This window comes from Emys orbicularis, chromosome 5 (genome assembly GCF_028017835.1).
Source record: "Emys orbicularis isolate rEmyOrb1 chromosome 5, rEmyOrb1.hap1, whole genome shotgun sequence".
Lineage (NCBI taxonomy): Eukaryota > Metazoa > Chordata > Testudines > Emydidae > Emys > Emys orbicularis.
The window spans coordinates 101,572,185-101,793,109 of record NC_088687.1 but is presented as its reverse complement, the minus strand read 5'-3'; the positions used below and the strand labels follow the sequence as shown (position 1 = coordinate 101,793,109).

General features: G+C 42.9%; 2 protein-coding genes across 2 annotated transcripts; one reads left to right on the top strand and one right to left on the bottom strand.

The window, feature by feature from the left end:
- The first annotated feature begins 36,206 nt into the window (after positions 1-36,206).
- WDR19 (WD repeat domain 19) lies at positions 36,207-121,818 on the top strand. The gene is made up of 31 exons (XM_065404994.1): positions 36,207-36,263; positions 44,717-44,797; positions 46,034-46,146; positions 47,072-47,245; positions 54,734-54,804; positions 57,318-57,490; positions 57,581-57,695; positions 58,554-58,660; positions 59,151-59,273; positions 64,046-64,195; positions 64,923-65,070; positions 73,996-74,200; positions 75,001-75,160; positions 80,423-80,533; positions 80,905-81,014; positions 82,784-82,841; positions 83,765-83,905; positions 83,995-84,077; positions 85,641-85,724; positions 98,880-99,026; positions 101,414-101,538; positions 102,910-103,022; positions 104,971-105,039; positions 105,572-105,649; positions 111,700-111,796; positions 113,565-113,689; positions 115,683-115,764; positions 117,420-117,570; positions 119,129-119,252; positions 120,279-120,355; positions 121,704-121,818. Exons 1-31 carry the CDS (start codon positions 36,222-36,224, stop codon positions 121,816-121,818), a joined length of 3,552 nt encoding a protein of 1,183 aa, XP_065261066.1. The 5' UTR covers positions 36,207-36,221.
- Positions 121,819-124,554: 2,736 nt separating this feature from the next.
- On the bottom strand, positions 124,555-208,491 carry RFC1 (replication factor C subunit 1). The gene is made up of 25 exons (XM_065404931.1): positions 208,394-208,491; positions 191,434-191,562; positions 189,272-189,347; positions 186,927-187,046; positions 150,965-151,197; positions 146,976-147,050; positions 144,906-144,983; positions 142,742-142,829; positions 142,347-142,624; positions 140,890-140,997; positions 139,971-140,150; positions 138,116-138,220; positions 136,297-136,693; positions 134,869-134,978; positions 133,199-133,313; positions 132,555-132,643; positions 132,031-132,168; positions 131,454-131,549; positions 131,187-131,285; positions 130,346-130,500; positions 130,059-130,176; positions 127,309-127,454; positions 126,173-126,386; positions 125,542-125,733; positions 124,555-124,638 (listed from the first exon to the last, which is right to left on the bottom strand). Exons 1-25 carry the CDS (start codon positions 208,394-208,396, stop codon positions 124,555-124,557), a joined length of 3,426 nt encoding a protein of 1,141 aa, XP_065261003.1. The 5' UTR covers positions 208,397-208,491.
- Between the last annotated feature and the right edge of the window lie 12,434 nt (positions 208,492-220,925).

Genomic DNA, 220,925 nt, shown 5'->3' with positions numbered 1-220,925 from the left:
ATGTTGCAGGATCAGGCCCTAGATATTTAATTTGCGTATACTGAAGGTGTTTTGCTGCAGCTATGTAGGATATTATTTTTTAGTGCAGAGAGACAAACCAGTGCAAATCAGTTGTAAATGGCAGGCATATTTCTTGCCTTGGAGATGAAGGTATATATTTGGTGACTATATTGCACTTTTTTCACCATAACTGAGGTTTAGCAACCTTTTTATTTAACCAAAGCCTTATATTAAATATTGTCTTTTTATTATGCTAAGAGAAATCTGCTACTTAATACTTTCTGCAGGAGTTATGCAGCATCCAGTATACTCTGGATTTTTAAAGGTTTTATGTAACATGCAGTATATTTCTTTACTTAATTCCATCTCATATTATTTATACTTGATTGTAACTACTCTTTGTGAGTTTTTCCTTTTAAAATAAATTAAGTGAGAGAGAGCTGAAATGTGATTAAAAGTGACCCAGCAGAAGTTAATATGAGTGCTTTGGAAACTCCTAAGCATTCCATTACATGAAGGTTAAAAAAGATCTATGATAATTGTTTTAAATTGCATTTAAATTGGGGATTTGCACTAATTTGAAGAGTACTGTTTTATAAGGTGAAATGAAACACTTGTGCTGTTTTTCCTTTAATGTTACTTCAACAAATAAAGGTTTTGAGCCTACAAGATGCTAACTGCCCTCAGTTGAGGATGTTCAACACCTTGCATAAGAGTAATAGTACCTCACAGGATCAGACCCAGTTAGTTACATTATGTAATATTATAGTGAACTTCCTTTGAGATACTTTATAATTTGCCTTTTTGATTTGATTGTTATAGTTCATTACACAGAATTGTGTGGACATTCCAAATGTTCTCTAAAAGTTTTGAGGGATTTTTTTTTTTTTTTGGCATTTGCTTTTCTGTGCCTTGTTTCTTATGTTTTCAAACAGTGTAATACATGATTGTTTCTTTCTAATGAAAAATTTGAAGATGTGGGTTCATTGAGTGTTTGTGAAAGTAAGTTCAAAGTGTCTGATGCCCAAAATCTTTGTACATTTGTAATGTTTAAATACAAATGTGAATGTTAATGCTCAATTAACTATTTATTGTTTTAAAAGAAATTACTGAGAAGTAAAACTTTGTGATGAAATCTGTAATGTTTGATTCATTAATTTATCTTTCAGTGTACACTGGTGATCATTGTTTAGTATAAATTGAATACTGTTAAAATCTTGTAAAGTACAATTTCCATTTGGTGGTTTAGTGCCTTATTTTTGTGCAATCTGTAATACAGACATTTTATGCTTCGATTAGCACATTTAAAACAGATTTATTTCAGCTGCTTTACATTATTTTTTTAAAACTCATAATGTTGGACTTCTGTTTTTACAAAAACATCTCCTCTATCTCTATCAAATATTTTTAGTTGTTCTTCATTGTAATTTCTCATCACCATAAACAAAACTCTTAGGCATTCCAAGAGGACCATACTCTTCATACCTCCATCTCTTGCACACCACCTTTTTAAATGGGACTATCCTGTTAGCCAAGTGAGTTTGTCTTTCATCAGAGGTGTTGTAGTCCCTAGGTTTGTCATTCCATTCCTCTTTTTCACAATACAGATATAGCATAGACAGCAACCGTGCAAGTATCTTCACTACCTTGTCAATGCCTATGTGCTTAAATTTTTTGTTGGAGGAACCACCTCTAGGGATGACAGGATAGTCCATGTCCATTCAATCTTTGGTGTCTCTGATGAGATAGTAGAGAAAGATGCTAACTACAGCCAGTTGACATTTGTGCGTGCATTAGCCTATATCAATTAACAGACTAAAATTAAATTAAGGAAACCACTAACCACATATACTCTTCCCTTATTCTGTATGGGCAAATTACTCCATAATTGACTGCTCTGAAGTTTCTTGCACCTTTCTCTGAAGCATCGGGTACCAGCTGTCATCAAGGATCAGGGATACTGGGCTGGACAGATCATTAGGTCAGTTCCTATGTTCTTACATAACACTATATCTATGGAACTCGTGAAGTGAGGATAAGGGCCCAGGCATTGGCGTGTGCTTCCTGGAGATGAATGCATGGCTCCACAAATGGTGTTGACAGGAGGGCTTTCGTTTCCTCAACCATAAAATGCTGTTCCAGGAAGGAGGACTGCTGGGAAGAGATGATGTCCACCTAACCAAGAAGGGGAGAGCATCGTTGTGCACCAACTCACCAACCTAGTGAGCAGAGGTTTAAACTAGGTTCAAAGGGATCAGGTGACAAAAAGTCCACAGGTAGGTGTAAAAAAATGACCTTAACTGAAAGCTAAAGGGGGTGGGGGATGGAAAAGTACAACAGGGTCATAGGGGCAAAAGATAAGATAACAATGGAGGAATCTGCTCAACATCTTAGATGTGTATTCACAAATGCAAGGAGTATGGGGAATAAACAGGAAGAACTGGAAGTATTAATCCATAAACTAAATTGTGACTCAGCAGGCATCAAAGAGACTTGGTGGGATAAAACTCATGACTGGAAAATTGGTAGAGGGGTATAGCTTCTTCAGAAAGGACAGGCAGGGGGGAAAGGGAGGAGGTATTGTATTATAAATCAAGAATATATACACTTGGTCTGAAGTCCAAAAGGTGGTGAGAAGCAGACCAGCTGAAAGTCGAGATATGTTGAAAGTTGAAAATAAAAGTGGAAAAAGAAGGGGTCTACTATAGACCACCATATCAGGAAGAAGAGGTGGATAAGATATTTCAAGAACAAATAAATACCCAAAACACAAGACCTGGTAGTCATGGAGGACTTTGTCTGGGTAGTTAATGGATACAATGTCCAATAAGTTCTTGGAATGTATTGGGGGCCACTACTTGTTTCAGAAAGTGGAGGAAGTAACCAGGGGGACAGACATTTTAGACTTGATTCTAATTAACAGGGAGGAATTGGTTGCAAATCTGAAGGTGGAAGGCAATTTGAAAGTGATCATGAAATGATAGACTTCATGATTCTAAGAAAAGGAAGGAGTGAGAAAATCGGAATAAGGTCAGTGGATTTCCAAAAAGCAGGCTTTAACAAACTTGGAACTGATAAGTAAGGTCCTATGGAAAGGAAATCTAAGGGAGAAAGCAGTTCAGTACAGTTTCTCAAGGAGACAATATTGAAGGCCCAACAGCAAACTATCATGATTGTGGAGGATATAGGAAGACTAGTAAGAGGTCAATATGGCTGCATCAGGAGCTCTTTAGGGAAGAAATCCTACAAACAGTGCAAACATGGACAAGTTGCTAAGGATGAGTACAAAATAATAGTACAAACATGGGGACAAAATCAGAAAGCTATAGCACAAAATGAGTTACATCTAGCAAGGGATATTAAAGGCAGTAAGAAGAGGTTCTATAAATACATAAGGAGCAAGAGAAAGACAAAGGAAAACATAGAGGACCTATTTACAGTGATGGAGAGGAAATACTGGATGACATCAAGAAGGCTGAGGTGTTTAATGCCTATTTGGTTTATCTTCACTAAAAAAAATTGAGATCAGACGTGTAACATAATATTAATAACAATGGGGAAGAAACACAAGCCAAAATAGGGAAAGAACATGTTTATTATTTACATAAGTTAGATGTGTTCAAGTTGGCAGGGCCTGATGAAATGCTCCATAGGGTATTTAAGGAAGTAGCTGAAACAATCTCTGAAGTGTTAAGAAGTTTCTTTGATTACTCATGGAGGACAGGTGAGGGGTCAGAGGACTGGAAAAGGGCAAATATAGTATCTATCTTTAAAAAAGAGAAGAGGACCTGAGGAATTATAGATCTGTCAGCCTAACTTTGATATCTGAAAAGTTACTGGAACAAACTGTTAATCAGTTTGTAAGCACCTAGGGGTGTGACGTTGCACTCTATATGATTTTATGAAAGTATGCTGATGAGTGTGAATATAATGTAACTAAAATATGCTTCATGCAAAAGGTCTCTTGTCAGGTATCATTACAAAGCTTATAATCTGAGTGTAGTCATCCTATTTGTATAAATGTATCACTCTTGAATCTGAAACTAGAAATATGAAATATAATTCTGAGGGCATATTGTAATTATGCAAAGTATGGGTCATTAATGGTGGTTTGGAAGCTTGATGGTGCCCATCAACCAGGACAATTGACTGTGGATGGCTCTGTTTGCAGGCAGGCCTGCCTGTGAGTCAGGCTGGGAGGAATGAAGGCTTGGGGTCTTACAGTGACATGTGATCATGTCACCTGAACTGGAATCCATCTTTAACCTGGTGTTTTTCCATTGAGAAGGAGGGGTAGGGAAACCAGAGAGACAAAGGATTCCCACCTTATGCAAAAGATATATAAGTGGATGGAACAGAACAAAGGTGGCAGCCATCATGAGAAATCCCCTAGCTCCCACCTGAGCTGGAACAAGGGCTGTACCAGGGGAAAGAATTATGCCCAGACTAGGAAGGCGTCCAGTCTGTGAAAGAAACTTATTGAAACATCTCTGAGGGTGAGATTTTATCTGTATTCAGTTTTATTACTGTACTAGGCTTAGACTTGCGTGTTCTATTTTATTTTAGTTGGTAATTTACTTTGTTCTGTCTGTATTACTTGGAAGCACTTAAATCCTACTTTCTGTATTTAATAAAATCATTTTTACTTATTAATTAACCCAGAGTATGTATTAATACCTGGGGGGGGCAAACAGCTGTGCATACCTCTCTATCAGTGAGTTTACCCTGTATAAGTTTTATACAGGGTAAAACAGATTTATTTGGGGTTTGGACCCCACTGGGAGTTGGGCATCTGAGTGTTAAAGACAGGAACACTTCTTAAGTTGTTTTCAGTTAAGTCTGCACGTGGTTTGGGACACGTGGTTCAGACCCTGGGTCTGTGTTGGAGCAGACTGGCGTGTCTGACTCAACAATACAGGGTGCTGGAGTCCCAAGCTGGCAGGGAAAGCAGGGGCAGAAGTAGTCTTGGCACATAAGTTGGCAGCCCCAAGGGGGTTTTTGTGATCCAAGCCATCACAGGGAGATAATAGGGTTAAAAGTAATAGCCAACATGGATTTCTTATGAACACATCATGACAAACCATTTCCTTCTTTGACTACTGGCCTAGTGGATGGGGAGAAGCTGTAGACCTGATATATCTTGATTTTAATACAGCTTTTGATACAGTCTCACATCACATTCTCATAATCCAACTAGGGAAATGTGGTCTAATGAAATTACTATAAAATGGGTGCACAACTGGTTGAAAGACCATACTCGGAATAGTTTTCAATGATTTGCTATCAAACTTGGGGCGAGGAGAGAGGGGACGTATCTAGTTGGGGTCCTGTAGGGGCCTGTCTTGTGTCTGGTACTATTCAATATTTTCATTAATGACTTGAATAATGGAGTAGAGAGTATGCTTATAAAACGTGTGGAGGATACCGAGATGGATGTGATTGCAAGCACTTTGGAGGACAGGATTTGAATTCAAAACAAACTTCACAAATTGGAGAATTGGTCTGAAGTCATCAAGATGAAATTCAATAAAGACAAGTATACCACTACAAAATGTGGGATAATTAGCTAGGCAGTTGTACTGCTGGAAAGGATCTGGGGGTTCTAATGGATCACAAACTTAATATGAGCCAACAATGTGATGCAGTTGTTAAAAAGGCTAATATGCTGGGGTATATTAGCAGAAGTATCCTATTTAAGACATGGAGGGTAACTGTCATGCTCTAATCAGCACCGGTGATGCCTCAGCTGGAGTACTAGCTGGATTCTGGGTGCCTCACTCTAAGGAAGATATGGACAAATTAGAGCTAGTCCAGATAAAAGCAACAAAAATGATAAAAGGTTTAGAAAACCTGACCTTTGAGGAAAGGTTAAAAAAAATTGGACATGTTTAGTCTTAAGAAAAGAAGACGGAGGGGGCACCTGAAAAGTGTTCAGATACGTTAAGGGCTGTTACAAAGAGGATGGTGATCAATTGTTCTCCATGTACACTCAGGTTATGTCTACACTATGAGCTAGGGTAGGGGTGGGCAAACTTTTTGGCCTGAGGGCCACATCGGGTTTCAGAAATAGTATGGAGGGCCGGTTAGGGGAGGCTGTGCCTCACCAAACAGGCAGGCATGGCCCAGCCCCCGCCCCCATCCAACCCCCCCCCCTGCTTCTCGCCCCTGACGGCCCCCCAGGACTCCTGCCCCATCCAACCCCCTCTTCCCTGTCCCCTGACCACCCCCGCCGCCCCATCCAACCCCCTTCTCCTTCCTGACTGCCCCCCCCACTCGGGACCCCTGCCCCATCCAACCACCCCTTCTCCCTGACCTGCCCCGGACCCCCTGCCCCTAACTTCCCCCTGCCCCTAACTGCTCCCCACTGCCCCATCCAACACCCCCTCTCCTTCCTGACTGCCCCCCCCCGGGACCCCTGCCCCATCCAACCACCCCTTCTCCCTGTCCCCTGACCGCCCCCGGAACCCCCACCCCTGACTGCCCCCAGCCACCCCATCCAACCCCTCCTCTCATTCCTGATGGCCTCCCCCGGGACCCCTGCCCCATGCACCCCCCCTTCTCCCTGACCGCCCCTGACTGCCTCCCGTCGCCCCATCCAACCCATCCTCTCCCTCCTGACTGCTCACCCTGGGACCACCCCTTCTCCCTGACCGCCCCCGGATCCCCTGCCCCCATTCAACCCCCCTGTTCCCCGCCCTCTGACCTCCCTGCCCCCTGACCACCCTCCGAACTCCCCTGCCCTATATCCAACCCCCCACCCCCGCTCCCTGCCCCCTTACCGCACTGTCTGGAGCACCAGTGGCTGGCGGCGCGGCTGCACTATGACAGGCAGCTGCGCCGCCTGGCTGGAGCCAGCCATGCACCACGCAGCACAGAGCACCGGGTCAGGCTGGGCTCTGCAGCTGCGCTGCCCCAGGAGCTCGCTGCCCCACCAACCAGAGCATTGTGCCAGTGGCGCAGTGAGCTGAGGCTGCGGGGGAGGGGGAACAGTAGTGGAGGGGCCGGGCCAGGAGCTCAGGGGCCGGGGAGAACGGTCCTGCGGGACGCATGTGGCCCGCGGGCCATAGTTTGCCCACCTCTGAGCTAGGATGTGATTCCCAGTTGGTGTACATACACTCCCACTGACTTCAGTAGGGCCAAGATTTCACTCTTAAGGATTGTGTACACAGTGGAGTAATGTGTGCACTATGGCAGTGGTTTTCAAACTTTTTTTCTGGGGACCCAGTTAAAGAAAATTGTTGATGCCCGTGACCTAACAGAGCTGGAGATGAGGGGTTTGGAGTGTGGGAGGGGCTTAGGGCTGGGGCAGAGGGGGTGAGGGCTATGGGGTGAGGCTGGGAATGAGGGGTTCAGGGTGTGGGAAGGGGCTCTGGGCTGGGGCAGGGGGTTGGGGTGCAGGAGGGGGCCAGGGCTCTGGGTGCAGGCTCTGGGGTGAGGTCAGGGATGAGGGCTTTGGGGTGCAGGAGGGGCTCTGGGTTTGGGGGGGATCAGGGCTGGGGCAGGGGATTGGGGCACAGGCTTGGGGGGTGGACTTACCTCTAGCAGCTCCCAGTCAGCAGCGCAGCTGGGGTGCAGAGGCAGGCTTCCCGCCTCTCCTGGCACTGCGGACCGCGCTGCGCCCCGGAAGCGGATAGGAGCAGGTCCGGTTCCTAGGCGGAGGCACGCAAGCAGCTACATGTGGCTCTTGCCCGCAGGCACTCCCCCCCCCCCCCCCCCCAGGTTCCATCGGCTGGGAACCAGCCAATGGGACTGTGGAGCCAGTGCTCGGGGCGGGGACAGCATGCGGAGCCCTGTGCCCCCCCTGCCTAGAAGCTGGCCACTTCTGGGGTGCAGCGCAGTGTCAGAAAAGGTAGGCACTAGTTTGCCTTAGCTGGGCAGCACTGCTGACGGGACTTTTAATGTCCCGGTCAGCGGTGCTGACCAGAGCCCCTAGGGTCCCTGGGTGCTGAGCAAGGCAACCCAGTGCCTTACATGCCGTGATCCAGTACTGGGTCGCGACCCAAACTTTGAAAAACACTGCATTATGGGGTGTGATTTCTAAAGCGCACTATGGAACATTAGGAGTATCCCAGCAGGAACTACATAGTCCAAAAATGCAACACATTGGTGTGCTTTAGAAATCACAACCCCACAGTCCACGTTACCCTGCCGTGTAGATAAGCCTTAGAGTTATATTATTAAACATATCATTTTCAAGCCCCCATAACTGTAAAATAGTGTGCGTGATTGTCTTCAATTTAACAAACAAACAAAAAAATACCCTGAAAGGAATCACAAAAATACTTTGCCTTTTTAAAGAGAGGGAATCTAAGATTTATAAGGGAATCCCTGTCTCTGTAGTCCAGGAAAATTTAGGTTTGGTAACCTGTAGTTCAATATCTGATGTGTAAAATTCTTAAATTAAATGGAGTTCCACAGAAAGTTGAAATGATTCTCCAAGTATTGATAAGGTCTGTTTTCTCCATTAATTGTATCTTACCTTCACTCTAATTACTTTTATTTTTTATTCTTAGAAACACACTCAGAGGCTGGAAAGAATCATTGGTCCACCTAATTTGTCTTCCTTTATGCTTACATATCTTAATTGTCTTTAGCGCCCCTTTATTCATTATAAAAAATATAATGTTGGAACAGTCAATAATTGTTTTGAAGAATTTCCTGATCCTGAAGTTTAGAAGCTTTCAGTGTTAGTGTTCTTTTGAATGAAATTAGCATCCAACAACCAACTTGACTCAGTTCATTCACAAGTAACATTATACCATTCAGATACAAAAAAGGCAGACTTTTAACGCCAATTCTTTCACAGACTATTGTAAGCCTAACTGAAAATTATAACCCTGACATTTGACTGTATATTCCTTTTTATTAAATAAAAAAGTAATATTTACTTGAATGTCTGCTTCAGTGATGGAACAGTAAACTGGCAGGCACCAACAAAAAGATGTCATACAGTTTCATTTGTTTACATTATAAAAAAGCCTAATTCTGTGCACTTTTAAGCAAGCCTACTTTTATCCAATAAGTCCTCCAGCAGAGGGAATTATTCTTCCCTGCTATGTAAGTAAACACTGTTCAGCCCAATATCTTTTGTTGAACTATAGCGTATCTTTTACAGGGCTATCCAATCATGATAATGAATTTAGCACTTCCTTTTGTAAGCTGTTCCATTTATTAAAAATGGAACAGCTTGTATTTTAATTTAAACTTCACACAATTGGGTCTTGTTATACCAGAACTGGGGTCTAATTATTCCAGGGATGGTTTCTCGAGTATCACATATACAAGTAATACCACCTCCTTACTCCTGCTCAGCATTCTCCCATTTATACATCCAAGAATAATAGTTTGTTTTGTCCCAGTATCACAATGGGATGTCATATTCCATTACTTATCTATCCTGGCCCCAAAATCCCTTTTAGAGTTGCTGCGTTTCAGAGTACAGTCCCTGACCTTGGAACTAACCAACTTCTTTGTTCCTAAATGTATGATTGTGGGGATGTAGTTCTGCTTTAACAATACGTAAGGATTGTATGCCTTCAGATGCTGTGATTAACTAAGGCAATGATTTGCCCTCCTGAAAGGTAAAATAGCGGATGTTTTGGAGAGACTATCAAGGCCACTTACAATGGACCAGTAGGGTTGTATTTTTCTTTGTGTATGGGCAATCAATCTCCTCCCATTATACCCCAGTTTCCTTTGGACAAAACCCAGCATGACATTCCTTCAACTGCAAGACAATTACACATCTTTCAGCTTGCACTATTGTGTGAAAGCTATGGTGCACTTATGATGACTAATAATAAAAACCAAAGCCTCTATACCCATCCACTAGTCTAGTGCTAGCATTGTGCACTACCCTCCTGAAAAGTTAGTTTGGAATTAAAGTTTGGCCCTTTATTTACTAAGCATGCTCTGAAGACAGCATGCTCAACATTTCTCTGCCTAATGCAGGTGCAGCATTGAAATGCTCAGAGTGGAATCATGTCCAGTATTTTACAGATAAAAGAATGATTACCAAGGCACAATATCTTGAGGATTAGTGCAACTAATGTGGGTCAACATCAGTGTGAGTTATGAGTGCTCAGAAGAACTCAATCATCTCCAGCTATTGCATTTTTCCATTCTGGCTGCATCCTGGCTTCTTTCCAGAGCTGCTGAAGTGTAGATAGCTTTGGAACAGCAATGATTTCAAACCTGTTAGGACCAGATTCACAAGTGAGATTTAGCCCTTGTGCTGCTCAGGCAATACAAATGGGCTGAATTTTAGCAGCAAGTGGCCCATAGGAAATTCCTTTTGTATACGGGGAAGTACTCACTGCTGTGAAGCTGGAGCTGGGCAGTTGCCTTCCCCATTAATGCTCCAGCACAGATGGATGGAGGGGAGCATTGCCTATCTCTGCTATGTCTATCCTTTATTGATGTAAGCTCTCCATCCAAAAGCGGTCATGTGACCCTCCCCAGCAGTATGTTTCGGGTGCCCAGGGCAGCCAGCAGAGGTGGGGGCAGGATTGGGGAAGACACTGCTGGTGGCTCCTACCCTGTGCTGGGCTCAGCTGCTAGTCCTGGAAGATGGGACTTCCTCTTCCCCTGCACGGCATCCAGGGCTGGGTCAGACCCACCCCCAGATTTCTCCCCTGGCTGTAGGAAGCTCTGCAAACTCCACCCCACCCCCAGCACTTTCTGCACCCATCGCTCCTCAGGGGGAGGGATCACTATACAGGGAGCTGCTCCCTCTTCCGTCCAACTCCCGTGCATCCAGACCCCCTCGTACCCAGACCCGCCTGCCAAGCCTCACCCTCACCCCCCCACACCCAGAACCTCCCTGACACGCCCCACTCCCCCTGCACCTGGACCATCCCGATGAGCCACCTGCACCCAGATCCCTGCTCTTCCGAGCCCCAACCAGCTGCACCTGGATCCCAACCCCACTGAACCCCTCTCCCCCAGCATCTGGACCCCCCCACACCCAGACCCCCATGCTGAGCTCTATCCCCCCCGACACTCCCACCCTGCTGAGCATCAGCCACCAGTGACTCCCCTTGCAGACTCCTATTACTGTTGCACCCAGAACCCCCCAACAAGCCCCTGTGCATCCAGATCCCCCCCACACCCAGATCCCCCGCTGAGTGGCCTGCACCCAGATTGCCCCACCCAGAACCCTCTCAACCCACACCCGGATCCCCCCACACTAAGCCCCTCCACAAACACATCCTGCTGGGCTGAGCCTGCCTGCCCACACCTGGTACAGAGGGGCAGGGCTCTGGGGTGTTTCTGGGGCAGGCATGGTCTTTGTGCTGTGTCAGGGTTGGGTGCAGCCTTACCGCTGAGTCCGTGTCCTGGGTGGGAGGGGGAGCTGGACCGTGATCACCCACCTCTGTGCAGCCAATGGCCTGTGCTTCCCAATGTCATGCTGGACCCTCCGCATTTATTTGACAAATAAAATTTCAGAATTTTAAAATATTATGCACAGAACTTTAAATTTTTTGGAACAGAATGCACTCAGGAGTAAGGAGGGATAAGGAGTCAGGGCTGCACAGAGGTTTTAGGGGGTCTAGGCCAAAATCTGAAACTAAGATGACCCCAACCCTCCTCCCCAACAATTTAACACCAAAGGAAAGCTGGGATAGATGGAGTGAGAATGAGTTTAGACTGCACTCAACCCAAACCACAGGCTTGACTCCTGCCCAGGGCCATACATGTAGTTTGATTTCTATATTTGGGTAGGCAGCTCCACTCAGGCCAATGGGGCTGCACGGGGGGCAAATTCTGCACCTGCCTGATGTTTGCAGTTGGGGGGACACCACCTCCCTCCCCCTCAAACTATGCTCAGGGTGGACCTGGCTCCCCACTTTGGCTGTTGTGACTGGGCAAACAGGAGGGGTGGGTGGATGCAGCACCACTCAGGTTTGTGGGGCCTCTCTTGCGCCCCTAGCCCTGCAGCTGCCAAAGGCGGGTAAGTCACGCTCACCAGGAGCAAAAATGCAGAGCCCTAAAACCAAATAATTTTTTACATTCTCTGTTCCTGCTTCAACCTGAAGAAATTGTACAAGGCTATGTCTACACTAGGGACCTTACAGCAGCACAGCTGTACCCTACACTTGTGCCGCTGTAAGGTCTCCTATGTAGCCACTCTTTGCCTGCAGGAGAGCATGTAGGTTACTTTAACAGGTGGCTGGGCTGCCATGGTCAACACAAAACATGCTTGGCTTTCAAGCAGACATGCCACACCCATGAAAAAATGCAGAAATTAGGCTTGTTTTTGGCTTAATTGGCTTGAGTTGCTTTTTGGCTTGTAGCTTGTTGCTTTTTTTTTTTTTTAATCAGTTCCCGGCAAGGGGGAGCAAGCAGGGGAGAGAGTCAAGGGTGCACAGCAGGCCCACCACAGTCCCAGACTGCATGCCGGGGGATCTAGTCACATAGAGCGCTGGGGTTCTTAGGGATTGGCTTGTTTTGAAATGGGATTAGCTTGATTTTTGGTTTATTGTGAATGTCGGGGTGCTTATTTACCACTGAAAGTTGGCAACTGTGCTTTAAGGCAAGCGCAGTCACCCTCAGGAGACAGTAGACAGCAAGAGCAGCAGCCCTAGATCTTGTACTGCCTGCAACCCTTGTTGCATCTGTAACCGTCTGCCACCCCTGCTGCGATCTGTCTGGTTTATACTGTAAGCGCCTCAGGGCTGTGGTTTGCCAAGGCATTTGTAACGTGACACGCACACCGGGCCTGCAGGAACAAACGCTGGGGGAATGGCGGCGGAGGCCGAGGGCGAGGAGCCAGCGGGGCTGCCGGGGCAGAGCATCCGCCCGACGCGCCTGCCCCTCCTGTCTCACACAGGCTGAGGCCACTGGCTTGCGGGGTAGCCCCGTTACCCCAGAGAAGCGCGGCTGCCCCTGCGGCTCCAGGAACACGTGACTGAGGCGGGGATCAGCTCCCACACCAAGGTCGATTGGTGGGGCCCCGCAAGCCCGGCTCGGCCGCTCCCCCCGACAGCCAGGGAGAAACTCCCGGAAAGCGGCCGCTGACAAGCCAGGCTCCAGCAGCACAGCCCCCGCCGCTGGGCCCGGGCTGCATTCCCCTTGCTAGCGTGACAAGCGCTGGCGTCGGTGCAGGAGGGCACGGCCAGGGGCTCCGACCTGAGTCCTGCCGTTCCCTCGGCTCTCCACCTCCCCCCGCCCCCAGCGGTTTGCTCACTTTGTGGGCGGGGCGGCTCGGAAGCCGCTGGCAGCTGCCGCGCTCAGATCGGATTCGGGCTGAGCCCCGCCTCCTCGCTATGATTGGTCGTGGCGCCAGAGGCTCTTCCCTTGGTCTCCACCCCCCCCCCGATCTCCTGGGTGACAGGGACGCTGTTAGCGGGAGTGGCAGCGCATGCGTACATGAAATATTGACTCGGGAGCCCCGGGCGAAAAGATGAAGGTAAAGTTCAAAAATGCCGTTATTGGGGCGGGGATGGGGCCCCCTCCAGCTGCCTGCGCTTCTCTGGCGTGGGGGCAATAGGCAGTTGTGGAGGCTGAGGGGCCTGGTGATTAGACAGCCCGGCCCGGGGCCTGCAGCGCTTGGACGCCCTACCCTTGCGGGGGCTGCAGCGCGTGGGAGGCAGAGCGGGGTGACCCGGGGCAGACGTGGGAGCGGGGCGGCCTCGTGGACACGCTGATGTGCCCTGCCCTGGAGGGCAGCGGTGACCCGAGGGGCGGGGGCTGGTGTAGAGCAGCGGGGGAGGGAGAGTAGCTGGGCGGGGTGAGCGGCAAAGGGGGCTGATGGAGGCTCGCGCCTCAGGGGGCAGCAGGGAATGGCGGCCCGCTCTGCTGTGTGGGACGTTGGGGAACGGCCTGGGAGCGCAAGAGGGGCGTTTCGGCCCCGGCCCCATGCGTCTCCCCCAGGAAGGGACGCTGCAGAGGAAGCTGCAAGAAACCCTGAAGTGGGCAGCGAGGGAATAACCTGCCCAAAGGCGGGGATCTTCTTCCTGAACCCCAACTGTATAGGTCTAGCCTCTGCCCTGTAGCATGAGAGTATTTATCACTTCCAAACCTGGGGGGAGGGTTTTATGGTTGTCATAGGCGTGCGCAGCACGTTTCAATAGGGTGTGCACCCAGGGAGCCCCGCCCTAGCCCCCATCCACTCCCTCCTACTTCCTGCCCCCCTCAGAACCCTGAACCCCCCTGCTCCTTGTCCCCTGACTGCCCCCTCCTGGGACCCCTGCCCCTAACTGCCCCCCAGGACCCCACCCCCTATCTAAGCCTCCCTGCTCCTTGTCCCCTGGCTGCCCCCCAGGACCCTACCCCCTACCTGTCCCCTGACTGCCCCGACCCTTATCCACACCTCCGCCCCCAGACAGACCCCCGGGACTCCCACGCCTATCCAACCGCTCCCTGCCCCCTGACAGGACCCCCCAGAACTCCTGACTCATCCAACCCCCCCCAGCTCCTTGTCCCCTGACCACCCCCTCCAGAGACCCCCCACCCTAACTGCCCCCCCGAGGACCTTCCTTGCTTCCTGACTGCCCTGACCCCTATCTGCCCCTTGACAGACCCCAGGACTCCCATGCCCCATCCAACCCACCCATCTCCCTGACAGCACCCTCCCCTAACCCCCCCCCGGGATCCCACCCCCTATCCAACCCACCCTGCTCCCTGTCCCCTGACTGCCCCCACCCCTTATCCAACCCCCCCGGTCCCAGACCCCTTACCATGAGGCTCCTAGCAGCATGTTTTGCTCCGCCCAGAGCCAGACACGCTGCCCCGCAGGAGCGGGCAGCCCCGCCCCCCAGAGCGCTGTGCGCGCGGTGGCATGGCTCCAGGGGAGGGGCCAGCGGCTTGCTGTGCTCGGCCAGGCGCTCCGGCCCTGGAGCGCGGACCCTGCGGCTTGCCGCACCAGGAGGGTGGGGCCATTTGCCCACCCCTGCATTAGGGTGTGCGTGGGCACACCCGGCACACCCCGTGCACACACCTATCATGGTTGGTTTTAGTCTTATCCAGTATAACTGGATGCTCTCAGTAGCCAAATAAATGCCCAGTCCTGCTAAGCGCTGGGACCCAGTGACATCCTGTGGCAATGAATTCCACAGACTAATTTGCTGACTCAATTTCAGTGAAGGTTTGCGTGTTGCTGTGTTGAGAAAGGGCAAATAGGGGACGCCAAATCTCCTGAATATATTCTAGATTGTGTATTGGTTGATTTAAAGTTGGCTGCTCGCATGACCGAGGGCTGAAAGATCACGAAGGCCTGGAATTTGCCCACAACCCCACTAATATTTTTCCCTTACTAGTTTTTTAAAATGTGGCTTATTTAATTAACCTTCCATGTCAGTGTTTGTTCTAGCAGCAGAATATACGATATATAAACATCAGCTGTGCTGTAGAGCTTGTTTTTAATTTTTTTAAACTAGAATTCAAATGTAGCATATAGATTGCATAACCTTATTGGTAAGGCTATGTTTTAGTCTCGGGTATTTTTAGTAAAAGTCAAGGACAGATCATGGGCAGTAAATAAAAATTCATGGCCTGTGACCTGTCCATGACTTGTAACCCCTGACTAAATCTTGGGGAGGGGAGTGGCCCGAAGGGGCCGTGAGTGCTCTGGGGGGGGGGAGAAGGGTTGGCAGGGCTGGCAGGCTCCCTATCCGGCTCTGACCGGCATGTCCATGCAGCTCCTAGGGGCAGGGAATGCCACGGGGCTCTGCATGCTGCCCCTGCCACGAGTTCCAACTCCGTAGCTCCCATTGGCTGGGAACCGCAGCCAGTGGGAGCTGCAGGGGCGTCATCTGCGGGCACGGGCAGTGCGTGGAGCCACCTGGTTCCTCCATCTAGGAGCTGCAGGGACATGCCAGCCGCTTCTAGGGAGTGCCCTCTCCCCCCCGAGGTAAGCGCTGCCCCCAGCCCTGAGGCCCCTCCCACACCCAAACTGCCCCAGCAGCGGCTGGTGAAGCTGGCTCCGGGGCTGCCTGATCTGCTCAGGCGGCCCCGGAGCCAGCTGCACCGGCCACTGCAGAAGTCACGGAAAGTCATGGAATCTGTGACTTCCCTGAAACTTCATGAGAGACACGCAACTTTACTTATTGGTTATCTTAAAACAAGTCTGGTCTGTCTTATCTAGATACTTTAGATACTTGGTCTCCATCACTAGAGTTTCTGAGCACCTCACAATCTCTAGTGTATTTATTCTCTCAACAGCCCCGTGAAGTAGGTTATACTGTTATCTTCATTTTACAGATGGAAAATTGAGGCACAGAGAGGCTTAGGGCATGTCTACACTTGGAAAGTTACAGCGCCGGCAGTTACAGTGTCAGTCAGAAGCACAAAAGGAAAACCGGTGTTCACACTGACAGCTGCCTGTGCAAAAGTGTGTTCACACTTGCGGCATTTGCAGCACTATTCAGAGTGGTGCGCTCTGGGCAGCTATCCCACAGAGCACCCCTTTCTCTTTTGTTCCTAAGACTTGTAGGAAGGCGGAGGAGGTCGCGGGGCATCCTGGGTCCAGTCTCAATGCTCCATGATGCATTGCTTCGCATCCTATCAGTCCCTGTGCTTCTGTCCGCATTTGGTGCCATCTTTCAACGGTTTGCGTACTGCGTGCCCTGCCTCTTTCGGGCTGCAGGAATGGATCCCGAACTGCTGACCAGTATGCTGCTCGCTCTGACAACATGTTACGAGTGGCAGTGGAGTTATTCCTTAAACTACAAAGGCAAGAGGAGTGCGACATTGATCTCGCCACGCGTAGTAGCTACGACGAGATTACTTGTGGCAGTCACGGAGGTGCTGATCACAGTGGAACGCCACTTTTGGGCTCGGGAAACAAGCACTGAGTAATGGGATCACATTATGATGCATGTCGGGGATGACAAGCAATGGCTGCAGAACTTTTGCATGAGGAAAGCCACATTCATGGGACTGTGTGATGAGCTCGCCCCAGCCCTGCGACGCAAGGACACGAGAATGAGAGCTGCCCTGTCACTGGAGAAGCGCGTGGCGATTGCACTGTGGAAGCTGGCTACTTCAGACTGCTACCGATCGGTTGCTAACCAGTTCGGAGTGGGAAAGTCGACCGTTGGAGTCATGTTGATGGAAATGTGCAGGGCCATTAATCGCATCCTGCTCCAAAAGACCATGACTCTGGGCAACGTGCGTGACATTGTGGATGGCTTTGCACAAATGGGCTTCCCTAACTGCAGAGGGACGATAGGTGGCACGCACATTCCAATTCTGGCACCCAACCACCTAGCCACAGAGTACATTAATCGGAAGGGGTATTTCTCAATGGTTCTCCAGGCGCTTGTGGATCACTATGGGCATTTCACAGACATTAACGCAGGCTGGTCCGGAAAGTCCATGACACACGCATCTTTTGCAACACTGGCCTGTTCAAGAAGCTGCAAGCAGGGACTTTCTTCACGGACCAGAAGATCGCCGTAGGGGAAGTCGAAATGCCTATTGTGATCCTTGGAGACCCTGCCTACCCCTTAATGCAGTAGCTTATGAAGCCATACATGGGGCAACTTGACAGCAGCAAGGAGTGGTTCAACAACAGGCTGAGCAAGTGCAGAATGACTGATGAGTGTGCATTTGGCCGTTTAAAAGCTCGCTGGCGATGCCTGTATGGGAAGCTGGACATGGCCGATGACAATATTTCTATGCTTATAGCCGTGTGCTGTACGCTCCATAATATTTGTGAAGGGTGAAAGCTTCACCCAGTGCTGGACCACAGAGGCTCAGCGCCTGGAAGTTGAGTTTGAGCGGCCAGAGACCAGGGCTATTAGAGGGCACAGTGCAGGACCATAAGGATCAGGGATGCCTTGAGGCAGCAATTTGAAGTTGAAAGCCACTAATATTTGTTGCTATGCTCGGGATTGCAGTACTTGTAATGCTAGGAGGTGATTGGTGTACATGATGCAAGAAGGGGCCTTAACATAATTGTATGTTGCTTTGCAGTGCTCTTTTTGCTTTCACTTAATACAGGGGTGGCCAACCTGAGCCTGAGAAGGAGCCAGAATTTACCAATGTAGATTGCCAAAGAGCCACAGTAATATGTACTGATTATATACGTATATGTGTGTGTGTGTGATTATACACACACACACACACACACACACATAATCATTATATAAGTTGATCATGTGTGTGTGTGTGTATGTATATATATATATATATATTTATTTATTATAACAATAACAACTTAATCTTTTACTGAGTGAGACTTCAGGCAATCTTTGCTTTCAACAATTCCTTTGAAGTTTGGTTTGTGTTCTGCTGTGCTCACACACAGCAGTTCTCTTAAGTGGCTCTCTGTCAAAATGGATCAGTGCTTGGATTTCACATATTTGAGTGTTGAGAAAACAGACTCCGGCAAACATCGAGATTCATTTTAGGGCTGCACCTCTGATGTTGGGGTATTTATCCTTTGGTACAGATTTCCAGAATGTAAGGGTCCTTTCTGTCTTCTGAACAGATTTCAATCTGTCATCTTCCAAAAGTTCTATTATTTCCATCTGGGATGTTGCTTCGTCAGTAACTAAAGGCAGCTTCAGACAGTCAGCTTCAGCACTAAAAGGATCAATCCGAAATCTGATCCGAGGTCTTTTCTGCTGCAAATCTTGGAATCTTTCCTCAAAACTGTGCTTAAGATCTTTAATCACGCTTGCATACCTAGTTGTGCTCTGTTTTAGGGGTTCTGCTGCATCTTCTTTTGATCTGGCTCAAAGTTGTGACATTGAGGGAAAGTGTGTCAGCTCTCCCTCAAGTATTTATCTGGGAAACAACCGCTGTTTGTTCATGAACACAAATACCCCTTGCACTAGATCAGACAGCAACTGGAATTTTCCTTGTAAGTCCACGTTTAGTTTATCCAAATGCAACAACATGTCTGCAAGAAATGCCAAGTCTAGAACCCATCCAGGATCTTTAAGCTCAGGTGTATTCTGTGCTTCTCCTCCATAAACAATTTTACTGGTTCCAGGAGCTCGAAAAAACGGGAAATAACGTTACTTCTCGAGAGCCATCGAACTGTGCAGTGAAATGGCAAATCAGCAGGGAAGTCGTCTTCATCCAGTTCTTCAATTACATTTTGAAATTGTCTGTGATTGAGTACATTTGAGAGAATGAATTTCACAATGTGCAAGACAGGTTTCATGACGTAATCAAATTTGAGATTTTTAGATACCAGTTGCTCCCGATGAATAGTACAGTGAAATGTCCAAAATTCGGGAAAGCTCTCATCAGATTTACAAAGCCCTGCTAATCCATTCACAGATCCCCACATGCAATGGCAGTGAGCTTCTGTAAAGGGAAGTGGCTTTTCACAACTACCAACATCAACACTTCCTTTAGATCTCGTCCACGCGTTCTGTCCTTTAGTGACATGATATCGAGTTCTTCCCTTACAACTCAGTCATCAGACACAGTGTGGACAAAAATACCGATAATTGAGGATTATCCTGCACAATGCACGACTCGTCCAAAGCGATGCTCAAATACTCACACTGTTGAAGTTGCGAGTACAGTTGCGATTTGATGTCACTGTTCAGGTCGGAGATTCTGCATTCTTTTGTGTGGTATGAAAGCTGCAGGCCAGAAATTTTCTTTTGTGGATTCTCGTTCTCTGGTGATAGGATTGAAATCACATCAGAGAGGCACGTTTTTATAAGCTTCCTTCAGAGTAGGGCTTTTTTGCACGCGCTATGTGCCAGGCCACATAATAGGAGGCTAACGTTACAGTCGGCGATCGGTTGGCAAATCTGGTGGAAAAACTGGGCTTCTACATCTGTTTGTTTTGTCAAAGTTTTCAGTTTTAAAGTGCAGAGGGAGGGGTGAGGCTGTGCACTCTCTCTCCTCCCACCTCCCTTCCCCCCCCGACCCCCCCGAGCCTCCTCAACGCCACAAAACAGCTGATCGCGGCGGGCGGGAGGCACCGGGGAGAGAGGAGGAGGCGCTGATTGGGGGAGCCGCTGGTGGGCGGGAGGCGCTAGGGGAGGGAGGGGAGGGGCTGATAGGGCTGCCGGTGGGTGCTGAGCACCCACCATTTTCCCCCAGAGTCAGCTCCTAGCAGGAGCTGCATATTATCTTCTGAAGAGCCGAATGTGGCTCCGGAGCCACAGTTTGGCCACCCCTGACTTAATAGAATAAAAATTGCTCTCAAACAAACACAATTCTTTTATTAAAAGACAACAACCAGAGGAGAGAGTGAAACGAAAAAATTCATCAGCAGGGAGGGGGATGGGGGAAGAGAAGGTCTCAAGAGGAGGAGGGGTCCCAGGACGGCTACAGCTTTGTGTAAGTAAGGGATCATACCCAGCCTTCTCCTTTGGAGTACAGTGCAGCTGGTGCTGTATTTCAGCAGGGCCAAACTGCAGAGGGATGGGTGTTGAGTGCAGTGGGTAGGGGGAGTCCACAGTGCTGGACTGTGAGGAGGGAGGAGTGGAATGCTGCAGAGCGTGGAGCCAGGAGGTTGATAAGAGTGTGGTGGTGGGGGAGGGGGGAGCATGGGAAAGAGTTTTGCGACAGCGTCTGCAGGGGAGGGCGGGCGCCGAGCTGCTCAGTTTGAGGAGCTAGTATCACCTGGAGCGTGTCCACTTGGCACTCTATAACATTTAAGAGCTACTCCGTGGCTTCTTTCTGGTGTGCCGCATTCTCCTTTTGGTCCCTCTTCTCGGTGTCCCACCACTCCTTCAATTCCTGTTTCTCGGCGGCGGAGTGCATCATAACCTCTTGGAGAAAGTCCTCCTTCAGTTCTTCAGGGCTGCTTTCTAATTCTGTGCAACCTTTCTGCCGCTGATAACAAAGAGGTAGGCTGGGTTCCCAAGATCATCTCTGTGAAGTTTAAATGCAACATTTTACAGAAGCTGTATTGTTTGCAACACAGACAGCACTGATTCCGTGCTTTAAAACACAGCCAGTACTCTCACACCTGTCGCTAACTGGCTGACCCCAGGCAAGCACACATGAACTACAAGATTCCCAAAATGGTGAGTAGCTGCAGGGACAGGGTAAATCACTCTTCCCGGACCCTGCTGTACACTGGGCATGTGGCTCTTGGGTAGAGCCAGCACTGTAGGGGGGGCCTAGTAATCATTCCTGTCCTCACACTTTCCACAGGAAGATATCTTGCTGCTGAGGGTGAGCAGGGAATCAAAAGAGGATCTTCTCCAAGCCTGCGGCTTCTGCCCTGGCCCCTATGCAGCTTGCCTGTGTGCAGCAATGGTCCCTCCCTGCCCCTCTCCCCCCCCCCCCCCGATGGTAAAGTGGCGCGGAAAAGTTACCGTTAATGGGGCAAGAAACAAAGCAACTCTGCCGAGGAACCTGCAAAAGTGGATTGCCCAGTATCTCCACAAGAGTTTCCTGGAGATCTCTGAGGGAGATTCCCATGAAGTGAGGGAGTCTATCAACAGCCTGTTCCGCCACTCAGACTAGGCATGTGATATGGAACAATCCTGCTTTCTCCAACCCTGCATTCTCTCTGCTTCAGCAATTCCCAAAATCAGATCCACTTACCAGGGGCCTCTTCTCCTGTATGCGCTTCACCAAGATCCGACTGCTGTGACTGGCTAGGCTCCTCTGAGGTAGAAAAGAGCTCCTGACTGCATGCATCTCTGGCCTCCAAGTCATCCTCTACCTCTGGGTCCCTATCCTCTTCTTCGTCCAAGTTTTCCTTCTCCTGGCTCAGTCCACTCTTGACTGGCACGCGAGCCAACGAAGTATCCATAGGGGCCTTCGCAGTGGAGGTGGGGTCGCCACTGAGTATCGTGTCCAGCTCTTCGTAGAACCGGCAGCTTGTGGGCGCAGCACTGGAGCGGCAGTTTGCCTCCCGTTCCTTGTTGTAGGCGTTCCGCAGTTCCTTCACTTTTACCCTACACTGGAATGTGTCCCGGTCATGGCCCCTTTCTATCATGCATCGTTAAATCTGTCCGTAGGTATCATAATTCCTACAGCTGGAGCACAGCTGGAACTGCATAGCCTCCTCTCCCCAAATGCTGATGAAGTCCAGCAGCTCAGCATTGCTCCAAGCAGGGGATCGCCTGGTGCGTGGAGCAGGTATGGCCACCTGGAAAGATGCTCTGAGGCCACTGCACGCATCACCGAGCAAACAGGAAGGGGACTTTCAAATTTGCAAAGGAATGTACGGGAGGGGGATGACGGTTGGTCACCTGAGGGCAAGGCAGTAGAGTTCAAACCAGTGACTAGAAAAGGTGAGAACAGGCATTGTAGGACACCTCCCGGAGGCCAATCGCAGCGCTGTAATCGCCACGGTGTCTACACTTGCACTGCAGCACCATAGCCCTGGCGCAGAAAGCTCTACACCTCTTGTTGGGGTGTTTTGTTTTTTTTAGAGCGCTACAACTGCGCAGTTTCTGTGCATTAAGTGGCTTCGCAGTGTGTACACCTCGGGAGTTTCAACGCAGAAAGCTGCTTTACTGCTCAGAAACTTGCCAGTGTAGACAGGGCCTAAGTGACTTGCCCAAGGTCACAAAGGAAGTCAAACCTGTCCATTTTTTTTGAAAGAATGAACTTCAAATGGGAAACTTCCACAGGCCACACATAGTGTTGCCAGCCTCAAGTGTTTAAAACTGAGATCTTCTAAAATGATAAATTTTGGGTTGTTTTCCTTTGCCTTTTGATTTCTAAGCCTGTAGGGTGCACTTGCTTCATAGTTTCAAGTTTCATAGCTTTTTTTTTTTTTTTTTCTCTTCCAAACACGAGGGCTACAAACCAGGGTGGATTTATGTAAATCAAGGTGATTTAAGCGGAAAGCCTCAATTTAAATCATCGATTTTAAATAACTTTTCCATTTGTACTTCAATTATTTTCTAAAGAAAGGTACATTTTCGTTGATTGATATAACCATTAAAACATGTCGATTTACAACTAAATAGAGCCTTTACAGTAAATTTGGTACATCTGTTTGCTACCTGGGAGGGTACACTATAACTATACTATAAATTGTACTTTCAGATTCTTAATTGTACATTTTTTAGTATTTTAGAAAATGATTAAAGATATATTGTTTATTTACTAGATAATTAACTTTTTGCTCATGATTTTTGTCAAGCTGCATTAGGATGGTAACGAACTTAAACATACAAAACAGCGTATAAATTTACTTTCATTAAACAAAACCACATTTAAATTAAATGTTTTGGATACATAAACTTTTCATCAACACATGTTTCATATTTACAAGTGATTTATTAAATAGCGGGATTAACTGTACTCAGTGATTTAAACTGATTGTTTCAGGTCAGCCTGGGAAAATTTTCAAATATGCCTAAGTGAAAGTGACTGGAGTGTATGTTCCTAGTCACCTGTCTCTTGAAAATGAGAGAGTCTCCTGTATTACTTAGGCTGACCTATTGTGCCATATTTATAAAACTTGACATCAAAAGTTAGATGTTTTCCCCAAATTCTGTCTTTATATCAGTGATACTGAGACCTCAGTGATTCAGGAGCCAAATTAGTAATCAACATTACCCAAAAGAGCCACAGTACTGTGAATTCATTCTTTCGTTTAATATATATTATTCTCAAAGCAAAATGATTGACCAAGTATTTTATCAACTTCACTTGGTTACTAACATGGTAAAAACATCCTGATTGTTTAATAACTTAGATTGGTTAATAATTAAATCACACAGTGTTTTAATATCGTGCTGCAAAGAGCTGCAGGAGACACATTAAAAAGCCACTGCTTTTCTATATAAAGAAGCCTTTAACTCAGAGTTTTTCACAACTTCATTGATTCAGTATAGTTATTTTTATTTAAATGTTTTAAGAGATTACAATTATTTTAGCCTTTAATATATTTTTTATTAAATTAAGATTTCATTATAAACAGGTTTTATGTATAAAAAGAAAAACTAATTTTTCTAATTTAAACAAAATTAAAAATCCAGTTTAAATAAAACATCCAATTTAAATAAGAAAAGGCCATTTATTGATTTTTATTTTTTTTTTGAGAAAATCTTAGATTTTTATCCACTGTACTAGAAACGTACTTTTTTTTTAAATGAAAGCTGAGCTTCTTATGCAGTCTTTTAAGTCTAGCAACTATGAATTTAAGAAAATTACCAAATATTGTGAGACTTGTGGTAGAATCACAAGAGTTGGCAACACTATCAATATCGCTAAAGAATAAAGTTGTGTGGGTTTATAAATAATCTTCAGATTTTAACACATGCAAGGTGTGAAAAGAAAAGCTAATTTTATTTTACAGTTCAGTTACTTGGTTTAGTTTTGTACTTTTACTTTTCTTAGGGTACGTCTATACTTACCTCCGGGTTCGGCGGTAAGCAATCGATCTTCTGGGATCGATTTATCGCGTCTTGTCTAGACGCGATAAATCGATCCCGGAAGTGCTCGCCGTCGACGCCGGTACTCCTGCTCCGCGAGAGGAGTACGCAGAGTCGACGGGGAAGCCTGCCTGCCGCGTGTGGACCCGCGGTAAGTACTTTGTAGTTCGAACTAAGGTACTTCGACTTCAGCTACGTTATTCACGTAGCTGAAGTTGCGTATCTTAATTCGAACTGGGGGATTAGTGTGGACCAGCCCTTAGCTAAGTAGCAACAATCAAAAGTGCTATCTTTGCAAAAATCTGAATTCTCTAACTTAAAATTTAAAAAAATTGCTAATACAAATTAAAGTATATTTGTACTATTTTCGTCTTAGGTTTTCAAGGTTGAACTTTTTCAACACCAGATCTGAAGTGTCTGTAATGAAAATTCACTTTCCCATGTATAACAAAAGGCCTGCCACAGAATTCTGTCCCTTTTATACATTGTCTATCCTATAGCCTATCTTTTACTTTATTTGTACTGAATGTTAGTTATATTTACTAATACGTACTAGGCAGGTTTATTATTCTCCAATGCTTACCATTTTTAAGTTAGTAATTCCCCTCTTTCTTCCCTCAGCGAGTATTTACTCTATTAGAAAAGGCTTTGCTTGGTTCCCCTGTGCAGTTCATCTGGCAGAAAACTTTAGGAAACTTCCTTGCTGTGACAGGGTAAGATAAGAATTTAAATATTATTAATATGTATGTAGAGGTAATTGAGTTATTTTCACCATTTTGTTAATGTTGTATATTCACTGTCACAGTATATGTCACAGTTCCTGAGGTAACTTGCATCTCTGACCCCTTTTTGGCCTTCTTGAGGGCACCCCACTTAGGTCTCAGGCTTCTCAGCTGTCACCATAGAGTCCTGCAACTCTCCACCTCTAGACCAGGGAGTTAGGCTGCAATTCTTTCTGTAATTCACTGTGATTACCACAGTAGATCTGACTTCAGTTCAGCACCTATGGCCCTATTCTTTCAAGGGCAATGACACGGTTAATTAGTGACCAACCAGGCAATGATAGGGTTAACCATTGACCAACAGCACTTTTATAGTTTTAATTTCTTTGTTTGTCAAGGTTTTTGAAGTAGGTCAAACTAGTATAAGTAGATTTGGCGGAATTCAATTTTTTTTTGTAATTTAGGCAACTAATATGTATTTTTAGTTTTAAGATTTTTGTTTGATTTTTAACAATTTTAATTTTTACAATCCTTGGAAATTAAGGGGGAGGGTAGGGTTAGCATTAGGGTAGGGTTAGCATTAGGGTAGCACTAATAGTGGGGCTCCAAGGGGTTCCCAGGACTGGCAACATGGCTGCAGGGGCACCCTGCACAGCTGAGGGATCCAAGACACCTATGTAAAAGATGCCAGAGAGGCTGTCATCCTCAGCCGGTGGAGCAAGGACTCCAAGGAGAAGGATGAGCCCCTGGACACAGAGGGAGGCCACCCTGCTGCTGAACAATTCCATCCCAGGGACAGCTCCTATGTTTCAGGTGGGTGGGTGAGTGAGTGCAGCTCCTCTGTCATGGCCCCAGAGGATTCCCTGCAGGGCCTGTGACATTTGATTCCTGCAGGTGCAAGGTGCGGGGAAGGTTGCGGTCCTGGCAGAGCAGAGCAGAGACTCCTCTGCAGAGCTATGAGGAACAGGACAAGCCCCTAGCCTGAGGCCACCCCACTGCCGAATGGCTCCTGCCCAGGGACAGAGCTCCCCCCAGTACATCATCCTTGCAGTACTAGCTCGGGGTCTCTGCTCTGCCCATCCAGGACCGCAGCCTTCTCCACAGCTTGCACCAGCAGGAATCAAGTGTCACAAGCCCTGTGGTAGCATAGTGAGCCTTCTGCCACCACAATGTCATGGCCTCACTCCTATGACAGAAGGGCTGCCTGGGGCTTCCTGTGCTACTGCAGGGCCAGTGACATTGGATCCCTGTAGACACAAGATGTGGGGAAGGCTGCAGTTCTGGCAGGGCATGCAGAGTAGAGACCCTTTGCCTAAAACTGGGAGACAAGCCCCTGGCCACAGGGGAGGCTACCCTGCTGCTGAATGGCTTCTGCCTAGGAATGGCTCCCGCACTCCCAGCTGTTGAGTAAGAAAGCTATGACAGTGGGGTTGCCTGCCCTGCCTGAGGACTGGTGACATGTGATACCTGCAGAGACAAGGTGCACAGGGTGTTTTTTGTTTATTTGTTTGTTTGTTTGTTTGTTTTTGTTTGGGGTTTTTTGGTCAAATTTCAGTGTGTCAGCTGAAATCGATGTTTACTTCATCTATCAAATTCAATCGAATCCTGCCAAGGCTATGTATATGCAGTTTCTGTCAGGGGCGGAGTCTCCTCCAGACTTGCTACCTGCCTAGGAATTTGCATTAATTACCTCCCAGTGATTTAGTTCTTGTAGGAAACCCTGTAACTCCCCCATGGAGCCAGAATACAATCCTTAGCCCATGAACATACATATAAGACTTATAAAGCCGATACAATAACTTTTTATTATTCCATGTGTCCATAATATCTTTTATTGGACTACCTTCTGTTGGTGAGAGAGGCAAGCTGTATATTTCCTAGACCTAAAAAAGAGCTCTGTGTAAGCTTGAAAGCTTGCCTCTCTCACCAGCAGAAGTTGGTCCAATAAAAGACATTACCTCTCCGATCTTGTCTCGCTAATATCTTGGGACCCGCATGGCTACAACAACACTGCATATATCCATATCTGTCACAGTAAGTACCTATCCCCTGGAAATATCAATAGCTAAAACTCATGAGCCACATCAACGTGGCATGAAAGATTAATGGAAAAAGTTTTTATGAAATCTCTAAGGATATTTGCAAGTATACAAAAAGACTGAATTCATCTTCTGTGTTTTTAGAGCTGATCACACTGTAAAAATCTTTGATCGTCATGGTCAGAAGAGAAATGAAATTAACTTACCAAGGTAAGAACTAACAAGGGTTTGGAACATGTTCTTAAACAAAAAAACCACATACTTTTAATGGCACATGCATACATATAAGTAATCTGTGGAAGATGCATAAGTAATCTGAGGCAAAACTGAATTCATAATACAATAGCCATGAAAAATCTGGAAAAAATTATATATATCCTTATACGTAAAACATTCTTTAACCATACTTTTCATCAAAAGAAGGGAAGAGATACTTTTAACCGGAATTTTAGGACCCCACATAAATAGTTCATTGCTTAAATGTATAACAAAAGTGACAGGTTAAAAAGATTTAAAATACCAAAAAACCTTATTTCAAGTCCAAAGTTCATCTCAAAAACTGTATAAAAGTACTTTCTTCACTTCAGTTCTATCTCACACCATCTACTCATGTTATGTCAACAACCCAAAATTGTTATCTTATTTATTTTCTATTCCATTGTAGTCTGGTTCCATTTTAATTAAGGTGGTCTCCTGCCCTCTGTATAGCTTCCTTTTCCTCCAAATGTTCCTGAGTACCTAGGAAACTTTCTCTCTTCTTTGCACCGTCTTTTCCTCCATGCATTGAGACTTTGAAGTTCCCTCTGCCTAGATGGACCTGTGTATGGAACTCAAAGCACTTCAGAAAAAGCTACGACTGATGCCCTGGACCTATGCCTTCTATCTAGTATTCTAAATTTAGCTTCCAGGACCTCTCCCCTACATCTCTCTACATCATTGGTACCAATACATACCACGACCACAGGCACTTCCCCAGTGCTCGCCTGCAGTTTGGTTAGATATCTCATGATGTCTGCCACCTTTACACCTGGTAGTGAAGTCACCAAGCTGTTCTGATGGTCGCCAACTGTCTACATTTCTCATGATCAGTCTTCTGTCACCACAATCAGTCTTTGGGTATGTCTACGCTGCAAAATAACTTCTGCGGCAGCAGTCTGAGCCTGGGTCAGCTGACTCAGATTTGTGCTACAGGGCTAAAAAAATAGCAGTGTATACATTCTCGCTCAGCCTGAAGCCCAGGCTCTGATACCTTCTCCCCCTTCCCAGGTTTCAGAGCCCAGGGTCCAGGCCAAGTGGGAACATCTACACTGCAATTTTTAGCACCATAGTGCAAGCCCAAGTTGACCTGAGCTCTGAGACTTTCTGCTACATTTTTGTTGTTGTTTGGTGTGTGTGTGATTTTTTTTTTTCTGCAGTGTAGAGGTATCTTTTCTCTCCCCACTAATTCAGTCCCCTGGAATGACCTCCTCAGTACATGAGGAGCTGTCAGTCTCTACTATTTCAGTCGGAAGGGGAGTCCCATCTAAGGGGGTATGTTCCTCCATTCCACCTTGGTGCCCCTTCCACCATGAGTCTGGCTTCCTCAATTGGACGATTGTGGAAGTCAGTTCTAAGGTGAGCCTACTCCAGTGTCCCTATATGCAGAGTCTATAAACAATTCCATCTGTCACTGCTCTTCCAGTTCAGCAGCTCTGTGCTCAGGATGCTGTACACGGGCTCTGATAGCCATGAGCTGCTTGTATTGGGTGTGTATGTACACCACTTGGCCACAAAGCAAATAGTCATTCATACATTTTGCACTCTGCAACAAATTGGTTAGTGCCCTCCCTGGCTAGTTTGCTACTGATTTACCTTCATAGCTAGACTGAGTTTTAACTCTGATTAGAAATGAATTTAACTTTGTTGTGGTCTGTTAATTCAAGGAAAAGGTTTTATTATTATTCAGTTTTTAATTCCTCAGTCTGCCAGGTGATAACAGTTCAATTTAGAGCTTTCTTGCCCTCTGTGACTGACTACCACTCAGTCCAAGCTCCCTTGTTCTCAGTCACCCTGAGAGGCCCCAGATGATGTCAACACTGCAAAGAAAAACCTATAGTTGGCCCATGCCAGCTGACTTGGGTTTCTCGGGTTCAAGCTGTAGGACTGTTTCATTGCGGTGTAGACTTCCAGGCTCAGGCTGCAGCCCGAGCTCTGGGACCCTCCCATCTCACAGGGTCCTAGATCCCAGGCACCAGTCTGAGTCCAGACGTCAACACTGCAATTAAACAGCCCCTTAACCCATGCTCCGCGAGCCCGAGTCAGCTGGCCTGGGCCAGCCCCGGGTGTCTAATTGCTGTGTATACATTCATTCATTTCTTAACTCTGTAGATGCATCTACCTTGAACAAAGGTTGAAGGCCTTAGCACCTCCAAAGGCTAAGATTTTTGTCATGGATATTTTTAGTAAAAGTCACGGACAGGTCACAGGCAAAAAAGGAAAAATTCACAGAAACCGTGACCTGTCCATGACTCTTACTAAAAATATCGGGACAAAATGGGGATCTGCGGATTCCCACAGGCATGAAGGGGGGCAGCTGCGCAGGGGCTAGGAGCTGCCTGCAGCAGCTAGGGCCTGAGGGGTACCCCTGCTGCTGCAGCTCTGGAGATCCCCTGCTGCCCGTAGGGGCTGGGAGCTGTGGGGTGCCACAGCTCCCATGTCAGCCCGAGCTCAGGGGTTCCCCTGCCGCTGCCCGGGAGCTTGAGGGTTCCCACAAACTTCCGCGACTTCCGTGACTTCCGTGACTAAATCATGGCCTTATTGATGATTAGCTCAGTCTCCTGAAGTCTGGTTTCAAAGAACCTAGTATTACACCTACCTCAAAGAGCCTAACTCTAGGGTTATGTCTACATTGCACAGCTTACAGCAGCATAGCTGTGCTGCTAAAGCCTTGCCGCTGTAAGGCACACAATGTAGGCGCTCTTTGTTGCCAGGAGAAAGCTCTCCTGCCGACAAAATAAACCCACCCCCAACGAGGGGCAGAAGCTTTATCAGCGAGGAGTGTCTCACGCCGACAAAGCATTGTCCACATGGGCACTTTTCATCGGTAAAACTTTTGTTGGTCAAGGGGGTGGTTTTTTTCACACTTCTGAGCAACAAAAGTTTTACTGATGAAAATGCAGTGTAGACATAGCCTAAATCTGAGTGTCTTTTTAATATTAAACTTGAACTTAATTTACAATCTGATTGATTGTTTGCTGTAGAAGCAGTTAAATAACAGCAGTTTCAACCATGGCAATTAGATGCTGCCCTTAAACTAGACTACATTTTTTTCCGCCAAGAATAACAACCCAAATTGAGTATAGGTGTCACAGTTACAGGACTAGCTATACATTTGTACTCTTTCTGGTCTCTCAGAGTTTCTCCTCTCAGGTTTCAGACCTCCACCTATTCTGGGGTAGAATTCCACAGTTCTCCCACTCTTACACCAGGCCCTGGGCTACAGTACCCTGAGTATCAACTGTGCAAGTCTGACTCTGGTTCTTCTCTTTGGGAGTCTGTGACCAGAATACCTCCTTAAAACAAAAGTATTGTTTTTTTTTGCAGTGGGAGCAACGTATTTAGAGGAAAAAGGATTTTAAAACAACAAATAGTCTAATGCATGTCTGTCCAACCTAAAGGCTTACCATCCTCTGAGGTAGTTTTAGGCAGCCTGACTTTTTTTCAGACACCACAGCAGTTCCTGTGTGCCTGGTTCCCCTGAACAACGCCCCAACAGTTCTCCCCTCACTCTTGAGAATGGTCCTTTTTAAGCTCCATAGTCCTTTTGGTTCCCAGGCCTTGGCTATGTAAGTTGGCTGGAGCCAGGAAGTAGAATCTTCAAAGCTAATAGTTCAGGTATTGTCTCTTAACAACCCATATGTGTTTACTAAAGGGTGTCTTATATTGAGCCATTGTTTCCCTATCAGCTTGTTTTTCCTGACAACTGCCCTATTAAACTAAATCAACATATTAATAAGTAAACATCCTAATAACCAGGTCAATATACAGTATTCAGAAATGATTACAGAGCATCTCCACTTCTGTCACATAGGGTTCAAGCAAAAGCAAGGACACTTACCTGAAAGAACTCCAGCTCAGTCCAAACAGTGCTGTGGTCACTCTGTCTGTTGCCTTCTTACTCTGTCTGGGACCTCTCCTCTCTTGAGAACTGAGTTCAGAATCCCAAGTTTCTTCTGTTTGAATAGAAGATGTCATAAGCGCCATCTCTTCAATTATATTTCTCATTTTCTCTTGTCCGTTTGGCTCTGTTCTTATATACTATTTTTCTTTTTTGCTTTCTTGTTTTTTTTTCTGCACTCTTATCTAATAATAATAATAAAAACTCCCAGCTCTTATTCAGTGCTTTTCATTTGTAGATCTCAAAGGAGGTCAGTGTCATTATCCCCATTTTACAGAGAGAGAAGGTGACTTGTTCCAGGTCTCCCAACAGGCCAATGACAGAGCTGGGAATAGAATCCAGATCTCCTGAGTCCCAGTCAAATGCGGTGTCCCCTAGGTTACACTGCCTCTAGTGGCTTCCCTTCCCATTTATTCCTCCTGCTCACCAGAATGCTGCATGCTGCTGTGGCTGGGGATTGAGACATCCATTGAAGTTTCTTGCGGGAGGCCACATTTACTATCCTGCTAAATTCAGGCAAGTGGGAGAAAAGAAGATAAATACTCTTTTTGCATACCGTACATTTTTTACCAAAGAACAGTGGTTGAGAGATAAGGTCCATGGTAGAAGAGTGTAAAAAAAATTTTCAGACAGTTAAAAACCAAAGATGTTGAAGCATTCATGACAGCAAAAGCTGTGTTCTGCATGTTTTTGCGAAGATTAGACACTGCAGTTTTTACATATTTAATTGACAAATGTCCCTCTGGCAGCCAAACAGTAAATTATTTCCCCATACTAGCAGATGGAGTCTAGAACAAGTAACCAGATACCTGCTATACATTATGAGTTGCTTGCCTTATGATTAGAGATGTGCAAACGGTCAGTATAATACCCAGACTCCATCTAAAATCAGGGTTGGTTCAGGTTCTGTTGTGTTCACACAAATCTACCTTGATGCACATGCCAGGGCTGCTAACATTTATACAAACACCTGTGTGCCAGAATCCATCCTTTTGTTGTCTTCAGGGATGCAGCTGGGCTCCTGGAACTGAGTGGCTCACTCTGCCCTCCCTGGGACTGTAAGGGACACTGAGGGTGTGTCTACATTGCAGTTAGACACTGCAGTTAGGCCTGTGCCAGCTGACGTTGGCTCTCAGGGCTCGGGCTGTGGGGCTGTTTTATTGCAGTGTAGACATTTGGGCTTGGGCTGCAGCCTGAGCTCTGGGACCCTCCCACCTCCCAGGGTCCTACAGCCCAAACTCCAGCCTGAGCACGAATGTCTACACCACAATTAAACAGCCCCTTAGCCTGAGTCAGCTGGCACAGGCCAGCCAAGGGTTTTTAATTGCAGAATTACCCCAAGAGGCCTTTTTCTTCTGCACAGTCTTTGAGGATTTTTTCATTATGATCCATTGTCTCTTCCAGTTCTAATAAGAGCCTTTGGTGCCCAACCCTTCTCTGCACTAGTGCAGCAGGAAAATATACCCAGTGCATAAGCAGAGTTGTTTATAATCCTTAATATATGTCCCTTCCTTAGTCCTATTTCTCCTATGCTAGAGATTGTGGGGTATGTCTGCCCCTGTGCTCATTGTGGGAACAGCAACTAGAGCATTTTCCTGCTTCCATGTGGACTTCTGTCCCAAACTTAATACCCTTCTGAGAACTAGGAGGGAGCTGTCCACATCAGGTGACCTCCAAAAAACTATAAGGTTGGGTGACAGCTTGGAGTCCCTTAAAGATCCAGAGTATGTTGGAAGGGGCCCAGCAAGGGATCAGGGCTTTGGAGCCCCCTTTGGAGGCACAAGTGGTAGGAAGGGGGTCATAGTCTTGGGTGAGATTAGAGCTGGGGTGCAACTTCTATCTGGAGATTCAGGTTTATGTAACATGAATGTCTCATCCTGTCTCAGGTTTGTTAGGAGGGGAGGAGCTGGGTCAGGGGCTTCATTTTGACTGTATAATTTTGTCTGGTTTAGGCCCTCATAAACTTTTAAAATCCCTAGTAAAGTTTATTTTCTTCTTTCTCTTTGTTTCTTAAGCAACTGTGTTGCTATGGACTGGGATAAAGATGGGGACACCTTAGCCATAATTGCTGACAAATCTAGTACCATTTATCTGTGGGATGCCAACACAAACAAAACAAGCCAGGTGGACGGTGGCATGAGGTAAGAAAAACTCTTCTTGTAAAATGTAAAACGCATGTCAAGAATCATACTAGTACAGTATGCCCTTCTTGGTGCTACATCCTAAACCCATTTGGAAGCTGAAACTAATGCAGAATGCAGCAGCCTGCTTCTTGAGTGAGGTATGTTGCCACAAGGACATTACACTGGTGTTTTGTAGTTTTAATTGGCTATCTGCAGGTTTCAAGGTAGAGCATTTCTGTAGGTTTTGGTCTATAATGCCCTAAATGGCCTCAACCAGTCTACTTGAGAGATTATCTCTTTCCCCACGACGTGCTACTGCCAAAATTGGGATCAATAGAAACACTTGATCTGGAATCCATTCAGTTTAAAACAGAGGTTGCTGCTGGGCACTTTCCCTAAGGGTTCCTCAACTTTGGAACTCGTTTCCCACACCCGAGTTCTAAAAAGGATGAATCTCTTGACCTTCAGGTATATTGCAAAGATCTTTCAATACAGCTTTTGTGGGTAAGGTGTTGCTGAAGGGTAATATCTAATCTTGTTGCTGTAAAGATTAGCTGATCATTGTTGATATACCTCTACCCTGATATAACGCGACCCGATATAACATGAATTCGGATATAATGCAGTAAAGCAGCGCTCGGGGGGGGGCTGCGCACTCCAGCGGATCAAAGCAAGTTCGATATAACGCGGTTTCACCTCTAACACAGTAAGATTTTTTTGGCTCCCGAGGACAGTGTTATATCGGGGTAGAGGTGTATATGATGGAGTTTGCAGCTGGATATTTTTTTATGGTATGATTTGTGTTTTTAAAAGAATGTCAACAGTGCCTAAATCCTGAGAGAGTCTCCATCTATTATTAGTTACATAGCAGTAGCACCCACCATGTGCTAGGTACTCTTTGAAGCACATACGATAATAAAGTCCCTGCCCCCAGAGTCTTTCATCAGCAACAGAAAAAATATTTTCCTCTTCACATGACTTATCAGAAACTCGATCCTGATTAACAGTCACAGACTCTGAATGCATCTTATTTTGCTCGCTGTTACTTTACGTCCATCCAGTCTACGTAGCTGGGATATGAGCAGCCCCTGTTACAGAAATATCTATTCCTTTAGTACTTCTGCTTCTATTACCCTTTATTATGCTCTTCATGTTTATTACTTTTTAAACTAATAATAAAACAGACAAAATTTCCTTCAAGGGCATTTACATACATCAATTCTAAAATCCAATTACATGAGGGAGACTGTATCAGTAAGGAAGCCATACCTAATTGCATACAACAATATAAATGCAACAGAAATATCAGGACTCAGGCTTGGCTGACAGGTTAGGCTGCAGGGAGATTGAAATAATATTATCTTTTTACTAAATTCAATTAAAATATTAGCTTTTTGTATTAACTCTTCAAAAATCACACAAAACACAGTCTTCCTCTATCTGAAACTCAAAGCAAAAATAGCTTCTGCTAAGCTTTCTTACTACATTGGATAGTTTGTAAATCAAAAAGAACTATGATCTACCATGTGAATACAGTCATGTGATCAGTCCCAACTACACCGTTAAAATACAAAAAAATTCAGAAAAGCACCATCTTTTTAAACATTTCTTAGAAATTTATTGTCAACTTGATTATGCTTAGAGCTTATGGACAGATGCCCACTTTTAGCATTTGTACACGTCAAAATATTTAAACAAACCAGCTTTCTCCCCCCGCCCCTCTCCTCCAACCCCCCCAGTTCATCGCTATTTAGTGAATGCTTAAGCAAGTCTGAAAGTGGCAAACTCACCCTAAACAAATGAATTAAAAAATTTAGCTCAGGTTTACACAACATTGTGCAAATACAAAACAAATAATTATAGTTAACAATGCGCTTGTTTTTTAAGTTTAAAAGAGAATCTCACTGATATGCCATATAAGATGATTTTATTGTGTTTTTTAATATTTCAGAGACCCAATGTCTTTCTTGCTTTGGTCCAAAGTTGGAGCCTTACTTGCTGTTGGAACAACTAAGGGAAACTTGCTTATTTATAACCGACAGACTTCTCGCAAGATTCCTGTCCTTGGTATGTACTATACTGAATTCAGAGGATTTGTATGTTTCTAACTGAGAGCAAAATTTTACTCATAGTGTCAAGATTCCTTTGTGTTCAGTGTAAAAATATAATAATCTATAACTGTACCTCCAAAATGTACCCTTGTTCAAATGGCTACTTCTGATTTATTATTCTTACTAGAATGGTTTCTTATAGAATACTTTGTAAAACACCTCTGTGATGACCTAGTGGCAAAGTTCTGTGCTGCCATGTGGGAAACGGGTTAAATTGTCTCCCTTGTTCCACAAGCCAGAAAATTGGCTGTGGAATTTTTCATGTTGTTAACTATCTTTCCTATGGTATATTTGAGGAGAAACGTCAATAAACTTCAGAGTTCCATTTGGGCAGGAAAATGGTGGCTGCCATAAATGGCTTGAGAAGTTTGATGCAAATCAAGTGGGAAGATGAGACGTTCCTTAAGGTTCCATAAAGATACAAAGGCTTCCCTCTCGGGGATTTTTTTTTTAACAAGAAACAAACTGATAACAAATATTTTCCACTGGCTATCATGCCTTCTTGAATATTCACCATGTCAGTTTTTTGTTTCACACCCTAATTATTTTCTAAAAATGTACATACTTGAATTACATTAATCTTTCCTTTAATTTTTTAATGTTTTTTAAAATGTGTGTATTGTAGGGCTCAAACCTGCATAGGCTGGGTTATGAATTAGAGGCCACATTTCCATCTCTAATTTTGTATGGTTTTTTATACGTATAAATTAGATATATATCTGTTTTTCAGGTAAACACACCAAGCGGATCACTTGTGGTTGCTGGAGTACTGAAAATCTGCTGGCACTAGGTAGTGAAGACAAAATGATAACTATTAGCAATCAGGAAGGAGATACTATAAGACAGGTAATAATAGCAGCATCTTTATCTAACTGTTATACTTAGTTTATGATCCTGGGGCAAGATTCTGTGCTGATCTCTGAGAGTCACAACACTGGACTCTCAGCCCAGTTGGAGTGGATGCTAAAGTGGCTATAAGTCATCTTTGCACTCTCCCAATCCTGGACTGCTCCCAGGGCTGGAGCATAATGTCAGCATACTTTGGGGCGTGTCTAAGTTATAGCAGCCTCTTTGGGTTGCCCTATTGGCTGCAGACTCTGCAGCACTGCATGTTATGGGCCTGCCCCTGAAATGCTGCTCACCACCTCTGCCCCGGTTTATCCCCTATGCCAGGGCTTGCAAGGGGTCCTTGGAAAGCAGCCTTTCCACAGTGTCTGTACCAGGGGAATTCTTCCATGGCCAGATACAGGGCTTTTAGGGCACCTTTAGGATGCTCCAGCCCTTTTACTCTTTGTAAAGTGACTGGAGTAGGGATGAGGATGTTGCCCCTGAAATGTAAGGTAGACCTTCATTACCCCTTTTGAGATGCCAATTCCCTTCTTCCCTCTGATCAGAGTTCTAAGTGTTTTCTTATGTAAATTAGAATCCTTGTGAGCAAAGGCACTTTCTGGATATGCACAACATTTCTAGAATTCACTTAATTTCAAATAGTAGAAACAGTGGTTCATTGAATACTTTTTTAAGAGCAGACTGAAATCTTATTTCTTCAAATGGTTGCAGACATTCCTCCCAGGTGTGCACACGCCCAGTGTACTGAGTCTGGAGAACTTTGCTTAGCACTCCCTTTTGGGGTGGCACTCGCTTCCTTTGGCCTTTCATAGCCCCTCCCATAGCTATTTAAATGCAGCTCTGCACTGACCTCCCTCAGTTCCTTTTCACTGCCTGCAGCTTGAGTTGGAGAATTCTGTGTGGTATCAAATATCGCTGTCACAGAGCTTTCCTATGATTTTGTGTATGTATTTAGTTATAGTAGTGCCCTTAGGATTTAGTTAATTAGTAGTAGTTAGTTAAGTAGGATTTAGCCTGGTGTGATGCCCTCACCAGGTTTTAAACACCGCCTGACATGTGGGGTGGCTGTCTCTAATAGTGACCCCACACTCCGTGTTTATTGTGCCTGGGGAAGGGCACAATAAAGAAAGTGCTCCATCTGTAAGTTGCTCAAAAAGAGAATGTAGGTGGCTAGACACTTGCACCTGTAACAACACATTATGCCTGCTTCGGTGCTGGGAACCTCTGCAGATTGAATAGAGCTGGGCCATCTACCCACTCACTGGTACTGAATCAAGATCAGTTGGACACCATACCATCGACTCCAGTGCCATCAGTGGGCATCCATTGAGTCTGGTATCAACGACATCGGTGTCGGCACCAACTGTTTCCACCCCACTGATGTGTCAGGTAGTGCTGGACTTTCTATGCTTTTCTAGTTCCTGATTCTCTATTAATACAGGAGCATTCAGCTGCAGTGGCTTCTTCTGTGCCCTTGCAGAATTGTCACCATTATTGGCACTATTTTCCACCATTCCTGAAAGTCTTTGATTCCTCCGGGATTACCATTTGTACAGGGATCCGCACTGGTCCTGCAGTAAGGACAGAGGCTCTTGGTCCAGTTCATACTGGCCACCAATGCTGTATCCTTATCCTGAATGTCCTCCTTGGAATCCTTTGGATGTTCCTCAGTCTGCAAGGTCCTGATCCTTAGCTCAGTCCAGGGCAAGGTCGCCAATCCCCTCAGTAGTGTCCCCTCTTGAGCCACCTACACTGCAGACACAGACCAAGGTTGCTCCCTCTGAGCTGGTTCAGCCTGAACCATTGTTACAGGCACAAGTGTTGCTACAGGAGATCCCCATTGGCTCTGCTCTCTTCCTCTTCCTCCTCACCTGATGACTCCACGGTGCTGGATTTCTCCTCTTTTGTGCCTGAGAATTTTAAATCCTTTGAAGATCTCCTGAGGCAAATGGCTTCAGGCTGAGTTTGCTCAAGTACATCAAATTGGTGGACATTCTCCAGTCCTCAGCTCCAGGAAGGGGAGCTCTCCCAATAAATGAAGCAGTTTTGGAACTCGCAAAGACTTTGTGTCATACCCCAGTTTCCTTACCTTTTGTCAGTATGCTTTGCTGTAGTTGTTATTATGTACCTATGCAGGGTTTTGAGTGCTTCTTTTCACATCCAGCCCCAAACTATTATTGTAATAGTGGCAAATGAGAGACTATCTCAGGGGAGATATAAATCCATGCCTAAAGACTTTGGGCTTGTCTACCCTTGAAATGCTATAGCGGCATGCTGCAGCTGCCCCACTTTAGTGCTTCAGTGTAGACACAATCTACGCCAACGGAAGGGGTTCTCCCATCAACATAGGTTATCCACATCCACTAGAGGCAGTACCTATGTCAACGGAAGAATTCTTCCATTGACTTAGCGCTGTCTACACTGGGGGTTAGGTCGACTTAACCACGTTGCTCAGTGGTATGGATTTTTCAGACCCTTGAGCAATGTAGCTGGGTCGACCTAACTCTTTAGTGTAGACCAGGCCAAAGAGTCTGATTGGTTAAATTTGATGGAAAGAAAAATGTGTTCAACCTCATTGTTACAAATGTGCATTTCGAATCAGCAGGCAGTATTATCTGAATATGACTTCATAAATTGGGAGATGTCAAGGCTGATTTCCCCACTCTGGCAGTTTGAGTGCAGAAGGTGGGGACCTGCAAGAATTAAAAAAATTAATACTGGCCACTACAGTCTGGTATTAAACTCCCAAGGTCACAGCTTCTCTCTGACCTTGGATGGGTCGATGCCACCACCTAAGTGAAAACCCCCACCCCTTTTGAGAACCCAGGAAGAAACACTTGGGAATTCCTTCCTGTGGGATACCCTCAAGCCCTTTCACCCCCCCTTCCGGGGAAGAGCTGAGAAAAAAACAAAGGAAATCAGCTGTTGCCACCAGCTAATTAAACAACATACGTACAAACCTCTTAGGGACACAAAAATCCAATCCTGTTCTTAAAAAAGGTAAAAATTTATTAAAAACAAAAAGAAAGGAAATACATTTGGAACTTAGGCTTAAAAGAAACAATTACAAAAATTAAGCATCAAGATAGCTCTCTTGAGGTTCAGCTTAAAGCAAAACAAAAGCATCTGGGGTTAGCACAGGGGAGTTCACAAGCCAAGAAATAAACCTAATCACGTCTTTCTAAATATTCCTAATTTACTTACACATTTGAGAGTTCCAAATATGCAATTCTAGGTATGATCTGATGATTTTTGATCATACCTGGCTTAAAGCTTCTCAAATCATAACTGCTCCTTGTTCCCCTCTTTCCCATAGAACACCACAGACAGATAAAGGGAAGTTTTTTTCCCATTTTAAAAAGTTTAGCCCTCCCATTGGCTCTTTTGGTCAGGTGCCCACGCCTTTCTTTTTACCGGTGTGCTTGTTAACCCTTTACAAGTAAAGCAAGTAGAGAACAGCTACTAAGAGGAATTTTATAGCTAACTGACTGGCTGGGTGTCCATAAAAGGGAGCTCCCTCCCACCCCCTTCATTTATCACAGGAGGCTATGTCCAGATTTACTGATAAGTTGCCAGAATCCTCCAAGGAAGAGTTCAAGACACGCATTGTGGAAGGCCATCTAGTGGCCAAGATGTCATTGCAGTCATCACTGAACATGGCAGACACTTCTTCCAGGATTATGGCCTCAGTTGTATGTCATGGGGTCTACTCACTGCTGGGGTGCTCCCTTGTGGCTGTATCTGGGGATTAGTTCTGCTCATTCTGACGCCCCTTCCTTTATTTGCTCATGCTGCAGCCCCTCTTGCTCTCTAGGAGTTGGAGTGCTTCCTCTTTTACAGTTTTTCCCTTCTGGGATAACACAGTCTCACAGGACCAGCTGGTCCAGGTTCCCTTCTAGGCAGTCTTACTAAGTAAAACTATGTCACTTTCCCAGTGGCTAGTAGGGGACCCTGGGCCTGCCCACTGGGTTCCAGCCCAGGGACCCTACAATCAGCAGCCAAGAGCTGCACCACCTCAACCCTTACTACCATTTCACTGGGCTTCTTCCTACTCTGCCCTCTGCAGGCTTTCCTTTCTACCTACTAATTTGCTGCTCTTGATCTTCAGGACACTTACTTCCCGGACAAGCCCTTGCGAAAGGTCTCTTTAATGGCGAGATTTGCCCTGCCTAGGTTTTTGGGGGGAGGGATAGCTCAATGGTTTGAGCATTGGCCTGCTAAACCCAGGGTTGTGAGTTCAATCCCTGAGGGGGCCATTTAGGGATCTGGGGCAAAAATCTGTCTGGGGATTGGTCCTGCTTTGAGCAGGGGGTTGGACTAGATGACCTCCTGAGGTTCCTTCCAACCCTGATATTCTATGATCCTATGATCCATATGGCAATTTCCCCAAGCCACAGGAAGTTTCTGAGATTTGTAGCAGCGGGTCAACATTGTCAGTGCTCCCCTTTGGCCTGTCCCTGGCTTCATGCATATTTACCAAATGCATGACTTTAGCAGTAGCATATCTCAGAAAAAGAGGAATTCTTTTCTTTCTTTACCTGAACAATTGGTTAGTGAAGGGCAAGTCTTGAGACCAAGTCCGCTGTTACGTCCAGTTCACTCTGTCTTTTCAGTCATCTGGTCTGATTTTGAACAGTCATGGTTAATACCAATACAAAAAATTAAGTTTGTTGGGGCCCCACTATACTCGGAGGGCGTTTTTTCCTAATGAACAATTCCAACCAATTTGTCTCCTGTGATTTTTTCCCTCCACTCTCACTGTTCAGCTACAATCCATGTATGCTTGAGATTGCTAGGCAATATGGCCACATGCAATTACATGTTGCAGAATGCAAGATTGTACCTTCATCCTCCTCAGGGCTGATTAAAGTGGTATATCTCCTGAATTGTCAGTCATTTGATCAGTCCACTAGACCATCCAATAAATGTTTGCAAAGGTGTTCCCTTTGCCTACCCTCCACCAATCAGAACCATAGTTACCAATTCCTTCACAGGAGGTTGGGGAATTTATCTGGGGTCATTGAAAGTTCAAGGTTTGTGGACAGATCAGGAACGTTCTCTTCATATCAACATCCTGGAGTTTCGAGTCATTTACAGTGCGTACCAGGCCTTTCGGGCACAGATCAAGAGCCCCAGAGTCATAACTAAGCATTTTAGCGCCTCGGGCAAGCAATCATATTTGCATGCCCCCCCAGATTTCTGCCTCCCAATGTGCCCCACAGTTTGAAAACTCACCTCTTTCCAGGAGCCTGCAGATCAGAAGCTGGTGGGAGCCGCCTGGCCTACCCAGGCCCCTGGCTGTCCATGCTGTGGGAGTCACGGTGCTGGTTGGTTACCTGGCAGCCCTCCCTGCCCTGCTCCCCGAGCCAGCCACCTCTGCACAGCTGGGCACTCCCCAGGCAGGGTGGGCAGCACAGCTCCAATCTGCACCTGATATGCCTCTGCAACACCTCCTGGAGCTGGCCCCTGCCCATGGAGCCTGGCTGCCATGTGATGCTCCCTGAGGTGCTCCCTGCAGTACTCATCCCCCTTGGGCATCTGCCTCTCAGCAGCCTGGTAACACCCCGGTCCCCACCTAGAGACCTGCCATTGCTTCCAGGTTACTCTTTTCACACTCCCGGCGTGCAGGGTGGAACCATCCCTTGCTCCCCTTGACTGCCCTGCCCCAGCCCTGTGGCTGCAGGGCTTGTGGTCATGCAACTTGAGCTCTGAGCTTGGTGCCCAGCCCAGGCACTGGGGATAGGCAGCTGTCAGCAGAAGAAACAGCTCCATACCACTCCCTCTGCTCCCCACCCAGACCTCTGTTGGGGGAGGGGTCAATGCCCCCCGGCTCTGCACCCTGGGCGATTGCCCTTCTCGCCCCACCCTAGTTACAGCCCTGAAGAGCCTGCTCCAACCAGCTTTGTCAGGAGGCAATAAAGTTTTGGCAATTTTGCATCAGGGAAAACATCACTCCCACAGCTGCTCACGTTCCGGGTGCTCAGAATCACTTGGCCAATCACCTCAGGAAAAATTTCTCCCAGAATCACAAATCGTCTCTGAAGGGTAGTATGCCAAGATCCATCTTCAGAGAATGGGGCATTCTGACTATTGATTGCTTTGCAACAAAAGACAAGAAGTGCTGTCAATTTTGCTCTCAAGCAGGTCTCAGTCCGGTCTCGTTAACAGACACCTTCTATCTGAATTGGTGATCAGTGTTGAGGTATGTCTCCCACCACAATCCCACTCATTCCACAGGTTGTTCTCAAACTGAAGTTGGATCAAGCCAAATTGATCCTCATTGCACCAGTTTGGCCAAGACAATGTTGGCTCTCTGACCTTCTCAATCTACCTATTTGACCTCCGAGTTCTTTTCTCCTCTATCATGACCTACTGATTCGACACCACAGTCAAATTTGGCATCCGGTGCTGAGCAGTCTGCACCTCATGGTTAGATGAGGAGGAAGGACAGTGTGCGGAAACACTTCAGCAACTTCTGCTTAGTAGTAAAAAAACATCCTCTAGGGCTGCCTATTTGGCCAAGTAGAAACATTTTTTGGTTTGGTCACTAGCCCGGGGAATTCAGCCGAGGCAAGCCTGTATTCAGGACATTTTTGCATTGCCTGTTACATCTTCATTCTCTGGTCTATCTCTCAGCTTGTTGAGGGTCCATTTAGCGGCAATCTTGGTGTTCTATCCTCCGATCCAAGGGAAGTCAATTTTCTCAAACTTCATGGTAGTGGAGGAGATGTCAATTTCTTTTCACCTGTGAAAGAAGAGATTTCTTTGTTGGACCTTAGTATAGTATTTGCTGCCCTCATAGGATCTCCGTTTGAGCCCATAGCAACCTGTTCTCTGTTGCTTCTTTTGCCGCAAGGAGAGTGAGTGAACTGCAGATCTTGATGGCAGAGTCTCCATATATGCAATTTTTCAAAGACAAACTGACTCTGCAGCTGCATCCAAGATTTTTGTCTAAGATGGTTTCCCTGTTTTACCTTCATCAAACAATCTACTTACCTGTATTCTTTCAAGCCGCACTCAAATACAGATGAACAGCACCTTTATACATTGGATGTGAGACGTTACTTGGCATTTTATCTGGAAGGGATTAAAGAATTTTATCACTTCAGCTTTTTGTCTCCTATGGGAATCAGATGAAGGAGGTCAGTTGGTTTCCACATGGATGATTTCCAGATGGATCACTGTCTGCATTACAACAGCATATGGGATAGCTCAAGTGCTCCTGCACAGACACTGGTGACTCATTCAACGAGGGCCCAAGCAGCTTCTGTTGTTCTCAGTAATGTTTCTGTACATTTTCAGTGCTGCTATCTGGTCTTCTGTGCGTACTTTTACAAGACACTATGCTGTTTTGACTGCGTCTCAGTCAGATGCCACTTTGGAAAGGCAGTCATCCAGTCGCTGTTTAACTAGAGCCCATGCCTAAGCCCTACCTCTTCGGTTACTGCTTGTGAGTCACCTGAGTGGAATATACATCTGCAACCGCTCGAAGATGAAAAACAGTTACCTATCTGTACTGTAACTGTTGTGCTTTGAGATGTGAGTGCAGACGTGTATTCCACAACCCACTTTCTGTCCCCTCTGCATTGGAGTCTCAAATCTTGATACTTCGTGTGACGGAACTAAGGAGGGGTCGGGGTGGTGCTGCCCTTAAATAGCTATGGGAGTGGCTAGGAGGGGTCCGATGGGCAGTTCTAAGCAAAGTTCTCCGACTTCAGTGCAATGGGCATGTGTACACCTGAGTGGAATACATGGCTGCACCTGCATCTCAAAGAACAATGGTTACAGTACAGATAAGTACCTGTTTTTTCTTTAGCTGGACCCTAGTCTGGGGAGAGTTCAAATGAATCTATGTTTTGGCTGTATTTTGTATATAGTAAATGGCTTTGGAATTCATATGGAAGCAAAGCTATATAAATACAACATGAATCTCCTTATGGGTGAGTAGACAGGGCTGCTTGTTTCATCTCATCCGCTTTTGTCTTTAAATGTCGGCCCTGTCTTCTTTTCCCACTACATTCTTTTGCTGCATGACCTCAATTGGTCACGCCACTTCAGTTACTACCCTGTCTACAAAACAACATGAAGATCTGCCTGTTCATCTCTATTTAGACTTGCATCTGTAACTGCCTTTTAGACATCTAAACCTGGATGTTCCCTGGCAATTCAAGCTCAACATGATCAAAACTGATCTTTTCCCTTTCCTTTCCTTTCCTTTCCTTTCCTTTCTTTCTTCTGTTATTAATGAAGAAAGGATGTTGGAGTTGTGAATAAAGGGAGAATAGTGGAATTGTTGTAATTTTATTTATTTATTTATTTATTTATTTATATTGCATTAACACCCAAAATATTCTAGATAGGATAAGTGTCCTCTTACCTTATCTGTGCAGTGCTTGGCACACTGTGCTACATAAATAAATAATATCTGAATCTGGACTTCCTTCTCGCAGACTTCAGTGAGATCGGATCCCAGTGATATGCAGTTCTCAGTGATGAAGACTGATGAAAGAATATCAACCAGGGAAAGCACAGTAAGCAGACTGTATGAAACCAATGCACAACACCATTCAGCACATCTCAGATGTTGTTCTGAATGTAAACAGAATGCCCTACCTGTCTCTGCCACATTAGCATACAGTATTACTTAAAAGGTTCAGATGGCGTTATCTGAAAAGGAAGAATTAATTTGATTAAAATAAACAAACTATACTACAAACTAAAGTAAAGTTGCTGTGGTATCTTTAGAAGAAGAGCTTAAAATAATAGTAATTCTTAAACATTTCAGACCTTTAGCTCTTACGATGACTAGTGGTACTCACATTTAAGAACTAAATGCTTTAAGAGGTTATGACTAGAGATGGGCTGAGGCCAAATCTTTGGATTCACACACACTCAGACTTGGGGAAACTCAAATCTCTTGTTATCAGCTATTACCGTTTTTTGGGTTTGCACTGGGGCTTGGTTTTTCCCCCAAATATGTTAAGAAACAGGGTTGGGGGGAGGGGGTTTATTAGTATTTTAATACTCCTAAAATAGGCGTTAGCATGAATAGTGCTTCACTTTTAGACTGAGGGCAAACAGAGAATGATCTAAATTAAGATAGAAAATTAATCTTTTTGTTTAATATTCTTGTCAATCCAAGCAAACACAAAGCATGAGACATAAAACAAGTTCTTCCTTGTTTTCTTGTTATAGTTGTTATAGTAATAAGCCTCTATTTTCTGATGATCTCCCTTCCCTGTGTTACCCTGCATTGAGCTAGCTTCTACTTTGTCTGATAGTAATGCTATTTATTTGGTTGCCAGAGAATGCAAAAAGAGAGCATTGAAAACTGAGACAAAATCCATCATCTCTGTGGATTTCCTCAAATAAGAAGCATTTATCTAGATAGATATTAAATTGTATGTCTTCATAATTTTTAAGGAAATCATTTTAAAATTACTTGAATAGCTTTTAAGGACATTTCATTACATTATTAAATATTTTTTATGTTTAGAAATGTTATCTGTTTAGAAGCTTTGTTTATATCATTGACTAACATTAGCCACCAGAGCTGTGATACTGTTTCCTTGCACTCTATGGATGACAATTCTCTGCATCCCAAAAAACACAATATCCTTTGATTTTAAGTTATAACTTGACCAGTGGAACTAGACCTTGAACTGAATTCTGAAGGATAAAAGCTTTGTCTTTTAGTAAAAACAGTAGTGTTTTTATTTTAAAATGGCGTTCTCACTGGGTGTGTTTTTCACTTTGTCAATTGGCAGGTAAGCGTGGTGGTTGGCAAGAAAACATTGTTTCTTTTTAATCTGAATGATCCTGATAACCCAATTGATCTGGAATTTCAGCAACGCTATGGCAACATTGTAACCTATAGATGGTGAGTAAGCACTAACTTCTTAATATTGCAAGAAAAACCTGAGGTTTTTATCTTTCTAATTTATTTTCATTTCTGGTATTTATCACACTATCACATGAGGATTTTTGGGTTTATACAGTATCTTTTTAATACAATATTCCTTTCAGACTAAAGCAGTGGTCCACAAACTGGGGGGCATGCCCCTCTAGGGGGACATGGAGGAATGTTCAGCGAGTGCATGGTGGGGCCCGGGCCAGTTCCCATAGGGGGTGGGGAGGGAGCACCACCCAGCCCCGCTTCATTCCCAGCCCAGCTCCGGCCCCAGCTGCAGCTCCGCTCCTCCCCAGCTCTGCCCCAATCCCAGTTCCAGCCGCAGGTCTGCTCTGGCCCCAGCCACCGCTCCTCTATGTCCCCTGCTCTGCCCCCAGCCCATTCCTCAGCCCTCATGATTTTGTAAACATACTCTCCACTCCATTATCCAAGTATTAATGAAAATATTGACTAGTACCAGACCCAGCAGGGCTGGCCTTAGGGTTGGGTGGGCTGGGCAACGGCCCAGGGGTGCCGTTCTAAGAGGGTGTCTCCGGAGCAGGGGTGCCCCTCCTCCCCCCTGCTGTGCTGCTCTGTTGCTGTCTGCATCCACTGCTGCTCCTGCCCCACCCCCCTTCCCTGCCTTGGAGCCGCCCCTAGCCAAGCTGCTCCCGGGAGCCTCCTGTCTGCTGTTTTCCTATGGTGAGGACCTCAATGAGGAGAGGAGATCTAGACACCTCTCCCACCAACAAGTATTTTTATATCTGCTGTAGGAAGACTCAATGCATTTCTGTCTTTCTTTCTTCAGCAATCTGACTTTCATCCTGCTCAGGAGTTTTTTCTCATATTGCGTTACTTTCTATGCAGCCAGGCTGCCCAGCCATCTCTCTCTCTTTAAATGTTGGTTTTGCTATAGGTATGGTGATGGCTACATCATGATTGGCTTCTCACGTGGGTGCTTTGTTGTTATTTCTACACACATTCGTGAGATTGGTCAAGAGATTTTTCAAGCTCGCAATCATAAGGATAACCTAACCAGCATTGCAATATCACAATCACTAAACAAAGCTGCATCATGTGGAGACAACTGGTAAGTGATCATATTTGTTTATAAAATGTCTGAAATAGCAAGTGTCTTAAAGCAAACACTATTATTTATTTTCTTCATTGTTCTAACTTTTGATATCTTGTTTATTTTGTATTGGCTAATGTGATACTTGAATACAAAAGTGTTAGTGACATACTTTCATTATTGTGTGCTACAGACTAGACACAGAATGCCTGTTATCAGTAGTAGGAATTGTTCATCTAATCCACTTCATGTGCTATTGAGAAAATTTAACCCATTTATGGGATAATAAGGGTTGATCTGCACACCATTTTTGTAACAGTATAATGGTATATCTGTTTAGAAACAAACATAGTTAAAAGTGTGGATGCAATTAGCCAGTATAAAGGTGTTTATATCAGTATAGCTGAATTTACAGAAATAAGTTATATTGATGTAAGGACTGTTATATCAACTGTATAACTGGGCCCACATGAGGGGGGAGGTTGTACTATTTTAACTGTGTCTATTTTTAAACGAGTATAGTGATACAAATACTGTGTGTAGACAGTCCCTCCGTTTGTTTGATGTCTAAAACTTGACTTCTTTAGAACAAGCTAAAATGCATGCATCCTGCTCTGAAGCTGAACAAACTCTGGCTTGGGCAAACCACTACCTGGAATAGTTTTCAAAGGCTGGGACCCTCCACTGAGAGACCATGCCACCATCCTTGAAGAGTTTTATCTCAGAAATAGACAAGAAGATAATCTCAATTTCTATGATGGGCCTAATGTGAGAGTTGGATTTTCACACTGTGAGCAAACAGACAGATTAATTGTCTGCATGTCTTTTATTATGTATTTGTACAGCACCTAGCACAACGGAGTCCTGATTATAAATATTTATTATTTGTACTACAGTAGCACCTAAAGACCTCTGACCCAGAGTTCAGGGTTGCATTATGTTAGGCATTGGATGGATGGACTCCAAAATGGTGGCCCCTGCCAGCTAGAGTTTATATTCTAATTAAGCTAATCATGGTTGGGGCCTCAGCAATGGCTACTGTAAAGCAAATAATAAAACTAGACCTGCCATCCAGGTGGCACAAGGATATCAGTCTTTGGCAGAGAGCGCTTCCTTGATCAATGTCTTGAAACCAGAGTGGTAATGCATGCCATTCACATTATGCAAGAACTGAAGGGCACAACAGTTGGAATCCAAAGACACAGCACTATAGCATCAACCATCAGAGGGTATAAAGAGCTGAGTACTAAGCTGTTGAGTCTTTCAATTCTAGATCACTAGTTTAAATCCATCCCGCTTTCATATTCAGTTGTTTCCACATGGTGGTTATTCAGTAGCTTAATTAAAATGAGTCCAGTCTCTAGTAGATGAGGGTCTGACTCACCAAAACCACCACCACATTTGTTACTAATTGGAACCCTTACTGGCAATCTCAACAGAAAGGCCAAGGTTTGAATGGATATGGAGACTGAATGTGATCCTCTCATTCTCCTTCGCGTGCCTGTCCATATATATTCCACTGTTGATGCATATACATCCCAGGCACTCAAGATTGGAGTCTTTTGGCCAGCAGTGTCCATTGGGGCTGCACAGGCACGGTGAGTGTCATTCTGCTCACATACCAAAGGCATTACGGGTTTTGCAGGCCCTAGTGCCACTCAGTTCCATCACCATTGCCAATATCTGTGAGATATAGCTCCCTAGTGTCTTGACACAATTTTCATCAACTTTTTGTGGATTGTTGTCTATATTATTGTTAGTTAGGATAGTTTGCCTGTTGGCAAGTTTTGGTAGTTTACGTCCTTGTTTTCTTTTCATTTTCTCTCTTATCAGGAGCTTCTTCCTAATACCAAGGCTTAGGTCTCATCTGAAGTTGCCTGGCTTTATGTATTGCTCCTCTTGTGAGGTGCCATGATCAGTTAATGATGGATATCCCATATGCGTTTTTTGGTTGGGGAAGGTCATATCCCTGATAAATGCAAGTCCTTTTTCTAAAAGGACTTTGAAGGCAAGAGAGGCACACCTTAATCTGTTTTTATTTGACTGCTCTATGCAGCCTGCCTCTGATCCAGGATGGGGAGAACCCCCTCCTTCCCCAGGCAGGTTTGATTTCAGTCTAGCCTATATGAGTTCCAATTACTCTAGTTTGTGGGCCCCATCTTCTAAGACTGTCCCAGCTATGGATGTGAGTAGAACTGAAAAGGTCAGAACCTTGGAGAAAAAGGAGCATCACTCCTTTGGGAAGAGCAGGGGCAGATCCCTGCTGGGAATTCCTAGTAAAAAGAGGTCCAAGTTCCCTCTCCACTCCCAATCTAAAGAGACTCCTTCGTCTGAGTTGAGTACCTCTAGAACTCTGAGGGGGCAAGTTACCAGAACTCTGGCACCATCTCAAGAATCAAAACTAGCTGCCTCTGAGACCAGAGCATCGGGGCTACTTCAAAACCAAGTGCTCCGCCACCAACTCTTGCCTCACCAACCCTTTTTGATACCAGTCTCTTTGGTACTGTTTCCTTCGACACCGAGTACTTTAGCACTGGACATGTCAGCACAATCCACCCTGGTGCTATCCATCCCCACACCGAGGTTAGGCACCATCCTTCTCTATAGTGAAGAAGCATGCTGTATCAAAGGATATTCATGTCCTGATGAGCCAGAATCTTACACAGAGCCAAATTTCCCCACCAGAATGACAATGTCAGTACTGGGTGGTCTGCTCAATGCAGGTTAACGTTGCAACCTAGGACACTAGCTTCAGCAGCCTCCCACTTAGATCTGGAGTGCTCTTGCTTCTCATCAAATTCCCAACACAACAGGGAGGGATCCCCTACATATTCACCAAGGACCCCCTCATTTGATCCTTATGCGTCTGAAAGAGAGTCAAGGGCTTCATTCATGCCTGTATCATATAGGGGGTATGGGAGTAGACATATGCCCTGGTCCCCTTCTCTCTGGTCCCCAGGACCTTTTCCATGTAATGTTCCATTATGGCTCTTTTGAAACACCTGAGGTCTTCATCATATGAGGCACCACACTTCTGCACCACCATCCAGAGTAAAACCTCTTCTCCTGCACCTTCCCAGGGACCTAGGATTTCTCAGCTTGCAGTCCATGATGTTTGTAGGACCTTTTTTTTGGAAAGGTCCAGAACTTTCAGAGTTTCCACAAGATAGCATTTGCTGACAGAATGAAGAGTAAAGTGATACAAGCTCAGAATATCGGTCTGTAATGTATTAGGGCTGTATTAGGGCCTATAATGAGCTAGCTAGTTTATATCCTCCAGCTGAGATTAAGGCTCTTTCTACAGGGCCCAGGCAGCCTCTGCAGCTTCTTTGCAAACTATACCCATTCCAGACATCTGCAGGGCAGCTACTTGGGGTTCAGTTCATACTTATACAGTTCATACGTCCATTACCTTGTGGAAGCATTGAAATCTGATGCTTCTTTTGGCAGAACAGTGCTGCAATCTTTAAGTAGACTCCAAGCACCCACCTCCTTACATTAGGTTCCTGCTTGTGAGTCACCAAGAGTGGAATATATGTAGACAAGCACTCAAAGAAAGAAAAGTTACTTACAGTAAATGGCGTTCTTTGACATATGTTGTCCATATATATTCTACAACCCTCCCTCCTTCCCTGCTACTATGGAATCCTATAACACCTGGAGTCTGTGATGGCAAAGGAACTAAGTGGCAGTTGGGCACACACTGCCCATTGTGCTCTCAGTCCTGGAGCATGTGGACACTTAAGGAACATGTGTGGCCCCAGAACCAGGGCTGGATTACCCAATAGTCAGACTAAGCACGTGCTTAGGGCACCAGCAAAGCAGAGGGCACCAAAAAAAATGAGTTTTTTTTTTTTTTTAAATTTGATATTCGATATTTCAAAAAAAGCATTGAAGTAGTCTTCATGGGAAAAATCAGAACTTTGTTAGACTTCTTTACACTCCACTACACACTCTTCCCCCGTTTTTCTGTTCTCTTTTTATTACTTATCCCCACCTAAACCAGGGGGGCGTCCTACTAACGTAGATCGAAATAATGCAAGGAAATCAGAGACTGTAACTGATCATCCTACTCCTGGTGGTAAAACAGACATTGTTCTAGAAGATGTGGATGTGTCAGAGACTGAACCTGATCATGCTGTAAATAATAGGAGAAAAGATCCTGGTATGTGGGTTGATTTCAGTATCGATGATGTAGCTTACTGGATAGATCGTGGACCAAATGACTGTCAACACCACACTGGGCCATTTGAGAAATCACGTCGGACTTTTACCAATGGCAAACAAACAAGATATTGTCCACAAAAAATATTTTTCGGCATGAAAGCGAATAGAAAGAGAAATACACTCGAGAATGGCTACTATATTCACCATCAACAGGGTCTGTGTACTGTTTTGTTTGCAAACTTTTTGCATATAAACCTTCAACATCCCGGTTTGCTGCAGATGGATTTAGTGACTGGCGGAATACTGTTTTAATTGAACAACATGAAAATAGCACTACTCACAGAGATTCAGTGTTGACATATTTAAATATAAGACAGGGCTTTGGATTGACACAAAAATTGGAAGAATAAATTAAAGGGGAGCATGAATACTGGCAACATGTCTTGCAGCGTGTTATAGCTGTTATTCAAACATTAGCTGAACGTGGTCTGACACATTTGGATCATTGCAGAATGGAAATTTCTTGGGATTGTTGGAGCTTGTGGCTCAGTTTGACCATTTTTAGCAGGCCATATCTCAAAAATGGGAATGCTAGCAAAGGTAACCCATCATACTTATCCAAGACAATATGTGATGAACTCATTGGTCTAATGAGTGACAAAGTTCATTCAGCTATTGTGGATGAAATAAGTACTGCTGGGTACTTCAGTTTATCTGTCGACTCTACACCTGATCTTTCACATATTGATCAATTGAGTATTGTACTAAGATATGTGTCTCCCACAGATGGAAAACCAGTTGAACGATTTATAACATTCCTCAATTTGAAAAGCCACACTGGTGAAGAAATGGCAAATCAAGTACTGCATTATTTGTGCCAAGTTTGCAAAATAGATTTCTCAAAGTGCAGAGGTCAATCTTATGACAACGCTGCCAACATGTCAGGGCGTTATCAAGGAATGCAGAAGTAGCTTTTAGAACAGAACAAATATGCCATATAGAAAGACGGAATACAATGTGTATTTCCAAATGTAGAGATCGCACTACGTATTTTTCTAACATTGATGATTACTAACTGCTCTGCAGAACACTCTTTTTCTCAGCTGAAAAGAATAAAAATCCCTCAGAGAACAACAAGGTGTCAGGACAGACTTGTAAAAAGCAACAGAGGGTCCTGTGGCACCTTTAAGACTAACAGAAGTATTGGGAGCATAAGCTTTCGTGGGTAAGAACCTCACTTCTTCAGATGCAAGTAATGGAAATCTCCAGAGGCAGGTATAAATCAGTGTGGAGATAACGAGGTTAGTTCAATTAGGGAGGGTGAGGTGCTCTGCTAGCAGTAGAGGTGTGAACACCAAGGGAGGAGAAACTGCTTCTGTAGTTGGATAGCCAACTACAGACAGCGCCCACAGACAACCCGCCAACCTTAAGCATATTCTCACCAGCAACCACGCAACCACCTTAAGCAGTCCTCGCCCACAGACAACCCGCCAACCTTAAGCATATTCTCACCAGCAACCACGCACCGCACCATAACAACTCTAACTCAGGAACCAACCCATGCAACAAACCTCGATGCCAACTCTGCCCACATATCTACACCAGCAGCACTATCACAGGATCTAACCAGATCAGCTACAACATCACCGGCTCATTCACCTGCACGTCCACCAATGTTATATATGCCATCATGTGCCAGCAATGCCCCTCTGCTATGTACATTGGCCAAACTGGACAGTCACTACGCAAGAGGATAAATGGACACAAGTCAGATATCAGGAATGGCAATATACAAAAACCTGTAGGAGAACACTTTAACCTCCCTGGCCACACAATAGCAGATGTTAAGGTAGCCATCTTACAGCAAAAAAACTTCAGGACCAGACTCCAAAGAGAAACTGCTGAGCTCCAGTTTATTTGCAAATTTGACACCATCAGATCAGGATTAAACAAAGACTGTGAATGGCTATCCAACTACAGAAGCAGTTTCTCCTCCCTTGGTGTTCACACCTCTATTGCTAGCAGAGCACCTCACCCTCCCTGATTGAACTAACCTCGTTATCTCCACACTGATTTATACCTGCCTCTGGAGATTTCCATTACTTGCATCTGAAGAAGTGAGGTTCTTACCCATGAAAGCTTATGCTCCCAATACTTCTGTTAGTCTTAAAGGTGCCACAGGACCCACTGTTGCTTTTTACAGATTCAGACTAACACGGCTACCCCTCTGATACAGGACAGACTTGATTCACTTTCCCTATTGTGTATGGAAGCAGACATGCTTCATCGAGTCAGCTTCGATCAACTTATCCAGAATTTTGCAATCAGAAAATCTAGAAAGAAGCTATTTTAATTTCAGCATACATGTAAGTTTTATGTCATTTTGAAAATTAAAATTTTATTTTATGATATAGTATTGTTTTTATTTTGAATTACATATGGGGGGGCACCATAATCTTTTCAGTGCTTAGGGCCTCTAAAGGTCTTAATCCGGCCCTGCCCAGAAGATACACCTGGCAAAAAGAGCCAATATCAAGCACATGGGGTACATGCTCACCAAGAGTAGAATATATACGGACAGCACATCTTGAAGGATTCCAGTTATTGTAAGGTAATTTACTTAGGGATAATCCCTCCAGAATAGGGTTAAGCAAGTGGTGCAGCAGGGTAGGAAAGTTCCACAGTGCAGTAGCAACACAAAGACTTCATGCTCCTGCGCTCTGAATTTAGCAACTTTTAACTGATGTTAGTGTTTGTGGCCCAGGAACGAGTTGCTTAGGTCCATGATTCAGTGTTAGCCCATCAGGTGCTTCTATGTGTGCACATGAGTGTATCATGACAGAGCCACATGAGAAAGGGTAGTGTTATTTTCCCATCCTTGAAGTCCTGAACGGAGAAGTCTCTCTTCCACTTCTCAATATTTTTGTCCCATGAGAGGATGGATCAGTCTGTCATTCTCCCAGTGTCCAGGAAGAGCACTCTATGATCATATAAATAATATGACGTCTATGCAACCAGCCTCAGTGTTCAGTGCAAAAACTAAAATGCATACAAGGAGTCAGACACATTTGATTTGGGAAATGATTTCAGTTTAATATTTCTCTAGTGTGTGTATATAGGAAGCCAAGTAAAAATTAATTTAAAGTATATAACATCTAGGTTGACAGTGTCTGTTTTTTCAAAAACTACATATTTGGGGAACCTAAAGCACTTTCCATTCTCCCTTTAATATTTTTTTTCTCCATAATGAGCGTATCTCTCTTCACTAACTACTTTGAGTTCATGATGGTTAGGATGATAGTACTAGTAAAGGTAGTGACTGTTTATATTTTGTTTTAGCATTAAGATTCATGACCTGTCAGAACTGAAAGAAATGTATGCTATAATAAACCTGGATGATGAAAATAAAGGTATGATAAAGTTTCCAAAGCTGTAAAACAGAATTTTGTTTACATTAATATGTTTACAAGAGGGAATGTACAGAGAAGAATATTTATTGAAAAGCTGTCTAAATATAGACTATTGTTAACTCCCTCCTTTTCAATGTGTATGTATTATGAGATGGTCTGTTTGCCAAACTGGGTATTTAACGTAGCTTTTGGGGGTTTTTTTTGTTTTTTGTTTTTTGTTTTTTTTAACAAAACACATAGAGATCCTGTTTTTCAAAACAGTTGATTGTCCAGTATTTTTGAATCCATAGCATGATATATTCAAATTACTAAAATAATAGTGTGTTTATTTTTTCCCGTTTTGCTTTTCTGAGTGGCATGTTCTTGTGCTAAGCGTATGTATATCTCTGGAGCAGGAGTCCCTGCCACTGTTACCTCCTATTTCAATATTGGATTCATTTATTGTGAATTTCGATAAAATTCACTCTGAAATTAAGACCAAATTAGCGGGTTATGGTCTGTGATGATAAACTATTTCTGTTCCATTCTACATAGGTTTTTATACTTAAATACAAAGGGTGTGAAAAAATTAGGGCTGTCAAGCAATTAAAAAAACTAATCATGCAATTAATCACACTGTTAAGCAATAATAGAATACCATTTATTTAAATATTTTTGGATGTTTTCTAAATTTTCAAATATATTGATTTCAATTACAACACAGAATACAAAGTGTACAATGCTCACTTTATATTTATTTTTGATTGCAAATATTTGCACTGTAAAAAACAAAAGAAATAGTATATTTCAATTCACCTAATACAAATACTGTAGTGCAATCTCTTTATCGTGAAAGTTGAACTTACAAATGTAGAATTATGTACAAAAAATAACTGCATTCAAAAACAAAACAATGTAAAACTTTAGAACCTACAAGCCCACTCAGTCCTACTTCAGCCAATCGCTCAGACAAACAAGTTCGGTTACAATTTGCAGGAGATAATGCTGCCCACGTCTTGTTTACAATGTCACCTGAAAGTGAGAACAGGCATTTGCATGGCATTGTAACAGGCGTCACAAGATATTTACATGCCAGATGTGCTAAAGATTCAGCTGTCCCTTCATGTTTCAACTACCATTCTAGAAGACATGTGTCCATGCTGGTGACGAGTTCTGCTCGATAACGATCCAAAGCAGAGCAGACCGACACATGTTCATTTTCATCATCTGAGTCAGATGACACCAGCAGAAGGTTCATTTTCTTTCTTGGTCGTTCGGGTTCTGTAGTTTCCGCATCGGAATGTTGCTCCTTTAAGACATCTGAAAGCATTCTCCACACCTCATCCCTCTTAGATTTTGGAAGGCACTTCAGATTCTTAATCCTTGGGTCAAGTGCTGTATCTATCCTTAGAAATCTCACATTGGTACCTTCTTTGTGTTTTGTCAAATCTGCTGTGAAAGAGTTGTTAAAATGAACATGTGCTGGGTCATCATCCAAGACTGCTACAACATGAAATACGTGGCAGAATGTGGGTAAAACAGAACAGGAGACGTACAATTCTCCCCCAAGGAGTTCAGTCACAAATTTAATTAACACATTATTTTTTTAACGAGCATCATCTGCATGGAAGCGTGTCCTCTGGAATGGTGGCCAAAGCATGAAGGGGCATACGAATGGTTAGCATATCTGGCACATAAATACTTTGCAATGCCGGCTACAAAAGTGCCATACAAATGCCTGCTCTCACTTTCTGGTGACATTGTAAATGAGAAGAAGGAAGCATTATCTCCTATAAATGTAAACTAACTTGTTTGTCTTAGCGATTGGCTGAACAAGAAGTAGGACTGAGTGGACTTGTAGGCTCGGAAGTTTTACATTGTTTTGTGTTTGGGTGCAGTGATGTAACAAAAAAAAAATCTACATTTGTAAATTGCGCTTTCATGACACAGTACTTTGTATGAGGTGAATTGAAAAATACTATTTCTTTTATCAGAGAGGTAGCCGTGTTAGTCTGGATCTATAAAAAGCAACAGAGAGTCCTGTGGCACCTTTAAGATGTCTGACGAAGTGGGTATTCACCCACGAAAGCTTATGCTCCAATATATCTGTTAGTCTTAAAGGTGCCACAGGACTCTCTGTTGCTTTTTACTATTTCTTTTGTTTATCTTTTACAGTGCAAATATTTGTAATCAAGAATAATATACACTTTGATTTCAATTACAAGACAGAATACAATATATATGAAAATGTAGAAAAACATACAAAATATTTAATAAATTTCAATTCATATTCTATTGTTTAATAGTGCAATTAAAACTGTGATTAATCGCGATTAATTTTTTTAATTGCGATTAAATTTTTTGAGTTAATTGCGTGAGTTAACTGCGATTAATTGACAACCCTAGAAAAAATATTCTTAAGTAATGAAACCTTGACATGGTTGCATTTTAAAAACAATAGAATTGTTTGTGGATTTTACTGACAACCAAGTAGCTATTTTTGTTGTTCTTGTAAAAGCTTCTCAATATTTTAGGTCTAGATCACCTGGCTTGGACAGATGATGGGCAGTTGTTGGCAGTGTCTACACAAAGAGGCTCACTCCACGTCTTCTTGACAAAGCTTCCAATCCTTGGAGATGCTTGCGGCACACGGATTGCGTACCTCACTTCTCTTCTTGAAGTTACTGTGGCCAATCATGTTGAAGCAGTATGCTAGCCTATTAATTTTTCACTTAATTTAGATGTAACTTTTAAATAAGTAGTAACAATGAGAAAATTTGGTATGATTTTCTTATAGGAGCTACCAATCACAGTTTCTGTTGAAGTGGAGCCAAACTTTGTTGCTGTAGGTCTTTATCATTTGGCTGTAGGAATGAATAATCGTGCTTGGTTTTATGTACTTGGAGAGAATAGTAAGTATGACTGTAGTTCTCTTATTTTAAAGTATCTTATCATCCATTATCTGCTAAATATATGTCCATTTTATAAAACAGGTGTTTTGTTTAACTCTTCTAATATCCTACTTAGTGCAAGGTGTTGTTATTGTATAATCTCATGGGACACCAAAATTCAGGACTGCACATTGGATTCCCAGAATTTGGATTAGTACAAACAAGACATTATGGAGGCAATTAGAACAAAAATTCAGGATTCCCAGGGTTGGATGAAGCCTTTCATTCTTTGTCATCAGGTCAAACGCAGCTCATGCTGTTGTTGCCTGAAAGTCACTACCAACTGAAGGTTGTTTGGCTTATGTAAAATTAGTAGATGGTCTCAGTCCATATTGGCAGTCCTAGCAGAGAGGCCAAGACTGCATAAACATGGAGACTAAACTATTCTCAAATTCCTATAGGTGTTCCATCCAGAGTTTAGATGGATTGGTGGGGCAGAGTAGAAAAGCTTGTGCTATACCTGTTTTTTTTTTAGGCAGCAGACTTAAGTCTCAGTACTTGTCAATTCAAAATCTTTTATGAATAAAAAGATCACTCTAAAGGGAAAAAAGTCCAGCATTAGTCATAGATGGTCTAACCGTAGGTTAGTGAGGTTTCGTTGGGGAAAGGAGGGTCCCTTTTAACCCTTAGTAACATAAGGATGCAGCTGCTTTCTCATAGTCTCCCATGTTTCTGTCAAGAGTTCCTCCTACTTCTCCATCTTTTACTCTCCTGCCCTCTTAGATTATTATGAATTACTCAGGTAGGTAAGAAGAACAGAAAATGGACCATGCATAATTTATCTTTTTTTCCCCCTCCCTTCCCCTTTAAATTCTGTAGGTGTAAAAAAGCTTAAAGACATGGAGTATCTGGGGACAGTAACCAGTATATATCTTAATTCTGACTATGCTGCTGCACTCTTTGAGGGTAAAGTCCAGTTGCATATGGTAAGTATACAGAAGATTTTGAACTCTGAAAGGCCAGCTGAATTGAGGTGGCAATAGACTGAGGAAGAAATTGAGTCCTAATGGTAGTAAGATTGGTCTGAGTGGAAGTTAGGTGCTGAGTGGGTGAGGAGATGTAACTAACCGAGGTAAGAGTTAAAAACTTTCCAAAAAATTAGTTTAGTAGCAAACATGAGAACAACTGAGTTACAGGTGGCTTGCAGAAGTGTATATTCTGTCTTGAAGTGGCAGTGGATGAGAAGAAAGTGCTAGCTTATGAGGTGTTTAACAAGCTTTCTTTGGAAGTTCTGTATGGGGTCTTAGGGGAGCAGCTAGTGGTTTGTAAGTGGTACATATGAAAGGGCAAATCTGAGCTAGTTATAACAGCTAGGGTAATGCCTTAGTGTCTGCTTCATACAGACAAAATTCATTAATATCTTGCTGCTGGTGGTGGTGGTGGTGGTTTCAGTTTTGCTTATTCCTTATGCTTTAGATAGAAGGTGAAGGTTTGGATGCTCAGGAAGAACGAGAGACTCGACTTTTCCCAGCAGTGGATGATAAATGTCGAATCTTGTGCCATGCTCTTACTGGTGATTTCCTCATCTATGGTACAGATGTAAGTATATTGCTTGTCTCAAATTCTTCTTAGATTCAATAAGTTTCTGTTTTTGATTACTTGGACTATTTCTCTTCATACAATAGGCATAAAGTGTATGGTTCTGATATGCAGTGTACAAAGACTTACTTTGTATGCAAGCTATATTTTAGGGAAACAGAAACAAAATTTCAGCCAGCTTCCTTAATTATTTAGGCCTGCGTGTGATGCAGTTGCACTGGCACATTACAATGGTTCAGTTGGTTTTGGTTGATGCTCAGCTTCGTAACTGAAGGCCAAGTCCTGCTTTTATTGAAGTCATTGGCAAAACTGATATTGAATTTAATATTATTTATTTGTATTACAGTGGTGCCCAGGGGCATCTATCAAGGATTAGGTCCCCATTGTGCTGGGAACCTTACAGACCTGAAGGAAAAAGATAACCTAGATTATGAGGGACTATTATGTGACAACTGCATAGGAGTAGCATCCACCACATGCCATCCCCTTTACAAACATAAAGGCACAGATCCTGCCTCCAACAGCTCACAGTCTAAAAAGACATACAAACTGGAGGGATTAAAGGGTGCCCTCTGGGGCACCTGGGACTGGCCACTGTCAGAAGACAGGATACTGGGCTAGATGGACCTTTGGTCTGACCCAGTAGGGCCGTTCTTATGTTCCCAAAGTAATGATTAGCCACATCCTAACCTATAAAATGGTTTTTAGTTTGTTTGGCTTTGTTTGTAAATTGTCTGTATATCTAGAGTTGCGCCTCAACCTATTAATGAGATAGTTTCTTGTAGACATTGCTTCAGAAGTGTGTCTTCACAAGGTGTTACCCCCAAAAATCAGACTCGGGACTCTCCACAATGGCTTGCCTATATCAGTAAATCAATCATCAATTTGTCTGGTTTTAGTAGTGAAAGGAGGTGACCTGCCCTAGAGGAATTGCCACGGTTTTACCAGAGGTTTTTCCCTCTGAGCTTTGGAAAACTCCCCAGAACAGACTAACTCTGTTGACCTTTGAGAGTACACCGATACAGCCTTCTACTCCAAGGATTGACACTCAGGCAGTAAGCTTTGAAAATGAAAATATTCTTTATTTAATGTATCAATGTTCTCTGATAACAATAAATCTTAAAAGCATATATCAAGAAACAAACACAAATTCTATTAGCAAAAGTATGCACATCAAAGTACCCAATACCGTAGAACACCTCTACCCCGATATAACGCTGTCCTCGGGAGCCAAAAAATCTTACCGCGTTATAGGTGAAACTGCGTTATATCGAACTTGCTTTGATCCGCCGGAGTGCGCAGCCCTGCCCCCCCGGAGCACTGCTTTACTGCGTTATATCCGAATTCGTGTTATATTGGGTTGCGTTATATGGGGGTAGAGGTGTACCATGCAACTAGAAATATATTTAAGTGGTTACATTCTACTTGCAGTGATCAGTCACATGTAGGATGCTGACAGCATGTTCTTACTTAAATATTAAAACTGTATACATAGTAACAAACATATATACACAAACATCCAACTTTAGTATCTCAGGCATACAGACTCATATATCCTATTTTCTCCTTATACCATGGTCGTCATGCTTACTTCTCTGCAGTCTTCTTTCCCTCAGATCTGTCAAATGGTCCTTCTGTTCTGTCACAGCTACTTCTTAGCTGCTGCTGCTGTCATTGGTTCTCTGCTACTGCCTCTGTAACCCACACACCTCCTCGGTGTGGTGTTTTGTCCCATCTAGTGGCACCGAGGCCACTTAGAGAGAGAGAGATAAAATGAGTGTGCTCTACAGCCTTAGCTAGCAGCCAGATGGCTTTTAGCTCATGCAGTAGAGGCTCATGCACTAAGCTCCAGAGATCCCATGTTCAATCCCACCTCCTGATGACCAGGGTCTGTTGACATTACACCTCTGTGTGATTGCTTGGTCTGCCACAACAAACCCCTAGCCCTATTCTTCCCTTCTTTAGTGATTTCTGCTCTCTTCCTGCTTCTTCTGGCTTTTCCTGCTGACAAACTCTCTTCCTTCTGCTCTCGCACTCCAACAGTCTCTGAGAATGACAAACACACACACTCAAGCGTCTCAGTTTCTGCCTTATACACGCTTCTTGGCCTATTCTGATTGGTTACTTCCTCAGTCCTTCTCGTTAGCATACCTTTCCTCCAGTCATCTTTAAGCCTACTCTGATTGGTCCGTTCTTATAAACCAATCACAGCTGCTAAGTTCATCTGTCAGTTAATGCTGGACCTGGTTGAAATCCTGTGCCATGCTCAACTGACCCCTCCCTTCAAGTTTTGGAGTGATCTTTATCTCACCTCAGACTGCCTGTTTGATATAGGCTAAATTACTCCAAGACCACCCTGTTAGTTTCTCTGGCTGTGATTACCTGCGACCACCATCTTGTTATCCCTGGCTGTAACCTCTTAAAACTGTCTTTCTTAGTTATTAAACCCATATAACGATAAACAGTTATACATTTATATGCATCTTAACATTAGGATTCACTGTCAAGACTCCAATTTTTACTAATTTAAATAAGTTTAATTTCGATTCTTCAGCTAGTGATGGCAGGGCAATGTTCTTAATGCCTTATTCCTTACACAGAATAGAGCAGCTGAAAAATCTCTTGTATCAGAGGGATTTGAATGAAGAGAGGGTGGTGGCTTTGAGGATAAGCTCATGAAATACATTTCATATGTTGGGAGTGATGTGAAATGGAGTTCTGAGAAAGTTGTTTGTTAGTGGACATACAGTGTGTCAAGGCTGACATCATTGGTGGAGTGTAAGGAACGGAAGAAGCACCTTGGAAAATGAATGAAGTGGTGATAAACAGCCACACATCATTATCTGGGCTGGCATCAGGTATATGAAAACCAAAGGATGTGTTGGCACAACCCACAACTTCCTCACAATTTTTAATGTAAGTTTTTGAACAGAAGCTAAACTAGAATAACCAAGATGATCAGGCAGAGAGATGAGAGAAATTACAAGCAGTAGAAAGAAAAATTGTCTGGCACTTGTATGAATTGTTTTCTTTAGAAGATCATGCACAGTTGTTAGTACATTTTAAAACTGTCAGAAGAGCTTCTGTTCCTTTATTTTATAGTAGTGATATTATTTCCACTGTAAACCACAAAGTAAAGTAAATAATTTTCTTGTTCATTTTATCAAGGAAAAAGTTTTGAAAATGTACAACCTTTTGGCCAGTTAATGGTTCAGTAGCACATTCTGTTGCCCTGTAAAAGACCTTTGAGTGAGATGTTAGAGCTTCAGTATCCCATGGGCTCAAACCTTTGAAGTGATGATCACTTCCTGTGGGGTTTTGAATCCGTTCCACTGCTACTGATTTCAATGGAAGTTCAGGGCACAAAGTACTTCAAAGGATTGAGCCCTTAATTACTCTACATAAGATGATATGCTGGGTTTCCAAAGGAAAGGTAGTGTTTCAGTCTCCAACACCATCATTGGCTTAGTAACATAGTTAAAAGTTCATTAGTGATTTTTGCAATTAATTATTGGGCTTTTTGGTTATTTCATTTTTTAAAATTATTTTTTTAAGATGTTACTGATTTAATATAAGATACTGAATTCACAGCTGAACAATCGGGTGTGTAAGAGTTTTACAATTGGCTATTTTATATGATTTTAAAAATATCTTCTGTACATATAAGAGGAAAATGAAAAGAATCCCTAAAAGATTTCTCCATATTAAAATATAGCATTAATTAAATAACTAATTAATTCACTTTTTTGTCTAAGGTAGGTGCACAGATTCTAAGAGTGTCACACTTGCTATTTGGAGACAGAGACAAATTTGATAGTTCTGGATACTACATGCTAGGCCCTTTTCTCTAGAGCAGCATTTCTCAAACTGTGGGTCGGGACCCCAGAGTGGGTCGGGACCCCAGAGTGGGTCGGGACCCCGTTTTAAAGGGGTCACGTGGGCTGGTGTTAGACTTGCTGGGGCTGAAGGCAAAATCTGAGCCCCACCCACCAGGGCTGAAGCCCTCAAGCTTTGGCACCCGCCAGGATGGCAGGACTTGGGCTTTGGCCCCCTAGCCTGGGGTGGTGGGGCTCAGGCTTTGATCCCCCTTCTTAGGATTGTGTAATAATTGTTGTTGTCAGAAGGGGGTCACAGTGCAATGAAGTTTGAGAAACCCTGCTCTAGAGAGCCATCGAATTCTCCCTGCTTCCAGAACTGTGTAGAATGTAGCAGACCTTCATCTGCAGACCACAGGCATAGAGAAATCTCTCATTTTTTCGCCAAAACTTTTTCTAAACCCATATTCCACTTCTAGATGGTTTTTAATCAATTCGGCTCAGAATTCTAAATATTTGGGAGGGGGTAAATTTCTTTGAGTTGATTTTGCAGCTTTCCCTTGCTACAGGGCTGCATTGTGTGGGGGGAAATGCTCAGCCACGAGACCAGAGATAGTGTTTTTTCTGCTCTTCTGTTCTACCAGAGTATGTTGAAGAGTACTTTTGCCTCTTTGGCAACCAGGGGAACACATTCACACAAGAATCAAGGTTGCCTCAAAAAAACGCCCTAGATTCTCCTGCCATCTCCCCCAGAGCAGCTGCCAATGGGAAAAGAAGGCCAAAGAGACTGAAAATGCTCTTCCTTAAATACTCCTCACACTTAGCACTCGAACATAGGACAAACCAAAATGGAGTAACATTGGAGTGACTCCATCAAAAAGAATTACCTCAACATCGTTTACATTATAGTTACTTGTGTAGTACCAGTATGCTGATTGTTCTATTATTTATTATTAGACAGGTGTTATTCACTATTTCTACATTGAAGACTGGCAATACGTGAATGAATATCGGCATCCTGTCAGTGTGAGAAAAATCTATCCAGACCCCAATGGAACCAGATTGGTTTTCATTGATGACAAAAGTGATGGCTTTGTGTATTGCCCAGTAAGTCAATTCAGGACATTCATTCCACTTTACTTACAAGCAGAGTTCTCTGTAAGTTATTTCTACTGTATGGTGTGTTTTATGTATGGTGCCAGTTGGACTGATTTGGCACCAAAAAAAAAAGTGAGGTGGCAGAGGGAATAGCCTAGTGATAATATAGGGACATAGAACCGCCACACCAGATCAGACCAAGCTTGCCCGTGGGCAGAATTTCTTCTTAACCTCAGACAGTTGGTTTACGTACTGGTTATATCTGTTTATAATTACTTTATCTTTTCTAATGTTACTGTGTATTTTCTGATTATCCGTATTCATGTCTCATATTTTAAGCCTGTTATGCTCTTGGACTCAACACCTTTAGCAGAGAATTCCACAGGCAAATGTGTGTTGTGATTTAAAAATTTGTATTAGTTATAAATGTATTTCACTGTGTCCCCTAGTTCTTGTATTATAAGAAAGGCAAATAGGAGAACCCAATTTACTTCTTAGTAACCTTCATTATTTTTGTTATTCATCTCCTCTCTAAACTAAATAATTCTACTATTCCCAGTTTCAACACATATGAAAGTCTTTTCATGTCCTCAATAATTTTCATCGCCCATTTCTGGAGCACTTATTCCTTTTACATCTTTTTTTGAGATGGGTGACCAGAACTGATCACACTATTCAATGTGTCTCATTGGCTTTCTGCTTACTAAATAATTTTACATTACTTTTTTTTTTGTAGGTAAATGATGGTGTGCATGAGATCCCAAATTTTCCACCAACCATTAAAGGCATTCTGTGGGAAAATTGGCCAATAGATAAAGGTGTATTTGCTGCTTACGATGATGATAAAGTATATACTTACGTCTTCCATAAGGATACCATACAAGGTACTGTAAATACTTGAGTTAATCTTATTGGCTATCTGACATTTCATGGCAATTAAAGTTAGAACATGTTACACAATAATATTAAATATTGCCTTTTAATTTGTGTATTCATGTGAATTTGCTGCATGTGAATAATAGTACTGCTACTGGCAAGTATTGCCAGACACAGAGCAGGCAGATACTGTGCAAGTTTCTCCACACAGCTCCCACAAGGCATTTCAATCCTAACCTGCAGATTTCCTACTACTCTAGTCCATGGCCTTTAGCCTGCCAGTTGTGTTGAATATTTGTGAGAAATGTCTGCTGGGAACAGGATCACAAAACTCATGTTCAGTTTTAACCAGAATTTTAATCTAGGTCATCTAGTGCCGTGGTTCTCAACCAAGGGTACGTGTACTCCTGGGGGTACTCGGAGATCTTCCAGGGGTACATCAGCTCATCTAGATATTTGCCTAGTTTTACAACTGGCTACATTAAAAGCACTAGTGACGCCAGTACAAACTAAAATGTCATAAAATGACTTGTTTATACTGCTCTGCAATACACTGAAATGTAAGTACAATATTTATATTCCAATTGATGTATTTTATCATTATATGGTAAAAATGAGAAAGTAAGCAATTTTTCAGTAATAGTGTGCTGGAGAATTTAAAAGTAGTGTCTGTTAGTCCGTGCATGTGCCCTGACTCACCACCTGGTTTCATCTAAGGTGATAAAGAGTGGGGCAGACCAACCACGTCTCCAGTTCCTTCTCATTGCAACATGGTCTGGGTCAGAACTATTAGTGTCTTCCTGCATGTGACCCACTTTCAAAAGAACAAAGTTGTATATAGTTAGTTTTTTACTGATTTTTCACTCTCTTTTTTTCTTTCTGTTTTTAGATAGATGAGTAGTTTTTAGAGTAGAATAGATAGTTTGTGGGTTTGTTTTTTGGTAAACTTCCCCACCCCCACCCCCACCCATATCCAGACATGGGTTCTGCACTATACTGAAGATCCCAGGCTTTAAAATCTGCGCCTTCTACCTTGCATTCCTTCTCGGTCAGCGATGAACATCAACCCTGCCTCTACTGCTTGGGAGAAGGCCACATCATAGAATTGTAGGACTGGAAACGACCTCTTGAGGTCATCTAGTCCAGTCCCCTGTACTCATGGCAGGACTAAGTATTATCTAGACCATCCCTGACAGGTGTTTGTATAACCTGCTCTTAAAAATCTCCAGTGATGGAGATTCCACAGCCTCCTTGGGCAATTTATTCCAGTGCTTAACTACTCTGACAGTTAGGAAGTTTTTCCTAATGTACAACCTAAACCGCCCTTACTGCAGTTTAAGCCCATTGCTTCTTGTCCTGTCCTCCGAGGTTAAGGAGAACAATTTTTCTCCCTCCTCCTTTTAACAATCTTTTATGTACTTGAAAACTGTTATCATGTCCCTTCTCAGTCTTCCCTTCTACAGACTAAACAACCCAATTTTTTCAATCTTCCCTCATACATCATGTTTTCTAGACCTTTAATCATTTTTGTTGCTCTTCTGTGGACTTTCTCCAATTTGTTCACATCTTTCCTGAAATGTGATGCCCAAAACTGGACACAGTACTCCAGTTGAAACCTAATCAGTGCTGAGTAGAGTGGAAGAATTACTTTTTGTCTTCCTTACCACACTCCGGCTAATACACCTCAGAATGATGTTTGCTTTTTTTGCAACAGTGTGATGTTGTTGACTAAAATTTAGCTTGTGATCCACTATGACCCCCAGATTACTTTCTGCAATACTCCTTCCTAGGCAGTCATTTCCCATTTTATGTGAGCGCAACTGATTGTTCCTTCATAAGTGGAATACTTTTCATTTGTCCTTATTGAATTTCATCTTATTTACTTGAGACCATTTCTCCAGTTTGTCCAGTTCATTTTTAATTTTAATCCTATCCTCCAAAGCACTTGCAAACTCTACCAGCTTGGTATCATCCGCAAATTTTATAAGTATACTCTCTATGCCATTATCTAAATCATTGATGAAGATACTGAACAGAACCAGACCCAGAACTGATCCCCGTGGGACCCCACTCATTATGCCCTTCCAGCTTGACACTGAACCACTGATTACTCTCTATGTACGGTTTTCCAACCAGTTATGCACCCACCTTATAATAGCTTCATCTAGGTAGTATTTCCCGAGTTTTTTTATGAGAAGGTCATGTGAGATGGTATCAAAAGCCTTACTAAAGTCAAGAAATACCACTTCCCCCATATCCGCAAGGCTTATTACCCTGTCATAGAAAGCTATTAGGTTGGTTTGACACAATTTGTTCTTGACAAATTCATGCTGATGGTTACTTATCACCTTATTATCTTCTAGGTGTTTGCAAATTAATTGCTTAATTATTTGCTCCATTATCTTTCCAGGTACAGAAGTTAAGCTGACTGGTCTGTAATTCCCCAGGTTGTCGTTATTTCTCTGTTTATAGATTGGCACTATATTTGCCCTTTTTCCAGTCCTCTAGACTCCTACCATGACATCACCCTTGTTTTTTACCCCTTTTATCCTTATCCAGAGACTTTCAACAAGTCCGTCTCCTATTTCCATTTCAACCTCAGTCCAAGTGTATACATTTTTAATATATAAGGCAACACTACCTCCCTTTTTTCCCTGCCTGTTCTTTCTAAGCAAGCTGTACCCTTCTATACCAATATTCCAGTCATGCGTATTATCCTATCAGATCTCTGTGATGCTAACTATGTCATAGTTGTGTTTAACAACTAGCATTTCAAGTTCTTCCTGCTTATACCCCATTCTACTTGCTTTAGTATACACATGTAAGATACTGATTTGGTTTCCACCCATGTTCTCTCTTGTCTTTCCCTTGTCCCTGCTATAACAGCCCATGCTCCCCCAGATTCCAAACCATCTCCCAGGTATCCATGTGTTTGACATCAAGGTTGTAATTAGTTGTTTTTTATGGGTCCCTATTATTCTGTCAGAAGCAATTTATTTTGCCTACTTCCCCTTTTCCTCCTAGACAGAGTGCCCAAAAGCACTTCCCCTACAGTTTTTATAGGAACATGTTAGCTGCTGGTCAAAGTCTCAGTGACTTTTCATTTCTTATTGGTTTAGAAATCACAAATTAAAGGCCCAGAGACTGTTAGCCTAGCAGAGTACAGGATATGGGCCACGGTCTCTAGGACATGTGGAGGGTGGGGAGGGAGAAGACTGAGTTTTCAGTATTTTTCTGGTAAGTAAAGTTTTTTTTTTTTTCCCTTTTGATACTCCTTATGGATGTGCAAATGTACATTCTGTAGTATCTACCTTACTGAGTTGGGGTGTTTGTGACTGTGCTAAATATATTAATAAACTGTGTGGATTTACCACAGCTCCTAGAGTTTTCACCAAGGTTTTCTCCATTGTAGCAACCCAAATCAGGAGTTATGGGGTCCTCATATTCCCATATCTCAATGACTGGCTTCTGGCAGCACGGTCCAGACATGAAGCCCAGGTTTTAACCTCCATGTTGTTCATCCTCCTTTGTTCTCTTTGGGTCAATATCAATGCCAAAAATCAACCTTAAACCCAGTGCAATGCCTAGACTTTTTAGGGCCACTATCAACTCAGTCTCTGCATAAGCCTACCTACCAAGAACTCATAACTCATGTAGTCAACAGTCCTTCAGTCACAGCCAGGACTTTCCTATCCTTCCTGGGACACATGGCCTCATGCACATAAATCTGCATCTTCGCTGCCTCCAGATGTGGCTCCAGTTGGTTTACTCACCCAACCATCATGCCATGGACCGCGTGCTCACAGTCCTCCCCCACACACTCACGCATGGTAATCTCATTCCTCCACTGGTAGAGGGAACACGTAGGGGTTCCCTTCCCACCCTCACTTCCTGCACAAGACAGTTATCACTGATACATCCCTTGTAGGCTGGGGAGCGCACATGGGTGAACAAATGACACAGGAAACATGGACTCTTTGGGAGTCCAGAATGCACATCAACATTCTGGAGCTCTGAGCTGTAAGGATGGCATGTCAGGCCTTTCTCCTGCTCATCCGTTCCCATCAAATTCTCATAATGTTGGACAACACCATGACTCTTTGCAACAAACGGGGGCACAAGGTCGATGACTCTCTGCTCCGAAGCAGTCACCCTTTGGAACTGGTGCATCACCCACCAGATCATGTTATCTGCAGCCTATCTCCCAGGGACACACAATGTGATTGCAGACTTTTCTCAGCACACAGTTCATGATTGACCACGAGTGGGAATTCCATGACACCATGGTACAGGACATCTTTGACAAGTGGGGAACTCTGACCAGAGACCTCTTCACATCCCCAGTGAATAGAGAATGCAGCACATATTGCTCCAGAGGAGGTCTGAGGCTCTCAGAGCGATGCTCTCATCATCTCCTTGTCAGACCAACTCAATTACGCCTTCCCTCCTCTCTAACTCCTACCATGAGTACTACACAAGTTCAGACAAGACAGAGCGACAGTGATCCTGATCATCCCTTCCTGGCCCAGACAGTTTTGTTTTCCCAACCTCCTTCTTATGTCTACCTGTCCCCCAATTCCCATCCCTGCTTTCTCCGATCTCCTGACGCAGCACAACGGCGGCATCAGCCATCCCAATCCACATGCATTTCACCTCAGAGCAGGGTATTTGGATGGGCATATTCTCTAGAAGGGGTGTGTTCAGTGATGAGCTCCCAAAATCCTAAGAACCAGTTCCCTACCGGATCCTCAGCGGCACTTCGGCTGCAGGGGGATCTTCACTCGCTCCGGGTTTTCAGCGGCATTTCGGCAGCAGGTCCTTCACCCGGAGCGAGTGAAGGACCCGCCGCCGAAGTGCCACCAGGGAACCGCGCAGTGAGTACAGTACAAGCCCCACGTGCCTGTCTCCCCCCAACCCACGTCCTGCCCCCGACTGCCCCCTTTAGAACCCGCAAGTTTCTTCTCCCTTACCGGGGTAGCAGCAGCAGCCCGGGGCTCCGGAAGTTATTTAAAGGGCTGGGGCTCCCCTGCTTCTACTGCCCCGGCCCTTTCAATAGCTGACGGAGCCCTGGGGAAGCGGTGGGGCTCCAGCAGCTATTGAAAGGACCGGGGCGCAGAGGCAGCTAGAGTCAAGGGCCCTGTAAATAGCCCCTGGAGCCCCCCGCTACACCAGGGCTCTGGGGGCTATTTAAAGGGCCCGCGGCTCCCCTGCTTCTACCGCCCCGGTCCTTTAAATAGCTGCCGGAGCCCTGGAGTAGTAGCGGGGCTTTGTCAGCTATTTAAAGGGCCGGGGCGGTAGAAGCAGCGGAAGCCCCGGACTTTTTAAATAGCCCCCAGAGCCCTGCAGCTGCTACCCAAGGGCTCCAGCAGTGGGGCTCTGGTGGCAATTTAAAGGGCCTGGGGCTCCAGCCCCTGCTGGGAGCCCCAGGCCCTTTAAATTGCCCCCTGGGGAAGCCGAGCCACCCTGGTACGGCGTACCAGCTTACTTTCACCTCTGCCCCACCCAACTCGCCCCGCTTCCTGTCCCCTGACTGCCCCGACCCCATCCACCACCACCTCGACAGACTCCCCGGAACTCCCACGCCTACCCAACCCCCCCGTTCTCCATCCCCTGACCGCCCCACCAGAATCTCCGCCCCCTCCAACCGCTCCCTACTCCTTATCCAACCCCTCCTCCCAGCCCCGGCCCGGCCCCCTTACCATGCTGCTGTGTATGGATGCTGCGCTGCTGCTGGAGCTCGCAGCCCCACCCCCTCAAAGCGGCAGGAGCTACAGAGCTGCCCAGGAGCGGTCCAGAGTGCTGGCGGCGCACTAGGGCTCTGCGGGGGAGGGGCCGGGGAAGTCTCCCCAGCTGGGAGCTCAGGCAGGCAGGGCAGGACGGTCCCGTGGGCCGGAGTTTGCCCACCCACCCGCCCCTTTAGCAACCGGCTTCTAAATTTAACAACCGGTTCTTGCGAACCGGTGCGAACCGGCTCCAGCTCACCACTGGGTGTGTTCATAAGACGTGCAAAACATTCTCTCCAGCAGCAGGAAGGAATCCCCTAGGAGTTGTTGCTGAGCCAAGTGGAAATGCTTTGCCTCCTGGGCAGAGTGCAAGGGATTACCCACCTCCAGAACTACCTACTATCCTTGAAGTCATCAGGGCTCGCCCTCACTCTCTTAAGGTCCACCTAGCAGCAATTAGCGCCTTTCACCCCCCTGTGGAAGAACACTCTGTCTTTACCCACCATTGACTGCTAGGTTTTGGAAAGGTCTCATCAGAACCTTCCCACCTGTACAACCCATCACTCCCGAGTGGGACCTCAACCTGGTTTTATCCATACTAACGAAACCGCCCTTTGAACTGCTGGCATCATGTTCTATGTCCCTCTCCATGAAGGTCACCTTCCTCATTGCTGTCACTTCAGCAAGAAGGGTCAGTGAGCTTGGGGCCATGATGGCGAACCTTCCTTTCATGATTTTCTATAAAGATAAAGTCTCCTTACATCTGCATCCCAAAATTTTGCCAATGGGTCATTTCCCAGTTTCACGTTAATCAATCCATTCACTTACCTGCTTTCTTCCTGAAACCACATAACTCTGAAGAGGAACTGCAACTCCACTCCCTCGATGTCCATTGGGCCTTGGCCTTCTACCTACAGAGGCCAAGACCAATCAGGAAACCCCCCAGATTGATTGTTGCAATAGCTGAAACAGTTAAGAGGCAGGCAATCTCTACACAGCTAATTTCTAAGTGGATTTCGGGATGCATTACACTATGATATCAATTATCTGTCCTCCCACTACTCTCAGGGGTGTAAGCCATTCTATGAGAGCCCAGGCTTCAACCATGGCCTGCCTCCACCATGTGCTGCTTTCGGATATATGTAGAGCAGCCACATGGAATTCAGTACACATCTTTGCTGCACATTACGCCTTGGTGAAGGACTCAGTGACGGATGCCTCCCTCGGGGCATGGCTGTCCTCTGCTTATCTCTTCCATCTGCATCTTCGCACACTCCTCTGACTTAGGTACCACTTGTTAGTCACCCTCAATGGAATACAATAGGGCCTATCACTCGAAGAAGAAGAAGAGGAGTTTACTGACCTGTAACTGGAGGTTCTTTGAAATGCGTGGCCCCTATCTCTATTCCACTTCCCACCCTCCTTGCCTTCTGCTGCAGATCTGCTGGATTTGCAGTGGAAAAGGAACTGGAGTTGCCTGTCCCGCCCTTTATCTCTTCAGAAAAAAACATGAGACGAGTCAGGGCGCATGTGCAGACCGATGGACACTACTTTCTAATTCTCCACTCCAGACCCATGGTGTGCATGTGTAAACCGTCAGTGGAATACAGATAGGGATCACACATCTCGAAGAACCTCCAGTAACAGGTAACCTCCTCTTTTCTGTCTTACTATCTATCCCTTTCCTAATGATTCCTAATATTCGGTTAGCTTTTTTGACTGCCACTGCACATTGAGTGGCTGTTTTCAGAGAACTATCCACAATGACACCAAGATCTCTTTCTTGAATGGTAACAGCTAATTTAGACCCCAACATTTTGTATGTAGAATTGAGTGTTTTGCAATATGCATTACTTCACACTTATCAACATTGAATTTCATTTGCTGTTTTGTTGCCCAGTCACCCAGATTAATTAGATCCCTTTTTAACTCTTCGCAGTCAGTTTTGGAGTTAACTATGCTGAGAAATTTGGTATTGTCTGCAAAGTGTGCCACATCACTGTTTACTCCTTTTTCCAGATCATTTATGAATATGTTGAACAGCACAGGTCCCCATACAGATCTTTCAGGTACCCCACTATTTACCCCCTCCACTGTGAAAATAGACCATTCCTACATTTTGTTTCCTGTATCTAACCAGTTACTGATTCATGAGAGAACCGTACCTCTTATCCCATTATAGTTTATTTTGCTTAAGAGCCTTTAGGAGCTTAAGTTTAAGCTTAAGAGCTTGAGGTTTGGGACCTAGATAAAGGCTTTCTGAAAGTCCAAGTATACTATATCGACTGGATCACCCTTGTCAACACACTTGTTGACACCCTCAAAGAATTCTAATAGATTGGTGAGGCATGATTTTCCTTTACAAAAGCTATGATGATTCTTCCCCAACATATTGTGTTAATCTATGTATCTGATAATTCTGTTCTTTACTATAGTTTCAACCAATTTGCCTGATGCTGAAGTTAGGCTTACCAGCCTGTAATTGCTAGGAGCCTTTTTTGAAAATTTGCATTGTATTAGCTATCCTCCAGTCATCTGTTACAGAGACTAATTTAAGCAATAGATTACATACCATAGTTAGTAGTTCTGCAATTTCATATTTTTGAGTTCCTTCATAACTTTTGGGTGAATACTGTCTGGTCCTAGTGACGTATTACTGTTTAATTTATCAATTTGTTTCAAAACCACCTCTATTGACATTTCAGTCTGGGACAGTTCCTCAGACTTGTCACTTAACAAGAATGGCTCAGGTGTGGGAATCTCCCTCACATCCTCTGCAGTGAAGACCAATGCAATGAATTCATATAGGTTCTCTGCAGCGGACTTGTCTTTCTTGAATGGTCCTTTAGCACCTCTGTCATCCACTGATCGTTTGGCAGGCTTCCTGCTTCTGAAGTACTTTAAAAAAAATTGCTGTTTTTGTGTCTTTTGCTAGTTGTTCTTCAAATTCTTTTTTGGTATATACTTTGACACTTGGTACATACAGTAGATGATGAATGTCAAACAGGAGACCTTTAATTAGTCAGACTGGTCCAGGTATAGTGCTGCTGCTATGCCAAAGGATAAAAGAACAAAGCTGTTGGCATTTTTAGAATAAGATTCCTTCACTCTTACATTTCTTAACTGTTCACAACTGCAACTGGTTGCTAAACATGTCATAATGTAGGAGCATTTTAAATAACTTTTTTTTTTTCTGATCTCGTAATACAGGGTCCAAAGTTATTTTGGCAGGTGGCACCAAGGTTCCCTTTTCCCATAAACCATTGCTTTTGTATAATGGAGAATTAACCTGTCAGACTCAGAGTGGGAAAACAAACAATATCTATCTTAGTACTCATAGTTTCCTTGGCATTTTGAAAGACACCGGATTTAATGAGCTGAAACAAATACTTACTCAGACTTTAATGCTGAAAAGGTAGGTCTGCCTTTTAATTACACCTCTACCCCCAATATATAATGTGACCCGATATAACGCTAATTCGGATATAAAGCGGTAAAGCAGTGCTCTGGGGGGGGCGGGGCTGCACACTCCGATGGATCAAAGCAAGTTCGATATAACGCGGTTTCACCTATAACGCAGTAAGATTTTTTGGCTCCCGAGGACAGCGTTATATCGAGGTAGAGGTGTATATTGGGTTAATCATTTCCTTCTGTGATTGAAGCACACAGTACAGCATACATTGGTGTTCAAAAAATCTCTTGCTGAATATCGATAAAATTATATTGAACCATCATTCCGTATAAGTGCTTAGTCTGTCTGGGTAGCCAAGTAACAAATGACCCAATGATGCTTTTTCTCACTGTAAAGTAAGAGCTACAGTAATTTATTCAAGAGTATTCTGGGCTGCATGATAGCTTCTGCCTCAAAACTCGCTGAAAGTGCATGCCACCCACTCCTTCCATTCTAAGGGAGCAAAAAACAGTACAATGGGAGGGTGTAGTGCAAGGTGAGAAGTAAGCCAGGGAAAGAAAGTATGTTTTTGAAGGAGAAAGGTGGGGCAATTTGGTATAAACTGCAAGCCGGTGTATTCATGTGGCCCTGCTTTTTCCTGTAAGAGGGCTCCTAGCAATTTCCCCAAAACCTAGAAATTAGTCAGTCCCCAGTTTCCCTCTGCTTTGAGGTTAACTAGTTTTTGAGGTTTAAGAGAAAATGTTCTAAGAAAATACACATTGAATGCAACTGTTTGTTTTAGTTTTGTTTTTCACCCTGCATAGGTTTTCTGAAGCATGGGAGGTATGCAAACTTCTGAATGATCAATCTGGTTGGAATGAGCTGGCCAGAGCTTGCCTACATCACATGGAATTGGAGTTTGCAATACGTGTTTATCGGACAGTTGGAAATGTTGGGATGGTGATGTCACTAGAACAAATAAAGGTAACATTTAAAAGTAATTACCAAGCATTTTTGTAAAAAGATTAAGATTTAAATGCACTTTTAAGATTGCTGGAATTCTGGTGTTGTGTGTTTATATTGAAGAAGAATTATTTTAGAGGTGTCAGTATCTTAGAGGGAGAGGAAGAGTATGTATTGAGAAACCAGAGCCATCTCTAAACAGCTTGCATATTCTGAAATGTGTTAGTTACTGGAATCCCTCCTTAATTAGTTGATTTGCATTCAGCACTGTAGTACTGCATGTACTGTACATATACTGTGGTATGTAACCTATCATTTAAATCAGCTTCTGTACCAGATGACTGGAGGATAGCTAATGTGACGCCAATTTTTTAAAAAGGCTCCAGAGGTGATCCTACTAATTACAGGCTGATAAGCATAACTCAGTTTGTTGGGGAAGAGTCAACATGTTTTTTGTAAAGGGAAATCGTGCCTCACCAATGTACTAGAATTCTTTGAGGGGGTCAACAAGCATGTGGACAAGGGTGATCCAGGGGATATAATGTACACCTCTACCTCGATATAACGCTGTCCTCGGGAGCCAAAAAAACTTACCGCGTTATAGGTGAAACCGCCTTATATTGAACTTGCTTTGATCCACCGGCGTGCGCAGCCCCGCCCCCCCAGAGCACTGCTTTACAGCGTTAATCCAAATTCGTGTTATATCGGGTCGCGTTATATCGAGGTAGCGGTGTACTTAGATTTTCAGAAAGCCTTTGACGAGGTCCCTCACCAAAGGCTCTTAAGCAAAGTAAGCTGTCATGAGATAAGAGGGAAGATGCTCTTATGGATTAGTACCTAGTTAAAAGATAGAAAACAAAGGATAGGAATAAATGGTCAGGTTTCAGACTGGAGAGAGGTAAATGGTGGTGTTCCCCACAGGGGTCTGAACTGGGACCAGTCCTATTCAACATATTCATAAATGATCAGGAAAAAGGGGTAAACAATGAGGTGGCAAAATTTGCAGATGATACAAAACTACTCAAGGTAGTTAAGGCCAAAGCAGACTGCAAAGAGTTACAAAGAGATCTCACAAAACTGGGTGACTTGGCAACAAAATGGTAGATGAAATTCAATGTTGATAAACGCAAAGTAATGCACATTGGAAAACACAATCCCTCCCAACTATACATATAAAATGATGGGATCTAAATTAGCTGTTACCACTCAAGAAAGAGATCTTGGTGTCATTGTGGATAGTTATCTGAAAATATCTGTTCAATGTGCAGCAGCAGTCAATGTTAGGAACCATTAGGAAAGGATTAGATAAGAAGATAGAAAATATCATATTGACTCTATATATAAATCTATGGTACACCCACATCTTGAATATTGTGTGCAGATCTGATCGCCCATCTCAAAAACGATATTAGAATTGGATAAAATACAGAAAAGAGCAATAAAAATGATAGGGGGGATGAACGGCTTCCATATGAGGAGAGATTAATAAGACTGGGACTTTTCTGCTTAGAAGAGAGACGACTAAGGCGGGATATGATTGAGGTCTATAAAATCATGCCTGGTGTGGAGAAAGTAAATAAGGAAGTGTTATTTACTCCTCCTCATAACACAAGAACTAGGGGACACCAATTAAATTAATAGGCAGCAGATTTAAAACAAACAGAAGGAAGTATTTCTTCACACAACACACAGTCAACCTGTGGAACTCTTTGCCAGAGGATGTTGTGAACAGGGGCGGCTCCAGGCACCAGCGCACCAAGCGTGTGCCTGGGGCGGCAAGCTGCGGGGGGCGGCCTGCCGGTCGCCGTGAGGGCGGCAGTCAGGCTGCCTTCGGCGGCGTGCCTGCGGGAGGTCCGCCGGTACCGCAGCTTCAGCAGCAATTCAGCGGCAGGTCGCCAAAGGCACAGGACCGGCAGACCTCCCGCAGGCATGCCGCCGAATCTGCGTTACCAGCGGACCTCCCGCAGGCGTGCCGCCAAAGGCTGCCTGACTGCTGTGCTTGGGGCGGCAAAATACATAGAGCCGCCCCTAGTTGTGAAGGCCAAGACTATAACAGGATTCAAAAAAGAACTAGACAAGTTCATGGAGGATAGGTCCATCAAGGGTTATTAGCCAGGATGGGCAGGGATGGTGTCCCTAGCTTCTGTTTGTCAGAAGCTGGGAATGGACAACGGGATGGATCACTTGATAATTACCTGTTCTGTTCATTCCCTCTGAAGCTCCTGGCATTGGCCACTGTCGGAAGACAGGATACTGGGCTCGATGGACCATTGGTCTGACTCACTATGGCCATTCTTATGTTTTTGTGTAATTTTTAAAAATGTGTTATTTACTCCTCATAACACAAGATCTAGGGGTTACCCTATGGGTTGTGGCAGTTCCTGAGAAACGGTATTATGTTTCTAGAAATAAGTAGAAGACAGGACAAAGCTGATTTTGAAACTTTGGCATGGTTGAAATGGCACTTACTTGCAAAGCACCTGTGAGTTACACATTTTGGAAGCGTTAGAAATTACCAAATTCTTTTGGCCTTTGTCTCTAACACAGACAATTCCAACACTGTTTGAATACTAAAATTTCTATTAAGTTTGTTTTTTAAAAGGTGAGCTACAAGAGCTTTTAAAGATTTTATGAGCCCACCAAGAAATTCTGCATTTTGCTTCTGCTTTCTCCTCATATTTCAAAATCCTAAGGCTATGTTATGATCTCATTTGGAGTAACTGCTGAAATAAGTGGAGTCTCTCTGGGTTGACAATGGTGTAACTAAAATCAGAATTTGGCAAATGGGTTGTGTATGTGTTAAAGATTGTTCCTGGTTTTCATGCTTCCCAGATATTCATGTTTGTTGTCAGTTTGTCCATCTCACGGGTCAGAGTCCTTATAAAGGCTTTATTTCAAAACCTTACTTTTATAATTTTTCTGTTTGGTTTTCTTAATATAACATATATAACATTAATGTCATTATTTCATTTTTTGTCCATGAAGTCACAATAAAATATTTCCATCTATTAAACACTTGTGCTCTGTTTACTACTTTTCAATGCTTTGTTGATGCTTTGCTTTTGCACATTCTGTATGTAAATGGTATATAATAATTTTGATTACTAGATTTCTAAATGTACAAGTAGTATTTATAATGTGTGTAATGTGTGGGAGTTCATATTACTTTTAGAAACTAAACTTTTGCATTTCTAGCTTTTTTGTGTTCAAGTAAGTAACCTTAATAAGTTGCATTAACGTGGGTTTTTTAATCCAAAATTAATAAAACAATATGTGTATACATAGTAATATATATTTGAAGAAAACAAAGCAGAAAATTGGAGCTTTTTATGTTTTCATTTTTCTCATTCCTTTGTTTTTTCCATTAGATTTGTATACTGTTCAAATATATAATTAATATAGTTACAACAATGTGTCTACTCATACAGTATAGATTTTACAGAGACAATCAAGACATTCAGAATGAAGCATTTTTATTATAGTTTTTTTGATAAATGTTCATGATTGTTACATTGTAACTAAGATCAATAATTTGCAATAGTGCATCTTAAAAATGCATATTAAAACAGGAAATGTTAGACTGTTCTATTGCAAATCGCTGATATTTACTCCTGGGGGAATTCTGCGCCATTGCACAGTGCAGAATTTCCTTTCCCCTACAGAAATGGGCTGTAGTGCTGCTAGTTGTCACTGGGTGCTGCTGGACTCAGCAGAGCCCAGCTCATACATAGAAGACACTGCTGGGGGGAGGAGGAGGGAGCTAGAAGGTTCCTGGCAGCTGCAGTTCCCAGCATGCCCTGAGGCAAGGAGAGGGCGGCAGGCAGGAAACTCAATGCAAGCCTGGGACTGATCATCAGGCTGTTTCTCCCTCTGGATCCCTGGGCTCGGGGGAGGGGGGAAAGAGGGCGGGTATCTTGCCCGTGGGGGCCCCGCAGCTGGGCTCTGGGTGGGTGTGGGTATCTGGGCAAGGGGATGCGGGTATCTTGCCCGTGGGGGCCCCGCAGTTGGGCTCTGGGGCAGAGAGGGTTCAGGTGTATTGGCTGGGGGTGGGGGGCACGGCTGGGCTTTGTGGGGAGGGGTTGCGGGTGTCTGGCACCCTGACGGGGCTCTGGGGAGGGGGCAGAGAAACAGGATCTGGGTTGTCATAGGTGTTTCTTTAACTCTCTCTACTCCTGGGGGAAATTTTGTGTTTATATTGTTACAGACATACTTGCTGACAGGTATTTTGAAACCAATTTCCAAAATAATTGAAATTGGTGCGATTATGTAGTGCAGGAATCGGCAACTTTTGGCACACGGCTCGCCAGGGTAAGCACCCTGGCGGGCTGGGCTGGTTTGTTTACCTGGCGCATCCGCAGGTTCGGCTGATCGCTGCTCCGACTAGCTGCGGTTCGCTGCTCCAGGCCAATGGGGATGGCAGGAAGCGGCGGCCAGCACATCCCTCGGCCCGCGCCGCTTCCCGCAGCCCCCATTGGCCTGGAGCGGTGAACCGCAGCCAGTGGGGAGCTGTGATCGGCCGAACCTGAGGACGTGGCAGGTAAACAAACCGGCCCGGCCCGCCAGGGTGCTTACCCTGGCGAACCGCGTGCCAAAGGTTGCCGATCCCTGATGTAGTGTTATTTTGACACATAAAATTTGCAGAATTTTGCAGTATTTTAAAATATTGTGTGCAAAATTTTTTATTTTTGGCGCAGAATTTTTAATTTTTTGGTGCAGAATGCCTCTAGGAGGAATATGATATTGGACAGTTTTAATGGTAATGGCATTCAAACATTTTCTCATTTAAAAACAATTGAAAAAATGTGTCACTTTGAATGCCTTGGCTGTTTTTGTGAAATGCCAAAACCTTAATAAAAAAAAAAAAAAATTCTGATTTGTGTAAGTACGGGTATCCATTTCTGCAACTCTTACTTACATGAGGAGTCCCATTAGCTTTATTGGAACTGTTCGAATGAGGGCTTTCAAACCGGGCCCTTGGATTTTGCTGACTGCCGTGTATTGGGGTAGAATCTGCCCTTTCCTATTTGATGGCATCCCTTACATGTACGTTGAGAAATGTCCCATTTCTTGTGTAATGAGAGAGGTTTTAACAAATTATGTAACTGTGCATATCATACAGCAAAAGTGTGTGCCATGTTTTTTCTAGGTGACAAGTGTGACACATGCATAGACATGACCTGGCAGATGGATCTGTAGAATCTTTTAAAAATTAGTAATAGATGACACAGTTTGTAATAGAGTCATCTTCTGGACAGTTGTAGCACTCGGTATTTTTATTTACAGGGAATAGAAGACCACAACCTTTTAGCCGGACATCTTGCCATGTTTACTAATGACTTTAATCTGGCTCAGGATTTATATCTGGCATCCACCTGTCCTGTTGCTGCACTTGAGGTACCCAGTTAAGTTGCCTAAAACGTTGTCAGATGTTAATTGTTTTTCTTGCCAACCTAATATACACTACCACCTGATTATTTTACCTGGTGATAATTCTGCTCAGTTTTGTAGTATTTCTAAACATTTTGAGCCATAATGATATGGGTCTGTCAATTGCTTAAGATAAGTATGTATTATGCCTCTTATTACAATATCACCTTCTTGCTATCATCTGTCTCAAACTTTCTGTTGAATCCAGCCAAGATTCTAACATTGATAATTGTATTCATAATACTAGAAAATAATATAATGATTCAGTATTTGATGCTTACATCAGAAAATTGTTTCCCCCCCAAAAGCTGACTTCAAAGAATTTCTTTTGGTAACAGATGAGAAGAGATTTGCAGCACTGGGACAGCGCACTGCAACTGGCTAAGCGTTTGGCCCCAGGCCAGATCCCATTCATATCAAAGGAGTATGCTATGCAGCTTGAATTCACGTATGTTCTCCTGTAAAAATGTAGTATTGTAATATTGAACTAGTACTCCTACTAAGTAGAAAAATATTAGTGATATCCTGAAAGCATTTCCACAAAGATCTTGATTTGTTTGAGCCACTCCAGCTCATTGCAGTGCTATACAGAATCCCTGAGAGGTCCTGCAGCTGCTGTACCAGGGAAATTGGGAGTATCCACAGAAAACTACTCTGGAGACATGGTTCACAAAAATAGCTGCTCATGATCGATTTAAGTGCCCAAAAAGGCAAAAAATGAAGTGCACACCAACCGGCAAACTTCCCAATGCAAACAAAGTAGACTGTTAACCAGAGGTTTAGTTGCAGAGCAGTGTCAGCTTGGAGTAGCTTTCTCCTTCCTGCCATCTTTTATCTCCACTGTTGAGAGTGGAAGACAGCCTGGTATTTAAATGCCCATGCCTCTCCTTCCCAGGTCACGCTGGGTCATCCCATCTCCTGTATATTTGTGAAAAAGGAGAGCCAGACTTCCAGGTCAGCAGTCCCTGGTAGAGAGAAGGAGTCTACCCTACTCCCCTTGTCTTTTAAACCTAACTATATAGCTGCCCCTACCAGGTTGATATCCTGTTCCCTTTGGCTGCCAAATCAAGGTAGGGGATCATGGCTGCTTCAAGTATGTTCCCGTGAGCAGCCACTGAAGCAGGCTTAATCTGGTAAAGCAAGTGAGATTTATGGGAAAACAGTGGTTGAGAGATTGCTTCTCACAGTACCAGGTTTCTACGCTACCAAAGAGATCATACAAAGGAGCTCCTTAGAAGTCAAATTCAGCCTCATCACCAGTGACTTTCGAGCTTTAGAAGGCTCACTTCCTAGGGCCCATAGAAGATTTTGGCACAACAGCCATAAACCGTGACATAGGCCTTATTTCCATGCAAATATGCACTGAAATCACTAAATCATTTTTAATTCACACCTTTTGTTGTTTTGGAACAAGTCTGGGAACTTCTTATTTGGGAATAATAATGTCCTATTTCTATTTTGTTTAAGTTGGTAAATAAATCATTCAGTCAACATTAGTGGTATCAAAATAGGACACTTCTTTCTGAAATCAGCTTCTATTGCTTGTTGAGCTGAAGGTGTAAAAGCCTAGAAGTGATATAGGAAAGAGGCTTCTCCAAGAGACAGGTGTGCATACTCACTGCTTATTCTTCTTGGAACATGAAGGGACATGACACACATGCTCAATTACGCCTTCTTATCTGAGCCACAGAGTCCTGGAGAGCCATAATTAAAAGGTTCAAGGCCCATAGGGTCAAAGTGAAAACTAAATCTGCCATGGCACAAACTACATAACACTTACTAACTAACAATAATACAATTTAAGTCTAGAAATTAAGGGAGTTTTGTATCAAAATCCCCCAAATCGCCCTGTATACTGAGAGAAGATACCTGCAGATGGCCACAGAAAGGAGGGAACTGAGGCATTTGTGACCATATGGTACTTTTGTAACCTTAGGTCTGAATGTGGTGCTGCTTTCCAGAAGGTTCCCAAAGGAAATGCAGCAGCACTAGGGGTGCACATCACACAAAATGGGAATATGCAGTGGCCACCTCAAAAAAGAATTGCAATTTACATTAAATGCTGCAAAAATGTGATCACAGGATTAACTGTTTTAATAAGAGTCGATTAGCTGACAAATAAATGGAATGGATATCCTAAGTATGCAGGCTTAATATCTCTGCAACTGTTGTTCCTATTAATTTACATTTTTAACGTAAGTTATTATTTTCTTTTAGGGGTGATTATGTGAATGCTTTGGCGCACTATGAGAAGGGAATCACAAAGGACAATAAGGTAACACTCTTCAATGATGGCAGCATACAAGTAATTACAAAATGTATTATACACTGAATCCTTCTGTTACAGTATATTTAAATACAGGATTTTGTATTCTTCTGTAAATGATATGACTCTCTTCCTTTTCGAAGAACAATATTGATATATTGGTCTTTCCTGTCATTTTATACACAGAGAAAAATGGCTTACTTGATGTAAAACAGTAGTTTATTAATATCTATTGCATTAAGATTGTAGTACAGAAATTATTTTTACCATTTGAACAATTTCACAATATTTATATAAATATTAAGGGGGACAGTGCCAAAATAATAATATATTTATATATGATACTTATATAGATCTCTGCTCCTTTGGTGTAGTCAATTGTTCAGTAAAGAAGAAGAAAAATGAATAGTCAGATTTTTTCAAAACAAGAGAAATAGAAATGCTTCCTTGTATATTTTAAAACCAAATGTGTGAATTGGGGGCTAGTACTTTGAGAGAAGTCCAATTAGAAGCAAGTAATTTCCCCATCTGTCTTTTTCTGTACATCTGTTTTGGTGTTTTGTTCTGTTTCTTTGTCTCTTTTTGAAACTTACCTTTGTCCTGTATGCCTGGCCTATTTAGTTATTTCAAAAAATAGAATGTAGTGTGAAAGACTAGATGAAACTTCACCAGAAAGTTACCTAAATGTGGCCAGCAAGGAAAACATAGGCTTTTCCACAATTAATGGTGCCATTATTTAATCATAAATACTGACTGTTGCCTTTTCAAACTCTGGTTTAAATTTTTTAGACAAGAACAGTTTTACCTGAGGTCAGGTCGTTTCTGGTTGATGCATTTTACTGTTGTTGCAATCATTGCAATGGCTTCTGTAAAACCAATACTTTTTGTACTGAAAATATAGTTATCACTTTACTTTTGATCACCAGTACCAGGAACATGATGAAGCTTGCCTAGCTGGAGTGGCTCAGATGTCCATTCGAATGGGAGACATTCGTCGAGGGGTTAACCAAGCCATTAAACATCCTAGCAGGCTGCTAAAGAGAGACTGTGGAGCCATTCTGGAGAGTATGAAGGTATCCGTAGTAATAGAGAGAGCATTAATAACATGATGAATTCACAGTCTACAAATAAATTAACATTTGTATAATTTTCATTATTGTAGCAATTTTCAGAAGCCGCCCAGCTATATGAAAAGGGGCAATATTACGACAAGGCAGCATCAGTATATATCCGCTGTAAAAACTGGTAAGTGCAGCTTTAGTGCGGTATTACGTTCCTTGAAAAACAGGTTATATTGTAGTGCCCTTTGAAAAGGAATAGGAGTCCCTGATCAACTTGATTAATCAGACACATAGTTCACATGACAAACCTTCTACTGACTCTTTTCCTGGGGACTAGGTCAAGTATGATTTACACTCTCTGAATCTTCAGAAACACAGGTTGATGTAAATCAAAACTTCTAGTGCTAATAAAGCCAATTCAATCAGGATGGATGTGGCCCATTCCCAGCAGTCGACAAGAAGGTGTGAGTATCAACAGAGGGAAAATTATTTTTTGTAGTAACTCAGCCACTCCCAGTCTTTATTCAGGCCTAATTTGATGGTGTCAAGTCTGCAAATTAATTCCAGTTCTGAATAAAGGCCTGAATAAAGACTGGGAGTGGCTGAGTTACTACAAAAAACAATTTTCCCTCTGTTGATACTCACACCTTCTTGTCGACTGTTGGGAATGCGCCACATCCACCCTAATTGAATTGACCTAGTTAGCACTGACACCCCCCCACCCTTGTAAGGCAACTCCCATCTTTTCATGTGCTGTATATTTATACCTGCCTACTGAATTTTTCACTCCAGGCATCTGATGAAGTGGGTTATAGCCCACAAAAGCTTATGCCCAAATAAATTTGTTAGTCTCTAAGGTGCCACAAGGACTCCTCATTGTTTTAGCATCATAGGGCTGTTCAGTGTCATTTCCAAAATGAACTTGGCCCTTGTCCAGTTCCTAGGGAGCAGGTGTTTACATAATAGAATTGCCACCATAATTGGACTCCTCTTAGCAATCTCTGCAGAGCGAACAATAATTGAATTGGTAGAAAGACAGATGTACCTTTTCCTCATGAGCTAGTTCCTCCAGGTCAGAAATGAGACACATTGGGGTAGTGCAGAGAAGGCTTGCATTGCTGTCATCAGTACTGTGCCTTTTCTGTGAATAAATGAGAGTATGGCAGACTCCAGAGTGGTCTGGCTGGCACTTCTCACAAATAGAAACTACAGACCAGATCCACTAAAGTATTTAGGTATGTAACTTCCACTGGTTTCTAAATACCTGTGAAGATTGGGGCCTATGATCACATCCAAAATTAAAACAAGGAAAAAATGATATTCTAATTCTGTAAGGCCCCTTTACATTGTCAGAGCAGCATAAAATGGCCCGAAAATGCACAGTAACCAATTACTAGTTTTTAGATGTGTAGCAAGTGCATATTTTTGAAAACTTTGAAGCTCTTTGAAAGCTTCTCTTGTATATAACAGAAGAGAGCATATTTGTAATGCAAAATATCATGATTAATTTCCTTGTTCGTTTAAATGAAAATGAGATCACTTTTACATACTACATTTTTTTGTCTTAATTATTACTAAAGAATAAGATCATGTTGTTGCTGGTATTCATACTGCACACATTTTGTAAGTCCCTATTTCTTTTCTCTCAAGTATTTCTATAAATATGCATATACTTTTATTTGGCGAAGACAAATTAAAAAGAAAGATCAATTTATTATTTGATTACTTTATTCTCTTTGTTTTCTAGGGCAAAGGTTGGTGAGCTTCTCCCTTGTGTATCATCTCCAAAGATTCACCTGCAGTATGCCAAGGCAAAAGAAGCAGATGGCAGGTGTGTTTAATTTCCAGAATCAAATAGCCAAGGGTTTAAAGCTACAGAATGTTAATATTCACAGTTTTATTCATAAAAAAATTAGTATATCTAGTGACTACGTATTTGTGGAAAAATATAAAAATCAAGTGTTATGCAAACATCTTGAAACTAGACAAAAATTATGCTGCTGATTAGGAAAGAAATACTTCTGATAGATTATCCTTGGGTTAAACTTTAAAAAGCTATTTTTAAAAAAGTAGCATTAAAGCTGTTAAGTACTGTAGCTTTGTTCAGTGGTGGTGATGTGCTGAAGTTTATTTTTCTTCTAAAGACTCATTCTGAGTTTTTATAAAAAGCTATGATTAGTCATCACAGTCTGTGAAACAAAAAGTTTTTACTTTTTAAAATAAATTACAGTAGCACTGTTTGTAATAATTGGGTCTCCAAATTTACTTTCATTGTGAACTCAACTGTAAGAAGCAAGTGAAGTTCATAAAATGTCACAATAACAATAAACATCAAACATCAATAAACATTGATGAGAAAAGGTGGAAAAGAGACAAAAAAGCCTATTGATATAATTCAAGGACTGTGTTAAGATCATGCCTGGTAAACAAGAAAATTGGTGTGTTGGAAATTAGGGCTAACTGATGATCAAAATATTGAGAGGATGGGCTTTTCTGCTCATCACTGCCCTTTTGAAGTCCTTAAAAGAGAAAACTTTTGGGGGAAATTCAGGAGGAAGAAGCTGTTTGCCAGCAACTGCTGCAGCAGGCTTTACCATCATGGCTGCCACTGTCTCTTGAGTCCCCAGGATCTATTGTAACACTGTGGGGCTCTCTTACCCTGATCCTGAGAAAGATGCTGACCAGATTGGGCCAGAGAGGGGGATTCAGATGACATTGCCACCTTCACCAGCTCCAGCTAAATTCTGAATGCTACCTGCGATGTGAGACTCTCCCTGTCTCTCACATGTGCGCGCTCACACACGGTGTCTTCTTTTTTCAAATCCGCCCTCCCCCCCACATATTTCTTCTCTTTCCTGTCCCTCTGCTTTTACCTTCTGTTTAATAAGAGTCTGGCTTAGCCAGGCAAGACTGTATTTGTAACATTGCTGTTACCCTGTGACCAGAAAGAGGTGACAAAAAGCAATGCCCTAAAGATGCTGGTACAAGTTTGCCAGATCTCGCAGTGACTATTAAGACAGTGAGCCATATCCCCTCCCCACGCAGCAGTGTGGTTGCAGGTAGGAGTCAACACCAGATACAAAAGCTGCATTTTCGATCTTCGCTGTTCTTTTCTCTTCCCACTTGTGTGTGTCTTGTGTTGTCTTCTAGGAAACAGAATTGGACTTTAACAGCAACAGCAGCCACAACAGCTCAACTAATATCTTTTCATTTCCCCAAAAGGACAGTTATTACCAACATTATTACCACATAAGAGACTGTCAAACAAGTGGTTTTTTCCTTCTAAAAACTCTATAGCTAAAGGCAAAGGAAAGAAGGAATGTTGTTAAAATGAAAGCCTTACTTAATACTTTACGTTTTAAATGCTTTAACTGTTTTCTTTTGTTTTCTGTATCTTTAATAAAAGGTTATAAGACTGTTCAATTTTATAGTTGCCATGGTACTAAGCAGGCTCGGGTCTCTATTCCAAACCTGAATCTTGTTTAACCTATTTAATGTTGGATAGTAACAGCATCCTGTTAATACCCTTCTTTGACTATTTCGGCTTATTTATTCCCATCTAAATTAATACAATGCACCTCATTTACACTAAAGACAGGGACAGTCTTTGCAAATTATTGATTAATGTTTAGATAAGCAAACAAAAGCAAGGATACTTAATCACAAAATATAGTTTTTGTTATTTGTAATATACAAATAAACGTACTGCAGAATATTTTGTGAAAATAACAAAGTCTTAGTATTATGAGGAGTCACTGCAGTGCTCTTCTGCTAAATATTTGCTGTGATGTGAGCAGAGGCCACTATTTTTAGGACAGTAATACAGTGTGTGAATGAGGAAGGTCCTATTGTAACTTGTTTGACTGGGGAAGAAAAGAGAATGGGAGTTCTTCTTCAAGTGATTGCTCATGTGTATTCCACAATATGTGGCATGCTCGCCACGTGCACCAGTGCCGGAAGTTTTTCCCATAGCAGTACCCATAGGGGAGCGCCCCAGCAACTCCTGGAGTGGCGCCTCTATGACATGGTATAAGGGGCACTGCGCGCTTCCCCCCACCCTCAGTTCCTTCTTGCTGCCAGTGAAGGTGCATCGGACCTGCTCTGCTCCAGCTTGTCTGCAGCTTTCCTCTTGAACTCTTGTTCGTTCATAGTTAGATAGTACCTGTAGTTAAAGTAGTTTAGTTGAGTTTAGTGCGCCCGGGTCGGGGCATGCCCAGTGCCCTGGGCTTTAAGTCGTGCGACACTTGCAGGCGGCCGATGCCAGTGAGTGACCCGCACGTGGACTGTTTACGCTGTCTGGGGGAAACCCATCTCAGTGATCGCTGCAAGACGTGTAGATCCTTCAAGCCTCGGACCAAGAAAGAAAGGGACATTTGTCTCCAAGCCATTCTGATGGAGTCGGCGTTGACCCCGACTCCGGTGCGCTGCTCCGAGTCGGCACCGGGTACCGCGGCGTCAGTGCACGGCGACCCTTCGATGCCTTCCACCAGTCGGCACCACTCCCTGTCCGAGGCACTGGAGCAAGACCAGGGGAGAGACTAGACCCATATTGGGCAGTTCTCGGTCCCCTTGGGTCACCACTCCTCCGACTCAGGTTGAGTGGAGTAGCCCAGCCCAGTCGGCGCAGGCTGGGACGGTGCAAGCAGCCTGGGACGTTATGTCCCTGCCGGTATTAGGGGCACCGCCACCATTGGCTCCCCAGTCCAGAGGCAAGCCACCGCTTGGATCGCCGCAGTCACCTCCTGGTTGGTACCGTTCGCGGTCGAGGGAATGTTCCCGACGCCGTTCGCTGCTCAGCGACCGCCCCGTGCGTAGTCCACACCGATCGCCATCGACCCCCACCAGGTTGGCTGGGTTCTAACTGACAGGGGTTCCAGGCACTGTTCCGCCTCAAGGGACCGTAGAACTCGGGAAGGGAGCAGGCCTCATCAAGACCGAGACAGACGGCACTGGAGGTCCTCGTCTCTGAGAGGCTACCATAGCCCGTTGCAATACTGGTATCAACGCCGTTCCCATTCTTCGTCTCGCTCCAGGCACTGTCACAGATGCGCCCGCCGGAGCCGATCGCAGAGCAGCTGCTACCGGCGGTATCATTCCTCCACCTCGGGATCATGGTCTCGTGGTCGGCACCATTCCCGACGCCACCGCTCCTCCCGGTCCAGAGACACCGGTAGGTCGTACGCGAGCCCAGCCTCCCTTCGTAGTCGTCAGTCGATGGGACAGGCTAGTCAGGCTGAACAGCCTGCTCCGCCGGTGCAACAGCAGGTGCAGTGGCACCGGGCTCCTTGGCCAGCACCAGTGGTGGTGCGCTCGGTGGCCGGAGCCTCAGAACGACCGTCGGCCTCCCTTTCCCAGCCTCCCAGAAAGGAGTCAGTGGGATGTGCATGTTCGGTTCCGGGCCCGGCGGGCAACCAAGTGGTGGGACCTCCAGTACCGGTGGGTACGCAGAGTACTGCGCCTGCATCCTCACCCTCCCCTGTTGAGGCGATTACGCCCCCTCCTCCCTCTGTTCCGCAAGAGGATTCTAAGGCCCACCAGGAACCATTGAAAAGAGTGGCATCAAGCCTCAACCTTCAGGCCGAGGGGGTGGAGGAACCCTCGGACTCGCTCTTCAATGTCCTGTTGGCCTCGGTACCAGGTAGGGTGGCCCTTCCACTCCACGAAGGGGTGGCAAAAATTTCAAATGCCTTGTGGCAAACCCTGGCTTCCTTGCCCCCCATCTCTGAGGGCAGAACGGAAGTACTTTGTGCCCACCAAGGGGCATGAATACCTGTACACCCACCCTGCCCCCTACTCCCTGGTGGTCAAGTCAGTCAACCACAGGGAGAGGCAGGGCCAACCAACGCCTACTCCGAAAAATAAAGACTCAAGGAGGTTGGACTTATTTGGGAGAAAGGTTTATTCATCCTCAAGTTTCCAGGCTCTCCTGGGTCGGTATGCATTCAATTTGTGGGGCGCTCTACCCAAATTCGAGGACTCCCTCCAGGAGCGTGACAAGAAGGAGTTCAAAGCTCTGGTGGAGGAGGGTACAGCGGCTGCCAGGGCAACCCTGCAGGCAGTGTCGGATGCTGCGGATACAGCTGCAAGGTCCATGGCCTCCGCGGTGTCCATGAGAAGGGCGTCATGGATCCTGCTGTCTGGGCTGTCCAGTGAGGTGCAGAACTCCTTGCAGAACCTTCCGTTCGATGGCAAGGCCTTGATTGCAGAACAGATGGATGTGAAGCTGCACGGCCTGAAAAATTCCCACACTACGCTTAAGACACTTGGCCTCTATGTCCTGGCTCCGGCTAGGCCCAAGTTTAAGCCTCAGCAGGCTCCCACCCAGGCCACCCACTCTAAATACGAGCCCCCTTATAAAAAGTCACGGGACTATAAGAAATGCCCTCAGAGGCAGTCCCGGTCTGCCCCCCAGTCTGGGTCCTCCAAGGGTAAACAGGCAGGGAAACATCAGTTTTGACGGGACGCCCAGGGGCGACCTACCAGTTCACACCAGGGATCCACCCACAATAAAGCTTGCCTTCTCCAACTGGTTGTGTGCTTTTCTCCCGGAGTGGTCGCGGCTGACTTCGGACCATTGGATTCTCAACACCATCTCCCAGGGCTACACCCTGCAGTTTACCTCTACCCCACCCAACCACCCTCCGCGCCGTCCCTCCTGGGGGACCCCTCTCGCGAGGCCCTGCTCGAGCAAGAGGTGGGGCGACTCCTTGGCTTAGGAGCGGTGGAAGTGGTGCCAGCGGAGTTCAAACACAAGGGGTACTACTCCCGCTACTTCCTTATCCCGAAGGCCAAAGGGGGGGCTCAGGTCCATCCTGGACCTGCGAGGCCTGAACCAGTACATGGTAAAGCTCAAGTTTCGCATGGTCTCTCTGGCCTCCATCATCCCCTCCCTGGATCCCGGGGGCTGTTACGCCGCCCTCGATCTGCAGGACATGTACTTCCACATTCATATATTCGAGGGGCACAGACGCTTCCTCCGTTTCACGGTTGGGCAGGAGCACTACCAATTTACGGTCCTCCCACTTGGCCTGTCCACTGCTCCCAGGGTATTCACAAAATGCATGTCTGTGGTGGCGGCCTATCTCAGACGTTGTGGGGTCCAGATCTTCCCCTGTCTGGACGACTGGCTGGTCGAGGGCAGCTCCCGGTCACAGGTGCGGGATCATATGGCTGTCCTCCTGTCCACGTGCACCACCCTGGGCCTGTTGGTGAACGACACCAAGTCCACGTTAGTCCCAGTACAGCACATAAAGTTTATCGGGGCAGTCCTGGATGCGACGTCGGCCAGGGCCTCCCTCCCACCGGACAGATTCAAGACCCTGAAAGGGCTCATCAACACAGGCACAAGGTTTCCCGTGACGACAGCCAGAGCGTGTCTCCAGCTCCTGGGTCACATGTCGGCATGCACATAGGTGGTTCACCACGCCAGACTCAGGATGAGGCCCCTCCAGCTCTGGTTGGCCTCAGTGTTCTCCCAGACTAGAGACAGGATGGACAAGGTCCTCACTGTACCCGAGCCAGTGATCGCCTCCCTACAATAGTGGTCCTCCCCGGGGAACATGCTCCACGGGGTCCCATTCAGGGGCAGGCCCCCGTCGGTGGAGCTGGTGTCCGACACGTTGGACCTGGGGTGGGAAGACCATGTGGGGGACGTTCAGACCCAAGGTCTGTAGTCTGCACAGGACCTTGCCCTGCATATAAATGTCAAGGAACTCAGGGCGGTCCGGCTGGCATGTGTGGCCTTCCACTCGCACCTGGAGGGCAGAGTGGTCAGGGTTCTCACAGACAACACAGCCTCGATGTTTTACATCAACGGGCAAGGTGGGGCCCGCTCCTCTGCCAGGAAGCCCTCAAGCCGTGGGACTTCTGTATTGCCCACATTTGCCTACAGGCCTACACCTACTAGGCGCCCGGAACTCGCGGGCGGATCTCCTGAGCCAAGACTTCTCCTCTCAGCACGAGTGGTCTCTACATCCAGAGGTGGTGCACAGACTTTTCCAAGAGTGGGTGAACTCCCCAGGTGGACCTGTTCGCGACTCGGCAGAACCGCCGGTGTCCCCAGTTCTGCTCTGGGGGAAGGAAGGGGGGGGGCTGGGAGTGGGCGCTATCTCCGATGCCTTCCTCCTATCCTGGTCAGGCCAGCTTCTCTAAGCCTTCCCCCGATCCTGCTGATCAGCAAGGTCCTGGAAAAGATAAAGACGGACAGGGCCCGGGTCCTCCTGATTGCCCTGGCGTGGCCCAGGCAACATTGGTACGGGACCCTCACGAGCCTGGCGGTTGCCCCACCATGGCTGTTGCCGTCCCGCCCAGACCTGCCCTCCCAGGACCAGGGCCGCCTCCTCCACCCCAACCTAGCAGCACTCCATCTCACGGTGTGGCTGCTCAATGGTTAGGCCGGGAGGAAAGGACGTGCTCAGAATGGGTTCAGAGCATCCTCTTGGAAAGCAGGCAACCCTCCACGCATCGAGCCTACTTGGCAAAGCGGTCTCGGTTTTCCTGGTGGGAGGCTGAGCGGGGCGTTTCCCCGATCCAGCTCATTTTAAACTACCTCCTTCACCTTAGAGCCCAGGGCCTAGCGCCCTCGTCCATCAAGGTGCACTTGGCCGCCATATCATCCTTCAACTCGCCAGTGCAGGGGCACACGGTATTCTCCCATGCTATGACTGGCCAATTCCTTAAGAGATTGGATCATCTCTTCCTGTGCGTTAGGGCCCCAGTCCCGCAGTGAGACCTGATCTTGGTGCTGGCCTGGTTGACGGGTCCCCCCTTTGAGCCGTTAGCTACATGCTCCTGGTCACACCTCTCGTGAAAGGTAGCCTTCCTGGTGGTAATCACGTCTGCTAGACAGGTCTCAGAACTGAGGGCCCTGACCTCCGAGCCCCCGTACATGGTGTTCAGTAAGGATAAGGTCCAGCTCCGCCCACATCCTTCGTTCCTCCCAAAGGTGGTCTCCGCCTACCACATGGGTCAGGACATTTTCCTGCCGGTCCACAAGCCCCATGTGTTCAGTGAGGAGCGCTGCCTCCACACGCTGGATGTGAGACGGGCTCTGGCCTTTTACCTGGAGCAGACTAAGCCGTTCAGGAAGTTTTCGCAGCTGTTCATCGCCTTGGCCGAATGCATGAGGGGTCGGCCGATCTCCACTCAGTGGTTCTCCAACTGGATCACCTCGTGCATCCGTACCTGTTATGACCTGGCGGGAATCCCTCCGCCGTCAATTGTGAGGGCACACTCAACTAGGGTGAAAGCCTCGTCAGCTGCCTTTTTAGCCCATGTCCCCATTCAGGACATTTGCAGGGCTTCCACATGGTCTTCAGTTCACACGTTCACCTCGCATTATGCAATCGTCTCCCAGACCAGGGAAGACGCCGGGTTCGGCAGGGCAGTGCTCTGTCCTGAGAGTCTGTGAACTCCTACCCACCTCCAACAGATAGAGCTTGGAATCACCTATAGTGGAATACACGTGATCAATCACTCGAAGCAGAAAAGACAGTTACCTTTTCCGTAACTGGTGTTCTTCGAGATGTGTTGCTCATGTCCATTCCACATCCTGCCCTCCTTCCCCTCTGTCGGAGTTGTCTGGCAAGAAGGAACTGAGGGTGGGGGGAGCACGCAGTGCCCTTTATACCGTGCCATAGAGGCACCACTCCAGGGGTTGCTAGGGGCGCTACCCTATGGGTACTGCTAGGGGAAAAACTTCCAGCTGGTGCACATGGCGAGCATGCACACCTATTGTGGAATAGACATGAGCAACACATCTCGAAAAACACCAGTTATGGAAAAGGTCTTTTCTTCTTCGAGTGATTGCTCATGTCCATTCCACGTTAGGTGTGCGTGCTCGCCACATGCACTGGTGCTTGACGTTTTTCCCTCAGTGGCATCTGTAGGGGACCGGCTCTGGCCCCCTCCCTCCCTCAACTCCTTCTTACTGCCAGTGACAGTGCTGGAACATCACCTTGCTTCAGCAAGCACTTACTTACCCAGTGTTTTTTTTTTCTCTTAGTGTTGTAAATAGTTAGATAAGTAGTTCTTTTGTTCTTTAACGACTAGCGTGTTAGTGTTGTAGATAGGTTAGATAGTCCCCTGTGGGACTTAGCTCAGGGACGGAGCGTGCCCCGGGCCCCGGTTTCAAGCCTTTTGATCGCTGTAGAAAGCCTATGCCAATAGGCGACCCTCACCAAAGTTGCTTGAAGTGTTTGGGAGAAGCCCACATTAGCGATAAGTGTTTCAGCCCTCGCGACAGTCTCCAAGCCGCCAAAATTGGACTTGGCACCAAGTACAGCAGCATCAGTGCAAAGTGCACCTCTGGCACTGGCCTTCCAGTGCCGGTCACAGTCCCAGTACTGGCTAAGAAGCAGAGGAAGCACCCGGGGAGAGGACATTCCCTGACATCCCGTGTGGGAAAGGGAAAGTCTGGGGAGGAGCATAGACCCTCGTGGGGCAGAAAGTCTCCGGAGCCCAGCCAGGCACCTGTATCGCCAGCTAGGCCAGCCAGCCCCCCTAGGAATGCACTGGCCACCCCAGGTAGTGACAGAGGCCCCAGCACCTGGAAGTCTCCAGGGGGAAGCCAGCACTGGAATCCATGCCATGATCTCTGTGCGGCATCGCTCCCTGGCACCGTGGCAGTTGACATCAAAGTGACAATCCCCAGGGATGCTCTTCCGACTTGCCCAGACTGACCAATGTTCCTAGCACCATTCACGGGACTCTCGGCACCTGTTCCCTGTGGGATGGCACCGCTCACCTGATGGCCAACACGGCCTCAGCGCACCAACGGTCCCCAGAATGGCTCCAGTCTCTGGACAGGAGATGTCGCTCCCTGGGATGAGGGACTCCATCGGGGCCCCAATGAAGTCAATCCCGGTCGGTACCGAGGTGCAGATCGCTGGACTCACGGCACCGATCGTCCGGGTCGAGGCAGCGCTCCCCTCCATCCCATTCCCAGTCACCAGACTCACAGCACTGATCTCAGAGCACTAGGCGTCAACTACCGGGTCACCGTCACTGATTCCCCGAGCTCCGTCACCGATCCCTGGGCAGACGGCTTCAGGGCTCGGCTCTCTGGTACCAGTCCCCCTGCTGCAGACATCAGGATAGCAGGCAGGGAGAGGACTTCGAGACCGCATCAGCACTGCAGTGGTCTCCAAGGCAAGACCTTTCCCCTTCAAGCTCAGAGGAGGAGGAGGTAGCTGGTGTCTTGGGCCAGGCACACCCAGCCAAATCGGGGGGGCTCCCCCAGGGCCACTGCCTGGTGCATGACCCCAGGGCCAATGGCCTGTCCCTTGGCAGTTTTGGAATCAATGGAGGTTTCCCCAGGCACCAGAGACAATCATGCAGTGCTCTGTGTCAGGAGCATCAGAGAGGAGGTCAGTGACAGTATCCCGCCTGGACAAGGACGAAGGGTCTGAGCAGGGTGCCCAGGAACCTCCCCCAGCCTCGGTGGAGGCCACCTAAGCAGAGGACGCAGAGCCAATCCCTCCTCCCATTCTCGCCTCCTTGTCATCCTTGCCTGACAAAGCAGTGGCGGGACCATCCCAGACAGTGCCACAGGACGGTGCCAAGGCACACCAGGAGTTGCTGAAGAGGGTGGCAGCGTACCTGGAGTTGGAGGCAGAGGAGTTGGTGGAACCCTCGGATGCCTTGTTTGACATCTTGGCTGCGGTAGCCCCATCCAGGGTGGTACTCCCCATTCATGAAGGGGTGGTAAAGCTGGTAAAAAACTTTGTGGCAAACCCCATCCTCTCTCCTGCTCAGGAGGGCAGGTGGAGAAAAAGTATTACCTCCCCGCGAAAGGGTTTGAATACTTGTATTCTCACCTGGCTCCGAACTCTCTAGTGGTCTCAGTGGTCAACGAGAGAGAGAGAGACAAGGGCAACCAGGCCCAACTTCCAAAAATAAGGATGGCAAAATGCTTGATTTATTCGGGAGAAAAGTTTATTCATCTGCCAGCCACCAATTGTGAGTAGCAAACCATCAGGCCTTACTCGGGAGGTATGATTTCAATGTGTGGCAGTCAATATCTAAGTTTGCAGACTCGTTACCCGAGGAGTCCACGCAAGAGTTCCTTGCCATCCTAGATGAAGGGAAAACTGGCAAGGGCCTCCCTTTAGGCTGCCTCGGCCACGAGATCCATAGCGACAGCTGTGTCCACGAGGTGGGCATCGTGGCTGATGTCCTCTGGGCTGTCGACAGAGGCTCAACTCTCGATCGAGGACCTCCCTTTTAATGGCCTGGCCCTGTTCGCAGAACAGACAGACACAAGGTTGCATGGGCTTAAGGATTCTAGGGTTATCCTACGTTCCCTAGGCCTATATACACCGGCCGCCTAGAAAGAAGTTCAAACCGCAGCAACCCCATAGACCAAATGGTCAATCCAGACCAGAGCCCTACCACAAGAAGGGCAGGGACTATAAGCACCGCCAAGGCCAACAATCGGGCCCTGCCTCTCACTCATCAGTTTACGTCCCGGCCAGGCACCACCTGGAGAGAATCCTCACAATTCTGCCGCAAGTGCTTACAACTCTGAAATGGTGATCAAACCCAGTAAATGTTTCTGAAGGAACACCCTTTACAACCCCAAAACCCACAAAGATGCTAGTGTCGGACATGTCCAAACTAGCTGGGGGGACCCACCTTAGATCGCTGAAAATCCAGGGGTTGTGGTCCTGGGAGGAGCTCACACTACACACACAAATGTCAGGGAGCTCAGAGGCATCCGTTTGGCTTGCGAGGTGTCCTTCCCTGACTATCCCATCACGTGGTTAGGTGTAGACTGACAATACAGCCGCCATGTTCTATGTCAACAGGCAATGAGGAGTGAGGTTCTCGGCTCTCTGCCAAGAAGCCCTCCAGCTGTGGGAGTTCTGTATCCAGCACGGCATACGCATCGAGGTGATACATCTCCTCGGTGTCCGAAACACACTGGCAAATTGCCTCAGCAGGGCGTTCTGTTCTCACCACAAGTGGTCCCTCCACGAGGAGGTTGTCAAAATGATCTTCCAGAGGTGGTGTACCAAGTGGACCTGTTCGCCACCAGGTGGAACAGGAAGTACCATCAGTTTTGCTCCCTCCAAGGACTTTTCTCCTGTCTTGGGCAGACGACCTGATGTACGCCTTCCCACCAATCCCTCTTATCGGCAGGACCCTCCTGAAAATAAAGAGGGACAAAGCCAGGGTCGCCATGATCACCCCAGCATGGCCCCACCAGCATTAGTTTGGCATGCTCATGGACTTGGCGTCAGCGCCCCCATTGACGCTTCCCAACCACCCAGATCTGCTCTCTCAGGATCACGGGAGGTTATGCAGCCAAACCTCGCCTCACTCCACCTCTCAGCGTGATGTTGCCTGGCTGAACCCAGAGGAGCAGGCCTGCTCTACTCATGTCCAGCGAGTGCTGCTGGAAAGTAGAAATCCCTCTACTAGAGTAACTTACCTGGCGAAATGGAAACGCTTCTCCTGCTAGGCGTTGGAGCAAGGGATCTCCCCGACCCAGTAGACTCTGCAGTCCATTCTAGACTACCTGCTTCATTTAAAGCATCAGGGCCTAGCCTTCTCCTTGATCAAGGTGCACCTGGCAGCCATTTCAGCCTTCCAGGGCAGATCGGTGTTCTCACATGAGATGACGATCAGGTTCCGTAAGGGCCTGGAAAGGCTCTTTCCGCCAGTCCGGAACCGGGTACCCCCCAGTGGGACCTCAATCTAGTCCTTTCTAGACTCACTGGCCCTCCCTTCGAGCTGTTAGCCTCCTGCTCTCTTTCACATCTATCGTGGAAAGTTACCTTCCGTGTGACTATCACTTCAGTGAGGCGGGTCTCCGAGGTTAAAGCCCTTACATTAGTGTACTACAAGGACAAGGTTCAGTTGTATGCCCACCCAGCTTTCCTGCCAAAGGTGGTGTCGATTTTCCATATTAACCAGGACATATTTCTCCCCGTTTTTTGCCTGAAGCCTGGCGCGTTGAACGAGGAGAGGCATATGCACACCCTTGACATTAGGTGGGTTCTGGCCTTTTCCTTAGAGCGTACTAAGTCCTTCATCGCAGTGGCCAACAGAATGAAAGGCCTCCCGGTATCTTCTCAAAGGCTTTTGTCTTGGATTGCCACCTGCATTCGCACTTGTTATGAACTGGCACAAGTTGTATCTCTGCAGATAGTGATGGCTCATTCGACCAGAGCTCAGGTGTCATTGGCAGCCTTCCTGGCGCAAGTCCCTATCCAGGATATCTGCAGGGCCACAACGTCGTTGTTGGTGCATACCTTCACGACCCACTACGCCATCACCCAGCAGGCTAGAGATGAGGCTGGCTTTGACAGAGCTGTGTTGCAATCGACACAGCCATGAACTCCTACCCACCTCCGGGGATACTGCTTGGGAGTCACCTAACATGGAATGGACATGAGCAATCACGCGAAGAGGAAAAAACAGTTACTAACCTTTCATAACTGTTGTTTTTGGAGATGTGTTGCTCATGCTCATTCCATGACCCGCCCTCCTTCCCCACTGTCAGAGTTCTGGCAAGAAGGAACTGAGGGAGGGAGGGGGCTGGCAGTGCCCCTTACACCAGCGCACATGTGCGCCACTCCAGCGGGCTCCAGAGCTGCTCCCCTACGGATACCACTGAGGGAAAAACTTCGGGCACTGGTGCATGTGTCGAGCACACACACCTAACATGCCAGTTTAGATGACTGGAGATACTCTCATAAAGTATGTAGACTGTTAATGCTGCTTATCTTCTAAGGCGAGTCAAAAGATGATATTGTATGAAGTGTTGTCTGTCTTCCTACTGCCATTATCCATCCCAACAGAAGAAGAGTTCAAAAGGGGTGTACATCTACTAAACAAATTGGCTAAACAAACAACAACTTGGTTTCACAGCATAACTTTTCAGGTGTAAAATGTCATGAATCCCTTGCATAGAATATTGTGAAGAATTCTTAACAAAGCCAAGAAAGCTTGAACGTAAAATGTGGGCATCATTATTTTTCAGATATAAGGAAGCGGTTGTGGCTTATGAGAATGCCAAACAATGGGACAACGTGATCCGGCTATATTTGGATCATCTTAACAATCCTGAAAAAGCTGTTAGTATTGTCAGGGAAACACAGTCTCTCGATGGAGCCAAGATGGTAGCCAGGTAATGCAGTACTGTAGTTACATTAGATAGATTTACAAACCTAACTTTCCTAACCTTATTTCTTTATAACCTCTCATGCTATCGTCCTTGTTGCTCTCTTCTATATTTTTTGCCAAGTTCTAGAATTATGTACTAGAAGTGATTCAAAAATGAGATGTAAATAGTAAGCCGGGGTGAGCAAACTTTTTGGCCCAAGGGCCACATCTGGGTGGGGAAATTGCATGCAGGGCCATGAATGTAGGGCTGGGGCAGGGGGTTGGGCTGTGTGGGTGTGTGGGAGGGGGTGCGGCAGGGGGCTGGGGTGCAGGAGAGGTGTGAGGTGCGGCAGGGGGCTCAGGGCAGGGGGTTGGGGTGCAGGAGGCATGCAGCAGGGGGCTCAGGGCAGGGGGTTGGGGTGCAGGAGGGGTTCGGGATGCGGGCTCCGGCCTGGCGCTGCTTACCTGGAGCGGCTCCGGGGTGGCAGCAGGGCTAAGACAGGCTCCCCCACGCCACGCCACGCCACGCTGCTCCCGGAAGCGGCTGGCACCACGTCCCTGTGGCCTCTGGGAGGGGGGGTGGGGGGGCGGCAGAGGGCTCCGCGCGCTGTCCTCGCCTGCAGGTACCTCTCCTGAAGCTCCCATTGGCCATGGTTCCCCATTCCTGGCCCCCCACCTTCCCCAGGGGCCGAAGGGATATGGTGCTGGCCGCTTCCCGGAGCGCCACAGAGGTGGCAATCCTGCGGGCCAGGTCCAAAGCCCTGATGGGCTGGATCCAGCCCGCGGGCCGTAGTTTGCCCACCCCTGTAGTAAGCCCTCGAGTCCATCCACAGAGAGGTTTCACTTTTACAAAGGGCTGTTTAGTTTTTTGGATATCTTCTCTATTAATTTGTTGATACATTCCAGTCTTCTGTTTGCTTTTCTTACTATAGAAGTCTTAAGTTTTTGTCCATTCTTATCAACAGATTTTTTGCTTGATTCATGTCTTCTAGCTTGTAACCATGTAAAGCATAGTCCCTTTAGTTACTTTATTTATATTATATTCTGTTTTCCTCATTACCTGGTATCTGGGAGGGATATTCTTATTTTATTTTATTTTGTATCGTGTATTTGAATTTATGGGGTGGGCACCTAGTGCATAGAAGGGGCACCTCTAGGTTATTTTCATAAATCTGAATCTGTGTTTTTTTGTATAGTGCAACACTTCATAATCCCTGACTTGAGCACTGAAAGGATTAATCACATGCTGGGGGCTTCTTTTTTTTTAAGCTTCTAGAATGCTCATGTTAGCACATCTGTAGCTTTATGTAGGGCCAAAGCTGGTGCTAGACAGTTAAATTTTTACATTTGGAAACCGAGGGTGATATTCACTCATGGTGTTGAGGACCAGTGCAAATCTCTTTGCACCATGTAAGCTCCAGGGGGCTGTACGAGGTTAGTCAGCTAGGTAGCCAGACAAGGTGCCTAATGCATGCCATGGAGCTAGTCACTGTACTAGTCATTGCAGGACATGTGTGGAAGGTGCCATCAGGGACAAAGGAAGTCCATAGGGACCACTTCCAGTTTGTGTTTATGCAGATCCAGTGGTCCCAGCATCCTGTAGAACCATTGCATTGGGGTTGTGGCTGCTACTGGAGCCCTGCATACTAACCTTGGGGGGGGGGAGCGGGGGGAGAGTATGTGAGTGTATTTCATCACTACATCCTCCCTGCATTCTCAGGTTTCTACACAAGGGGAGTGAATTTCACTCTGAGTGCATAATTTTGAATGTTCTCACCCTTACATACAATAACACAAACAGACAAAAGCAGTAAATATCCATTCAGTTCAAAGTGCCATGTATGGTTGCCTGGGTGCATATCAAGAACATCACACTTTATTAAGAATGCGTAATGAACATAATTGGACAGATGATGTGGAACAATCAGAACTTCAGCTTTATTATTTTTAAAGCATATTTCAAAGGCAGTAGTCCTCACTGAGAACCAGTGTCAAATTTTAAATGGAAAAAAGAGTACGGTATATGAAAATATCATTAGAAAAAGGCTTCTGAAGAACATTTTTTGCATTTGAATGTCTCAAAATTGGCCAAATAGAAATTTATCAGTTTCACCAAAAAAGTTCACTTTTGGCCTGTCAATAAACATACAAAATTTGATCCCAAATTATAGAATCTTTTAGAAAACTATAAACAAGCAAGCTTCAAATAGAAAAGCCTCTCATCCATAATTCTTACTAGAAATTAGTTTATCATAAGGTACAAGCATATGCTAATAGCAACACACTAGAAGAATGATTTAATGGTCCCTCCATTGCCACACTCATTGCACAAGAGAGATTTTCTTTGGGAAACATTTGGTGTGTGTTTATTATGTTATTTAACAAAAGTATTAATGTGTTTATTCTGATCAGATTCTTTCTGCAGTTGGGTGACTATGGTTCTGCCATCCAGTTTCTGGTCATGTCTAAGTGTAATAATGAAGCTTTCACACTGGCCCAACAGCACAATAAGATGGAGATTTATGCTGACATCATTGGTGAGAATTCTATTTTAATAATTTTATTTGGAATTCTTTAGCAATTTATGGCCTATTTGTGAAGAAAGGCATAGAGAAGTTTGTAATGATAATGTGCAGCTGTGTGAAATTTCACATCTCTTTGATCCATGGTCACCTACAGAATTCAGTTTTCTGCCTTATTAATACTAGGAGGCAATGGAAAACTCACTGAACCAGTTCACAGTTATGCCATTTGACCAGGCCTGATAAACAACCAGGGTAATTACATTCTGGTGTGTAAAACCTAAATTAAAGAACTGCTCCAGTAAGTCATTAGTACGGCAGCTAGTTTGTCATGGATTCTGTGACTTCTGCAGCAGCTGGTGCACCTGGCTCAGGGGCAGCTTAGGCAGCCCCTGCACCAGGCGCACCAGCCACTGCTGGAGCAGTCTTGGGCCACTGCCTCCTCCCCGAGCAGCAGAGTTTGGGTGTGGGAGGGGGCATGGGGTTGGGGCACGGGATCGGGTGAGATGGGCTCTGGGCGGCACTTACCTGGGGCTCCCCAGAAACAGCGATATCCCCCTCCCTCAGCTGCTAGGCGGAGGTGTGGCCAGGCAGCTCTGCATCCTGCCTCCGCCTGCAGGCACCGCCCCCGCAGTTCCCATTGGCCACAGTTCCCAGCCAGTGGGAGCTGTGAGGCCAACACTCTGGGCGGAGGCAGCACGCAGAGCTACCTGGTCATGCCTCCACTTAGCAGCTGAGCGGAGGGGATGTCGCCGCTTCCAGGGAGCCCCCCAGGTAAGCGCTGCCCAGAGCCTGCCTCACCCCATCCCGTGCCCCTGCCCCCTCCTACACCCAAACTCTACTGCTGCTGGGGGGGGAGGCACGGAGCCAGGTCGGGAGCCTGCCAGTCCCGCCATCACGCCCCCCTCCACCCCCCCAGCACCAGCAGGGGTCCTGGGTCATGCGCCGCTGCCCACACCCCTAGCACCAGCGGGGGTCCTGGGCCATGTGCCACCCCCCCCAGCACCCAGGCCGCCCTCCCCCTGCACCCGCGGTGCCCCCGGGAAGCCTCCGCCCGCCCCCCCCCCCCCGCAAGTTTTAGTCATGGGTATTTCTAGTAAAAGTCATGGACCGGTCACAGGCCGTGAATTGACTTGTCCGTGACTTTTACTAAAAATACCCATGACTGAAAGGTACCCTTAGCCATTAGTCCTTTATCAAAAATCAAATGTGACACATTAAGTAGGTATAAACTGTGCAAAACAGAAGTTATAAATCCAGCTGGCTCCTATTTTGTTTGAAAACCAAAAGCCAAAAATGTGAAATATATGGTTTGCCTCTTTGACAGGATCTATAAACTTTTGTTTCATGAGAAGAATTTTGCTCACATTACTGTTTGTGTTGCAGGTTCTGAGAATACTACCAATGAAGATTATCAGAGTATTGCACTATACTTTGAAGGAGAAAAAAAACATTTTCAGGCGGGCAAGTTCTTTTTGCTGTGCGGTCAGTATGCCCGGGTTAGTATTCAGAGAGTTAAACAGCAACATTATTTAAATGCGCATAGCAATGGTTGTGCAAAACACTGGATTCCAGGATTATTACACTTCCTAAAGAGCAGAAAAAAAATAGGCTTTTTATCTGCTTCCTCGTATTTCACATTGATGCAATCAGAAGAAGAAATATTACTGTCCTACCTACAATAAAACTTAGAGGAAATTATTTCTTCCATTAAATAGAAAATGAATAAAGGGTGAGTGCTATATATTATGTTATTCAGCCATGCACATAATTCTTATTGACAGCAGTAGAGCTTCATATGGATCATAGACATAATATATCTCTAAGTGATACATGAACATACCGTATATACTTGATCATAAGCCGGTTCGTTTATAAGCTGACCCCCCCAAGACGGGTAAGTAAAAATGGAAAATTTTTATGACCCATTCATAAGCCGACGCTATAATTCAGGGGTCAGCAAACTTTGGCTCCTGGGCCATCAGGATAAGCCGCTGGTGGGCCGAGATGGTTTGTTTACCTCGAGCGTCTGCAGGCACAGAGGTAAACCTAAGTAAACAAAGTGTCCCGGCGCGCCAGCTACTTACCCTGATGGGCCAGGACAGCAACTGGTGGGGAAATGTTTTTTGGGGGGGAGAAGCTGGGAGTCGGGAGTAACCCCCGTGACCACCCCCTGTGTGACCCCACCCCTAGCCTGGGACCCCCACACTCTCCCCATCCCATCCCTTCCCACCTTATCTGGGGAGGGCCAGGGGAGGATGTCTCTGGCCTGGCCGGAGCTGCTCCGGCAGGCTGGGCAGCACGGCTGCAGCCTGCTCCGGCGGGCCAGACCAGGTAGCGCAGCTGCAGCATGTTCCAGCTTGCTGGGCCGGGCGGCGCGGCCACAGCCTGCTCTGGGGGGCGGGGCCAACCCCGGAGCTGCAGCTGCTTCGGAGGCTGGGGGGAGAGCAGCGTGGCCAGAAGTGGAGAGACTCTGGCCCCACCTCTTCCCTTCTGGCTCTGCTGGCTGTGCTGCCTCTCCTTGCTCCCTCTGTTGGGGGGAGGGGCTGTGTCCCACCTCTCCCTCTCTATACCCGTTCAATAAGCCGACCCCCTTCTCTGGTGCTTCCCTTTTTTACTAAAAAAATTCGGCTTATGAACGAGTATATACGGTAGTTAGTTTAGTTACTGTTTACTTGCTTGTCTGAATGTTCAGTTGTAGAAAAAACTCATTAATTGATTAAATACTGTAGCTTATTGAAACACAATTTTTAAAGGAAAGAGTATGCAAATTAGCATATTTTTTATAGACTGGTTACAAGTTGCGTGTGTCAGCTGCTGCATATTAAGCAGAATGTTTATGTCCTGACAGCAAAAAAGCAAGGTAATGAATTTTTGAAAATTATCAACTGCTGGGGATGGGACCATTGTAGGTGACCTGCTCCTCCCAGTGAGTCAGTGCCGGTTGCAGCACTCTGTAATGCCCCAATTGAGCAGATCTCCTCTCATTGCTGGCTGTCAGTGCTGAGAAGAAATGTGCCAGGACTAGGCTGTGAATGCTCCTGCTGTTCTGATGGGGCCATGGGAGTGAGGAGGAACCAGGGTGGGTATGGGTGATGTGCTGGATTGTAATTGTCCAGCAAGCCCTTCAGAAAGACTTCATCAGTATATTTTTTCCTACAGCAGTTTTTGGGACAGCAGCTGATGCCGCCATGGTCCTGGTGTGGTCATCCTTATTGATCATTTTCACTACTTTGTGACTCAATTGACTTCAGATTCATATGAAACAACACAAATGCTCTCAACGTGTGCTCAGGGATCACATAATTTTAATGTAATCAAAGGATGTTTGTCCTTCCTTCCCAGATGCTGCAGAACTAGATGAATTAAAAATAGGGAAAAAGATTTTATAAAGAAAATACCATGTCATTTATCTGTTATATCCCTGTATTTCTATTTTTGTTTCAGGCACTAAAACACTTTCTGAAAAGTCCAACCACAGAAGATAACATGGCTATAGAAATGGCTATTGAAACAGTAAGAAACATTGATAAACCTAAGAAATTGAATATTCAGCCTGCTTTTCAAGTAATCTGTGTCTCTACTGTAATGATGTCGTCCTAGTGTTTAGCAGATTTTGAATAGCTTATAGATGTAAGGAGGAAGCTGCAAGAGTAAAAGCAAGGGTTAAGGTAAAAAGTTCCTGATGCCATCCCAAATAATTTTCTTAGCACTGATGCTGAAAAAAGGGAATGTAAATAACCTATCTGTTTGTAATTCCAAATCTAGATCTTGTTAATATTTAATGGATGCAATTTAAAAACCTGTTAAATAGGTAGTAGTTTATGAAATCCTTGCCAGAGTGTGTTAGATTTTCAACATGGACTTCAGCATGTCAAAGAGAAGCTGATCAACCAAATAGATACCTACTTTACTGCATTTTGAGTACATAACACCGGTAAAAACATGTTTTAAATATATCTAAGTTCAAAGGTTTTCTATGGAGAAATCTAATTCTTTTCCCCCATATTTCAGGCACATGTTGACATTTTTCCTCTGTCTTTAATAGGTGGGACAGGCAAAAGATGAAGCACTAACCAATCAGCTGATAGACTACCTTATGGGGGAGAGTGATGGCATGCCCAAGGTACTATATTCCTATCACTCTTTTTTCTCCAGTTTCTGTTCTACAGGATGATTTCTTTTAGTTTTTTGCCCTTCAAACACCTAGTAGATGTAGATTGCTTTTTTTGGATATATAAAAATAGTTCTGGACAAAGTGCTCAGCTTCCATTTAAGTTCCTAAATTAAATGATCAGATTTTCAAAAGGGCTCACTGCGAAGCATCTCCCATTGATATGTGGACAATGGGTTCAGTAGTTATTTGGAAATCTAGCTACTTCATTTAGCTACCTAAATGGATGCTGAGCTTTTTTGAAAATCTGGCCCTTTATTTTTGTACTTCATTATCTAATATCATACAATTTTCAAAGTTGAAAATGATTTATTACAGTCAATTCCAACTGCAAATATAGGGTATGGTTTCCCTAACTATACTTATCTTAGATAAAAGTTAAGTACACTGTGTTGGGATATACAATTCCATATGTGATCTGTACACGACTACATAAAGCGTTTATAGTAAAAAGAAAACTAAAGATTAGCAAATCCATATCTTGAGTTTCTAATGGCATATTTTATATATAGAATAATCAGTTATTTAACACTAAGAATATAAAATATTGTAGGTATTTATTTTTTATTGTGACTTATGGGAAGTCTTTTTGAGGTCACAGAGTTTAAGGTCAGTAGGGATCACCAGACCATCTGGTCTGACCTCTTGTATCTCACAGGCCACCAACACCACCATTACATTCCTGCAGGAGCTTTACGGATTTTTGCTTTTATCTCCCTTCTGGGAGCCCCCATTTCATACCCAGCATCCTTTATACAAAGAGGACTAAATAGAACTTCTTTTGGAGTCCATAGGTCACTTCTCCCACCATAGGTAGTGATGCAGGCACGGGGAACTGGTAGACTACCACCAATAGGCTGTACTAGTCCGTCTTCCCCTTTTACATGCTATATTTTTTGTATTAGTTGTCATGTTTGTGTGCTTGGTTAGTAATGTTAACCAATGGTGTTAATCCTGCTTGTTAATGCCATAGGTCTGATGTTAAAAGGAAGACTGAGAATACCAAATATATTTCAGGGTAAAGGGCTCAGAGAAGAGAAATTACAATGTCTTCAGAGGTGAAATTCTCTTCTCATATCCACACAACCAGTCTCTACTTCAGTATCTTGATTTCCATACATGTGCAAACCACCAACTAGGTGAGCAAAATATAGGAGTGTGGATCTGAGAAAATAATTTTGCCCATATTATCTTTGCATGATTATTTTTCATGTAGGTTTTAAAATAAACTAGCATTGCTAACAGCCGTCAGAGGGTGGTAATTTTCGGGTAATTCAGGTTCTCCAAGATCCTCAGTGGCTGAGCTACAGAAGGCACTTGCTCCCATACATACACTGCATCAGAAAGACTCTGCAGGGTCTCTGCAGTGTAATCTCCACAGTCCTGTAAATTCAGAATCACAAATTTATGCTCTGTAGGCATGGAGCTGGGTTTGACAGCTGTAGAGATGACACGTAGTTGCCGCTGAAGGGCTACAAGCCCTCAGAATTCTAGTTGCGGTTTGCAACTCTGTAGTGAGGTTGCAGAGCTCCGGCCTCTTCCTTGCTGTGCTGTATTATAGGGCCAGGATTTGGTCCTTTGGGCATTTAGTGACATTTCTGTCTTTTTTTAATTAAAAAAAAAAATCTCTGCACTTTGAGCAGCTGCTTTATCTGCCTTTGTTGGGTGCTGTTTTGATGTAATGTTACCTTTCATCAGACATTTGGATGACATCAAAATTGTAGAGGGAACATACACTCAAGAGGACAGAATTCAATTGCAAAGTGACCTGGAGAGATTAGAACTGTAAGGGCTGTGATGGGACATCTGGTACTAACAAATATTGCTGCACACAGATATAAACTGTGAGTGGGACATGGACTGACTGTCACATCCTGTCCTTACCTTATTTTTTCTGTAAACCACAACCAAGCACCCTGGTTGCCTCGGGGAATGTGTGGGATGGGGAATTGGAAGTAACCCACAATATGAAAAAGTTTGAGAACCAGTTCTAACGGTTTAATTTTTTTATAAAACATCATAGCATTTTGGGAATACACTCATTGAAATGTTTAACATTGTTTTGCAACTTGTATGAAGGGCATTCTTTTTCTCATTTAAAAGCTCTCTCTTGTTCTTCTGAATGCTTTACCCCATCTGCCATAGTCTCTCTCAGTGAGTAACATCATTTTACTTTATCAAATCATAGTACTGTAACTTGTTAAAAAAAAAATAATAATAATTTTTAACTTCATTATGGTGTAGAGGCAAATGCCTGACCGAAATTCTCAGGCAATCTGAATCACATTTTTATAGAATAACATCTTTTAGATGGTAGAATTTTTATTTCATTGAAGATAAAATCTAAATTGAAGTAGCCATACAGCAGAAATTTGTTACTGCTCTCTTCACTTATTCCCAAACTAGATAATTCTCAGAATAGCCTGGTTGTTTCACTCCACTTCTCAATAAAGAGTTAATAGTGAGGTGTTATATTACTAAGCCTTTACTACATTTATCAAAATGTTTTTATACCCTTTGTATTCTAATATAATATATTAATAAATTTATTACATATAATACTAAACTACACTTGTCAAAATTAAGACAAAAGGATTCTGATCCAATATCCTTGATTTATATCCTGTTTGTTTGCTTCCTATAATGCATATCTCCTAGAGTGTTAATTAACAAGATTCTGCTGTTCTGTGTTTATATTTTAAATACAAAAATGTTTTAAAAATTGAAAACAAGCAACCCTGGAAACAAAATTCTGTAAAGTTGCCAAATTCCAATAAAAAAGAAGTAATGGTCTATTGAATATTAATAATATGTTTTCCAAAAGTTCTAAGAAGGATATTTTCTATTTAAAACTGTTTTCTCTAATTTTTAAAAAGTAAGCCAAATTTAAAAGCATACATTATCAAATTAAAACATTTAGGGCCATATTTAAAATACTCTGGACTCAACTGAAGATGTAAAAATAAATTATTTGTAGACACAATTTGAGTCATTTAGATATGTTACCTTAATTACATCCACAACGAGGGATATAGGAAACACTATACCAGGTCAGGCTAGTGGTCCATCTTCTGACAGTGGTCAGATGATGTTTTGGAGGAAGGTACAAAAAACCGTGTGGTGGACAATTATGTAATAACCTGATGATAGGAGAGTTTTCTTCCTAACTATAGTCAATTAATTATTGCATTGTCCCATCTAATACAATATATTATCCTATCTAATGCAACTGTAGATAGTTTCATTATCTATAGGAATATCTAATTTTTTAAAATCTCATTAAGTTATTAGCCTTTGTGGCAGTGAGTTCCTCAGGTTAAGTATGTGTTATGTAAAATTATATTTCCCATTATCAGTTTTCAGTGTCTCTTTTCAATCTCCATTGAATGTTTTTTGTTGTTGTGAGGGCGGGTATGAAAGTCTCTATTTTGTTAACCTCTGTCATGTCCCTCTTATTTGTCTCCTCCCTCAGTTGAAGAGTCATAATCTTTTCAGTCTCTTCCTTATATGGAAGTTTCTCCATGCCTTTAACAATTTTCTCACCTTTCTCTAAACTCCCTCTGTTTCCACAGTGTATCTTTTGAGATATGCTGAATGCAGTATTCCGGGGGAGGGTACACCATTGATTTACATAATTCCATTATCATATTTTCTGTCCCGTTCTATATATATCCTAATGCTTTTTGTTTTTATGACTACTACAAATTGAGCAGAGGTTTCTGTTGAACTGTCTATAATGCTACCCAGGTCTTTTAGATGAGTGGATTGTAGTTAATTTAGAACCCAGCAATGTGTATAAGTAATTCAGACTATTCTTTCCTATTTGCATTACCTTGCATGTCAGCATTGATTTCATCTGCTGTCATTATGCCAACTTGTCTAGTTTTGTCAGGGTCCCTTGTCAGTTTTCATCCTTCTTGACTAACCTAAATATTGTTGCGCCATCTGCAAATTCTACCCATTTGCTCACTACCCTTTCCAGCACAGTAAAAAAAAATAACAACAGTGGTGACACTTTGCAATTAGTCTTTTCCCATTACAAAAACTGATCATTTACTTCCACTCTTCGTTTTATGTCCTTAGACCGTTTCTAAAATACTTAGCTTCTCATTCCATGACTACTTAATTTCCTTAATAAACTCTTGTGAGGGCTCTTTTTCAAAGGCATTTTGAAAGTCCATATAAATAGCCAGCTAGTTCTCTCTTATCCATTATTTGTTGCTGCTACTCAGAGAATTCTAGTAGTTTAATAGAGCATGATTTGTCTTTACCGAAACTGTGCTAGTTTGCTGCTATCCTATCACATTCATCTAAGCGTTCTAGAATTTTTTTTTGTTAATTATTCAGCCAATTTTCCTGGTACTGAAGTAAGACTTGCTGGGCTGTAATGTCTAAGATTATCCCTTAGCACCTATTTTAAAGCTAGACGGATACCTTTGCTACCCTCTAGTCCTCTGGTATAGTAGCTGACTTCAATGAGAGATTACATATTTTTCATAGCAGCTCAGCCTCTTCATTCTTAAATTCCTTCTCATCTCTTGGGGTCTATCTACACTGCAGTTAAACACCCATGGCTCCCTGTAGTCTGAGCCCTGCAAGCCCATGTCAGCTGACACGGGCCAGCCACAGGTGTTTAATTGTAATGTAGACATACCCTTGGCTGTATACCATCTGGTTCTGGTGACTTACTACTCTTTAATGGCTGGGTTTTATCACCCTTACTCAAGCAAAATAGTATCTTAGTCCATGAGAAGTACTGCTGATTTCAAAGGGGTTTCTGGCAGAGTAAGGTGGTATTTTTGTGTAAAGGTGGCAGAATCTGACATTAATTTATTCTCATCTTATTCCAGCACAACCTCTTTTGATACCTCAGTATCTGATAGTACGTCATTTTTATTACCTGAAAAGAGAAGGTCTCTCCAACTTCCTCTGTGGTGAAGACTGATTTAAAAACATCATCTAAGCTTCTCTGCACTGCCCTTAACCTCCTTAAATTGCTTCTTTTATTTCATGATAAATCCAGTGGACCCATGCATTCTCCTGCAGGCTTCCTGCTTCTGATCTACTTAGACTTCCTTGTTGTTCTTTTGCAGGTGCAGCTAAAAAAAGGAGTAATTTTAATCCATTGTTCTTTATCTTCTATTGAATCAGGGGCTATTGCAATGAGCCATACAGAACAGAATTTCAAGGTCAACATTTTAGCATCAGTACTTTTCTATAATAGTGTTTTTAATTACAACTCAATTATAATTATTTAAAAGGTTCTTGTAAGATAAAAGTTGTATACTTTTTTTTTTTCATAATTGTTCCTCCACTACAAATTTACTGTAGAATACCAAAAAGCAGAAACAAAACCCACAGGTATATTTCAAAAACTTCTCTGATTGACTAGCTGAATCAGTGTCCAATTTCTTCAGTATTAGTCACCTCATGATCAGTGTGCTTTCTCTTCAACTTTTTTCAAGCAGATTATGTATTTTAGAAGTTCTCATATATCAGCAGATTTACATGAATGTTACATTCCAGCTGAAAGAGGGATATCTCTCAACTGTATTTTCATGTACTGTTTGTTAAGAATGTAATAATTTCCCTGATTGTTTCCTTCCTGAAACTAACCTCTTCCTCAATCCAAGAGCAGTTTGGGACTTATTGAGGAGAAGTTTAGAAACAATCCTAATCAAGGGGTGGAGGTCCAGTAAAAATTTCTCCTTGATGGAGAGAAGGGAAGAGAGATTTCTGCTCACTACTTCCCCCAAAAAATATTAAAAGAGCTAGTTTAGCAATGAAAGAAGCGGGAGTACTGAATCACAGTTTTGTTTGCACTGCCACAGGCAGAGAACACGATGCACAGGCAGACAGGGTATGGCCAAGCCACAGAGTTCACAGACAAATCTGAACTGCCTCTTGACATTTGCTTGAGATGGAGAGAGGTTAAGATCTAGAAGATGATACAGCGGTATATGTTCCATTAGCAAAATTACTTTTGTATTGTTCTGATTAAGGACGCCAAGTATCTGTTCCGCTTGTACATGGCACTAAAGCAATACAGAGAAGCTGCCCGAACTGCCATAATAATTGCCAGGGAGGAGCAGTCTGCAGGTAGGTCACTCAATACTCTTAATTTATTCTGTTTTTATTGATGTGACAACAGGATTCCATTTTCCATCCCAGCAATATTTTAGATACTACCACTCGTAGGAGTGTGCTCAAAGAAGGGCATATATTAATTTTAGAAAGACCTCCTTCTTGTGTGTACCAACGATTTTCTCTTATATCCAGTCTTTATCTGGAAGTGTGAAGTTGCCGTTATGGGAGTTTAAAGCACTCTTATAGGGTGTGTATACACTGCAATTAAAAACCCGTGCCTGGCCCATACCATCTGACTTGGGCTAAGGGGCTGTTTAAATGCAGTGTAGACATTCTGGCTTGGTCTGCAGCCAGACCCTCACACTTTACAAGATTCTAGAGCCTGGGCTGTAACCTGAGCCAAAATGTCTATACCACAATTAAACAGGCCCCTTAGTGCGAGCTTGAGTCAGCTGGCATGGGCCAGCTGTGGGTTTTTAATTGCAGTATAGACGTACCCCTAGTGACGGTGGAACGTAGAGTCCTTTGGAAAGTGAGATTGGAAAGTCATGGAGAGAGTCTCTTAGTTTCTTTTATTTCATTCCCAGTAGATTTATTAGTAGAGACTACCTAGAACTTCACTTTTCCCCATAATGGAGGCCTGTTCCTTAATTGCAGTGGCTGGTAGATATGGCTTCTAATTTAGGGACTGATCCCGCAGTCCTTAGCTACATCAAACACTGATTTTAGTAGGAGTTTCATCTGTAATGATTGCTTTTAAAAGAACAGACTTCTAAAGGTTCTTTTTTTTTATGCTACTTGTTTTTTAGTGGTTGGTTAGATTTTAGATAGAGGGGAGCGAAAAATAAAATGAACAAGGAAGGGGTTTGGGAAGCAAAATAGTGCATCTCCTCCATTGGCTGCTCCCTGCTCTAGTCCAGGCAATGGTCCTAGAATAACTTTCTATTTTCTTTTAATTTAAAATAAGTTATGGGAAATGTTTTTAAAAGAAAAACAGCAGCCTCAGGGACAAGGAGGACAATCACGTTCTGGGTAAGTTAACAGCTATCTGTCTGCTGCTCTGCAATGGGCTGGAAAATCTCAAACCCATGGCACTGAGTGTCAAAGGTCTGCTACGCCACAGCAGTGAAAAACAGTTCTCAAGGGTTTTATTATTCATTGCCTAAATTCCTTAAACCTGAAAATATAGCAGTAATCCTGAAATAATAAAATGTGGTGCCTCCACTTTTAAGCTTTAATTGATCTGAAGTGAAATCTTTTTCCACCTGTTTAATTTAGCAAAGTACTATACAGACATACACTAGAAGGATATTAAACTAAAACTTCAAATAACACACTGTAATCGATATTTAACTAATTATAGAAATAAAATGTGAAATAATCATTGTCCAGAAACAAAGGGAAATCCATCCTAGGATGCCCTAAAACTACTCTTTTGTACTTAATTGGAAAAGTAATGGATGTTCCAACTTCCATTTTTAAAATAGGGGACAGCAGCAGATAAAATCATGATCTACATGTGCTTTGAGCTGTTCCACATGTCCTACTTTTTACGTTTCTTCCCATGTCACACTGATTTTTTTCCGTTTAGCTACTAAACTAGTATTGTCTAGGATATTGTAGCAGGCATCTAGGTGCTTGTGATTTTTCCAGACAAATTGACTTGCAAATTTTCTTCTTAGATTATAGCTAAAAGCCTACAATTGAGTTTAATTATATCCCTTGTGTAAGAGCATTGTTGTGAAAAATTACATTTACTGTTAACTTTTTTCTTTTAAAGGAAACTACCGAAATGCACATGATGTTCTTTTTAGTATGTATTCAGAACTCAAAACCCAGAAAATTAAAATTCCTTCTGAGATGGCTACAAATCTTATGATTCTACACAGCTATATTTTAGTAAAGGTAATGCAGATTCAGAATTAGTGTTTTAATGAAGCAAATTCTATGCAATATTTATATAAATTGTATAGATGGCTGCTCTGTGTAGATTAATTATGCTGGCATGTTTGTTGATAGTACATACAGATGGAAGTTGGTAAATGCACTAATTACAAGAATATTCCATTTCCATTCAGTGAGCTCATTGCCTATCAGTCATTTTATACCATTGAATAGCATAGTCCCAAAAGTTCCGGTTTACTCAGGATAGCCCTGGGTTTCTGTTACATGGCTCGGGTCCTTGTGTTTATCCTATGCAACCGGGATCAAATAAAAATCTGGTTGTAGTTTTACAATTACTAGAGATAGCTGGGGCTGCTAAAGCCTGCCTCTCTCCTTCCTTAGATTTCATTGCTCTGCCTGTGGCTTTCCATTTCCTCACCCGGGCAAGGAGATAGCCGGCTCAAAAACAATCAGTAGGAACACTTTCAGCTGGCTTAGGGACAGGTCATAAGAAAATGGAGGCACCAAAGAAGTCATCCTCTGAGAAAGACCTCAGGTTGGGGCAGAGGGGGAAGAGAGATGCCCTATAAAAATGCCAGAGGATAAAGACTAGACCTGAAGAGCTCTATGTAGCTCGAAAGCTTGTCTCTTTCATCAACAGAAGTTGGTCCAATATATACCTCACTCACCGTGTCTTTCAGAGGATAAAGAGGGCTAAATAGCATTCCCCAAAACACATCATCTCCCCCTCCAGTGGCCCAAAGAAAATAAGTAGTGAGGCAGACATATAGGTGTCATAGAGCCTAGTAGAGGTCTCTATCCATAAATATTTGTGGGCCTCCCCTTACTGGTTCTGTATCTATTTTGGCAGTATAGATGGTGGAGGTTTTCAGGCGGTTAAGTTACAAAACATCAGCTGTATCCCACTACAATATGTGGGCAGAGAATTTAAGTTTGTAGACTGTGTATGAGAGGAGACTATATTTATCTTTGATTTTAGTAGAATTGCATCAGTGCACTGCCAGCAAAAAGTTTGGCCCAGCATCTTTTAGAATGGTTTGATGCCTTAATAATCTTATCAGACAACCTTTAAATCCACAAGTGATTCGCTGATAACTTGGAGGTTTGTCCATGGAAAAGTCTTACTGGCAGCTACAGGCTATAAACTGTTGTTAATAAAACCTAAAATTAATACCTTACCTTAGAGAGGTAAAGCCCAAAGGAGAAAGTTACAGAAGTTTGAGAAGCTACGGTAGCAAGTAGTTCTAAGATTAGCTGAAATACTAAGTACAGTATAGAGAGAGCCCTGCAAATCTGCGGATATCCACTTCATATCCATGGACCATTTTTGTGGATAATGGATCGGATGCAGATACAACCACACAGGGCTCTACTCACCTGAGGCGCCTGGCCCACGGCGTCTGGCTCGTGTAGCCCAGGGGTCGCAGCACACTCAGTGGCTGGGGCTGGGCGGCAGGTCAGAGTCGGGGCTCTCCAGCACCCACTCGCCACGCCACTTCCTGCCCCTCAGGCAGCACCAGCATCCCCACCATGGCCCAGCCCGGTAGCCCTGACCACGCTCCCAGGCCTGGCCATGAGGATTGTGATGCAAGATGCACTGCTGCACTCACAGTGTGCCATCACTAGCGAGCCCCTGGGAGCAGCATGTGATGCAACACCCCTTTGAGACCCCACCCCTGCACTGCCCCTTACCCCCAAACCCCACCCTCCTGCTGCCTCTTCCCTGCAAGACCCTGCCCCCCCCCCAACTCACTCCTCCACCTCTTCTTCTCCTCCCCCCTCCCCCCCAACCCTTGTGAGACAGCTTGCTGCTGTGGATACAGGTAAAAGATGGCTAGCATATCGTGGGTTGATCCTGGCGGATGCGAATCCACATTTTTTTATCCGCGCAGGGCTCTAAGTATAGAGTGGCCAAAGCATTTACTAGTTTCAGATCCTCCAAATGCTGGTGCTGTAATCTGTAGTGTAAATATACCCACTTGTTTTATTTCAGACTCATGTTAAACGTGGAGATCACATGAAGGGTGCACGCATGCTTATTCGTGTAGCCAACAACATCAGCAAGTTCCCATCACGTAAGTGCTGTCCACACACAAAAAAGCATACGAGAATTAACTATCCAGTGCATCAGACAGATACTTTCCTCTTGTGCATATCTTTGAACAAGTGTAGGTATGTAGTAAAAGTTAAACCTGTCCTGCCATGGAAAACCTGCTTTGCTACATGCCACATAGGTATGAAGGCCTTACAGTGATGAGCTCAACACTGCTAGCTAAGTGTGTGTCCTCAACCATAATAATTGCTAAATGTTTGCGGTATTAAGTTGCATGAACCACAGTCTCAATATCATATGTAATTGGTGGGTCAACTCTGGGACCTTGCCACAAAACTCATCTGTCTTCTTTCAAATGTACTGCATCTTCAGTACAAGAGAGTACTGCAAGGCCAGGGAGTCTTACCATTATGGCAATCCTTGCTTGGGACAAAGTACAGTGCAAGATGCTAATGCTTGGCTCACTGTTATATAGTAGTTACCTTTAAAATTTTCATTTTTTGCTTTGGTAATTAGACATTATTGCTGTATGCCTTATACTCTGTCTAGGGAATACTGTTACCTACTTACCAAAGGTAAAATTTCTTTGAGAAACAGCTACATGCAGAATCCTCTCACATATGACAACAGTAGTGACAGTACATATGTCTACACCACATGTTCACTTTTCACCTGCCTACACATAGGCTGCTCTGCATGACCAGCACCAGCCAGCTACACTAACTCCTGCACTCTTGAACACGTGACAGAAATTATACTCAACCGTCCGCTCCCAAGTTCCCAGCCACTGATGTCTCTACCTAAGTTATCAGTCCAGAGACACTGTGAATGTTTTGCTATTAATAGAGCCATGGTAAGAGGTGAACCATGACCATATTTGGGAGAGGTGGGGGTAATCTAACAATTCCCAAGGTCATATGTTCAGTCTCAGAAATGCACCATAGTGAGAGGAAACCCAGTGACTGGGATACATTAACAGGAATGTCCTATGTAAGTCACATGAGGTAATTGTTCTGCTCTGTTCAGCAGTGGTGAGACCTCAGCTGTATTACTGTGTCCAGTTTTGGGCACCATGTTTTGAGAGATGGGAGCTGATTGGAGAGAGTCCTGAGAAGCACAACAAAAACAAGAGGTTTAAAAAAAACAGGCCCTGTGAGGAAAGGTTGAAAGAACTGGGCATGTTTATTCTAGAGAAGACAAGACTGAGGGGAGAATGTAAGTCTTCAGATAGGTAAAAGGTTGTTTATAAAAAGTATGGGAGAACAGCTGGTCACATGTCCACCCAGGGTAGGACAAGAAACAATCGGTTTACTTGACAGCAAGGGAGATTTAAGTTAGATATTAAGAAAAACTTTATAATTATAAGGATAATTAAGCACTGGAACAGGTTCCCTAGGGAGGTTGTGGAATCCTTGTCTCTGGAAGTTTAAGAACGGGTTAAAGAAGGTGGAGTAGCTATACTTAATACTGGCTCAGCACAAGGGGCTGGACTAGGTGACCTTTTGAGATCCCTTCAAACCCTGCATATCTATGTGGAAATACAAGTACCAAAAATCCGTGTAGCTCTGTGCCCTGAGTAAAGAATTTCTTCAAAAGCCTCTCAACCTTGTTTGCTCGATTGCTAAGGTTTTTAGCATTGCTAGTGGTAGATGAATGTTTGCCATTGTTTCATTGCAGACATTGTCCCAATCCTGACGTCAACAGTGATTGAGTGTCATAGAGCAGGATTGAAAAACTCAGCTTTCAGTTTTGCTGCTATGTTGATGAGACCGGAGTACCGCAATAAAATAGATCTTAAATACAAAAAGAAGATTGAAGCAATGGTCAGGTGAGCTAGGCTAATATGATTTATAAGTGCAAACAACAAAACAACTTTATCTGTAGCATTATTGTTCCTCTATAAAATCTACGTTTACATATTTTTTCCTTAGATATTTTTCCATAATCCTTACCTGAGGTTGGGAGGTTAATAATTTCCAACTCCGCTAAAGACTGAGGCCCTTATTTTTCATTGTCTTGCATGTGGTATAGTCATTTACCTCTGTGCAAAGTGGGTGTAAAATGCTACCAAACCCGCTGCAATGCTTTACACCCATTTTGCACAGGTGTGAAAGTCTATAGTGAATTGAACTGACGAAGTCGTAGTAGTTCTCCTATATTTGTATTTTCAGGAGTCAGTTGTTCAGCATCACTACTGTGCACAGCACTTTGTAGAAAGGTGCAAAGGCAACAGTTTAAAAAAAAAAAAAAAAAAAGGGAGACGAGGCCAAGGATAAATACCAAAGTTAAAAAGGCAAACTCTCAAATTCCTTCTCCCTCCCCCTTCTTTGTAATCTGTTTAGACCACAAATTCTTAGAGGCAGAGACCTGTTTTCCTAGTATAATAATACTGTATAGATAATAGCGATGGTGTGTTTATCCTACATGTCTAAAGCTCCTTGCCTGCTTTTTAGGTGCCACTGTAAACATCTCCCAGCCAGCATGCCAAACTGCTCTGCTATACTCATGACACCCTATTGGAGACAATAGGGTTACATGGGGGAAATTGAGAGCAGAATTTTTGCAACTTGTGGGAGGAGTTTTGACTGCTCTGGTCAATACAACTGAAATAGCTCATGTCCCGCCGAATAAAATCAGGGTACAAAATCTGAACCTTGCCAAATTTTATAAAATATTTTAATGAAAATGTCTAATTGTTCTCAAAGCTCATTATGCTGAGACATTGGAAAGGATGTATTAAGCTAAATGGAAAGTGCTATGAAAGAGGATCAAAGCCTTTTATCTATAAAGTTCCAGAACAGAGTATATCTAGAAATCACTTAGGAAAACTAATTTTAAGTGTCCCTCTCACTGCCCTCATATTAGTTATAATCTAAACATTTTATAGTAGAGTCTGGATCAGGATCCCTCACCACCATACATACTTGCTGAAAAAGAGCTTATGCACTGCAACTCCACTGAGCAGAAACTATAGTCCAACTATTACAATTCTGAAGCTTAAAAATTCTAATATTTAACACCTAAATATCATGGTGAGTGGTGCCTAAGAAACAGTAAGATTAGATGATATTACATAGTATATATACACATACCATTTATTACTGGGATGTTTGAGAGATTAAGAATTCAAAATGGTGATCAACATTGCTTAATGGCAAATAAATGCTTCAAATTAAGGGCCCACTTGCAGTGTTAGACAGTGTAAGGAAAATATGTGCAGTATCTAAGGGAAAATTGGTGAAGAGGGAAGGTGACAAAATATTGTTAACTGGAAACTGTACATTACTCCAAAAAAATAATGTTTTGCTCTTTACAGAAATAAGGTGTGGTCTTCTTTTTTGTGAAGGATTTCTTGTACTTAATTCAGATTCATATCTTATTTCTAGACGACCAGACACATCTGAGGCAGAAGAGCCAACTACACCATGCCCATACTGTGAATTCCTGCTCCCAGAGTGTGAACTCCTCTGCGCTGGATGTAAAAACAATCTCCCATATTGCATTGCAACTGTGAGTATTTTAAATTGAATGACAAATTCCCCTCCTCCCCGCGCGCACATGGTTTGAGAATGCTTCCTTTAGTATTTAGCACTGTGTACAAGGTCTGCCTCTTCCCCCTTCTTAAAATGTCACTGTTTTGATTAGTAACATTCATCTAAATTTGTAATTGATTCAAACACATTTGTCCAGTCAGTCTCTATCCCCATTGTTTAAATGAGAACACAAAATAGCTGACTATTATATCGCTGAAATTTAATGAAACCAATGAATTTTTATAGTGAAATTATAAGGTGTATGGTAAGGGGAAGAAAGGAGTGTGTTTTCAATTAAGACTGCTGTGCACAATGTCAGAGTTCCAAAGATGTAACATCTATGTATTTACGGAACCTTTTTAAATTAAGAGTGTACACAAGAAGGAAGCTGTCTCACTCTAAGCAGACTATCACAAAAACTGCTGCTTTGCCTGCAACTTTGTGATCTCAGGTTGGATAAGGGGGTATGCAAACAGATGACCTCACAGCTCTGGTGCCTTCTGTGTGCATGATTAGCAAGTGAAATCTTGTACCTAGAACAAACTCCAGTATAAAAAAAAGCCCCAACATTTTTGGTAAATATCTGGGACTGCTGTTTATAAACTCTTAAAATGGTAACTCAGTAATGGTCATGGTAATTGTCCCTTGCCAAAAAGAGGGGAAGAAGGGAGAATTACAAATAGCAGAAAACTGTAATGAAATTCTGCATCTTCGTATTCAGAACTTCTTAAAATCCACAGCACTATTCATGCAGCAACAGATGCAAAAATGAAGTATCCAAATTATCAATCTCATGTAATGTTCGCTTGAAAATAAAGTACAGTAGCATTAAATCTAGCCACGCTGTAGGGTATTTGATACCATTACGAGTTAGTGTCACTCATGAAACTTTTTAGAATTAAGATCTTTCGCTGCAGAAAGGAGCAGGGCTGAAGAGTCAGAATGCTGATTAGGATGCAAATACTTACAATTGGGTTTAATCATTGAAAACTTTCACCTGCAGGGTCGGCATATGGTAAAAAATGACTGGACAGCCTGTCCAAATTGTGACTTCCCTGCCCTGCACTCTGAGTTCAAAAAGTAAGTTGGAATCTTTCCTGCTGAATAAGGATTTTTTTTTTTTTTTTAAATAGCAAAGACCCTTTTCCACAGGAGGAATTTTAAGCCTTTCATTCTGAAGGCTCATCATTTACCCTTACCCCACACTTTCACCATAGCGCTACCTTAGCATGAACACATTTGGGCGTGTCGAATGCATGCTACAAATAGAGAACGGAGCAGCTGATTCAGTGTTGTAAACTTTGAAAGAAACTAGCAAGGGTGGAAATAGGCTTTTGCAACTTCCCAACACTTTTCCCTCCCATCCCCAAAGAGGCAGTGCAGAAACACACCAATAGTGGCCTGAGGAGCCCCAACTATCGATGTGGTCCCCTTAAGATTCAAAGGACCAAAGCATCTGTTCCCCCACCCGACAGACACACTCTCCCTAATGCTTGGTTCTAGAGTAAGAATGTACCTTGGCAGAGCTTTGACCTCAGTTATTCTGCCTTAAGCAAGGGAATATCTCCTGATTAGCAGTCACAGGGAAGTAGGAGCAGTTCCTCAGCTCAGTTAGTGCTTATTATTGACATTTGAACAGAACTACCTTATCAGTAGAAAGCCTTCCCTTTCAATATTCTCTTTATTCTATACTCTTTTTAGATTTGCATATTTTACTTTCAAACCTGAGTAGCCATAAGACTGCATATTTGATTTCTCAAATGAGACTGGAGCTTTAAATAGAATTACTAACATAGCCCATCTCCAGAATACAATAGTGGGCTAGACAGCCTTCCAAGAGCTATATGTGCTTTACTATAGCAGCATCCAAGAAACCTCTTCTTTCCAAATTATAAGTAGTTACAGTAGAATCTGAATTACGAACACCAAACTGACCAGTCAACCCCACATCTGGTTTGGAAGCACACAATCTGGAGCAGCAGAGACCCCCCAAAAAAGCAAATACAGTGCAGTTCTGTGTTATTGAACTAAAAAAAAAAAAAAAAAAAAAGCAGCATTTTTCTTCTGCATAGTAAAGTTTCAAAGCTGTGTTGACTCATGTTCAGTTGTAAACTTTTGAAAGAACAGCCATAACGTTTTGTTCAAAGGTGCATACATTTCAGAGTTACAAATATCTCTGAAATGGAGGTTGTTTGTAACTCAGGTTCTACTGTAGTTGACACCTTACAACTGTGTCATTTTCTCCCTCCCCACCTACTAAAATTGATAGTTCTTTCTGGCCTTAAACTAGGTAATTGTAACAGGTTTTGATTGCCTGCATAGCAGACCATAGAATTTTCCCCACTAATTCCTGCATCAAGCCCAACACCATGTGGTTGAAAATGGTGTCAGGAATGTAATTTGACCTGAAATATTTCTTTTAAAATAGCATGTTGCAGAGTGAAAATATATGTCCAATGTGTTCAGAAAGAGTTAGCATTGTCCATCTTAAGAAGATAGCTGACTGCACACCATATCTCAACCCAGAAGAAATGGAACAGTGAATTTATTCAAGTAAGTGCTACTGCCACCTCTAGAACAAACCCTGGGAAGATATGCAAGAAATGAGCCAAGATACAGTGACTAGCTTGATGAACTTTAGGGAAAATGGATATTTATGTAATTACAAAACTTAGTATACTAAGTGTGCTTGTTTATATGGGAACTCTATGGTGTTCCCTGCCCTACAAAGTTTACAATCAAAGATGAATATGTGCAACACCAAGCACATGGTAGTACCTACAGGCTGAAGCAGATTGGGAATCCATCAATGTGATAAACAGGATGGCAAGAAGGCACTGCAAGCCATTAGTTTTGATTCTTATTTGACAACTTCAGGTAGCAAATTTTGGCTTGAAATGCTCAGTCTTCAAAGAATGCAACCAAATTCTCACTACTTGCTGCCATTAATTCACTCCTTACCCTATTTTACAGTAAATACTGTACTGGTTAACATTTTGAATCCAGTATTTGACATCCCAATTCTATTTTCAGGTACCAGAAATCTTTGGAGGAAATGTTTAGCTAGAATCTACATATTGGTTTGTTTGTAGTTCAAGTGGACAAAGCTTAGTACTGTTCAGATACCAACTATTCTTACATGAGAGCTGTAATTAGTGTATTGTACCTACAGTCCTGTAGGTTTACACAGTGGGTATTAAGCACTTTTGAAAAGAAATTGTCACCATAAGCAGCAGACTAATATTTCACTTTTTAGTTATAGTACATATCTTCTCCAACTATTGTATTTAAACATCAATCCTGACTATGAAAGAGGTTCAGTTTTATAATAACGTTAATTCCATATTAGAAGACTGACAAGCAATGTATTTATTGTTAATGCATTGAAAAGTCAGTTTGGTACAGTTGCCTCTATTTTGAAGACTGAGTAACTGCTCCTCTTCATTTTCAGAATGACTGGGTCCTTCTGGAGTGTTGTGGCATTAAGGAAGCTCCTTATCAGTTTGGTGGATTTTTTTTCCCCCCAAACAATTTAATACCTGAGCAGTTGTCAGTTCCGTTCTCTATTTTGTGATACAAAAATTAACTAAATATTTACAAATGTACTTACTGAAAGCAGAATAAATCCAATTTTACCCTTAAGTTTAACTTTAAAGTCTGTTCAGCTTCAGCAGCACAAAGGGGGAACAGTGCTAACTCTTTGTTTCAGCATTCTCTGCTGCATATGTAAATTTGTCACTTCATTTGAGGGTATAGTACCAATAGAATTCCCTCTACAGCTCTGGTGTGACTGCTTCCATGTGTGTTCATTTATAGGCAACTCATTACTGGAGGGGTTGATAGGTAGGAGATGTGGATAAGCAATACAAATAGCTGAAGGAAGTAAAATTTAGCATAATAAAGAGGGCATTACACTAATCTCAGGACCTTGGGGTATACCCATTTAAAGTTTTTCTAACTTAAGATATTGTAAAGATTTCCATGTTGCTGTTGCAATATAGACATTGGTGTTTAAATTATTTCAATTCCACAACACTGCTTAGGAATCTGGAGCTAGAAATTCAATGGGGGGGGGGGGAAGAGGGAGAGAAGACTTTGGGTAAGAGCATATTGGGCTATCAGGCTTTGGTTTTTTTTCCCTATGCTTTGAATTTTTAGTTCCTGAACAATGCAGTAAGGGCACTATAGAGCAGGGGTGGGGCCATGACTGCTTACAAAATTGGGGTTGGGGGTAGGAGGGTGTTCAGGGCTGGGGCAGGTGTGCTCTGTGTTGGGATTGAGGGGTTTGGAGAGGGGCAGGGGGTTAGGGCATGGGGAAAGGTTCAGGGGTGCAGGCTATAAGCGACATTTACCTCAAGCAGCTCCCAGAAGCAGTGACATAACCCTGCACCCCGGGGCAAGTCCCAGACCCCGCTCCCCAGCCTGCGGGCCATCGTTTGCCCACCCCTGCTATAGAGCCTTAAAATTGCATGTATGCATTATGAAAATGAGGAGATGTTTAATTCCATAGCACAAAAGCATCCAGAAGTGCTAATTCTCATTGTGTATTTTCCACTACTGGCCTAAAAGAGACAATAATATAGCTTTTCCATCCCTCTCTCCTTCAACAAAATGAGGGGGAGGCGGAAGGCAAAACCCAGGGAAGAAATTCCAATACACGCTGTAGCCCCAAAAGCTGAGGTAGATTGTTATTAAGGCCTGCTGGGGACAAATACCATCTTCAAGCTATGAAAAGGGGGGGGGAACCTGAATAAGCCCAATATAATTTTAAAATATTTGTGAAACTAATTTTATTGCAATTTTATACATTGCTGCAGTTTTATAATGTACAAAAGAAAGATGCAATTTAAATTTTTTGCATTATGTACAAGATTTCACCACATAATAGCAGAGATTTAGTAAAAAGGTTCAAAGTCCTGTGAAGAAAGACTATTAGTATAAATGGCAGGAAGCTAAGCCCCTCTTTCAACATGTTACTGCTGCAACTGGTGCTTATTTACAGGTGACCTTCCAGCAGCAGCAGACTAAAGTCTGCATTTTGTTTACAATCTTTTTTATACTTTGCAGCATGTTAACATTTACATCACCCATGCATATTTGCATTGCAAAGCAGCCACACTACCTCTATAAGAGGAGCATTTTCAGCCCACTGGTTCTACCCTTCCAGCTGCAATAGGATCACTGCTTCACATTACTGCCAGAAAGCGGGTATCATGGGCAAGCAAAGCTGTGTCCAAAGCTAGAGTGGTTACCCAGTCAGTATTGAACAGTTCAGTTTCTCATTTCTTTCCTTTCCCTTTCCCTTTTTTTGTTTCTTCTCGGTTTGCTGCTTTTGACGACTTGGAAGACTTTGCCTTTTTTTGCTGGAAATAAAATGTTAAAATTTAAAATGCAGGTTTAGTGTGCCATGCTAAAATGTGACAAAACAGCATGGCAACATTCTCAATAAGGATGCTTGTTAAGTCTAAAGGAAGGATATCATAAATAGATAATATTAGTTACTTCCAATTTGTGTCCTGATCCTGAAGCAGTCAATAACCTAAATAAAACCTCTAAAGACTTAAGTGAAAAAGGACCAGGGACATTCACTTCATTACTTCTGTTGCCAAAGCTCACTGCACATATCAGGGCTCCTTGCATCCCTCCATTCCGTCCCTGTGTGCCACCCTTCCAGCTCCTGCACACTAGGGGCTCTGTACCTCCCCCACCATTCTTCTCTGTCTGGGAGATAAGTCATTCAGGATGGCAACAACATTTTAAACTGTAGTGGGCCAATGAGCAACACAGATGTTTTGCAGACACCAGCAATTTCTTTGTTTTATAGAGCTGATTGAAAGGGCTGGCTCTGGCAACCAGATGCAAAGAGCTCTGCAAGTCGCCCTTTTGCTTTTCCGATTTTCACCAAAATGGGCAAGGTCTGTCCTATTGATGCCAAAAGCATTCCCTGAAATTATGGAATTGATCAGATGAGGTGTTCAATTGCATTACAAACAGAAAAACACCAAATTGAAAATTGGCTGAGTGACGGGAGACCCTAAATGTGCTACTTGAACATTAGACAACAGTGCTCCAGCCAAAATTTCAAACCTACCATCAGAAAATGCTCCCCTATTTGCAACAAGATGAGATTTAGAAGAGTCAAAGTTAAACACCCAGCAAACCGGCGAGTGTGTGTTCTAGCCCCTGGTGAGATGGTCCAACTTCTCACAGGAGACAGATCGGTTTCCTTGGTGTTACACTGCTCTATTATTGGCTGGAAGTATTACCTTGATCATTGCATCACTTTCAATAGGATCTTGCTCATCCTCATCAGACTGCAATTCGTCAGCATTCAATTCTTCATTCACTTCTGAAGCCAACCCGGGCCCTGGCTGCCGTTTAGAGGTCTTTACTGCATGCAGGGCATATGGTGTCAAATGTGCCTCTTTGTTATAGGCACGTGTAAAAGCTGCTTTGACCTGTTCAGGGGTGAGGAGACACTATAAGCACTAGATTAAAGACTCCCCGTTGTTTGGCTAACCAAGCTATGATCTGGTCAAGGATTCCCCCAGAGAAGAGTATCTGTATCCTAAGGCTTGCAGAGAAGGAGACAGCTATCAGGGAAAGGAATGCGGGGAGTACACAGGAGGACGCATCTAAAATGCAGATTAAGGGCCTAATCTGTATTTCTTCTTTGAGAGTCAGTCACTTGGCTACTGAATATTTGAAAGCATGGTTATAGATCAGCTTTCAAAATTGTAACTTTGGGAGCAGAAATGGTAACCTGCTTCAGCCATCCATCTCCTGTCCCAATGCCACGTCACAGTGGATGTTATTCTGTGTTTTATTCATAAAGCCAAAGAATTACCATACATTTACAGAAGGAGGTAATAGCAGAACGTAACTAGTGAATTTTACCTTGGGGTCCAGTTTAGAAAAGGGACTAGGTTTGCCTCCCCAGCTGGATATTTCCATAATATTTTCAACATCTTCTCTCATCAAGCAATAGGAGTCCATGAATGTTACAGCATCCTGTACACCTTCTGTTCCTAAGCTTGTCAAGGGTCTAACAAGTGCATCCCGCAAGTATGACAAATACTCCATGTTTACGGCTCTCTTGCTGGTGTGGGTTCTTGCCAAATGAAGAGAGATTGCATTAAACAGGATTCCCTTGAGGCTCATTCCTAAAGGTCAGCTCCCAGTGCAAATCAAAATACACCCTCATGAATAAGCTCTCACCATGTTAAGAATCAGCAGTGTCTAGGAACACCATAATGCAGGCTGCATTTCTGCATGGAGCTACCAGTGCTGAATAATTACAAATGCCCCTGCCGCAAGATATCCAGATTAGGGCCCTGGACAGACAGTATCATTTACAGTGGACTAGCTAGCAAGGGGCATCCCACAGCAAACCACAATTTTTTTTAAATAAAATCATATTCTCAAACTATTTTAATGGCTGATTATACAAAAATTGCTTTATAGTCTGCCTATTGACCACCTTAGTGCTAACCCAGTGTTATTGGAAGCCTATGACTAAGCTCTTGGAATGTGACCATTGCCAGCCAATGCACATATATCTGTGTCCTTACCCTCTCTCTAATGGACCTTTTAATATTAATTTTAAAAGGAGGAACCTATAGCAAATAGAAGCTTTTCTGCTTTCCACACATTTTGCTCTGACCCTCCCAAGACCAGTGTTACCTTCTCTCCCAAACCCCACTCAGTCCTGTCCCTAATCCATTTGCTCTCCTTTCTCATTGGTGCCCTCTCTCCTATTAGGAGACATCAGCCTCTCATTTCTCTCCTCACCTGCTGCTCTCCAGAACCTAGTTCCTCCTAACTGCAGCAAGAGATAATGTAACTCAGCTCTCTTTTAGATCATTAACTACCAGTAAGAACAAACATCCCAAAACAGTGTACACTGGGAAGCACAGAGGGAGGTCTGCATTACCTGAAAAAATAACAGGAGTACTTGTGGCACCTTAGAGACTAACAAATTTATTAGAGCATAAGCTTTCGTGGGCTACAACCCACTTCTTTGGATGCATTACCTGAGACTCATGTGCATTGCCAGTTCTTGAACAATCCGGTCATGTTTGCCTGTGGATGAAAATTTCCCCAGCCAGCCTGGAAAGTTAGGAAACTGTGACATGTAACCTCTCATTAGCTCCCCAGGGAGAACACTCGAATAAATGGCCTGAAAGGTGAAGTACACATGAAATTCAGTTCAGAAGTAAATATTTAACACTGGCACCAGGATTTCCTGAAGTGACACACTGAAAATACAAAATACCAATAGTGGCATGTTGTAGAAGTTAAAGATAGAGGAGACCTATACAAATATAGGGTATGTCTACACTGCAATGAAAGACCTATGACTGGCCCAGGTCAGCTGACTTGGGCTCAGACTGGAGCCCAGGTTCTTAGACCCTGTGAGAGGGAAGCATTTCAGAGCCCGGGCTTCAGCCCAAGCCAGAGTCCCTAAACTGCAACTTCTAGCCATGCAGCCCGAGCCCACTGACCTGAGCTCTGAGACTCAGTGCTAGGGTTTTTTTTAAGCACAGTCCAGACATACCCACAGGGTATCTGGGAGGCTGTGGAATAATCTCCAGTGGGAAGTGGAGGAGGCCATATAATAAATTCTAATGCCAGAAGGGACCATTGTGATCATCTAGTCTGACCTCCTGCATAATACAGGCCAAAAAACTTCCCCAAAATAATTCCTATTTGAACTAGAGCAGATCTTTTAGAAAAATAATCTTGTTTAAAAAGTGCCAGTGATGGAGAATCCCTGGATACAGGCAGAGTTAGACTGGGCAAAGCAAAAGAAAACGTAGAGAAAAGGTGGAGACAATCCTACAGTGGTAATGGGATGGATTATTAAGTCTCTCTCATTTTTAACTTCTAAAATGCACCATATCCACCAAAAGAAAAATCCCAGATCTTTTCTTATTCTAAACATTATTATGGCCAGCCTCCTGTCAATACTAAATCTAAATGATCCCTGTACAATCCCTGTACGTTGGCATGTTTCTAGAAGTAAGTGCAAAAAGTTCAGTATCCCTTGCAAAGGAAATGCATATTTCCTAGTATTTTAACCACTTAAGAGCAACAGATATATCTGGTGTGCCAGCCATCAGCACAACTAATTGTGCACCACACCACCCCGTCCCTCAGGCCAAGGGATATGAATCCCTCAGCATAGGCATTACGGATTTCAAGGTATTTTCAATCATATGGTTAGAGCTGAAATACAGCTACTGATACATGGCATAGAAAAAGGCTCATACATGGGCTCATACAGTGGTCCCCAACCTTTTCCGTGGGGCTGGCGCCAGACAACTATCCGCTGAGAACTGTGGCCACCGGAAAAGCAGCTGCTGAAATGCCGCCGTGAAGCGGCAACGTCAAGAGGCGTCGCTGCTGAAATGCCGCCGTGAAGCAGCGTCATCAAGAGGCGTCGCCACCGAAATTCGGCGGCATTTCAGAGAGAGCGCTTCTTGACGTTGCAGCTTCTCGGCGGCATTTCAGCAGCTGCTTTTCCGGCGGCTAGTATGTGGGCGCACATGGAGACCAAGGCTGGAGCTGACATCTTAGTCCACCTAACTGTCATGGGCTTTGGTACAGAGGCCGGCCGTTCTTGATGTTTCTGGCTCAGCTGCCTTCAGAGTATCTCCTGAAAGGAGTATCTAGACACATAAATGACCATCTCTGTGGGCAAGTTAGGCACCTTACAGGTGCATCAGGCTCAGGAACAATAGCTAGGCACCATGCACAGCTTTTAAACTCCTTTTGGGGTTTCAGTCTGGGCACAGCCTCAGCACCAGATTGAGTCCTTAAAGGCTGCAAAACACGATTAAGATACAAAATACCCAAAACCAAAAGCCACTATCCTAAAACTGAACTATTTAATGATTTTGGCTACTACACCAGCCTAAACGTGATGACAAACACAGAGGATCCCGTCTGCTCTCTGTGTTGAAGGAACTGAAGTGGCTGGCAGGAATAAACTCCTTTATATATACAGCCTTCGCCACCAAACGTTTAGCACCTTGAGGGGGCACTCATGCATCCCCCAATGGACACAGCTTTCAAGAGGTTTCTGTGAACTTGACACCAGGGGCGTGACAGTGTTTCTCAAAGTTTGTGTGAAGGGGAGAGGGAGAGAAATACCAGAGGACTGGCCAAGATGGCATGGACAGATCTCCATACTGTCAGCTTTAATTTTAAAACCAACAGTCTAACAATTATGGTTACAAAGAAAACTTTCAAAATGTGACAGTGTAACCAATGAAGAGGTGTCTGCCTGAGTTTGCAAAGAGCCTGCTGCAATACCTGTGAGATCTGAATTGTCTCATTCATTTCAATGAAAACTAACTCAGATGCCAATGATACTTTAAACGTGAACACTGTTTTTCTCCGAGAGAGAGAGTGTGATGGTGATGGCGGGGGGATTACAAGGACTAGCCAAGGGAGGTAGGGGACACACACATGATGATAAAGACCTATCCATCTTAATTTTCTACAACATATAACAGGGTTTCAGGGGACATGCAATTTCCTGAAGAGAGCCTTAAGCTTTCAGAAGTTTTGGAAATGCTGTATTAATACAGGAGATGCTTTTCACTCACGTGAATATGGGCAATGTAGTCCAAATGGCAGAATCTATCATTTGAACTGAAGAACAATATAACTGTATAAACTATAAGTTATGTAATAAACCAGGACAACAATTTCAAGGGAGTGGTCTGGTATCTGGGACATCCTTAAGTTACGTATGAGAAATGAAAGAAGGGTTTACCTGCGTAGGCAGAAGGTTCCAGTTTTGCTTACTGCGAATCTGCTTGTCAACTAGATCACCATCACATATACTGTCTGCTGCTCTGCTCAGTAGCATCAAGTGTTTTTTCATGTTACCTCTGGAAAAAAGTAGTTGTCCATATTACTACAGGAACCTCCAAATATATTAAAGAGTAAAAACTCTCTCTCTCTCACACACACACAATCTCTCTCTCCCTCTCCCCCTATTCCTCTCCCCCTCCCCCCATACCACCCCAGCTCCACTATTTGTGATATGGGACAACTCACCGAGCAGCAACAGGTTTCACATGTACATAATTTTCTTGGACAAAAAGAGGTGCTAGAGAGTAATCATGGAAGAATAGATCAGATTTGTCTATAAGAGACATGTGAGCAGTTTCCTCTCCAGCAGTAAAAACCTTCCTGACGACATCAAAGGGGCCCTAAAATAAAGGCATTTTAAAAAGCTGATCACACATGTGCTGCATCTGCTACGAATAGTAGATGAGGACAGGAAGTAACTATAGTGACAGCCCATAGCTATATCTGGACTCTAATATAAAACTCTACTATAACTACTTCTATCCAAAGATCTTGAAGTGCTTTACAGACACTAACATTGAGCTTCAACACCTCTGCGAGTAGGTTGAGGTAAATAATTTTATGACTGTTTGTGAGGATGAACGATTGTCAAGGGTAGGAGGGAGTGAGCTCCATAATCTTTAACTTTCAGGGAGCTGCCAAGTTAGTCCTTAAAAAAAAAAAAAAAAAAAAAAAAAAAAACCACGATAAAAAGCTGCATTGCTTGGCCTACTTCATCTAAAATATTTTAATCTTGCACAGGTAAATTAGATCTGCACAGTGAGACAGATCCATAATAGACTTCAAGGAGCATTCTGGTCTCACCTGTTCTGGGAAAAACTCTACTTCAATTTTTTTGTTGGTTTTACTCTTCAGTTATGGTGACAAAACTTTAGCAAATAAGTGGGTCTGGTGCACACTCAAAACACTTTTTAAGTAGCTGACTACCTCTATATTTTGACTACTAGTATTTTATTTCTTTTGTTGAACTTCTGGTTACTAGGAACAAATCCATTAGCAGCTGATCCAAGATGTACACTCTTCTTACCAATTTGATGTCCTTTTTGGCTTTGCTGGCATCAGCTTTTGCCTCATCATAGGTCAGTGATTTATTTTTTGTACACCACATACTAAGATTATGTAAAACCTGGGAACAAAGAAAACAGACAGCTTATGTATAGCTAAGGACATCTGACAGGACAAAGACATAGGAAGAAAATCTGATCTCTATGCAAAAGCAGCAATCTAACGTTCATGTGCTACAATGCAAGCATGAACTACAGGCTACCAAGATTGGTACAGGTGTATAACTGACCTGCCTAATGTCCTGATTTGCTGCCAGAATTATCTCATTCATAGCTGGAGCGGGTATCTTTAACCCTTCTTTAAATGCAATAGACATCATGGCACCCTGTAATAAGCAAAATATTTGAAAGAGAAAAATATCTTGAGTATTTTTGTACATATAATGTAGTTAAAATAGAATAAAAATGATGGACTAAATATGCACATTTACAATTAAGAATGTTACAATGATTTCATTTCAATTTACAAGGTATGATTTATTATTTTTTTTAAACAGTCCTCTTTCAAGTATGCATATCTATTACCCATTGTTACCTTTACTTGGCTCTTTTGAAAAATAAGGCCACTTTCTTAGATGCCTAACTATGCATCCACTTTTGAAAAAGCGAGCAATAGCCAACAAGATCCCCCTCCACCCTGCAACTACTGAAGTTACTCCGTGCAACCTAATTTTTGACCTTAGGTGTTGATGCAGATTTCTATTTCTACCAGTGACTGGAAAATTAAAAAATAGATCCTTGTAGAGAATTGGCTGCATTCAATGCAATGCTACTCAATGAACAACCTCCTAATGTTACTATTCCTACCTTAATCTGTTCTAGCCGAGGTCTCTGAAAGCGAAGATCAAAACAGTAATGGACCAGGGAACGAATCTTGGGATGGTTCCGATCATTACACATACAGATTATAGGAATCTTTGTGGTTTTGATCAGACCAATTAACTCCTGCAATTTAAACACATTTACAGTGTAAATGTTAGAGTCTTCATATATCACACATAGCAAAAACTATTAGAATTTGTTATCTTAAAGTAGCTTATGAGTCAATACTTGGGTCAAATTGTCAGTTGGTGTAAATCAGCATAGCTCTATTGACTGTAATGGAGTTACATTATGGATCTGGTCCTTCTTTTCCTAACTCTTTCATTTACCACTCTATTGAAAAAGAAATTTATTTCTACTGTGTCTCAAACCATGCAGTTCAAGCAGGTTTTTTCAGTACTTTAAATACTTAGCTCTGTGATGAGATTTTTATTATCTAGATTAACTACTTTGCCCATATAAATGTTATACATTTTACTAGTGACAGCAACAAACTGTAGGTGTTTCACCTGTATTCCTCCTCTGTCTTCATTCCCTGCCATTCCATCCACTTCATCCATGATCAATACATGTTTCATGCTAACTGAATGGGATGTTCCTAAAAAATTAATGAGGACAAGTGAAGTTGCACTGAAATACTTATTTCCCAGAGTTATAGAGGTGCTGCTCTTTACACAACTCTCTACAGTTAAATCTATATTAATGAAATGTTAATCTCCTGTTCTGCCAGTCGCACATACAGTACACTCAAAATACATGTTCACACTGTAGTGCTGATTGATTCTCTTGTCATGTCTACAATATCCAGTCCTATGCAGCAGAAGAGCAATTATACAGTTTTTTAGCAGTCTGTGTAACTTCCACAACATACCGTAATTAAAAATATCAACCTAAAGTAATATTTAGGATTCTTCCCAAGCCCATTGCTCTGACTTGCTTTCATCTTAATACATGAAACTCCCTCTCTAAAATATGGGATTGATCCTACCAGTTACTGAGCACACTCAGCTCCCAGTGGATGTCATGGAAGAAGGGTACAGTTACTTCACTTCAGTAGGAGTTGAGGTGCTCAGCACTGCACATAATTGGGACCTACCTACCTAAAAAAAAAAAAAAAAAAAAGCAACAAAGGAACATCACACACTCCACATACCAGAACAGAAGTCTTTCATGCTGGTGTTATTTAGAGATTCGGCAACCACGTCCTTCAAACTGTTCTTACTGCGAGTGTCACTAGCATTCAGTTCCACATAGCTGTACCCCAGTTCCTAATCCCAATACGAACCACACAGAACAATTAGAATACATCAGAAAAAAAAACCAAAACCACTCATGAGCAAAGATGGGAAGACCATACATTATAAACTAAAACGATGTACAGCTTTGTATTTCCCCTCCTTTCCTCTTGCATCCTAAATATTTTTTGGATAAATCACCATAAACAGACATGCTATATTACCCCACAGCAGAACAAAATTCACTACTGATTCAGTAATTCATTTCTAAAATTCTGTAAGTTTGGAGGTGGGTCTTCTAATTTTACAAAACTGGGAGGTCACAGATTCAGCCGCAAAAGGGGACTGACGTGGCACATCAAGAACTCAGTTTAAATTAACAGAATATACAGTATATGTCTCAACTGAAGCAGAAGTCAGAGTTTTAGTTTGGGATTTTCAAAGGGGCCAAGAGTTCTGGGCCCAACTCCTACTGGCTTTCAATAGGATTTGGGTGCTAAACTCCCTTAGGCCCCTTTGTGAATGAAGTCTGGGATTTTCAATTAGTATTTCTGAAAGATTTACAGTAAGAAACATTGAGTGTGAAATCCTCCATTATCTCCCACCACAAAACTAGACAGCTTAGGCTAGAGTTTCTTGATCTTTTCAGCTTATGACCCCTCATTGAAAGCCAAACATTGACCCCATTACATATACTATAAAAAAAGAGTATATTAAAAAAGTTACATAATAGGTATAATTATTGATATATTAAATTAAAATATTTATAACTGTGTATGTAATTTATTAACAATAAGCTTCCATAATTATGTTGATGTAATTGGATTTTTAAATGTAATAAGAATTTATATAATTTCATTATTTCTTTGCTTTACAATTGTAATGAAGTTCTCAACACCTCGCGACTCCTGACGGTCTTTCATGATGTGCCTGGGGGTCATGACTGACCAACTGAGAAACATTGTTATTATTAAGACAAAAAATTTAGAATAATTTTCAAATTTCAGCAAAAATTCAGTCCCAACTCTTCTCAGCTTCTTTTGTCTTCAACAATTCACTTAGAAAGTGTGGCACTAGGGCAAATGAAAAGGTTTAGGAGGAATACAAAAATATATCCCCCTAAACCTGGTGTCACACAGGATTTTCAAAAGCATGCAGTGATGGCTTCACTCTGCTCCCATTAAACTTCAACTGGTAGATCTGCTATTAGCTTCAATAGGAACAGAGTTAAGCCAATGCAGAGAACTTCAAAAAATCCCATCCTCAACTGCTCATCATGCTGGAACTTGCGTTCCTTTTCATAAATAGACATGGGTGCACAATCACATCACTATCATCTATGTACTTACACCATACTCATTACATGAGTATCCTAGCAGCTATATTATCACGTAAGACCCTGACATTACAATCAGTTCTGCATGGGTGGATCTTCATGGGGACTCTATGTAGGTGGACCCCTACACCCATGCAGAGTCACAGTGGGGGCCCATCTTAATGTATCCAATTGTAGGTGCAAGATCAAGGCCTATATCCAATACTTGCATCTTCTCTTGCATCCCAAAAACATTTGTGAACAAGCACTCACCTCACAAACTAAAGCAGCTGTAGTCGTTTTACCAACTCCTGGTGGACCTGACAGCAAAGCTGCTTTAAAATTAGTACCATCATCTTTGCCTCCCGATTTACTGGGTTTTGCTAGAAAAATAAAAGCAACTTTTATCTAGATATAATACAGGGAGGGTAGATAGTTACGTATTTTAAAAAGATACCTTAAAAATACCAGACCTTAAAACAAGCAAGCTCAATCGTTGGATATCAGAACAATGGACTACAAATCTATAGAATAGTCATAGCATGAACATTTGGAGAACTGTAATTCAAATAATCTTAGTTTAACAGAATATGCGATTGCACTCTTTGCTTTTAATAGTTTTCAATAATTAAAGGTACCTGTGGCACTAAAATGTTTTAAACACTTTTAGTTGCTGTGAAACATTAATATTGGATACATTTAAAAAAAACTGTGTTGCAGTGAAATTATATTCAAACTTACTGCGCCCTTTTCATTTTCTCTTACATATCCTCATGAAAGGGCATAAAAAATTAGTCCAGAATACCACACACTAAGTACCAATAGATTGCACTGACCAGCTTGCAGAGTTTTTTCTTTAAAGTTGCAGATTATCCCTAAAGCAACTTGCTAGTCAGTGCCAGGACCTTGGGAACTCAGTTCTTCCCCACGTGCACAACAGCCACCAGAGTATATTAGCCTTCAGGGCATGCTGCAAGGCCCACCTTTTCTCCCTGCTAGTGAGGAAATGGGTGTTGGCTAGAGCCAGTCGTGTTGGTGGGGGACTCTAAGGACTGTGGGGGAAGTGAATTAATGTCTATTATATGTATGTTGGGGTTTGGGCCTCTCTTATAGTTTGTAAATATCCAAAAAAATAAAGTACAAAACTGTGCAAACAGTACAATGTAAATCTGGTGAACTGAAAATGATTGTTTTACAACTTCAAAGGTAAAACAGACAACACTTGCTGAAAATATTGCTTCTACTCTGAGGCCTGGTCTACACTGGGGGGAGGGGGGAAATCGATCTAAGATACGCAACTTCAGCTACGAGAATAGCGTAGCTGAAGTCGATGTATCTTAGATCGAATTAAAATTACTTCGCATCCTCGCGGCGCTGGATCGACGGCCGCAGCTCCCCCATTGACTTTGCTTCCACCTCTCGCACTGCTGGAGTTCAGCAGTCGACGGGAGAGCGATCGGGGATCGATTTATCGCGTCTACAATACATGCGATAAATCGATCCCCGACAGATCGATCGCTACCCGCCGATCCGGCGGGTAGTGTAGATGTACCCTGGGACTTAAACCTGATTCCAGACTTCTACATTTGCTTGCACTCTATAAAAGAGTCTACATGAAGCTGAGCAGTGTGAACACCCGAAGTTCTACAAATTGAGAAACCTGAAAACAGCCAGAAAAATAGATATTAATTGCATAGTCACCATGTTTGTCCTCAGAAGTATTCTTGTGCCAGTTTTGGAGCCATCGTAATAACTTATTGGCACAGCTTTGATCCCCTTGCTGTCCAATTACTGTTTTAAGAGATGTGGGCTTATATTTATCAACCCACAGCAACCCCTCTGCTCTGTCTTTGCTTATCTCAGGAACACAACTCTCTTCAGGCTTTGGGGCATGCGTCTTCTCCGTAGCTTGCTGCTTGAAGTTCAGACCTTTCTGAGCTTCAGTAGTTTCTTTTTTTATAGATCTGAAGGTGCCTCCTTTTTCAAGAGTGGAGTTGCTTTTTTTAGGGTCAGTTTCTTTCTTAGCTGGGCTAATTTTTCTTTTTTCAGGCTCTGTTTTCTGTGGGGTCTTGTCCCATTTTGACTTTGCTTTCTTTGCCTTAAGAGTGAAAGAGTCAGAAGAGTGAAAGTGTAAAGGGAAAATAAAACCATACAAGAACAGGTCAGTAGCACACACAGCTAAAGAGCCTTCGGAAGGGTCACAACTTATATAACTAAAGCTAATAGAATTTTCCCCACCCCCTTTTAAAATAAATAGTCAGCAACAAAATTAAAACTTCCATTTGGAAATAACACTGCAGTGCCTCATGGGACTAGTAATCAGGCCAGGGAGTCCACTGCACAGAGTGGGCCTGAGGCACCTGAAACTGTAACTCTTATTATTCACCATGGTCTCCCTTATTGCTGAGCCATTATGGTGTATCATGGAGTCCCTGCTCATGGCACTTTGTGGGAGATGTAGTTTGAGGCTGGGGAATGCAGCCCATGGAAGAGAAAAGGGCAGCAAACTACAACTCCTATGAGGCACTATGGTGGCATTTCAAAATTTAAATTGGTTTTTGAACAAAAAGTCAAAATTGCCTGTGGAAAACAGATACTTTCCTTGAAAAATTTAGCTGAGTCAAAAGCCCAGATTTCCATCAAAAAACATTTTGGAGCTCTGTGACACCTCCAAAGAAACACACAGTTCCAAACTTAGTTAAGTATGAGGATGGCAAGCCCATGAGTGGATTACAACAGGAACACAAAATGTCTCAGCTTTAGACTGATATAAAATAAAAAAAATAGATACAATCATTACATTTCAGCTGCTAGTCATATGAGAAATAGCAAGACTGTGTCTACATTGAGTTTGGAAACCATGGTAGTACCTCTAGAAAACTTAATACTGTTTGCCTGGTCATTGTAGACTGAGCTTAACCACACCGTAAAATAAATTTTATAGCATTCATCAACATTAGTTTATTTAGATTAAGATTACTTAATGTTTGCACAGAGGAGTGACAATGTAACAGCACAAATAAATGCTAAATTTATCATATGCAATTTGCACTTAATTACCCTAAATTTGCAATAGGGTCTCAGATTTGAATTATGGCCTTGATATCGTACAGTATCAGTCATCTTCAATTAGACAGCAACAAATGTAAAATAATTGTATAGATTTGCTAGAGCTATTACATTTTAAAGGATAAACAATTAGAAAAATTTATTAAATTTATTTGATTTCCCCTGAATATACTCATTCCTCAGATAGGCAGCTGCACTAGAGGGAGTGTGAGAGTGTATTAAATAGGTTAAAAAAAATAAAACTGAAAACCAAAGCAAAAGTGAATAAAAGGAAGTCTTCTTTTCCACAATACAAAACTCCCAAAGAGAAGTCAGAGTGATGGAAGCGTGTCTGACTACATAAAGCCAGTCTGAAACTGCCGACGGATGGAACGGACGGGCAGACAAACACACACACACCATACTAGCTGACAGTGCTTTAAGAAATAAATTAAGTTTATTTCGTACAAACCTCTGCTTCAGCTGCTAATTCATATTTGGACTTTTTGCCTGGCATAGTTCGAATCAGATCAAATAGGCCATCCTCATGAATAATTTTTGTCCCTAATGTTGATGCCTAGACCAGAAAGAATAATTAAGATTAGCTCAATTGCACTTAAACTGCTTTACAGAAGTGAATTATGTATGTAATCATTAAGTTTGGAAACACAAGCAATGTTAAAAAGCTGTATAATAAGTGTATTCACATTACAGTTACAATTTTAAAAACAAAATTAATACCAAACATATAGCCTATAATTGACACAAATGAGACAGGAGGGGGAGAGTTTAGGGTATGTGTGGTTGTTTCTAGCAGTAATATAAAAACAAAAACATTGTATATTACAGTAAGATATTTAAATGATTTATAGTCAGATTATAGAATGGTGACATTTGAAAAAAAAATTACCTGAAACTAATTTACATACCTGGAAGGTTTTTTTAATTTTAAATTTTCCTAGAAATTAACTTTTGAATATCCATTCCAAGTAGCAATAAGACACTTCAGAGAACAATCTGATGGGGCTGATTAATTTACACCTTCAGATTCATTTCTCATCTGACCACACACCTTCAGTACACATTAATCAGAACTATCCTAGACTCATGTTTTATTGCTCATTGAATGTTTTCAGTACTGATTGTAAAGATATTTAATCATGTCTGAATCCTTTAATATTAATGCTGTGTTGTATGTACATTTGTTTTATGTAATGTAACAGAAGCACCACTGTAATTTAGCACTGCTGTCAATTTTGGGCCTAATTCTGGTCTCACATATAGAAGAGAGTGCACTACATCAGATATACTGTCTGTACATATGTGAGTATGGCTGAGCCCTCAAAACTACTGTAAAAATTGATGCTACTGGTAGAAAAATAAGGAAGTCAGTGTTATCTTTAAGTCATAATTGAGGCACTATCTGAAATTAGTAGTACAAAGAAAATCTATTAATAAACACCATTTTCTCTTTTAGAAAAATTACTTAATATTTCATTCCCCCCCCCCTCCTTAGAATACGCATTTTTGGGAGAATTGTCGGGTTTTGGAAGGGAGATGTAATGATAGTAAATTTACATATGGGTACAATGTTTTGGAAGGGAGAGGAGTTATTTAAAGTTAAGCATCAATGTTGACACAAGAACAACTGGATATAAGCTCGCCATCAACAAGTTTAGGCTTGAAATTAGACAAAGGTTTCTAACCATCAGAGGAGTGAAGTTCTGAAACTGCCTTCCAAGGGAAGCAGTGGGGGCAAAAACCTAACAGGCCTCACGACTGAACTCAATAAGTTTATGGAGGAGATGGTATGATGAGACCACCTACAATGGCATGTAGCTGATCTGCAACTGCTAGCAGCAAATATCCCCAGCAGACAGTGATGGGACACTAGATGGGAAGGGCTCTAAGTTACTACAGAGAATTCTTTCCCAGGTGGTGTCTGGCTGTTGGGTATTGCCAAGATGCTCAGGGTCCAACCGATCACCATATTTGAGGTTGAGAAGAAATTTTCCCCCGGGTCAGATTGACAGAGACCCGGCGGTTTTCATCTTCCTCTGGGGCATGGGGCACAGGTCACTTGCAGGTTTAAGCTATTGTAAATGATGAATTCTTTGTAACTTGAAGTCTTTAGATCATGATTTGAGGACTTCAGTAACTCAGCTAGAAGTTATAGGTTTATTAAAAGGAGTTGATGGACGAGGTTCTGTGGCCTGCAATGTGCAGGAGGTCAGACTAGATGATCCTGATGGTCCCTTCTGACCTTAAAGTCTATGAGTGAATTAATGTGTGTATTTCATTCTTGGATCATGCATAGCAGCACTTACCTTCTCACATTTAGACTGGCCACAGTCACGTCCCATAATGAGATAGTTTGTCTTCTTGCTCACATTACCAGTCACTTTTCCTCCATAACGCTCAATTAAAGACTTGGCCTCATCTCGTTCAATAGACTCCAGGACTCCTGTAATTACGAACGTCAGACCCTCCAAGCAGTTTTCACCTCCCTAAGAATCAAATATTACAGTAAGCAGTATCACTTGATGCACTTACAACAAAATGTCTCCCCATTACAAAAATGATTTCTTCAATACCTTGGTTTGTCAAATACTGTTTTGTTAGCTGAGACTGTAAGCAGCCATAAACAATCAAATGGATAGTCAGAGTCAGAACTGCTTGGCACTTTTAGCTAAAATTGAGTGGGTAAATTCTATTGCTATAGGCATCAACATCCTGTGCTTCAAGCACTGCAAACCACTGGCAGTCACTTTCTTTGAACAGCAGGGCAATCGTTTTCCACTATAAACATCAAAAATCAATATATAAATCAAATATTATACGAAGGGTTTCTAGTCTCTGACATTAAGGTTTCTTAATTTGTGCTGTTTATTTTTACATAAAAAAGGTATTGCTTTTATTTTGTAGGGACTTTAAAAAAAAAAACAATCAGTCTGTTTTTCTTGGATCAAAACAATTGGCTCGCTCCAAAATCCTGCAGTCCTGGAAATGAGCTCAGCATGAGAAAATTGTAGAACCCAACAAGCCATTTTCACAAGCATTTTTCAACACCACAAAAATTGCAGTTTTTTAGATTAGAAGTGCATATTTTATAGATTAGAAATCTATTCTCAAAATATTTCTTAATTGGGTCTTGTCTTGGGTAATTTATATCTGGAGGCCCTTGATATACATCAATATTACACACACAAAATGCTGTAATTCTTCTACAGCCAAACTGGGACTTACTTGTGGTATCTCTTTGGAACCTAGTGCTTTTGGACCCTCTCGATTAAGGAAGCTTCGATATGCCTGGTAGTTGACTCGTTTCTTTTCAGAGTCCTCAGGACTGATAGACTTTGAAAGAAGAAATTTACTATAAGCAAGGAAACAATCAAACTCAGGCTCTACTTTCTTTAAAGTTTCCAAATAGCTTTTTGCACTTTAAAGGAGAAGCAAACCCTAGCGCTTATTTTTAAATGCTGACATGTAACTAGCAGCAAAACTGCTCTTTACAAAAGGAAAATAACTCTACAGTACTGCAGCACACCTCTTTAAATGTGTGAAAAGTAATTCACTGTTTATGTTAGGGCTTGTCCAGACATGGAGTTATTAGGGAATAACTATCCACTTAAAACTCATACCCTATCTTAATCCAGAATAATTTTCATGTGTAGACATGCCCTAAATTGATACACACGACCAACATACTTTGCTATGCTTCAGATGCGTCAGCCTTTTATTCATAAAAAAATAAGAAGTTAAAAAAGACCTATTAGAGAATCCAGGCCTTTCTCCTCATAAATGCAATATTGTCTATTTCTCTGCAGAAACACAGGGGATGATTTTGGTTAAGCATGTAAAACTTTAGAGATAGTATTTGCCATTTTCAGCTGCTGGGGGTAGGGAGGTGGGAAATGCTCTTCAGAATCATTTCTCAAATCAACATTTAACTATTAGTAATTTAAGATTAGCAGATGCTTCTGACATTTCAGTGTCTAGGATTAAAAACAAGAAAGGTGGGAATTGTTGAAAAGCTGACTATGCTGTGCTTAAGTCTGCATTTCTTATATAGTTATTAACATGTAATCTAAATGAACTTCTTCCTGTGTCACCTAGTGCATCCTGTCATCGAGAATGCAGCAAGAACAATCTTCATATCTGTATCATGTATAGCACCAAGCACATCATAAATAATAAAGTCTAGGTGTCTAGGAGATAAAGAAATTAACATTAGTTGTTTTCTGTTAACAATATATTTCCATACCAAAGATTCAAAAAGCCATCCACTTCTGGGATCTCTTTGGGAACAAAGAAAGCCCTCACTCACCACCAACTCCTCCTCACCACCAATTTCCGCACTATGTAGCTATTCAGATAATTGCTTTCTTCCCACAGAACTTTTTAATGTGATCTTTCTGTGTATGTATGCCCTTTAAGAAGTGCTTGTTAATTAGATCTGTTAATTCCTAGCCTCATTTTATCAATATTCCTCCAGCTAATTTTTTTCTTGCCTTTGACACACTTATTAAAACCTCACTAGAAATTTGACTTCCTGAAATTAGAAGTTCTCCAGGAGACTCAAAGGCAAACATATTGCCCAGCAACAATAGTTAGATGAGGAGGACGGTAAAAAGAAAAAACAAACCCTTCATATCCTTGTGTCAGCACCAAGCCCTAGTGAACTCCTCATGAGAGGTCCCTACCTCAGGCTTTTGGGGAGAAACTTTCTGTTTCTTTGGCGTTCTCATCTCTTCCTTTCCTGAAATGATTTTTTCTTTTGTCACTGCACTGAGTATCTCTCTCTCCTTTTTACTGCTCTCTTCTTTTTGTTTCAGAGCCACCAGCTTAGAGCTAGGTTTCAAAGGCGAAGTCTTATTCTCTGACTCCACGACTTTACCAACAGACGTTTCTGGATGCGGACAAGATGGTCTTGTACTTTCAGATTTAGTTTGTTCCTTCGCACTACAATTCCTTGTGTCATCTGTTGAGTTTGATGTTTTCCCTGGAAAAAGAGAGGGGAAAAAAATGTGTGTTAACAGGAGAACCTCTTCATATTATAGATTAGTGAGTGCTAAGGTTTTCTGTATGCTAGCGTTACCTTTTTGAGACTGTTTATGTTTTTCTGTTGTGTTTGAACTGGTCTTGGTAGTCGAAATGGTTAGCTTCTCTTCTGGATCTTTTCGAGCCTAAACAAACATGAACAAAATACCAGAGTAATAAATTTACATGCTCTAACCAGTAGTTAAATGAGACTTCTGCAGGTTCAAAACATCTCTCTCAATTTCTGAAAGCTGTGTTTGGGGTCTGAATGGCACTGCTTAAAAGGTTAGCCCCGCCACTGGTTAGAACAGGATTTATTACATACACTTTCAGAAAGGATATCTAAGCAGATGAGCTTTTTAGGGTCAAATTCTGCCCTCATGCATGCACCCAACTCCCCCTTCTGCCAATGGGAGACATATACCGAGAACCTATGATGGCAAAATTTGGCCCTCGTCAGTTCATTTGGGAAGCTTAGGAAAAATAGGACTTTGTGCTTTCATTTATTAACTTCAAAGATGATTACTGCTAACTAGCTTAAAGGCAATAATCCCATGTACTCTAAAGCATGGGTAGGTGTCCTCTTTCTGATTTACATCTGGCCTGTTTTCAGTTTGAATGTATAATTTGTTTCAAAATAAATAAGATTTGCAGATTTTACAATCCTATTTTTGTGTATGTTTTAACACTGGTGGGCAATGCCAGATATTCACTTACCAGGTATACTAAAGCAGAGGGCCCACACCTTTAGGGGTGAGAGACAATTTCATTTTCTATGTCCAATTAATCCTTGGCTTCTCTGTTGAGATTGCCAACACTCATGCTAGTCAGTAACAAATAAGGTGGTGGTTTTGTGATGTGGACCCTCACTTTAGATCAGCAACTCAATTTCACCTCAAGTACTAAATCGCCAAACAGCCTACCAATCTGGGCTGAATTTAAAGTGGGGACCTACATGTGACAGGAAACTGGTAATAAGATACACAGAACCTAAACCATTCAGTCCTCTGTTGTAAGATTCCATTTCTATATTGATAAGATTTTGTTACATTATTGCCTATAGACCACGTTATTCAAAGCATCAATATAACTTCAGATTAAATTAAAAAAAAAATTCCACATGAACCACTGCGGTCTTCATTATTTTAACCTTAAATTTTAACTTTCTCCTGCATCACATTTTAGTGTGAATCTCAATCAACTACAAACTGCAAAACTGCAACTTCACAAAATCAGTTTCAAAACTAAGGCCAGGTCTACGTCACTTGGGGCTGTGAAAAATCCACAGCCCTGAGCAAAGTAGTTGAGCTGATCTAACCCCCTGTAGACAGCACTAGGTCAATGGAAGAATTCCTTCTTTGACCTAGCTACTGCCCCTAGGAGAGACAAATTTACCATAATGACGAGAGAATTGCTCCCGTCACTGTAGTGAGGGTCTGCACTGAAACGCTACAGCAGCGCAGATGTAGCTATGCCATTGCAGTGGTTTAAGTGTAGACACAGCCTAAGTTTTGATATCCTCTTAACAGTAAAACTATACCAAAGGGATCCCCCACAACTACAAATATAAAAGAAGACAACTCAATGATGAGTTACACTGGATAGATTTCTAATTCTGAAGAGATACAGAGGGCAGTAATGAACTGCTAGTTGTCCAATTTTCTTTTCCAGTAAAGTACTATTTATTAAAATCATATTTTGTCAGACAATACGAAGTGAGATCATATGATTATCACCGGATTTACACTTTAATCTTGGGATAAGTCTCAGCGTTAGCATGCTAGACAGCAATGTGAAAAGCTACAATTGTGACATAGGTCAAGAACTCTATCAGTGAAGGGGCTAGTAAGGAGACTTGTTCTGATGCACTCTCTAGCCGCCAACAGAGCACAGTAACAGTTTCAAAGGAAGCAGACAACCCACTCAACTACAAGGATAAAAAGCAACACATCTGCTGATACTAAGAGAGGATGGTGCTTATTGAGGGGGAGAAGAACAAGCCAAGAGAAAGGAAAAGTGGGCATGACCTTTTCAATCCCACAACCTAATGTTTCTTTCAAGAATGCCTCCCCATGGATCTCCGTAAAAAAACATACATGGACAAAAGATGTAGTGGGTTTTTTTAAAACAAAAAAAATACAATGCAATCCAGAGTCACAAAAACATTTTAGTTTTAAAAATATTATTTTCATTTTTAAAACAAAGCTTATAAAATAATTAACCTTTTTTTTCTTTGGTGTTTCATCCAACAGGGCCAGAGTTCTGGCAAATTCTTCATCCTCATGCAGCTGTCTCTCTAGCTGTGAAGAAAAGAGAATATCCAGGTTTTGTCAACAGAATTAAACTAAAGATGGGTTGTATAAAATGCCACTGCCTGTTGTTCAAGATCAAAAGTTCACTGACCACATGGACCACGACAATATGCAGTTTTAATCAAATACCCCACCAAGAGGGAATCCTGCTGCACTGGATTTCTACAAAATGCTACAAAATTACTTGTTTTCCCCAAGTGCAGGGACAGTATTCAACTCAGTGAAAGGATATTTGTAATGCAACAAACCCCACTAGACAAAGAGACGAGCTACCTAGTTATAGAGGAATAGAATTGTGCAATCCCATTAACAACAAAACTTGCTGTCTCTTCGAATACTTTTATTATGGAACAACCTTGTTAATGCATTACACAACTAAAATCTGAAAGGAAGTCAGGATCTCACTACTCACAACCTGTTACTGGGGAGCTCCCTGCTGATTTTAGAGATCCTCTTTCAGAATTGGTGTCAGAAACAAAGCCTGTTCTCTGTTAGCACATCCCCACAATGAAAGTGGTCATCTTAATGCCAGTTTTCTTATTTCAAGAGAGCAGATTTTTACAAATATAGCCCGACCCTTGCCTGGCTCTTGCTTTCAATGCATTTTAGCAACTGTCTGACATATTAGACAGATGCAAATCCAGCTGAAAAATATAAATAGCAATTTCAACAAAATGGATTTCCTCTAGTAAAAAAAAAAAAAAAAAAGTCCAGGTCCACGCATTTCCTCAGATTCCATTTGCAATTACTTATTACCTTCTGCCAAATAAAAACAAAGTCTAGTTAGGAACAAATGAAGGAAAACCTAATGCAACATCTACAACAGTGACAGGCATCCTCGTTACCATATTATCATTTAATATTGTGCCTTACGGCAAAAATTTGTTCTTCCTGATTAAGGTGTTTATTGATAATGGCTGTATTCCACATTACAAATCAAATCCTTTTACAACAGCAAGTAAACTGTCCTAATGTAAGATCAAACATGCCCTTCCTGCCTGATTCAAATAGATGACTTCATAAGTCCAAGTATACCACAGGGACTATTTTCTATGTAACCATAACACCGGTAGTACTCTGAAGCTGATGAATGGCATCTATCTTCCCTGCTTCCAGCAGAAAGAAGAAAAAAAAAGACAGACAACAGTATCATCAATGTAAATAAGACATTTAAGGCAAAGATACACAAATTGTATCAGCAGAGCATCTCTGTCTTGTGTAAGGGAGTGGTGGTGCTAGAAGTATTAGGAATTTAAAGAAAATGTGCGTGGTTTTTCCTAAAACAGACTATTTATTTCATATCAAAAGTTAACCCTATTAGAATTTTAGTTTCTGGCAAGGTCAAAGAGGATATATTCTTTTTAAACGTATCTAAATTATAAACATTTACTTCACATGATGCTTATACATTACACATTTCCAGCCAATCTTCCCTTCAAAGAAGAAAACAAGCACACATTTTGACAGGTATGCGTTCCCCCAATATAAACAGATTCATCTGGCGTTTATAAAGTTAAATACGGTACCCAGGCGTAAGAATGCTATAGATTTCTAGGAGTGCATGGAGATCAAGAGATCAAATGAAATGGTCATGGATGGCAGTGATCTCTTTTGAGATGGAGTATGCATTAGAGAGAGAGAGATATAAGGGAGTGGGAATGAAGATCAGATTTGAAAGGGAGGGGTGAATAGCGACAGATAAAGGGTGTGGGGGAGGGATGTAGGGAGGCAGAGATGGCTACATTCACAATACTAAAATATGCACAAAATAACCTCGCATATATGAACTTTATTATTGAAATATATTTTTTAAGACGACATAAAATCGGTTTTCCCTTTCCAAGCCACTACAGCAGCAAATTCACGGAATTGCTCAACACAAAACACAACCCAGCTATTTTGTTGTCAAGCAAAGGCTTTTAAAGAGGATTCATCAATTTGGGGGGCAGAGAGCCAGGACAATGTGTTTACAAAGTTTACCTCTGAATCTTCCTCTAACTGCAGTTGTTTAGCAATGGTCTCATCTTCTAGCAATGAATCTCTGTTTTGTGAAGGCTGCATTTCAAAGAAAGGAAAACAAAAATCAATAGTTCAAGTTGTTGCCATTATCTATAAAGGTACCATGAGATACAGTTGTATTAATCATGAAGAGTATATTTCTCTAGAATAATCTCGTTACCTACCAAGACGACAGTGGCTAAAAGGACTGGGAATGGGAATGAGCATTTTACTCATACCTCACTAATCTGAATCCATCCCAGGTTAACAGCTACCATTCAGAATACCAAATGAAATTAAAAATAACAGGAGTACTTGTGGCACCTTAGAGACTAACAAATTTATTAGAGCATAAGCTTTCGTGGGCTACAACCCACTTCTTCGGATGCATAATTAAGAGGCCTCACTTATTTCCAAGCTGATATCAGTTCACATCACCCGGCTTTAATAGGCATCCTTGTTCCCAAGTTCAGAAGAGAAGTCATTGATTAGGTTATATGTGGAATATGAAGTACCCCCTCCCCCTTTCCCACTGGCTCAAACATAATGGCAGGGCAATACAGGGAAGTCTGTGCTGCTGCCTATGCACCCTGTATACATTCCGTTGATAAACAGAAGTTTACACGCTATTTCTCTCAGGCTGGCACCTTTCACAAGCATTACAAATTTTCAATTTTAAGTCAAACAATTTTTTGGAAATTCAAGCTGATAAAATTCTCTAGTGTTCTTGGCTTTTTATCGAGCATTTCAGACAGTTTACTGATAGTACAATAAACCTTTCCACGTAGGCCTGGAATTGCGAGAAATCCCTTATTAGTAGGGCTGTCAAGCGATAACAAAAATTAATCGCGATTAATTGCATTGTTAAACAATAATGGAATACCATTTATTTAAATATTTTTGATGGTTTCTACATTTTCAAATATATTGATTTCAATTACAACACAGAATACAAAGTGTATAGTGCTCACTTCATATTTATTTTTTATTACAAATATTTGCACTGTAAAAAAACAAAAGATAGTATTTTTCAATTCACCTCATACAAGTACTGTAGTGCAATCTCTTTATCATGGAAGTTGAACTTACAAATGTAGAATTATGACCAAAAAAATAACTGCATTGAAAAATAAAAATGTAAAACTTCAGAGCCTACAAGTCCACTCAGTCCTACTTCACCCAATCATTCAGACAAACAAACGTGGTTACAATTTGCAGGAGATAATGCTGCCCGCTTCTTATTTACAATGTCACCTGAAAGTGAGAACAGGCGTTTGCATGGCACTGTTGTAGCTGGCATCGCAAGATATTTACGTGCCAGATGCACTAAAGATTCATATGTCCCTTCATCTTCAACCACCATTCCATAGGACATGCATCCATGCTGATGATGGGTTCTGCTCGATAACGATCCAAAGCAAAGCGGACCGATGCATGTTCATTTTCATCATCTGAGTCAGATGCCACCAGCAGAAGGCTGATTTTCTTTTTTTGGTGGTTCGGGTTCTGTAGTTTCCGCATCTGAGTGTTGCTCTTTTAAGATTTCTGAAAGCACGCTCCACACCTCGACCCTCTCAGATTTTGGAAGGCACTTCTGATTCTTAAACCTTGGGTTGAGTGCTGTAGCTATTTTTAGAAATCTCACATTAGTATCTTCTTTGCATTTTGTCAACTCTGCTGTGAAAGGTGTTCTTAAAACAAAAGATGTGCTGGGTGATCATCCGAGACTGCTATAACATGAAATATATGGCAGAATTGGGGATAAAACAGAGCCGAAGACATACAGTCCTCCCCCAAGGAGTTCAATCACAAATTTAATTAATGTATTATTTTTTAACGAGCATCATCAGCATGGAAGCATATCCTCTGGAATGGTGGCCAAAGCATGAAGGGGCATATGAATGTTTAGCATATCTGGCACATAAATACCTTGCAATGCCAGCTACAAAAGTGCCATGCGAACGCCTGTTCTCACTTTCAGGTGACATTGTAAATAAGAAGCAGGCAGCAGCATCTCCTGTAAATGTAAACAAATTTGTTTCTCTTAGCGATTGGTTGAAGAAGTAGAACTGAGGACTTGTAGGCTCAGAAGTTTTACATTTTGTTTTGTTTTTGAGAGCAGTTATGTAACAAACAAAATCTACATTTGTAAGTTGCACTTTCATGATAAAGAGATTGCACTACAGTACTTGTATGAGATGAACTGAAAAATACTATTTCTTTTATCATTTTTACAGTGCAAATATTTGTAATAAAATAATAATACAGTGAGCACTGTACACTTTGTATTCTGTGGTGTAATAGAAATCAATATATTTGAAAATGTAGAAAAACATCCAAAAATATTTAATAAATTTCAATTGGTATTCTATTGTTTAACAGTGCAACTAATCGCGATGAATTTTTAAAATCGCAATTAATTTTATTGAGTTAATCGCGTGAGTTAACTGCGATTAATTGACAGCCCTACTTATAAGGTTTTTCTTTACACATGTAAAATAAACATACAGGTGTTTAAGTAAAAAAAAACTTGGACTTGGTAAGAACGTGTTTTACTTTTTTTAAAACCCTGATAAATAATAGAAACTAAAGAGAAATGGGACCACTGATAGTTATTTAACGTTATAACACCATTTGTAAGATTAGTGGCTCTTCTACAGTTCTTCAGAGTGTTGGACAGGAGCAGAGGCTAGCAAACTGCTGATCTCCATTTTGCTAGTGTTATTCTAAAGTAAGTATACTTACAACTTGAATTTCTTCCATTGTTTAATTAAAGCTTTGTTTTCTTAGGGCTTGGCTACACTTGCGAATTAGAGCGCATTAAAGCAGCCCCGGGCACCCTAGCTCACTACCCATCCACACTGGCAAGCACGTAGAGCGCTCTGACTCCAGGGCTAGAGCGCTCCTGGTACTCCACCTCGGCGAGAAGATTAATACTTGGTGCGCATTGGCTGAAACGCCCAGGCATCAGTGTGAACGAGGTGTTGCATTACTGCGCTCTGATCAGCCTCCGGAAACATCCCATAATCAAGTGGCCACTCTTGTCATTGTTTTGGAATCACTGCAGGCATGCCCTTTGAAAGCTCCATTTCTGACAGCCGGCATGCTTATCTGCTCCGAGACAAAGCAACCATTACTGTGGAATGCTGTGTGGGATGTGAGAGAGAGGGGCGGGGGGGGGGGGAGGGAAAATGGGGTCTGTTGCTGTCTGAATTTACAAGACCGCATGCGGACATGCTCTCAGCCCCCCCAAAACCCCTCTCCCCCCCCCATACACACAACACATTCCCTGTCACACTCGACCCCACCCCTCTCATTTGAAAAGCACGTTGCAGCCACTTGCATGCTGGGATAGCTACCACAATGCACTGCTCTCTGTGGCCGTTGCAAGAGCTACTAATGTGGCCACGCCAGTGCGCTGTCAGCTGTCAGGATGGACAGATTGCAGCGCTTTCCTTACTGCACTCTACAAAGGCTGGTTTAACTCAAAGCGCTCTACATCTGCAAGTGTAGCCATGCCCTTAGTATTCTAAAATTTGTTTCCTACAATACGATGGAACACTTCAGAAATTAACTTACGTTTTAATAATCACTAATTTAACAAAATGTTTGCTTATTACTTATGATTAATGAATTGATTTCACAAAAGTCTACAAATCAAAAAACCTTGCTAAACAAGTCTACTACATATGTTAGGGCACTATTGGGAAGAACAGTTAAAAAACAACTATTTTCATGTCTAATGATCTATTCAAAGAGAAAAATATAATTCAATAATCATGTTTTTTAGAATTTCTGATACATCTAGATGTGTTAGTCAAAATACTACTCACTACAGTGACTTTTAAAGCAAGACATGTCAAGAACAAATGGTTACGTGGCTGCTCTGCATCGCCATTAAGCAGTTCACTAAACCAGCCATTTTGATCTGCTATCATCAAGAAAAAACAAGAAATATGTTGAATACTCACTTCTTTTCTTTTGCTTGCTACCAATTTCTTGTCTGATCGCTGCACACTACTAGTTCCAAAGTAATCGAGTACAGAGGTTGGCGTCAATTTTATTGGCGATAAAGGTTTACTTTTAGCTTGTGGTTTTGCATCCTCCTTTCTTGCTCCTGCTGTTCCTAGACAGCTGCTTGCTGATGTTCCATTCTCCTTGGGTTTCTGGGAAGTCTTCTGATTAATGAAGTCACCTTCATCATCTTAACAGGGGGAAATATTTAATCACTCTGTTACCAATATCCTGAATAAGTTCTTATATAATGTAACTGATGAGAACTATTTGGGGCAAGTTTGTTAATTCTTCACCTTACATCTTTGCAAATGTTACAAAATGTCAAATGTTCATTTAAAAAAAGCTCAAAGCAACACTTCCATAATTAAATGTAGGGTATTTTTACGTACAGGTCTGTTGCATCTTAGGCACATTTAACATGCGCAATTTCAGCTTTACACGGTCGGCAAAAACAAAAAAGAGAGAAAAATAACCATTTTAAATACGGTTTCTGTGGTGCGGGCGATTCCGCCTGCCATTACACTCAATGTAATTTTGACTATACATGATTTTCACTTTAGGCGCTGACTGCAGAACGTAACCCCAGCGTAAGATGAGACAGACCTGTACAAATTATTTACTACTACTTTGTACTCACACAGACCCTGTCTCCAAAGAACTTTATAAAAGTTATGCATCCCCATTTTACAGATGGGAAACTGAAGCACAGAGACTTGGCAACAGAATCAAGGTCTCCTGACTCTCAGACCTCTTCCCTAGAAGAGCTACACCATACTTTTAAAACAGCATGATATTAAGATAAAGGTCTTTTGTAGCATAACTCTTTAGGTAAAATTACATATTTTTATACACACACACACACCCCCAAACCATAGCATTATATTGATCTACTTTCCATTTCAGTACTTAACATGGCCCTCAGCACTTGAGTACCCAAGGATCGCTTTCTACTGTCTACTTACTGCCCTTTCAAATTACCTGATATTATTTTAGGACTTTCAGAGGTTGGTACTACTGGCAAGGGAACAAGAGATGGATTGGGGTGTTTATTTCCTGGAAATCTGCAAGGCGTCTACTTGAATCATAAGATTTTTTTTTTGTATTTTTTGCGCCCATAACAGAGTAACTAGCAACTAGTTTCAGAGTAGCAGCCGTGTTAGTCTGTATCCGCAAAAAGAACAGGAGTACTTGTGGCACCTTAGAGACTAACAAATTTATTAGAGCATAAGCTTTCGTGGGCTACAACCCACTTCTTCGGATGCATAGCAACTAGTGCATGTGTTAGCAGCGGCGGCAGCATTCATTAACCCTTTTTATCAAAAGAGCCCTAAATGCTTTACAAACTATATTACTTCTCCCTCCGCTGCAAATGTAGCCATCTCTGACATAGAACAGCAGCCATTTAACAGTTCAGCCCACAAAGTAAACCCTTTTCAATTGAAATTGAGAGAAATTTGGCAAAAGTATGGAATAGCCCACAGACCACAAAAATGGAGAGAGGATTTGGTCTTCCCTTCCCTTTAAGGGCTCTTTTTATAAAAATGATGAAAACAGTTTTGTCCTTACAGTTCTGTTAAATCATTTTCAATATCAGTTCACAGGAAACCATTGCTACTAGCTGTTTTCATCAATAGATCAAAGTTTCCTAATAGGCAGCTATTCGAAGAATCCACACAGTGATTATTAGGATTCCTGAATCTGAGGCGGTCTGGGAACACAATTCATAGAAGAGATGTAAGAGACTTACTGCACTGAGTTACCCAACTCTCTTGTCAGTATAAGACCATCCTCACACTAGGTTTTCTATTGATGTGCTCATTCTGAGCCTGATCCAAAGCCCACTATGGTCAATGAAAAGACTCCCAAAGGACTTCAGTGGGTTTTTAAATAAAGAGGAGACACTGCCACAAGGGTTATACAACTAAAAGAAATCAAACAATACAGACATACTATGCCAAGTGTCCAGATGAAGATGCAAGTTCAAAAATGGTATGGTCTGATTTATTTGTTTTAACAAGATTTGTTTCTATGGTGAATTGTTGCTAGAAGACTTTCTAAATGGAGGGATTTGAATTAAAAGACAAAGTGAGTATTCGGTGCCAGAGGAAATGGCAGGGGGTATAAAGGACAGCATGCAAAGGCCAAAAAATAAGAGAAAGGAAGATATGACTGGAGCAGTTGAGCAGGAGGCTTGAGTAGAGTGAAGGAGTAAAAAGAAAAGTGAAAAGATCTGATAAAAGCAGAACTGTCCAGACTTGAAGTCTCCTTTGTGTACTTGAAGGCTGATTTTACATTTCTCAAGGATGATGTTTCTACCGCTTTCCTTGGGATACTGTACTACAAAAGGAAATTGTCCTAATATTCAGCTTAATACTCAGCCTTAGTTGTCCCTTCCTTAGTTTTATTTAGAGCTGAAACAATGAAAAAAATGTGTTCACAGAAATTTTAGCACAAAAATGTTTCTGTTTTCCAACCAGCTCTAATTGTATCTCCTTATTTCTAGTTATATACGTCTCTCATCTCTTTAGTAGCTTTCCTAAAGGTACACTATCCCACATAATTGTCAGTGGTAAGTGGATATGTGCTTGTTAGGTCTACATAGTTTTCTGTCCTCCTTATCACCTATGGGTTGATTTTCTGTATCCACATATTCTGTTTCTTTTTTCGGTTTAGAGTTTCTTCCTCTCCCCTCCTACCACCCAACAGAGGGTGATAGTAACATTCGTGACATTAGCTGGAAGGTTTCTGCTATTGAACATTGTTATTATGTGGTATACAAAAAACACCTCAAATGGGCAGGCTGATTATTATCCAGGGCTATATGCTATGCTTGTGAGGGAAGGAACTAGGTTATCACAGCTACATCAAAAAAAATCATTACAGAATGCCTGAAGACAAGATTTGTCCACCAGTCGAACAGTTCTAGATCTGATTTGGCCCACAGAGTAATTGATCAAAGAAAGAAATCAAACCTGGGTTTCTGACACAAAGGCACAGAGTACTGCCACTAGACCAAGAGGTTTACTTTTTTCAACACAACAATACATTTTCTTTAGGCAACAATACATCTCCTACAGCCATTAAGCTCAATTTAACGAAGTATAATATATCCGGGAGATTTGGCTACTGGATGCTTTAGGCTCCTAATTTGCCCTAGTTTAATATTTTAATAGTAGACTGCTTGTTCTACTAACTTAATTTCAGAATTATTTTCACTTCTTACAATTTTTCAATTGAACAAGAAAATGCATTTCCGAGGTAAAACGTGCATCTTACTAAAATTAACAGTTAATGGAGATATAACTACATTAATTTGTCTCTGGTAAAAAACACAGATCGCCTTCTACTTTTATTTTTCTTAACCCTAAAGCTGCCAGTATAATAGAACAGGGTCCTTACTCTTCTCTACTGATATCACAGTCTGCATACTAGTAAACAAGATGACTTCATTATTGCAACTTTTTTTTAAGACTGAAAATATAAACACAGGATATTGCTTTTTGTTGGGTAGAGCAATGTAAAAGGATAAATATGATGAAGTTTAATTAAAAAGGATGTTGATTTTTTGGAGTCATGTGAGCACTTTAAGTATAGGTGGTAATTAAAGCAAGGCACTAATTATGCCCTTGCTAGGAAAGGCAGTATTAGATTTACTAAGTGCAAACTGTGTACACTGAGAACAAACAGCAGATTTATAGGCTGCTGAGTGCTTATGACCTCAGAACATATTCATCTGAAAATGTAAATGCAGGGGAGCCTAGCAAAAACATGAAAGTAACTGTCCAGAGGCAAATAAATCACTATTTCTAATCCAGTTTGCTTCAAAAAGAATTTTCAGTGGCATGATGATTTATCAAAAACAGATTCAGAAATAGTAATTTACCTAATTTCTTTTCAAATAACGAAGCCCCAGTACTTTTGAACTTTGAGGATGTGCTGACCACTCCAGGGAAGGCTTGACATATCTTCCTCACAACTAACCTGCCTTAATTTCTTAACTGTTCTTCTGAAGATGCACAGAGGTTGTGCGTTTTTTTTTTATTAAATTGGGTTATGCCTTTTTATTTATATTTCTTTATGATGTGTAATGAGGACTTGATTTTTTTTTTTCCTGCTCGTTGTTTTACCTTAGAAATTTCAGGACTGCCCTATTTTATTGTAGAACTATTTAGAGACATCAGATATATAATGAAAGGTTTTGGGGGGGAGGGATAGCTCAGTGGTTTGAGCATTGGCCTACTAAACCCAGGGTTGTGAGTTCAATCCTTGAGGGGGCCACTTGGGGATCTGGGGCAAAAAATCCTGCTAGTGAAAGCAGGGGGCTGGACTCAATGACCTTTCAGGGTCCCTTCCAGTTCTAGGAGATACACTGGACTGGAAATTAACAGATACAGACTTATTATTAGTAATTATTGTTATTGTGGTAGTAACTACAAGCCACAGTCATGGCCAAGCGGACTCCATTGTGCTAGGCACTGTACAAACAAGATAAAAGCATCCCTGTCACACAGAGGTTACAATCGTAAGTAATTCAAATCTCGCACTCCCTTTCTAATTTTCCATTTAGAGTGTAAACTATTTGACGCAGGGACTTTATTATATATTTATACAGTATTTGGCTATGACCTCAGCTGGGGTCTCCATGTATTATCATAATGCAAATGTAAGTTTAATATGGTAGAATTACTTTAAAACAGACAGGCATACTGCAGCATGAAAAACTTTGAAACAGGTCAAAATTAACAGCAGCATAAATTCTTTTGTTATTAAGATATTATGTGTACATAATTATAGTGTGTTTTGGACAGATCTTATAAAGGCAAAGCTAAGTTTTAATACTGCCTCTTAGCGTTAATCACCACAAGATTATTTATTTCCAACAACAGCACTTAGAAGCTGTTATGCACCAGAGTCCTATTGTGCTAGGCATTGTACAAACACAAAAAGTCCCCGTTCCCAGTGAATTTACAATTTAGATGAGGTACTATGGTCCTCCATGTGGTTTATCCTTATGTCTTATTCTCCAGCCTGTGGGTATGTCTACACTACAAGATTAGGTCAATCTTATAGAAGTCGATTTTATACAGTCGATTGCGTATGTCCACACTAAGCACAATAAGTCAGCGGAGTGTGTCCTCACTACCATGGCTAGCATCGACTTACGGAGCAGTGCACTGTGGGTACCCTTGTTGCCAAGAAGGCAAACGGCATTTTGGGCTGTATAAGTAGGGGCATTGCCAGCAGATCGAGGGAAGTGATCATTCCCCTCTATTCGACATTGGTGAGGCCTCATCTGGAGTACTGTGTCCACTTTTGGGCCCCACACTACAAGGAGGATGTGGAAAAATTGGAAAGAGTCCAGCGGAGAGCAACAAAAATGATTAGGGGGCTGGAGCACATGACTTATGAGGAGAGGCTGAGGGAACTGGGATTGTTTAGTCTGCAGAAGAGAAGATTGAGGGGGGATTTGATAGCTGCTTTCAACTACCTGAAAGGGGGTTCCAAAGAGGATGGATCTAGACTGTTCTCAGTGGTACCAGATGAGAGAACAAGGAGTAATGGTCTCAAGTTGCAGTGGGGGAGGTTTAGGTTGGATATTAGGAAAAACTTTTTCACTAGGAGGGTGGGTTACCTAGGGACGTGGTGGAATCTCCTTCCTTAGAGGTTTTTAAGGTCAGGCTTGGCAAAGCCCTGGCTGGGATGATTTAGTTGGGAATTGGTCCTGCTTTGAGCAAGGGGTTGGACTAGATGACCTCCTGAGGTCCCTTCCAACCCTGATATTCTATATTCTGTGGTAGCTATCCCACAGTTCCCGTCGCCCATTGGAATTCTGGGTTAAGCTCCCAATGCCTGGTGGGGCAAAAACATTGTCACAGGTAGTTTTGGATACGTCATCAGTCGCCCCTCCCTCCGTGAAAGCAACGGCAGACAATCGTTGCTCGCCTTTTTTCCTGGGTTACCCGTGCAGACGCCATACCATGGCAAGCATGGAGCCCGCTCAGCTCACCGTCACTGCTGCTGTTGTGGGCAAATCTGCTGTGGGGGCTGAGTGATCCAAGTTGCCAATGCAATCATTGACGTTCTGTTATCAAAGGTAGTGACTCTGGGAAATGTGCGGGCCTTTTTAGATTTCACTGGTCTACAATTTTTGAGAAGTCGTCTGCTTCAGAGATAAAATGTGCTATTTATTATGTATCTTGATGTGTTGAATTCAAATATGACAATTAAAACAACTGATTGGCTACTGTTTCTAAGATATTTAAGTTTTTACATTTTATGTCTATGTATATTGTGTAGATAGAGTTTTAATCATAAATTGTAAACCTAGGTCTTTTCATGTGTTTATGGTTGCTTTACATGATAATATTTCACCTGTCCTGTTTATGTAACACTTTAAAAATCAGCAAAAGGGTTATATAAATAAAATATATTATGAAACAAAAGGCAAAAAACTATTCTGTACATAGTTTAGTCCTATTCAGTGTCTACTCGGCGCTTCTTGGCTTGTCTCTTGTATTCATTAAATGGAGCATCTCTTGTCACTGTCCAGCAATAGTCTGCAAGCATTGATGGGCTCCATTTGCCCTGATTGCAACAATGGAGAAACGCTATGTCCTGGTGAAATCGCTCACCGTGCTCGTCGCTCACTGCTCCGCAGTTCGGTGGAAAAAAATCTAGATGAGAGTGCAAAAAAATGTATCTTTAGTGACATGTTGCAACCAAGACTTTTGTATGCCTTGAGGAGGTTTTCCACCAACAACCTGTAGTTGTCTGCCTTGTTGTTTCCGAGAAAATTTATTGCCACTAACTGGAAGGCTTTCCATGCCGACTTTTCCTTGCCACGCAGTGCATGGTCAAATGCATCATCTCGAAGAAGTTCACGAATCTGAGGACCAACAAAGACACCTTCCTTTATCTTAGCTTCACTTAACCTTGGAAATTTTCCACGGAGGTACTTGAAAGCTGCTTGTGTTTTGTCAATGGCTTTGACAAAGTTCTTCATCAGACCCAGCTTGATGTGTAAGGGTGGTAACAAAATCTTCCTTGATTCAACAAGTGGTGGATGCTGAACACTTTTCCTCCCAGGCTCCAATGACTGTCGGAGTGGCCAATCTTTCTTGATGTAGTGGGAATCTCTTGCACGACTATCCCATTCGCAGAGAAAACAGCAGTACTTTGTGTATCCAGTCTGCAGACCAAGCAAGAGAGCAACAACCTTCAAATCGCCACAAAGCTGCCACTGATGTTGGTCATAGTTTATGCACCTCAAAAGTTGTTTCATGTTGTCATAGGTTTCCTTCATATGGACTGCATGACCAACTGGAATTGGTGGCAAAATATTGCCATTATGCAGTAAAACAGCTTTAAGACTCGTCTTCGATGAATCAATGAACAGTCTCCACTCATCTGGATCATGAACGATGTTGAGGGCTGCCATCACACCATCGATGTTGTTGCAGGCTACAAGATCACCTTCCACGAAGAAGAATGGGACAAGATCCTTTTGACGGTCACGGAACATTGAAACCCTAACATCACCTGCCAGGAGATTCCACTGCTGTAGTCTGGAGCCCAACAGCTCTGCCTTACTCTTGGGTAGTTCCAAATCCCTGACAAGGTCATTCAGTTCACCTTGTGTTATGAGGTGTGGTTCAGAGGAGGAGGATGGGAGAAAATGTGGTGTCCTGTGACATTGATGGTTCAGGACCAGAAGTTTCATCCTCTTCCTCTTCCTCGTCTGACTCAAGTGAGAATGATTCTGGTGCATCAGGAACCGACAGTTCTTCTCCGTGGGGTACTGGGCGTATAGCTGATGGAATGTTTGGATAATGCACAGTCCACTTTTTCTTCTTTGACACACCTTTCCCAACTGGAGGCACCATGCAGAAGTAACAATTGCTGGTATGATCTGTTGGCTCTCTCCAAATCATTGGCACTGCAAAAGGCATAGATTTCCTTTTCCTGTTCAACCACTGGTGAAGATTTGTTGCACAAGTGTTGCAGCATATGTGTGGGGCCCACCTCTTGTCCTGATCTCCAATTTTGCAGCCAAAATAAAGGTGATAGGCTTTCTTAACCATAGTGGTTATACTGCGCTTTTGTGATGCAAAAGTCACTTCACCACAAACATAGCAGAAGTTATCTGCACTGTTCACACAAGTACGAGGCATCTCTGCTCACTTTGGCTAAACAGAAATGTGTCCCTTTGCAAAATCAAACACTGACAAATAAGAGAGCAGGACACTGTATGATTTCTAGAGCTGATATAGGGCAATTTGTTCAGCAGAATGATGTAAGCTTCGTTATGATTGCATCATCCATGACTTCTAGGAATAACGTGATGCAATTCATATCATGTATGACGCAATACCAGCTTCAGATTGCATCATTCACTGTTTTGCCTAAAAAGCAAGTACTGTCCAAACCCAGTCATAGATTTATTCATAGATCCAGTCAAAGATGTATTTGAGTCATTTCTGATTTAAATTGAGATCCCTTCCCTTTATAACTCACTTATCCTCTGCCATTCCCAAGTCAAGGGTCGTATATACTGACCCAATAGCATATCTTGAAAACTAGAGCCAATCAACAATGTTAAGCATCATTTTCGTTCTCAGTGACCCAGAATTAGTAAAGTTTGACTACATTTATTTCAGAAGCATTTTGGCTGTAGAGCAGTGTTTTAGGTGCATCAAATTCCTGTCCTTTGTCGCTGGTGAAGAAGTCTTGCAGCCGTACATTCCAGTCCAGTCGGTGCTGTAACACCCCATAGCACTTCTGTGGTTGACACATGTAACAGCTCCAGGGCTCTTGCTCTTTTGCCTTGGCACCTTGCCCTACCCGGACCTCCAAGCATTCAAAACAGAAGCACCTGCAGCAGCTGGCATTGCTACACAGCAGCAGCTCCTTGCCTTCACAGCAGACGGTGCAGTAGGACTGCTAACCGTCATCATCCACTGCTTCTGCTCCAACTCTGCTCTCCTGCTCCCCAGCGATGAGCTCGGGGGATCCGTTCATGAAGCCTGGACAGTAGTAAGGAGCAGTTCAATTATAGCTGAGCAAGTGCAGAATGGTGGTAGAATGTGCCTTTGGATGTTTAAAAGCTCACTGGCGCGGTTGGTCAGACCTCAGCGCAACCAACATTCCCATTGTTATTGCTGCTTGCTGTGTCCTCCATAATATCTGAGAGAGTACCGGGGGGGGGGGGGGGGGGGGGGACACACACATTTATGGCGGGGTGGGAGGATGAGGCAAATTGCCTGGCGTCCGATTTTGAGCAGCCAGACACCAGGGCCATTAGAAGAGCACAGCAAGGCGCGCTGTGCATCAGAGAGGCTTTGAACACCAGTTTCATGACTCTGTGTGTGTGTGTGTGTGTGTGTGTGTGTGTGTGTGTGTGTGTGTGTGTGTGTGTCTCTCTCTCTCTCTCCTTGGTGCAAACCCGCCCCCTTTGTTGATTTTAATTCCCTGTAAGCCAACCATCCTCCCCCCTTCGAAATAAAGTAACTATTGTTTTGAAACCATGCATTCTTTATTTATTTATTAATTTAAAAAAAATAAGATAACAGACAAGGTAGCCCAGACAAGGACAGGGCTACATTGATTTTTAGTGTGGCTACAATAAGCAAACTGTTTGAATGACAGCCTTCTGTTGCTTGGGCCATCCTCTGGAGTGGAGTGGCTGGGTGCCCAGAGCCTCCTTCCCCCAGCCCTCCCGCATTCTTGGGCGTCTGGTTGAAGGGGCTATGGAACATGGGGAGGAGGGTAGGTGGTTATACAGTGGATGCAGCGGGGGTCTGTGCTCTTGCTGGCTTTCCTGCAGCTCCAACAGACACTTCATCATGTCCGTTTGCTCCTCCATTAGCCTCAGCATCGCGTCCTGCCTCCGCTCTTCGCGCTCAGGTTAATTCTTTCCTGGCCTCTGCCACTGAATGCCTCCATGCATTAAGCTCTGCCCTATCAGTGCGGGAGGACTGCATGAGCTTGGAAATCATGTCATCTTAAGTGAGTTTTTTTCGCCTTCTAATCTGTGATAACCCTCAGGGACGGAGATGATAGGGGGAGCATAGAAACATTCTATGCTCTACGATTCTGGGGGGAATGCATGGTCACCTGTGCTGCTGAAAGGAGCAACAGAGGGTCCTGTGGCACCTTTAAGACTAACAGAAGTATTGGGAGCATAAGCTTTCGTGGGTAAGAACCTCACGTCTTGCATCTGAAGAAGTGAGGTTCTTACCCACGAAAGCTTATGCTCCCAATACTTCTGTTAGTCTTAAAGGTGCCACAGGACCCTCTGTTGCTTTTTACAGATTCAGACTAACACGGCTACCCCTCTGATACTGTGCTGCTGAGTTCGCCACGCTGACCAAACAGGAAATGAAATTCAAAAGTTCCCGGGGCTTTTCCTGTGTACCTGGCTAGTGCATCGGAGTTCAAAGTGCTGTCCAGAGCTGTCACAATGGAGCACGCTGCAATAGCTCCCGGAGGCCAATACCGTTGATTTGCGTCTGCACTACCCCAAATTCAACCCAGCAAAGTCGATTTTAGCACTACTCCCCTCGCCGGGGAGGAGTACAAAAGTCGATTTTAAGAGCCCTTTAAGTCGACGGAACGGGGTTGGTTGTGTGGACGCATTCATTTTTAAATCGACCTAATGCGGCTAAATTCGACCTAACCCCGTAGTGTTGACCAGGCCTGCGTGTGGGTTGTTGGTTGGTTTGTATGGGGAGGAGTCATTTTATTTTGCTGCTTTGCCATAATTATTTTAGAATCAGATTGATCAGTAGTTGATACATCACTTAATAAGATAGGACTATATTTGTTAAATATTTTTGTAGATTTTCAGTGTTCTCCTTTTAAACAAAACTATAAGTAAAAGTTATATTCAAAACCATTGAGGTTTTAAACAGAATAAACTCCAGGCAAACGAACAAACCTTCAATAATTTTTGTATTTGCCTATTAAATTTAAAAACTGATTAACCTTAAAAAATATATTTAAAAAAAATAAAAAAATGTATTAAAACCAGGTGCCATATTTGACTAAGGAAATGTAATTTTTCCACTATTCACATCATTTAAAAAAAACCTGAAATGGTCCAACAGTAACTCTAGGCTTCAGAAACTGGCCTTTATAGTCCTATAGATTTGTTTTACATTCAGTTTCTCAACATACAATTTGATTCTAAATGCACTACAAACATGCACTTTAAACTAACACTATTAGAGCTTCTGCCAAAAGTGAAATGTCAAGGCAATGTGATAAAAATATAAAAGCTACCAACCCCCAAGCTATTCAAATTTCAATCCTATGTCACCGCTTTATTGGAGAAGTTAAACAGATGTGATCAAAGGCCACTCAATGAAGATTGTCTCTTTCTCTATCACATTCTTTCAGGGAGCTAGAAGGTTCGATCTCAGAACCCTTAAAAGTTCCAAAAGAGCCAAAGGGGATAATAACGTACAGACTACTTGTACGCTTTTCCAGGATCAGACCCAAAATCTGGAGCAACTACATATGACATTTATACATTTCAGAGGATTGGAACAAAACTGTATAGCCTTTAATACACTTTTTGTTCTCTTTAAACAAACAAATAGACCACCAAATATAATAGTTACTTTATAATTTCTCTTAAATTTTTGTTGAAAAAAAGTTTCAAAACCATCAATTCTTTTAAAGTATGCTTTATCTCCAGAAATGCCATACTTAATATAATTTTCTTCAAATTAGATATTCACACTATTGTACAAATGGAAACTTCTGAATTCATGTGTTAATATTATATATACTTTCAAAATCAGCAGTCCATTTACTCTCACAATTAAGAGATTATGATCAGCGACTCTTATTTTATTAACTTGTACCAGAGTCATTTTTAGCCTAAGATAAAATTCAAGGCTGCTACTTACTGTTTCACAGAATTGATTTGAATGTGAATCCTTCCCACACTGTCAGATGTCACAAAATGGATATTTTACAAAAATTAATATTGTGCTATTATATTAAATAGACCCCTATCAATGAGTAGAAAATAGCATCAAAATTTAAAATACTTGAAAAACAAACTGCAAATATATAAGTTTATCTATTTCAGATATTGCTAAGTCTTCACTGTATTAAAGCATAATAGGTAAGTATGCACATGTATATTACTTCGAGGTATCAAACTTAATAAAATGTATTTTTTCCTATTACACAAACTGTTCTATTCCTGTGATAATCAAACATGTCTAATCTCAAAGTACAAAGAAGGGCTGTAAATTATTAATTTAAGAGACAGAATTGTTTCTTTACTTTTACCGGCTGATCCAACACATTCTCATTTATATTTAAATAAAAACAGGATTCCTGGCAGCTGAAGCTTAATACTAGTTTCTTTACTTCTGTTCATAACACTTATATTTAATACAAAACAGGATCATAGAATCATATAATATCAGGGTCGGAAGGGACCTCAGGAGGTCATCTAGTCCAACCCCCTGCTCAAAGCAGGACCAACCCCCAACTAAATCATCCAATCATTAATGAGCTGGAGGATGACCTGGATTGCACACCCTCAGCAAGTTTGCAGATGACACTAAACTGGGAGGAGTGATAGATACGCTGGAGGGTAGGGATAGGATACAGAAGGACCTAGACAAATTAGAGGATTAGGCCAAAAAAATCTGATGAGGTTCAACAAGGCCAAGTGCAGAGTCCTGCACTTAGGACGGAAGAATCCCATGCACTGCTACAGACTACTCAATCCTGTTCTGATACCAGTTTTAGCCCAGAGCATATTTTACAACATTTAAGAACCACCGACTGCAATATGGGCTTTTAAGGAAAATTGTAACGTAACCTTAACCATAGCAGCAAACCACAACCTGATTATGCAGTGTTTTACAACTTTAATCACAAAATATGAAAAATGTGCTAAGTAGACAGCACTCAAATAGCTGGAATTAGACTTGCCACATGCCTTAGACACTTGGCTAATGGTGTCATTTCATATACATTTTTAACTGTTTTATGCAATTATGGGAGACTAATGAGAGATATCTTGTTAAATAGTATCAATATCAATAAATTTGGAGAAGTCTTGTAATCAATCATCGAAATAGTGAAGAAACTGAATTTTTAGTAAACTGAAATCTTCACTAGAAAACCCTTTCTTGAAAAAGGAAACTACACACCTAATAACTAAAATATTATTTTAATTAAAGTAAAAAAATTACTTTAAAGGAAACGTAGAGATTTATAAGATGTAAGAACATTAAAAGTGTTTACAACCTGCTTTAAGAATTAGAAGAATTTTTTTTTAAAGTTTAAATTAAAAACCCACAAGAAAAATATTTTAGAAATATTCTGTTTAAAATTACATTAATCAAGATGGAGACTTTTTAAAAACTATGACAATCAGCTTGCTTACTGTAAGTAGCACAAATTTCATTTTTAGTATGATAGTTCTTAGTGAAGTAGGCTCAGAATAGCCAACTTAAAAGTTTTTTGAAGACTTAAGTTTCAAAACACTTTTCCAGTGTTTTCATGATAAGAAGGGATTCTTTCCTGGAAAACGGTCAGATAGAATGAGCAAACTGCACATAGTGTTCTTTTAAAATTACGTTTTACCCACCTTCCTTAACCCAAGATGGATTGTATGTCAAGATGAGGTTACATTATGAGTATATCAGAATGCTAGCTCTGCTATAGGTAAGGTTAAGCAGAAGGGGTTTCTTAAAGGACAACTTTTAAAGAGATCTAAAATCTGCATGCATGTTTATTCACATGCCTTGAAATTTGGTGTTCGTAGGGTTAGTAATCCAAATTGGAGCAAGGGGTTCTCAAGATACAGAACCCCCCAAAAAAGCATTTTTTAAGATTGATCATTTCTAACTTTTGGGGGGGGGGCACCACACTTTGGAGTCAATCCATGGCTCTCACTGAGCCCCAAGTGTTCTCAATCATTCAACATCTACCCAGCTAGTGAATGGCTCAAGGGGACATGCTGTGACCATTAAACCAGGCACTATGTTTGAAACCCACCCTTGGCAGAAATCCAGAAGTGAAATGTAGGCATGTTGCTAAAAGCAGCTTCTGTCAAAGGGTAGTTTGGGGAGGGTGGGGGTAGGGACAGAATCTGAGTACAAAATTCAGACGGTGCTCGAAACTATTTTTGAAAATAAAAAAATGACACATGAAAATGCTTGCTGGGAGGGAAGGAGGAATTAGTGCTGCAGAGGAGTCGGGAGGAAACCAGGAGAGAATTTGGGGCTGCAACAAGTGGTAGGGTAATAGGGAGGAGGATAAACAAGGATGGCAGCTCAGGTCAGTCGGAGAGGTGGGGACTGGGGAGAATGCGGGGAAGGCAGAGGAAGCGCAGGATTGGGGGAGGGGAGGCCTGTCAGCCCCAAATTCTCCATTCTTATGTGCGCGCACACCAAGATCTGGGGATCCCTATCCCTCTGTGGGTGTTTAAGCCCCTCACCCTGCCTCCGAGGTGAACCAGGATGTGGGGGAGGGGTTCCTGAAAGTAACACAAATTTAAACCTTGAGAACCAGGAAATACAAAGTTAAGGTACATGCCACCCCCTGTGGAGTGGAGGGATTAGCTGGAGTGGGGCAGGATGGGGTGTGCCAGGGGCATGGCTGTGGAGGGCAGGCTGAAGAGGAGGAGTCCTGCTGGAGGGTGTTGTGGGAGTGTGGAGCCTGGCTCAGTGTTCAGCTGAGGCTACCTAACCAAAGAAGCGGACATCCCCTACAAGACTGCTGCCTGTGATAGGTTTACGTAGCAAGAAGCAACGTCTTACACGCTAGTTGCTTCTACAGTGCTAACTACTGGTGTAACAATGGTGCCTTTGGTGGGACACTTCTGAGAATACCAATTCAGGACAAATTGCTTACAGCAAGGCAATTACAGCCCAAGGCTGGGGTTCCTTTGCACATCAAGGCAAACCAAACCAGCCAAACAAAGACAACTTTGGTTTTACCCCACTGGCTAACCATAAGTCATACAAGCAATTTCCTTAGACACTCCAGTTTCCCGTATCATCACCAGTGCCACTCGTTATGGGGACGAATGGTTATGAAAACCAATACCCCAGTAAAAGAAAAAAGGTTCTCCCAATCCCAAAGGACCAAGCTCCAGACCCAGGTCAATACACAAATCAGATCTTACCCACAAATCACGTTGTTGCCAATCCTTTAGAATCTAAAATCTAAACGTTTCTTCACAAAAGGAAAAAGATATAGATGAGAGCTAGACTTGGTTAAATGGAATCAATTACATACAGTAATGGCAAAGTTCTTGGTTCAGGCTTGTAGCAGTGATGGAATAAACTGCAGGTTCAAATCAAGTCTCTGGAGTACATCCACAGCTGGGATGGGTCATTCAGTCCTTTCAGGGCTTCAGTTTTTAGCAAAGTCCCTCCAGAGGCAAGAAGCAGGATTGAAAACAAAGTGGAGATGAGGGAGCTGTCTTTTATAGTCTCTTCCGGGTGCAAGGGCACCTTTTTGTTCTTACTGTGGAAAAGTACAGCAGCAAGATGGAGCTTGGAGTAACATGGGCAAGTCACATGTCCATGCATGATTCAGTTTGCAGGCCGACACCACTGTTTACATGTTAGTTTGAACGTTCCCAGGAAAGCTCAGATGTGGATTGGTGTCTCCTCCCAAAGTCCATTGTCAGTTACGTGTTTCTTGATTGGGCACTTACTGAGAATAGTCCCTTCTCAAGAAGCTAACCAAATGCTTCACTGAGGCTACTTAGAATCAAAACACATTGATATACAAGTACATAGCCAATATTCATAATTTCAACTACAAAAATGATACACCCATACAGATAGCAATCATAATCAGAAAACCATAACCTTTTTATAGACACCCCACATGACAACCTTTGTATAATATTTGCTGCAAATATATAACAGTGGTTGCAGTTTATGTCAATAACGTCACAACTGGTTTAATGGAATGGGAAGATGAGCTGCAAATGTTGGTGGGAGACAAAATGTTGCAGAACTGGTGGGGATGGAAAAGAGAGACATCAGTCTTGTCTCATCTGCTTGAAGTTACTGTAGCCCCCATATAATACAACTGTCAAGATTTTAGGACCTAGACCATGCCTGTGATTTCTCTCATTGGTCCTCTCAGCAATTACATGTTGCAAACATTCCAAAGCATGTCCATTATCCCCCTTCCAGTGTAACAGGAGGGAAGAGCAGCTCTTAGAAACCATGTGTCCTAGTGGAGAGACAAGTGGACTAAGCTATCCCTGACTCTGCCACTGGCCTGTCGGGGGACGTTGGTCAAGTCATTTCACCTCCCTGTGTTTCAGTTTCCCAATCTGTAAAATGGGGGCAGAGATGTAAAGGGCTTTGTGATCTACTGATGAAAAGCGCTATATAAGAGCTAAGTATTATTACTGAGTTACAGCAGCATATCAACTGCAAACTACAACTGCCTAAATGCCTACTAACTACTACTAATATTTCTCTATTAAAAACAAAAAGACAAAAAACACACTAAGAAATTCACTGAAACATCATTAACACAGAGTTAAGGTTGTCTGTGGTGTCTTGTGCCCTTCCAGAACATGGACTTCAATGACACAAACCTCAGAAAACCAGAAAATGAAGAGTTAAGGTATTTCAAACTTCAACTTCTGAAAACCAGGAAACACAGAGTAAAGCCAACACAATCATAACTCTGCCCTCTTAGAGCAATGAACCAATAAAAGCCATACTTGCACTCTGCCTTTGTAGATAGGTCACAACATTCAGAGAATAGGGTACACGACAACTACATCACAGAATCTAACGTCCACACTTTGCTAAGGCAAAACCTGTGTTTAGGTGAGCTGTAATAAACAGGAGTTACCTGCACATGTTCTATACTCATACACTGAGCCTCATTCCCCAAAACAACCCCATACTTGCTAAATCTGACAACTTCAACTTCCCCCCCTCCCCCAACCCATTCATTCTCACTGCAGGATTCCATCTAATACTATAGTTTCATTTACTGCTGGTATACCACCTCACTACTGACAATCCCAGTGCTAAAATGACTCCTGTGCACTGCTGCTACTCAACTTACAGAATTTAGCACTGAAATGAAACATACTGAATCCCTCAAACTACATGTGCACTTTTTCCTTTGATCACACACATGGGGGGCTAAGACCCTCACAGAGGGCCAGTCTCCTCCCAGATCTCCTCTTATCACAATCACAGATCTGCCAAGGTGCTCCAACTAATCACTCCACCATTCAATATAGCTACACCTAGCATAGTGAACTCATCTGGATCGGCTATTACCAGCTCCAGGGTGGCACAGTGAAGGTTGTGTTAGCGTGTACCTTAACTCTATTTCCTGATTTTCAGAAGCTGATATTTGAAATACCTTTACTCTTTGTTTCTTTCCTGGTTTTCAGAAGTCTGAGTGTCACTGTACTCGATGTTCTGGAAAGGAAAGAGACACCATAGGGCAACCTTACCTTTGCATTAAAGATGTTTGTCAGTGAATTTAGTCAAAGTAGCAGCATTTTTCTGCATTCCAATATTATATTTTTGAGAACACAATATTAAAAAAAAAAAACCTTATGCTACTAAAAGTCTATTATATCCTGACCTCTCAAGGAAGTATTCTAGAAACCTGTGTAAGTGTTCAAAAAAATATATAAAGTTACCACAGCAAAGTCAGTGAAAAGAATGGAAAATATATATATATATATGGGTTTAAAAAGTTCAATATATTCAAAGTATCAAACCAAATTACCAAAGCACAAGGTCCAACGCACTCTATATTATCAACTAGCATGTGCCATTTCTACCCTCCCCCATCAACTAGGTTAAGAATTACTAACAGCTGTACAAAATTTATAGGGGAAGTGTTTGCTAATGAACCCTCATCTCCCTAATGATGACATCAAAGTACATCAAAGAGATAAGAACCATAAACCTCATTTAACAATTCAAAGATCATCCATGTAAGTACTTGAAAAAATATAATTTAGTCTCAACACTTCCCAAACAAGGGAGAGAGAGCATAGTAACCAGAAATAATAGATCACAAAAATTCTTTAAAATCCTACATTTCCCCCTTTTGGGGGGGGGGGGGGGGGGGAGTTATACAAAGATGAATTAAGTTAAGAGTCTTGTTTCACAAGCTTAGAAATGAAATGAAAAACCATAAGATGCATATTAGAAGATATGGGAGAATATTCTTTAAAACTCTTATAAACTAAGAATGATATCACATGTGGCCCATAATGTTATGGCTTAATAACTAAAGTTGCATCGGTAAGGAAGAGAGAAATTAACTCAGCTTTGTACATCAACCAAAGAGAATTTAAAAAATTAACAAATAAGTCACTTGGACATAAAGTAACTGTAGCATCCTTTAAAAACTGATTTTGTGGTTGCTATGTGAATAAGTGACAAAGCAGGAAGAAACCTATTACGGCATAAGTCTACACTACAAAGCTTTGCTGACATGGCTATTTCAGCTAGGAATTTGAAACAAAAAACAAAACAAAAAAAGCCTACGAGCAGACATAGGGCAATGCTAACTCCTTCATTTGCACCTGAAAACAAAGTAGGAGCTATTCCAGATCACAAAGCACAGTTTAATAAATAGGCCACCATATTCTGCACCTCTTGAAAGATGAGTGGTTTTAAGAAGTAGCCCTTCCAAGCTGGTATGGGCAGCAGTCCAGATAAATAAATTTCTCCTAAATCACAGGAGCACAATCCCAGGGATTAACTCCCTATTCTTAGTTTGGTCTAACCTGTTTGATTCAGTCTGTTGGTTGCTTTAATTTTGCTTCCTTTGATTTTCCTTCCCTAGCATCCTTCTCGGTCACCGAGAGACACAAAAGCCATGGTTGACAAGCAAAAGCAGGTGGCATTTTTCCATGGGAACAGACAGCACTTTTCCATTCTTATCATTATAACTAATCTCTTGTTGATTTACACAACTCTGAACAAAAAACCTAAAAGCTATCATTTTTCTGCTGTTCCGATTTTCCTACAGAAAGACATGAGGCTCAATCAGCAAAGCAATAACTAATCTGCAAATGTTCATGTTTTCACATACTAGCTAAATGACAATTTAAAAATCCACACTGGGTCTCCATCACATTAGTGCAGATTGTGAACTCTATGGGACAGGAACTGTCTTTCAGCTAGATTGGAGTAACTCGAGTGTGAGTGACCACACTTGCGAAACACAGGAGCTATGCTGTGTATATAACATATCTGCTATTTGCAGTGCACTGGGGTTAGCTAACCTACGTTGGGTAACGCAGGTTAAAACAGCAGCGAAGACACAGAAATTCGAGTTGAGCACACTTTTGGGGGGCGGGACGGACAATATAGACATACCTACTATTAGCCAATATCATGCACTCCCAGAATGCCTTGTATTCCTATTAAGCTTTACAGTGGGTAAACTTTGTATAACCTCTATTAGGGCTGTCAAGCGATTAAAAAAATTAATTGCAATTAATCGCGCTGTTAAACAAAAATAGAATACCATTTATTTTAAATATTCTTTTGGATGTTTACTACATTTTCAAATATATTAATTTCAATTACAACACAATACAAAGTATACTGTGCTCACTATTTATTTTTGGTTACAAATATTTGCACTGTATAAAACAAAAAAAAAATTCAATTCACTTCATACAAGTACTTTAGTGCAATCTCTTTATCATGAAAGTTGAACTTATAAATGTAGAATTATGTACCAAAAAAAGGCATTCAAAAATAAAACTATGTAAAATTTTAGAGCCTACAAGTCCACTCAGTCCTATTTCTTGGTCAGCCAATCACTAAGACAAACAAGGTTGGTTACAATTTGCAGAAGATACTGCTGCCTGCTTCTTGTTTGCAATATCACCTGAAAGCGAGAATAGGTGTTCTCATGGCACTTTGTAGCTGGCGCTGCAAGATATTTACGTGCCAGATGCGCTAAAGATTCATATGTCCCTTCATGCTTCAACCACCATTCCAAAGGACATGCTTCCATGCGGATAATGGGTTCTGCTTGATAACGATCCAAAGCAGTGCGGACTGATGCATGTTCATTTTCATCATCTGAGTCAGATGCCCCCATCAGAAGGTTCATTTTCTTTTTTGGTGGTTTGGGTTCTGTAGTTTCCATATCAGAGTGTTGCTCTTTTAGGACTTCTAAAATCATGCTCCACACCTTGTCCCTCTCAGATTTTGGACAGCACTTCAGATTCTTAAACGTTGGGTCGAGTGCTGTAGCTATTTTTAGAAATCTCACATCGGTATCTTCTTTGAATTTTGTTAAATCTGCTGTGAAAGTGTTCTTAAAACAAACATGTGCTGGGTCATCATCCAAGACTGCTATAAACATGAAATATATGCAGAATGCAGGTAAAACAGAGCAGGAGACATACAATTCTCCAACGAGTTCAGTCACAAATTTAATTAACACATTTTTTTAATGAACATCATCAGCATGGAAGCACGTCCTCTGGAATGGTGGTCGAAACATGGAAGGGGCATACGAATGTTTAGCATATATGGCATGTAAATACCTTGCAATGCCAACTACAAAAGTGCCATGCGAACGCCTGTTCTCGCTTTCAGGTGACATTGTCAATAAGAAGCAAGCAGCAGTATCTCCTGTCAATGTAAACAAAGTTGTTTGTCTTAGCGACTGGCAGAATAAGACATAGGACTGAGCACTTGTAGGCTCTAAAGTTTTACACAGTTTTGTTTTTGAGTGCAGTTATGTAACCAAAAAGAAAAATCTGCATTTGTAAGTTACATTTTCACAATAAAGAGATTGCACTTCAGTACTTGTATGAGGTGAATTGAAAAATACTATCTTTTGTTTATCATTTTTACAGTGCAAATGTTTGTAATAAAAATAATATAAAGTGAGCACTGTGTACTTTGTATTCTGTGTTGTAATAGAAATGAATATTGAAAATGTAGCAAAACATCCACAATATTTAATAAATTTCAATTCGTATTCTATTGTTATAAGTGCAATTAATTGCTATTAATTTAATTGCGATTAATTTTTTTTAGTTAATCGCGTGAGTTAACTGCGATTGATAGCCCTAACCTCTATCTTTTGTATCTGTAGAGTATGTCAGAAACAAGATATATGTTCTACTGAGACTTGCCAAATATGAACAGTGTGCTAGGTATGGCTAATACAATGTGCTTGGGATACCTGGTTGTCTTTGTACCATGAAAAACAGGTATGAAACTAGATAAGAAAACGGGAGTGAGGTCTGTAATAATACAGTGGAATTTTCTATCTATTGTAAACAAAATGAATATAAATATGAGCAGAATTTAGTTCATTCTTTGGAACAGATTGAAACTCCAGATGAGTAATATATGAACCAATCTCTTTTTGCTGATTTATCTGTATTTAATAAACTGAGCAATCTGACATCTCTTTAATGGATAACTTAAACCAAATCACTAATACTAGTGAGTGAACTGATTAGTTGCACAGAGTGATTGGATTAGCAGCTGTTGAGCAGTGCTAACTCAAGAGGTAGCCTGTAGCTACATCCCTATTGCATCATTAGCGTCACCCACACTCAAACTATCTGGCTTGAGTTTAAACCACCATTTAGCTCAAGCTAGGGATTGTGTGTGGACAGGAGTCATGTGATGGACAACACTAAGTGATACCTCAAGCCAACACAGCAGTGAACACAAGCCTAGCTCTATAGTGCCCTGATACAGTAGCACCTAATCCAAGTTAAGTAATACAAATAATAATAGATTCTACTGTAATTACTGCAAACAATAGTACAGATGCAAAAATGGTGTCCTTGAAATTTGAAGTTTTGCTTTTCCCAACAGAGATGGGAAAGATAAATACTTTTAGAATAGCAAGAGGAAGGAAAATAGTATGTTCTGTCTTCACGTATATACTGTTTACAAGCAGGAAAAAAAAGAAAGGTTAAAAAAGCAGGGAAGAAAGAACTAGGCACTGAATAATACTGAATAGCACATTTCTATGTACAGCAGCCAAATAATTATTTTGGATCCGTGAATTAAAATACTAGTTTTTTCAATTGTCAATTGTGTGTATGTGAGAGAGAAAAGATGGGTTACGTAAAGTTAGTCCTTAGCAAGTAAATTCAGCTTGCAAGGCTGACCTAGCAACCTACAAATTAAAGTATGAACTAGCTAGAAGTCAAAAGCAGAGAGACCGAACAAAAGTAGCATTGCCTTTGGGGGGAGACTTGACCTCATTCCTCAATTAAACTAACTTTGTTCTTGCCGTATGGAGAGCCAATGGCAAAATTTGTTCTCTTCTCTCTAGAAAACTCGTAATACAGCACTATCAGGAAACAAAATGTTGTCATACCAAAAGCGAGTAAAAAGACAAACAGATATTATCCATCAAAGAGCAGAGGAATTACCTTAGACAAGTCCCAGTCTGTATTACAAACATTCATTTATATAGCAGGATACAAAAAAATAACAGTCAAAGAAAATATTTTTCAAGGTCCTGATAAAAATGTATTTACACAAGTTAAAAAGGGAAAATTATTCTGAAACTTTAAAAAGAGCAAGGACAAGTTATAACTCCACGTGTTACTGATAAGAGAGTATCCCAGGGCTTCAACAATTACTCTTATTTCTGACATTACCTTTCAGACTACAATTTAAACAGCAAAAAAAAAAAAACCTCTCTGCCAGGCAAATGACTAACACTTCAGAACTGTGATAATAATCCAATAGCCAACACAATAGATAGGATTGAGAAACTTTTGCTGTTATAACTCCTCATTTTCAAACACAAAGGTAAGTTTTTCAGAAGCTTTTCATGACTGTTCTGTGTAGAAAAAGCAGTGTGTGTGTGTGTGTGTGTGTGTGTGTGTGCACGCGCATGTAAGCTCACAATTCCTTCAGCCATTTTTGAGTAGACCAAGGCTAAAAAAATCCACTTTACTTGTGTTAAAAAAAAAAAAATCTAACCAAAAGATCCGAAGTTTGAAAGCTAAAACCAGTCATTAAAATAGTTTTAAATATGAGCAGTCTTTGCTTGGTTTGGGAAGAAAAAAAAAAATAAAAAAAAAAAATCTGTCAAACTGTAGCTTTGTTAAATCAAAAACATCTTCCCATCAAGCAAATTTATATCTACAAGGATGAAAATTTTACAGTGATGAGCATCCTAGAAATAAAACAGATTGGACAGAGAGGCACATTTTAGATAGACACACTGTGGCTGCATGTGCTTCTCTAGACGTGCAGTTTTTAAACACTGTAAAGCTCAGTGTTTTCATCTTCAACAAAGCTTTTGCCATTTAATCCAGACCAACACAATCTCCCCTAAAATTGTATATTTCAATTATGTGATCATTAGGATCAAACATTACATTCACATTTCCGGACCTCAGTCCTTGTGCCACTGAATGCTACTGGATTCTGCCACCAGAGCCAAGGAAATCTGAACTCAGACGGTGCACCCAATCTACTTCTAGTATACTCGTCTGCTAATTTCATAGAGGCATCAGTTCCTTTTAACACAGGGGTGGGCAAACTTTTTGGCCCGAGGGCCACATCTGGGTGGGGAAATTGCATGCAGGGCCATGAATGTAGGGCTGGGGCAGGAGGTTGGGGTGCGGGAGGGAGTGCTGGGTGTGGGAGGGGGTGCAGTGTGCAGGAAGGGGCTCAGGGCAAGGGGTTGGGGTGCAGGCACGGAGCGGCAAGGGGCTCAGGGCAGGGAGTTGGGGTATGGGGTACAGGAGGAGTTCGGGGTGCGGGCACCGGCCCGGTGCAGCTTACCTGGAGCAGCTCCGGGGTGGCAGCAGCGCGCACCGGGGCCAGGGCAGGCTCCCTGCCTGCCTGCCCTGGCCCCGCGCCGCTCCTGGAAGCAGCCGGCACCACGTCCCTTTGGCCCCTGGGGGGTGGGGAGGGCTGGGGGGGGTGGGGAGGGCTCCGCACGCTGCCCTTGCCTGTGGGTACCTCCCCCAAAACTCCCATTGGCCGCAGTTCCCCGTTTCCAGCCAATGGGAACGGGGAATCCTGGCAATCCCGCGGGCCAGATGCAAAGTCCTGACAGGCCGGATCCGGCCCGCGGGCCATAGTTTGCCCACCCCGGTTTTAGCACCATGGAAATACCTTTATTAGATGGGCATTTTAAATGCACATTAATTAATTATTAGTTAAGAGAGCACATTTCACTGGCACGCTTCTTGTGGGGACAGGTAAGTATCCTGTGAGTAGTGTGCACTCATGCTCTCTATTTTGTCTTTAAAATGTGCACAGGAAATTGACTTTTAACAACACAGTTTTTGCAAGAGTAAACTGGCAGTTAAAATTTTGGAAAAAGATTCTTATGGCAAGATTAACTGTGCCACACTGTACACATGTAAAATTTTCTATTCCTGCATTTCTTGTTATGTTTATCTCTCAATACATCATTGGTTATGCTTTTACAAGCATCGCAGAATAAACATGTGCAACATGGAGCCAGATTACCTAATATAAGAAACTTACATTTTCTGTGATTTTAACTGTACAACCTTAATTTGTTTTTAGCATTTAATTATAAAAATAAATAGTTTTAAATAACTCAAGGTTTCAAGCGTCTATACACAAGGTTTCGGATCAGGCCTATGCAGCTACTCCAAATGGTCAATTTTTGAGACCCTGGTCCTTCAGCCATTTCACTTGCAAACTGAACTTCTCATGTTGCTTTCTCCAATTATGATGCTTTGATTAGCTTCATGTGCCATCACTGAGGTGAAAATATGGAAATTTGTTCCATGGAATACTGTATGTACATCACAGCAAAAGTTTAGTGAACGAGCTCACCATCAACACACTGAGCAAAGTGGAAACTGAATAAGATCTCAAAGGGAAAGCATATAAAATAGTAAGCAGCAGAAGAAGAAATTGCTAAATTTTTGCTTTAAATCTTCTCTTGCTATCTCAGTACCTCATGGCTGTGCAACACTAAACACACAATTCACCTATCTATCCCATACTATGTGATGCACTGGCAAAACAGGAGTTCAGATGCCAATAATATATAGAACAACATAAAAACCATTACATAGTGCAAGGGTTCTCAAACTGGGGGTCGTGACCCCTCAGCAGGTCATGAGGTTATTACACAGGGGGTTGCGAGCTGTCAGCCTCCACCTCAAACCCCGCTTTGCCTCCAGCATTTATAATGGTGTTAAATATATAAAAAAGTGGTTTTAATTTATAAGGCGGATGGGGGGGGGCGTCGCACTCAGAGGCTTGCTATATGAAAGCGGTCACCAGTACAAAAGTTTGAGAACCACTGACATAGTGATTATTCTTTCTAAGCACTTCATTCAAGTTACTGTTGTTTATAGAGATCCTATGCCACTGTGAAAAGCAAAACGCCAGTTCTATACAAATTGCACTTCTACCATGGAGAAGTGAGCAAAAACATGAATGAATTCATACACTCCAAACTAATAAAACATTATTTCACCATGGTGAACAACAAACACCAACTGGTAGCCCATGTAAGAGCATAATTTGTTGGAGATTTGTCACACGCTTTACCTCAGGGGAACACGCTGCACCCCCATGTTCATCCTTATAATATGATTGTGTGGTATCCAATGCAAAGCTTGTCATATCAGGTGTCTTAAGAAGGCTCATGATGCACTGAGCATTGTTGTTATAGTAACACTTTAGGTTGTAATTTCATGTGTATAGTATGCTTTGAGCAGGGGGTTGGACTAGATGACCTCCTAGGGTGACCAGATCACCCAAGTCAAATATCAGGACGCGGGCGGGGGGGGGGGGGGGCGCGCGTGACGTGGGGGGCGGGGCAGGGGGCGGGGAAAAAAAGAAAAAAAAAAACCACCCTTCCTCCACAAGTGCTGGAGGGAGGCCCCGGAGACGCAGGGGAAGTGCGGGGCCGGGGTGAGTGAGAGTCCGGCCTGACACGAGCGCAGGCAGGACTCAGTCGGGTGGTAGGGAGAGTAGGGGGGCGGCCCGCAGGGCCAGGCGGCGGTTGTTCTCCCCCCCTGGGCAGCGGGACTCGGGAGCAGTCGCTGCTGCAGCTCCCACTGCCGCGGGGGGAGGAAGCGGCCGATGGCCAAGCTCGGCAGCTGCAGCTCTGGCGCCCCCAAACCCGGGCCTGCTGCGGGGACCCAGCAGCGCGCACGCTGCGCCCAGCCCCTGGCCAGTCGCGTCTGGGCTGGCTGCCCAGCTGGTGCTATCCCGCGGCGGCCCCAGAGTGGGGGCATCAGGCCCCAGCCCCCCCGTCCCGCTCGGGTCCCGCAGGGGAACGAATGGGGCTGGGCTGCCTATGCCCCCACTCTGGGGCCGCCGCGGGATAGCACCAGCTGGGCAGCCAGCCCAGACGCGACTGGCCAGGGGCTGGGCGCAGCGTGCGCGCTGCTGGGTCCCCGCAGCAGGCCCGGGCTCGGGGGGTTCGGGCCTGGGCGCCAGAGCCGCCGAGCTTGGCCATCGGCTGCTTCCTCCCCCCGCGGCAGTGGGAGCTGCAGCAGCGGCTGCTCCCGAGTCCCGCTGCCCAGGGGGGGGAGAACAGCCACCGCCTGGCCCCGCGGGCCGCCCCCCTACTCTCCCTACCGCCCGACTGATTCCTGCCTGCACTGGGGCCAGGCCGGACTCTCACTCACGGCACCGCGCTTCCCCTGCGTCTCCGGGGCCTCCCTCCAGCGCTTGTGGAGGGAGGAGGAATGGTGAGCCCGGGGAAGAGGCGGGGATTCGGGGAGGGAGCCAATGGGGGGGAGGAGGGGGCGGAGTTGGGGCGGGGGGAGGGAGGGGGGCGCGAGCACTTCCGGGCTCCGGAGCATTTCCTTGTTTGTCCAGTGTCCTGACCGCACATCGGTCGGGACGCGGGACAAACAAGGAAATATCGGGACAGTCCCGATAAAATCAGGACATCTGGTCACCCTATGACCTCCTAAGGTCCCTTCCAACCCTGATATTCTATGAGGCTGAAAATGTGTCCTCATAGCTTAAAACAAGCCCAAGCAAAACTCTCCAGGAGCAGAGGGGCAGTTCACACCGCATGTATGGGACAAACCCAGCCCAGCCTCACAGGAACAAAAGGACACAGGCCTAGGCAGCAACAAAGGATCTTTTGGACTCTCGAGTGAGTCACCCCGCTTCCTTTGGTCAGTTTGGGACTCCGATGAGGTAATGCTCACCTGACTCTGAAAGGGGCGGAGGGGGCGGCAAAGCCAAGAGGGAAGAAAGATCATCATAAAAGAGAGAGACATTTGCCGTGCTCTCTCTCTTCTACCTCTATCTACAGACACTGCCACCAAGTGACTGAAGCGAAAGGGAGAGCCTGGCTGAAGGGCAACCAGCCAGCCTGTGGTGAGAAGCATCTAAGTTTGTAAGGGCACTGAAAGTGTTAAGATCAGCTTAGCTTGCGTTTGGCTTTTATTTCATTTGACCAAATCTGACTTCTTGTGCTTTGATTTATAATCACTTAAAATCTATATTTTGTAGTTAATAAATTAATTTGTTTATTTTACCTGAAGCAGTGCGTTTGGTTGGAAGCATGTCAGATACTCTCCCCTTGGGATAACAAGCCTGGTAAATATCAATTTCTTTGTTAAATTGGCGAACTCATATAAACTTGCAGCATCCAGCAGGCATAACTGGACACTGCAAGACGAAGGTTCCTAGGGTTGTGTCTGGGACCGGAGATATTGGCTAGCGTCATTCGGTTGCACAATCCAAGCAGCGGCTGGGAGTAGCTTACATGCTAGAGGTTGTGCATGAACAGCCTGGGATTGGGGGTTCTCACAGCAGAACAGGGTAAGGCTGTCTCCCAGAGTCGAGGATTGGAGTGACCTAGCTGATCACTGGTCCAGATAACACCAGGGAAACATCACAAGGTTACACTAGGCTCTCCTCCTTCCTCAAAACGCTCACTCGGGATGAATTTCTCTTACCTATTGCAATCATATCAGAAGCAGCTTTCTTCATTTCTATCCTCCCTCTCTGCTAATGCCCAATGAAAACCCTCTTGCTGGAAAGCAGGACTCTCAACAGCAGAAGTCAGCCAGCCAATCATCACTCTACTTGTGCATCTCTAATGTGGCCATCATAACTGAACTGAATCAGAAGAGATTAAGATTATAGTATTTAAATTTCCACATGCACTAAATACTTACTAATAACTCTTACACAGTGTGGTAGATGAGTGAATGCCAAATTAGAAAAACAAGCCTTAGCTATCAATACATCAAACTAGATGGGTTTATTACTTTAAAAATCCTTACTCTTTAAACTTTTATTAAAGTGAAGAGAATTCACAGAAGGAATAAAGAAACTATATAGATAGGAAATTCCTTCAAGTTTTCATGATAGGACCTAGGAAATACACCTTGGCAGTGCATTATAGCTCTTATGTTAAATTTTTCTAAATCCACTTTTTCCTGTAATTCTCAAGAGAGCTCTATTAGACTCGTAGATCAAAGATCAACTAAATTAACTGTTAAAGTTCATCAAGAGCTTTAAAGACTAAAAGAATTAAGAGTATTATTTAATATCTATCAGAAGGTAGGCAAAGAAAAACTCAGTGGTGAGTCTCAGAGTCCAGGTCAATTGACTTGGGCTTGCGAGGCTCCAGTTGCAAGGGTAAAAATAGGAGTCTAGAGTTCACACTCAGGCTGGAGCCTGTGCTCTGAAACCCAGCAAGTGGGGAGAGTCTTCAAGACCATGCTCCCACCCAAGCAAGCATGTCTAGACTCATATTTTTAGCGCAGCAGACTGAGCCCTGAGAACCCGAGTCAACTGAACCAGGCTCTAAGACTCAGTGCTACAGGCTTTTCTTTGCAGTGTAGACACACCCTAAGGTACATATATGACCACCATTACCATCATATGTGACTCACAATTGTTAATGTATTTATCTTCACAACACCTCTCTGAGATAGGAGAATGTTGTTGTTACCCCCATTTGACAGAGAGGTGACGCAGAAAGACTAAGTGACTTGCCCAAGGTCACACAGGAAGTCTGTGGAAGAGTGGGGAACCCAGTTTCACCGAGCTGGAGGCTACCACCCTAACCACTGGACCCTCCTTACTCTCCAGTGAATTTCAAAGTTCAAATTCTGTAGGAATCTTATTTTTCACACACACACACTCACACTCCCTCGCAACCATGGATAATCCTACCCACCCAACAGCATGTTAATTAGTTCTCTAGATTTAATTGGAATTGTATATATCTATGCTGTAAAGCACCAGCGTAAAGTGTTACCTTTTTAAGTGCCACTAACATAAAAGCAGCTTTTACAAAGTTATGTTTTGCCACACTCACAAGTATTTTTGCAATCACTACACATCCACAAGGATATCATCTACATCATTATCTGTGTTAATAGTCAGGTATACATTAAGTTCCACATACACAAAAGAAACAAAACAAAAAAACACCACACCACACCCACACAGTTCTTGCCAGCTAGCAACCTCTGATGAAACCAGACCAGGTTCAATGCAGCATAATAACAGGTCATCTTCTACAAACAAAGCTCAAGGTCCTATACTTCATTAAACAGTAAAAAGTAAATGTTATTTAACAGGTACAAGAAGTATTTGGATTTCTCCCAACTTACTGGACTGTTTTACCACAGATAATGGTTAGCAATGGAGGTATTTATAAATAGCTCTTCCTTTTCCTGTTACTTGTAAGATTAATGGTGTTCTGTCCTTGATAATCAATAATCTAAATGAACGGAGTTTGATTTAACTCAGAACACAGTACACAGCAATGATGAAAAATATTTGTTATGGGATTAGAAAGGGTAAACCTAATGGTCTGTACAGCACGAAAGCAACAGTAAGATAAATAGAAAAAAGTTAACCATTTCATTAATCCAGTCATTTACTCTCTTCTACAAAACAATGCAACTTTAATTCATATAGCATTTGTCATAAATCAAATCCCAAAAAAAACGAGTTAAACAGCAGAAACAGAAAGAAATTTAGAGGCATAGGCAAACAACGAAAGACAGACTTCAGACTAGATCTGGAGAGAGAGAGAGAGACTAACAGAACTACTCTTAGGCTATTTCAGACAAATAATTGCTGCAAATAAGGCTGTCACACCAGCAGGGGTAAGGCTGCATGAACAAACAGAAACAAGACTGATATTACACAGAAGGAGTGAAGAGACAACTTGTGACAGGAGCAAGTCCATGAAAGTTTTAAAAACAAGGGAAATAATTTTGAACTGAATGGATTTGGATATCTGTACTTTTAGAAAAATATATTTAAAATGTGCACAACAATATATTGATTACACCAACAAAAGTAATGCTAATGCTGCTGTCAGACAAAACTGACAGAGAAAAAACTACAAATTCAATGCAGTTTGGGGAAAAGATCTCAAAGTAGTACAAGAAATAAATGAAATCCAAGTCCACAGAATGTAAAGCCCATCAAATGTAAACTCAAATCATATCCCTCTCTCTATCCAAACAAGACATAAAAATTTGGAAATATCATTATGGGGTTGTGTTTTTTCTAATATTGAAACAGTTATTGGCTTACTGTGTAGGCCAATTAAAGTATGCTTAACTGGCTATAAAACACTATTCAGTTCCAATGAAATGGAAAAACGAATTACACACATACTAGCAAAAAAATATGAAATGAAATGTTAACCCTTGTATAAAGAAATTGCTTTAGTCATAGCTTAAGTCAACCTTACTCTGTGTGTACCTAGAGCTGCAGTTTTCAGGGATTTCACTATTAACCTTGACCAATGTTCCTATTGTGTCAGATGCAGAAAAGCTTGATCACACCACCTCGTTACATAACAAATCTAAAAATGCACTATTTCCACCTGCTCTCCGAAGAATCTGATTAGGTATCTGTTCTTGAATTAAAGCCATCCAATATCTGGGGGGAAAAATCTAAAATCATTCTGGTAAAGTTTGCAGATGACAAAAATTGTTAAAGGGTAAATAAAGGTTAAGACAGGTCAGTGATATACAGTTTCATATATGGATAGCTTAGTAAACTGGGCTCATTTGAACAATGAGTTTTAATACAGCTAAATGACAGGTCATGAATTTAGGAACAAAGAATGCAGGTTACAGTTACAGAATATAGGACTACATTCTTGAAAGACTCTGAAAAGGATTTGGGGATAATCAACTGAACAGGAGCTCCTAGCATGATGCTGTGGCTAGGAGAGCGAATGTGATCCTTGTACGTATGGAAATACTGGATTATGAGTAGGAAGGCAGTAATACCCCCGTATATGGCAGGGGTGCCCAAACTGTGGCTCGCAAGGCACATGAGGCTCTTTTAATGTTAAAGTGCGGCTCGTGGAGGTCCCTCCCCTCCGCCCGTTCCTCCCCCCCGTTCTCCACCTACCAGACTGGGGAGCGGGAGCTCAGGACCTCTGCCTTGCAGCAGGGTAGGGGGCTTCTGCCCAGCAGAGTGGAAGGAGCGGGGTGCACCTGCCGGGGCTTGGGGCTTCAGCAGGAGTGGGGAAGACCCGAGCTCCAGCAGGTGTGCCCCAGCTCTCGAACTTCTGAAGATTGTTGTATGTGGCTCGGAGGGTCAGTAAGTTTGGCCACCCCTGGTATATGGCATTGAGACCATTAGTGGAATACTGTATTCATTCAGTTCTGTGTCCACACTTAAAAAAATTGGAAAGGGCTCAGAAAAGAGCTGCAAGAACGAGTTGAGGTCTGAAAAATGTGCCTACAATAAGAAACTCTATTTGGTTTACTTAGAAGGGGATTTGATCATGATCTCAAAGTACCTGCATGGGGAGAAGTTTCTGATGGTAGTAAGCTCTTAAAACTACAAAGCAAAAGCATAACAAGATCCAGTGCCTGGAAGCTAAAGCTAGATAAATTCAGCCTGGAAATAAGGCACAATTTTTAACAGTGAGGGTAATTAACCATTTCCACAACTTACTAAGAGACACTGTGGATTGGAGGTCTTCCTAAAAGATAACCTAACCAGAAGTTATGAACCTAATACAAGAATTACAGGATGAAATTCTATGACTTTTGTTGTACGGGCAGTCAGAGTACAATGACCATAACTGGTCACTTTCTGGCCTCAAAAATCTGTCAACATGTAGTTTTCCTAAACTTTAACTGCACTAACAAAAATTAGGCAGCAAAAAGTCTTTTTTTTTTTTTTTTTTTTTTAAAACAAGAGTCTGGTAAAGAGATAAGCTTGGCAAAATAATAAGTGATTCAAGTTGGGTACTTTTAGGCTTTACAGTAGGGAACATTAACCAACCACCATGCAGAGTTTCAAGTGCAAAAAAGCTGATGTACACCAGCAAATGAACAAATCGAAATACTTAACATACTGTACTTCCACTTTAGATAGTTCAGTGTATTGAACATGAACCTTGACATATTATTTACAAAAGGGTTTTTTTAATATTTCAATAAATTAATCCTATCTGCTTCTGCTGGAATCAAATGAAATAAATATGCTCCTTAAATTTTAGAGTACTTGCAATTACACTATCGTCAAGTGCTTCTGCTACTGAATGCTTTGTCTTGTGCCATTTTTTTTCCATATCATTTAAAAAAAAAAAAAAAGTATAAACATTGTAACCTCAGCTGGAAATGTGCATTTTGTTTTTTGGGTTTTTTGTTTGAAGAAGTTTATTGTCCAAAAACAACGTTCTGTTTATCAGAAATAACACACATCACAATTAAATTACGAGAAATATAAAACAAAATACAGGTAGTGCTATATGTGCTATGAACATGCAAGTGTTTTATTAAACATATTATAGATTGGTATCTCGAAAATATGTTAATCTAGTAGGTATTTTACTTTGTGTAACACTGACAGTTTAAGATTTCAATAGGACATTCATTTAGCAGGTATTAATTTAAAAAAAAAAATCTTTTGTTTTAGACTTGATACACACAAACCCGAGACTTTCAACAATAATCCAGCTGTCTGGATCTTTTAGAAGCTCTACTGCTATACAATTAACATTCTTACTTGATAGCAGAAATGATTTCAATACAGTGAAATGATCAGTTGAGCCAAATTTCTAGTTGTTTTTAAGAGTATTCAGCTGCATCTTGTTGAAAATGTACTGCCATTCGAGAGGGATGGGTAAACTGTCACTCTTGTACTTGCTTTCTAACTTGATTGTGTTCTTGTGTATACATCAAGATTTTCTCTACAGCATGCTTTGCAAACACTGGCAAGAGACTTTCACAGTTTTAATTGCCCACATCCATGCATTAAAAGGTTTGGTGTATATCAAGCACTACCTTAACCAGCTTACGGGGCTGATCCAACTTCCACTGAAATCAACGGAAAGATTTTCACTCACTGATGTCAAAGGGAGTTAAATTGGGTGTCTGACCTCTGGAAATAAGCTGAGAGGTTTGACGGCAGGTTGTATAGAAAGTGATTGTACTTAAGATGTGAGAAAATGCCAGTGCGGTTATAAGATACTGATGTCAAAAGAACATGATTGACTCATTTGTCTCTACTGTGACAACTTCTCAAGCTTTGCCACCTGTAAACAGCCTTAACTGCGTAATATAAATATTATGAGACTGTACATACAGTAGAACCTCAGAGTTCCAAGCACCTCGGGAATGGAGGTTGTTCTTAACTCTGAACAAAATATTATAATTGTTCTTTCAAAAGATTATAACTTAACATTGCCTTAACACAGATTTAAAACTTTGCTATTCAGAAGAAAAATGCTGCTTTCCCTTTTTTTTTTTTTTTTTTTTTTTTTTTTTAAAGTAGTTTACATGTAACAGTACTATACTGTATTTGCCTTTTCTTTTTGGGGGTGGGGAAGGGGGGAGAAAGGGAAGGATGTCTCTACTGCTGCCTGATTGTGTACTTCCAGTTCCAAATGAGGTATGGGTTGGCTGGTCAGTTCATAATTCTGGTGTTCATAACTCTGAGGTTCTACTCTATAAATATCATGCATATTTATGAATTCATTCTAATATCCTTATACTTTAACCGCTATGAGAAAGATATGACGGAGTATACAATAGCTTTGTTTATACAGATATATTCCATTTCTGATTACGGACAATGGCTAGATTACCTATGCTACATTTTCAGTAGAGACAGACAAACAACTGATGTCATTTAACTTAATAAATCACATGCAAGCAGATTGACAGTTAGGAGCTACAGTTTTAATACTTTTAAGAAGCAGCAATTATTATACTACACTTATAAAGGAATCTGCTACAAGTTTCATATCCTCGACTGCCAAGTATTTTTTTAATCATTGCTAGAAGGGAAGATAGTTTACCTTATTGTTCTACTTCATAAATAATCTTGCAGCATTCACATTCCTGGGTCTCATCTCTCTATGAATAGGGCAGAACTCTTCCAGTTCTTAAGGTTGTTTGACCCATAAGGGAAGAGGTAGCAGACAGAAACAGGAGTCACCATCCCTAACAGTAGTTAAATGCCACCCAAGATTAGCCACTGCCATTAGAACCTTGCAGTTAGATCCTGGTTTTAGCAGGAGGCAAATGCTCCACAAATTAAAATAAGCTAATCACAAAACAAAACTGAAAACTTAATGCCTCAAAAAGTAGAACAAAAAGCCCACAGAAGTTTAAAGACAAGTCACTATCTCAAAGTTCCCCTCCAAACTCTGAAAGGAAAGGATGAGTTAGTAGGAATTCTGCAAGATGTATTCTATGTAGAAACAGAGGGTAAGGTAAGCAGATCCGCCTCCTCCAAAGGTACCATCTGGGCGGGATTCTTACTCGTGGAAAACAAGTAGCTCAGGGATAGCCCAACAGTGCAATCAGAACAATGGCAACATTGAAAAACATAATGCCAACACCAACAACGAACAAGACACTCTCTCATACGTCATTATCTACAAACAGATATATATTCTGAACAACCAGCATGCAGCCTTAACTCCAACCATAAATATAATTCACCAAAGCACGCACACATGCAGATTCAAATTCTGTGACTGCCAGGTAAAAGTTACTAGCAAATTTAGAACAACAGAATAACCTTAGAAAATTTAGAACTAAACAACAAAGATCATCCATGCGCATAACTCTTTCTAAAGACCACAGAACTGACTGTAAAATCTGAAGTCAGTGGTTAAGTTCAGGGAAGGCAACTGACTCCTACTCACCACTTCTGCTCTTCAGGACCAAAAAATTTAAGAACTTAGGAAGCTGAGATACAGGACTGAGATTGCACAGATGGTATTTTTAAAGAAGTACTACTATAAAAGTAGCAGAGTACAAAAGAATTTTACTGTTATCAGCTTTCCTAATATCAATCTTCCTAATAGTCTGATAGCAGATGGATTAATACTTTGACAATATATTTGGTTTATTTAAGAGTTTGAAAGTCAGAATCAAGGAGGTAAAGACTGAAAACAAAGAAGTTTTGCCACTAAACTTTAATGAAGTAAGCAATTGCAGGAGAGAAAAGACTGGCTAGTCAGATACCAAATGAAAAGCTCTCTCTGAAAACTCAGATAGCTCTCTGAAAACTTAGCTCATTTTAAAAAGAGTGCTCATAAAGAGCTTAAGTGTTTGGAAGTTATCTTTGACCCCAAGGATTATAAACATCACTTGAGGAAACTGAAAAGAGTGCATATGCCAATTCTTGAGAGGACATTCCTGACTAAACCAATGGAAACAAGGAGAGATGGTATATGCCTGGCCAGAACCCAAGCAAGACTGACCACCATCTCCAACACCAAAGGGAGAAGAGGACCTTAACAGCCTCAATGATCGCTCACCATCCCATAACTTTTAGCCTGTTGAAGACTTTGCTAGCCTAATAATGACATTTCTAAAGCTTACCTTTCCCTTTTAAAAAAGCACTCCTCCTTGAATATTATGTCTGTTATGTTTAACTATTTAGTAAAAGCAACCCTCCCATAACAGCTGAATATATCATGTGTTTCACACTTTACCTGTCTCTGAAACATAAACAACAGGATCCTGCTTAAGAACTTTATCAGGTTTTGAAGAGGATGGTTTTCTCTCTCGTGGCTTCTTAGATTTCTTTACTGACTGCGCCTCCTCTTCTGAATCTGTATTTGACCACAGGATAAGTATTATTTTCTTCCACATACATACAGTCTTTAAATAACAGTTCAACACATCAGTTATAAAAACATCCATCTGGGGGAGAAAGGTACTCTGCTGAAGCCCAGAATACAGAGAAAAACGAAGCTGTACCATTCTAATTTAAGAGACCTGTGTCATGGCCACCATCCTTCGACTAGGACAAGGACTAAATGGGACTTCCTTAAGAAGCCATCAATCACCCAGAAGAACTTTTGTTCAACAACAAGAAGCATTCCTTATTACCCATCCCAGGAACTAACTATGTTGCTTCTGCAGTGGGATGAGTTGGAGCCTGAAAATTAAACTCCAGTCTGTGACTCAAGGACTTTTTCGTGCCAACTGACAGAATGCAGATAGGGTGCACAGGATTTTACAGGGATCTGCTGGATCAAATAACTCACTAAAGAATGGCATGTGAGGTCTCTACTGAGAGCCAGTAGTCCATTGATCATCATAATCATTGCAACAATGTATGAACAGATAATCTTCAGTATAGACGCACAACTCCTTAAATACTATGTTTTTAAGGCCGATAACCAGGAGGTAACACGTCTCAGAAAGGTTCCTTTCAGGTAGGGGGTAACAGACACTTGTCTCCCTGTCTGGTCACTGTGGATTTGTGAGCTTCACAATGTATGCCTATTTGAATACTGAGCCAGATGCTTATTAAGCGATTGCAAAAGGACTGAAAAAGCAGAGGGAACCCAGCATATTTAATAGATGGTTACTGCTCACAGCATGACGTGCGTGGTTCAAGGGGACACACTAGCAGAACAAGTATTTAATTTTTTAAACACACACAAAACTGGCACCGCTACATTTCTCTAAGAATGAAATGGTCAATAATCTCAGTGACTGAAAAGCCTGCTAGTCTTTTAAAGCATTTGGAGCAGTACTTCATTTTTCTTCACCCTAATGGAACAGGAGATCTAACGCTCCAGGCACACTGCTGGCACTCAGCAAATTAATAATATATTACAGGTGGCAGCTGGTTTGCATATATTATGTGTAGCACCAAACATTAATTTTGAAATATTTCCTTTAAGGCTCCCCAAGGGTATAAGGACTAGCTTAATATACAATTTCTCTTCAGTTTGATGTATTTTCAATATTCATTGACAACATTCTGGCAGGCTTATTTATTTGTGTGTTCTGCAGGTTTAGCGTATCCCATTGTTTTTCTTTTAAAATTAGAGCAACCTTGTACTATTGAACCAGCACACACACACACACAAAATCAACAGTCTGCAATGGAAGACACAAGCTGTAGGAAAGCCTGTAATCTTTTTTTTCAATTTCATGAAAACTCTAGGAGGCTTCAGCATCCAGAGGGGGAAGAAATGACAGTAACAAGGGGAGAAACCAGAAAGCTTCCAATTTTTTTAAATTTAATTTAAAAAACAAAAAAAACCAAAAAAAAAAACCCTAATATATAAAACTTTTTTAGAAACTATTTTAAATTGCATCTTCTGGAGAATATTCATTAGAATGGGCTGAGCAGTCCTTTCAATTAAATTTTACTTTTTTTCATATTCTGAAATTTAGAATATGTAAAAGCACCTAGAAGCATGGGACAAATGCTTATCAATGTCAGTGGGTCATTCAATATAAAATCAGTAAGGCAGGCCCCAATCCTGCAAGTTTTTCCACATCAGCAGACTCCTATGCCTCTCATACAGAGCAGACAGATCAGATCTCAGAATTGGAGGCCTTAAAATTGCAAAAAAATATTTCTGTCAAGACCTTTAAAACAGAAATCATTCTTTATAGCTGCCATTTAAAAAGATACTGAGTAAGCCAGTTCTAATCTAAACTCCAAATCTGGGTTTTTCAAATTGTTGACTGAGGTCTAGTGAAAATTATTTTGCATACATACATGGGTTAGAATTTTTAGCAGATGTTGCTACAGCTGCAATGCTGCATTTTGTGATATTGAGTGACAACAGAAGATGTAACTGTTCATAGTGATAACCGCCAAGCAATGAATGACTTTCAGCAGTGAGAACCAAGAGCATCTTGTATTTAAAATGCTTTTATTTCTTCTTGAGCACAAACCTTCAAGAGGTTGTGTTGTTTTTTTTTTAAATGCGTTGCATTGAGGGGTAACAATCACCTGCTAACCCTCAATTTTAACTGGCAGTACCGCAAAAGAGACAAAGCAGCATTCTAAAGCGGTAACAAATTTTACCTGAATCATAGATTATCCTTTTTTTCTTGTTTGTCTGCTTTCGTTTGGAATCATCTTCATTAGATGAATTCTTCACCTAGTAGTAAAAGTCCATTATTTCCACTATCAAGTTCTTTCTTGCTTTCTTTCTACACCTACTACAACTTCTAGTTAATGAAATGTATTAGATTAATTTCTAGCAGAAACATGGTAATGTCCATGCGTAAAAATAAATCTAAGAACTTAAACTATAAGCTTTCAGTTAAGTGGCTATAAAATAGGAACGCAACAAAGAGAAACGAAGTTCATTATATTCCACAAAGATACCAGTTTGAAAAAAGTCAAAAAATACACAGGCTGCAACTGAAACAAATAAAAGTTTAAACAATTAAAATAATCAGACACCATCCTCAAACACCTCTGAAATTTTAAACAGCTTTGTGGAATTTCAACAGCTAATCTAATCAGAAATAAAACCGTCTGGTACCTTCAGAAATAAAGAATGTACTAGTCAATACATGATTTGTTTGCCCCCTCTCTTTTAACATAACTGCCATAACATATAGACCAGTGATCCCATCTAGTCCAGTGTCCTGTCTGATAGTGGCCAATACCACACACTTACATGGAAATTGTCTGTTATGGCATTTCTTACAACTGTACAATCATCTGCCCATATGGGAGCTTTCTTCCTGATCCAGTCAAATTGGTGGTTGCCTTCTGACCTGAAGCATTAAGGGTTATAACACTTCTTTAAAAAAAAAAAAAAAAAAGTCTTATCTAACATAACTTTTCCTGTGGATAACAGGAACATACAATGTTCAACTCTATTCTGAAATCTACTAAGCATTTTACCTTAATTATGCCTTCAGTTCCACAACTCAAGTATGGGTTGTATAAAATAGAATTTCCTTATCAATTTTAAAATTGTTGCCTTTCAATTACATTGAACAGCTCCTTGTTTTTGTGTTACGAGTGAGGGTAAAGACATATACCAAATTCACCTTCTCTATACCATTTATTATTTTGTACCTTATCTTCCCTCTCATCTGTCACCTCTTTGAGCTAAAACAGTGACAATCTTTTCAGTCTCTCCTAATTCAGAAATCTTTCCATGGCTCTAATCATTTTTGTCACCTGTCCCTGAATCGCCCCACTTTGTTATAGCCTTTTGAGATAGCACAACCAGAACTCAACTCTTTCTACTCATATTAATTACCCTAATTTTAAATATATCTCATTACATATTTTGACCCTGAGCCTACAATGTGCTCCACGTGGGTAGTGCCCTGAATTACAGTGCTAATCTTTTCCCCCCAGGCATTAGACAATGGGGGTACTTTAAGTGTAAAGGCAAGAATAGTTCATAAGGTCAAGTATGGCAGCTTATCTTAAAAATACATCCTATGGACAGCAATTTAAGTTATGTCAAAAGTGCCTGGGCATGTAAATGCATGCCCTTTTTAGCACGTTTATAAATCAAAATAAATTAGGGTTTGCCTTGGCAGAGCTCCTTACATGATCAGGACCTTAGCTAGATTTGCTTTAAATATTTAATAGGATTGTTTCCATGACAGTATCACAATCTTTTCCCCCACTCCAAGCATATGGAAAACTATGTAAAATTTATTTAGCATACAAGAAAAAAAAGTTACAAGAAGATTGGGATGCAGAAATAAAAGCAACTTCTTCTATGCTAACTCCAGTCTCAGCACTATTTTCTATGCTGGATTTGAGAACTGTGTTTGCTTGGTTTTGCTAGCCAAACTTGGTTTAGGAAACATATTTCTCTTTTTCCACTTCTCATTGCCACCCATGAGACACAAGACCTAAATTAAATGTTCTTCAGGAAGCAGGAATGCTGACCAGGAGGGCTATGTTACTACAGAATACATTCCATAGTGCCATATTAAATATGCAGGTGAGATTTTTACTTCTGGTATAATATTAGTTGGAAATGTCTCCCTGACTCTGCAAAGACCAATTAGAATTTATTCTGGTTTTGACTATAGAGAAATGACTCAAACATTTTTTAAATAGCTGATGAGAAACCATTGAAAATAACATTTAAACCAAGAACACAAGTCAGTTGTAAGGGGTGAGCCACAGACGTGCAGTCCCATACCAGAGCAACCTTCAAAACCAAGCCCAGAACAGCCTGCAGCTGAGGAAAGCAAACTGACCTTGATATCCTTTGTTTTCTTCTTCCCATCTGAAGACTCTTCCCCATCTTTGGTTTTCTCTGTCTTTTTCACTCTCTCACATTCATGTTTCTTGCCAGTAGATACAACCCCAAAGAATTTTCTGATATCCTAATAAAGGGGGAGAGGGATTTAAAAAAGCAACACACAATACTTTAACCTTTCACTCAACAAAAGAGCGAGATTATTTAACAAAAAGCAAATTACTCTCTCAACAACTCTTCGGCCATTCACTGATGTATAAGTTTTGCTTAAAACCTGTAGAGCTGAATTTACTCATATCTAGTCAATACAGGTCTTACAGATGCAGAGCAATCTTTGCTCAGTTGCGGCACACATGGCAGCAGCTTTCCTTTCCACTACAGAACATTCCAAGAGCCCACTTTTCCCTTAGTGGAATATCTCTGCCAGCCATCCTATTGCAAAGCACAACATAGAGTCACATGGGATAAAGTATAACAAACAGTTGCAATTAGCTCCAAAAATATTCAGTAAACTCTGACAAATATAGCCCAAATGTCAAAGAGTCTTTTATAGATCAAATGAATAATCTAACTGTGGGGCAGAGCCTACCACAGATGAAACTCCTCAGCAAAGCCCACAGGTAGCTATAGGATATTGAATCCCAGCACCCTCCATCTTTTCAGAATCTGGGGAAAATGGGTCATTTCACCAGGGCTCTAGCATCTGCAAAGTGTTTGATATAGCTCTCCAGCTAGTAGGCGTCTGATCATTTTTCCAAGTTCAAGCAATGTTAATCAATCTAATGAGCTCAAAAGGGTAACATATTTATGGCAATCTCCTACCACTAATATAAGAACAAAAAGAGCTTTCTACCTACAAAAGTGAAAGGTTTGAACTTTAGGAGGCTCTTGTATGAGCATATAGCATACCCACAAACACAGACCCAACATCTATTAAAAGCCCTTAATAGATAAGACTATTTACTTAAAAAGGGAATCATCTAGCATGTTATACCTGTTTACAGTCATTGTCTCCAGGGATAGCAGCCATTTTAATGGCAACCATACTAGGAGCAGCACATAATCATTTGGTCTGAATTTATAGCAGGCAGAGGGTGTGGCTTGTGACTATATTCTACCCAGGTAACACTACTTTCTGATTTACCCTCTAGAGATTTCAGCTAAGTAGTTTCCCAGGAATACTAAGACCTGCAGAATTTTCTCATAAACTGTGAGTAATACTAGTTCTTTGAATTTTTTTAAATATTATTTCTGCATATTTACACAAGTTTACACTGAGAAAGAGCCTTTGTCAATGCCTTACTCTAGATAAGCTTGATGTGAAAGTATACTACTCAGGCTCCTTTCTCAGTTGGATTTAGAAAGCCAAACAGAACATGTGATTTGTTAAACAAGAATTAGCATTTTTTATCCTGATAAAACCTGAGACTTATTTATTGTCAGGTTTTGAGCGGTCTTCTTGTTTTAGAAGGTTCACTTTAACGAAAACTTGGATTTGCTATATTTAATTTACACCTAAGGCGTTGACCCTGTAAGCAGATGTTTTTGGGTTGAAATAAATGGCATTCTATTTAAACAAGGGCCTTAAAGGCTTGAGACCTACATAATTAATTAGTACTATTATATTAGTGTTACTCAGCTATTTTGCAGGTATTCTGTCACCAGAGTAATACCAGTAATTTACAAGTTATGAATTTCTGACTGTAAATGGATAGTTCTAAAATTTAAAGGGACACTGTCAACCTCAAACAATGACTGAAGTAGTTTCAAGTGCTACATATGCCTCTGAATCACCATTCCCAATTTTTATAGTCTTCACAATGATCCTTTTCTCTTACCTGTTAATGTGTGAAAACTCCACTCAGGCAGAAAAAAACCATTACAATCCTGCCTGGGGCCTTTGGGTTCAACCCTTATATATTCACTACTACTACAAAGTAAACTAATTAGGAGGAAAGCTGTTTCATTTTCACTTTTCTGTAACCGTCCTCATAGGTGTGATAGAAGTGATTTTTAAGTTAGGGTATGTCTACACTACGAGGGTAGTTCGATTTCACTTAAATCGAATATGTGGAATCGATATTGCAAAGTCGAACGTGTGTGTCCACACTAAGGACAGTAATTCGACTTTGTGAGTCCACACTAACGGGGAAAGCGTCGACATTGGAAGCGGTGCACTGTGGGCAGCTATCCCACAGTTCCCGCAGTCCCCGCTGCCCATTGGAATTCTGGGTCGAGCCGCCAATGCCTTCTGGGTAAAAAAAATGTGTCGAGGGTGCTTTTGGGTAATTGTCGTCATCCGTCCGTCACTACCGCCCTCCCTCCCTCCCTGAAAGCGCCGGCGGGAAATCAGTTCGCGCACTTTTCTGGTCAGTGACAGCGCGGACGCCACAGCACTGCGAGCATGGAGCCCGCTGCGACCATCGCTGCAGTTGTGGCCGTTGTCAACGCCTCGCAGCTTATCATCCACCTTTACCAGAGCCAGATGCAGATAAACCAGGCGAGGAGGCTACGGCACCGCGGTGAGGGCCTGAAGTCTGAGAGTAGCACAGGCCTGTCAGAAAGCACGGGACCCAGCGCCGAGGACATCACGGTGACAATGGGTCATGTGGATGTTGTGGAACGGCGATTCTGGGCACGGGAAACAAGCACGGACTGGTGGGACCGCATAGTGCTGCAGGTCTGGGATGAATCCCAGTGGCTGCGAAACTTTCGCATGCGGAAGGGGACTTTCCTTGAACTTTGTGAGTTGCTGTCCCCTGCCCTGAAGCGCAATGACACCCGGATGCGAGCAGCCCTGACTGTCCTGAAGCGAGTGGCCATAGCCCTCTGGAAGCTTGCAACGCCAGACAGCTACCGGTCAGTCGCGAACCACTTGGGCGTGGGCAAATCTACCGTGGGGGTTGTTGTGATGCAAGTAGCCAACGCAATCGTTAAGGTACTGCTCTCAAAGGTAGTGACCCTGGGAAACGTGGAGGTCATCATAGATGGCTTCGCCGCGATGGGATTCCCAAACTGCGGTGGGGCTATAGATGGAACTCACATCCCTATCCTGGGACCGGAGCACGAGGCCAGCCAGTACATCAACCAAAAGGGCTACTTTTCAATGGTGCTGCAAGCACTGGTGGACCACAGGGGACGTTTTACCAACATCAACGTCGGATGGCCGGGCAAGGTTCATGATGCTCGCGTCTTCAGGAACTCTGGTCTGTTTAGACGGCTGCAGGAAGGTATTTACTTCCCGGACCACAAAATAACTCTTGGGGATGTGGAGATGCCTACAGTGATCCTCGGGGACCCAGCCTACCCGCTAATGCCCTGGCTCATGAAGCCCTATACTGGCGCCCTGGACACTGAAAAAGAACTGTTCAACTACCGGCTGAGCAAGTGCAGAATGGTGGTGGAGTGTGCTTTTGGCCGTCTCAAGGGGAGATGGAGAAGCTTACTGACTCGCTGTGATCTCAGCGAAACCAATATCCCCATTGTTATAGCAGCTTGCTGTGTGCTCCACAATCTCTGTGAGAGCAAGGGGGAGACCTTTATGGCGGGGTGGGAGGTTGAGGCAAATAGCCTGGCTTCTGATTACCCCCAGCCTGACAGCCGGGCGATTAGAAGATCCCAGCGGGACGCGCTGTGCATCCGGGAGGCTTTGAAAGCTAGGTTCCTCAGTGAGCAGGGTAACCAGTGACTTTTAAGTTTGTTTAAAGAGAAGCTGAACCTGCCCCCGTTTCTTTACCTGGTTAATGTTGTCTATCCTATCCAGCTACATACCCCCTTCACCCCCTTCCAAAAAAATAAAATCAGTTTTATTTTGTTAATGAACACCGTTGTCTTTATTACTGTTTTCGCGGGAATGTTTTAAACCTGGGACGCAGACTGTGGTGGGGAGCGGGTGTAGTGTACTGATGCAAATGATGCTTCTAAACTCCAGGAATGGATTCGCAGTGGTGGACTGGTTGTTTCAACGGAGCCTGCCAGCCCTCCTGAGCGGGACTGCGTTTATGTGGGGGCTATGTGACTGTATGTGACTGTATGGCAGGGGGAGGAGGGTTACAGATCCCCTGCTGCGTGGCTCTGTGATCCAGGAAAAGGACCGCTGCATAAGATCTGTAACTGCCCTCCCCCCCACACACACACAGAACATGAAAACCACCTCCCAGACTGACCAGGGTAACTAGTCACTGCACTGTGTATGTGCCCTGCTGCTGGACCTGCCCCCGCCTCTGTACCCTGCTAAAGGTGACTGTCCTGTCCAATTACCAAGCCCCTTCCCCCCCTTCAGACAGACTCTCCTCCAAAAGAACATGATGGAAACAGTAATGAACAGAAACGTATTTTTTATTAACAACCACACATGAAACTGGGGGGTGAAACTTCAACGGGGGCTTGTGTGAGGCGGGAAGGAAAGGACTTTTCAAATTTTGGGGAATGACAGCCTTCTGGTGCTTGAGCAGTCTGCAGGGGTGGAGTGAGAGTTTTCACGGACTCTGCCGCCCCTCCTTCTTTGGACTTTGGGCGAGGGGGGTATGGGACTTGGTGGCGGGGGAGGGCGGTTACTGATAGACTGCAGCGGGGCTCTGTCCTCCTGCCTCCGTTCCTGCAGAACATCAACAAGGCGCCGGAGCGTGTCTGTTTGCTCCCTCATAAGTCCAAGCAGCGTTTGAGTCGCCTGCTGGTCTTCCTGCCGCCACCTCTCCTCATGTTCCATGTGTGTTCGGTGCATTTGGGACAAATTCTCCCTCCACTGGTTCTGCTGTTCTGCCTGGGCTCGGGAGCAGCCCATTAGTTCTGAGAACATGTCCTCTCGCGTCTTCTTCTTCCTCCGCCTAATGTGCGCTAGCCTCTGGGAGTGTGATGCCAGGCTGGGTTGGGAGACAGTCGCAGATGTGGCTGTGGGAAAGAGAAAAAGGTAGTGAATTCCTCCGAAAGATAAATGTAGTTGTGAACAAAGAACGTAGTCTTTCTCTGTGAACAAGACCATGCACTGCACCTATCACATGCGCACTCAGGACAAGGTCGAATTTTCGGACCTCGCTTTCAGTGCCTGGGGTCTTGCACTGCCGATCTGGGAAGCGGGGCAGGACACCGGAATTTCTGTAGCAGGCAGACATGGTAAGCCGTAGACTTGTGGCTGCTTAAAACTTGAATAGTAGCACTGGCCACCTTTCACACTGAAAGCAATGCCAGTCTCTGCTGCCAGCAATCGGCCAAGCATGAACTCTGCCCCTGTCCCACCCCCTCGCGGCTGTCCCAGGGAAAGATCCCTGTATGCTGCCCCTCTCCCGCCTCCACCGCGTGGCTGTAAACCGGCGGTTACAGTTCTGTAAAGGAACGGGCAAGCAGTCCCAATACTAACAGTCCCCTACCTAATTCAAAGCAGGTCATCATGAGCGACATCACAATAATGAGGATCTCAGACAGCGATAAAGAAAGGATGCTTCGGGAAAGCCTGCAAAGATCAGGGCCGTATGCCGCCATGCTGTGCAAGGCTATGATCCCGGAGTACTTGAGGATCTCCTGGCGCGGAAACGTCTCCTACTTCGGAGGACCCAATAAGGCCGCTCTCCCCAGGAACCTGATGAACAGGCTTTCCAATTACCTCCAGGAGAGCTTCCTCGAGATGTCCCTGGAGGATTTCAGCTCTATCCCCGGACACATAGACCGCATTTTAATATAACTGCACTGGCAGGGACTAAAGAGTGGAGCGTCTTTGGCAGCAGAATCATGCACTACCAGACACTGTTAGATTTTTTTTTAAATAGTTGGGACTGAATAGTTAAGCGCCTAGGGCAAACAAATCATGAAAAACACATTGTTCTTATTGTTAATATTCCAGTTCTGTTAAAAATAAATGTTTTAAATATCTAAACACTTACTGCTTGATCCTTCCCCTGAATCTGTGTCCGGGTTAAATGCTGGGGACGGTTGGTAGGGGATCTCTGTAAGGGTGATGAAGAGATCCTGGCTGTCGGGGAAATCAGCTTGGTAAGCGCTGTCGACTGCCTCGTCCTCCTCATCTCCTTCCTCATCTTCCCCGTCCGCTAACATGTCCGAGGAACCGGCCGTGGACAATATCCCATCCTCAGAGTCCACGGTCAGTGGTGGGGTAGTGGTGGCGGCCGCACCTAGGATGGAATGCAGTGCCTCGTAGAAACGGGATGTCTGGGGCTGGGATCCGGATCGTCCGTTTGCCTCTTTGGTCTTCTGGTAGCCTTGTCTCAGCTCCTTGATTTTCACGCGGCACTGCATTGCATCCCGGCTGTATCCTCTCTCTGCCATGGCTTTAGAGATCTTCTCATAGATCTTTGCATTCCGTCTTTTGGAGCGCAGCTCGGAAAGCACGGACTCATCGCCCCACACAGCGATGAGATCCAAGACTTCCCGATCAGTCCATGCTGGGGCCCTCTTTCTATTCTGGGATTGCACGGCCATCTCTGCTGGAGAGCTCTGCATCGTTGCCAGTGCTGCTGAGCTCGCCACGATGTCCAAACAGGAAATGAGATTCAAACTGCCCAGACAGGAAAAGGAATTCAAATTTTCCCGGGGCTTTTCCTGTGTGGCTGGTCAGAGCATCCGAGCTCGGACTGCTGTCCAGAGCGTCAACAGAGTGGTGCACTGTGGGATAGCTCCCGGAGCTATTAGCGTCGATTTCCATCCACACCAAGCCTAATTCGATATGGCCATGTCGAATTTAGCGCTACTCCCCTCGTTGGGGAGGAGTACAGAAGTCGAATTTAAGAGACCTCTATGTCGAACTAAATAGCCTCGTGGTGTGGACGGGTGCAGGGTTAATTCGATGTAACGGCGCTAAATTCGACATAAACGCCTAGTGTAGACCAGGCCTTAGTTGTATCCCTTTGACTATTCCACCATGACTTAAATTTAAACTAATGACTTGTTAATGTACCTGAGACCTTAGTTCCTTTGGTGCTGCTGACACATTTGTCATAATAAATATGAATTGCTCTACATATTCTGCATACATCAAATATTAGTTATAAACCTACAACACTCATGATATATGTGTATGTAAACATGTGACTTTTTTGTTTAGCCAAGTCTTTAAGCTTTAGTATCCCATGCAAATAAGTAACTGTTAATGCTGTAATCACAGGTTTCTGCTGTAACTTTTTCTAAAATGGATAATAAAGAGAAATATGCATGGACTACTTGTTTCAGCTATGCAAATATTCAGTATGTACACACAATAGAAATCACTTTGCACTAGAAATGTTGTTGGGATGAACTAGGTGACCATATAAGGTTTTCTGTCTTTATAGTTTCTTTGGCTAAATATACAGAGGAATTAAACTTCCTGGGGACTTATTAACCCAATTTCTTATTAAAGGGACATATAAATTTGTTTAAGAACATTGTAGAATGTGAAGGTTTTATGAAAATCTAAAATTTTCACAGCTGTTTATACTTCAGTGAAAAGTTTAGTTGGGATTTAAACACATTCTTGTCCAGTATTTTCAACCCAAACATAATTACAGCCAGTGTGCATGAAAACCAGACAATGACTCTGACTAATCTGTATTTGTTGTCCACACTAAGGTGCAAAAAGTAATCACAATTGACAAAAAAAGGTAGACTTCACTTTCCGTTTTAATAACTAAGTCTGTATGTAATTTCCAAAATTATTTAACCTTACTCGTTTTAATCTCCAGGAAATATATCAGGGTGCTAGTTATAAAGAGATTCTCTTCCAAGATGCTGTATTGGTTTTTGGTTTCAATTTTCTACCTTGACTTGAGCAAATGGTAGTGTTTCAACCAAAAAAAAGCATTTCCATAGAAGAGCAAATCTAAGAGTTGGGCTTAAACTGACATTTGTGTTTCCATGTAAATTTTACAGGTATTCAATAAACACTCAATTCCTAAATTCTGTCTAGGGCCAGAATGTCAAGGATATTACTATCTCCCATTCTTTGAAACAGAAACTTAATTAAGAAATTGTTTGAAAGTAACTTGTTTGCCCCAGTTTCTTCCGTTTTTAAATTACCGTAAGTTCCCTGGTTCATTCAGAGCTGTAAAAACCCAAACCATGAAATAACTTTCATATTCTGGTTCACCAGCTCTCATGGATTGCAAAGCAAACTGCTTGTCTTTACAGAAAACTCCCACCACCACTTAACTCCTGTATTTTATTTTAAATACTTTGTGCTGTTTTAAACAAACAATATTATGGTATGTTTAGTTTGAGTTAGGATATATTTTGTCTCAAAACGAGCTACTGATTCTCCTATAAACTTCCTTGAAGTTTTTTTAATGTTTGTTGTAACATCTACCACTTTCCTTTTATCATGTAAACCGCACCAATATGCAGCTTAAATACAAGACATCTGTGACAGAGTGGGAATTTTTTGTAATATCTTTAATGCCTATGTGTGCCTCAGGTTCCTCTGTACTTCATATTGCCACCCAACGGGAGCAAAAGGATTAACACTGCTCCTGGAACGGTGTCACCTTGCTGTCTAGGTGGAATGAATGGTTGTCAAGGAACTGGTTGAAAGTGACTAGATCAACAGAGGGTCCAGAGAGACAATGCAAGGCCAACTGACTGAAAGATCAATGCTCAAAAGTGGGAAGCTCCAGCAGGTGGGGTTGCGAACACAGCCATGGCACTGCCTGGAGAACAAGGACTGAGAGGTCACCAGCAAAGGATAAAGAGTGGGCTTCTGGAAGAAGCTGGCTTCTCCCTCTCCTGGAACTGTTAAAGGGAGAGAGAGACAGGAACCAAGCTGGAGTTCATGACAGCTTGGATGGCACTTGCACTGGCTTAGCCAGGATGGACTAACTTTCTCCTCCCTGGGTACATATACCCAGGAATAAAAGCCCCATGGTTTACCTCTATTTCAGTAAGGCATTTGATACGGTTCCACATGGGGAATTATTAGCTAAATTGGAAAAGGTGGGGATCAATATGAAAACTGAAAGATGGATAAGGAACTGGTTAAAGGGGAGACTACAACAGGTCATCCTGAAAGGTGAACTGTCAGGCTGGAGGGAGGTTACTAGTGGAGTTCCTCAGGGATCGGTTTTGGGACCAATCTTGTTTAATCTTTTTATTACTGACCTTGGCACAAAAAGTGGGAATGTGCTAATAAAGTTTGCGGATGACACAAAGTTGGGAGGTATTGCTAATACAGAGAAGGACCAGGATATCATACAGGAAGATCTGGATGACCTTGTAAACTGGAGTAATAGTAATAGGGTGAAATTTAATAGTGAAAAGTGCAAGATCATGCATTTAGGGATTAATAACAAGAATTTTTTTTATAAATTGGGGATGCATCAGTTGGAAGTAACAGAGGAGGAGAAGGACTTTGGAGTATTGGTTGATCACAGGATGACTATGAGCCACCAATGTGATATGGCCGTTAAAAAAGCTAATGCGGTCTTGGGATGCATCAGGCGAGGTATTTCCAGTAAAGATAAGGAGGTGTTAGTACAATTATACAAGGCACTGGTGAGACCTCATCTGGAATATTGTGTGCAGTTCTGGTCTCCCATGTTTAAGAAGGATGAATTCAAACTGGAACAGGTACAGAGCAGGGCTACTAGGATGATCCGAGGAATGGAAAACCTGTCTTATGAAAGGAGACTGAAAGAGCTTGGCTTGTTTCGCCTAACCAAAAGAAGGCTGAGGGGAGATATGATTGCTCTTTATAAATATATCAGAGGGATAAATATCAGGGAGGGAGAGGAATTATTTAAGCTCAGTACCAATGTGGACACAAGAATAAATGGATATAAACTGGACATTAGGAAGTTTAGACTTGAAATTAGACTAAGGTTTCTAACCATTAGAGGAGTGAAGTTCTGGAACAGCCTTCCAAGGGGAGTAGTAGGGTCAAAAGACATATCTGACTTCAAGACTAAGTTTGATAAGTTTATGGAGGGAATGGTATGATGGGATAGCCTAATTTTAGCAATTAATTGATCTTTGATTATTAGCGGTAAATATGCCCAATGGCCTGTGATGGGATGTTAGATGGGGTGGGATCTGAGTTACTACAGAGAATTCTTTCCTGGGTGCTGGCTGGTGAGTCTTGCCCACATGCTCAGGATTTAGATGATCGCCATATTTGAGGTCGGGAAGGAATTTTCCTCCAGGGCAGATTGGCAGAGGCCCTGGAGGTTTTTCGCCTTCCTCTGCAGTGTGGGACACGGGTCACTTGCTGGAGCATTCTCTGCACCTTAAGGTCTTTAAACCACGATTTGAGGACTTCAATAACTCAGACATAGGTTAGGGGTTTGTTACAGGAGTGGGTGGGTGAGATTCTGTGGCCTGCGTTGTGCAGGAGGTCAGACTAGATGATCATAATGGTCCCTTCTGACCTTAAAGTCTATGAGTCTAGTATCAGGGGGTAGCTGTGTTAGTCTGTATCCACAAAAAACAACAAGGAGTCCGGTGGCACCTTAAAGACTAACAGATTTATTTGGGCATAAGCTTTCGTGGGTAAAAAACCTCACTGTCAACACTAGTTCTCCACTTGTGAGGTACTCCCTTCTCTTCATGTGTCATTATATAATGTGTGCATCTGTAACTTTCACTCCATGCATCTGAAGAAGTGAGGTTTTTTACCCACGAAAGCTTATGCCCAAATAAATCTGTTAGTCTTTAAGGTGCCACCGGACTCCTTGTTGTTTTTATGGTCATCCGAGTTGGGCTTGCAGGGCTAAAAATTGCTATGTAGATGTTCAGGCTTGGGCTCAAGCTCAAATGTCCACACAGCAATTTTTAGCCCCTGAGCCAACTGATCTGGTTCAGCCATGGGTTTTCTTTATCCCCACGTAGAACTAATCTCTGAGCTAACCCAAGGACTTTGATTCTATATGCTAGGTGACTAATATATTGTTACCCTGTTTTGAAAAGGCTGCCTGATGTTTCTGCAGTGAGAGCACTGCGTGCTGAAGTACAGTACAAGCCTCCCACAGGGGGCTGGTTTAGCAGGATTTGGTTTAGCCAGGCGCCACAGAGAGACAGATTGCTGATGCCCGAAGGCCCAGTCCAGGGGTGGGCAAACTTTTTGGCCCGAGGGCCACATCTGGATAGGGAAATTGCATGCAGGGCCATGAATGTAGGACTGGGGCAGGGGGTTGGGGTGCGGGAGGGAGTGCAGGGTGTGGGAGTGTGTGTGGTGTGCAGGAAGGGGCTCAGGGCAAGTGGTTGGGGCAGAGGAGGGGTGCGGGATGTATGAGGGGGCTCAGGGCAGGGGGTTGGGGTGCAGGAGGGATGCGAGGTGCTGCAGGGGGCTCAGGGCGAGGGTGGGGAGGGGTACAGGGGGGTGCAGGAGGGGTTCAGGCTCCGGCCTGGCGCCGCTTACCTGGAGCGGCTCTGGGGTGGCAGCGGCGCACACTGGGGCCAGGGCAGGCTCCCTGCCTGCCTGCCCTGGCCCCACGCCGCTCCCGGAAGTGGCCAGCACCACATCCCTGCAGCCCCTGGGGGAGGGTGAGCAGAGCGTTCTGCACGCTGCCCTCGCCTGTGGGTACCTCCCCCGAAGCTCCCATTGGCTGCGGTTCCCCGTTCCCGGCCAATGGAAGCTGCGGGGGGAGGGGGGTGCCTGCAGGCAAGGGCAGCGCATGGAGCCCTTTGCCCCCACCACCACCACCTCCCCCAGGGGTCGCAGGGAGGTGGTGCCGACCGCTTCCGGAAGCGGTGCGGGGCCACGGGGGTGGCAATCCCGCGGGCCGGATCCAAAGCCCTGACGGGCCAGATTTGGCCCGCAGGTTGTAGTTTGCCCACCCCTGGCCCAGTCTCAGGCCACAGGCCAGCCCCTCTAGAACTGTGTGGGTCCTTGGGGCCTGGCACACTGAAGAGGTCACTCCCAAAGAACTGGTTACAGGCTGCGGCGTACACCGGACCTTGTGGATCTGTGACAGTATCTACCAAAAATAACCACAGTATCTTAGACTGATGAGTAATGCGGTGACACTAGTAGAGGAGTGTCCAAAGCAGTCTACGAAACACCTAAACTGAAATCCATTGGTGCTTTCTTTAGTATATAGGTATGGCTCAGTGAGACTAATGATTTTTAACAGACAAGAGACAATGGATTATTTGTCTTTAATGGCTGGGTAAGTGTTCTTGTTTCCATTGCTGGTGAACTCAAACAAGCATCTTCTATTTATCCATCAAGCACTGTTCATGCAAACACTATGGCTTGTCTTTTGATAATAACCTTGTGACCATAAGGCAGTTATCTGTAGGCTTTTAACTTCAAAATTTGTCTCCCTGTGTTAACACAATGTTCCATTCTCTTGCTGCAAATCATCCTTTGATCCCCATATCAAGGCAGAAGTAGCTTTCTTCAATTGTTTAAAATTAGTTTCTCAGCAAATTGCCAAAGCTTGAAGATAATAGCATATAAGCCACATGAACACACTTTCTGAATAAAGGCTTAGATTTAAGTGCTTACTTTACCTTAAAGAGACTAAACTAAAAGACTGTATATATCCTTCAAGTGTCCTCTGTTTACCATCTTCAGCATTGCTATATTAGCCTTCAAATTCTTCTTCAGACATCCCATTTTTTCCAGAGGAGAAAGATAATCTCGTTAGAAACTATTGGACTGTAATAGGTGGCAAATCCAAAATTGTTAGACTGAAAAGGACATCACTATGTATGGATAAAACTATTTTTGCATTATATGAAGCTAAAAATAGGAGAAGCAAAATGGAACTTACTTCATGCCATATATATCTGGGACTAGCACCCAAAAAAAAAAAACCCCAATAGGCCTGGTCTACACGAGACTTATGCCAGTATAGCTATGTCAGGAGCATAAAGAGGTGTGATCCCTGACTGTTTCAGCAGAAGCCCCTACTGTAGACCATATTATACCAGTAAATATGCAGTTTTGCTGGGATAGCTTGTTTTGCTTCTGAGCACTGGTTTTACTACACCAGTACCAAGCACAGCTTCCAGACAGAATTGCATCCACACTCTGAGTGCTTTGCTGGTATAGTATACCAGTATTCTTATACAAATAGAATGTTGTTAGAGTAGACATAACCCAGGTAAAACCAGAACAAAACAACTGTCTGACTGGTCCATATCTCAAGTCCAAACCACTGAACTACTTATTAGTTCTAATTTAATCCTAAAATGGACCACTTCCTTCCCTTTTAGTTAGGATACCAACCTAAAAAGGAAATGTTCTGATTGACCATACTTTTCTAAACGTCATACTGTATATTTTAATATTGGTATATGAAAAAACCTGGCATTATATGCATGCTAACTTCTTGAAATGCTGTCTGAAACTAACATTTTAAAGAGTCTCTTGCCCTCTGATGGATATATAACATCAGCAGCACCAACACTGCTTAAGTGTTGGATTTTTCCTGTGCTTATAAGTGGAGGCCACTGCCATCCAACAGGTAACAGTCAGGTGTGATTCCTCACTTGCCTAGAGGCAGCTCGCCAATCTCTTTTTTCCCCAAAAAAATCATAAGGAATAAGCCCCAGTTACATCCACCAATATGGCTGTCCCGGAGCAAACCCTAAGGACAGACAAGTAAAGCTAACAAACACTGACTTGCACGGAGGTAGGTTTCAAGCCCGGGCTAAACTCCAGTTTATAGCAGTTTGCCTATTTTGCAGGAGGAGCTTGCAACAGTGATTGACCACACATGACAAACTCCCATTGTAGACAAGGCCTTAGTAATTGGATTCCCTTCCCTTATTTTAAATACTGTTTTCTCTCATGGAAGAATTTCCATGAAGTTTTCTTCTTGCCTTGTTCTCAATAGTTTGTTCCCTTCAATCAGCTGAAACAGGATAAGCTCTGCCTCTCATGGGCCAACTGCCTCATGCATGTTACTTTTCTTCAGTGCAACCAGTAGTAAAATTAAACCGATGAAGTGTATAACATTTGTCTGGAGTAAACTGAAATAGATGAGAAGCACAAAGGTAATTTTCACAGAGGAACTATGAAGGAAGGATTCCTGATATCCTATATCCAGTTCCAATTCCTATAGCATGGTGTTAAAATAAAAGGACAGAAAACGCAGCTATTTTGTGTTTGTGCCCTCTCACTGCAAACATTAAGTAACTAAAGCTGGAAATAGCCAATTTAAAATGCAACTTTTGGACCTCTTCATATCTAATTCTAGTGCTGCACAAGTCTGGTAGCAGTCTTCCATGGGAAGTAGTATACACTTGCAAATTTCATTGTGAAGAGAGCAGAGCTCAGTTTGAAACCTTAAGCAGTTTCTCATTACAATTCAAGCAATAGTTATTTAACATTGTGTGACACTTCAGTACAGTAAAGCTAAGACTTATTTTTAGGGTTTGATTTTTTCCAGTTATGAAAAAATTAATTATGAAGCCTCCCTTGCAATTTCATTTGGCATGACCCACTCCAGTTTGGCTGAATAGTACCTCTTTCCTCCTGAAAATTATTTCAAAAGTATTCCAAGCTCAAGGCATCTGAATACTGTATAAATATATACTAACAAGTTTTCAGAGAGTACCAAAGTCCTATGCCCACATAATGCTTTATAACTTAGATCAGTGTTTCCCAAACTTGGGACGCCGCTTGTGTAGGGAAAGCCCCTGGCGGGCTGGACCGGGCCGGTTTGTTTACCTGCCCCGTTCGCAGGTCCGGGCCAAGCCGCTGCTTCCAGCAGCTCCCATTGGCCTGGAGCAGCGAACCGCAGCCAGTGGGAGCTGTGATCGACGGAACCTGCAGACAGGGCAGGTAAACAAACCGGCCTGGCCCAGCCCAGCCTGCCAGGGGCTTTCCCTACACAAGCGGTATCCCAAGTTTGGGAAACACTGACTTAGATTATGGTAGTACCATTTTGGATACCTTCTAAACACCATCCTCTGCCCTGAATAGCACACTACCTTAAAAAAAAAAAAAGGGGGGGGGGGGGGGGGAAATGAGCACGCATCCTAAACACCAGAGAAATCTTTTGCCACAGTAGGGCTAATGAATTAATGGAAAATTCTCAGCCTTATTATACAAAGTATCCACTGAGGTTTTGCATCTCAAGACTGTAGGGTAAGACAGCGAAGGTCCCTCCAGCACTGCTAATCTGAAGGGCTGAGATGGGAGGCTAACAAACTGATTGTGGCCACTTAGTTTGAAATTTGAACCAAATCAGTTTTGCTTTGCAACTTTGGCGATTTGAGTACAAGAATATGAGTGGACACGACCTCTGTGGTAAAACAAGGCCATAGAAGTTTCATCCATTAAATTTTTTAGTTTAGAAAAGCAATTTTAGTTACACAGGGATTCTTCCCAGTTTAGACTCTCATTGGTTTAAAAGTGGTTATCTGCTCATTTGCACCCACATAGTTTCAGGCACATGCAAACTTTATATATAAGTCTTAAATATCAATTTAATTATCCACATGCAAAGAGCTTGGCTACAGAGGAACATCCAGGAAAAATAATCCTAACCATGCACAAACATTCTCATTCACAATTAAAGTGGCCGTAAATTGGTTTAGCATAATTCATTTCCAGAATCGAATAAACTAAACCACATTGGGTATATCTACCTGGGACTAAAAAACCCACAGCTGACCCATGTCCGCTTACTCAAGGTCATGGGGCTCACACTCCAGAGCTAAAAATTGCTGTTTAGATGTTCAGATGTCCACCCTTGCAGGCTCCCAAAGCTTGGCCTCCAGCCCAAGCCCAAATGTCTACACAGCAGTCTTTTAGCCCCTGAGCCAGCTGACAGGCCACTAGAAGATTTTTTATCCTTATGTAGACATACCTATTAAGCCCACTTTAATTCTGAACAACAGCATCTGGAGATTTTATGCGGGTTAACTAATCTACTTCAAATACACCTCTTTAATTTGGATTAACTTTCCTGCATCTCCCTATGCAGGCAAGACAACTCAAAAATTGCACCAGTTTGACTAAATTGTTTTAGAACCCTACCTTTAGTTAAATCAGTGCAAATTACATAGAACAGGCCTAAGATAGATCATATGATCAAGAGATAAACACTTTATTATGAATGATCTCACTTAACACCATAAACGGGTAATGGGCAGGGAGAGGGGCTAAATATATGCATAAACTAGAACCAAAATAAAGCTGTTTTAATTCACATCTTTAGTTACTTAGGCAAAAATCTATACATAGACACCCTTAATTTGGATAAAGTCTCCTATTTAACTTGATTTTGACTGACACATTAAACTAGGGCACTCAGTCCAAAATAAGTATCCATATACAGACATACTGAAACACCTAAAATTGTGAATTAAAACAGAATAATTTATTTTGGTTCCAGCTGGTGTGTAGACAGGAGACCCTAGCACGCTATCAGTGTCCTAAGACAAGGAGGAGTACTTGGGCTGATACAGACTAACACAGCTACCCCTCTGAAACCCGTGTCCTAAGAGGGGCACCACAGCCAAGGAGCTAAGTAGGGCACACGGGATCACATGTAGAATACAAACTTAATCCACTTTAATATCTCCAATATGTGGAGCTTGGCGGGTGGGAGTTTGAAAGAACGACTTGCCCCTAAAACACCCACAGAAAGGCCAGAAGGCCCTTCCAGAGGAGAAGTCAGTAACCCGCACAACTGACTTTAGCAGCACAGGGGAACGTTTTCCCCCTCTCCAGCAGCAGCGCTCCCTCACGTTTCCTAGAGGAATAAGCAAGGCTCTGCCCCAACCATCGCTTTGAGCAGCAAGAGCCAGGACACTCGCTGCAACACCGCTCACTGCTGCGGGCCTGCGGGGAGCCTGGGGGAGCTTACCGACGCGGAGTGGAGGGGACAAAGGGAGGTGGGGCTGAGGGACGGGGCGGCGGGGGGCAACCGGCCGGGTCGCAGCCTCGTTTCAGGGCGCGGTGAGGGAGCCCGCCCAACCGGACCGCACTAGGTCCCACGCCTGACCGCGCTGAGGTCCCACGGGCCGGCCGAGCGGGGAGAAGGGGGTGTCGGGGCCAGCTACCCCGCTCCCGCCGCGCTCACCATTTTGCCGGGGGCGGTTTATCTCGTTAGCGGGTAATAGCGGGGCGCCTCCTGCTCCATCCCCCCTTCGCGCCAACGCCAAACGCGCGGCGCGTGGGGGTGACGTCACTAACGCGACGGCTGAGGCGAGTGCGGATTGGAGGCGGGGAGGTGACGAGGTGGGGGTGATTGGGTGGGAGGTGGAGGGGGGCAGGGCGGTGACTGGATGGGGGTAGAATGGACAGTGGAGGGGCAGGGGTGTGGGACTGGATCCTGTTAGATATTTAAGGGGATGTGGCAGACACAGGGTGACAGATGCCTAGTCCAGGTGCTTAATTTCCTGCTGGGCACCTTACCTCTCAGTTTGCCTGGGAAACGTGTTGAAGTCTTTTGTTTACAATCACCTAGCGTTATAGATAGGGCCCTACCACATTTGTGGTCCGTTTTGGTCAATTTCACGGTCATAGGAATTTAAAAATAATACATTTAATGATTTCAGCTATGTAAATCTGAAATTTCACAGTGTTGCATTTTTAGGGGTTCAGACCCAAAAAGGAATTGGGGGGATTGCAAGGTTATTGTAGGGAGGGTTGCAGTACTGACACCCTTCCTGCTGCACTGCTGCTGGTGGGGTGCTGCCTTCAGAGCAGGGCACCCGGCCAACAGCCTCTGCTCTCCAGCCACCCAGTTCTGAAGGCAGCACAGAAGTAAGGTTGGCAATATCACTATCCCCCCTCCCCGAAACTCCCTTTTGAGTCAGGACCCCCAATTTGAGAAATGCTGGTCTCCCCCATGAAATCTGTATAGTATAGGGTAAAAGCCCACAAAAGATCAGATTTCATGGCTGTGACTTTGATAGGACCCTAGTTATAATGAAATTATTATTTGAAATGTAGTTTAAAACCATCACCAAGTCCAGAACAGTGAAATGCCTCAACCCTGTCCTGAGGTTGCTGCTTCTCATCCCTCCTCACTTACACCTCAGGCCTAGCAGGGTCCTGACTCCTGAGAAGTCATACTGTGCTGATGAACCAACTCTATGTAGAGGAGCTGCTTTCAGTGGAAGCAGTGGCAGGCTTTTCTTCAGCTTCTCCTGCTTTTACTTCAGTCTTTGCAATTTTAATTTGTCTGTAGCTGTACCATCTTTGTCTATGCCCTCCGCCCAATTCCATCTGTCTATCCTATATGGGCCCCCATCACCCAAGTGTTTGAACACCTCACAAACATTAATTAATTAATCCCCAATATGCCACAGTGAGGTAAGGTATGCATTAACTAAGGTTAGGCCATCAAAAGTGCCAGGATGGAAGACCAAGAAAAAGCCAGGGTGCTGCAGTCATAGTGAGTCTGTCAATTTTGAACCAATGAATCAATAGCAGTGCTTAAGAGTTTTTCAAAACAAAATAAGGCCTGAAAGTAGGTCTGTTTTGTTTTGTTTTGTTTTTCTTGCTTTTTACCTTTAGAAATATCAGACATGTCAAATCTGGTCTTTCTTGGTTTTGCTAGAAGTTTCAGATTTGGATTTTTAATTCTCAGCCTTCAGCTGAAGCCATGTTCCCTCAGTTAAAGGCTGAGAGAGCTCAAAATCCATATGTGAGACCTTTACCAAAACCAGGAAGTCTTTAATAAAGATGCTAATTTTTAAGAGACATTTTTCTCCCAATTTTTTCTCAGATTACTGCGTTGAATGGGCATTAGAAACAATAACAAAAATGAGATTATTTAAACAATCCAAATAAAATTAAGTTCCCATCTCAATCAGGTTTCATTTGCTTGACTTCTCTGATGTCATAAACTTATTGGTTCTCTAGTTTCTACGTCTTTCAGGAAAAACAGGTTACAATGAACCTGAATTTATCATGTTAAAAACAAGGCTAACTCTCTCACCTTTTTTTAAAGGGAAAAAACCTCTCAGACCTTCTTTATATCACACAGAAGCAAACAAGGGTTCAAACCCAATTGTTTCTTTTACAGGTGCTGCTTCAGGTGTTATCTTTTGGATGAGTCCTGATCACTTGTGCTTATTACAAATCCACTGTCACTTTTTGCAAGAACAGGAAAATCTACCGTGGTACCTTGGTCAAATTCCAATATGGGTAATTACGTTTTGCTTTTCTTAATTCCACATATAATTTAAAGTGGATATGGTATTTTTCTCTTCCTATTCTATATTGTTGGAAGGTTTTGTACAGATAAAACTGCCAAATTTCCTTCTAAAGGTTGGGTGTGTATTAATAGTGTAGAATCTGTAGACTTGCCTTGCCTGAGCAGAATGCCCTGTATTATCAGCTAACTAAGATCCATTTAGATGGGAGGTGCTATATAAAAGCAAAATCATTATTCCATCTCTTTTTTTCTCTAGGTCAGCAAGCATCATATAATAATGTTTTCCTGAGCGTTTGGGGGTTAGTTTATTTTTCCAGGGGATTTCTATGCAGAATTCTATAGTTACTGCTTAGACAGTCTTCAAACTTGGTGCTTTTTAAAACTGTTTAAGCCCATTACAATCTGGCTGAGAGTTTTACTGATAAGACAAATTGTGTATCTGGCTAAAGAGATTGAGCTGGTAAAACAAAGTGAAGCAGTTGTTTAGTTTTGGAATTTTATAATTAAAGAAGTCTGTTTTACTTATGCAGCAGGTTTAAGGTGAGCTCTTTGAACTTCTAAAATTAAAAAACTTAGAGATGGAAAATATGGAGGATGCTTCTTGGATATGGATCTGTTAGTCTGACACGACAGAACATATTTTGTTTGTAGTGTTGAGCTGAAGAATTCTGTTTAGTTTGAAAGCTTGTACCTTCCACCAACAGAAGTGGGTCCAATAACAGATATTACTTTATCTACCTTGTCACAGATCATATTTTAACATTAATGATATCATACTACTAGCCTGTTTAATTCCTTAATTCTGATTTTGTGTTTTGACAATGTCTTGTATAGGGATTGTTATTCCTTTATGAATGTACATAATCATGTGGAATGTACATTTTGAACATTAGCATAGCTTGTGAATTTACATTTCTTTTAAAGAAATACAAAAGAGAGCTAGAAAGTATTACTGTATGTACTCAGTGCAAATCAAACTTGCTCTTAGGTAATTTTATACAAATTACCCAGTATGCTATGGTATTGTGATGACTATACAAAGGAAAATGTATCACATTTAAATGTTTCTAATTGTGTATTTGTAGATACATAATAATCCTCATTAGACCCTGATTTGATCCACAGATGTTCCTGCTACCAGAATTAAGAGTAGCTGACATTTGATAGAGCCACACAAAGTGTTTAAATAATGTTAAAGAATTATAGTACGTGGTTATCTCTGTTTGTATTTGATAAAGTTGCCTAGAATAACATTAAGCTGATCACTATGTGCGAGTGGACTGGTGACACATTCCTATTTCTTGGAAGTCAGGATTTTAACCCTTTATGAACAACCAGAGCTGCGTAAAGTCTTGGAGTGGTTATGGTTTGATTCTGGTTATAGAGAAAGGTGTGTGTGTGTGTGTGTGTGTGTGTGAATTTAATATTTTGCTTATGCCACCAGAATCATGAAAAGGTGTTCATTTATATTACAAAATACTTGTAGTTGCTGTAAAATGAGGAATGTGCTTCCCATCTGATCTTGTCATAGACTGTGGTTTGTGCTTTAAAGAGACATTATACAGTGAAAAATCATATTTTTAAAAAGTACCTATGAAGCAAATTATACCTTTAGACTATATAAACTGAAAAAGGTTAAAAATCTAATTTACTAGTTTGCTTTTTAACATTTGGCAAGTCACTTATGGCCTGTTTTTTTTCCCGGGGTAATAGCCTGATTTTCAGAAGTGATTATCTGTGCTTCAGCTTCCTCATCTGTAAAATGAGGATGGAGTTACCCACGTCTGTTGCAAAAAATGACAGAGAATCATTAGTATTTCTCTCATATTGGGAAATGAAAACAGTTTAGTTAGTTTCACTTTTATTAATCAATTTCTGGTCCTTTCACTTTCTTATAGTCTAGTATCATGCTGCAACCTTAGGGTTCAAACACTACATGAGAATTGCTTTAATTTTAAAAAGCAACTTTCATTAGATTTGGTTTTTTTTTTTTTTTTTTTAAGAAACACTTTGTTTAGTTTTCTACGAAATCTACATTTCAAGTCAGGTTTGAGCTGATTGTTAATTTAAATTTCTTACATATCTTTTTACTTTCTAATGCGGGGGGTGCTTTTAACATCTCCTAAAGAAACTTCTTGTAATCCCGAGGATACAAGAAAATACAACAGAAGTCTCTCCTGAAAAACATTGAAATTAGAATTCCATTTCTTATAATGGTAGAAATTTGTTTTTATCCAATCAATTTTCAATAATCAAGAGTCCAATACTCTATAGGTTGTTTTTGGATGATTCCTCTGAGAGCATTCAATATATCGAGTTATCTGGAAAGTAAGAAATCCATATCTCTCACATTGTAAAGTACTGGAATTTGCATTTAGAGGCAGAATTAAATTATCTAGTATTCTTTGTAAATCCATAATCTATTTTAGATTTTCTATGTCATGTTTTCAGTAAGGAGCTGATCCAAACTCAATAGGAGATTTGGATGTGCAAAGAATGTAAGAATAGGGCCTTGATATATATTACATTGTAGAGGACTCTACATAAACTGACTTGCTGCTTTCTGCGTCCTTGATGGTAGGAGATCAAGGCAACTGATGCTAACATAAAGATCACACTGTCTTTAAGAGGACTTTGTAACTTAAATATTTTCCCTGTCTATCTTCATTTGAATATCCAGACAGAATGATTGTATCACATCTCGGATTATCAGCCATTTGTTTGATTCAATCACCAATTAAGCTTTTTTCCCCCCCATTCTTCTCCTGATCAACTGTGGTCTGTTAAAATACTGTAGAAGCTTGAAACAACATTGTAACATGTTTCCCTACATAGCTATAGCTAATTGTTTCAAACAAGCTATTGCACTACATGTTCATTTGCATATCACTTAAGTATGTTTGTTTTAAGAGTAAAGAAAAACAATTACAACAACTTTTTGGGTTAATTTCAAACTTCATATTGCACAGTAGCAAAAAGATGATATTTTTAAGCCAATATTGCTAATATCAATAGCTCTACTAGTATCACATTGATCTCTGATATCTGTCAGTTCACACTGCATAAAATTACTGGAATATTTAAAGCTTTAAGCTTTTTCTCTTTTACAGTGACAATTAGATTTGCACATCTCCAAAAGCGGAACATAATCCAGTATTCACACTGAACAGTGCTTACAAGGGAACATGAAGGGAAATAACTATTGTATTTTACATTTTATTTACCAGAGTCAATATCCCTCTTAGGAAGAAGAAAACATAAGCTTCTTAGGCCTGGTCTACACTATGACTTTAATTCGGATTTAGCAGCGTTAAATCGAATTAACCCTGCACCCGTCCACACAGCGGAGCCATTTATTTCGAAATAAAGGGCTCTTAAAATCGATTTCTGTACTCCACCCCGACGAGCGGAGTAGCGCCAAAATCGATTTTGTCAATTCGAATTAGGGTTAGTGTGGCCGCAATTCGATGGTATTGGCCTCCGGGAGCTGTCCCAGAGTGCACCATTGTGACCGCTCTGGACAGCAATCTGAACTCGCATGCACTGGCCAGGTAGACAGGAAAAGCCCCAGGAAAATTTGAATTTCATTTCCTGTTTGCCCAGCGTGGAGAGCACAGGTGACCACAGATACCTCAGCTCATCAGCACAGGTAACCATGCAGGCTGATAATCAAAAAAGAGCACCAGCATGGACCGCACGGGAGGTACTGGATCTGATCGCTATATGGGGAGAGGATTCAGTGCTAGCAGAACTTCGTTCGAAAAGATGAAATGCCAAAACTTTTGAAAAAATCTCCAAGGGCATGATGGAGAGAGGCCACAATAGGGACTCAGATCAGTGCCGCGTGAAAGTCAAGGAGCTCAGACAAGCCTATCAAAAAACAAAGGAGGCAAACGGTCGCTCCGGGTCAGAGCCGCGGACATGCCGCTTCTACGCCGAGCTAAATGCAATTCTAGGGGGGGCCGCCACCACTACCCCACCTGTGACCGTGGATTCCGGGTCGGGGATAGTCTCATCAGCTACACCTGAGGATTCTGCGGATGGGGAAGAGGAGGAGGAGGAGGAGGAGGACGAGCTTGCAGAGAGCACCCAGCACTCCGTTCTCCCCAACAGCCAGGATCTTTTTCTCAGCCTGACTGAAGTACCCTCCCAAGCCAGTAGCCAAGACCATGACCCCATGGAAGGGACCTCAGGTGAGTTTACCTTTTAAAATATAAAACATGGTTTAAAAGCAAGCGTTTTTTAATGATTAATTTGCCCTGAGGACTTGGGGCAGTGCATTCGCGGCCAGTACAGCTACTGGAAAAGTCTGTTAACGTGTCTGGGGATGGAGCGGAAATCCTCCAGGGACATCTCCATGAAGCTCTCCTGGAGGTACTCCAAAAGCCTTGCCACAAGGTTTCTGGGCAGTGCAGCCTTATTCCGTCCTCCATGGTAGGACACTTGACCACGCCATGCTTGCAGCAAGTAATCTGGTATCATTGCCTGACAAAGCCTGGCAGCGTATGGTCCCGGTGTTTGCTGGCATTCAAGCAACATCCGTTCTTTATCTTGCTGTGTAATCCTCAGGAGAGTGATATCGCTTAGGGTAACCTGGTTGAAATACGGGAACTTAATTAAGGGGACAGAGGTGGCCGTTCCTACTGGGCTGTTTGCCTGTGGCTGAAAAGAAATCCTTCCCTGCAGTTAGCCAAGCACAGAGGGGGGGGGAATTGGCCCTGAGCTTTTCGCGTTTGGCTAGCAGGGATCTTCCCTGTTACCAGCCACGCGGTCGGGGGAGGGGTACATTGATCATTCCAGGGAATTCATGGCGGGGGGGGGGGCGGGGGGGTTAGTTTGGTTTCTGCAGGGATCTTCCCTGATACCTGCCACGCGGTGGGGGGAGGGGTACATTGATCATCCCAGGGAATTCATGGCGGGTGGGGTGCGGGGGGGTTAGTTTGGTTTCTGCAGGGATCTTCCCTGATACCTGCCACGCGGTGGGGGGAGGGATAAAGCGATCATCCCAGAGAATTGGATGGTGGGGGGGTTAGTTTGTTTTCTGCTGCTGAAGGTTAACAGGAAAACCGCAGCAGTCAACAGGCTTTGCTTGGTATGTGGGAAAGGAGGGCACAGAAGCCGAAAGACAATGGCTTACCATGGCTGCCTGCAAGCTGAATTCTGTTGCCTGGACCTGCGTCTGTGATCTCTAACACCAAAGCCACAGGCACTCAATATTAAGATGGAAAATGCGACCTTGTACTGAAATCACATGTGCTATGTAATGTGAATAGTGTTTTTCACCATGAAAGAGTATAAGCATTGTTCTGTAAAATGTATCAGTTTAAAAACTTCTCTCCTTTCTTTCAACCCTCCCTCCAGCAGCTGCAAATTTTTCAAGCCTCCCTCCTCCGTCCCGAAGGCTATCTCAGATAAGGCGGCGTAGAAAGAGGACGCGAGACGACATGTTCACAGAAATAATGGAATCCACCCGCAATGAAAGAGCTCATTTGAATGAGTGGAAGGACACTGTATCTAAATTTAGGAAAGATGCCAGTGAACGTGAGGTTTTGAGGGACGCTCGAGATGAGAGGTGGCAGGCTGCAACGCTGGGGCTGCTGCGTGAGCAAACGGACATGCTCCGGCGTCTGGTGGAGCTTCAGGAACGGCAGCAGGAGGATGACAGAGTGCCGCTGCAGCCGCTGTATAACCTCCCTCCCCCCTCACCATGTTCCATATCCCCCTCACCCAGACGTGTAAGAACGCGGGGGGGGAGGCTCCGTGCACCCTCCCACTCCACCCCAGTGGACAGCCCAACCAAAAGGCTGTCATTATATTGAATTTATTCAGTGGCCTTTTACTTCCCTCCTATCCTCCTCCCAAACCTCACCCAGATTACCTTCTTGGTTCTCTCCCTATGTTTATAATCACTTAATAAAGAATACATGATTTTTAAACGATAGTGACTTTATTTCCTTTGAAAGAAAGCTGGGGGAAGGGGGAGGGTGGGTTGCTTACAGAGAATGAATGAGTCAATAAAGGGGGCTGGTTTTCATGAAGGGAGAAACAAACAGAAATTTCACACTGTAGCCTGGCCAGTCATGAAACTGGTTTTCAAAGCTTCTCTGATGCACAGCGCTTCCTGGTGTGTTCTTCTAATCGCCCTGGTGTCTGGCTGCGCATAATCAGCAGCCAGGCGATTTGCCTCAGCCTCCCACCCTGCCATAAAGGTCTCCCCCTTACTTTCACAGAGATTGTGGAGCACACAGCAAGCAGAAATAACAATGGGGAGATTTCTTTGGCTGAGGTCAGAGCGAGTTAGTAGCGATCGCCAGCGACCTTTTAAACGGCCAAATGCACATTCTACCACCATTCTGCACTTGCTCAGCCTGTAGTTAAACAGCTCCTGACTCCTGTCCAGGCTGCCTGTGTATGGCTTCATGAGCCATGGCATTAAGGGGTAGGCTGGGTCTCCAAGAATAACTATTGGCATTTCAACATCCCCAACGGTCATTTTCTGGTCCGGGAAGTAAGTCCCTTGCTGCAGCCCTTTAAACAGAGTAGTGTTCCTGAAGACGCGAGCATCATGAACCCTTCCCGGCCAGCCCGCGTTGATGTTGGTGAAACGTCCCTTGTGATCCACAAGTGCTTGCAGCACCATTGAAAAGTACCCCTTGCGGTTTATGTACTGGGTACCCTGGTGCTCCGGTGCCAAGATAGGGATGTGGGTTCCATCTATCGCCCCACCACAGTTAGGGAATCCCATTGCAGCAAAGCCATCCACTATGACCTGCACATCTCCCAGAGTCACTAGCTTGTGTAGCAGCACCTCAGTGATTGCTTTGGCTACTTGCATCACAGCAGCCCCCACAGTAGATTTGCCCACTCCAAATTGATTCCCGACTGACCGGTAGCTGTCTGGCGTTGCAAGCTTCCACAGGGCTATTGCCACTCGCTTCTCAACTGTGAGGGCTGCTCTCATCCTGGTATTCTGGCGCTTCAGGGCAGGGGAAAGCAAGTCACAAAGTTCCATGAAAGTGCCCTTATGCATGCGAAAGTTCCGCAGCCACTGGGAATCGTCCCACACCTGCAACACTATGCGGTCCCACCAGTCTGTGCTTGTTTCCCGGGCCCAGAATCTGCGTTCTATGCCTATAACCTGCCCCATTAACAGCATGATCTCCAAAGCACCGGGTTCCGCGGTTCGATAGAATTCCATGTCCATATCCTCATCACTCTCGTCGCTGCGCTGCTGTAGCCTGCTCCTCGCCGCCTGGTTTTCCAGGTTCTTGTTCAGCATAAACTGCACGATAAGGCGTGAGGTATTTACAATGTTCATGACTGCTGTCTTGAGCTGAGCGGGCTCCATGCTTGCCGTGGTATGGCGTCTGCACTGTTCACCCAGGAAAAAGGCGCGAAACGGTTGTCTGCCGTTGCTTCCTGGAGAGGGGGGAGGATATACCCAGAACCACCTGCGACAATGTTTTTGGCCCCATCATGCATTGGGATCTCAACCCAGAATTCCAATGGGCGGAGGAGACTGCGGGAACTATGGGATAGCTATGGGATAGCTACCCACAGTGCAACGCTCCAGAAATCGATGCTAGCCCCGGTACATGGACGCACACCGCCGAATTAATGTGCTTAGTGTGGCCGCAAACAATCGAATTTATACAATCTGTTTCCCAAATTGGAATTATATAAATTCGGATTAATCCCGTAGTGTAGACATACCCTTAGAAACCAGAAACCAAAATATAACTAGGGTGAATGAAGGATTTTAGGCTAGTGCTGTAAAATTTGCATGCACAGTCTGGTCACCTGCAGGAGCTACAGGTGCTGGAACATGCTCAGAGAGGATGAAATCTTTGGAGATTTTAGCCACTAAATTTTAAGTCTCTATTGAGCATGTGCAGACTGAGATTTTTTTTCAAAAATTTACAGCTTGGCCCAATTTGGGTGGATTTTCACAGGAGTAGCAAAAGGCACATTTCTGATACAAAGGCCACTCCCCCTGCCAAGTTGAAATCCCTGCTCCAAAGCCTGGAAGCCCTAGAGCTTCTCAAAGAAAAGATCACCAGAATTTTTTAACATGGGAAAAACAGTGTATTTTTCTTTAGCCTTATTCTCAGAAAAGACTGGACTGTTTTGGCTGGGATTTTCCAAAAAGAATCCGCCTAAGGTAGATGCCCAGCATGTAAAATTTCAGCCTCAATGTTTATAGTTTGGCAAAGTTATAAGGAACTGACAACAGGATCTTATAGTGGGAAGTATTGGGCAGTCTTGATAATAGGCAGTGCTACCAATTCCCCCTATAATAATGAAAGAAAAACAGCCCATAGTCTTGTCTAAACTGGAAAATGTTAGGGTTGTAAGTATATGTTACCCCGTCACACACCTTGTGCAGACACACTAAATTGCTTGCACTGATGTGCAAGCGTTGCCAGCACTGTGGTAGTTGGACTTGACGGGAGAAAGGCTTACCATCCTTATATCCTGCATTGTGTCACTATGCTGTTGCAGCGCAAGTGCTGGGCTTTTTTGGCTTCAGTGTTACAACTGTTCCTCCCTGCATAGTTCCTTAGTGCTTCTGCAACCCCCTCAGTGTCACTCAGTGCAGTGTCACCTGTACTCATGACTACTACGTAGTTTTGAGCTACTGCTGCTTTGGCATATATGCATATGGGCTTTCTGATTTATCAAGTGCAATATATATAATCTTAAAGCTTTTTAATTACAAAAATAAATAATATATTAAAGCAATTTCAGTGCCATTTAATATTACAAAACCTGCTATTTTATACAATGAAAAGTGCTAACCCATATAGTGCACATTTTTAAAAAAATGGGTACAGTACTTTTCCAACATTGCTCTCCACTGTTATTTCCATAAGCCCCGTCTTTCAGGACCTGTTCTGGGAATTGTGGAATAGTTACCCACAATGCATTTGGAATGAGTGCTGTGTCTGGGCCTATTGAACAGGTTTATGTTAGCCATATGGCTACTAAAACAACAACAAACAAACAACAAACATATGGCTACTGTTAATTAACTACTCCAGTAGAACTCTCTAGTGTGGACAAGTGTCTATAATAGTGTAATTAATTAGCTATCATGAGGCAGTTTTTATAAACACATAAACATGCTACAGAGAAATACATACATGTCTCCAGATATAGATGTGTTGTCATTTGTCCTAAATATAAATAAATAGTACATTTGTACATGTTAGCTACTGTGTCACATTTAGGAATAATCTGTGTTCAATCTCCATTTGTTTTAAGGAGCTACATTGTTAAACCAAGTTGCTATTGATTTTGATGGATCTGCTCAGAAAATGTTATTTAAATCTATATATGCACTGTAGTTCCTTATGAAAAGCAATCATGTCATCAGTCCTGTTGTAAGTGCAGGGCCGGCTCCAGGGTTTTGGCCGCCCCAAGCAGCCAAAAAAAAAAAAAAAAAAAAGCTGCGATCGCGATCTGCGGCGGCAATTCGGCGGGAGGTCCTTCGCTCCGAGCGGGAGTGAGGGACCGTCCGCCGAATTGCTGGACGTGCCGCCCCACTCCGAAGTGGCCGCCCCAAGCACCTGCTTGCCAGGCTGGTGCCTGGAGCCGGCCCTGTGTAAGTGATAAATTCAATGTATGAATACACATTCTTTTATTTTCTATCAAAAGCTTTCTGAAGACTTCATTATATTACCAAATACTGTCTTATTGGTTTGTCAGACCCATTACAGTGGTGGCCTAATTGTGTCTACCACGATTCTTTAATTAATCAGTGCTGAAAGAGCATCTGGGTAATTATCTTTATCTTTATTTAAAAAAATAATCAAAGGAAATTGCCTAAGGACTGAAACAACTTAACTGTTAACTTGTTCTGAGTTGAGGGCAACAGGAAATAATGTTAGCTGTATGTAGAGCTGCATACCAGACCCCTATATAGGTAGTAAAAACAGCTGCACTTAATTGGATAAAATATTCACTTCCTTTGCATTTGTGTATTGTTAATGGGACATATGTGGATCTCCCCCTTCCAGGCAGAAGGAGGGACTCAAAAGCCTTCTCAACACCATTTCCCACCTGAACCCAGTGGACCCTTTTCTGCACATTCAGGCTCACAACTGGGGAGGTGGAATGGGCAAGGCTAGACGGATGATCGGGCAGGGCAGGGGGAATGCACATCTTCCTTCCTCCAGGCCTTCTAACTTTACCCAGAAAACATAAAACAGCACCATTTCTAGGTAGATCCTTCTGGGAGTCCTAAGAGCTCCCATAGCATGGGGCTAGTGTGACTCCAGTGGAGCCAGTGGGGGGCTGACAGATTACAGAGGCGGCACCCAGGATCTGCCAGGTTTGGGGACAGACTGTGCACTCTTTTCTGTGGGAGGGTAAACTGCCTTCCTCTGAGTAGACAGTGTGGGAAAATCTCCATAAGGAATTCATGGAGAGTCTGACCCCTCAAAAA

Coding starts and splice junctions, on each gene's coding strand:
- WDR19 (XM_065404994.1), top strand. CDS start 36,222: ATGATAACTATTAGCAATCAGGAAGGAGATACTATAAGACAG. Junction 65,071..73,995: donor CCATAAGGATACCATACAAG/GTACTGTAAATA, acceptor CTCGTAATACAG/GGTCCAAAGTTATTTTGGCA. Junction 74,201..75,000: donor CAGACTTTAATGCTGAAAAG/GTAGGTCTGCCT, acceptor CACCCTGCATAG/GTTTTCTGAAGCATGGGAGG.
- RFC1 (XM_065404931.1), bottom strand. Junction 134,979..136,296: donor TACTTCTGAGGACAAACATG/GTGACTATGCAA, acceptor TTATTTTTCTAG/CAAAACCCAGTAAATCGGGA. Junction 132,644..133,198: donor CATGAAAGACTTCTGTTCTG/GTATGTGGAGTG, acceptor TTAATTTTTTAG/GAACATCCCATTCAGTTAGC.